The 288,358-nt window shown below is 40.8% G+C and overlaps 1 protein-coding gene across 1 annotated transcript; it reads right to left on the reverse strand.

Moving 5' to 3' along the window:
- Window positions 1-27,148: 27,148 nt before the first annotated feature.
- CAPN13 (calpain 13) lies at window positions 27,149-177,059 on the reverse strand. The gene is given in 19 exon segments (XM_064294765.1): window positions 27,149-27,278; window positions 28,043-28,098; window positions 29,232-29,360; window positions 31,768-31,843; window positions 34,526-34,594; window positions 36,162-36,217; window positions 36,297-36,354; window positions 40,020-40,076; window positions 40,414-40,450; window positions 41,440-41,639; window positions 48,751-48,890; window positions 60,073-60,187; window positions 60,189-60,222; window positions 61,562-61,630; window positions 110,210-110,421; window positions 115,574-115,648; window positions 116,702-116,840; window positions 119,358-119,494; window positions 176,862-177,059. Coding segments are annotated over 19 exon segments (1,884 nt in total). The 3' UTR covers window positions 27,149-27,251.
- Window positions 177,060-288,358: the final 111,299 nt, after the last annotated feature.

Here is a 288,358-nt window from a genome sequence, read left to right on the forward strand (position 1 = left end):
TTAAAAAAAATGAAGAAACCCTCAGAATCATGTGGGACTCTATCAAGAAGGATAACCTGCGGGTGATTGGAGTCCCAGAACAGGGAGGGGGGAAAGAAAACACAGAGAAAATAGTTGAAGAACTCCTGACAGAAAACTTCCCTGACATCATGAAAGATGAAAGGATATCTATCCAAGATGCTCATCGAACCCCATTTAAGATTGATCCAAAAAGAAAAACACCAAGACATATTATCATCAAACTCACCAAAACCAAAGATAAACAGAAAATTTTAAAAGCAGCCAGGGAGAAAAGAAAGGTTTCCTTCAAGGGAGAATCAATAAGAATAAGTTCGGACTACTCAGTAGAAACCATGCAGGCAAGAAGGGAATGGGACGACATATACAGAACACTGAAGGAGAAAAACTGCCAACCAAGGATCATATATCCAGCAAAACTCTCTCTGAAATATGAAGGAGAAATTAAGACATTTACAGACAAACACAAGTTTAGAGAATCTGCAAAAACCAAACCAAAGCTACAAGAAATACTAAAGGATATTGTTTGGTCAGAGAACCAATAATATCAGATATCAGCACAACACAAGGTCACAAAACAGAACGTCCTGATATCAACTCAAATAGGGAAATCACAAAAACAAACAAATTAAGATTAACTAAAAAAAAATACACATAACAGGGAATCATGGAAGTCAATAGGTAAAAGATCAAAATAATCAAAAAGAGGGACTAAATACAGGAGGCATTGAACTGCCAGATGGAGAGTGATACAAGGTGATATAGAACAATACAAGTTAGGTTTTTACTTAGAAAAATAGGGGTAAATAATAAGGTAACCACAAAAAGGTATAACAACTCTATAACTCAAGATAAAAGCCAAGAAAAACGTAACGACTCAACTAACATAAAGTCAAACACTATGAAAATGAGGATCTCACAATTTACTAAGAAAAACGCCTCAGCACAAAAAAGTAAGTGGAAAAATGAAATTGTCAACAACACACATAAAAAGGCATCAAAATGACAGCACTAAAAACTTATTTATCTATAATTACGCTGAATGTAAATGGACTAAATGCACCAATAAAGAGACAGAGAGTCTCAGACTGGATAAAGAAACACGATCCATCTATATGCTGCCTACAAGAGACACACCTTAGACTTAGAGACACAAACAAACTAAAACTCAAAGGATGGAAAAAAGTATATCAGGCAAACAATAAGCAAAAAAGAAGAGGAGTAGCAATATTAATTTCTGACAAAATAGACTTTAGACTTAAATCCACCACAAAGGATAAAGAAGGACACTATATAATGATAAAAGGGACAATTGATCAGGAAGACATAACCATATTAAATATTTATGCACCCAATGACACGGCTGCAAGATACATAGATCAAATTTTAACAGAATTGAAAAGTGAGATAGATACCTCCACAATTATAGTAGGAGACTTCAACACACCACTTTCAGAGAAGGACGGGACATCCAGTAAGAAGCTCAATAGAGACACGGAAGACCTACTTACAACAATCAACCAACTTGACCTCATTGACTTATACAGAACTCTCCACCCAACTGCTGCAAAATATACTTTTTTTTCTGGCGCACCTGGAACATTCTCTAGAATAGACCACATATTAGGTCATAAAACAAACCTTTGCAGAGTCCAAAACATCGAAATATTACAAAGCATATTCTCAGACCACAAGGCAATAAAACTAGAGATCAATAACAGAAAAACTAGGGAAAAGAAATCAAATACTTGGAAAATGAACAATACCCTCCTGAAAAAAGACTGGGTTATAGAAGACATCAAGGAGGGAATAAGGAAATTCTTAGAAAGCAACGAGAATGAAAATACTTCCTATCAAAACCTCTGGGACACAGCAAAAGCAGTGCTCAGAGGCCAATTTATATCGATAAATGCACACATACAAAAAGAAGAAAGAGCCAAAATCAGAGAACTGTCCCTACAACTTGAACAAATAGAAAGTGAGCAACAAAAGAATCCATCAGGCACCAGAAGAAAACAAATAATAAAAATTAGAGCTGAACTAAATGAATTAGAGAACAGAAAAACAATTGAAAGAATTAACAAAGGCAAAAGCTGGTTCTTTGAAAAAATTAACAAAATTGATAAACCATTGGCTAGACTGACTAAAGAAATACAGGAAAGGAAACAAATAACCCGAATAAGAAACGAGAAGGACCACATCACAAGAGAACCAAATGAAATTAAAAGAATCATTTCAGATTACTACGAGAAATTGTACTCTACCAAATTTGAAAACCTAGAAGAAATGGATGAATTCCTGGAAAAACACTACCTACCTAAACTAACACATTCAGAAGCAGAACAACTAAATAGACTCATAACAAAAAAAGAGATTGAAACGGTAATCAAAAAACTCCCAACAAAAAAAAGCCCTGGCCCTGATGGCTTCACTGCAGAGTTCTACCAAACTTTCAGAGAAGACTTAACACCACTACTTCTGAAGGTATTCCAAAGCATAGAAAATGACGGAATACTACCCAACTCATTCTGTGAAGCCACCATCTCCCTGATACCAAAACCAGGTAAAGACATTACAAAAAAAGAAAATTATAGACCTATATCCCTCATGAACATAGATGCAAAAATCCTCAACAAAATTCTAGCCAATAGAATCCAACAACACATCAAAAAAATAATTCACCCTGATCAAGTGGGATTTATACCAGGTATGCAAGGCTGGTTTAATATCAGAAAAACCATTAATGTAATCCATCACATAAATAAAACAAAAGACAAAAACCACATGATCTTATCAATTGATGCAGAAAAGGCATTTGACAAAGTCCAACACCCATTCATGATAAAAACTCTTACCAAAATAGGAATTGAAGGAAAATTCCTCAACATAATAAAGGGCATCTATGCAAAGCCAACAGCCAATATTACTCTAAATGGAGAGAACCTGAAAGCATTTCCCTTGAGAACAGGAACCAGACAAGGATGCCCGTTATCACTGCTCTTATTCTACATCGTGCTAGAAGTCCTAGCCAGGGCAATTAGGCTAGACAAAGAAATAAAATGTATCCGGATTGGCAAGGAAGAAGTAAAGTTATCACTATTTGCAGATGACATGATTATATACACAGAAAACCCTAGGGAATCCTCCAGAAAACTACTGAAACTAATAGAAGAGTTTGGCAGAGTCTCAGGTTATAAAATAAACATACAAAAATCACTTGGATTCCTCTACATCAACAAAAAGAACACCGAAGAGGAAATAACCAAATCAATACCATTCACAGTAGCCCCCAAGAAGATAAGATACTTAGGAATAAATCTTACCAAGGATGTAAAAGACCTATACAAAGAAAACTACAAAGCTCTACTACAAGAAATTCAAAAGGACATACTTAAGTGGAAAAACATACCTTGCTCATGGATAGGAAGACTTAACATAGTAAAAATGTCTATACTACCAAAAGCCATCTATACATTTAACGCAATTCCAATCCAAATTCCAATGTCATATTTTAAGGGGATAGAGAAACAAATCACCAATTTCATATGGAAGGGAAAGAAGCCCCGGATAAGCAAAGTACTACTGAAAAAGAAGAAGAAAGTGGGAGGCCTCACTTTACCTGATTTCAGAACCTATTATACAGCCACAGTAGTCAAAACAGCCTGGTACTGGTACAACAACAGGCACATAGACCAATGGAACAGAATTGAGAACCCAGACATAGATCCATCCACGTATGAGCAGCTGATATTTGACAAAGGACCAGTGTCAGCAAATTGGGGAAAAGAAAGCCTTTTTAACAAATGGTGCTGGCATAACTGGATATTCATTTGCAAAAAAATGAAACAGGACCCATACCTCACACCAAGCACAAAAACTAACTCCAAGTGGATCAAAGACCTAAACATAAAGACTAAAACGATAAAGATCACGGAAGAAAAAATTGGGACAACTCTAGGAGCCCTAATACAAGGCACAAACAGAATACAAAACATTACCAAAAATGATGAAGAGAAACCAGATAACTGGGAGCTCCTAAAAATCAAACACCTATGCTCATCTAAAGACTTCTCCAAAAGAGTAAAAAGACCACCTAGAGACTGGGAAAGAATTTTCAGCTATGACATCTCTGACCAGCGCCTGATCTCTAAAATCTACATGATTCTGTCAAAACTCAACCACAAAAAGACAAACAACCCAATCAAGAAGTGGGCAAAGGATATGAACACACATTTCACTAAAGAACATATTCAGGCAGCCAACAGATACATGAGAAAATGCTCACGATCATTAGCCATTAGAGAAATGCAAATTAAAACTACGATGAGATTCCATCTCACACCAGCAAGGCTGGCATTAATCCAAAAAACACAAAATAATAAATATTGGAGAGGCTGCAGAGAGATTGGAACTCTTATACACTGCTGGTGGGAATGTAAAATGGTACAACCACTTTGGAAATCTATCTGGCGTTATCTTAAACAGTTAGAAATAGAACTACCATACAACTCAGAAATCCCACTCCTGGGAATGTACCCTAGAGATAGAAGAGCCTTCATACAAACAGATATATGCACACCCATGTTTATTGCAGCTCTGTTTACAATAGCAAAAAGCTGGAAGCAACCAAGGTGTCCATCAACGGATGAATGGGTAAATAAATTGTGGTATATTCACACAATGGAATACTACGCATCGATAAAGAACAGTGACGAATCTGTGAAACATTTCATAACATGGAGGAACCTGGAAGGCATTATGCTGAGCGAAATTAGTCAGAGGCAAAAGGACAAATATTGTATAAGACCACTATTACAAGATCTTGAGTAATAGTAAACCTGAGAAGAACACATACTTTTGTGGTTACGAGGGGGGGAGGGAGGGAGGGTGGGAGAGGGTTTTTTATTGATTTATCAGTAGATAAGAAATGCTTTAGGTGAAGGGAAAGACAACACTCAATACATGGAAGGTCAGCTCAATTGGACTGGACCAAAAGCAAAGAAGTTTCCAGGATAAAATGAATGCTTCAAAGGTCAGCGGAGCAGGGGCGGGGGTCTGGGGAACATGGTTTGCGGGGACTTCTAAGTCAATTGGCAAAATAATTCTATTATGAAATCATTCTGCATCCCACTTTGAAATGTGGCGTCTGGGGTCTTAAATGCTAACAAGCGGCCATCTAAGATGCATCATTTGGTCTCAACCCACCTGGATCAAAGGAAAATGAAGAACACCAAGGCCACACGACAACTAAGAGCCCAAGAGACAGAAAGGGCCACATGAACCAGAGACCTACATCATCCTGAGACCAGAAGAACTAGTTGGTGCCCGGCCACAATCGATGACTGCCCTGACAGGGAGCACAGCAGAGGACCCCTGAGGGAGCAGGAGATCAGTGGGATACAGACCCCAAATTCTCATAAAAAGACCAAACTTAATGGTCTGACTGAGACTAGAGGAATCCCAGCAGCCATGGTCCCCAGACCTTCTGTTGGCACAGGACAGGAAACATCCCCGAAGACAACTCATCAGACATGAAAGAGACTGGTCAGCGGGTGGGAGAGAGACGCTGATGAAGAGTGAGCTAATTATATCAGGTGGACACTTGAGATTGTGTTGGCAACTCTTGTCTGGAGGGGGGATGGGAGGATAGAGAGAGAGAGAAGCCGGCAAAATTTTCACGAAAGGAGAGACTGAAAGGGCTGACTCAAGAAGGGGAGAGCAAGTGGGAGTAGGGAGTGAGATGTATGTAAACTTATATGTGACAGACTGATTGGATTTGTAAAAGTTCACTTGAAGCTTAATAAAAGTTAATAAAAAAAAAAAAAAGAGAAAAAAAAAAGACCAATATCCCTCATGAATATAGATGCAAAAATTCTCAACAAAGTCCTGGCCAATGGAATTCAATCACAGCTAAGTGGGATTCATACCAAGATGATTCAACATTAGCAAATTAATAAATGTAATTTACCACATACATAAAACAAAGGAAAAGAATCACATGATCATTTGTCAAAATCAGAAAAGGCAATTGACAAAATCCAACACCCATTTCTGATAAAAACTCTGAGCAAAACAGGAATAGAAGGGAAATTCCTCAAAATAATACAGGAAATTTATACAAAACCAACAGCCAACATTATTCTCAAAAGAGAGACTCTGAAATCATTTGCCTGGAGAACAGGAACTCAACAAGGATGTCCTTTAATACTACTCTTATTCAACGCTATACTGGAAGTCCTAGTGAGAGCAATAAGGTTAAGAAAAAGAAAGAAAGAGCATCCAAATCCATCATGAAGAAGCAAAACTATCCCTATTTTCAGATGACAGGATCCCATACATAGAAAATCCTAAGGATTCCACAAGAAAGCTACTGGACCCAATAGAAGGATTCAGCAAAGAGGTAGGATACAAGATCTACATACAAAAATCAGCTGGATTCTTCTATATCACCAAAGAGAACTTTGAAAAGGAAATCAGAAAAACAATACCATTTATAATAGCCTACCAAAAGATAAAATACTTAGGAATAAATCTAACCAGTGACATAAAAGACTTATATAAAGAAAACTACAAAACACTATAGTAAGAGACCAAAAGAGATCTAAAAAAAAAAAAAAAAAAAAGAGACCTACATAATGGAAAAACATACCATTCTCTTGGATAGGAAGACTTAACATTGTGAAAATGTCAATACTACCCAAAGTGATATGTAGATATAATATAATCTCAATCTAAATCCCAACAGCATTCTAACATTAACTTTATATGGAAGAGAAAGAGGCCCCAAATAAGTAAAGCTTTATTAAAGAAGAACAAAGTAAGAGGACTCACACTCCCTGACCTCAGAACCTACTACACAGCCACAGTAGTCAAAACAGCCTGGCACTTGTACAACCACAGACACACAGACCAACGGAACAGAATTTAGAAACTAGATGTAAATCCATCCACCTATGGACAGCTGATCTTCAACAAATGACCAAAGTCTATTGAGTGGGGAAGAGACAGTGTCTTCAACACATGGTGCTGGCAAAATTGGATATCTGTTTATAGAAAAAATGAAACAGGACCCATACCTCACACCATACACAAAAACTAATTCAAGGAGGTGGAGCCAAGATGGTGGAATAGACAGATGCTTCCAGTGAGCCCTCTTTACAACAAAGACCTGAAAAAACAAGTGAAAGGAGTATATTTGTGACAAGCTGGAAGCCCTGAGCTTCAAAGGCAAGCTTAGAAAATGAACCGAGGGACAGGGGGAGGAAGAGATGGTTCAGAAGTGGAGAGGAGTTACCAGACCTGAATTACAGGGAGCCCTCAGGTACCATTCCTGGAGTGGCAGCTGCAGGCTGGTACTAGCGTTCGGCCACAGTTTCCTCAGGGAGAAGCAGCCAGCCAAACAACCTACTCACACCTCTGGAACCTGAGGAGAACGGCGCTCATGGCAAAAGCTAAGTACTTGAGTATATTTTAATGCGCCCCCCCCAAACGGTTTCACCGGCTGAATTCCCTGGGACTCATATAGGCACTGTTGAGCACCTAGAGCCATCCTCCAGGCCTTGGGGAAGGAAAAAATTTGCATTTGGAGGAAAAGATAATTTGTTAGCTTCTCTAACCGGGGGAGCTCAGGACAGGAGCAGCACCTGTCCAGGCATAAAACATCCATGCACTTTCAGCATGTTCCCTTCTCCATGGACCTGTGTGGGCCTATTTCGGGAGAATAGGTCCTTATTGGCAAACTCCAACTATTTCAGCTGTGCGGTGGAGAGGTGGGAGTTTGATAGTTCACATTGCTTTGCCTCTTAAACAAGGTCATCACCTACCCACATCAGGGACCTAAGGACTGGTAGCTCCACTCAGGTCACCCAGCTACCTGCGACAGGGGTCCAGAGATAACTGGTACTTACAATCAAAAACTTTGGGTGCCCGTGGTCTGTCTGCAGAACCCACCCACCTGCACGCTCTAGGGAATGGGGACACGCTTCCCACAGAGACACTCAGGGATCAGTTCTCAGCCCCCTGCCTTGTTCAGAGTGTGACCCCCTGTTGCAATCAGATACCAGTATATACACCAATCACCCTGCCTCTCTAAGACTGTAGGACAGAGCCTGTACCACACACTTGATGATCAGCTACATGGACACCTGAGCTGAATTCATACAAGAAAACTGAATGGACTCCTAGACAGATATACCTGATAATAGCTCTAGCCCTCTGTGGACAGGACGTCAGAGCTCCAAAGGCAAAAATAATCAAGCTAGCTCACTCAAGGAACCCACAGGGCTATACCAAAACAAAGCAAAGCAAGAAGCTACGACACAGTAAGCAAGCATAAACTAATACAATAACTTATTGATTGTTTGGAGACAAGAGTCAATATCAAGTCACATAAAGAAAAGGACCATAATCACCTCAACAGGCTCTCAAAACAAAGAATCCAGGGATCTTCTAGATGAAAGTGCATTCCTGGAATTACCAGATGCAGAATACAAAAGTTTAATATACAGAACCCTTCAAGACATCAGGAAGGAAATCAGACAATATGCAGAACAAGCCAAGGAACATGCTGGTAAAGCAATTGAAGAAATTAGAAAGATTATTCAGGAACATAATGAAAAGTTTAATAAGCTGGAAAAATCCATAGACAGACAGCAATTGGAAATTCAGAAGATTACAAATAAAATTACAGAAGTAGACAACTCGATAGAAAGTCAGAGGACCAGAATTAAGGAAGTAGAAGGTAGAATTTCTGAACTTGAAGATAAATCACTTGGCACAAATATATTTGAAGAAAAATCAGATAAAAGAATTTAAAACACTGAATAAACCTTAAGAATCATGTGGGACTCTATCAAGAGAAATAAACTACCAGTGATTGGAGTACCAGAACAGGGAGGGATAACAGAAAATGCAGAGAGGATTGTTGAAGATTTGTTGGCAGAAAACGTCCCCGATATCAACAAAGATGAGAAGATATCTATCCAAGATGTTCATCGAACTACACATAGGGTAGATCTTGAAAGTCACCAAGACATTATATTCAAACTTGCCCAAACCAAAGATAAAGAGAGAATTATAACAGCAGTGAGGGATAAACAAAAAGTAAACTACAAATGAAAGCATATAAGAAGCTCGGACTACTCGGCAGAAATCATGCAGGCAAGAAGGCAATGGGATGACATAATTAAAAAATGGAAAGAAAAAAATTACCTGCCAAGAATCATATATCCAGGAAAACTGTTTCTTAAATACGAAGGTGAAATTAAGACATTTCCAGATAAACACAAGTTCAGGGAATTTGTAAACCAAACCAAAACCACAAGAAATACTAAAGGGAGTTCTTTGGTTAGAAAATCAATAATATCAGGTATCGACCCAAGACTAGAACACTGGGCAGAGCAACCAGAACCCAAACCAGACAGGGAAATCCAAAAAAAAAAGCAAGATTATTAAAAAAAAAAAAAGCTCAAAACACGGTAACAGCAACGTTATTATATAAAAGAAGATAACATTAGAATAATAAAGAGGGACTAAGAAATGTAATCATACACCTTCCATATGGAGAGCAAGAAACGATGATACAAAGAAATAAAAGTTAGTTTTAAATTTAGAAAAATAGGGTTAAATAACAAGGTAACCACAAAGGAGACAAACTATCCTACTCATCAAAATAAAATACGAGAAAAAAATAGAGACTCAGCAGAAAAAAAATCAACAACAACAAATATGAGGAAAGGACAATATATAAACATAATCTACTCAGCACATAAAATTAAGTGGGAAAAAGAAACTGTCAACAACACACAAAAAAAGACATCAATATGATAGCACTAAAATTGATACCTATCCATAATTACCCTGAATGTAAATGGACTAAATGAACCAATAGACAGAGAGTGGCAGAATGGATTAAAAAACATCTATATGCTGCCTACAAGAGACACACCTTAAACTTAGAGACACAAACTAAAACTCAAAGGATGGAAAAAAATATATCAAGCAAACAACAATCAAAAAAGAGCAGGAGAGGTAATATTAATTTCTGACAAAATAGACTTTAAAGTTAAATCCATTATAAAGGTTAAAGAAGGACACTATATAATGATTAAAGGGACAATACACCAAGAAGATATAACCATATTAAATATTTATGCACCCAATGACAGGGCTGCAAGATACATAAAACAAATTCTATCAGCATTGAAAAGTGAGATAGACAGCTCCACAATAATAGTAGGAGGCTTCAACACACCACTTTCGGTGAAGGACAGGACATCCAGAATGAAGCTCAATAAAGACACCAAAGACCTAAATGCCACAATCAACCAACTTGACCTCATAGACATACAGAACACTCCACCCAACAGCAACCAAGTATACTTTTTTTTCTAGTGCACATGGAACATTCTCTAGAATAGAGCACATATTAGATCATAAAGCAAGCCTTAGCAGAATCCAAAACATTGACATATTACAAAGCATCTTCTCTGACCATAAGGCCATAAAAGTGGAAATCAATAACAGGAAAAACAGGGAAAAGAAATCAAACACTTGGAAACTGAAGAATACACTGCTCAAAAAAGACTGGACTATAGAAGACCTTAAGGATGGAATAAAGAAATTCAGAGAATCCAATGAGAATGAAAACATGTCCTATCAGAGCCTTTGGGACACAGCAAAAGCAGTGCTCAGAGGCCAATTTATATCAATAAATGCACACATCCAAAAAGAAGCAAGGACCAAAATCAAAGAATTATCCCTACAACTTGAACAAATAGAAAGAGAGCAACAAAGAAACCCACAGCCACCAGAAGAAAACAAATAATCAAAATTAGAGTTGAACTAAATGAAATAGAAAACAGAAAAACAATTGAAAGAATTAACAAGACCAAAAGCTGGTTTTTTTAAAAAATCAACAAAATTGATAAACCACTGGCCAAACTGAAAAAAGAAAAACAGTAGAGGAAGCAGATAACTGGAATGAGAAATGCGATGGGCGATATTACAACAAACCCAACTGAAATTAAAAGAATCATATCAGATTACTATGAAAAATTTTACTCTAACAAATTTGAAAACCTAGAAGAAATGGATGAATTCCTAGAAACACACTATCTAAATAAACAAACACAAACAGAGGTAGAACAACTAAATAGTCCCATAACAAAAGAAGAGATTGAAAAGGTAATCAAAAAACTCCCAACCAAAAAAGCCCTAGTCTGGACGGCTTCACTGCAGAGTTCTACCAAACTTTCAGAGAAGAGTTAACACTGCTACTACTAAAGGTATTTCAGAGCATAGAAAAGGATGGAATACTACCAAACTCATTCTATGAAGCCAGCATAACCCTGATACCAAAACCAGGTAAAGACACCACAAGAAAAGAAAATTATAGACCTGTATCCCTCGTGAACGTAGATGCAAAAATCCTCAACAAAATTCTAGCCAATAGAATTCAACAACATATGAAAAAAAATAATTCACCGTGACCAAGTGGGATTCATACCAAGTATGCAGGGATGGTTCAACATTAGAAAAACAATTAATGTAATCCACCACATAAATAAAACAAAACATAAGAATCAAATGATTTTATCAATTGATGGAGAAAAGGCATTTGACAAAGTTCAGCACCCATTTATGATAAAACTCTCAGCAAAATAGGAATAGAAGGAAAATTCCTCAACATAATAAAGGGCATTTATTCAAAGCCAACAGCCAACATCACCCGAAATGGAGAGAGGCTGAAAACATTCCCCTTGAGATCGGGAACCAGACAAGGATGCCCTTTATCACCACTCTTATTCAACATTGTGCTAGAGGTCCTAGTCAGAGCAATTAGGCTAGATAAAAAAAAATAAAGAGCATCCAGATTGTCAAGGAAGAAGTAAAAGTATATGTATTTGCAGATGATATGATCTTATGCACAGAGAACCCTAAGGAATCCTCCAGAAAACTACTGAAACTAATAGTTCAGCAGAGTGTTGGGATACAAGATAAACATACAAAAATCTGTTGGATTCCTCTACGCTAACAAAAAGATCATCGAAGAGGAAATCACCAAATCAATACCATTTACGGCAGTCCCAAAGAAGATAAAATACTTAGGAAGAAATCTTACCAGAGATGTAAAAGACTTATACAAAGAAAACTACATTACACTTCTGCAAGAAACCAAAAGAGACTTACATAAGTGAAAAAGCATACCTTGCTCATGGATAGGAAGACTTAACATTATAAAAACGTCTATTCTACCAAAAGCGATCTATACATTTAATGCAATTCTGACCCAAATCCCAATGACAATCTTTAATGAGATGGAGAAACAAATCACCAACTTCATATGGAAGGGAAAGAGGCCCCAGATAAATGAGGCATTACTGAAAAAGAAGAACAAAGAGGGAGGCTTCACTTTACCTGATTTTAGAACCTATCATACTGCCGCAGTAGTCAAAACAGCCTGGTACTGGTACAACAACAGATACATAGACCAGTGGAACAGAATTGAGAATCCAGACATAAATCCATCCACATATGAGCAGTTGATATTTGACAAAGGCCCCAAAACAGTTAAATGGGGAAAACACAGTCTTTTTAACAAATGTTGCTGGCATAACTGGATATCCATCTGCAGAAAAAATTAAACAAGACCCATACCTCACTCCATGCACAAAAACGAGCTCAAAAGGGAGCAAAGAACTAAATATAAAACCTAAAATGATAAAGATCATGGAAGAAGAAATAGGGACTATATTAGGAGCCTTAATACATGGCATAAACAGTATGCAAAACATTACTAACAATGCAGAAGAAAAACTAGATAACTGGGAGCTCCTAAAAATCAAACACCTATGCTCATCCAAAGACTTCACCAAAAGAGTAAAAAGACTACGTGCAGACTGGGAAAAAGTTTTTAGCTATGACATTTCTGATTAGCATCTGATCTCTAAAATCTACATGATACTGCAAAAACTCAACTGCAAAAAGACAAATAACCCTATTAAAAAACGGGCAAAAGATATAAACAGATACGTCACTAAAGAAGACATTCAGGGTTGGGGGTCAAGATGGCGGACTAGGTAGACGCTACCTCGGATCCCTCTTGCAACAAAGACTCGGAAAAACAAGTGAATCGATCACATACATAACAATCTACGAACCCTGAACAACAAACACAGATTTAGAGACAGAAAACGAACAAATACGGGGAAGCAGCGACTGTTTTCGGAGCCTGGAGCCAGAGTCCCAGTCAGCAGATTTTCTGGAAAAACAAGTTTCCCAGTGATGGCTCAGAGACAGCAGTTGATATCAAACCACATAAAGAAGCAGACCATGACTGCTTGTACAACCCCCCAAACAAAAGAATCAAAATCTTTCCCAAATGAAGATACAATCCTGGAATTATCAGATACAGAATATAAAAAACTAATTTACAGAATGCTTCAAGACATCACAAACGAAATAAGGCAAACTGCAGAAAAAGCCAAGGAACACACTGATAAAACTGTTGAAGAACTCAAAAAGATTATTCAAGAACATAGTGGAAAAATTAATAAGTTGCAAGAATCCATAGAGAGACAGCATGTAGAAATCCAAAAGATTAACAATAAAATTACAGAATTAGACAATGCAATAGGAAGTCAGAGGAGCAGACTCGAGCAATTAGAATGCAGACTGGGACATCTGGAGGACCAGGGAATCGACACCAACATAGCTGAAAAAAAATCAGATAAAAGAATTTAAAAAAATGAAGAAACCCTCAGAATCATGTAGGACTCTATCAAGAAGGATAACTTGCGTGTGATTGGAGTCCCAGAATAGGGAGGGAGGACAGAAAACACAGAGAAAATAGTTGAAGAACTCCTGACAGAAAACTTCCCTGACATCATGAAAGACGAAAGGATATCTATCCAAGATGCTCATCGAACCCCATTTAAGATTGATCCAAAAAGAAAAACACCAAGACATATTATCATCAAGCTTGCCAAAACCAAAGATAAAGAGAAAATTTTAAAAGCAGCCAGGGAGAAAAGAAAGGTTTCCTTCAAGGGAGAATCAATAAGAATAAGTTCAGACTACTCAGCAGAAACCATGCAGGCAAGAATGGAATGGGACGACATATACAGAGCACTGAAGGAGAAAAACTGCCAGCCAAGGATCATATATCCAGCAAAACTCTCTGTCAAATATGAAGGCGAAAATAAGATATTTACAGATAAACACAAGTTTAGAGAATTTGCAAAAACCAAACCAAAGCTACAAGAAATACTAAAGGATATTGTTTGGTCAGAAAACCAATAATATCAGATACCAGCACAACACAAGGTCACAAAACAGAACGTCCTGATATCAACTCAAATAGGGAAATCACACAAAAAAAATTAAGATTAATTAAAAAAAAATGCTCATAACAGGGAATCATGGAAGTCAATATGTAAAAGATCACAATAATCAAAAAGAGGGACTAAATACAGGAGGCATAGAACTGCCATATGGAGAGTGATACAAGGCGATATAGAACAATACAAGTTAGGTTTTTACTTAGAAAAATAGGGGTAAATAATAAGGTAACCACAAAGAGGTATAACAACTCCATAACTCAAGATAAAAGCCAAGAAAAACGTAACGACTCAACAAACATAAAGTCAAACACTACGAAAATGAGGATCTCACAATTTACTAAGAAAAACGTCTCAGCACAAAAAAGTAAGTGGAAAGATGAAATTGTCAACAACACACATAAAAAGGCATCAAAATGACAGCACTAAAAACTTATTTATCTATAATTACCCTGAATGTAAATGAACTAAATGCACCAATAAAGAGACAGAGAGTCACAGACTGGATAAAGAATTGAAAGAATTAACAAAGCCAAAAGCTGGTTCTTTGAAAAAATTAACAAAATTGATAAACCATTGGCTAGACTGACTAAAGAAATACAGGAAAGGAAACAAATAACCCAAATAAGAGACGAGAAGGGCCACATCACAACACACCCAACTGCAATTAAAAGAATCATATCAGACTATTACAAAAAATTGTACTCTACCAAATTTGCAAACCTAGAAGAAATGGATGAATTCCTGGAAAAACACTACCTACCAAAACTAACACATTCAGAAGTAGAACAACTAAAAGGACCCATAACAAAAAAAGAGATTGAAACAGTAATCAAACAACTCCCAACAAAAAAAAGCCCTGGCCCGGACGGCTTCACTGCAGAGTTCTACCAAACTTTCAGAGAAGACTTAACACCACTACTACTGAAGGTATTCCAAAGCATAGAAAATGACGGAATACTACCCAACTCATTCTCTGAAGCCACCATCTCCCTGATACCAAAACCAGGTAAAGACATTACAAAAAAAAGAAAATTATAGACCTATATCCCTCATGAACATAGATGCAAAAATCCTCAACAAAATTCTAGCCAATAGAATCCAACAACACATCAAAAAAATAATTCACCCTGATCAAGTGGGATTTATACCAGGTATGCAAGGCTGGTTTAATATCAGAAAAACCATTAATGTAATCCACCACATAAATAAAACAAAAGACAAAAACCACATGATCTTATCAATTGATGCAGAAAAGGCATTTGACAAAGTCCAACATCCTTTTATGATAAAAACTCTCACCAAAATAGGAATTGAAGGAAAATTCCTCAACATAATAAAGGGCATCTATGCAAAGCCAACAGCCAAAATCACTCTAAATGGAGAGAACCTGAAAGCATTTCCCTTGAGAACGGGAACCAGACAAGGATGCCCATTATCACTGCTCTTATTCTACATCGTGCTAGAAGTCCTAGCCAGGGCAATTAGGCTAGACAAAGAAATAAAGGGCATCCAGATTGGCAAGGAGGAAGTAAAATTATCTCTATTTGCAGATTACATGATCTTATACACAGAAAACCCTAGGGAATCCTCCAGAAAACTACTGAAACTAATAGAAGAGTTTGGCAGAGTCTCAGGTTACATACAAAAATCACTTGGATTCCTCTACATCAACAAAAAGAACATCGAAGAAGAAATAACCAAATCAATACCATTCACAGTAGCCCCCAAGAAGATAAGATACTTAGGAATAAATCTTACCAAGGATGTAAAAGACCTATACAAAGAAAACTACAAAGCTCTACTACAAGAAATTCAAAAGGACATACTTAAGTGGAAAAACATACCTTGCTCATGGATAGGAAGACTTAACATAGTAAAAATGTCTATTCTACCAAAAGCCATCTATACATACAATGCACTTCCGATCCAAATTCCAATGTCATTTTTTAAGGTGATAGAGAAACAAATCACCAATTTCATATGGAAGGGAAAGGAGCCTCGGATAAGTAAAGCATTACTGAAAAAGAAGAAGAAAGTGGGAGGTCTCACTCTACCTGACTTCAGAACCTGTTATACAGCCACAGTAGTCAAAACAGCCTGGTATTGGTACAACAACAGGCACATAGACCAGTGGAACAGAATTGAGAACCCAGATATAAATCCATCCACATATGAGCAGCTGATATTTCACAAAGGCCCAGTGTCAGCTAATTCGGGAAAAGATAGTCTTTTCAACAAATGGTGCTGGCATAATTGGATATCCATTTGCAAAAAAATGAAACAGGACCCATACCTCACACCATGCACAAAAACTAACTCCAAGTGGATCAAAGACCTAAAAATAAAGACTAAAACGATAAAGATCATGGAATAAAAAATAGGGACAATGTTAGGAGCCCTAATACAAGGCATAAACAGAATACAAAACATTACCAAAAATGACGAAAAGAAACCAGATAACTGGGAGCTCCTAAAAATCAAACACCTATGCTCATCTAAAGACTTCTCCAAAAGAGTAAAAAGACCACCTAGAGACTGGGAAAGAATTTTCAGCTATGACATCTCCGACCAGCGCCTGATCTCTAAAATCTACATGATTCTGTCAAAACTCAACCACAAAAAGACAAACAATCCAATCAAGAAGTGGGCAAAGGGTATGAACACACACTTCACTAAAGAAGATATTCAGGCAGCTAACAGATACATGAGAAAATGCTCTTGATCATTAGCCATTAGAGAAATGCAAATTAAAACTACGATGAGATTCCATCTCACTCCAACAAGGATGGCATTAATCCAAAAAACACAAAATAATACATGTTGGAGAGGCTGCGGAGAGATTGGAACTCTTATACACTGCTGGTGGGAAAGTAAAATGGTACAACCACTTTGGAAATCTATCTGGCGTTATCTTAAACAGTTAGAAAGAGAACTACCATACAACCCAGAAATCCCACTCCTCGGAATATACCCTAGAGAAACAAGAGCCTTCACACAAACAGATATATGCACACCCATGTTTATTGCAGCTCTGTTTACAATAGGAAAAAGCTGGAAGCAACCAAGGTGTCCATCAACGGATGAATGGGTAAATAAATTGTGGTATATTCACACAATAGAATACTACGCATCGATAAAGAACAGTGACGAATCTGTGAAACATTTCATAACATGGAGGAACCTGGAAGGCATTATGCTGAGCTAAATTAGTCAGAGGCAAAAGGACAAATATTGTATAAGACCACTATTATAAGATCTTGAGAAATAGTATAAACTGAGAAGAACACATACTTTTGTGGTTACGAGGGGGGGGAGGGAGGGAGGGAGAGGGTTTTTTACTGATTAATTAGTAGATAAGAACTGCTTTAGGTGAAGGGAAGGACAACACTCAATACATGGAAGGTCAGCTCAATTGGACTGGACCAAAAGCAAAGAAGTTTCCGGGATAAAATGAATGCTTCAAAGGTGAGCGGAGCAAGGGCGGGGGTTTGGGAACCATGGTTTAAGGGGACTTCTAAGTCAATTGGCAAAATAATTCTATTATGAAAACATTCTGCATCCCACTTTGAAATGTGACGTCTGGGGTCTTAAATGCTAACAAGCGGCCATCTAAGATGCATCAATTGGTCTCAACCCACCTGGAGCAAAGGAGAACGAAGAACACCAAGGCCACACGATAACTAAGAGCCCAAGAGACAGAAAGGGCCACATGAACCAGAGACCTACATTATCCTGAGACCAGAAGAACTAGTTGGTGCCCGGCCACAACCAATGACTGCCCTGACAGGGAGCACAACAGAGAACCCCTGAGGGAGCAGGTCAGTGGGATGCAGACTCCAAATTCTCACAAAAAGACCATACTTAATGGTCTGACTCAGACTAGAGGAATCCCGGCGGGCATGGTCCCCAAACCTTCTGTTGGCCCAGAGCAGGAAACATTCCCGAAGACAACTCATCAGACATGAAAGGGACTGGACAGTGGTTAGGAGAGAGATACTGATGAAGAGTGAGCTATTTATATCAGGTGGACACTTGAGACTGTGTTGGCATCTCCTGTCCGGAGTGGGGATGGGAGGATAGAGAGAGTTGGAAGCTGGCAAAATTGTCATGAAAGGAGAGACTGGAAGGGCTGACTCATTAGGGGGAGAGCAAGTGGGAGTACGGAGTAAGGTGCATATAAACTTATATGTGACAGTCTGACTTGATTTGTAAACGTTCACTTGAAGCTCAATAAAAGTTAAAAAAAAAAAGACAAATAAGGGCAGTATATAACGATTAAAGGGACAATCCATCAGGAAGACATAACCATAATAAGTATCTACGCACCCAATGACAGGGCTCCGAAATACATAAAACAAACTCCGAGAACACTGAGAAGAGAAATTGACAGTTCTGCATTAATAGTAGGAGACTTCAACACACCATTCTCAGTAAAGAACAGAACATCTAGAAAGAAACTCAACAAAGATACAGAATATCTAACGGCCACAATCAGCCAACTTGAACTCATAGACATATATAGAACACTCCACCCAACCGCTGCAAAGTACACATTCTTTTCCAATTGCACATGGAACATTCTCCAGAATAGACCACACCTTAGGCCACAAAGCAACCCTCAACAAAATCCAAAACATTGAAATAATACAAAGTATCTTCCCTGATCATATCACCATCAAAGTAGAAATTAACAACAGGAAGAACAAGGATAAAAAATCAGTTATGTGGAAACTGAATAACACCCTGCTTAAAAACCACAGGATAATAGAAGAAATCAAAGCTGGAATAAAAAATTCCTAGAATCAAACGAAAATGAAAATACAGCATACGAAAACCTTTGAAACACAGCAAAGGCAGTGCTCAGAGATCAATTTATATCAATAGATGCACATATCAAAAAAAGAAGAAAAAGGACAAAATAAAAACATTGGCTACACAACTTGAACAAATAGAAAAAGAATAGCCACCAAAAGAAAGTAAATAACAAGGATCAGAGCAGAAATAAATGAAATAGAGAATAGAAAAACAATAGAACAGATCAACAAAATGAAAAGTTGGTTCCTTGAAAAGGATCAACAAAATCGACAAACCACTGGCCAAACTGACAAAAGAAAAACACAAGAGAACACAGATAACCCAAATAAGAAATGAAACAGGGGGCATTACAAGAGACCCAACTGAAATAAAAAGGATCGTAACAGAGTATTATGAAAAACTATACTCCAACAAATTTGAAAACCTGGAGAAAATGGACAAATTTCTAGAAACACACTACCTACCCAAACTAATACAAAATGATGTTGAAAATTTGAAAGCTCAGGCCCAGGTGGCTTCACTGGACAATTCTACCAAACATTCAGAGAACATGTAATGCCAGTACTACTCAAACTGTTTCAGAACATAGAAAAGGAAGGGATACTTCCAAATTCATTGTATGAAGCCAGACTAACCCTAATACCAAAACCAGGCAAACATACCCCCCAAAAAGAAAATTACAGACCAGTATCTCTCATGAATATAGATGAAAAATTCTCAACAAAATTCTAGCCAACAGAATTCAACATCATATCAAAAAAATAGTACACCATGACCAAGTAGGATTCAAACCAGGTATGCAAGGATGGTTCAACATCAGAAAATCAATTAATGTAATCCACCACCTAAAGAAAAGAATCACATGATCACCTCATTTGACACAGAAAAGGCATTCAACAAAGTCCAATGCCTGTTCCTGATTTAAAAAACTCAATAAAATAGGTATAGAAGGGAAATTCCTCAACATAATAAAGGACATCTATACGAAACCAATAGCCAGCATCATTCTTAATGCAGAGAGGCTGAAGGCATTCCCTTTGAGAACCGGAACAAGGCAAGGGTGCCCTTTATCACCACTCGTATTTAATATTGTGCTGGAAGTCCTAGCTAGAGCAATAAGGCAAGAAACAGAAGCAAAGAGCATCCAAATTGGTAATGAAAAAGTAAAACTGTCCCTATTTGCAGCTGGTATGATACTATACATAGAAAAACCTAAAAGACTCCATGAGATAACCACTGGAACTAATAGAAAGATTCAGCAGAGCAGCAGGATACAAGATAAACATATAAAAATCATTTGGATTCCTATACACCAGTAAAGGGAATGATGAAAAGGAAATCAGGAAAACAATATCATTTATTATAGCCCCTAAAAAAATAAAATACTTAGGAATAAATCTAACCAGGGATGTAAAAGATCTATACAAAGAAAACTACAAAACACTACTGCAAGAAACCAAAAGAGACCTACATAAATGGAAAAACATACCATGCTCATGGATAGGTAGATTCAACATTGAGGAAATGACAATTCTACCCCAAGTTATCTACAGATACAATGCAATCCCAATCCAAATACCAACATTCTTTAAAGAGATGGAAAAACTAATCATTAACTTTATATGGAAAGGGAAGAGGTCCCAGATAAGTAAAGCAACTTAGAAGAAGAATGAAGTAGGAGAACTCACACTAGCTGGCCTCAGAATCTACTATATAGCTATGGTAAGTCAAAACAGCCTGGTACTGGTACGAAGACAGATAGATACATTGACCAATGGAACAGAATTGAGAACCTAGATGTAAATCCATCCACCTATGGTCACCTGATCTTCAACAAGGGCCCAAAATCCATCAAATGGGGAAAAGACAGTTTTTTTTAACAAATTGTGCTGGCAAAACTGAATGTCCATCTGCACAAAAATGAAGCAGGGCCCATACCTCACATCATACACAAAAACTAACTCAAAATGGATCAAAGACCTAAATATAAAACCAAAAATCATAAAGATCATAGAAGAAAAAACAGTATCAACACTAGAAGCCCAAATACACAGCATTAACAAGATACAAACCATAACTAACACCGCAAAAACTTCAGAAGATAAGCTAAATAGCTGGGATCTTCTAAAAATTAAACACTTAAGCTCTTCAAAAGAGTAAAAAGAGGATCTACAGACTGGAAAAATTTTTTGGCTATTACAAATCTGACAATGGTCTAATCTCTAAAACCTACAGGAAAATACAACACTTCTACAACAAAAAGACAAACAATGCAATTTAAAAATGGGCAAAGGAAATGAACAGACATGTCAGCAAAGAAGACATTTAAGTGGCCAACAGACACATGAGGAAATGCTCCCAATCACTAGCCACGAGAGAAATGCAAATCAAAACCACAATGAGATACCATCTCACTCTGGTGTTACTGGCACAAATCATAAAAACAGAAAATAATATATATTGTAGAGGCTGTGGGTAGATTGGAACTCTTATGCATTGCTGGTGGAAATGCAAAATAGTACAACCATTTTGGAAAATGATATGGCACTTCCTTAAAAAGCTGGAAATAGAAATACCATATAATCCAGCAATCCCACTCCTAAAAATATATCCTAGAGAAATAAGAGCCATCACAGGAACAGACATATGCACACCTATGTTCATTGTAGTGTTATTCACAATAGCAAAAAGATTGGAAACAACTTAGATGCCCATCAAGAGATGAATGGGTAAACAAACTATGGTACATACACGCAATGGAGTACTATGCAACCATAAAGAACAATGATGAATCTGCAAAGCATCTCACAACATGGATGAATCTGGAGGGCACTATGCTGAGTGAAATAAGTCAATCACAAAAGGATAAATATTGTATGAGACCACTCTATAAAAACTCATGACAAGGTTTATACACAAAAAGAAACAATCTTTGATGATTACAAGGGAGAGGAGGTGGGGATGGGAAAACACTAAAAAGACAATAAATAAGTGGTAACTTTGGTGAAGGGCAAGACAGTACACAAAACTGGGGAAGCCAGCACAACTTGAACAAGGCAAGGTTATGGAAGCTCCAAGTTGTTGTTGTTGTTAGGTGCTGTTGAGTTGGTTCTGACTCATAGCGACACCATGTACAACAGAATGAAACACTGCCCAGTCTGGCGCCATTCTCACAATTGTTGCTATGCTTGATACCACTGTTGCAGCTACTGTGTCAATCCATGTGGTTGAGGGTCTTCCTCTTTTTCACTGACCTTCTACTTTACCAAGCATGATGTCCTTCTCCAGGGACTGATTTCTCCTGACAACATGTCTAACGTATGTGAGACGCAGTCTCGCCATCCTTGCTTCCAAGGAGCATTCTGGTTGTGCTTCTTCCAAGACAGATTTGTTCATTCTTTTGGCAGTCCATGGTATATTCTCCATTCTTTACCAACACCACGATTCAAAGGTATTAATTCTTTTTCAGTCTTCCTAATTCCTTGTCCAGCTTTCCCATGCATATGAGGCAATTGAAAACACCATGACTTGAGTAAGGTGCACTTTAGTGCTCAAGATGACATATTTGCTTTTTAATTTTTAGCACTTTAAAGAGAGCTCTTGCAGACGATTTGCCCGATGCAATGCGTCTTTTGATTTCTTGACTGCTGCTTCCATGGGTGTTGATAGTGGATCCAAGTAAAATGAAATCCTTGACAACCTCAATCTTTTTTTCATTTACCATGGTGTTGCTTATTGGTCCAGTTGTAAGATTTTTGTTTTCTTTATGTTGAGGTGTAATCCATACTGAAGGTCATGGTCTTTGATCTTCAGCAGCAAGTGCTTCAAGCCCTCTTCACTTTTGGCAAGCACGGTTGTATCATCTGCATATCTCAGGTTGTTAATGAGTCTTTGTCCAATCCTGATGCCCCATTCTTCTTCATATAGTCCAGCTTCTCGGATTATTTGCTCAGCATGTAGGTTGAGTAGGTATGGTGAAAGGATACAACCCTGATGCACACCTTTCCTTTAAACTTTGCAGTATCCCCTTGTTCTGTTCAAATGACTGCCTCTTTCTCCAAGTACAGATTCCTCATGAGCACAATTAAGTGTTCCAGAATTCCCATTCTTCACAATATTATCCATAATTTGTTATGATCCACACAGTCGAATGCCTTAGCATAGTCAATAAAACACAGGTAAACATCTTTCTGGTATTCTCTGCTTTTAGCCAGGATCCATCTAACACCAGCAATGGTATCCCTGGTTCCATGTCCTCTTCTAAAAAAACCCAAATCTGGCTTAATTTCTGGCAGTTCTCTGCAATATACTGCTGCAGCCGCTTTTGAGAGATCTTCAGCAAAATTTTGCTTGCATGTGACGTTAATGATATTGTTTGATAATTTCCGCATTCTATTAGATCACCTTTCTTGGGAATAGGCATAAATATGGATCTCTTTCAGTAGGTAGGGCAGGTAGCCATCTTCCAAATTTCTTGGCACAGATGAATGAGCACTTCCAGTGTTGCATCTGTTTGTTGAAACATCTCAATTGGTATTCCATCAATTCCTGGAGCCTTGTTTTTCACCAATGCTTTCAGTCCAGCTTGGACTTTGTCCTTCGGTACCATCAGTTCCTGATCGTATGTTACCTCCTGAAATGGTTGAACATCGACCAATTCTTTTGGGTATGATAACTTTGTGTATTCCATCCATCTTCTTTTGCTGCGTCCTGCATTGTTTAGTATTTATCCCGTAGAATCCTTCAACATTGAAACTTGAGGTTTGAATTTTTTCTTCAGTTCTTTCAGCTTGAAAAATGCTGAGTGTGTTCTTCCCTTTTGGTTTTCTAACTCCAGGTCTTTGTCATCATAATACTTTGTCTTCTCAAGCCGCTGTTTGAAATCTTCTGTTCAGCTCTTTTACTTCATCATTTTTTCCTTTTGCTTTAGCTACTTGACGTTCAAGAGCAAGTTTCAGAGTCTCTTCTGACATCCATTTAGGTCTTTTCATTCTCTCCTGTCTTTTTAATGACCTCTTGTTTTCTTCATGTATGATATCCTTGATGTCATTCCACAACTCATCTGGTCTTTGGTCATTAGTATTCAACACATCAAATCTATTTTTTTTTTAATTTTTATTGTGCTTTAAGTGAAAGTTAACAAATCAAGTGAGTCTCTCACACAAAAACTTATATACACCTTGCTACATACTCCCAATTGCTATCCCCTAATGAGACAGCTCGCTCCCTCCCTCCACTCTCTCTTTTCATGTCCGTTTCACCAGCTTCTAACCCCCTCTACCTTCTCATCTTCCCTCCAGGCAGGAGATGCTAACATAGTCTCAAGTGTCCACCTGATCCAAGAAGTTCACTCCTCAACAGCATCTCTTTCCAACCCATTGTCCAGTCCAATCCATGTCTGAAGAGTTGGCTTTGGGATGGGTTCCTGTCCTGGACCAACAGGAGGTCTGGGGGCCATGATCACCAGGGTCCTTCTAGTCTCAGTCAGACCATTAAGTCTGGTCTTTTTATGAGAATTTGGGGTCTGCATCCCACTGCTCTCCTGCTCCCTCAGGGATTCTCTGTTGTGTTCCCTGTCAGGGCAGTCATTGGTTGTAGCCAGGCATCCTCTAGCTCTTCTGTTCTCAGGCTGATGTAGTCTCTGGTTTATGTGGCCCTTTCTGTCTCTTGGGCTCGTAATTACCTTGTGTCCTTGGTGTTCATTCTTGATATGGTCTCTAAATTCAGGTGGGATATACTCAAGGTCATACTTCGACTCTCGTGGACTTGTTCTCATTTTCTTCAATTTCAACTTGAACTTACATAGGAGTAATTGATGGTCTGATTTGCAGTTGGCCCCTGGCTTTGTTCTGACTAATGATATTGAGCTTTTCCATTGTCTCTTTCCACAGAAGTAGTCGATTTAATCCCTGTGTGTTCTGTCTGGCGACGTCCATGTGTATAGTCGCCGTTTACATTGGTGAAAAAAGTTATTTGCAATGAATAAGTCATTGGTCTTGCAAAATTCAATTACGTGATCTTCGGCATTGTTTCTATCACCAAGGGCATATTTTACAACTACCAACCCTTCTTTGTTTCCAACTTTCACATTCCAATCACCAGTAATTATCAGTGCGTCCTGATTGCATGTTTCATGAATTTCACACTGCAGAAGTTGGTAAAAATCTTCAGTTTCTTCATCTTTGGCCGTAGTCATTGGTGTGTAAATTTGAATAATAGTCGTATTAACTGGTTTTCCTTGTAGACCTATGGATATTATCCTATCACTAACAGCACTGTACTTCAGGATAGATCTTGAAATATTCTTTTTTGAGAATGAATGCAATGCCATTCCTCTTCAAGTTGTCATTCCTGGCATAGTAGACCATACGATTGTCCAATTCAAAATGACCAATACCAGTCCATTTCAGCTCGCTAATGCCTACAATATCTATGTGTTCCATTTCATTTTTGACAATTTCCAATTGTCCTAGAGTCATACTTCATATATTCCACATTGCAAATATTAATGGATGGTTGCAGCTGTTTCTTCTTATTTCGAGTCATACCACTTCAGCATACGAAGATCCTGAAAGCTTGACTCCATCCACATCATTAAGGTCGACTCTACTTTGAGGAGGCAGCTCTTCCCCAGTCATATTTTGAGTACCTTCCAACCTGAGGGACTCATCTTCCAGCATTATATGAGACAATATTCCACTGCTATTCATAAGGTTTTCACTGGCTAATTTTTTTCAGAAGTAGACCACTGGGCCCTTCTTCAGTCTGTCTTAATCTGAAAGCTCAGCTGAAACCTGTCAGCCATGGGTGATGCTGTGGTATTTGAATATTGGTAGTATAGCTTCCAGCATCACAGCTACACAGAAGCCCCACAGTATGACAAACCTACATACACGTGGAGTTGGAAGCTCCATAGACACATCCAAACTCCCAGAGGGACTGAATTACTGGGCTGGGGGCTGTGGTAGGGACCACGGTCTTGGGGAGCATCAATTGATATAACAGTTTTTAAAGAAAATGTTCTACTTTGGTTAGTAGCATCTAGGGTCTTAAAAGCCCATGAGCGGCCATCTTAGATACTCCACTGGTCTCACCCCATTGGAAGCAAGGGAGAATGAAGAAAACTAAAGACACAAGAGAAAGGTTAGTCCAAAGGACTAATGGACTACAACTACCACAGTCTCCACCAGTCTGAGTCCAGCACAACTAGATGGTAGCTGGCTACCATCACTGACTGCTCTGACAGGGATCACAACAGGGGGTCCTGAACAGAGTTGGAGAAAAATGTAGAACAAAATTATAACTCACAAAAAACGACCAGACTTACTGGCCTGATAAAGACCAGAGAAACCCTGACAGTATGGCCCCCAGACACAATTTTAGCTCAGTAATGAAGTCACTCCTGAGATTTACCCTTCAGCCAAAGATTAGATAGGTCCATAAAACAAAACAAGACTAAAGGGGCACACCAGTCCAGGTGCAAGGACTACAAGGCAGGAGGGGACAGGAAAGCTGATAATAGAAAACACAAGGTCAAGAAGTGAAGTGCTGACATGTCGTGGGGTTGTTAACCCATGTCATAAAATAATATGTGTAGCTAGTTTGTTCTGTAAACCTTTACCTAAAGTACAAGGAAAAAAAAGCCCATGATTTGCCCAAAGCTGCATAGTGAAGTAGTGGTAAAGCCAGAGTCGGACCCAACTCTCCTTTCCCCAGCTCCTCATCATTTATGCGGCCCCATATATTGGCCTTTCTTGAGATGAATATCACCTTTTCTCTTTGTAACTTCAATTAAGAATTACAAATCCCTCAGTCATTACTTTCAAGACACACCCTTCCATGAATGCCCACTGGTCCATGTGGCCTGGATGAAATCTGCAGCATTGGCCTTGATCCTCAGTGGCCCTGAGCAGCTTGGCCTTGGGCAACATGCATAAGGACTCTGTAATAACTGGGACACCTACTCCCAACTCCCTGTGGGAAGTTCCTGGAAGAGAAGCATAATTGTGCTACTAGGAGGAAATGATTCCAAAGCTGTATCTCACCTGAATTGTAGGATCTCCTCTGCTTCTTGTCTCAGCTGTACATGACGAGGTTTATCCACTGAAAAATAAGAATCATCATTATATTGGTGTTGTTAGTTGCTGTTGAGTCAATTCCAACTCTTGGTGACCTCATGTGTGCAGAGCAGAACTCCATAGGGTTTTCAAGGCTGTGACCTTTCGGAGGAGGCCTGTCTTCTGAGGCATCTCTGGGTGGGTTCAAACCACCAACCTTTCAGCTAGCTGACAAGCACTTAGCCGTTTGTTCCACCCAGGGATGCTTGTCATCATTATAACCAAAACATGTTAATACAGAGCCGGAATAATGGCACCTTCTCCCCCAGAATGCTCAGTCCAGTCTCATCACCCCTTTCCAGCTAATTCCAACCCAAGAAGAAGGTCTCAGTTCCCCACCACAGCACCTCTTTTGCTACTCCCTCAATAGTCAGGGAATGAAAAGTATTTCTGAGGTCAACCAGCTGACCAGGTCAGGAGGTTCTTTGCAAAACTCAGTGGCAGTAAGTTTAATTTACAGTGAGTTTTACTGGGCTGTTCTTCAGTTCCCTCTTGGATTTATGATAATTTCCACATAATCCTCTGCTTTATGAAGCTATTGGAAAAAAATAAAACCTGCCTGCCAAGGTTCTAAAGCAGGCTTGGCAGCCAACAATACATAAGGGCAGTAATTGGAGGCAGGGGGCCCAGCAGCTTGGCTGCCCTTTGATGAACTGCTCAATATCCTCAGGGAGAAAAATGCCCTCTGGAATCGTGCTAAGAAAGGAAGCCTGGGACTATGTCCTGTCCCCAAGAGAGGGAGAAGCTCACCTCCATTTCTGTCAGGTAGAGTTCTTTCCCATCCTTGGAGAGGTTATGGGAAGCCTCTGAGATAAAGAAGGTAAGGTTTCAATGACTGAGGAGAAGAATCAGGACAAGGGAGGCAGGCCTGGGCCCATACTAAGATAAAAGCAAATGTGGCTATTCTGAGTAAAGCACTCTCTCACTCTCCAGTGACTCAGCCTAGCCTCCCCACCTCTTCTCTTTCAAGCCAAGCTCCACCCATCCATGCTCACCTCCTCAAAATAGCTCTCTTGTGATTATTTGGGCCCATACACCCCTCTTCCTCTTCCAGTTCCCTTATACTTTGAATCTCCCCATCCTCGGCCTAGGGGAGGTATAGCCTTCTCTTACTAAATATTTCATGGGCACAAGTTAGGGGCTCTCCATTGTCCAACTGAGAGCTCTCTGGGGGCAAGCCTTGTGCCTCAGGCTTCTCCCCTCCCCCACCCCCACACAGGGCTCTATGCTCTCCATCTATGTTCATTGTCTCATTTCATTCATTGTCAGGCTGTGTTTTGTGGGGCCATGGGGTTTTGCAGAGGGGCTTATGTCAGGGAGTGGTGCGAGGGTTAAGAGATGGGGTTTGGGGACCCCCAGTTCTACCTCAGCACAGCAGCCCCATTTTGAGCCATATCATGGTCTTGGGTTTCTTATAAGATTTAATTTGAAACAAAGGGTTATGCTGCTAAAAAGTGTCAAAACCTCTGGCCTACATAGTTGGATTTCTGGAGCCACGGGAAAGAGTTCCTGCACCCATCTATTCACTTATCTGTGAAATTCCTTGACCAGAGACTAAAATCTTTCACTGCATGATTACAGAGTAGATTTAAAACATAAACACAAGTAGAAGAGGAAACACAGTGATTTAAAGTAACCCTTTTCCTGGGAGAGGGGCTGCACAGGGCAATGAAGAAGTGAGGGAACTGAGGTAGGGGATGTCCAGGGGAGAAAGGGTGCAGCAGGGTAGAGGGAGATATGAGCCTCCTGCTTCATTTTATGCTACAGTTGGTGCTGTCCTTCTCTAGAAGCAAGGGTCCTCACTCAAGAATCTAAGCCCACCTACTACTGAGGCCTTGCCCACGCTTGGGGCAGCAAGTTGCTCCTGGTCCCCCTGTGTCTTTTGGTCATTGTGAAGGTGTTCAGCATGTCAGCACTCCCCTCCCCAGGTAACACTCACTTGCCATGGTTTCAAGTTGTATCAGGAAGCAGACCAGGCTTGGGAAGCTGACCTTGCAGGCACTGTCGCTATACTGGAGGGTCATGAGATCCAGCAGCTCTCTGCTGTCAGAGATCCCTGCAAGGAAGTCTGGGGCCACAGGGTGAACTAGTGAGTGGTAGGAGACAGGGTAGGGCATAGTCCTCTGCTTCACAAGGTTTGAGAAACCTTCTCAGAAGACCTAGTGGCCTTCCTGCCACAGTTCCCGACTGAGCCTGCCTTGGTGGTCAGCCCTTTTCTTTATTGCTGGCTGCTGGACTCCAGTAACACTGCTCCGTTGTCTCCCAAAGACCAGGATAAGACACCCAAGACACTGGCTGTTCTTCTGGGGACATTCAGCCTTCACGATCATCTGATGGTTCCCATGTGGCATGGGAGCTGCCGGGACACTTGGATTTTCTTCCCAGCCCTGCCTCCAACAGACATCTGTCTACTAATGACCTTGTAAAACAACCTTGCTCCCTCCCCTATGACTGTGTGTGGGTTTATGTGTGGATGCTGCTAGTGAGATCTCTGGAAGAGACAGGTCAGTCTTAAAGTTCGTCATCCAGGGAAGAGGCTGCTCCTCAGAGAAGAGACCAGAACTCAGAAGGTAGCCTCAGGTGGACAGGAGACAGGTACCTTGCCCTCTTTGGACCTTGTCATCTTGCACATCTAGTTGTGAGCTCCAGCGAGGCACATAGGGGCCACTACAGACTGGCAAAGAATCAGGCCTGCAAGCTCTGGTGAGTAAGTGGAAACTTGCAAGCCAAACCATCCATAAAGGGGACAAGCCTAATGGCCTGAGGGTTCTGTGTGACCTAAAACCATTAGGTTTCTCCTGAAGAATTAAGAAAACATTAATTTGAATGGTATTGAAGGAAGAAGGAAGCAGTCCGAGCTGCACTGACGGCACTGGAGGAAAACGAGGCTGCAGAAATTGACAGAATGCCAATTGAAATATTTCAACAAATTGATGCAGCATTGGAGGTACTTACTCACCTATGCCAAGAAATTTGGAAGATAGCCCTCTGGCTAACCAACCAGAAGAAATCCATATTTGTTTCCATTCCAAAGAAAGATAATCCAACAAAATGTGGGAATTATCGAACAATATCATTAACATCACACACAAGTAAAATTTTGCTGAAGATAATCCAAGTGCGATCGCAGCAGTACATTGACAGGGAACTGCCAGAAATTCAAGCTGAATTCAGAAGAGGGTATGGAACAAGGGATATCATTACTGATGTCAGATGGGTCTTAGTTGAAAGCAGAGAATACCAGAAAGGTGTTTACCTGTGTTTTATTGACTATGCAAAGGCATTTGACTGTGTGGATCATAACACATTATGGATAACATTGGAAAGAATGGGAATTCCAGAACACTTGATTGTATTCATAAGGAACCTGTACATAGACCAAGAGGCAGTTGTTTGAACAGGAAAAGGGGATACAGAGTGGTGTAAAATCAGGAAAAGTGTGCATCAGGGCTGTAACCTTTCACCATACTAATTCAATCTGTATGCTGAGCTAATAATTCAAGAAGCTGGACTTTTTGGACTATATGAAGAAGAATGTGGCAACAGAATTGAAAGAAGACTCATTAATAACCTGAGATATGTGGGTGACACAACTTACTTGCTGAAAGCATAGAGACTTGAAGCACTTACTGATGAAGATCAGAGACTACAGCCCTCAGTATGGATTATACATCAACATAAAGAAAACAAAAATCCACCCAACTGGACCAATAAGAAACATCATGATAAGTGGAGAAAATGTTGAGGTTGTTAAGGATTTCGTTTTACTTGGATTCCTATCAACACTAATGGAAGCAGCAATCAAAAAATCAAATGGCATATGGCATTGGGCAAATCTGCTGCAAAATACCTCTTTAAAGCATTAAAAGGCAAAGATGTCACTTTGAGGACTAAGGTGTGCCTGACCCAAGCCATGGTATTTTCAGTCACCTTATATGCATGCAAAAGCTGGACGATAAATAAGGAAGACCAAAGAAGAATTGATGCTTCTGAATTATGGTGTTGGCAAAGAATATATATTAAATATACAATGGATTGTCAGAAGAACAAATAACTTATGGACCTGACGGTATTATTATCATTAGCCCAAGACTGAAAGCTTTCTACCTGAAGCAGACAGATGCCATTTGATTTAATTTAACCCCCAAACACTCTGTAAACAGAGAGCATCAGTCTCCTAGTAATTTTTTCACAATTAGAGCTGTGCCAGGAGAAAAGGTAATTAGGAAAATAGACTAGCACACAAGAACTCAGGTGGAGAAGAATGGTGTCTGAGCCGAGAGCCCTGGAGATCCACAGAAGTCAGTGCAACCCAGGGGAGGACACAGACAGGGACTCTGCCGCTCTTCCCTCTACGCTCTTCTGTCTTCCCAGCGTTGCTGCACCAGCCTTGCCTACAGCATGCTAGGGGGATGGGGGAGACACACACACACTCCACAGCCCCCAATCATCACATCTCAAAGGCCTACTTTTACTTGCATTCTCTATGACCTTCCACAGATCTGAGCTCAGGAGAATCCCAGAGCTCTTCTGAGTGTTCTGGAAAACATACTGATGTGGGAAAAGAAGCAAGAAACCTGTGTGAGTCCCTTGTCTGCCTGGAGCCAGGGAGGTCCTGGAAGTCCCTTTTCCATCCCTGGAGGTTACTTCATTAGAATGTGGGTGAGACTCAGCTCAGAGGTAGTCAGGGCACAGAGCTGAGGACTGGGGAAGGCAGGTGTGGGTTATACCCCCTGGAGTCAACCATTCTGGCTGCCAGCCTGAGGGGCTGTGGATTCCTCTTCCCAGGCCCGTGGCTTTCCCAGCCTTACTTCTTCCTCTCGTCATCTTCACTCCCTAGACTGGGCACCTTGTATTTGACACGTAGGGCACCTTGCTGCTTTTGAGGGAGGTACAGATTTCTCCAGAAGAGAATCTGTATATGGTAGCCATTAATAGTACAAACTTTACAATCAAACTGCTTGGATTTAAATCCTGTTTGATTATTTACCAGCCATGTAACGCTGGGCAACATACTCAATCTCCAGGCTCAATTTCCCCAACTGCAGCATAGGGCTAATTACAGGGCCTACGTCAGAGGTCTGTCATGAGGAGTAAGTAAGAGTTTATAAAGATCTTGGGAGAGTGCTGTGCACAGAACTGCATCATGGATCCAAGCCAGCTGCAGAATGTAATAACAGTAGCACCCAACTCTTGTACAAGGCAGCTCTCATATTTATACGGGACTTTTCTACGTCTAATTCTCATTGTAGTCCTGATCATCATTCCTACTTCACAGATGAGGAAACTGGTGCTATGGTAGGTGAATACCAAGCCTTGGATTATACAGGTAAGTGATAGAGGCTGGACTGAATCCCCAGAAAAAGCAGTTGCTGTCAAGCAATTTATGTCAAGCAATTTATGAGTCATGGTGACCCCATGTGTGTCAGAGTAGCACTGTGCTCCACAGGGTTTTCAATGACTGATTTTTCAGAAGTAAATCACCAGGTCTTTCTTCCAAGGCCCCTCTGGAAGGACTCAAACCTCCAGCCTTTTGGTTCATTTGCACCACTCAGGGACCTGGACTGAACTCAGGACTCCTAAATTTGGTCTACCCATAGCTACCCCATAGGATCTGATCCAAGGCATAATACCTCCCAAGCAGGTGTGTGACCAAGGCTGACTGTGGGAGACAATGATTGTGAAATGGCATCTTGAGGACTTTCCCTAGCTTACTTGGTTCTCAGTCGGTATAAAGAAAGACCTGGAGTGTTCTTAAACAGGTATTCACTCATTCATCCCATTATTCATTTGTTTGTTCTTTGACTCAGTATTTGTGGGCTAGACGCTGTGGAAGGCACTGAGGAAAGAAGATGAACACAATGGAGTCCTCTCCTGGAGGACGCTGCAATCTAATGGAAGGTGGACATGTCAGCCATCATAGGGCCAGGCATTGAGCTCAGTGACTCAAGTAAGGGAGTAGGTAATACATCATGGCATTTTATTCAGTCTTTTAAAATGATGTAAAAATAGTTAGTGACATGGCTAGACATCTGACATATTGGTAAGTTTTTTTTTTTTTAGCAGGTTATGCTTTTATCTAAATATGTATATGTATGTAAAAAAAATTTTTTTATGTATACACATATGTGCATGTGCACATATTATAGGACAAATTCTGAAGAATATTCTCTAGGTGTTAATAGTATTTTTTAGTTGGAAAGATCATGTTTACTTTCTCCAATTTATTTCTGCCTGTTTGTATTTTCTGTTTTTCTGCTATGAACAGGCAGGTGTTATTTATAATTACAAAAAATAAGACAACCCAGTGTAGAATGCCTAACATGTGGATTCATGCGTTAGGAACCAGAGGGAAGGAAACTGACTGGGTCCTAGGGGTGAGCTGGACCCTCAGGAAAGCCTTGGCAGAGGGAGTGTGTTTGAGGCTGGGCCTCACAGTGGGGTGGCCACTGGCCAGTCTTGGAATGGGGGGAAGGAGAGCAGAAGAAGCAAGGGCATGCGCTTAGAGAGAATAGTGAGGGTCTTGTGGTTGGGGTATGAAGGAGTGAGCGGGATGAGGGAAAGGGCTTCTCCTGGACCCAAACTTGGAGAGGCCTGTGTGCCACTCTGAGGAGTTTAGACTCTCCTGAGGTCAGTGAGGAGCCCCTGAGACCACAGATCACATCTGTGTACTTGACAGATCCTTCTGGCAGATGGATTGGAAAGGGAAGAGACAGGCTAGCAGATAGGGGGATGTTGCAATGGACCGTGGGAGAAATGAGGAGGGAAAGGCTAGCTGGTGGTTTCGGCTACAAGCCACAGCGACCTTTCTCCCCCAAACTCTAAAGCATTTCTATTCTGCCACTAATCGGGCATCGCCCTGTCTTCCTAGTTTTGCATACGCGCCTTTCCTGACAAAATGTGAGCTCTTCCCGAGGCAGGCATGAGGTGCACTTGTCTTTCATGCCCCTCAACCCTGGTGTAAGGTTGGGACCACAGTAAGTGGTACAAATGGCTAACACACTTAGCTACTAACCAAAAATTTGGAAGTTTGAGTCCACCCACAGGTGCCTTAGAAGAAAGGCCTGAAGATCTACTTCCTAAAAATCAGCCACTGAAGACCCTATGGAACACAGTTCTACTCTGACACACATGGGGTCGCCATGAGTCAAAGTCGACTCGACTCAACTGGTTTCATTCTGCATTAGTTCTAAACTGGCCTGAGTAAGAGCCCAAAAAGAACATGTCACATACCTGGCAGTTGACAAGGTGCCTCCACAGTCTTTTAAATTCCTCTTGGTCAAGTCGTTCATTCACTTTCAGCTGGATGGAGTGTTAAGAGTTAACCAGTCTAGCATGTAGCTGGTCCTGCCAGCTGACTGGGGCCAATTCCATCCATCAACTAGTAACACCAGCTGGCTCCTGGCTGCCTCTGGAGGGACCTGGCTTTGGTTTATTTTACAAAGAAAAATGGACAGTAAGAAGGAAAAGGAAGCCATGAGAAAGGGGGGAAAATATCCCTTGCACCTGGGGGAGGTGGGCCAGCCCAACACACAGCCACGAACTGTTAGAGTGGGGCCCCTGGTAGGGGACAGTGGGCAGGAGCCTGGGGAACTCATTGCAGCTCTGGAACCCTCAGAGATAGGTGTTTGCTGAGTGTGTGCTGTGTGAACATGGATGGAACTTTTTCATCAAACCTAGCCCTGGTCACTCCATGCAATAGGTTCAATGACAACAACGAAAGGAACATAATCAACCTCTGAAGAACTGGAAGGGCACTGGTGGGTGAGTAGGAGGATAGAACAGAGCTGCTTTGCAGGGGCCTGGCAAACATGACCTCCCCTAGAGCTACCTGCCCCAGATTTATCTACAGGAATGGGCAGTGTCTTAGAATGATTCAAACCATGGCCAGCAGAGACAGGGCTGATTTATGATTTCATCAAGAAGCCCTCTTGCTCTACAATTGCCAGCATCACTCTTCCAGTTAAGTTTTCTGGCAATGAAGGTGCTAGGTGTTCTGTCTCACTCTCTGGGGAGCTGCCAGGGAAGCAGCAGACTTATACACATGTGAGCTGGCCTTTCCCTGCCTGCAGGAGCTAGGCTGAGGGGAGTGGCAGGGGCAGAAAGGCCCACTAGAGAGGAGAATGAGTGCAGGGTGGAGTTGGGAGTTCCAGCCTTGATTCTGGGCACTGCCACTGGTAGCCGTGCAACTTGGGAAATCACTGAACCGCCCCAACCCCAGTGTCCTCATCTTCAAATGCAGGATAATAACCATAATAGGAAAAACGGGGTGAAATTACTGTGTAGACTGAAGGGTTTTCTATAAGTTTTGGTGATTGTTAACTTTATTGGATTGTGGGCTTGTTGAGTAAGGAATTTAAATAGTGAGGACTCCTCTAAGGGCAAGGATGAAATGAAAAACAGTTCCCACTCTCAGCATAGAATAATGTAAGATCCTGGACTTTGGACATTGAACCCCCGAGCTTCAAATCTGGGCATGGATCCTGGCTAGCTGTGTGATTTGGGCAAATTATTTAACCTCTCTGAATTGTTTTCTCCACTGTATAATGGAATAATACTTCTATTACAGGGGTTGTTGCCAGCATTATAAAGAAAAAGATATATGCACCAGCACAAATCTTGGTGCACAACAGAGACTTGCTAAGTGGAAACCATTGCCATTGTTGCTGTGGTTGCTCTGAATAGTTAGTGAGTCAGTGGAGAACCTGCAGAAACCCAGGCTCTTTGGTGAGCCCTTAGAGACAAGGAAGAACAGAACACATTGAGAGTGAGGGCTCCCTAATGTCCTAATGAGACCCCCAGGAAGGTCAAAGAACAGATGGGCTCATAGAGCTGGGTGAGGATCTGGGAGGATAACTTCAAAGGATACATCCATCAGAGCCACGATGCCCCAGCACTTATCCAAGAAGAAGTCCCCTGGAGGTCCTGAGGAGGGAAGAATGAGAAGGACTGCAATGACAGTGAGGCTGGCATTGGGCTGGCCCAGCAGTGGGGATGACCATACCTTTTAGGAGTTCCGGATTGAGTAGGCTCTGAAGCTGGGTAGTATCAATGTCTAGCCCCTGTCCCAAAAGAGGAAGGAACGCAGGACAAGATCAGTGCTCAGGGCCTGATGACCACACCTGCCTGCCTCTCTGTGAGTGCGCTCAGGTTTCTAACACTTAATTCCTACAACTGCACATCTCATAGGACCCTGCCCTCTTCACGAAGCCTCACCATTGCTCCAGGCCACAGTGGTAACTCCCTCCCCTCAACAACTGAAGCTAATCACTCCCAACATTGGACACCTGGTGTGGGTTGCCTTGCATTTGTCTCCTTGTTAATTACTGAACTGAGAGCAGGGCTTGCCCAGCCCCACTGTACCTGGCACTGGGGAGCCCCTCAGGAAAGGACCGTGGAATGAATCAACTCAGCCCTTAAGGAGTGTTTTTCTATCTGCTTCCAGAAAGAGACTAAGAGAAGATATGGCCTCTCTCTCTCTATCTCTGCGTGTGTGTGTGTGATGAGGGGAGACAAAAATAGTAGAAATCTAGCCTAAGAGAAGTTGCTGTAATTGAGTGCATTATGTGGCCTTAGTCTTCCAAGCCACTGAAGCAAAAAGGGAAGCATCATAGATTTCCTTAGATTGATAACAGGTATGGAGAAGATGAGCAAGCTCTGCTCTCAGTTCAGTAATGAATGAGGAGACAAATGCAAGGCAACTCACATTTGGTTGTCCAATGTCGGGAACCTGCACAGGTGTCTAATGTCTGGAGTGATTAGCTGCAGATGTTGAGGGGAGGGAGTTATCACTGTGGCCTGAGCAATGGTAAGGCTTCATTGCACTGAGGTTGGGAAGAGAAGGAAATTTCTTCTGACCTAAACTTCTGGAGGAGTTGCATTGGGTTTTATACTGGGGGCATTGAATGACTTTATTGGCAGTGTCTTCTGAGGCAGAGGTATTCTACATGTTGGCCATTTCTTACATCCACCCTGGTAAAAGCTGAGGGATGATGTGACATTATCACCCTGGGGAAGCTTTTACATGGGGAGCTGGAGGGAGGTCTCCCAGCAGGTGGCTTCATAGAGTTCCAATAGAGCAAATGGAAGAGTTGCCACCTTGGGGTCTTCTGAGAATGAACACCTATCCTCAATAGATGACAGACAACCCATCCCTGTCCACATTCTGAGGTTGGCCTTACCACCTAGAACTGCAAGCAAAAGCAGACTACAGCCTGTCCTCATAGAAGCCCTTCAGCTAGAAGGACAACCCCTCATAATGCCCCAGGAGGGAAAAATCCTGCCAGTGAAAGTGGTCTTGTAATCATCCCCCCCTGGTTATTTGGTGTCAGGAAAGTTGCATTGTGTGCCACACCACCAACTGAGTTTTCTCCTCAAAAGAGCCACGATATCTCACTTTGAACAGCAGTTTACATGTTGATGAGGAACTCTAACTTACATGGAATCACCCACCAAGATTATGAGCCTCTTTGGGGCATGGATCATGTCTTCTTCCTTCTCCATACCCCCCACCCTAGGGCAGATCCTGACCTGGATCCTGCACTCAGTAACCAACCAACAATTTTTGAGGAGAGGAGAATAGGAATAGGGATGGTGATGACAAACAAATTCCCCCCAAAAACTTCGTGCTTGTCACTCTCACCATAATATAAGATCCCCGAGGACTGATTCATATTCCCAAAGTTTAGCACACTACCTAGAATGTTCTAGGTGCTTGGTAAGTGGTCATCGGTTGAATAAATGGATGGATGGATGGACGGACGGACGGACGGGTGGACTGGTGGATGGGTGGGTGGACGGATGGATGGGTGGGTGGGTGCGTGGGGGTGGGTGGATGTTGGGGTGGGTAGGCGGGCAGATGGATGGATGGACAAATGGACCTAGCCTGTCCCAGAGTCTGAGTGTGTCCTTCCTTGCCCATAAGCAGACCTTGGGTTATATTACCATCACCACTACTACTGTTGATAACTCATGGTAGTAGTAGTAGGAGCAGGAGCACGTCATGGTATTAGTTTAAGGCTAGTCAAACTGATATAAGAGACCAGGAGAGAAAACACAGTATGTCCATTGATGGATATTTTGATTTAAACTTTCTTTTGAGAACACATCTTTTGAAGATGGTTTGCAGGCTGTGCAGAATGGCGCCAGCTTGGCCCTGCTCAAGGATGCCCAGCAGAGGGGTGAAAATGGGCTGCAATCCAGTCTGAGTTCCACTTACCAGCCATACACCTTGGCACAGAGCTGCATCTGTGCTTCATTCTAAATTCCTACGAATGCCCCATATGGGCTACCAGTCATCCTCTATGAGGAGGCACTTGGTTTTTGTTTGGAAAAGTCCCAATTAGGGAATCTGTACCATTTTATCATATAATAAATTAGGTTTTTAATTTTAGATGTGCAGGTGCATGGACCGGGTGTGAGCATTTTGCAAGCTGCTCTTGAAGAAATCTTGGTTGCAGAATTCTTAATCAGGCCCTGCTGATCACCTACTGGCACTCACTTTAGCCTGGGCATCTGCTCTGGAGGGGTTAATCAGTCTCAATTCAATTCAACAAAATTGATTGAGAACCTCCTCTGTGCCAAGGACAGTGATGAGTGTTGGGGACAAGGAATGAATATGATGCCATCCCTGACTCCAGGAGCTCACGCCCTGGGGTCAATCATTCTAAAAGGCCTTGTCTTGCATTGAGTGGAGTGGTGCCTGAATTGGCCCAGATGGAGGGCCAGAATCCTGAGCTGATAGTCATTTCAAGGAGGTCCACACTCAGCTGCTGCTTGCAACACACACCCGTCATTCCAGCCACATTCTTCTGTTCTCATCATTGGTTTCCCTGGGCTCAGGCTGCCTTAATCTTTTCCCTTTGGGCTACCTCCTTGTACCACTGCCCCATTAGCCCTCTGAATGCAGAGGCAGAGACTGGCATCACCTCTGCCCTTGGCCTCTGCCTGGCCCAAGGCTGGCACAGCACACACAAGCGTCATACCATTTTCCACTTCCCACCTAACACGATTATTACAGTCAAGGGGCCATCATGCTGAGCCCTTGGCAGCTGTTTTTATCCTGACAAGTCAAAGAATTCTTCATAACCGTTTATTAAACCATTATGGAAATTTTCTGTGCGCGTACATGGCTTGGCAGGAAGAACACTGCTGGTGTTTTCTGAAGCTGGCCAGTTCCTGGAAGGAATCTGCCAAGGTTGGTGCGGAGGTGGCCGAGCAGGAGAAGAACAAATTGCAAGGGTAACTGCCAATGAATTGTTTAAAGATTTTAAAAGCACATGCACATATCTGACCATCATCCCTCTTTCTAAGCCCTATATTCTGTCTCAGATATCACCAAACAGGGTGTTCCTTCTCTGCAATTTGACAGCCAGGTCTGTTCTGGTGATGATCCAGGGAGAGAGGCCGATAAAATGATACACCAAGTTACTTTTCCTCTCTGTATCCTGGGTGGCACAAATGGTTGGCACTCCACTGCTAACCAAAAGGTTGGTGGTTTGAACCCACACAGCAGCACTGTAGAATAAAGGCATGGCAATCTGCATCCATAAAGATCACAGCTACTCTGTAACACATGGGCCGTCAGGCTTTCATGAGTTGGAATCAACTCACTGGTAATAAGTTATTTTTATTTTAAATCCTGATTAGGGCCTGGGGGAGGTTTCTCACCCTCGGGTCTCTCCATCATCTGCGCTTTTGTCGGGCCTATCCATGTTAGGTGCTGTACCTGGTGAGCGTATCTCTGGAACACGCTTTGTTGGAAGCCACTTTCTGGAAGACTGGCCTAGATCAAAGGGAAAACAGCCAACATTAAACTGGGAAGAAGCCACTTGCCTGGTACAGCAAGGGCACAAGAACCTACACCTGGTTCTGAGATAGAGGTTTCATCTGGCACTTGGATAAAATGTTCAGGGGACTGGGAAAACTGAAGTTCATGGGAGGAAGATGGCTAGGTCCAGCCTGGCCTTGGAGGCCTTGCCTTCCCCACCCCCCACCCAGTCCTTCAATTATGCTGTCTCTGTTTTCAGTGGTCTGTGGTGAGGCAAGAAGGAAGGAGATGAAAGCTCTTAGAGATGAGATGTGGCCAATGAAGCTTAGTAACAGCCTTGCTGCACACATACCTTCAGTCCTCTGAGGTTGAAATTGTTGTTCGGATTCCTGGAAAATTGCGGAAAATGTGCCAAGGATGATCAGCCCACCATTCAAATGAGGCCTGCACATGAAGGACGCCCAAGGCGACATTGGACATTTATCCCAAGGACCTGCCTGGAAAACCCTCTGCACTGCAAGATGTGAAGTGGGCAACCATGGTACACACCAGGGAATGTGCCCAGCCTTTTGGGTGGACATGATCTAGTCTTGAAACCATGTAGTAAATTGTTTCTTTCACTACCAGATACACATATACAATGATTCCTGTTGCCGGGGTGGCAAATAAGCTTTGCCGTATGTTCCAACTCTAATTGGTAGTGTGGCGGCTCCTGGCACATGGTACCAAGAAGGTCTCACCTGTGCTCCACTGTAAAGCTTGTCATGATTATAGTGATGTCTACCTGGGACCCCAGATGGGAAGAGGCTCCCAACAGGGCATGTACTTACTGATCCCTTAATCAACTCAAGACCATGATGGAGCTCCATCTTTCAGGCCCATCTTTCACTGTAACCCCAGCCATATTTATCTGGCCATATTTCAGATAATTTGCCATGCCTGCCATATACCACCTTCCCGTACGTATGGCCAACATTGCTTATTCCTCAACAAGCCCCACCCTCACCCATTTTCCTGCTTCTGCATGTGTTTTCCCTGCACCGGCAATACCTCTCCACCTCCGCATTCCTACAGATCTAAATTACGTTCTTCCTTCAAGGGCCAGCTCAAATCCCATTTCCTCAGTCCCTCCGGCCAAAACTGCGTCCCTCCACTTTGCACTGCCAGGAGACTGTGCATTCTATATAGCAGGGATCCCATTCTAACTGTGATGTATTATTGCTTCATAGACTTTCTTGCCCCCTTTATGGCGAGCTTCTTCAAAGCAGGGCTCCTACTGTGTCCCCTGCTGAGGTCAGCACAGTGCACTGTATGTAATAATGCAATGCATTAAAAAAAATAAAAAGAATAAAACATTAGAATACCAGAAATTCTGTACCTGTCAATGTCTGGCGATTTCAGGAAGATTTGGAGCAAGAACTGAGCTTCTCTGCTTGTCAAGGGGACCAAAACATAGGTCCCAGGGCTCAGATGGAAGCACTGTATGAAGTTGTACTTGGTTTTTAAATGAATGCCCTGGGCAGCAATTCTGAACCAGGAAAAAAATGTGGGCGGCAATCTCTCCTGGCACTGCTGGAACTGAAGGAAACAGACTCTATGAGAAAGCACCCCACATGCATGGGCCCTGGCCACTAGGAGGGACCCACCACCGTCCAGACCCCTCCCTCCTCACCAAAACAGCATTGACCAGTTGCCATCGAGTCAATTCCAACTCATGGTAAACCCATGTGTGTCAGAGCAGAACTGTTCTCCATAGGGTTCTCAATGGCTGTGAGCTTTTGGAAGTAGATTGCCAGACCTTTCTCCTCAGGCACCTCTGGGAAGACTGGAACCTCCAATCCCTTGGTTAGCATCCAAGAGCGTTAACCATTTGCACCATCCAGTGAGGCCTCTGGAGCATTACAGCCCCTGAACTCTTAAAAAGTGTAATTTAGTCTAGACTGTAATTTAGTCTAGACTCTAGGGACTACAATGAATGCAAAGAAATATGACACATGGTTTTATCTCAGTAAGTCTAACAGCATCCTGGGTTTCTGATTGTAGGTTTTTATCCCTCTGTTTATATAAGGAAGATGTCCATGAAAACTAGTGACACTGTCAACACTGAATCCTTTGGGGCCTCTAGAATACCTTCTCTCCTGAATCTTTTGCAATCACCCTTTGGAGGCTAGACCATGCAGAGTCATTCTCCTTTTACTTCCTCTGTTTCATCTTTCCAGCAGAGCCCTGAAATTCCTTCCCATTGGAGAATAACGGGCTGCTGTCATTTTCCTTTTATTTCAGTATTTTCTTAGGAATAAAACAATAAATATAATGCCGTTCCTATTACTGGATATCACATAAATCAAACCCAAACCTGTTGCCATCGAGTCGATTCTGATTCATAGCAACCCTGTAGGACAGAGTAGACCTGCCCCATAGGGTTTCCAAGGAGGATCTGGTGGATCCAAACTGCTGACCTTTTGATTAGCAGCCGAACACTTAACCACTGCTCCACCAGTGCTCCAAGAATGTCACATACATATTATATAATAAAAATTCCTTTTAAACAAATATTCCCCAATATAATTGAGCATGGGGATTCCATTTAGAGTGGTTGTGCTATATGAAATGATTATTTATGGGGTCTGCCTTGGGGAAAAATCAGGGAAGAGAGGAGAGTTACTTTTCAAGCAGGGCAGACAGGACTCGGCTACAAGGTGAGACAGGGAGAGGCCACCAGGCCAGGTGTGCAGTAGGAGTCTCTGAGGAACTACTTCTGCTGACATTAGTACCCCAGCAGGTTGGTAGTCCCTGCAAAGCAACGATGAGTTAAGTTCTTCCCTGTGGGGTCAGTACTGTCCTGTAGCTCTGGGCATGCATGTGCACATGCATGGGCATGAGGAGGGCAAGTGTTCAGAGATGCAAAAAGTGAGGATTTCTCTCCTCTCTGGCTCTCCTGACCTCCTCCCTCCATTGGACCCTTGCAGCCCTGTCCAGCCCCCTGATTCTTCAGAAAAGACTTGCTCAGGGGTAGCTAGAAGTGTGAATCTGGGGAGAGTGAGGGGAGGTCTTGGTCCAGGGCTCAGAGGACCCAGCATCAAATGAACACATGGCTAGTCCTGCACAGACCTGACCACATAGTTCTAAGGGTGAGGCTTGTGCCTTTCCCAAGACTGAGTCATCATCTTGTTCTTCAGCTGTGGGAACTAGAATGCTGATCTATTCCCTGGCCTGGGAGCTTCCCTTGAAACCCTCCCAGGTGTTCTACTCCTCCATGGCCAGGGTGCCAGGGACAAGAGTCAAATCCTAAATCCCAGCTCATGGTTGCTTTGCTGTTGGCTTTCTGAGCATCTCCTGCTCTGAGACGCCTTGTTCTGGGTGTGTCTACCCATTGGGACACCCCTGGAGGGCCTGGAGGAGCTTCCTCAGTCCTGCCAGCTTGCCATAAGCACCACCTGTTTGCTGTGGCCGCATCTTTCTCCCTCCTTTCCTCCCTCAGCAGCAGTGGGATCCCACATCTCGCATCCATTTAAGAGGTCTGAGTGCCTGTGAGGTTAGGTTTCCTGAACTCCATCTGTCCTTTTCCATCCTTACTCAAATTTTCAGGTTGCCTCTCACCAACGGCATCCCATAATATCGGTATAGGCAGTTTGGTGGTAAGAGGAGCTAGAGGATGTGTCTTGAAGCTGCATTTGCATAGCCTGCACCATGTCTGAGGTGGCTTTGGGGCTGACTAAGAATATGAGAGGCTACAGGGATCCCTCAGGCAACCCCTCAGCCTTGCCACTGTCTCTCATCTTAAATAAAAAATAACCAACTGTGATGGTTAATTTTATGTGTCAACTTGGCTAGGCTATGGTTCCTAGTGGTTCAGCCAAAGGTGGTCCAATTGTTGTTCCATAATGTAATCTAAAGTAATATAATCAATCCATCAGTTGAAAAGGGAGTTTCATTAGGGTGTGTTCTGTCTTCAGACTATAAATAGGTGTTTTGGCAAAACTCTTTTCACTCTGCGTCTTCCTATTGCTTGACCTACAGATCTTAGGCAAGCCTATAGGAATCTCTAGCCTGTCTCCTGCCATACGTATTTTGGACTTACCAGCCCCATAATTGTGTGGCGAATTCCTTGAAGTAAATATCTGTCTATCTGTCTGTCTGTCTGTCTATCCATCTATCATCTATCTCTGCCTGCCTGCCTGCCTGCCTGCCTATCTCAATCACTGGCTCTGTTTCTCTAGAGAACTCTCACTAAGAAACTGACCACATCAACTCTATCTCTCTATCAGAGCCCAAAAGACTTGAGGGTAGTTTTGCAGTTGTAGTATCTCTTAAATGTCAAGCCAGAGAACAGCCCAAAGGGTCCAACCTTTAGACCAGGATAGCTAAAGTATTTCCCCACATTGTTGACCTGTCTGGAGAGTCCAAGCTTGTCTTTGTTACAGCTCATAGCAAGGCTGAATTTGCAGCCACTGAATAGCAAGAGACATGTGAAGGTCACAGATGTTGGAAGAGGCATAACGCTTTACCAGCAGACAACAACAAAGATTTGAGAAGCCCAGCTGAGAGCTGAGGGTGATGATGAACCATACCTAGCAGTCAACCTGTGGGGAAGTGGAGGAAAGGTAGGCTCAGTTACACAAACCCAAACAAGATGGCGAGCAAATCAGAGAAGCCTGGCTCAGGGCCCCCATTTCCTCTTCCCATGTGGGCACTTAGCCTGCTCCCTACACATCTTGGGGTGAGTGGGCAGATGACTCATTCCCTGTAAGAAGCTGTAAGAAAGGAAACTTAACCAGTCATAGATGCAGCAAGAGGAAGGAACCAGACGAGGGGAAGACGGTGTCTGAGACGAGGAGGCTCTGCCTTGTCAGCTCAGCAAGGCAACATTACAGTTCACAGGTATGATGATAAAAGTTGAAGGGAAAAGTGAGACATTGGCAAGGACTGAAGCTAAGATGGAACTGGGATCAAATGTGAATTTTCCAACATCGAGGACTCCAGTGAGAAGTAAAACTGTTTTATCCCATCAGATCACTAGAAAATATGATGGACATTTGCCCTAGGACCCCTGGTATTGGTAGGGAATGCAGGTGTGTATGAGTGGGGAAATATCTGCCTTTCCACTTCCAGGGGAAGCACTGAGGATGCAGCCACATTTTTAAGCCACCTCACAGTTTGCAAAGCACTTCCCTGTAACATGTTGTATCCTCACAATGACCCTGCAAGCTGACTTTAGGCTCCCTTTTTTATGGATGCAGAAACTGAGGCTCAGCAGTTTAAGGAACAGAAGCAGGAATAGAGCAAGCTGTGTTGCTTCCTGTGTAATTAAGCCCCACTAGAGCTCTCTTTTTTTTTTTTAGAGCTCAGGCTGCTAACCAAAAGGTCAGCAGTTATAATTTACCAGCTGCTCCTTGGAAACCCTATGGAGCAGTTCTACTCTGTCCTATAGAGTCACTGTCTTATTCATCTAGTGCTGCTTTAACAGAAATACCACAAGTGGATGGCTTTAACAAAGACAAATTTATTCTCTCACAGTTTAGTACGCTACAAGTCCAAATTCAGGGTGCCGGCTCCAGGAGGAGGCTTTCTCTCTTTGTCGGCTCTGGAGGAAGGTCCTCGTCATCAGTCTTCCCTTGGCCTGGGAACATCTTAGCACAGGAACCTCAGGTCCAAAATATGTGCTCTGCTCCCAGCTCTGTTTTCTTGGTGGTATGAGGTCCCAACTCCCTGCTTGCTTCCCTTTTCTCTTTATCTCTTGAGAGATAAAAGGTGGTGCAGGCTACACCCCATGGAAACTCCTTTTGCTTTGGATCAGGGATGTGACCTGAGCTAGGGTGTTACATCGCACCCTAATCCTCTTTACATTAAATTACAATCACAAAATGGAGGACAACCATACAATACTGGAAATCATGGCCCAGTCAAATTGATAGATATTTTTGGCGAGACACAATTCAATCCATGGCAGTCACTGTAAGTCAGAATCGACTTGGCAGCAACAAGTTTTTCTTTATTGTACTTTAGATGAAGGTTTACAGGACAAACTAGCTTCTCATTAAACAGTACACATATTGTTTTGTGACATTGGTTACCAACCCTACGACATGTCAACACTCTCCCTTCTCGACCTTGGGTTCTCAGTCACTAGCTTTCCTGTCCCCTCCTGCCTTCTAGTCCTTGCCCCTGGGCAGGTGTGCCCCTTTAGTCTCATTTTGTTTTATTGGCCTGTCTAATCTTTCGATGAAGGGTGAACCTCAGGAGTGACTTCATTACTGAGCTAAAAGGGTATCCAGGGGTCATACTCTCAGGGTTTCTCCAGACTGTCAGGCCAGTAAGTCTGGTCTTTTTTGTGAGTTATAATTTTGTTCTGTGTTTTTCTCCAGCTCTGTCTGGGACCCTCTATTATGATCACTGTCAGAGTGTTACCGCAAATTGTGGATTCAAGCCACCTGCTGCAAGCCAATAGTGAGACAGGAGGAGGTAAGCAGCAAGAGGGCTTTATTGAACACCGTGTTCAAGAGACAGAGGGGGCAAAGTTTCCCCCAGATTCTGTCTGCCCCGAGAGGGCTACAAAAGGGTTTTATAGGGAGAGGGTCAGGGTTTAGAAATTCCCAGGAATATTGATTCTTCTTTGAAGGGGACATAAGGATGAAGTGACTTATTGTTGACGTCTTGCAGGCCTCTTTATGCCATCCTGGTTTCGGTCACTGGATGGGTCCGGGTTTTGCTCAATTATCTCGGATCCTGATGGTATCGCTCATTTTTTTGGTCACCTTGGAGAGAAACATGGCTTTATCAACAACAAAAATCTTGATTACCTTGTTTTTCTACACTGGAATTTGTTTTTCTACAATGGAACAATCGTGAGACAGATTCCAGAGCAAATAATCGATGTTTTTAAAGACTAAAGATTTTAATCACGGCTTATACAGCTAAACTAGAAAATATATTCTTTCTTACTTTAATACTAAAACACTACAGAAAATGTATTTTCTCTATTTCAAGAGCAATCAGTGATGGTAGCTGGGCACCATGTAGTTGTACTGGGCTCAATCTGGTGGAGGCCATGTTCCATTAGTCCTTTGGACTGATCTTTCCATTGTGTCTTTAGTTTTCTTCACTATATCTTGCTCCCAGTCGGGTGAGACCAGTGGAGAATCTTAGATGGCCACTCACAAGCTTTTAAGACCCCAGATGCTACTCACCAAAGTAGAATGTACAGCATTTCCTTTATAAACTATGTTATGCCAATTGAGCTAGATGTTCGCCAAGACCATGGTCCCCACCACAGCCCCCAGCCCAGTAATTCAATCCCTCAGGGAGTTTGGATGTGTCTGTGAAGCTTACATGACCAGCAGCTGTTTTTTTTCGCTGTTGTTGTTACTACCAGGTTCTGTCTTCCAAAGTTGATGTAAGTTTTGTCTTCTTTTCCACTGCTGCTCCTGGGCCCTATCAGGTGTATTCACCTACCAGGTGATTCACCCAGGGAGGCTTCTCTGGAGCCCAGAGGTGAGCTGGCAAGGAGGTAGGGATCTTTGGATCAGGGTCTTTGGGGTGAGGATGAAATAGTTGGCTGACTCTTGTCCTTTGTCACTGTCCTGTCTTCTCCTGTGTTTGGTGTCTGGTTTGATGTAAGGCAGAACAGTGCTCCTACAGCCATTGTGGACCACTCCAGGGCTGAGACACTGGGCCAGCTCTGTACTCACAAACACCACTAGAGGCCAGGCAACTTCTGACAGCCTGGCAGCTGGAGTACACATCATCTGTTTCTCAGCTGACCTGTAAAAGGAACCCTAATGTCTCCTGAGTTGTCAATGTCTGGACTGTCTTTGGTGTTTAACTTGATCTGAATCTTGCAAGATTTGCTGGGCACTGCAGGGAGCCTGAGGTGATCTTGGTTCTGAGTGCCCCTTTGGCTGAGTGAGCAGCTAAGAAAGACTACATCACTGCCTGAAAAGTAGAGAAATGGGCTTGGCGGCATTTAAAAAATGGATACGATTACAATCTTGATAGGGCTCCTGAACTGTAAAGACTTTGGGAAAATCAATTAACACAAAGCTGTGATGCTGCCTAGGGCTGGGGCACAGGTCTCAGAGAAACCATGTGAACGGTACCCCAGGAGTGGTACAATGGGGCAGCCCAGGAAACCTCTGTGGGCTTCGGGAAAAGGAAGAGGTGGCTGGGAATTTCTAGTAGTCCCATCTGGTGCCTCTTCCATCCTGCTGGCCAGATCAGGTGCCTCAATTCCTTCTCTGCCCTTCCCAACACCTTTTTTCTGGCTCCAGTCTCCCTGGTTCCAGCTTCTTGTTCTTCTTAGGGTGAGAACTGGGAGACTCTGAGAACAAAGCTTCTTTTAGAAGCCAGTTGGGATTCTTGGCTTACAGCAAGGGAAACCAACCCAAGCTGGGGTGGCCAGAAAGGCAGTTATTGAAAGAATAGCTCACAGAGTCAAGGGAAGTCCAGAGAAGGTAGCTTGGAAGGTGGACAGAACCAGGCGAGATGGCAACCAGCTGGACACCACCAGCGCAATTGCTCTGCATTGCTGCCACTAGGCTCAAATATTTAGTGTAAGTAATTCCTCAGCTGTTCCTACATCTAGTTACTTCCTCAAGAGTCAAAGCTCTGTGTGACTACAAGTGTGCCTTCCCCAGCCTACGGCATACACAAATATACCCAAAGTGCAAGCCCTGAAGCAGGCCACATTTACCTTGAACACCTGGAAGTTTAGTGGAATTTCCTTGTCTGTCGCCAGCAAACATTGTAGCATGACGGTGAAGGATACAATGACATTGGGGCCTTCCATGGGCTCTTCCACAAAGAAGAAGAATTGAGGGTTCCTCTGAGGGCCTTCTGCATAAGAAAGACCTGTCTCCTTGTTGGGGTTGTGTTCTGTTCAAAGAGCCCTGGGAGGCAGGGTATGGAATAAACTTTTAATTTGGAGACCTAAGGCCTGGATTCCAGTCCCCACATTTAGTAGTTGTGGTTTAGATTTCTTTTTTTTATGAGACTCAGTCTCCTCCTCTTCAAAACATGAAGAGAGGGAGGCAGAGCCAAGATGGCAGACTAGTCAGATGCACTAAACCATCTTGCTGCAACAAAGACCCAAAAAACCAAGTAAAACAGATACAGACATCAACCACGGAACCAAGAACCTTACTTAAATGAAGGGATAAAGCATTAGGTCAGAAGCCACTGAGAAGAAACTGGTGGAAAATGTCAAAGAAGTAGAGATAGAGTGGAGGTTCCTGGCCAAATGACATGACTCAGCATGCCCACCTTGGAATAAAGCCAACAACCCAGCACACAGAGAGGCACCTCCACGGAATTCCCAATAGAAGGTAGAGGTGTGGTGCAGACATACCCAGGGCTAAGTAAGACCATGTTTGCTGGCTGCAACTCAAGGAGGAGCACAGCTTTTTTCACTTGGCAAATATAGGAGCACACTCCTACAACCCCCACCCCTCCGGTGAATAGAGGCAAGAACCACCCCATCCCAGCAAAACTACAGTACTCACCCACCTTATTGCACTCCTCCATCAAGCCCTCTCTGCCCCTGACTCCCCCCCACTACCACCTCTCTCCTCGGCCCTACTGACCAGACCCCAAATCCCTTCTGGCCAGTTTGGCCCCCAAGATGCCACACTCCACAGCCCCAAGAAGAAAAAGCGTAGACCCCCAAACCCCCACTGCCCAGCTCAGCCCCTGTGTAGCCATGCTCTGTGGCCCCAAGGAGAACGAGGCTAGATCCTCAGGCCCCTCCCAGCTGGCTCAGCCTCCATGTCACTGAGCTCCGTAGCCCCAAGGGAACTTCCCTGGACCCCCAGATCACTCCCAGCCAGCTCAGCCCCCACCTCACTGCACTTTGCAGCCCCAATTGGAACAGACCCAGACCCCCAGATTCCAACCCACCAGCTTAGCACCCACCTCGCCAAGCTCCACGACCCTGAGCAGAACTGGCCCAGACACCCAGACCTCTCCCCACTGGCTCAGGCCCAGCCTTGCTACACTCCATAGCCCTGAGGGGAACCAGCCTGCCCTGCCACAGGCCCTAATCCAGCCCCCAGCCCTGGCCCAGTTCACACCACAGACAAATGACCCATCTACGCCCCTTGCCCCTGCTGAACTTGCCCTGCTGCACCATAGCTGAGCAACCAGCTCTGCACATTCAGAGAAGGTGGTGAGAACTATTGTGCTTGCAGACAAGTAGGTAACAAAGCACAACCAGCCCGCTCGCCCAGACATAACCAAACCAATCAAAAAAGCAAGACAAAACAAAGCTACAATCAATAAATAAAGAAAATAATACCTGAATGCCTTGGAGACAGAAGACAATATCAAAACATACCAAAAAATGGGACAAGATGGCTGCAGTAAGTGACCAAAATAAAGCACCAGGTGATCTTCTATCAGAAGAAAAGGCACTGCAACTATCTGATAGGGAATGCAAAAGTCTAATATTCAGGGCTGTCCAAGGGACTAGGAAAAAGATCAAGGAAAACACAGACAAAATCATGGAAAACACAGACAAAACCCACTCAAAACATAGTCAAAATCAAGGAAAACAAAGACAAAGCAATAGAGGAAGTCAGGAAAATAATACAAGAACAAAATGTCAAAATAAACAATTAGAAATCACACAAAAACAGCAACTAGAAATCCAAAAGATAAAAAACAAAATTTCAGAAATGGACAACACAAGAGAAAGTTTTAGGAGCAAATTTGAAACAATGAAAGACAGAATCACAAAATCGAAGACAATTCCATGGATGCCACTTTATTTGAGGAAAAATCAGAGAAAAGAATGAAGAAACCCAGAGAACCATCTGCGATATGATCAAAAGCAAAAATTTATGCATGATCAGAGTTCCAGAATGGGGGAGAAAGTGGAAAATACAGATAGGATCATTGAAGATTTGCTGACAGAAAAATTCCCTGATATCATGAAAGATGAAAAGCTGACCCTCCAAGAAGCTCAACAAACCCCATATAGAACAGACCCGAAAAGAAAGTCACTAATACACATCATAATCACATTCACCAAAGGCAAAGACAAAAAAAGAATCTTGAGAGCAGCTCGAGAAAAATGAAAATGACATACAAAGGGGAAACCATAAGACTAAGCTCTGATTACTTGGCAGAAACCATATAGGTAAGAAGGCAATGGGACGAAATACATAAAATACTGAAAGAAAAAAAATTGCCAGCCAAGAATAATATATCCTACAAAACTCTCACTCAGATATAATGGCAAAATTAGAACATTTCCAGATAAACAGAAATTAAGGGAATGTGTAAAAACCAAACCAAACTTACAAGAATTATTAAAGACAGCCCTTCAATTAAAAACCAGACAACAACCTGAATCTAGGACACAGGACAGCATCAGCAAGATACCAGCCTAGGTAATGAACTCTCAAGGATAAAACAAAACTAAAGGATTTACAACAAGGAACCAGAGAGGTTAATTTGTAAATGACAACAACATCAGAACAATAAAAGAGGGAATAAACAGTGTGGGTGCAGAACTTTCAAATGGAGAGGAAGTTCAGGTGATAGCAAGTAATAAAAGACTGGTTCAAACTTAGGAAGACAGGGGTAAATTCCAAGGTAACCACAAAGAACGTTAAAAAATCTACTCATCAAAATAAAGAAGAAAAATATAAACCCAGGTGGCATAGTGGTTAAGTGTTACAGCTGCCAACCAAAAGGTCAGAAGTTTGAATCCACCAGGCGCTGCTTGAGAACTCTATGGGGCAGTTCTACTCTTTCCTATAGGGTCGTTATGAGTCACAATTGACTCAATGGCAATGGGTTTGTTTTTTTTTTTGGTAAGTAAACGCAAAAACTAAAGAAAAAAAAAAGAAAATCCACAAACAAAAAAAATTCAGGACAGGAGAGTAAGAGAAACAAAGAAAACATCATCACCACACACACACACAAAAAAAAAACTATAAAATGACAGCAACAAACTCACACCTGCGGATAATCACACTGAACGTAAATAGCTTAAATTCACCCATAAAGAGACAAACAGTGACAGGATGGACAAACAACCAGGACTCATCAATGTGTTGTCTACAAGAGACACACCTTAGACACAAAGACACAAATGTATTAAAAATCAAAGGATGGGAAAAAAAAATCAAGCAAACAGAAAACAAAAAAGAGCAGAAGTAGCAATGCTAATCTCATATAAAATAGACTTTAAGGCAAAATCCACCATAAAAGACAAGGAAGGACATTATATAATGATTAAAGAGACAATTCTCTATGATGACATAACCATAATAAATATCTATGCATCCAATGACAAGGCTCCAAAATACATAAAACAAACTCTAACAGCACTGAAAAAAGAAAATGACAGTGTCACAATAATAGCAGGAGACTTGGACTCATCACTCTCAGTAAAGGACAGAACACCTAAAAAGAAACTTAGCAAAGGTACAGAAGATCTAAAGGCCAGAATCGCTATCTTGACCTCATAGACATGTATCAAACACTCTGCCCAATAGCAGCAAAGTATACATTCTTTTTCTATGCCCATGGAACGTTCTCTAGAATAGACCACGTATTAGGCCACAAAGCAACCCTCACCAAAATCCAAAAGATTGAGATAACGTAAAGCACCTTCTCTGAAAGTAGAAATTAACAGGAATAGCAAGGAAAAAAAAAATAAAAAACATGGAAACTGAATAACCCTTTGCTAAAAATCATTGGGTAATAGAAGAAATCAAAGATAGAATAAAAAAATTTCTAGAATCAAATGAGAATGAAAACACATCACACAAAACCCTTTGAGACAGCAAAGGCAGTGCTCTGAGGTTGTTACAGATTGAACCGTGTCCCTCCAAAATGTATGTCAACTTGGCTATGCCATGACTTCCAGTATTGTGTGATTGTCCACCATTTGTCATCTGCTGTGATCTTCCTATGTGTTGCAAATCCTACCTCTGTGGTGTTAATGAGGCAGGATTAGAGGCAGTTATGTTAATGAGGCAGAACTCAATCTACAACATCAGGTTGTGTCTTAAATCAATCTCTCTGGAGATATAAAAGAGAGAAGTGGGTAGATAGACAGGGAACCTCATACCACCAAGAAAAATGAACCAGGAGAATAGTGCATCCTTTAGACCTGGGGTCCCTGTTCTGAGAAGCTCCTCAACTGGGGAAGATTGACGACAAGGACCTTCCCCCAGAGTCAGCAGAGAGAGAAATCCTTCCCCTAGAACTGGCTCCCTGAATTCAGACTTCTAGCCTCCTACAGTGTGAGAGAATAAATTTCTCTTTGTTAAAGCCATCCACTTGTGGTATTTCTGTTATAGCAGCACTAGATAACTAAGACAGAGGTCAATTCACAGCAATTAGCAAGAGACCCACACATCAAAAATGAAGAAAGGGACAAAATCAAAATTTTAGCCCTACAACTCAGACAAATACAAAGAAAATGGCAAAAGAAGTCCACAGCCACCAGAAGAAAGGAAATAATAATGATTAGAGCAGAAATAAATGAAATAGAGAACAGAAAAGCAATAGAAAGAAGCAATAAAACCAAAAGTTGGTTCTTTGAAAGAATCAGCAAAATCGACAAACCACTGGCCCAACTGACAGAAGAAAAACAGGATAGAACCCAGATAACCCAAACAAGAAATGAAATGGGAGACATTACAACAGACCCAACTAAAATAAAAAGGGTCATAACAGAGTACTATGAAAAACTATACTCCAACAACTTTGAAAACTTAGAGGAAATGAACAAATTTCTAGAAACACACTGTCTACCTAAATTAATACAAACTGAGGTAGAAAATCTGAGCAGACTCATAACAAGAGAAGAGATTAAAAAAACAAAAACAAAAAAACCTCCCAACCAACCAAAAAAAAAAAAAAAGTCCTGGCCCAGATGGCTTCACTGGAGAATTCTACCAAACATTCAGAGACAGGATCACACCAGTACTACTCAAAATATTTCATACCATGGAAAAGGATGGGATATTTCCAAATTCATTCTATGAAGCCAGCATAACCCTGATACCAAAACCAGGCAGGCTTCACAAAAAAGGAAAATGACAGACCAATATCTCTTATGAATATAGATGCAAAATTCTCAACAAAATCCTATCCAATAGAATTCAGCATCATTCCAAAAAAAAAAAAATCCAACAACCAAGTGGGATTCATACCAGTTATGCAAGGATGGTTCAATGTTAGAAAATCAATCAACATAATCCACCACATAAATAAAACAAAAGAAAAAAAAATCACGTGCTCTTCTCAATCGGTGCAGAAAAGGCATTCGATAAAGCCGATTCCTGATAAAAAGCCTCAATAAAATAGGAATAGAAGGGAAATTCCTCAACATAATGAAGGGCATCTATACAAAACCAACAGCCAATATCATTCTCAATGAAGAGACGCTAAAAACATTACCCCTGAGAACAGGAACAATACAAGGATGCCCTTTATCACCACCACTATTTAACATTGTGCTTGAAGTCCTAGCTAGAGCAGTAAAACAAGAAAAAGAAATAAAGGGCATCCGAATTGGTAAGAAAGCAGTAAAACTATCCCTATTCACAGATGATATGATACTATACATAGAGAACCCTAAAGACTCCACAAGAAAACTACTGGAACTATTATACTATCAGCAGAGTATAAGGGTGCAATATAAACATACAAAAATCAGTTGGATTCCTATAAAACCAATAAAGAGAACTACAAAAAAGGAAATCAGGAAAGCAATACCATTTGTAATAGCCCCTAAATAAATAAAATACTTATGAATAAATCTAACCAAGGCCATAAAAGAACTATACAAAGAAAACTACAAAACATGACTGCAAGAAACCTAGGGAGACCGACATAAATGGAAAAACATACCATGCTCATGGACAGGTAAACTCAACATCGGGAAAATGTCAATTCTACCCAAAGCAATCTACAAATACAATGCAATCCCGATTCAAATACCAACAGCATTCTTTAACAAGATGAAAAAAACTAACCATTAACTTTATATGGGAGGCCCCGAATAAGTAAATCATCATTGAAGAAGAACAAAGTAGGGGCCCTCACACTACTTGACCTCAGAACCTACTATACAGCTATGGTAGTCAAAACAGCCTGGTACTGTTACAACGACAGACATGCTGACCAATGGAACAGAATCAAGAACCCAGATGTAAATTCATCTACCTACAGCCACCTGATATTTGACAAAGGCCCAAAGTTCATTAAATGGAGAAAAGACAGTCTTTTTTAACAAATAGTGCTGGCAAAACTGGATGCCCATCTGTAAAAAAATGAAACAAGACCCATACCTCTCACCATACACAAAAACTAATTCAAAATGGATCAAAAACCTAAATATAAAACCAAAAACTACAGAAATCATGAACTGCCAGAAATTTAAGGGGGATTCAGAAGAGGACGTAGATGAGGGATATCATCGCTGATGTCAGATGGGTCTTGGTTGAAAGGAGAGAATACCAGAAAGACGTTTATTGTGTTTTATTGAATATGCAAAGGTGTTCGACTCTGTGGATCATAACAAATTATACATAACATTGGGAAGAATAAGAATTCCAGAATACTTAATTGTGAACATAGACTAAGAGGCAGTCATTCGAACAGAGCAAGGGGATACTGAGTGGTTTAAAATCAAGAATGATGTGTGTTAGGATTATATCTTTTCACCATACTTATTCAATCTGTATGCTGAGCAAATAATCTGAGAAATTGGACTATATGAAGAAGAACGTGGCGTCAGGATTGGTGGAAGACTCATTAACCACTTGCAATATGCACATGACACAACCTTTCTTGCTGAAAGCAAAGAGGACTTGAAGCACTTGCTGATGATGGTCAAAGACTACAGCCTTCAGTATGGATTACACCTCGACATAAAGAAAACCACCTCACACCTGGACCCATAAGCAACATTATGGTAAATGGAGAAAAGATTGAAGTTGTCAAGGATTTCAGTTTACTTGGATGCACAATCAATGCCCATGGAAGCAGCTGTCAGGAAATCAATGATGTATTGCATAGGGCGAATCTTCCGAAAAAGACCTCTTTAAAGTGTTAAAAAGCAAAGATGTCACTTGGAGGACTAAGGTGTGCCTGACCCAAGCCATGATATTTTCAATTGCCACACATGCATGCAAAAGCTGGACAATGAATAAGGAAGACTGAAAAAGAATTGATGCATTTGAATTATGGTGTTGGCAAAGAATATCGAAAAAAACAGGGACTGCCAAAGAAAGAACAAGTCTGTCTTGGAAGAAATACAGCGAGAGTGCTCCTTGGAAGTGAGAATGCCTAGGGTTCATCTCACATACTTTGGACATGTTATCAGAAGGGACTAGTCCCTGGAGAAGGGTATCACGTTTAGTTAAGTAAAGGGTCAGAGAAAAAGAAGAAGATCTTCAATGAGATGAGTTGACACAGTGGCTGCAACTATGGGCTCAAACAATGATTGTGAGGGTGGAGCAGGAGCAGTCAGTGTTTCATTCTGTCATACATAGGGTTGATACAAGTTGGAAGTGACTTGACGGCACCTAATAACAACAACATAAAGATCATGGAAGAAAAATAAGGTCAACACTAGGGGCCCTAATATGGTTATAAATAGGATACAAACTGTAACTAACAATATACAAATACTAGAAGATAAGCTACATAACTGGGATCTTCTAAAAATTCCAAAGACTTCACCAAAAAAGAAAAAGAGAACCTACAGACTGGGAAAAAAATTTGGCTATTACAAATCCAACGAAGGTCTAATCTTCTTAATCTATAGAAAAATCCAACACCTGTACAACAAAAATACAAATAACAACTAAAAATGAGCAAAGGATATGAACAGACACTTCATCAAAGAAGATTTTTGGCAGCTATCAAACAAATGAGGATATGCTCGTGATCACTAGCCATTACAGAAATGCAAATCAAAACTACAATGAGATACCATCTCACTCTGACATTACTGGCACTAATAAAAAAAACAGAAAATAACAAACATTGGAGACGTTGTAGGAGATTGGAACTTTTATGCACTGCTGGTGGGAATGCAAAATAATACAACCATTTTGGAAAACGATATGGTGCTTCTTTAAAAAGCTAGAAATACAAATACCATACGATCCAGCAAGCCCACTGCTAAGAAATAAGATCCATCACATGAATAGACATATGCACACCCATGTTCATTGTAGCACTATTTACAATAGCAAAAAGATGGAAACAACCCAAGTGCCCATCAAGAGATGACTGGATAAACAGAATAAGGTACATACACATAATGGAATGCTACGCAACAATAAAGAATAATGATGAATCTGTGAAACATGTCACAACTTGGATGAATCTGGAGGGCATTATGCTGAGTGAAATAAGTCAATCATAAAAGGACAAATACTGTATAAGACCACTATTATAAAAACTCACGAAAAGGTTTACACACAGAAATAACCAATCTTTGAGGATTACAAGGGTGGGGAGGGGTAGGGAAGGATAAGCACTACCTAGAAAATAGATAAACCGTAACTTTGGTGAAGGGTGAGACAGTACACAATCCTGGAGAAGCAAGCACAACTTGACCACGGCAAAATCATGGAAGCTTCACAGACACATCCAAACTCCCTGAGGGACCAAGTTACTAGGCTGAGGGCTGGGGACCGTGGTCTTGGGGTATATCTAGCTTAACTGGCTTAACATAGTTTATAAAGGAAATGTTCTACATTCAACTGTGGTGAGTAGCTCTGGGGTCTTAAAAGCCTGAGAGCAGCCATCTAAAATACATCTACTGGTCCCATTCTCATTGGAGCAGAGGAAATAAAGAAAACCAAAGGCACAATGGAAAGATTAGTCCAAAGGACTAATGGACCTCAACTACCACCTCTACCTCACTGAGCTCAGAACAACTAGATAGTGCATGGCTACCACCACCAACTGCTCTAGCAAGGGATCACAATACAGAATCCTGGACAGAGTGGGAGAAAAATGTAGAACGAAATTCAAATTCACGCACACACACAAAAACAGACTTGTTGGTCTGAAAGTCTGGAGAAACCCCAGGAGTATGGCCCCTGGACACCCTTTTAACTCAGTACTGAAGTCACTCCCTAGGTTCACCCTTCAGCCAAAGGTTAGACTCTTCTACAGAGCAAACAATAACACATTCGAGGAACGTGATTCATAGTTCAATCATGTACATGATACTAAATGGGCACACCAGTCGAAAAGCAAAGATGAGAAGGCAGGAAGGGACAGGAAAACTGAACGAATGGAAACAAGGAACCTGTGGTGAAGAAGGGGAGAGTGTTGACACATCGCCGGTTGACAACCAATGTCATAAACCAGTTTGTGTATTACTTATTTAGTGAGAAGCTAATTTGCTCTGTAAACTTTTACCTAACACGCACACACACACACACACACACACACACACAAACATGAAGGGAGAGTATATTCCCCCTTTGGTGAACAAGTTTTTTAAACTGTTAGGTAGAGGGCCATTTGATAGTAATAAGTGAAATTCTGGAGTCTCCATGTATGTGTGAGCTTAAGCATTGGCGGTAACCATCAGAGCCTGGGAATGCACATCAATCCCAAAACACCAATGGAAACAGAGCAAATAGGCAGAGAGATGGCAATTTGCAGTGCTCAACTACCCAAACCTCCTCACTGAATTCAGAGGAAGCCTAGTGAACAAATGCAGAAATTATAAGATTCAAATACACGAAAGGATGAAGGTAAGTCAAGATAAAGATGAATTAATACAGATCAGAAGGCTTCAGTCACCATAGAAAATGGGGAGGCAAAGAGGATGGTAAAGGTCCTAGGATTTTTGGAGAACTGAATAAGACGATGCATTGGAGTGCACTTAGCAGCACTTGATCACCACTTCCCTCCCCTCTCTCCCTTATAAGGAATTATTGAAAATGGCCCAATACATATAATTTGGGTTAGTCCATTTATGTCCAGCATATTCAAGGAGGGGGCTTTTGCTGCACAGTGAGACAGATGGAGCTCAGGAAGGTGAGTCAGTGCATTTGTTGCCCCAGAGTGATTTAGCAGGTGCCCCAGAGTCTGCTCATAGCCTCCTTGTGACTAGGTTCTCTGGCCAGGAGAGTAAAGAGCTTGAATGGTGAAGAAAGGGTGACACCTGAGGTATGGGGTTATTAGAGCCAGTCATTCTTGGTACACGGTTCCCAGGAAGAGGGGGATGCATATGTCTGGGTGCACACACACACAAAAGCACACACACAAAAACATTGTCTACACAACCTCTTCTTCCAGAAACATGTAAGCATACTCAGACTCATCTTTGCAGAGAGCTGTGCCACTCATCAATGTCACAAATGGGAGTGGGAGGTAAAGTGACAGTATGTGACTCCCTCAAGACAGAGTCAACAAGATCCATCACAGTGGAGTCCAAGAAGGACAGATTCTGAAGTGTGCCCACCACTGAAATCTCAGCATGCTGCTGCAGGAGACACCCTTCCAAGACAGGACAGGGATAGTCTTCCTTGGTTCTGAAGGTGCTTTGTGGTCTCATGGGGCAGACAGGGATTACTAATTCCATTCTTTATAGTCAGAGGGGCTGAGGACAGAGAGAATAACTCTATTCCCAGAGTCACAAAGCTAGTATGAGGTAAAGGTAATGGTTTAACCAAGACCTTGGCTTTTTGTCCAATGCTCTTTCAACAAGATCTACCCCATCTTGGATACTGACTGAAGGGAGGGGAGCCTGATGTACTCCCAGGAGACAGGTGTAGGTTAGCAGAGGGACAGTGATAGAGCACGAAGGGACAGGGAAGGGTGCACATTTAAGACTCTCCTGCCTGCCTTCCACCGGCAATCTTTTCCGTGGGAGAAACAGTAGCTGCCCCTTTCAGCTGTCAACCTACTGTCTGTTCATCTTCCCTGACAGTCTAAAATCATGGGGCCAGTGAGAACTAAAGCTAGGACAGGACCCAGGCTGGCAGCTTCTGGCAGGCATAATAATTACCAGTGTCACTACTACCTGCAGAGTTTCCTTGAATCCCTTGGTTCTTAAACATCATTTCAGACCATCTTTCATGGAGCGTGTTTCCACGATCCAGGCTGATTGGAGTCTGGTTACACGAAACACAGGCAGGAGAAGTTATTCTGGAAATCTTGACATGAAATCCTGTTAAAAATAGACACACATCACTAAATGACCACTGCTCTTGTCCCAGGAAGTGGGAGGAGGCTGCCTATCACATCACTCCTTCACTTTGCAAAGAAAATATCCACTGGCTCACAGTTGCCCTACCCAAAGGCCAGAGCCTCATTCTCCTCCCCAAAGTCACTTGCATCACCCTGGGACCCACCATCAGGTACTCCTCTTCAGCTCATTTATGCACCTCTCCCTTCAGTGGCCAGAGGGCAAGGATAGACTCAAGTTCTGGGCTCTGCAAGTCTCAGAGCACCTGGCAGGTGCTCCATTGTCAACCGCCATCTGTCGCCAATGCACTGATCAAATTGCCAGCCCTCCTGTAGCCAAAGGACAGTCACCTAGTTCTTTCTGCTAAGTGGCCTACATGCTGCCTGGAAAATCACCTTCCCCTAGGGCCATTTGCCAAGTTCATTGTTGAGGTCTTTATCAGAGTAAACTGGATTCAACACTTCAAGTTCACCTCCTTCTGTGATGAAAGTGGGGGCACTGGAGATCTTTTCCCTTCTAATTCACATTTGTCCCTCCTCTGGTTCTTAATTGTAGCCCTGATGATGCAGTGGTTAAGAGTTTTTCTGCTAACCAAAAGGTCAGCAGTTCGAATCCACCAGCTCCTCCTTGGAAACCCCGTAGGGCAGTTCTACTTTCTCCTATGGGGTCGCTATGAGTCAGAACTGGTTTGGTTACTGGTCTGGTTCTTAATTAGTTAAACCCAGCCTCCTTTTTAATACCTGCCAATTTCATTTAAATATGCCACTAAGTAAACCAGACAACCGTTCAGAGAAATGTCCTACTTATTGTCTAAGATGTGAGCATACAGCCAACAATGTGTTTTTCAAAACATCTACTCATGCATAACTGCTGGGTGTGGACACAGATGTCTCACCCAGAACTCTGGGTTCAGCGCTGGGAGATCAATGCTTTGTTGCCTCTTTTGGAGATTCATGCCAGGAAAGACTGTGGAGCTCCAGGCACCCAACAAGATGGTATAGAATATGTAGGTATGGTAACTATACATCCTTGTTTCCACAAGACTGTGGATTTCAAAGCTTTGCTTCAGGTATTTTATTTTCCTAAAAACATGTCCTAGAAACTGTAAAGCTTTAGAGCTTAAATACCTTTCACACAAAGAGGGAATACAAAAGTAATTTCTCACCCAAAGCTTTTGTATTTTGATAGAGAAAAGAGGCTCCCTCTAAACAGGTATCTGCAAAGCTAATCTCCATCCTCAAAAAAGTTTAGCGAAGGGGGTAGGGGCTGAAGGATTGGGCAATAAGGATTTAAAACACAATTTGTAAAGAGGAGTAAATACCAGAACTCTCCATCTTCCTTGTTCTCATGCAGCTGGCCTTTCCCGATGGTCGTGGGTTTACTGCCATTCCTGTGACCTGAGCATGAAAAGACAGACCACAGGGTGAGATCTCCCAGAGTGCCTCTTCTAAATCTCAAGTGGCCTGACAGGGCCATTTGCACAGGCCTCCATTAGTTTTTTGTGGCTTCAAAGGGAGAATGCCACTCCACCTAGGGCAGGATTCAGTCATTCTCTGTGTGCCGATGGCTTCCAAACGTCTGTGCCCCACCCGATCTTCTTTCCTGAGCTATATACAGGTACGTGCTAAAGTTGGTTCCACATCTCCCCAGCATCCCACAGTGACCTCAAAATCAACCTGTCCCAAATGCTACTCATCCTCTTCCTGCTCCTATTGCCCAAGCGAGGACGTTGGGAATTGTTCTTAATACTTTCTCTCACACCCCTCATATCCAAACAATTCCGCTACCTAAGCACCTCTCAGAAAACCCTGGTGGCATAGTGGTTAAGAGCTATGGCTGCTAACCAAAAGGTTGGCAGCTTGAATCCACCAGGTGCTCCTCAGAAATCCTATGGGGCAGTTCTACTCTGTCCTATATGGTCGCTATGTGTTGGAATAGACTCGACAGCAACGGGTTTTTGATTTTTTGGAAGCACCTCTCAAAGCCACCCACTCATTTCCATCCTTGGTGCTGTTGTCTTAGCTCAGGCCACCCTCATCTCCCTCTTGGACTTCTAACTGGCCTCAGTGAACTCAGTCCTGCCTACCCACTTTCCTATCCATTCTCCACACTGCAATCAAAATGATTTTTCTAAAATGCAAATCTGACTATGTAATTTCCCTGCTTAAAACACACCAATGGTTCTTTATTACTCTCAGATTGAAGTTTAAACCCCTTAATGCAATCTATGAAGCCCTGTAGGAACTGGACTCTGCCTACCCTCCAGCTTTAAGTGGGTAGTTCCCCATCCACTCCTACCATTGAATCTTATGCTGTAGCAATAATGGATGTCTTTCAATTCCTTAAAACACCTGCCCTCACACCTCTGAGCCTTCTCCATTATGCACCCTCCACCTGGAACACTCTTCTTTCTCTCGGTCCTATAACTCACTAGCCCTTCCTCATCTCTCCTCCTGAAAAGCACTTCCTCTGGGAAGCCTTGTCTAGCCCCCTACCACCCATCTGCTCCACCTAAATCAGTGCCCCTTCTTTGAGCTCCTTATAGGACCCCATGCTATGCCTGTCTCAGCACTTACACACAGGTTATAATGGCTGGCTTATTTGTTGCTATGCCTCACTAGACACCAAGCTGCATGAAGTCAACGAGCCTTGCTCACCCTAATATCACTGGTGTTTAACACAATGCCTTTGCACATAGTGGGCACACAACAAATTTTCTTAATTATTGCTATTCTTCCAAGACCTACCACAATGTTTCAAAAAGCAGATGCTCAACATGTTGGCTGGGTTGAGCATGCCTCAGCACAAGTCATTTAAGACACTGCGTCTGTTTCTTGACTTTCTGAAGGAGCAGATGCTCTGGTGGGATCCACATGAAGCCTGAATGGGGCCTAAACCTTGAGGTACTTCTGGCCCATTTCAAATGTGCAATTCTTTCCCTTCAAGTCACTTTGGCCATCTGGAGGTGGTGACTTTGCAGAGATGCTAGAACTGAGGAATGTTAATAGCTGTCTCCTGTGATGAGTGTTGTTATGGATTGAAATGTGTCCCCTGCAAAATACCTGTCAACTTGGCTAGGCCTTTATTCTCAGCATTGTGTGGTTGTCCTCCATTTTGCGATCTGATGGTTATCCTCCGTTTTGTGATGTGTTGTAAATCCTAGCCTCTGTACTTGTGGTTATGGTCTCATTTGGGAGTGAGTTGTCTGTTAAGTTAATGAGGCAGATTGTTGTTGTTGTTAGGTGCCATCGAGTCGGTTCCAACTCAGAGCGACCCTATGCACAACAGAATGAAACACTGCCCAGTCCCGAGCCATCCTTACAACCATTATGCTTGAGCTCATTGTTGCAGCCACTGTGTCAATCCACCTCGTTGAGGGTCTTCCTCTTTTCCGCTGACCCTGTACTCTGCCAAGCGTGATGTCCTTCTGCAGGGACTGATCCCTCCTGACAACATGTCCAAAGTATGTAAGACACATCCTTGCTTCTAAGGAGCATTCTGGTTGTACTTCTTCCAAGACAGATTTATTCGTTCTTTTGGCAGTCCATGGTATATTCAATACTCTTCGCCAACACCACAATTCAAAGGCGTCAATTGTTCTTCAGTCTCCCTTATTCACTGTCGAGCTTTCACACGCATATGATGTGATTGAAAATACCGTGGCTTGGGTCAGGCACACCTTAGTCTTCAAGGTGATGTGTTTGCTCTCCAACACGTTAAAGAGGTCCTTTGCAGCAGATTTACCCAATGCAATGGATCGTTTGATTTCTTCACTGCTGCTTCCATGGCTTTTGATTGTGGATCCAAGTAAAATGAAATCCTTGACAACTTCAATCTTTTCTCCGTTTATTATGATGTTGCTCGTTGGTCCAGTTATGAGGATTTTTGTTTTCTTTACGTGGAGGTGCAACCCATACTGAAGGCTGTGGTCTTTAATCTTCATTAGGAAGTTCTTCAAGTCCTCTTCACTTCCAGCAAGCAAGGTTGTGTCATCTGCATAACGCAGGTTGTTAATGAGTCTTCCTCCAATCCTGGTGCCCTGTTCTTCTTCATATAGTCCAGCTTCTTGGATTATTTGCTCAGCATATGGATTGAATTTGTATGGTGAAAGAACACACCCTGACACACACCTTTCCTGACTTTAAACCAATCAGTGTCCCCTTGTTCTGTCTGAACAACTGCCTCTTGATCTCTGTAAAGGTTCCTCATGAGCACAATTAAGTGTTCTGGAATTCCCATTCTTCCCAATGTTATCCATAATTTGTTATGATCCACACAGTCGAATGCCTTTGCATAGTCAATAGAGCACAGGTAAACATCCTTCTGGTATTCTCTGCTTTCAGCCAGGATCCACCTGACATCAGCAATGATATCCCTGGTTCCACATCTCTTCTGAAACCGGCCTGAATTTCTGGCAGTTCCCTGTCGATATACTGCTGCAGCCGTTTTTGTACGATCCTCAGTAAAATTTTGCTTGTGTGTGATATTAATGATATTGTTCTATAATTTCCACATTCAGTTGGATCACCTTTCTTGGGGATAGGCATAAATATGGATCTCTTCCAGTCAGTTGGCCAGGAAGCTGTCTTCCATATTTCTTGGTATAGATGAGTGAGCACCTCCAGCACTGCATCTGTTTGTTGAAACATCTCAATTGATATTCCATCAATTCTTGAAGCCTTGTTTTTTCGACAATACCTTCAGAGCAGCTTAGACTTCTTCCTTCAGTACCGTCAGTTCCTGATCATATGCCACCTCTTGAAATGGTTGAACATCGACTAATTCTTTTTGGTATAATGACTCTCTGTATTCCTTCCATCTTCTTTTGATGCTTCCTGCCTCGTTTAATATTTTCCCCATGGAACCCTTCACTATTGCAACTCAAGCCTTGAATTTTTTCTTCAGTTATTTCAGCTTGAGAAACACTGAGCGTGTTCTTCCCTTTTGGTTTTCCATCTCCAGCTCTTTGCACATGTCATTATAATACTTTGTCTTCTCGAGAGACCCTTTGAAATCTTCTGTTCAGTTCTTTTACTTCATCAATTCTTCCTTTTGCTTTAGCTGCTCGACCTTTGAGAGCAAGTTTCAGAGTCTCCTCTCACAACCATCTTGGGTTTTTCTCTCTTTCCTGTCTTTTCAGTGACCTCTTGCTTTCTTCATGAATGATGTCCTTGATGTCATTCCACAACTCATCTGGTCTTTGGTCACTAGTGTCCAATGCATCAAGTCTATTCTTCAGGTGGTCTCTAAATTCAGGTGGGATATACTCAAGGTCATATTTTGGATCTCGTGGACTTGCTCTGATTTTCTTCAGTTTCAGCTTGAACTTGCATATGAGCAATTGATGGTGTGTTCCACAGTTGGCCCCTGGCCTTGTCCTGACTGATGATATTGAGCTTTTCCATCATCTGTTTCCACAGATGTAGTCTATTTGATTTCTGTGTGTTCCCTCTGGTGAGGTTCATGTGTATAGTCACCGTTTATGTTGGTGAAAGAAGGTATTTGCAATGAAGAAGTCGTTGGTCTTGCAAAATTCTATCATTCGATCTCCGGCATTGTTTCTATCACCAAGGCCATATTTTCCAACTACCGATCTTTCTTCTTTGTTTCCAACTTTCACATTCCAATCACTGGTAATTATCAACTCATCTTGATTGTATGTTCGATCAGTTTCAGACTGCAGTAGCTGATAAAAATCTTCTATTTTTTTCATCTTTGGCCCTCGTGGTTGGTGCATAAGTTTGAATAATAGTCGCATTAACTGGTCTTCCTTGTAGGCATATGGATATTATCCTATCACTGATAGCGTTGTACTTCAGGATAGATCTTGAAATGTTCTTTTTGACAATGAATGCAACACCATTCCTCTTTAAGTTGTCATTCCCAGCAGAGTAGACTATATGACTGACCAATTCAAAATGGCCAATAGCAGTCCATTTCAGCTCACTAATGCCTAGGATATCAATGTTTATGCGTTCCATTTCATTTTTGACGATTTCTAATTTTCCTAGATTCATACTTCGTACATTTCAGGTTCCAATTATTAATGGATGTTTGCAGCTGTTTCTTCTCATTTTGAGTCGTGCCACATCAGCAAATGAAGGTCCCAAAACCTTGACTCCATCCACGTCATTAAGGTCGACTCTACTTTGAGGAGGCAGCTCTTCCGCAGTCATCTTTTGAGTGCCTTCCAACCTGGGGGCTCATCTTCCAGCAGTATATCAGACAATGTTCCGCTGCTATTCATAAGGCTTTCAGTGGCTAATGCTTTTCAGAAGTAGACTGCCGAGTCCTTCTTCCTAGTCTGTCTTAGTCTGGAAGCTCAGCTGAAACCTGTCCTCCATGGGTGACCCACAGTACGACAAACTGACAGACACATGGGGGATATGAGGCAGGATTAGGTCATGTTAAAGAGGATTAGGTTATGTTTGCTATGTTAATAGGACAGGATTAGTGGGGGTGCAACACCCTTATGCACATCACAGCCCTGATCCAATGTGAGGGGAGTTCCCCTGGGGTATGGCCTATATCACCTTTTATTTTACAAAAGATAAAAGGAGTGAAAAGTGAGCAGAGAAAAAAGGGACCTACTACCACCAAGAAAGAAGAGCTGGGAGCAGAGTGTGTCCTTTGGATCTGGAGTCCCTGCACTGAGAACCTCCTAGACCGAGGGGAAGATTGATGCCTAGACCCATGGGTATTTCCAAGGAAAGCCAGGCCCACAGATGTTGAAAGGAGACAAGTATCTTCTCCCAGAGGCGACAGAGAGATAAAGCCTTTCCCTAGGGCTGGTGCCCTAAATTCAGACTTCTAGCCTCCTAAACTGTAAGAGAATAAATTTCTGTTTGTTAAAGCCATCCACTTGCGGTATCTCTGTTATAGTTATAGCAGCACTAGATAACTAAGACAAGTGTTTAAAATAGAGTTAAACAGGAGCCCTAAAGAGGTTGACCAGGTGGGTGAGAGATCTGGAAACCATGCCACCTGAGAAATAGAACAATCCAATTTGCTTAGCTGAGGGAAGAACCTCTGGAGCAGATATGTAATGTAGAATGCTATCAGATGGAAGATGAGGTTTACCTCTCCAAGACTAGAAAGACCAATAGATGTAAAGGACAGGGAGGTGTGAGAAGGGCTTAGCAACTGGTGCTCTCCAACAGGGGGCTGGGCTGCCTTTGGTAAGGGGACTACGCCCCTGGGGGGCTAGATGACCATCTGTCAGGGGTGTTATCTTGGGTGGAAGGTTGAACTAGTTGACCTGTAGAGTGTAGCAAAAATAAAATGGAATTCTATCATTTTTCTACCTTTACTAGCTCGGTCACCTGGGACAAGTACCTTAATCATGCTCAGCCTCAGTGAGCCAAACTATGAATCAGGGATAATAATTCCTACCTCAAAAGATTGTTGTTGTTAGGTGCAGTTGAGTTAGTCCTGACTCATAGAGACCCTATGTACAACAGAACAAAACATTTCCCAGTCCTGTACCATCCTCACAATAGTTGGTATGTTTGAGGTGGTAGAAAGGGTTGTTGCAACGATTAAATAAGATGATGAATTGAGTGCCTGGCCCATAGTAGGCATTATGCTGAAATTAGCTTGTTTCCCACCATGATTTTTCAGATATTACTCAAAGTGGTCTTACTGTTTAATTTTGGCTGGTTCATTTACATATGCATCTCTCCTGCTTAGTGATATCAGCAGGTGGTACCACGTGTGATTTGTTTTTCTGGTATGAATACCCTTTTGTCCTGGAAAACCATAAATGGAAATTTAAACCATATCTATCCTAGTGCTGGAAAAGTTTGCAAGTATACTCTTAATGTCATCTGTGTTCATAACTCCTTGTACTCATTCAATCCTCCTAGTCACCTAGTCTCCTAGTCAAGAAATGAAATGGCGTGCATTGGGCAAATCTGTTGCAAAAGACCTCTTTAAAGTGTTAAAAAGTAAAGATGTCACTTTAGGGACTAAAGTGCACATGACCCAAGCCATGGTGTTCTCAATTGCCTCATAATGCATGTGAAAGCTGGACAAGGAATAAGGAAGACCAAAGAAGAATTGATGCCTCTGAATTATGGTGTTGGCAAAGAATATTGAATATACCATGGACTGCCAGGAGAACAAACAAGTTTGTCTTGGAAGAAGTACAGCCAGAATGCTCCTTAAAAGTGAGAATGGCATGCTTTAGACATGTTATGAGGAGGAACCAGTCCCTGGAGAAGGAGATCATACTTTCAGGGTCAGCAAAAAAGAGGAAGACTCACAATGAGTTGGACTGACGCAGTGTCTGCAACAATGGGCTCAAGCTTAACAAAGATTGTGAAGATGACGCAGGACCAGGCAGAGTTTCATTCTGTTGTACATAGGGTCACTATGAGTTGGAACGGTCTCTACCAGCACCTAACAACATAACAACAACAAAAGTCTGAGAATGGGCTTGGCTGTGGTTTGGGCTTCTGATGATTGCACTCACATGCCCAAACATTTGAGTAGTTTTTATAATTGTGAGGACAGAGTACACTGAGCCATCTAACAGGGCCCCTGCCCTTGGGCAAATCTGCTGCAAAAGAACTCTTTAAAGTGTTAAAAAGCAAAGATGTCGTCCTTAGGACTAAGGTACACCTGACCCAGGCCATGGTATTTTAATTGCTTCATATGCATGTGAAATCTGGACAAAGAATAAGGAAGACTGAAGAAGAATAGATGTCTTTGAATTATGGTATTGGTGAAGAATATTGAATGCACCATGTACTGCCAGAAGAACAAACAAACCTGTCTTGAAAGAAGTACAGCTAGAATTCTCCTTAGAAGTGAAGATGGCAATAATATAGTTTATAAAGAAAATGCTCTATGTTCCACTTAGGTGAGTAGCATCTGGGGTCTTAAAAGCTTGTGACTGGCCATCTAAGATACTCTACTGATCTCACCCCATCTGTAGAAAGGGAGAATGAAGAATACCAAAGACACAAGGGAAAGATTAGTCCAAAGGACTAATGGAGCACAATTACCACAGTCTCCACTAGACTGAAACCAGCAGAACTAGATGGTGCCCAGGTACCACCATTGATTGCTCTGACAGGGATCACAATAGAGGGTCCTGGACAGACCTGGAGAAAAATGTTGAACAAAATTCTAACTCACACACACACACACACAAAAAAAGACCAGACTAACTGGTCTGACAGAGGCTAGAGAAACCCCAAGAGTTTGGCCGCCAGACACTCTTACAGCTCAGTAATAAAGTCACTCTTGAGGGTCACCCTTCAGCCAAAGATAAAACAGGCCCAAAAAACAAAACGAGACTAAATGGCACACCAGCCCAGGGGCAAGGACGAAAAGGCAGAGGGGACAGGAGATCTGGTAATGGGGAACCCAAGGTCGAGAAGAGAAGAGTGCTGACATTTCGTGGGGTTGGCAACCAGTGTCACAAAACAATGCGTATTAATTGTTTAATGAGAAACTAGTCTGCTGTGTAAATTTTCATTTAAAGTACAATAAAAAAAAAAAAAAAGGAGTGAAGATGGTGAGACTTCATCTCACATACTTTGGATATGTTATCAGGAGGGACCAGTCCCTGGAAAAGGACACCATGTTTGGTAAAGTAGAGGGTCAGCGAAAGGGAGGAAGACCCTCAGCAAGATGGATTGACATGGCACCTACAGTGATGGACTCAAGCACAGCAAAGATTGTGAGGATGGCACAGGACCGGGCAGTGTTTCATTCTGTTGCACACAGGGTTGCTATGAGTCTGAACCCACTCGGTGGCACCTAACAACAGCAACAAGCCCACACTAGTACATATGAAAGCAGGTTTGCAAACTAGCTTAGCTTAATTAATAAAGACCATCTACCTTGAGAACTGTGCCCTTTCAAAGAACTATCTATCTGGGAACAAATTGACAACAGCAACCCAAAACGCAAATTAGATAGGAAGCTTAGGAGGGGAGTGATTTATATTAATGAGGGAGGAACCATCTGGAAAAGGAGGGTAAGAATGGTGGCAAAACCTGAAGAATGTAATCAATGTCACTCAATCGTACATGTAGGAATTGTTGAATTGGTGTATGTTCTGCTGTGTATATTTTCAACAACAAAAAAAAGTGAAATGAGCTATTTAATAAAAAAAGAAAAGAAAGCAGGTTTAGGTTTCCCATCAATTATAGCTATAATAATAAGTAATATTTTTTATAGCACTTTCAATGTGCTGTATGTACTACTTCACATACATTAACTCATTTAAACCTGGCCATACCCCTGTTAGGTAGGCTCTATCATTAACCCCATCTCAGAGATGAGGAAATGTGGCCCAGAGAGGTCAAGTAGCCTGCCTGAGGCCACATAGCTGGTAAGTGACAGAGCTGTGAATCAAATCTAGACAGTCTAGATCTGGCTCCAGGCTTTGTGCCTCTTCCCATCAACTAGGTTGTAAACAATCTGAGAGTATACACTGTGTCCGACAGGTCTCTTGTGCTGTTACGTAGTGGGTGCTTCTCTAAGATGTGTTGGATGCTTGGCCAAGCTGAGGTTTAGCAGTGATCTGAGACAGATATCACTCAATGTGCACTAAAACTTGACATGTACACCAAGAAGGCATCCTTAACCCAGTTTGATAGATGAGGAAACAAAGGAAGATGTGGTGATGTAACCTGCCTATGTACGGATACTTAAAGAGTCAGGGGTGGAGTCAGGATTTGAACCCAAGTCTCCTGCTGCTTGCTGCTGCCCCAGTGCATACTGTGCAGGAGAAGACTCCAGCTACCTTAAGCCCAAGCTGTCAGAACTGGGAGCGTGGAGACATTTAAGGCAGGAGTCAGCAAAATTTGCAAAGGACCAGGTAGTAAATATTTTAGCCTTTGTGGGCCGTACAGTCTCTGTTGCAACCACTGAACCCTGTTGCTGCAGTATAAAAGCAGCCATAGACAATACATAAATAAACAGGCATGGCTGTGTGCCAATAAAACTTTATTTACAAAAATGGTGTCAGGACAGATTTGGCCTGTGGGACCTAGTTTGCTGACCCTGAACTAGGTGATCCTGAGAGGTAGCTACCAAGATTCTTCCCACTTTTCTGCCAAACCTAGCATAATCCCATTTGCGTTTCATGGTTTTACAAGTTTACTTCTCTTTCTATGGGGGAAGGTTAGTCTCCCTTGTTCAACATGGGGCATCTGAAGTCACATCCAGGTTTATTCTACAAATTCCTTTTGCTTGTTTCCTCCCTCTTTCTCTTCCTCCCTTTCTTCTCTAGCCCTCCACTCCCAGTCATGCATTCATCTTACATTTGCTGAGCACCCACTTGTTCCAGGCACCCAGCCTCTGGGGCACACAGCCTAGCCCAAGGTATTGGGCCTGGCTCTGGGAAAGCCTGATTGGTAGAGCACTGGCTGACCCCACTTGCCTTTCAAAACTCACTGCTGTCACCATATTGATTTTCACTGCTTGTTGGGTTCTGCTCCCCTGTTTGTGTGAATGCATTGCATTTCCTTTCAGATCATGTTTCCCCCCAGCAATGCTGCTGTGGCAGCTGTGTCCCAGCACTCTTTATCCATCTACACAGGCCTCAGAGGAGTTCCCCAGGGTGGCTCTGTGGGCTGCCAAGAGGAGCCAGGAACATATGGCTGCCCCCATTTCTCTCAGGGCCACCACTTGCAAGTCATTCTCAGTTAGCAAGGGGCCAGGGGACTGGGGCTCAGGCCTTCTGGCAGCTAAGAAATGCCAGCCCAGCTCCCCGGAGTCCACTGACCAACATCTAGGCCAGCTAGGCAGAGGGCTGCTCTCTGGAACATGCCTAGCAGGGCCCCTGAGACCACTTAGAACTATTCATCCCAGAAATATTTTTTGAGCACCTACTACAAGGTCCCTGGGTGGTGTAAATGGGTTGTACTTGACTACTAATCAAAAGTTGGCTGTTCAAACCCACCCAGCAGAACTGTGAAAGAAAGTCCTGGTGATATACTTCTGAAAAACCAGACACTTAAAATCCTGGAAAAGTAGGATTCAAGATGGCGGCCTAGTCAGACACACCACACCCTCCCTTTACAACAAAGACCTGAGAAACAAAGTGTAACAGATACAGATGACAACCCTGGAGTCCTGAGCATCAAATTAAAGGATATAGGATTAGATCAAACACTGACTAGAAAAAGAAACCAAATGACAGCAGCGAATGGGGAGAGATATAGAACAAAGGTGCCCTGCCAGCCAGTCTGGCACAGCGGGGCCATTTTGAAACACAGCCGGCAGCTAGGCTGGGTGAGGAGTATAGGAAGACAACATCACAGAACTCCCAGTTGGAGACAGAGAAACTGCAAAGGCACACCTAGAGTGAAGCAAGGTAAGCAGGACATGAACTGAAGCTAAGGAGGGAAAGTACAGGCAAGAGGACAAGAGCTTCAGGGATTCTGGCATACACAGAACAGGGAGAAAATCAGGACCCAGAGACAGGAAGACTTTCCAGCAGTGAGACTTGATTGGCAAGGCAAATGGCAAACTGGAGCAGTAGATGAGCCTGACCTTTTTTGTTTTTTATTTTTCCCTCCCCTCCTCCCTGGCTGCCCATCCCACCTCTCCCCCACTGGAGAGCATGCCTTCGTGGCTCCTGGCTGCTCACCCTTCCCCTCTCCTATTAGAGAGAATGCCTGTGTGACCACAGGCCACCTGCCCCACCTTCATCCCCCCACCCCCCCTGGAGAGAGTGCCTGTGCAACCTGGTCACCCACCCTGCCCCTCACTTGCTGGAAAGAGTGCCTGTACAGCCTCTGGTCACCAGTCCCACACCTCATCCACTGGAGAGAGTGGCTATGTGCCCCTTGGCCACCTGTCCACCCACTCCCCTACCCCAGAGACAGCACCTGTGTGCACTGTCTCTGCCCATCCACCCGTCCTCCATTAGAGAGAGCACCTGTGTGACACCCAGTCACCCACTCTGTCCCTCCCCCACCATAGAGAGCCCCTGCGTGACCCCCAGCTCCTCTCCCTACCTCTCCCCCGCCAGAGAGAGCAGCTGTGTGGCCTCAGGCTTCCTGTCCAATCCTGCCCCAACCAGAGAGAATTCCTGTGCAACCCCCAGCCACATGCCCTACACTTCCCCCACTGGAGATAGCTCTATGTGGCTCCCAGTCACCTGCCACCCCTACCCCTTGCCTAGCCAGAAAGAATGCCTGCATGGGCCTCACCACTCTTCCCCATCCCTTCCCTACCAGAGAGAGTGCCTGCTTTAATGTATCAAAACAAAACAAATCATAGATAAATAAAATAACACCTTAAATCAAAATCCATCATAAAAGACAAAGAAGGGCATCATATAATGATTAAAAGGACAATCCACGAAGAAGACATAACCATAATAAATATCTACACAACTGCCAACCTTTCGGTTAGTAACCTGAGCTCTTAACCATTGCATCACCAGGGCTCCTCAGAGACAGCAAACAATACCAAATCATATAAAGAAACAGGACAAGATGACTCAACAAAGTGACCAATATAAAGGGGCAGAAAATCTTCCTTAGGTAGAGATGGTAATGGAACTGCCTGATAAGGAATTCAAAAGGCTTTTGTACAGGGTCCTCAAAGAAATTAAGGAAAACACAGACAAAACCCTAGAATTCAGGAAAGTAATATGAAAACCAAATGATAAATTAAATAAACAATTGGAAATCATGCAAAAACAGCAACTAGAAATCCAGAAAATGAACAATAAAATATCAGAAACAGATTAAGTCAATCAAAGGACATAGAATTGAAGAAAGTGAAGAAAGACTTACTGACATAGAGGACAAATCCCTTGATACCAATTTATTTGAGGAAGAATAAAAAAAAAGTGAAGAAAGCTAAAGAGTTATATGGGACACTATGAGGAGGAATAATTTATGCATGTTTGGAATCCCAGGCCAAGAGGAGACTAAGAAAAGCACAGAATTTTTGAAGATCTGCTGAAAGAAAACTTCCCCAATATCACAAAAGATGAGAAGATTTCCAGCCAAGGAACTCAACAAGCCCCACAAAAGATAGCTCCCAAAAGAAAGTCGCCATAACATATCATAATTCAAACTTGCCAAAACAAAAGATAAAGAGAGAATTCTGAGAGCTGCTCAGGAAAAATAAAATATCACCTACAAGGAGACAACAAGGCTAAGCTCTGATTTCTCAGCAGAAACCATACAAGCAAGAAGGTAATCGGGTGATATGTATAAAACCCTGAAAGAAAAGAATTGCCAACCAAGAATTATATACCCAGCAAAATCATCTCTCAAATATGATGACAAAATTAGGACATTCTCAGAAATTAAGGGAATTTGTAAAAACCAGACCATCCCTACAAGAACAAATATAAGGAGTTCTTTGGATAGAGAACAAATGACATGGGTCAACAATCCAAGAGTAACCTGCACAATGGCATCACCAAGATGCCAGTCCAGACATAGAAATCTCGAAAGTAAAATAAAGATTCAGAACTGAAAACAGGGAACCATATGTCAATCTGTAAGTGATGACGACTTCAGAAAAAAAAAAAAAAAAAAAAAACAGGGAATAAATGGTGTAGACAGAGAGCTTCTATATGGAGAGGAAGTCATGGCAATATCAAGAAACAACAGACTGCTTTAAACTTAGGAAGATAAAGGTAAACCTGAGAGAAGTCACAGTGAAAGTTAATAAACCCACACACCAAAATAAAGAAGAAAACCATAAAGACTTAGTAAACACAAAACCAACAACAATGAAGGAAAAGAAAATATGTTAAAAAAAAAAAAAAAAAGAACTCAGCACAGAGAAACAAAGAAAATGTCAACACCACAACAAAAAGCATATCAGGGGCGGAGCCAAGATGGCAGACTAGGCAGACGTTACCTCGGATCCCTCTTACAACAAAGACACGGAAAAACAAGTGAATCGATCACATACATAACAATCTACGAACCCTGAACAACAAACACGGATTTAGAGACGGAGAACGAACTAATACGGGGAAGCAGCGATAGTTTCCAGAGCCTGGAGCCAGCGTACCAGTCAGGTACGGCACAAGCACAGAGACCTGCTCCACCCCCCTGAACTAACCCCGGGAGGGGGACCAGCCGGTTCCACGGGCGGCGTGGGACGCAGCCGGTAGGAGAAGTCCCCGGGAGGCAGTGACTGATCTTGGAGCAGAAAGAGCAGCATCCGAGCCGGGGAACCGTCCCGCAGGGATTTGGACTGCTCGCAGGTACGCCATAAACACGGAGAGTTGCTCCACTCCCTGAACTAACCCCGGGAAGGGGACCAGCCGGGTCGCGCGGGCGGCGTGGGACACAGCCGGTAGGAGAAGTCCCCGGGAGGCAGCGACTGGTATTGGAGTGGGGAGAACAGCGTTCCAGCCGGGACACTTGGTCGTGGCACAAGCACGGGGAGCTACTCCACCCATCTGAACTAACCCCGGGAGGGGGCCCACCTGGTTCACGGGGGCGGCACGGCCACGCGGCTGGAGGGACGAGAAGTCCCCGGGAGGCAGCGACTGATTTTGGAGTTGAGAGTGCACCGACCCAGTAGGGGAGCCTTGACGCTGGGCGTGGGGCTGGAAGCAGAGGATCTGACCGTGACTCCAGTGGGCCAGACCCCCTGGGGGCAATCTCCACACAGCCAGCACACATAGGCGACGCGCCCGCGGGAATCTCAGATATAACAGTCATTCCAAGCAAGACAAGCAACTCTGGCTATATTCTGAGGTGCTACTCTCCTATCTCTCTGTTCCCTCCCCCACCCTCCCCAGGCGGCTTCATTAACATGTGAATAGCCTGAGCCAGAGGGAGAACTCTGATAGGGATCTGACTGCAGTTTTTTTTTAGCGGATTTTCTGGAAAAACTAGTTTCCCAGTGATGGATCGGAGACAACAATCCATATCAAACCACTTAAAGAAGCAGACCGTGACAGCTTCTCCAACCCCCCAAACAAAAGAATCAAAATCTTTCCCAAATGAAGATACAATTTTGGAATTATCAGATACAGAATATAAAAAACTAATTTACAGAATGCTTAATGATATCACAAATGAAATTAGGATATCTGCAGAAAAAGCCCAGGAACACACTGATAAAACTGTTGAAGAACTCAAAAAGATTATTCTAGAACATACTGGAAAAATTAATAAGTTGCAAGAATCCATAGAGAGACAACATGTAGAAATCCAAAAGATTAACAATAAAATAACAGAATTAGACAACACACTAGGAAGTCAGAGGAGCAGACTCTAGCAATTAGAATGCAGACTGGGACATCTGGAGGACCAGGGAATCAACACCAACATAGCTGAAAAAAAATCAGATAAAAGAATTAAAAAAAATGAAGAAACCCTAAGAATTATGTGGGACTCTATCAAGAAGGATAACCTGCGGGTGATTGGAGTCCCAAAACAGGGAGGGGGGACAGAAAACACAGAGAAAATAGTTGAAGAACTTCTGACAGAAAACTTCCCTGACATCATGAAAGACGAAAGGATATCTATCCAAGATGCTCATCGAACCCCATTTAAGATTGATCCAAAAAGAAAAACACCAAGACATATTATCATCAAACTCACCAAAACCAAAGATAAACAGAAAATTTTAAAAGCAGCCAGGGAGAAAAGAAAGGTTTCCTTCAAGGGAGAATCAATAAGAATAAGTTCTGACTACTCAGCAGAAACCATGCAGGCAAGAAGGGAATGGGACGACATATACAGAACACTGAAGGAGAAAAACTGCCAACCAAGGATCATATATCCAGCAAAACTCTCTCTGAAATATGAAGGCGAAATTAAGATATTTACAGACAAACACAAGTTTAGAGAATTTGCAAAAACCAAACCAAAGCTACAAGAAATACTAAAGGATATTGTTTGGTCACAGAACCAATAATATCAGATATCAGCACAACACAAGGTCACAAAACAGAATGTCCTGATATCAACTCAAATAGGGAAATCACAAAAACAAACAAATTAAGATTAATTAAAAAAAAAAATACACATAACGGGGAATCATGGAAGTCAATAGGTAAAAGATCACAATAATCAAAAAGAGGGACTAAATACAGGAGGCATTGAACTGCCATATGGGGAGTGATACAAGGCGATATAGAACAATACAAGTTAGGTTTTTACTTAGAAAAATAGGGGTATATAATGAGGTAACCACAAAAAGGCATAACAACTCTATAACTCAAGACAAAAACCAAGAAAAACGTAACGACTCAACTAACATAAAGTCAAACACTATGAAAATGAGGATCTCACAATTTACTAAGAAAAACGCCTCAGCACAAAAAAGTGTGTGGAAAAATGAAATTGTCAACAACACACATAAAAAGGCATCAAAATGACAGCACTAAAAACTTATTTATCCATAATTACCCTGAATGTAAATGGACTAAATGCACCAATAAAGAGACAGAGAGTCACAGACTGGATAAAGAAACACGATCCATCTATATGCTGCCTACAAGAGACACACCTTAGACTTAGAGACACAAACAAACTAAAACTCAAAGGATGGAAAAAAGTATATCAAGCAAACAATAAGCAAAAAAGAAGAGGAGTAGCAATATTAATTTCTGACAAAATAGACTTTAGACTTAAATCCACCACAAAGGATAAAGAAGGACACTATATAATGATAAAAGGGACAATTGATCAGGAAGACATAACCATATTAAATATTTACGCACCCAATGACAGGGCTGCAAGATACATAAATCAAATTTTAACAGAACTGAAAAGCGAGATAGATACCTCCACAATTATAGTAGGAGACTTCAACACACCACTTTCGGAGAAGGACAGGACATCCAGTAAGAAGCTCAATAGAGACACGGAAGATCTAATTACAACAATCAACCAACTTGACCTCATTGACTTATACAGAACTCTCCACCCAACTGCTGCAAAATATACTTTTTTTTCCAGCGCACATGGAACATTCTCTAGAATAGACCACATATTAGGTCATAAAACAAACCTTTGCAGAGTCCAAAACATCGAAATATTACAAAGCATCTTCTCAGACCACAAGGCAATAAAACTAGAGATCAATAACAGAAAAACGAGGGAAAAGAAATCAAATACTTGGAAAATGAACAATACCCTCCTGAAAAAAGACTGGGTTATAGAAGACATCAAGGAGGGAATAAGGAAATTCATAGAAAGCAACGAGAATGAAAATACTTCCTATCAAAACCTCTGGGACACAGCAAAAGCAGTGCTCAGAGGCCAATTTATATCAATAAATGCACACATACAAAAAGAAGAAAGAGCCAAAATCAGAGAACTGTCCCTACAACTTGAACAAATACAAAGTGAGCAACAAAAGAATCCATCAGGCACCAGAAGAAAACAAATAATAAAAATTAGAGCTGAACTAAATGAATTAGAGAACAGAAAAACAATTGAAAGAATTAACAAAGCCAAAAGCTGGTTCTTTGAAAAAATTAACAAAATTGATAAACCATTGGCTAGACTGACTAAAGAAATACAGGAAAGGAAACAAATAACCCGAATAAGAAATGAGAAGGACCACATCACAACAGAACCAAATGAAATTAAAAGAATCATTTCAGATTATTATGAAAAATTGTACTCTAACAAATTTGAAAACCTAGAAGAAATGGATGAATTCCTGGAAAAACACTACCTACCTAAACTAACACATTCAGAAGTAGAACAACTAAATAGACCCATAACAAAAAAAGAGATTGAAACGGTAATCAAAAAACTCCCAACAAAAAAAAGTCCTGGCCCGGACGGCTTCACTGCAGAGTTCTACCAAATTTTCAGAGAAGAGTTAACACCACTACTACTAAAGGTATTCCAAAGCATAGAAAATGACGGAATACTACCCAACTCATTCTATGAAGCCACCATCTCCCTGATACCAAAACCAGGTAAAGACATTACAAAAAAAGAAAATTATAGACCTATATCCCTCATGAACATAGATGCAAAAATTCTCAACAAAATTCTAGCCAATAGAATCCAACAACACATCAAAAAAAGAATTCACCCTGATCAAGTGGGATTTATACCAGGTATGCAAGGCTGGTTTAATATCAGAAAAACCATTAATGTAATCCATCACATAAATAAAACAAAAGACAAAAACCACATGATCTTATCAATTGATGCAGAAAAGGCATTTGACAAAGTCCAACACCCATTCATGATAAAAACTCTTACCAAAATAGGAATTGAAGGAAAATTCCTCAACATAATAAAGGGCATCTATGCAAAGCCAACAGCCAATATCACTCTAAATGGAGAGAACCTGAAAGCATTTCCCTTGAGAACGGGAACCAGACAAGGATGCCCTTTATCACCGCTCTTATTCAACATCGTACTTGAAGTCCTAGCCAGGGCAATTAGGCTAGACAAAGAAATAAAAGGTATCCGGATTGGCAAGGAGGAAGTAAAGTTATCACTATTTGCAGAAGACATGATCTTATACACAGAAAACCCTAAGGAATCCTCCAGAAAACTACTGAAACTCATAGAAGAGTTTGGCAGAGTCTCAGGTTATAAGATAAACATACAAAAATCACTTGGATTCCTCTACATCAACAAAAAGAACACCGAAGAGGAAATAACCAAATCAATACCATTCACAGTAGCCCCCAAGAAGATAAGATACTTAGGAATAAATCTTACCAAGGATGTAAAAGACCTATACAAAGAAAACTACAAAGCTCTAGTACAAGAAATTCAAAAGGACATACTTAAGTGGAAAAACATACCTTGCTCATGGATAGGAAGACTTAACATAGTAAAAATGTCTATTCTACCAAAAGCCATCTATACATTTAACGCACTTCCGATCCAAATTCCAATGTCATATTTTAAGGGGATAGAGAAACAAATCACCAATTTCATATGGAAGGGAAAGAAGCCCCGGATAAGCAAAGCACTACTGAAAAAGAAGAAGAAAGTGGGAGGCCTCACCTTACCTGACTTCAGAACCTATTATACAGCCACAGTAGTCAAAACAGCCTGGTATTGGTACAACAACAGACACATAGACCAATGGAACAGAATTGAGAATCCAGACATAGATCCATCCACCTATGAGCAGCTGATATTTGACAAAGGACCAGTGTCAATTAACTGGGGAAAAGACAGCCTTTTTAACAAATGGTGCTGGCATAACTGGATATCCATTTGCAAAAAAATGAAACAGGACCCATACCTCACACCATGCACAAAAACTAACTCCAAGTGGATCAAAGACCTAAACATAAAGACTAAAACGATAAAGATCATGGAAGAAAAAATTGGGACAACCCTAGGAGCCCTAATACAAGGTATAAACAGAATACAAAACATTACCAAAAATGATGAACAGAAACCCGATAACTGGGAGCTCCTAAAAATCAAACACCTATGCTCATCTAAAGACTTCACCAAAAGAGTAAAAAGACCACCTACAGATTGGGAAAGAATTTTCAGCTATGACATCTCCGACCAGCGCCTGATCTCTAAAATCTACATGATTCTGTCAAAACTCAACCACAAAAAGACAAACAACCCAATCAAGAAGTGGGCAAAGGATATGAACACACATTTCTCTAAAGAAGATATTCAGGCAGCCAACAGATACATGAGAAAATGCTCTCGATCATTAGCCATTAGAGAAATGCAAATTAAAACTACGATGAGATTCCATCTCACACCAGCAAGGCTGGCATTAATCCAAAAAACACAAAATAATAAATGTTGGAGAGGCTGCGGAGAGATTGGAACTCTCATACACTGCTGGTGGGAATGTAAAATGGTACAACCACTTTGGAAATCTATCTGGCGTTATCTTAAACAGTTAGAAATAGAACTACCATACAACCCAGAAATCCCACTCCTAGTAATATACCCTAGAGATACAAGAGCCTTCATACAAACAGATATATGCACACCCATGTTTATTGCAGCTCTGTTTACAATAGCAAAAAGTTGGAAGCAACCAAGGTGTCCATCAACGGATGAATGGTTAAATAAATTGTGGTATATTCACACAATGGAATACTACGCATCGATAAAGAACAGTGACGAATCTCTGAAACATTTCATAACATGGAGGAACCTGGAAGGCATTATGCTGAGCGAAATTAGTCAGAGGCAAAAGGACAAATATTGTATAAGACCACTATTATAAGATCTTGAGAAACAGTAAACCTGAGAAGAACACATACTTTTGTGGTTACGAGGGGGGGAGGGAGGGAGGGTGGGAGAGGGTTTTTTTATTGATTAATCAGTAGATAAGAATTGCTTTAGGTGAAGGGAAAGACAACACTCAATACATGGAAGGTCAGCTCAATTGGACTGGACCAAAAGCAAAGAAGTTTCCGGGATAAAATGAATGCTTCAAAGGTCAGCGGAGCAAGCGCGGGGGTCTGGGGAGCATGGTTTGCGGGGACTTCTAAGTCAATTGGCAAAATAATTCTATTATGAAATCATTCTGCATCCCACTTTGAAATGTGGCGTCTGGGGTCTTAAATGCTAACAAGCAGCCATCTAAGATGCAGCAATTGGTCTCAACCCACCTGGAGCAAAGAAAAATGAAGAACACCAAGCCCACATGACTACTAAGAGCCCAAGAGACAGAAAGGGCCGCATGAACCAGAGACCTACATCATCCTGAGACCAGAAGAACTAGTTGGTGCCCGGCCACAATTGATGACTGCCCTGACAGGGAGCTCAGCAGAGGACCCCTGAGGGAGCAGGAGATCAGTGGGATGCAGACCCCAAATTCTCATAAGAAGACCAAACTTAATGGTCTGACTGAGACTGGAGGAATCCCGGCGGCCATGCTCCCCAGACCTTCAGTTGACACAGGACAGGAACCATCCCCGAAGACAACTCATCAGAAATGAAAGGGACTGGTCAGCGGGTGGGAGAGAGATGCTGATGAAGAGTGAGCTAATTATATCAGGTGGACACTTGAGATTGTGTTGGCAACTCTTGTCTGGAGGGGGGATGGGAGGATAGAGAGAGAGGGAAGCCGGCAAAATTGTCAAGAAAGGAGAGACTGAAAGGGCTGACTCAAGACGGGGAGAGTAAGTGGGAGTAGGGAGTGAGATGTATGTAAACTTATATGTGACAGACTGATTGGATTTGTAAACGTTCACTTGAAGCTTAATAAAAGTTATTACAAAAAAAAAAAAGCATATCAAACTGACAACAGTAAATTCATACCGGTCAATAATCACTGAATGTAAATGGCTTAAATGTACCAATCAAGTGACAGAGAGTGGCAGCATGGATTAAAAAAACCTGAGTCATCAATATGTTGCCTACAAGAGACACACCTTAGAAACAAACACATAAATAAATTAAAAATCAAAGAGTGGAAAAAATATATATCATGTAAAATGTGACCAAAAAAGAACAGAAGTGGCAATATAAATCTCTGATAAGTAGAATTAAATCAAAATCCATCATAAGAGAAGGGTATCATATAATGATTAAAGGGACAATCCACCAAGAAGACATAACCATAATAAATATCTACACATGCAATCCAAAATACATAAAACAAATTCTAACAGCATTGAAAAGAGAAATAGGTAATTCCACAATAATAGCAGGAGATTTTAACACATCACTTTCAATGAAGGACAGAACAAATAGAAAGAAGCTAAACAAAGATACAGAAGACCTAAGTAACACAATTAACCAATATTTCATAGGTATATACAGAACGTTCCACTCAACAACAGCACAACATACATTTTTCTCCAATGTATATGGATTATTATCCAGAATAGACCATATCTCGAGCCACAAAGCAAGCCTCGATAAATTCAAAAGCAATAAAATGTTACAAAGCATCTTCTCTGACCACAATGCTATAAAATTAGAAATCAATAACAAGAACAGGGCAAAAAATCAAATACATGGAAATTGAATAAACACCTTGCTGAAAAACCACTGAATAATAGATGAAATAAAAAAAAAAAAAATTCCTAGAATCAAATGAGAATAGAAAGCACAACATACCAAAACTTGCAGTCACAGCAAAAGCTTAGAAGAGAATTCAAGGAATTAAACACACACATTAAAAAAGAAGAAAGCCAAAATCAATAGCTTAACCCTACAAGTCAAACAAATTGAAAAAGAGCAGGAAAAGAAGCCCACAGTCACCAGAAAAAAGGAAATAACAAAAATTAGAGCAGAAATAAATGAAGTAGAAAACAGAAAAGCAATGGAAAGATTCAACAAAACTAGAAGTTGGCTCTTTAAGAGAATCAATAAAATAGACAAAAGACTGGTCAAATTAGCAAAGAAAAAGAATGAGAAGATGCAAACAATCAAAATAACGAATGAGCTGGGTGACATTACAGCAGAATCAACTAGGTCATAACAGAATACTATGAAAAACTGTACTCCAAAAAAATTGAAAACTTAGAAAAACGGACAAATCTCTAGAAACTAACTACCTACCTAAACTAACACAAACTGAAGAATAAAATTTAAACAGACCCATAACAAAAGAAGGAATTGAAAAGATCATAAAAATACTTGCAATAAAAAAAGTCCCAGGGACCAAGATGGCGGACTAGGTGAACGCTACCGGGGGTGCCTCTTGCAACAAAGACACAGAAAAACAAGTGAATCGATCACATACATAACAATCTACGAACCCTGAACAACAAACACAGATTTAGAGACGGAGAACAAACAAATACGGGGAGGTAGCGATTGTTTTCAGAGCCTGGAGCCAGCGTACCAGTCAGCGGATTTTCTGGAAAAACTAGTTTCCCAGTGATGGCTCAGAGACAGCAGTTGATATCAAACCACATAAAGAAGCAGACCATGACAGCTTCTACAACCCCCCAAACAAAAGAATCAAAATCTTTCCCAAATGAAGATACAATCCTGGAATTATCAGATACAGAATATAAAAAACTAATTTACAGAATGCTTCAAGACATCACAAACGAAATAAGGCAAACTGCAGAAAAAGCCAAGGAACACACTGATAAAACTGTTGAAGAACTCAGAAAGATTATTCAAGAACATAGTGGAAAAATTAATAAGTTGCAAGAATCCATAGAGAGACAGCATTCAGAAATCCCAAAGATTAACAATAAAATTACAGAATTAGACAATGCAATAGGAAGTCAAAGGAGCAGACTCGAGCAATTAGAATGCAGAGTGGGAAATCTGGAGGACCAGGGAATTAACACCAACATAGCTGAAAAAAAATCAGATAAAAGAATTTAAAAAAATGAAGAAACCCTAAGAATCATGTGGGACTCTATCAAGAAGGATAACTTGCAGGTGATTGGAGTCCCAGAACAGGGAGGGGGGACAGAAAACACAGAGAAAATAGTTGAAGAACTCCTGACAGAAAACTTCCCTGACATCCTGAAAGACGAAAGGATATCTATCCAAGATGCTCATTGAACCCCATTTAAGATTGATCCAAAAAGAAAAACACCAAGACATATTATCATCAAACTCGCCAAAACCAAAGATAAAGAGAAAATTTTAAAAGCAGCCAGGGAGAAAAGAAAGGTTTCCTTCAAGGGAGAATCAATAAGAATAAGTTCTGACTACTCAGCAGAAACCATGCAGGCAAGAAGGGAATGGGACGACATATACAGAGCACTGAAGGAGAAAAACTGCCAGCCAAGGATCATATATCCAGCAAAACTCTCTCTGAAATATGAAGGCGAAATTAAGATATTTACAGACAAACACAAGTTTAGAGAATTTGCAAAAACCAAACCAAAGCTATAAGAAATACTAAAGGATATTGTTTGGTCACAAAACCAATAATATCAGATACCAGCACAATACAAGGTCACAAAACAGAATGTCCTGATATCAACTCAAATAGGGAAATCACAAAAACAAACAAATTAAGATTAATTAAAAAAAAAATAACAATACACATAACAGGGAATCATGGAAGTCAATAGGTAAAAGATCACAATAATCAAAAAGAGGGACTAAATACAGGAGGCATTGAACTGCCAGATGGAGAGTGATACAAGGCGATATAGAACAATACAAGTTAGGTTTTTACTTAGAAAAATAGGGGTAAATAATAAGGTAACCACAAAAAGGTATAACAACTCCATAACTCAAGATAAAAGCCAAAAAAAACGTAACGACTCAACTAACATAAAGTCAAACACTATGAAAATGAGGATCTCACAATTTACTAAGAAAAACGTCTCAGCACAAACAAGTATGTGGAAAAATGAAATTGTCAACAACACACATGAAAAGCCATCAAAATGACAACACTAAAAACTTATTTATCTATAATTACGCTGAATGTAAATGGACTAAATGCACCAATAAAGAGACAGAGAGTCTCGGACTGGATAAAGAAACACGATCCATCTATATGCTGCCTACAAGAGACACACCTTAGACTTAGAGACACAAACAAACTAAAACTCAAAGGATGGAAAAAAATATATCAAGCAAACAATAAGCAAAAAAGAAGAGGAGTAGCAATATTAATTTCTGACAAAATAGACTTCAGACTTAAATCCACCACAAAGGATAAAGAAGGACACTATATAATGATAAAAGGGACAATTGATCAGGAAGATATAACTATATTAAATATTTATGCACCCAATGACAAGACTGCAAGATACATAAATCAAATTTTAACAGAATTGAAAAGTGAGATAGATACCTCCACAATTATAGTAGGAGACTTCAACACACCACTTTCAGAGAAGGACAGGACATCCAATAAGAAGCTCAATACAGGCACGGAAGACCTACTTACAACAATCAACCAACTTGACCTCATTGACTTATACAGAACTCTCCACCCAACTGCTGCAAAGTATATATTTTTTTCTAGCGCACATGGAACATTCTCTAGAATAGACCACATATTAGGTCATAAAACAAACCTCGGCAGAGTCCAAAACATCGAAATATTACAAAGCATCTTCTCAGACCACAAGGCAATAAAACTAGAAATCAATAACAGAAAAACTAGGGAAAAGAAATCAAATACTTGGAAAATGAACAATACCCTCCTGAAAAAAGACTGGGTTATAGAAGACATTAAGGAGGGAATAAGGAAATTCATAGAATGCAACGAGAATGAAAATACTTCCTATCAAAACCTCTGGGACACAGCAAAAGCAGTGCTCAGAGGCCAATTTATATTGATAAATGCACACATACAAAAAGAAGAAAGAGCCAAAATCAGAGAACTGTCCCTACAACTTGAACAAATAGAAACTGAGCAACAAAAGAATCCATCAGGCACCAGAAGAAAACAAATAATAAAAATTAGAGCTGAACTAAATGAATTAGAGAACAGAAAAACAATTGAAAGAATTAACAAAGCCAAAAGCTGGTTCTTCGAAAAAATTAGCAAAATTGATAAACCATTGGCTAGACTGACTAAAGAAATACAGGAAAGGAAACAAATAACCCGAATAAGAAACGAGAAGGAGCACATCACAACAGAACCAAATGAAATTAAAAGAATCATTTCAGATTATTATGAAAAATTGTACTCTAACAAATTTGAAAACCTAGAAGAAATGGATGAATTCCTGGAAAACACTACCTACCTAAACTAACACATTCAGAAGTAGAACAACTAAATAGACCCATAACAAAAAAAGAGATTGAAACGGTAATCACAAAACTTCCAACAAAAAAAAGCCCTGGCCAGGACGGCTTCACTGCAGAGTTCTACCAAACTTTCAGAGAAGACTTAACACCACTACTACTGAAGGTATTTCAAAGCATAGAAAATGACAGAATACTACCCAACTCATTCTCTGAAGCCACCATCTCCCTGATACCAAAACCAGGTAAAGACATTACAAAAAAAGAAAATTATAGACCTATATCCCTCATGAACATAAATGCAAAAATCCTCAACAAAATTCTAGCCAATAGAATCCAACAACACATCAAAAAAATAATTCACCCTGATCAAGTGGGATTTATACCAGGTATGCAAGGCTGGTTTAATATCAGAAAAACCATTAATGTAATCCATCACATAAATAAAACAAAAGATAAAAACCACATGATCTTATCAATTGATGCAGAAAAGGCATTTGACAAAGTCCAACACCCAGTTATGATAAAAACTCTTACCAAAATAGGAATTGAAGGAAAATTCCTCAACATAATAAAGGGCATCTATGCAAAGCCAACAGCCAATATCACTCTAAATGGAGAGAACCTGAAAGCATTTCCCTTGAGAACGGGAACCAGACAAGGATGCCCTTTATCACCGCTCTTATTCAACATCGTACTTGAAGTCCTAGCCAGGGCAATTAGGCTAGACAAAGAAATAAAAGGTATCCGGATTGGCAAGGAGGAAGTAAAGTTATCACTATTTGCAGAAGACATGATCTTATACACAGAAAACCCTAAGGAATCCTCCAGAAAACTACTGAAACTCATAGAAGAGTTTGGCAGAGTCTCAGGTTATAAGATAAACATACAAAAATCACTTGGATTCCTCTACATCAACAAAAAGAACACCGAAGAGGAAATAACCAAATCAATACCATTCACAGTAGCCCCCAAGAAGATAAGATACTTAGGAATAAATCTTACCAAGGATGTAAAAGACCTATACAAAGAAAACTACAAAGCTCTACTACAAGAAATTCAAAAGGACATACTTAAGTGGAAAAACATACCTTGCTCATGGATAGGAAGACTTAACTTTGTAAAAATGTCTATTCTACCAAAAGCCATCTATACATACAATGCACTTCTGATCCAAATTCCACTGTCATTTTTTAATGTGATAGAGAAACAAATCACCAACTTCATATGGAAGGGAAAGAAGCCCCGGATAAGCAAAGCATTACTGAAAAAGAAGAAAGTGGGAGGCCTCACTCTACCTGATTTCAGAACCTATTCTACAGCCACAGTAGTCAAAACAGCCTGGTACTGGTACAACAACAGGCACATAGACCAATGGAACAGAATCGAGAACCCAGATATACATGCATCCACGTATGAGCAGCTGATATTTGACAAAGGACCAGTGTCGGCAAATTGGGGAAAAGATAGTCTTTTTAACAAATGGTGCTGGCATAACTGGATATCCATTTGCAAAAGAATGAAACAGGACCCATACCTCACACCAAGCACAAAAACTAACTCCAAGTGGATCAAAGACCTAAACATAAAGACTAAAACGGTAAAGATCATGGAAGAAAAAATAGGGACAGCCCTAGGAGCCCTAATACAAGGCATAAACAGAATACAAAACATTACCAAAAATAATGAAGAGAAACCCGATAACTGGGAGCTCCTAAAAATCAAACATCTATGCTTATCTAAAGACTTCACCAAAAGAGTAAAAAGACCACCTACAGACTGGGAAAGAATTTTCAGCTATGACCTCTCAGACCAGCGCCTGATCTCTAAAATCTACATGATTCTGTCAAAACTCAACCACAAAAAGACAAACAACCCAATCAAGAAGTTGGCAAAGGATATGAACACACATTTCACTAAAGAAGATATTCAGGCAGCCAACAGATACATGAGAAAATGCTCTCGATCATTAGCCATTAGAGAAATGCAAATTAAAACTACGATGAGATTCCATCTCACACCAGCAAGGCTGGCATTAATCCAAAAAACACAAAATAATAAATGTTGGAGAGGCTGCGGAGAGATTGGAACTCTTATACACTGCTGGTGGGAATGTAAAATGGTACAACCACTTTGGAAATCTATCTGGCGTTATCTTAAACAGTTAGAAATAGAACTACCATACAACCCTGAAATCCCACTCCTGGGAATATACCCTAGAGATAGAAGAGCCTTCATACAAACAGATATATGCACACCCATGTTTATTGCAGCTCTGTTTACAATAGCAAAAAGTTGGAAGCAACCAAGGTGTCCATCAACGGATGTATGGGTAAATAAATTGTGGTATGTTCACACAATGGAATACTACGCATCGATAAAGAACAGTGACGAATCTGTGAAACATTTCATAACATGGAGGAACCTGGAAGGCATTATGCTGAGCGAAATGAGTCAGAGGCAAAAGGACAAATATTGTATAAGACCACTATTATAAGATCTTGAGTAACAGTAAACCTGAGAAGAACACATACTTTTGTGGTTACGAGGGGGGGAGGGAGGGAGGGTGGGAGAGGGTTTTTATTGATTAATCAGTAGATAAGAACTGCTTTAGGTGAAGGGAAAGACAACACTCAATACATGGAAGGTCAGCTCAATTGGACTGGAACAAAAGCAAAGAAGTTTCCGGGATAAAATGAATGCTTCAAAGGTCAGTGGAGCAGGGGCAGGGGTTTGGGGAACATGGTTTGCGGGGACTTCTAAGTCAATTGGCAAAATAATTCTATTATGAAAACATTCTGCATCCCACTTTGAAATGTGGCGTCTGGGGTCTTAAATGCTAACAAGTGGCCATCTAAGATGCATCAATTGGTCTCGACCCACCTGGAGCAAAGGAAAATGAAGAACACCAAGGTCACACGACAACTAGGAGCCCTAGAGACAGAAAGGGCCACATGAACAAGACACCTACATCATCCTGAGACCAGAAGAACTAGTTGGTGCCCGGCCACAATCGATGACTGCCCTGACAGGGAGCACAGCAGAGGACCCCTGAGGGAGCAGGAGATCAGTGGGATGCAGACCCCAAATTCTCATAAAAAGACCATACTTAATGGTCTGACTGAGACTAGAGGAATCCCGGCGGCCATGCTCCCCAGACCTTCTGTTGGCACAGGACAGGAACCATCCCCGAAAACAACTCATCAGACATGAAAGGGACTGGTCAGCGGGTGGGAGAGAGATGCTGATGAAGAGTGAGCTAATTATATCAGGTGGACACTTGAGAGTGTGTTGGCAGCTCTTGTCTGCAGGGGGGATGGGAGGATAGAGAGAGAGGGAAGCTGGCAAAATTGTCACGAAAGGAGAGACTGAAGGGGCTGACTCAATAGGGGAAGAGCAGGTGGGAGTACGGAGTAAGATGTATGTAAACTTATATGTGACAGACTGATTGGATTTGTAAACGTTCACTTGAAGCTTAATAAAAAAAAAAGTCCCAGGCCAGAAGTCTTCACTGGAGAATTCTACCAAGCATTCTGAGAAGAGTTGACATCAATCCTACTCAAACTACTGCAGAACATGGAAAAAGAAAGAATACTCCCGAATTCATTCTATGAAGCCAGCATAACCCTGATACCAAAGCAAAGCAAAAACACCACTAAAAAAGATTATAGACCAATATCCCTCATGAACATTGACTGAAAAATTCTAAACAAAATCTTAGCCAACAGAATTCAACAGCATATAAAATAATAATAATAGTAATACTCCATGACCAAGTGGGATTCGCACCAGGTATTTAAGGATGTTTTAACATTAGAAAGTTAACCAATGTAATTCACCACATAAATAAAACAAAGGAAAAGAATCACATGATCATTTCAATTGAAGCAGAAAAGGCATTTGATAAAGCCCAACACCCATTCTTGATAAAAACACTCAGCAAAATAGGAAAAGAAGACATAATTAAGAGTATATATACAAAACCAAGAGCCAACATTATTCTCAGTGGAGACAGACTGAAAGCATTTCCCCTAAGAATGGGAACTAGACAAGGATGCCTTTTATCATCACTTTTATTCAATATTGTACTGGAAGTCCTAGCTAGAGCAATAAGGCAAAATAAGGAAATAAAAGGCATCCGAATCACTAAGGAAGACATAAAACTATCCCTATTTGCAGAAACATGATCAGATACATAGAAAATCCCAGGGACTCTACAAGAAAGCTACTGGAACTAAAACAAGGATTTAGCAAAGTGGCGGGGTACAAGATTAGTGTTCAAAAATGAGTCAGATTCTTCTACATTAACCAAGAGAACTCCGAAAAGGAAATCAGGAAAACAATACCATTTATAATAGCCCCCCAAAAGATAAAATACTTGGGAATAAAGCTAACTAGGGACATAAAAGACTTATATGAAAAAAAAAAAAACCCTACAAAACACTACTGCTAGAAACCAAAAGAGACCTGCATAAATGGAAAAACATACCATGCTCATGAATAGGAAGACAGCATTGTGAAAATGACAATATTATTCAAAGTGATCTACAAATATAATGGAATCCTGATCCAAATTCCAACAACATTCTTTAATAATATGGAAAAACTAATCATCAACTTTATATGGAAAGCAAAGAAGCCCAGATAAAGCATTAATGAAGAAGAAAAAAGTAGGAGGCCTCACATTCCCTGAACTCGGAACCTACTATACAGCCATGGTAGTCAAAACAGCCTGGTACTGGCACGACAATAGACACATGTTGTTGTTGTAAGGTGTTATTGAGTCAGTTCCAACCCATTGCAGCCCTATAGGACAAAGGAGAAATGCCCCATAGGGTTTCCAAGGAGCAGCTGGTGGATTTGAACTGGTGAACTTTTGGTTAGCAGCCGAGCTCTTAGCCACTATGCCACCAGTGCTTCAATAGACACATAGACCAAAGGAATAAAATTGATAACCCAGAAATAAAACCATCCACCTATGGACGGTTAATCTTCCACAAAGGGTTGAAATCCATTAAATGGGGAAGAGATAGTCTTTTTAACAAATGGTGCTGGCAAAACTGGATATCTACTTGCAGAAAAATGAAACAGGATCCATACCTCACACCATACACAAAAACTAACTCAAGATGGATCAAAGATCTAAATGTAAAACCTAAAACCGTAAAGATCATAGATGAAAAAATGGGTATAAACCTAGGAGCCCTAATTTATGGCATAAATAGACTATCAAATATAACTTAAAAACCACAAACAGCAGAAGATAAACTAGATGATTGGGACCTCCTGAAAATCAAATACTTATGCTCATCAAAAGACTTTGCCAAAGAAGTAAAAAAAGAGTGCACAGACTGGGGAAGAAAAATTGGCAACAACATATCTGACAAGGGTCTTATCTCTAAAATTTATAGAAAACTGCAACAACTCAACAACAAAAAGACAGACAACCCAATTGAAAAATGGGCAAAGGACATGAACAGTCACCTCATCAAAGAAGACATCCAAACATCCAACAAATACTTGATTATACGATCATTAGCCACTGGAGAGATGCAAATCAAAACTACAGTGAGATACCATCTCACACCGGTAATAGTGGCACTAATACTCTCCTGAGGTTCACCCTTCAGCCAAACATTAGACAAGCCCATAAAATAAACAATACAGGTAGCCCAATCATGTATACGAGACTAAATGGGCACATCAGCCCAGGGACAAGGACGAGAAGGCAGGAGGGGGCAGGAAAACCAGACGAATGGAAACAGGGAACCCAATGTCACAGAACAATATGTGTATTAACTGTTTAATGAGAAACTAATTTGCTCTGTAAACCTTCATCTGAAGCACAATAAAAAAAATATAACATTCTGTATACATTGATGGATTAATAATTGCAGACATCTCTTCCTGGCATCATACTTGCAGAAAGTAAAGCAAGATCCACGGAACCTAAACTGCTGTGTAACTCTTCATTAAAAACACAATAAAATATTATTTTAAAAAGTAAGTAATGGTACTAATAAAAAAAAATGCTGGCAAGTCTGTGAGGAGATTGCAATTCTCATACACTGTTGGTGGAAGTGTAGAATGATAGAACCACTACAGAAAATGATATGGCACTTCCTCAAAAAGTTAGAAATAGAAATACCATATGATCCAGCAGTCCTGCTCCTAAGTATATATTCTATAGAATTGGGAGCCATGATGCAAATACACATGTGCACACACATGTTCATTGCAGCATTATTCACAATAGCAAAAAGATGGAAAAAGCCTTAGTGCTCATCAACAGATGAATGGATAAACTGTGGTACATACACACAACGGAATATTATGCAGCATTAAAAAATAACAATGAATCCTCAAAACATCTCCCAACATGGATGAACTTGGAAGACATTATGCTGAGTGAAATAAGTTAATCACAAAAGGACAAATATTGTTTGAGACCAAAAAGTCAAGAAAAGGTTTTCGCACAGACAGAAATGCTTTTTGATGGTTACCAGGAATAGGGGTCGGGAAAACACTAACTGGATAGTAGACACGTACTAACTTTGGTGAAGGGAGAGATAATGTACAATATGGGGAAAGTCAGCACAATATAATCAAGGTAAAGAAAGACACTGAAAGGTACATGAGAGTAAAAGGCAACAAAGGTAAATATTAATACATACACAATCCTACAACAGTAATAACAAACAATAATGCATGAGTGGATACACAGGTAGATATGTAAGCAAAACAGGGGTGGGAGGGCATATGGAAGTATACCCACATACATACATATGTGTACATGCTGCAAATATACCCATGTATGGAATAGTGCACACAGGGGACACAGTCATGAAAACTTCTTAGCCATAACCATACACCTCCTGGGACTGAGACACTGGGCTTGAGGGCTAGGAACCATAGTCTCAATGGACATCCAGGTCAATTGGCATATCATAATCCATATATGTTCTACTTCCTACTCTGGTGAGTAGTGACTGGGGTCTTAAAAACCTTGCAAGCAGCCATCTAAGATACAACAATTGGCCTCTTTCTGTGCGGAGCAAAGAAGAGTGAAGACAACCAAAAACTGATGGGAACAATTAGTCCAAAGGACTCATGGACCACAAGAAACATGACCTCCACTAGCCTGAGACCAGAAGAATTAGACAGTACTGGACTGCCAGTATCTATTGCTACCACCAGGACCACAGTAGTAGGTCATAGAGAGAGTGAGAGAGAAATGTAGAACAAAATTCAATCTCATAAATAAAACCAGACTTTCTGGTTTGATAGAGACTGGTAGAACCCCTGAGAATATGGCCCTTAGACACCCTTCAAACTTGGAACTGAAATCACTCCTAGAGATTACATTATATTCATACAATAGACAGGCCTATAAAATGAACAGTAACACCAGTGAAGAGTGTATACCTCAGAACAACCACTATATGAGACCTAAAGGGCAGCATTTGCCCAAAAGCAAACTTCAGAAGGGTAGTGGGGGCAGGAAAGCTGGGTAAATGGACATAGGCAACCCAGGGAGGAAGGGCGGAGAGTGCTAACACGTTCAGGGGTTTGCAACTAATGTCATGAAAAACAAGCTGTATATAAACCGTTGAATGAGACACTAATTGGCTCTGTAAACTTTCACCTAAACAACAATAAAACATTTTTTAAAAAAAAGAATGAAAATGGTGCCTAATTAGCTATTTCACGCTAGCCTCTCACCACATATACTTATTTTTCTATACTTTAATTCCTGTTGTCTATGGGTTTTTATTTAAGGTTATCCAAATCCTTTCTGACCTTTCTGAGGGTAAAAATGATCTAACTTTTAAATGAAAGGGAAAATAAATGTAACAGGACATGAAATAAAATGCATTGATTAGGGAGGTGGGTCCAAGATGGTGGAGTATTAAGACTATTCCGGTGATCCCTCTCACAACTAAGACCCGAAAAAACAAGTGAAACAACCATATATGTGATGATCTAGGAGCCCGGAACATCAAAGGCAAAGTTAGAAAACGAACTGAGCAGGAGGGGGAGGGAGAGACGGTTCAGAAACGGAGAGCAGTTGTCAGACCTGAATTGCTAGGAACCCTCAGGCACCATTCCCTGGAGCGACTGCAGCAGGGCTGGAGTTAGCATCTGGACTCGGTTTCCTCAGGAAGAGACAGCAAGCCACACAGCCTACTCACACCTCCGGAACCAGAGAAGAACGGCACTCTCAGCAAAAGCTAAGTACTTGTGTTTATTTTACCATGCCTCCAGGCCCCAAGCCAGCTTCAGAGGCTGTCGATTTCCCTGGGCCTGAGATAGGTCCTGCTGTGTGTTCTGAGCCATTCTTCTAGCCTTGGAGAAAGAATAAATTCACAGTTGGGGAAAAGGTAATCTGCCAGCTCCACTAAGCTGGGGAGCTCAGGACAGAAGCAACTCCTGTCCAGACACAAATGGTCCATGGACTTTGAATACCTTTTTCCCCTGCATGGACTTGTGTGGGCCCATCTCAGGAGAAACAGGCCCTTGTTGGTAGACCACAAATGTTTCAGCTGTGTGCCAGAGAGGGGGGTGTTTGATGTTTGACACTGATTTGACTATTAAACAGGGTCCTCACCTACGGACATTTGGGGCCTAAGGACTGTGGCTCCACCCACATCACCTAGCCACTCGTGACAGGGGTCCAAGGATAACTGGTACATCCCAGTCCTTACAATCAAAAGCATTGGGTGCCCATGCTTCAGCTGCAGAACCCACCCACCTGTGTGCTATAGGGAACAAGGACATGCTTTCCTCACAGAAGGTTGAGGGACTGTTGTCAGTCCCCTGCCTTGTTCAGAGCATGACCCCTGCTGCAACCAGATACCTGTACCTACACCAGTCACCCCTGACGCTCTAAGACTGTAGGACAGAGCCTGTACCAACAACCTGGACACCTGAGCTGAATCCACACAAGAAAAGTGAATGGACTCCTAGGCTCAGAAACTTGGTAAGAGCTCTGGCCATCTGGTGACAGGATGTTAGAGCTTCAAAGGCGAAAATAATCCAACTAGCTCACTCAAGCAGCCTATTTGGGCATATCAAAACAAAACAAATCAAGAAGCTAGGATACACTGAGCAAACATAAAATAAACTAATACGATAACTTTTAGATGGCTCAGAGACAACAGGCAATACCAAATCACATAAAGAAGCAGACTATGATCGCTTCAACAAGCTCTCAAAACAAGGATTCAAGGAATCTTCCTGATAAAAGTGTCTTCCTGGAATTACCAGAAGCAGAATACAAAAGATTAACATACAGAACTCTTCAAGACATCAGGAAAGAGATCAGGCAAAAAGCAGAACAAGCCAAGGAACACATAGATAAAACAGTCGAAGAAATTCAAAAGGTTTTTCAAGAGTGTAACGAAAAATCTAATAAGCTGCAAGAATCCATAGAGAGACAGCAATCAGAAATTCAGAAGATTAACAATAAAATTACAGAATTAGACAACTCAATAGTCAGAACAGCAGAAATGAGGAAGTGGAAGGCAGAATTAGTGAGATTGAGATAAAACACTTGGCACAAATACATTCGAACAAAAATCAGATGAAAGAATTTTAAAAAATGAAGAAACTCTAAAAATCATGTGAGGCTTTATCAAAAGAAATAATCTTCGAGTGACTGGAGTACCAGAACAGGGGGGATAACAGGAAATAGAGAGAACTGTTGAATATTTGTTTGCAGAAAATGTCCCCGATATCGTGAAAGATGAGAAGATGTCTATGAAAGATGCTCATCGAGCTCCACATGAGGTAGATCTCAAAAGAGAGTAACCCAGACATATGACAATCAAACTTGTCAAAACCAAAGAGAGAGAATTTTTTGTTTGTTTTCTGTTTTTTTTAAATAATTTTTACTGTGCTTTAAGTGAAAGTTTACAAATCAAGTCAGTGTCTCACGTAAAAACTTATATACATCTTGCTACATATGCCTAGTTACTATACCCCCAATGAGACAGCCCGCTCCCTCCTTCCACTCTCTCTTTTTGTGTCCATTTTGCCAGCTTCTAAGCCCCTCTACCCTCCCAACTCCCCTGCAGGCAGGAGATGCCAATATAGTCTGAAGTGTCCACCTAATCCAAGTAGCTCACTCCTCACCAGCATCCCTCTCCAACCCATTGTCCAGTCCAATCCATATCTGACGAGTTGGCTTCAGGAATGGTTCCTGTCCTGGGTCAATAGAAGGTGTGCAGGCCATGATCACCAGGGTCCTTCTAGTATCAGTCAGACCATTAAGTCTGGTTTTTTTAATAAGAATTTGGGGTCTGCATCCCACTGTTCTCCTGCTCCCTCAGGAGTTTTCTGTTGTGTTCCCTGTCAGGGCAGGCATCGGTTGTAGCCAGGCACCATCTAGCTCTTCGGGTCTCAGGCTGATGTAGTCTCTGGTTCATGTGGCCCTTTCTGTCTCTTGGGCTCATTATTACCTTGTGTCCTTGTTGTTCTTCATTCTCCTTTGATCCAGGTGGGTTGAGACCAATTGATGTATCTTAGATGGCTGCTTGTTAGCATTTAAGGCCCCAGATGTCTCTCTTCAAAGTGGGATGCAGAAAGTTTCTTAATAGATTTTATTATGTCAATTGACTTAGATGTCCTCTGAAATCATGGTCCCCAAATCCCTGCCCCTGCTTCGTTGACCTCCGAAACCTTCAGTTTATTCAGGAAACTTCTTTCTTTTGGTTTGGTCCAGTTGTGCTGACCTCCCGTGTGTTGACTATTGTCCTTCCCTTCACCTAAAGTAGTTCTTATCTACTATTTAATTAGTCAATGACACTCTCCAACCCCCTCCCTCCCCCCTCTTGTAACCATAAAAGAATGTTTTCTTCTCAGTTTAAACTATTTCTCAAGTTCTTATAATAGTGGTCTTATACAATATTTGCCCTTTTGCAACTAACTAATTTCACACAGCATAATGCCTTCCAGGTTCCTCATATTATGAAATGTTTCACAGATTCCTCACTGTTCTTTATCGATGCATAGTATTCCATTGTGTGAATACACCATAACTTATTTATCCATTCATCCTTTGATGGACACCTTGGTTGCTTCCATCTTTTTGCTATTGTAAACAGTGCTGCACTAAACATGGGTGTGCATATATCTGTGTAAAGGCTCTTATTTCTCTAGGATATATTCCAAGGAGTGGGATTGCTAGGTCGTATGGCAGTTCTATTTCTAGCTTTTCAAGGAAGCCCCAAATAGATTTCCAAAGTGGTTCTACCATTTGACATTCCCATCAGCAGTGTATAAGTCTTCCAGTCTCTCCACAGCCTCTCCAACATATATTATTTTGTGTTTTTTGGGTTAATGCCAGCCTTGTTGGAATGAGATGGAATCTCATTGTAGTTTTGATTTGCATTTCTCTAATGGCTAAAGATCAAGAGCATTTCCACATGTATCTGTTAACTGCCTCAATGTCTTCTTTAGTGAAGTGCCTGTTCATATCCTTTGCCCATTTTTTAATTGGGTTGTTTGTCTTTTTGTGATTGAATTTTAGCAGAATCATGTAGATTTTAGACATCAAGTGCTGGTTGGAGATGTCGTAGCTGAAAATGTTTTCCCAGTCTGTAGGTGGTCTTTTTACTTTTTTGGTTGAAGTCTTTAGATGAGCATAGGTGTTTGATTTTTAGGAGCTCCCAGTTATCTGGTTTCTCTTCAGCATTTTTACTAAAGTTTCGTGTTCTGTTTATGCCTTGTATTAGGGCTCCTCATGTTGTCCCTATTTTTTCTTCCATGATCTTTATCATTTTAGGCTTTATGTTTAGGTCTTTGCTCCATTTGGAGTTAGTTTTTGTGCTTGGTGTGAGGTATGGGTCCTGTTTCATTTTTTTGTAGATGGATATCCAGTTATGCCAGCACCAGTTGTTAAAAATACTATCTTTTCCCCAATTAACTGACACTGGGCTGTTGACAAATATCAGCTGCTCATATGTGGATGGATTTATGTCTGGGTTCTCAATTCTGTTCCACTGGTCTATGTGTCTGTTGTTGTACAGTACCAGGCTCTTTTAACTACTGTGGCGGTATAATAGGTTCTAAAATCAGGTAGACTGAGGCCTCTCACTTTGTTTTTCTTTTTCAATAATGTTTTACTTATCTGGGGTTTCTTTCCTTTCCATATGAAATTGGTGATTTGTTTCTCCATCTCATTAAAAAATGTCATTGCAATTTAGATCGGAAGTGCATTGTATATATAGATGGCTTTTGGTAGAATAGACATTTTTACAAAGTTAAGTTTTCCTATCCATGAGCAAGGTATGTTTTTCCACTTATATAGGTCCCTTTTGGTTTCTTGCACTAGTATCTTGTAGTTTTCTTTGTATAGGTCTTTTATGTCTCTGGTAAGATTCATTCCTAATTATTTTATCTACTTGGGGGCTACTGTGAATGGTATTGAATTGGTGATTTCTTCTTCGATGTTCTTTTTGTTGATGTAGAGAAATCCAAATGATTTTTGTATGTTTATCTTGTAATCTGATACTTTGCTGAACTCTTCTATTAGTTTCAGTAGTTTTCTGTAGGATTCCTTAGGGTTTTCTCTGTATAAGATAATGTCACCTGCAAATAGAGATAATTTTACTTCTTCCTTGCCAACCTGGATGCCCTTTATTTCTTTGTCTAGCCTAATTGTTCTGGCTAGGTCCTCCACCACAATGTTGAATAAGAGCGGTGATAAACGGCATCCTTGTCTGGTTCCCATTTTCAACAGAAATGCTTTCAGGCTCTCTCCATTTAGGATGATGTTGGCTGTTGGCTTTGTATAAATGCCCTTTATTATGTTGAGGAATTTTCCTTCTATTCCTATTTTGCTGAGAGTTTTTATCATGAATGGGTGTTGGACTTTGTCAAATTCCTTTTCTCCATCAACTGATAAAATCATGTGATTCTTGTCTTTTGTTTTATTTATTTGGTGGATTACACTAATAGTTTTTCTAATATTGAACCATCCTTACATACCTAAGAGAGAATTTTAAGAGCAGCTAGGGATAAACAAAAAGTCACCTACAAAGGAGAGTCAATAAGTATAAGCTCGGACTACTCAGCAGAAACCATGCAAGCAAGAAGGCAATGGGATGACCTATATAAAGCATTAAAGGAAAAAAAATGCCAGCCAAGAATCATATATCCAGCAAAACTGTCTCTCAAATATGAAGGTGAAATTAGGACATTTCCAGATAAGCAGAAGTTTAGGGTATTCATAAGAACCAAACCAAAACTACAAGAAATAGTAAAGGGAGTTCTCTGGTTAGAAAATCAATAATATCAGGTATCAACCCAAGATTAGAACACAGGACAAAGCAGCCAGATGTCAAGGGAACATCAATGTCATTATGTAAAAGAAGGGAATATTAAAACAATAAAAAGGGACTAAGAAATGTAGTCATAGATCTTTCATATGGACAGGAAGTCAAGGTGATATAAAAAAAAATAAAAGTTAAGTTTAAACCTAGAAAAACATGGGTAAAGATTGAGGTAACCACAAAGGAGACTAACAAACCTTCTCACCAAAATAAATTACAAGGAAGAAATAAAGACTCAGCAACAACAATGAATAAGAGGAAAAGACAATACGTAAAGATAAACTACTAAGCACAAAAAAATTAAGTGGGAGAAAAAAATTGTCAACAACACACAAAAAAAGACATCAAAATGACAGCATTAAACTCATACCTATCCATCATTACGCTGAATGTAAATGGACTAAATGCACCAATAAAGAGACACAGAGGGGCAGAATGAATTAAAAAACATGATTCGTCTACATGCTGCCTACAAGAGAAACACAAACTAAAACCCAAAGGATAGAAAAAAAATATTGAGCAAACAACAATCAAAAAAGAACAGAAATAACAATATTAATTTCTGACAAAATAGACTTTAAAGTTAAATCCACCAAAAAGGATAAGGAAGGATACTATATAATAATTAAAGGGACAATATACCAGGAGGATATAACCATATTAAATATTTATGTACCCAATGAAGGGCTTCAAGATACATAAAACAAAATCTAACGGCATTGAAAAGGGAGATAAACGGCTCCACAATAATAGCAAAACTTCAACACATCACTTTTGGTGAAGGACAGGACATCCAGAAAGAAGCTCAATAAAGACACTGAAGATCTAAATGCCACAATCAACCAATTTGACCTCACAGACATATACAGAACACTCCACCAAACAGCAGCCAAGAATACCCTCTTTTCTAGTGCACATGGAACATTCTCTAGAATAGACCACATATTAGGTCGTAAAGCAAGCCTTAGCAGAATCCAAAACATTGAAATATTACAAAGCATCTTCTCTGACCATAATGCCACAAAAGTAGAAATCAATTACAGAAAAAAGCAGGGAAAAGAAATCAAACACTTGGAAACTGAACAACACCTGCTCAAAAAAGACTGAGTTATGGAAGATATTAAGGATGGAGTAAAGAAATTCATAGAATCCAAGGAGAATGAAAACACTTCCTATCAGAACCTTTGGGACAAGTGAAAGCAGTGCTCAGAGGTCAATTTATATCAATAAAAGCACACATACAAAAAGAAGGGCCAAAATCAAAGAATTACCTCTACAACTTGAACGAAAAGGAAGAGAGCAACAAAAGAAACCCTCAGGCATTAGAAGAAAGGAAATAATAAAAATTTAGAGCAGAACTAAAAGAAATAGAAAACAGGAAAACAATGGAAAGAGTTAACAAGACCAAAAGCTGGTTCTATGAAAAAATTAACAAAATCGATAAACCACTGGAAAACTGACCAAAGAAAAACAGGAGAGGAAGCAAATAACCTGAATAAGAAATGAGATGGGCAATATCACAACAGGCAAAACTGAAAAGAACCATATCAGATTACTTTGAAAAACTGTACTCTAACAAATTTTAAAACCTAGAAGAAATGGATGATTTCCTAAAAACGCACTACTTACCTAAGCTAACACAAACAGAGGTAGAACAACTAAATAGACCCATAACAAAAGAAGAGATTGAAAGGTAATGATAATAAAAAATCTCCCAACAAAAAAAGTGCTGGCCAGGACGGCTTCACTGCAGAGTTCTAGCAAACTTTCAGAGAAGAATTAACACCACGACTACCGAAGGTATTTCAGAAAATAGAAAAGAATGGAATACTCCCAAACTCATCATATGAAGCCAGCATATCCCTGATATCAAAACCAGGTAAAGACACCACAAAAAAAGAAAATTACAGACCTATATACTTAGATGCAAAAATCCTCAAAAAAATTCTAGCCAATAGAATTCAACAATATGTCAAAAAAATAATTCACCATGACTAAGTGGGATTCATACCAGCTATGCAGGGATGGTTCAACATTAGAAAAACAATTAAAGTAATCCATCATATAAATAAAACAAATGACAAGAACCACATGACTTTATCATTTGATGCAGAAAAGGCATTTGACAAAGTTCAACACCCGTTCATGATAAAAACTCTCAGCAAAATAGGAATAGAAAGAAAATTCCTCAGCATAATAAACAGCATCTCTACAAAGCCAACAGCCAACATCATCCTAAATGGAGAGAGTTCTGAAAGCATTCCCCTTGAGAATGGGAACCAGACAAGGATGTCCTTTATCACCACTCTCATTCAAAATTGTGCTGGAGGTCCTAGCCAGAGCAACCGGGCAAGATAAAGAAAAAAAGGGCATCCAGATTGGTAAGGACGAAGTAAAAGTATCTCTATCTGCAAATGACATGATCTTATACACAGAAAACTCTAAGGAATCCTCAAGAAAATTACTGAAACTAATAGATCTCAGCAGAGTATCAGGTTACAAGAGAAACCTACAAAAATCACTTGGATTCCTCTACACCAACAAAAAGAACATTGAAGAGGAAATCACCAAATCAATACCAATTACAGTAGCCCCCAAGAAGATAAAATACTTAGGAATAAATCTTACCAGAGATGTAAAAGACCTATACAAGGAAAACTACAAGGCACTACGGCAAGAAACCAAAAGAGACCTACATATGTGGAAAAACATATCTTCCTCATGGATAGGAAGATTTAACATTGTAAAAATGCCTATTCTGCCAAAAGCGAACTATAGATACAATGCAATTCCAAACCAAATTCCAAAGAGATTTTTTAATGAGTTAGAGAAACAAATCACCAACTTCATATGGAAGCGAAAGAGGTCCCGGATATGTAAAGCATTACAGAAAAAGGAGAACAAAGTGGGAGGCCTTACTCTACCTGATTTTAGAACCTATTTTACCACCTCAGTAGTTAAAACAGGTTGGTACTGGTACAACAACAGATACATAAGCCAATGAAACAGAATTGAGAATCCAGACATAAATCCATCCACATATGAGCAGATGATATTTGACAAAGGTCCAAAGTCAGTTAAATGGGGAAAAGACAGTCTCTTTAACAAATGGTGCTGGTATAACTGGATATCCACCTGCAAAAAATGAAACCAGACCCATACCTCACACCATGCACAAAACCTAAGTCAAAGTGGTTCAAAGGCCTAAATACAAAATCTAAAATGATAAAGATCATGGAAGAAAAAATAGGGACAATGCTAGGAGTCCTAATACACAGCATAAACAGTATACAAAACATTACTAACAATGCACAAACACCAGAAGAGAAACTAGATAGCCGAGAGTTCCTAAAAATCAAACACCTATGCTCATCCAAAAACTTCACCAAAAGAGTAGAAAGATTACCTACAGACTGGGAAAAAGTTTATAGCTATGACATTTCCGATCAGCACCTGATGTCTATAACCTACATGATACTGTGAAAACTGAACAAGACAAATAACCCAATTAAAAAATGGGCCAAGGATATGAACAGGCTCGTCACTAAAGAAGACATTCAGGTAGCTAACAGATACATGAGGAAACGCTCACAATCATTAGCCATTAGAGGAAAGCAAATCGAAGGTACAATGAGATTCCATCTCACTCCAACAAGGCTGGCATTAATCCAAATAACACAAAGTAAGAAACGTTGGAGAGGTTGTGGAGGGTGGAACACTTATACACTGCTGGTGGGAATGTAAAATGGTACAACCACTTTGGAATTTGATTTGGTGCTTCCTTAAAAAGCTAGAAATAGAACTACCATATCATCTTGCAATCCCACTCCTCCGAATATATCCTTGAGAAATAAGAGCCTTTACACGAACAGATATATGCACACCCATGTTCACTGCAGCACTGTTTACAATAGCAAAAAGATGGAAGCAACCAAGGTGCCCATTAATGGATGAATGGATAAATAAATTATGGTATATTCATACAGTGGAATACTATGCGTCAATAAAGAACAACGATGAATCCGTGAAACGTTTCATAACATGAAGGAATCTGGAAGGCATTATGCTGAGTTAAATTAGTCAGTTGCAAAGGACAAATACTGTATGAGGCCAGTATTATAAAAACTCAAAAAATAGTTTAAACATAGAAGAAAATATTCTTCGATGATTACAAGAGTGGGAAGGGAGGGAGGGAGAGAGAGGTATTCATTAATTAGATAGTAGACAAAAGCTATTTTAGGTGAAGGGAAAGACAACACGCAATACAGCAGAGGTCAGTACAACTGGACCAAACCAAAAGCAAAGAAGTTTCCTGAATAAACTCAATGCTTCAAAGGCCAGCGTAGCAGGTGCTGGGGTTTGGGAACCATGGTTTCAGGGGACATCTGGGTCAATTGGCGTAATAAAATCTATCAAGAAAACATTCTGCATCCCACTTTGGAGAGTGGTATCTGGGGTCTTAAATGCTAGCAAGCAGCCATCTAAGGTGCATCAATTGGTCTCAACCCACCTGGATCAAAGGAGAATGAAGAACACCAAAGACATAAGGTAATTATGACCCCAAGAGACAGAAAGGGCTACATAAATCAGAGACTACATCAGTCTGAGACCAGAAGAACTAGATGGTTCCCAGCTATAACCAATGACTGCCCTGACAGGGAACACAACAGAGAACCCCTGAAGGAGCAGGCAAGCAGTGTGATGCAGACCTCAAATTCTCATAAAAAGACCAGACTTAATGGTCTGACTGAGACTAGAAGGGCCCTGGATGTCATGGTCTCCAGACTTGTTAGCCCAAGACAGGAACCATTCCCAAAGCCAACTCTTCAGACAGGGATTGCTCTGGACTATAAGATAGAAAATGATACTGGTGAGGAGAAAGCTTTTTGGCTCAAGTAGACAAATGAGACTATGTGGGCAGCTCCTGTTTGGAGGGAAGACAAGAAGGCAGAGGGGGACAGAAGCTGGCTGAATGGATGTGGAAATAGAGGGTGGAGAGAAGGAGTGTGCTGTCTCATTGGGGGGGAGCAGCTAGAAGTATATAGCAGGTGTATATAATTTTTTGTATGAGAGATTGACTTGGTTTGGAAACTTGCACTGAAAGCACAAAGAAAAAGTTAAAAAAAAATTAAACAAAGCTTTGCATTGGGCAAATCTGATGCAAAAGACCTCTGTAAAGTGTTGAAAAGCAAAGAGGTCACCTTGAAGACTAGGGTCGCCTGACCCAAGCCATGGTGTTTTCAACCACTTCATATGCATGTGAAAGCTGGACAATGAATATGGAAAGACGAACAAGAATTGATGCCTTTGAATTGCCATGTTGGAGAAGAATATTGAATATACCGTGGACTGTTAAAAGAACGAACAAATCTGTCCTGCAAGAAGTACAGCCAGAATGCTCCTTATAAACAAGAATGGCGAGACTTTGTTTCACATACTTTGGACATGTTTTCAAGAGTGAACAGTCCCTAGAGAAGGACATCATGCTTGGTAAAGTAGCAGGTCAGTGAAAAAGAGGAAGATCCTCACTAAGGTATATTGACACAGTGGTTGCAACAATGGGCTCAAGCATAACAACGATTGTACGGGTGCCGCAGGCCCAGGCAGTGATTCATTCTGTTGTACCTAGGGTTGCTATGCATCAGAACCGAATGTATGGCACCTAACAACAATGACATGATCTAGCAATCCCACTACTAGGTATATATCCTACAGAAATAAGAGCCATGACATGAATAGATATATAATTAAAACCAAATCCACTGCTGTCAAGTCGATTCCGACTCATAACAACCCTATAGGACAGAGTAGAACTGCCCCATAGAGTTTCCAAGGAGCGCCTGGCAGATTTGAACTGCCGACCTCTTGGTTAGCACCGAATAGATATATGCACACTCCTATATATTTTTTTTCTATATATATAGCAGCATTATTCACAATAGCAAAAAGATGGAAAAACCTAAGTGTCCATCAATGGATGAATGGATAAACAAACTATGGTACATACACACAATAGAACACTACACAACGTTAAAGAGTAAGAATGAATTTTCCAAACATCTCACAACATAGTTGAACCTGGAGGACATTATGCTGAGTGAAATAAGTCAATCACGAAAGGACAAATACTGTATGAGACCACTATTATAAAAAGTCAAGAAAAGGTTTACACACAGAAAGAAACATTCTTTGATGGTTACCAGGAAAGGGAAGGAAAATCACTAACTAAATAACCCAGTAAACCACCAAATAGTAGATACCTATTAACTTGGGTGAAGGGAAAGGCAGTACACAATAAGGCTGATGGAAGCACAACGTGACCAAGGCAAAGGAAGACACCGGGAGGTAGGCAAGAGTAAAACACAACAGTGGTAAATAGTATTCCATATACAAAACTGCACTAACAGTAATAACAAACAGTAATTTATGAGTGGATACATAGGTAGATATATAAGCTGAACAGGTGTGGAGCGATGTATAGATTAAGGTATTCATGTACATAGAGTATACAGAGGGCAAAGTTACAAAAACTTCTTAGCCATAGCCAAACACCTTGAGGGACTGAGTCACTGGGCTTGAGGGCTTAGGACCATAGTCTTGGGGGACATCTAGGTCAATTGGCATAACACAGTCCGTACAGACAGTGTTCTACATTCTACTTTGGTGAGTAGTGACTAGGATCTTAAAACCTTGGAGCGGCCATCTGAAATATAACTATTGGCCTCTTACCATCTGGAGCTAAGAAGAGTGAAGAAAATCAAAAGACTTAAGGAAACAATTAGTCCAAAGGACTAATGGACCACATGAACTACAGCCTCCACTAGCCTGAGAACAGAAGAACTTCATGGTGCCTGCCTATCACTACCGACCACTCTGATCAGGGTCACACTAGAAGGTCCTGGACAGAGTGAGAGAAAAATGTAAAGCAAACTTCAAATTCATTAAAAAGTCCAGACTTACTGGTCTGATAGAGACTGGTAGAACCCCAGAGACGATGGCCCTTAGACACCTTTCAAACCTGGAGCTGAACCCACTCCCAGAGACTACTTTTCAGCTGAATAATAGACAGGTCTATAAAGTGAACAGTAACACCCATGAGGAAAGTGCTTCTCGAAACAATCAGCCATTTGAGACCACAAGGGCAGCATTTGCCCAAAAACAAGTTCAGAAGGCAGGAAGGGGCAGGAAAGACAGACAAATGAAAATGAGAAACACAGGGAGGAAATGGCTAGAGTGCTGTCACCTTGAGGGGATTGCAACTAATGTTATGAAACAAAAAGTGTATAAACTGTTGAATGAGAAACTAATTTGTTCTGTAAACTTTCACCCAAACCACAATAAAATGCTTAAAATTAAAAAAAAAAAAATGCATTGATTATACAAATGCACAATAGGTCACAGTCACCAAAGAAATGCATTTAAAGTCATTTTTTTAAAAAGCAGTCACTGTTTTTCAACAGTGCCATGAATTGAGTAATTACTCTCACTGACTTTATTATCTCTTTTAACTTTTCAGATAAAAATAAATATCTGGAATACAAGTTTTTAAAAAAGCACTTATTAATTATTTGGATGGCTTCTAAATACCTGTATATTGAATGAAGTAAAATATTCAGAATATTGCCCAATTTTTTCAAAAGGGTATCCGAATATTAGGCTCAGAGGGAGAGGTGAGAGACAGGAACCTTTGCATATATTTAGTCTTTATTTCTTTCTCTTCAATCATTCAACCTTGTTGCAATTCCCAATGAAATTCTTTTATGATAAATACCTCAAGATATTTATTATGTTTTTTACATAGCATATTGCTTTAGTGAATGCTGTTGGAAGTTAAATTTATAGACTGGGAAATGAAACAGCATTTACGTGTGACCCCTTTGAAGTGGATTCCAAGTGGAAAGGTATGTTCTGAGCCTAGGAAGCAAAAGAGAGAATTGCTATACTTACACAAACAAACGTCTTATTCTGTCCTTTAGGTCCCTGAATATTTTGGAGTATTGTTTTGTTTTAGTGCTTGGGAATTGAAATGTTTGAAGTAGGGAGTGGTGCGTGGGGTTGAACTGTATTTGTGATTTAATTGAAAGAAGAACTGTTGTAGTTTTCTTTCAGTTCTCTTTTCCCTGTCTACAATAACTCAGTGTGTTTAAGCTATTTATACCTGGACAGAAAAGCAACTTGTCTGATAGCTCAAAATCTCGTGGTCAATACAACACAGCAGACAGTTGCCAAAGCTGTAAGATTACCCAATACTGTATCTACACATGCCAAAACAGCTGTATGGAAAGTTAAATATTTAATCAATTGGTTACTTTTCTACCCAAATATACACAAACACCAATACAAACACACAGACTTTTTAAAATATCCACATGACTGACCTCATATAAACAAACTTTTCATTTTCTATTCAAATGATAAGTATATGGGAGACATGACTTTTTTTATTAAGGGATTATTTAAGTAAGAGTTTTAATTGACAGTGCTTCTTGGTACCACTATAAGAATAGTGATCAAAAGAGGGAAAATGTGGAATAGAATTTCAAACTCTTATGGAGTCCAGACTTTCTGGAGCCTATGAGGCTGCATGAATCCCTGAAATTATTTCCTTTAAAAGTTAAACCAAAAATATTCCCTAAGTCTTCTTTAAACAAATAAATAGTTTAGCTTAATTAGTAAAGAATGTCTGTTTTGAGATTGTGCTCTTTTAAAGAAGTATCTAAACCAAAAACCAAACCCATTGCTGTTGCCGATTCCAATTCCTAGTGACTCTATAGGACAGAGTAGAACTTCCAAGGAGTGGCTGGTGGATTCGAACTGCAGACCTTCTGGTTAGCAGCCTGAGTTCTTAACCACTGTGTCACTAGGGCTCCTATCTACCTAGGATCAAATTGACAACAGCAACTCGAAAGGTTAGATAGGAAGCTTAGGGGGAGGTGAGTTTAAGTTTATGTTAAGTTCGGAAAAGGAGGGTAAGAGGGTCTCACAACTTGACGAATGTAATCAATGTCAATGAATTTGTACGTGTAGAAATCATTGAATTGGTTTATGTTCTGCTGTGTATATTTTCAATGACAACAAATTAAAATAAATTACTAAATCAAAAAAAAATTGGAAAACCAAAAACCCATTGCTGCCAAGTGGATTCTGACTCGTAGCAACCCTGTAGGGCAGAGTAGAACTACCCCATAGGGTTTCCAAGGAGCAGCCAGTGGATTTGAACTGCCAACCTTCTGGTTAGCAGCCTGAGCTCTTAACCACTGCACCATCAGGGATCCAAACCCTATGGAGTGCAGTTCTATTCTAACATACATGGGGTCACCATGAGTTGGAGTTGACTCAACAGCAACGGGTTTGGTTTGGGTTTACTATGTGCAGGGCACTGTTCCAGGCACCCATTGCATGTGGGAGTTCAGACCAGTAGGGCAGGACTTACAGCCTAGGTGGATTAAATAATAGCACCATTCAGATCTTTGCCTCAGAGCTTCCTTAGAAATGAAGCCTCTTCCATCCTGATGACAGACCTTCAGGCTCAGGATCCCGTGGGATCCCTTTATGGGATGAGGCTACTTCTCTTCATCTCTCCCTCTCTCTGCCAAGTGGGGTTTTGGCTCCTGTCCTGCCTCCCCCTTTTCACTAAATCCGGGTAGTTGGGTTCCCAGCTGTAGACTGTCACTTTTTGGAGGACAGAACCGGGGTCTGTCATCTGCATTTGCCCACAGCACCTAACACCATGAACCTAGCACTGAGTGTACATAGTAGGTGTCTAATGGATGCTTGGTGAACGGCATCATGGTAGTATGGGATGGACCAACAGCTATGCATAGGTATGCCCTGAGCAGGCCTGCAGTGAAGCCACAGCGGGTGAGAGAAGGAGGAGGAGGCACGGTGAAGGACAGATATCTAGGATAGATAATGTGGGCCCAGTCTGGCCCAGGGACACCCTTTCTGAGACCGCTGACCAGGGTCAGGGGTACAGTTAGTGGCCAGGGGATGAGGCACCTGAGCCAGCCCATTTCTGGATGTGGCCTGATTTTGGCCACAAATGTAACCTTTGAGCCAACAGGCCACAGTCCTTGTGGTTACCAGTAGGGCATTGCCATAGTGAGTAACACAATCAGACAAGGGCCTGTCTCCTCCTGGTGGAGGAGGGAGTGCCCAAGCATGGGGGCTCTTCCGTGAGGATGGAGGAGTTTCCAGAAGCCACACCCATCACTCCAGCACCCTCTCCATTTGGGTTTTGCCCCAGGGTTCCACAGGCAGATAATTTTATCTTCCCAGCCCCTCCTACATTGAATCTGGAAAAAAGAACAGAAAAGGAACCAATCACTGCTCCCCAACAGAAGTCATCAGAATGTGAATGCAGCTGCTTTTACCTCCAAGGACTAATTGAACTTCTGACCTCTTTTGGCTGCAGTTGGGAAAGAAAGTGAAAGGGAAAAAAAATCAATGTCCCTGCTGCACGCAAGGAGTAGGAATTAGAGGGATGAAAACGGCCCCTCTCATGCTCAGCACCTCGAAGGGCAGATGCCACTTCATCACTCCGCATGCCTGGGCATCTGAGGACTGAGATGTAATTGCAGATGAAGAGCTTGAGATGCTCCATACGGTTTTCAATAGCTGAGTTTTTGGAAGTAGATCACCAGGCATTTTTTCTGAAGCACCTCTAGGTGGACTCAAAATGTCAACCTTTTAGTTAGCAGCAGAGCACTTAACTGTTGGCGCCACCCAGAGACTCCTGAGTGAGGGGTAAGGAAGGCTGATTTGAGCAATACTGGACTGGGTGACAAGACATTCAAGGCTAGCCCTCCTTATCCTGCCTCCCTGGCCTGCACTAGGCCCCCAACATCGGGCTGCTGGCTGGAGCAGGGCACCTATGCTGGCCTGAACGTTCCTGCCTACCACCCACTCACCATCATTAATTCTCTGATACCAAGGTACAGAGGTAGGTACTTTTGCTCCTTCTGGCCACTTAGGCCAAAGGGCAGGACTGTAACAGTTAAAACAAACAACAGCAAACTCCCCAGTCTACATTACTGGGAACTAGAGCCCTCAGCCTGGTAAGAGGAATTAAAGAGTGATAGAGTTGTAGCTGCAATACTGATCTGTACTAATGTTGTTTCGGGAGACAGAGGCCTAGATGGGTGAGGGAAGGAAACACACTTGTTCATATATCCTCTGTCACTGGAGGCTGAGAAAGCCCTGAATGGGGTATCACCTATGGAGAATAAAACCAGGTAAGAGGCAGGGCTGGGAGCCAGTGCCTGCTAAGTGCATTCATCCCCTAAGGCAGATTTTTATATAACCCCTGCCCTGCAGAGGATGAAACTGAGCATCAGAGAGGTTAAGCAACTTTCCCAAGCCCACCAAGCAAGTGGTAGAGGCAGAATTCTGAACCCAGCCGCTGTCAGTCCCTAAGCCCAAGCTCCTAATTTTGGTATTAGGCGTGGACAAAGGGTATGGCTGCCCCAAAGCATGGTCCATTCTTGAACTTGGCTGTGACCTTTGCCTCAAATGTAACCCCTGAGCAAGCTGGTCAGCCCTTCCATATGATCACCAATAGGGTACTGCCAAAAAGGTGTGACACAATCAAATAAGGACCAAAGAGGTTGACTTGGATAAGGTTCCTGTCTGTTACTTTTCTTTGTCTGCCTCTGTCTCTGGCCAGCCCTGCAGTGGGTGCTCTGGCTTTCAGCACTGCCCCGGGAGGATCCTGGCACAAGCCCAGACTTCCTAACTCTCTCGGTCCCACCCCTAGCCAGCTTTCATAGAGTGTGTTATCAGTCACTAGCACCACACAGAGCCCATGGAACAGGGATATGAGATATGGCCACCTGGTGGCCCAAAGAGCTTAATGAGACCCTCGGTGCCTAGTGGATGGTCAGGGGCTGGCTCAGACATGCACAGGGGGGAAGAGCGGATGATGATTCAGTGGGGCTGGAAGCAGGGCTAAATGCCGATAAACACCCCCTTGCCTAGGGGAGTCTCCAACCCAGCTGGGTGCATAATAAAAAATGCCAATTTCATTTATCTTTCTGTCTGTATCCCACCTGGAGGGAGGACGAACAGATTAAAAAGCACACTGCATTTATGGCCTGGTGAAATCTTAGACTTGTGGTTCAGAGGTCTAGCCACAACTTTACCCAAGTCAAGTTCTTGGCCCTTGTTTGACTATGTTGCGTCTTATGACAGTGTGCCACTGGTGACTACATGAGCCTTGGCCGGGTGTCTCAGGGGTTACATTCAAAGCCAAGGTCATGGCCACATCCAGAAATGGGCTGGCTCAGGTGCCTCACTGCCCTGGCTACTGACTATACCCCTGAGCCTGGTCAGTTCTCTCAGAAAGGGTGCCACTGGGCAAGAGGAGGCCCAGGTTATCTACCCTAGAAAATGCTTCAACCAATGTGTTCTCTTCAATGCTAGTTTCACGGGCCATTAATAGTTACTCCTAGGAAAAATGATTTTATGGCCACTTTTAGATTAAAACCAAATTGTGTTTGTGTCTTTAATACGGAACCTTTAAAATACTAATGTACATTATGACTCTCCCAGAAGAATAGATGGTATGCAGCCTTTTCCAAACATATTTGGAAACCTGTTTTCGCAAAGGACCTTGCCAGGCTAGTGCTCCTTAGAACACAAGCTGGGGAAGTGTCAGAGGCCACAGAATGGCAGGGCAAAATGGACTGTACAAGTTCCCTAGTCTTGACCCCTGCTGTCACAGGCCAGGGACCCTGTTAGATGGCTCAGTGTACTCTGTCCTCACAATTATAAAAACAACTCAAATCTTTGGGCGTGTGAGTGCACTCATCAGAAGCCCAAACCACAGCTAAGCCCACTCTCTGTTGTGTTGGTAGGTGCCATCGAGTCGCTTCCTACTCATAGTGACCCTATGTATCAGAGAACGGAACACCGCCCAGTCCTGCGCCATTCTCATGAACGTTGCTAAGCTTAAGCCCATTGTTGTAGCCACTGTGTCAATCCATCTCGTTGAGGGTCTTCCACTTTTTCTCTGACCCTCTACTTTGGCAAGTACGATGTCCTTCTCCAGGGACTGAATCCCTCCTGATAACATGTTCAAAGTATGTGAGATGTAATCTCACCATCCTTGCCCTTAAGAAACATTCTGGTTGAAATTCCAAGACAGGTTTGTCTATTCCTTTGGCAGTTCCTGGTATATTCAATATTATTCACCAACACCATAATTCAAAGGCGTCACCATCAGTACCTCCGCATGCAAAAGTCCCTTTTTCCCGTGTTCTCAGGAGAAACAGGCTGCCACAATGTGCAAAAAGGGCATTGTCCAGGGGTGGCAAAATACTTAGTGCAGGTAACACAGCTCCTTCATTCTGTAGCCAACACAGATATCACCAATCACAGCTCTCTTTTCCCCCAAATCTGGAAGCAGCTCCAGAACATTGCCAATTGGTCAGAGTTGGCACAAGAGATAAAACCAATTTACTCTCCCTAGACTTGTCCACATCTGGGACAGGAGAGCTGTGGGGAGCAGAGAATCCATATGTGGCCAGGTGTGGTGGTGATACTGGCTGTCCCCGTTGAGAATTCAGGAGAGGGCTTAGGAAGGTGAGGCAGAGGGGACAAAGTACAATCCAGAGGAAGGGAGTCTGGAGCCACTGTGGCTGGAATCTCTTCTGGCCTGGGTTTAGCTAGAAGTCTCTTCCTGGCTTGTGGGACATGTCTTTCGAGTTTCTCACACATGTTCTGTGATGGGGCATCAGTAATGTCATCCTCATAGGCCAAGGGCAAATCCATCATTCACTCATGCAAGTGCGCTCAACCGCTGAGGCAATGCATGTTTAATAGGTACCTACTGTATCCTAGACCCTGGCAGAGGAAGCATTTTGTAGCTGACTTATCTTAGGTTTTTTTTTTTTTTTTATCTTAGGGAGACAGGCAGCAGACAGGAGATACTGACCCCATTTTGTGGACTGGAACACTCACCAAAGCACGAAACAATGGAGCAACTGGTTTTAGGTCAACGGACAGAGGCAGATTGATATACAGAGAGAGGGCAAGTCTGAGAGGGTGCATGAGAGAAAGCATGCTGAAATGTAACCTGCACTCTGCATTCCTGAGCCCACAAGTACCTGTAAAAAATGTGCCCTGGAATTTGGAACACATTTCTTAGGCCTTAGAAGATATTATTAGACCTTAAGAGCTGTGGGAAAAAGAGATATGGGATAACATTTGCAGGAAATCATCATACGACTAGGAAACATTATCATCGCCCAGCACCGTGGTAATCATAGATGGAGCAGAGGAGCCGTGGATTCTGGCCCAGGCAGGTCATTAAATAGCTGCATCACTTCATGAAACACTTCCTCTCTCAGGCCTCCGGATCTTCATTTATGAATGGAGGGGCTTAGTAATGTTTTCCCGACTGAATTACACTGCAGACAGTAATTACATGCATTTGCCCTCCAAAGTCAGTTCTTGGATCAAGGGAAAGACTGCCATCTGTCCCCAATAGCTGTCCTCCTCTCTTCCATGGAATAAAGTTTTTCTGGAAGTATGGCAGCTCAGATATACAATATATTTCCCAGCTTCCCTTGTGCCTCAGTGTGGCCATGTGACTAAGCTCTGATGAATGGGATATGAGTGGAATTGATGCATGCCATTTCTGATCATGTCTTTTGTATGGATGGAAGATGTTCACCTGGCCTCTCACCTCCCCTGGCTGGGAGACAAAGGGAGCAGCTGCCTTGGGCTCACAAGAGAAGCCCCATGCTGAGGATGGCCAAGCAATCTACCACCCCTGGAACCACCTGCTTACACAAGTATCTTATTAGTCTTATCTCTTGAGAGATAAAAGGTGGTGCAGGTCACACGCCAGGGAAACTCCCTTTACATTGGATCAGGGATATGACCTGGTAAGGGTTTTACAATTCCACCCTAATCCTCTTTAACATAAAATTACAATCATAAAGTTGAGGACAACCGCAGAACACTGGGAATCATGGCCCAACCAAGTTAATGCATATTTTGGGGGGACACAATTCAATCCATGACAACAGGGGAGAAGTGAATTTCATCTTCTTTAAGCCCATATCATTTGGAGTGTCTTTGTTACAGCAGTTTAGCTTGTACCTAATGAATAAAACCTGTTTCAGGGCAAGGCTTCTCTCAGAATCAGTGGAGTAGTTCATTCTGCCTTCTTTTTGGGCTAATCCTTCAGTTTAGCTGGATTCTTGGCAGACCTGTGTGAGATCAGTTCAAGGAGAGCAAGATCTCTGGTGGGTACCTGGGGGAGAAGGATACTGGAGCCAGAACTTCCAGATACACCAAAGGAATTGAAGTTCTCTCCATGTGGGTGTCAAGACGGGGGAAATGGTGATAAATACTCATCTCAGTTGCTTTGTGGACTACTTGATTCTGACCCCTGATTAGGGGTGCCCCGGGCCATGGGAGGGACAGTCAGACCAGCCTTACCTGCTCAGCTCCTGTTACTGTATAGGTGTGGTGGCTCACCAGGCCATTCCTCACCACATCATCCTTGCCTGTAGGCTGCAAAGGAAAAAAGCATACCACGCATTAAACTTTAGAGAAATGGAAAAGTACGATCCAATCAGCAACAGAGCCGATCCAATCAGCAGCAGAGCCGTTGCTGGATGAGACTGGCCTCACTGACTCACTTGCACTGACATATGTTGCTGAAACTCCTTTCTAGAGAGGCAGCTTGTAGGCTGACTGGGGGTTGAGGCCCCACATATTTTGTGCCCCAGGAAACTACCCCCAATAAGGATAGAACCAAACAAAACTCTGAAGACCAGGACTGCTTGATTCTCTAATCACTTGTCATTACTGAGACACAGCACAAAACGTGTCTGTTGGGTCTTTTGCAAGACCAAGAGTCTCACCCAAGAGTAATTGGGATTTAATGTGCATCTTAGTTTTCTGGTGGCATTTTGGATGAGGGATGTGTGACTCAAAGCTACATGTTTGAAGAGTGAAGGAAGCATCACTGCTAATAGCGAGCCAGCTGTCTCAGAACAGACTCAAATAATTTGGAGGGTCATTTAAGCTTCCTTAATGGAACATACCACCCTTGGGTACTGCCTGTAGAGTGAGTGAGAATCAGAGGACTCAAGGACAGGATCTCTGTACACTCAAGGCCAAGTGCAAAGGAGCTATGTGCAGTGAGAGCTGTTAGCCTCCCAGGGTAATGCCCCCAGTCACTCTGGACCCTATGGCTCTGGGTCACAGAGAAGTAGTAGGCAAGGCTTTAGAGTGGACAGCAGCATTTAAACCCCTGCTCTGCCACTTATTAGCTGTGTGATCATGAGCATTTTACTGAGCCTTACAAAGCCCATTTCCTCTTTGGGAAAATGAATTTTGACAGCCCTGTATCAAAGGAAGAGCTATGGTAGGGATTCAATGAGCCCACCTAGGTAAAGGATACAATAAGTACTCAGTAGTGACTGCTTTGCCCTTATCCTCAGCAGCTGAATGGGACCTTGACCGAAGACCCCTGGGTGAGGAAAGGCTCTAAGCAGTTCATAGGGATCCCTATATTCTGCTGCAGGGGCTCTGCACTTACCCCTGATGGAGTAGTCAGGCCAACAGGCTACCAGCCCAGGCCGCAGTCCTCACCACCACCACCAGGTTGGAAGGGGAGGAGTACAGGTCAGAGTTGGTGAGGTCCACCAAGGCATCAGGGAGGTGGCCACCATGCAGGTAGAAATAGGATCCATGTAGTCTGGGGGTGAGAAAATCGGGTCAACCCTTGTGGTGCCTTCGTTGAGATACTCTTGGAGGGGAGACAGCATCGTTCCCAGGGGAAGGGCCGCCTGCTCCATACCTGCCCAGGCCTCTACCTCCTGTTCTCATGGATGGAGAGTCTACCTACACCACCAGTCCAGGGGCTCACACTGTCCTCACCACCTTCCTCCCCTTGCCCCCAGGCCCCACAAGTGGCAGTCTTGTGTAGAGGTTATGGGTGAAGGTGCTGGAGCACAACCCAGGATGAATCTCAACCTTACTGCGTATTTAGTTCTTTGACCTTGGCCAAGTTACTTAGCCTCGCGGGGCTGTAGGGGTTGTAGTGCCTGGCACATGGCAAGCCTTAATAAATATTAGACATGATGACGATCTGCTTTCTGTTCAGTTTAACAATAGTTTTAAGTACAGTAAAACCTGCAAATGCCAGAACCTGCGTAAGGCAGAAACATGTCAGAAAAAGAAAACTCAAATATTTTCCGATAATAAAAAGCAATGGAAAAGTATTAAGACTGCACCCTGTCAAATCCAGAAAACTTGTGAGACTCTGAAAAACAAGAGAGTCCCATTGAGTTCTGGCTCTCACAAGTTTCACTGTACATACTTGTATGCCAGGCACTGTGCTAGGCTCTGAGCATTTAAACATAAACAAAACTCCCTTCCTGCCCTCACTGAGCTCACAGTCAGTAACCCTGATGCCACTGTGGCCAAATGCAGCCTCTGTGCTCTCTCTGTGCAAACTTTGAACAGGATTTAGAGCCCTTTCACATTCTTAGAATTAATCCATTCATCCCCCAAATCTTTAGGCAGGTATGCTGACTTTACTGAAGGTAACCTAGGGGAGGATGAGTGTTACGTTACACACCCCAAAGCGCTTTCCCTCTCTGGCCCTCACCCTGTCCACTGGAAAAAGTGAGGCTGACTGGACCAGTTCTGAGGGCCACTTGGAGACTCCTTTCCCACCATGTTTCCACCTCTGCCATTCTCTCCTCCTGAAGACCAAGAAAGTTCACCTCAACAAATATGTATCAAGCATCCACTATACACAGAACACCACTGCAAGCGTAAGTGCAATGGATGACTTGGAAAGTCTTTGCTAAAGAAAGCTAAGGATACACAGAACAAAGGGACAATTCTGCAGAAACTACCATAAGACAGACCTGTCTCAACTTGCTATAAAACAGGCTCTAAATCTTCCCTTTCTGTCTCTCCCGGTCTCTGACAAGGGTCATGACTGGTACTAGACTCTTATCTCTGGGGAGCTTGCTTGTTGTTGTTAGATGCCATCAAGTCAGTTCTGACTCATAGCGACCCTATGTACAATGAAACTCTGCCTGGTCTTGCACCATCCTCACAATCGTTGTTATGCTTGAGTCCATTGTTGCAGCCACTGTGTCAATCCATCTCATTGAGGGTCTTCCTCTTCTTTGCTGACCCTCTTCTTTACCAAGCATGATGTCCTTCTCCAGGGATTACTCCCTCCGGTTAACATATCTGAACTATGCAAGGTGCAACTATGTGAGACGAAGTTTCACCATGCTTGCTTCTAAGGAGCATTCTGGCTATATTTCTTCCAAGACAGATTTGTTTGTTCTTTGTCAACGTGGGGAGCCTTGTCCACGTGGGGAGCTTACTTAGTGAACTGCAAAGCCTGGCTGGTCTGAATGCCTGACTATTGATTGTCTACATGTACTGTCAGTTCACATGGACTGAAGTCCTGGAACTCATTGCAGAGCACAGCAATGTGATGGGACCTTCTGCTCACTCTAACAGCCCTTCCTGGCAATATGCTCAGGGGTCCTACCTGACCTCACACAGGGCTGCACCTGATCCATTCCAGAGGAGCAGCTGTTGGGCTCTGTCCCCATCACTTCAGGCCAACTGATTTGACAGTATAATAAAGAGCAACTCTAGCTCCTGCCACTGTCCCCACATATAAATGCCATCTGACAGCAGCCACACCAGACCCCCAACTACCTGGGACCTCAGCTTGAACTGTCCTGCCCCTAGGCCTTGCCTTGAACCATGCCCTCTGCTGGGAATGACTCCCACCCCCATAGCTTCTCTCCTCTTGCTAAAATTCTACCCATCATTCAAGGCCTCCCTCAAATGCCACCTCCTCTCTAGAGCTTCAGAAAGTCAGGATTGTTTGCTGTCTTCTCTCATCAGATTTGATTATGACACTATATTTCATTTGGGCCTTTATACCAGCCTTTGCAATAATATCGCTGTCAGTGAAAATCTCTGCCCTGCCATGCCCTGCCTCCCCCTTGGTATGTGCCTATGGGTCCCTCCTAATAGCTCCAACGCAGGGCCTTGCACACAGTGATTGTTTAAGGAGGCTGCCCAGCCAGGTGGCAAAGGCCCTGCTGCTCCTGGGACCATTGCTTGTAATCAACATTGCTGTCAAAAGCCCTGGAGCCAGCTGTTAAAGAGCTTTTATCAGGGCAAGAGGCAGTGGAGATCAGGCCCCAGGGAGGGCCAGGCCCGTCCTTACTTGGCATAGGCTTTCTCCAGCAGGCAGGGCCAGAACTCATTGTTGTCTCTGTGAGAATACACTAAGAGGTACAGATGGTGCAGGACGGGCAGGCAGTCATCAACCACCACATCCACCCACTGTCCACACTGCCAGAACTGGAAGAGAGATGAGCACACACCTTAGTAGAGTGGGGGCAAGACAGGGCCCTGGAGCATGCCCCCTACAAGCTAAAAGATAACCACTGTTATCATATGACCTCCCAAATGCAACAACTAACTCTTTCCAGAATACAATCCCAGCACAGCTTGCTGGGCAGGGGACAGGCATGTCAGCTCAACGGGCAGATGGAGAAAATGAGTCACAGACCAAGGTAAAAAAAAAAAAAAGGTAGTGAAGGAAAATATTGGCAGGGAGAAAGGAGACTTGGACTCTAGTTTGACTTTGCTACTATGGCCTCACTTTGGCAAGTCCTGGTTCCTTTGTGAGCTTTAAAGATACACTAAATCTCTGAGACTCTCCGGTTACATCTTGTACACTAAATGGCAGGAGGGGGAGTGTATGCTGGATTAACAAAGAAGAGTGGAAATAAGGGGTGTTGACTGGAGGCAGAAGAGCCCACCAGGGGCTGAAGGCTCAAGAAGGCATGATTAAAACAGGTGGCAAGGAGACAGAGAAAGCATTCCAGATAGGGGGGACAGCGTGGGCAGAGGCCTAGGGGCAGAATGACATGCTGGTTCAGGAGGACGAGCAGTTACAGCCCGGCTCCCCTCCCAGCAAGCTGGCCCTGCCCCGAGAGCAGCAGAAGTGGAACTGGCTCGCTGTTACTGCTAGGAACACAAATGAACCAGGTATTCCTCTCCAAAACAGGCAGTTTAACCTTCAGCATTCAACTCTAAATGGTTCACTTGGGACATCGCCAAATTAGGAATACTTAGAGCCAGCCCTTTGGAGTTTCTCTGCGGTCTCTCCTGTGCTGGAGGAGCAGCAGCACTGCCAGCTTCAGGCCTGAGCCTTGATAAAGGCAGACCTCCTCCAGGTGGACTTGGAGCAAAGCTGAGTGGATGTGATTGATCATCTGCTTGGCTGTGACAGGAAGCCATTCACACAGCCTTTCCCACAGCTAGGTGTCCCAGATGCTGGGCTGTCACATCCAGCTGAGGACACAGTATCAGGGCAGCGCTGGAGACCAGACAGAGAAGTCAGCCATTGGAGACAAAGCAAAGAAGATGTTTTCACAGTCATTAACATGTCATTGTACTGCAGCTGGAGTCCCTGGGTGGTACGAATGGTTAATGCACTTAGCTGCTAACCAAAAGGCTGGAGGTTTGAGTCTACCCAGAGTCATCTGGGAAGAAAGCCTTGGTGATCTGCTTCCAAAAATTCAGCCATTTAAAACCCTATGTAGCATAGTTCTACTCTGATGCATATGGGATCACCATAAATCAGAATCAATTTGATGGCAAGTGTTATGGCATGGCATGGCATGGCATGGTAGGTATGGTGTGGTATGGGATAGCACAGCACGGCACAGCATGTTATGGTATGGAATGGTGTAGTATGGTATGATACTGTGGGTATGTCCTGGCACAGCTGTGGACTTGCATTCTTATTGCAGTGAGAGTAAGACACATAAGGGGTGAGGCTGAAAAGCAACAGGGTTATTATTAGGAGGGTGAATGTAAAACACCTCAGAAGCAGTGAGGAAGCCAATCCCAACTTCTAGGTGAGGGGGATTGAAGGACAGCACAACCTGGATTTTGTATTTAGGCGAGTAGCAAGGCACAATAGAAAGTGTCTAGTCAGGGAAAGTATGCTTAAATCCTGTTTTGCTATTTGTCACCTGAACAGCAGACACTGAGCAAGACACTATTTCCTGTGACTCAATTTCTTTGTCTCTCATATAGTGGTAAGAGTAAGATTCTTATAGAGCTGTGACTGGGATCAGATGAGATTGTGAAAGTGGGGCTGTAGTTTGAAAGTAGGAACTGCTCTTCACTAGCTTTTTGTTCTGTACCTAGGATAGGCTATCTAGAATGAGTGAGTCCTGGCTTCAGTGAGCTCCTGTAGGTGGTTTCCCTTAGAAGCCACTCTCACCCCCATCCTCTAACACCAGTAATGCAGACTAAACTTGCTCTCCCTGTACAAAGGGAACATCAGATAAGAAAGCTGTTCCCAGAGAGTATATAAATGACTTAACTGATGGTCAAGAATGATGCCACTGACCTACATTTCCTGGTTGACTTCTCTGGTTGAGGAGGGCTGATGTCTGGACAATATCTGTGCCCCCCAAGCATCATGCTGGTGCCATTTTTCACCCATCCTTGAGAAATGTTCGGGGCAAAGCATCCAAGTTGCCCCAGGCAATGGATTTTTGCAGAGAGAGTGGATGAGAAGAGACTGCACAGCATTCAGCACTGCAGGTGCTCCTGGTGAGCTGTGAGGCTTTATTCACCATTCAGAAGGGCAGAGTGTGTCTGCCTGGGCCTCAGGGAGTCCTGAGCATCTAAATAACTGCCACAAACCCTTGGAGCCCTGAGGAGAGCCCAGACAGACCTGGAGCTTTGATCCTCTCTTGCTCCTCAGTGTGGTCCTTGGGTCAGCAGCACTGGCACACCTGGGGGCTTATCATAAGACCTAACATGAAAATAGTTGGCCTGCCATGAAGAGAAAATGGGATAAAGGAGACCCAGAAATATCTGAGAGAAACTTACCGGTAACCAGTTGCCATGGAGTCAACTCCAACTCATGGCAACCCCATGTATATCAAAGTAGAACTGTGGTTCATAGGATTTTCAATGGCTGATTTTTTGGAAGTAGATTGCTAAGTCTTTTTTCCAAAATGCCTTTGGGTAGACTTGAACCTCCAACCTTTTGCTTTGCAGCAAAGCACATTAACCATTTGCACCTCTCAGAGATGCCGAGAAAAACTTGGCTAAGCAGAAAAAGGATGCAAATCTTCAGACTGAGAGGATTCACTGAATTCCAGGTAGTATTAATTTTTGAAAGGTACACACCTGGACATATTCTAGAGAAATTTCTGAACTTCAAAGAGAGAGGGCCTCTTATAAACTTAAAGTTTGAAAGAATGTATTGCATACAAAGTCAAGAGATGAGATTAGCATTGGATTTACCTCTAACATTGGAAGCTACAAAACAATGGAACACTGGTTACAGACTATTGAGGTAAAGGAATGTGAGCAAGAATCCTAAACCTAGCCAAAATATGATTCTAAAGTGAGAGCAAAAGAAAAACATTCATTCATTATTAAAGGAAATACTCCTACCTAATTTTTTTTTTTTTAATGAGGATTAAATTCAAACAAAAATCTCAAGATAAGGGAAAATGAAGGGTGAAAGAAACAGTGGAGAGAAATGAATTTTAAATATGCTTTTTATAAGAAACATACCTGCAACATAGTAAAACTGAAATGGATAATAAAGGGATGAGCAAAGGCATGCCAAGAAAATTCACATAACAGGAAGATACAGTGGCATATGAATATCAGATAGCATATGAATATCAGATAAAGGGGAATTCAAGGCCAAAGGTATTAAGTATAACAAAGAGGGATGTTATGTGATTTTCATTCTACCAAGAAGACATCACTGTTTTAAACCTTTGAGCTCTAAAAGAATATTGAAGGAAAACGGTAAAGCTAGAGCTCCTGAAAACACAAGAACTTCCAATACCATCTTTTAGAATTTGACTAATCAAGAAACCAAAAAATCAGTCAAGAAAAAACAGGATTATTTTGTGCATCTGTAACCATCTTCTTGTTGTTGTTAGGTGCCATTGAGTTGGTTCCGACCCATAGCAAACCTATGTACAACACAATGGAACACTGCCCAGTCCTGCGCCATCCTCACAATCATTGTTATGCTTGGGCCCGTTGTTGCAGCCACTGTGTCAATCCATCTCATCGAGGGTCTTCCTCTTTATCACTGACCCTCTACTTTACTAAGCATGATGTCCTTCTCCAAAGACAGATCCCTCCTGATAACATGTCCAAAGTATATGAGACATAGTCTTACCATCCATGCTTTTAAAGGGCATTCTGGTTGTACTTCTTCCAAGACAGATTTGTTTGTTCTTTTGGCAGTTCATGGTATATCTTTGCCAACACCACAATTCAAAGTGTCAGTTCTTCTGTCTTCCTTATTCATTGTCCAGCTTTCACATGCATATGAGGTGATTGAAAACCCCATGGCTTGAGTCAGGCACATCTTAGTCCTCAAGGTGACATCTTTGCTTTTCAACACTTTAAAGAGGTCTTTTGTAGCCGATTTGCCCAATGCAATGTGTCTCTTGAATTCTTGACTGCTGCTTCCATGGATGTTGATTGTGGATCCAAGTAAAATGAAATCCTTGACAACTTCAATCTTTTCTCCGTTTATTATGATGTTGCTCATTGGTCCAGTTGTGAGGACTTTTGTTTTCTTTATGTTGAGGTGCAATCCATACTGAGGGCTGTGGTCTCTGATCTTCATTAGTAAGTGCTTCAAGTCCTCTTCACTTTCAGCAAGCAAGGTTGTGTCATCTACATAATGCATGTTGTTAATGCATCTTCCTACAATCTCGATGCCCCATTCTTCTTCACAGAGTCCAGCTTCTCAGATTATTTGCTCAGCATATAGATTGAATAGGTATGGTGAAAAGATACAACCCTGTCGCACACCTTTCCTGACTTTAAACCATGCAGTATCTCCTTGTTCTGTTCTAATGACTGTCTCTTGATCTGTATACTGGTTCCTCATGAGAACAATTAAGTGTTCGGAATTCCCATTCTTCACAATTTTATCCATAATTTGCTATGATCCACACAGTCAAATGCCTTTGCATGGCCAATAAAACACAGGTAAAGATCTTTCTGGAATTCTCTGCTTTCAGCCAGGATCCATCTGACATCAGCAATGATATCCGTGGTTTCACATCCTCTTCTGAATCAGGTTTTAATTTCTGGCAGTTTCCTGAGGATATACTGCTGCAGCCACTTTTGAATGATCTTCAGCAAAATTTTACTTGCCTGTGATATTAATGATATTGTTCAATCATTTCTGCAGTCAATTGGAACACCTTTCTTGGTAATAGGGATAAATGCGGATTTCTTCAAGTTTGTTGGTCAGGTAGCTGTCTTCCAGATTTCTTGGCATAGACAAGTGAGCACTTCCAGCTCTGCATTCGTTTGTTGAAACATCTCAGTTGACATTCCATCAGTTCCTGGAGCCTTGTTTTTCACCAATGCCTTCAGTGCAGCTTGAACTTCTCTCTTCAGTACCATAGGTTCCTGATCATATGCTGCCTCCTGAAATGGTTGAACGTCAACCAATTCTTTTTTGGTAAAATGACTCTGTGTATTCCTTCCATATTTTTTTTTAATAATTTTTATTGAGCTTTAAGTGAACGTTTACAAATCAAGTCAGTCTGTCACGTATAAGTTTCTATACACCTTACTCCATACGCCCACTTACTCAACCCCTAATGATTCAGCCCTTCCAGTATCTCCTTTTGTGACAATTTTGCCAGTTTCTAACCCTCTCTACCCTCCTATCTCCCCTCCAGACAGGAGATGCCAACACAGTCTCAAGTGTCCACCTGGTACAAGTAGCTCACTCTTCATCAGCATCTCTCTCCCACCCATTGTCCAGTCCCTTCCATGTCTGATGAGTTGTCTTTGGGATTGGTTCCTGTCCTGGACCAACAGAAGGTTTGGGGACCATGACCGCCGGGATTCCTCTAGTCTCAGTCAGACCATTAAGTCTGGTCTTTTTAAGAGAATTTGGGGTCTGCATCCCACTGATCTTCTGCTCCCTCAGGGGTTCTCTGTTGTGCTCCCTGTCAGGGTAGTCATCGGTTGTTGCCGGGCATCATCTAGTTCTTCTGGTCTCAGGATGATGTAAGTCTCTGGTTCATGTGGCCCTTTCTGTCTCTTGGGCTCATAGTTATCGTGTGACCTTGGTGTTCTTCAGTCTCCTTTGATCCAGGTGGGTTGAGGCCAATTGATGCATCTTAGATGGCTGCTTGTTAGCATTTAAGACCCCAGACGCCACATTTCAAAGTGGGATGCAGAATGTTTTCATAATACAATTATTTTGCCAATTCACTTGGAGGTTCCCTTAAGCCATAGTCCCCAAACCCCCGCCCTTGCTCTGCTGACCTTTGAAGCATTCAGTTAATACAAGAAATTGCTTTTGGTCCAGTCCAGTTGAGCTGACCTTCCATGTATTGAGTATTGTCCCTCCCTTCACCTAAAGTAGTTCTTATCTACTAACTAATCAGTAAATAACCCTCTCCCACCCTCCCTCCCTCCCCCCCTCGTAACCACAAAAGTATGTGTTCTTCTCAGTTTATACTGTTTCTCAACATCTTATAATAGTGGTCTTATACAATATTTGTCCTTTTGCCTCTGACTCATTTCGCTCAGCATAATGTCTTCCAGGTTCCTCTATGTCATGAAATGTTTCACAGATTCTTCACTGTTCTTTATCCATGCGTAGTATTCCATTGTGTGAATATACCACAATTTATTTACCCATTCATCCGTTGATGGACATCTTGGTTGCTTCCAGCTTTTTGCTATTGTAAACAGAGCTGCAATAAACATGGGTGTGCGTATATACCTGTTCGTGTGAAGGCTCTTGTTTCTCTAGGGTATATTCCGAGGAGTGGGATTTCTGGGTTGTATGGTAGTTCTATTTCTAAATTTTTAAGAAAACGCCAGATAGATTTCCAAAGTGGTTGTACCATTTTACATTCCCACCAGCAGTGTATAAGAGTTCCAATCTCTCCACAGCCCCTCCAACATTTATTATTTTGTGTTTTTTGGATTAATGCCATCCTTGTTGGAGTGAGATGGAATCTCATCCTAGTTTTAATTTTCATTTCTCTAATGGTTTTTTTTTTTTTAATGGCTAATGATCGAGAGCATTTTCTCATGTATCCATTAGCTGCCTGAATATCTTCTTTAGTGAAGTGTGTGTTCATATCCTTTGCCAACTTCTTGATTGGGTTGTTTGTCTTTTTGTGGTTGAGTTTTAACAGAATCATATAGATTTTAGAGATCAGGCGCTGGTCGGAGATGTCATAGCTGAAAATTCTTTCCCAGTCTGTAGGTGGTCTTTTTACTCTTTTGGTAAAGTCTTTAGATGAGCATAGGTGGTTGATCTTTAGGAACTCCCAGTTATCGGGTTTCTCTTCATCATTTTTGGTAATGTTTTGTATTCTGTTTATGCCTTGTATTAGGGCTCCTAGGGTTGTCCCAATTTTTTCTTCCATGATCTTTATCGTTTTAGTCTTTATGTTTAGGTCTTTGATCCACTTGGAGTTAGTTTTTGTGCATGGTGTGAGGTATGGGTCCTGTTTCATTTTTTTGCAAATGGATACCCAGTTATGCCAGTACCATTTGTTAAAAAGACTATCTTTTCCCCAATTAACTGACACTGGGCCTTTGTCAAATATCAGCTGCTCATATGTGGATGGATTTATATCTGGGTTCTCAATTCTGTTCCATTGATCTATTTGCCTGTTGTTGTACCAGTACCAGGCTGTTTTGACTGCTGTGGCTGTATAATATGGTCTAAAATCAGGTAGAGTGAGGCCTCCCACTTTCTTCTTCTTTTTCAGTAATGCTTTACTTATCTGAGGCTTCTTTCCCTTCCATATGGAGTCGGTGATTTGTTTCTCCATCACATTAAAAAATGACAGTGGAATTTGGATAGGAAGTGCATTGTATGTATAGATGGCTTTTGGTAGAATAGACATTTTTACTATGTTAAGTCTTCCTATCCATGAGCAAGGTATGTTTTTTCACTTAAGTAGGTCCTTTTTAGTTTCTTGTAGTAGTACTTTGCAGTTTTCTTTATATAGGTCTTTTACATCTTTGGTAAGATTTATTCCTAAGTATTTTATCTTCTTGGGGGCTACTGTGAATGGTATTGATTTGGTTATTTCCTCTTCGGTGTTCTTTTTGTTGATGTAGAGGAATCCAAGTGATTTTTGTATGTTTATCTTATAACCTGAGACTCTGCCAAACTCTTCCATTAGTTTCAGTAGTTTTCTGGAGGATTCCTTAGGGTTTTCTGTGTATAAGATCATGTCATCTGCAAATAGAGATAATTTTAATTCCTCCTTGCCAATCCAGATGCCCTTTATTTCTTTGTCTAGCCTAATTGCTCTGGCTAGGACCTCTAGCACAATGTTGAATAAGAGCGGTGATGACGGGCATCCTTGTCTGGTTCCCGTTCTCAAGGGAAATGCTTTCAGGTTCTCTCCATTTAGAATGATGTTGGCTGTTGGCTTTGTATAAATGCCCTTTATTATGTTGAGGAATTTTCCCTCAATTCCTATTTTGGTGAGAGTTTTTATCATAACTGGGTGTTGGACTTTGTCAAATGCCTTTTCTGCATCAATTGATAAGATCATGTGGTTTTTGTCTTTTGTTTTATTTATATGGTGGATTACATTAATGGTTTTTCTAATATTAAACCAGCCTTGCATACCTGGTATAAATCCCACTTGGTCGTGGTGAATTATTTTTTTGATATGTTGTTGAATTCTATTGGCTAGAATATTGTTGAGGATTGTTGCATCTATGTTCATGAGGGATATAGGTCTGTAATTTTCTTTTTTTGTAATGTCTTTACCTGGTTTTGGTATCAGGGAGATGGTGGCTTCATAGAATGAGTGAGGCAGTATTCCGTCACTTTCTATGTTTCAAAATACCTTTAGTAGTAGTGGTGTTAACTGTTCTCTGAAAGTTTGGTAGAACTCTGCAGTAAAGCTGTCCGGGCCAGGGCTTTTTTTTTTTTTTTTTTAATAACTTTTATTAAGCTTCAAGTGAACTTTTACCAATCCAATCAGTCTGTCACATATAAGTTTACATACATCTCACTCCCTACTCCCACTTGCTCTCCCCCTCTTGAGTCAGCCCTTTCAGTCTCTCCTTTCTTGACAATTTTGCCGGCTTCCCTCTCTCTCTATCCTCCCATCCCCCCTCCAGACAAGAGTTGCCAACACAATCTCAAGTGTCCACCTGATATAATTAGCGCACTCTTCATCAGCATCTCTCTCCCACCCACTGACCAGTCCCTTTCATTTCTGATGAGTTGTCTTCGGGGATGGTTCCTGTCCTGTGTCAACTGAAGGTCTGGGGAGCATGGCTGCCGGGATTCCTCCAGTCTCAGTCAGACCATTAAGTTTGGTCTTTTTATGAGAATTTGGGGTCTGTATCCCACTGATCTCCTGCTCCCTCAGGGGTCCTCTGCTGTGCTCCCTGTCAGGGCAGTCATCGATTGTGGCTGGGCACCAACTAGTTCTTCTGGTCTCAGGATGATGTAGGTCTCTGGTTCATGTGGCCCTTTCTGTCTCTTGGGCTCTTAGTTGTCGTGTGGCCTTGGTGTTCTTCATTTTCCTTTGCTCCAGGTGGGTTGAGACCAATTGGTGCATCTTAGATGGCCGCTTGTTAGCATTTAAGACCCCAGACGCCACATTTCAAAGTGGGATGCAGAATGATTTCATAATAGAATTATTTTGCCAATTGACTTAGAAGTCCCCGCAAACCATGTTCCCCAGACCCCCACACTTGCTCCGCTGACCTTTGAAGCATTCATTTTATCCCGGAAACTTCTTTGCTTTTGGTCCAGTCCAATTGAGCTGACCTTCCATGTATTGAGTGTTGTCTTTCCCTTCACCTAAAGCAGTTCTTATCTACTGAGTAATCAATAAAAAACCCTCTCCCACCCTCCCTCCCTCCCCCCCTCGTAACCACAAAAGTATGTGTTCTTCTCAGGTTTAGTATTTCTCAACATCTTATAATAGTGGTCTTATACAATATTTGTCCTTTTGCCTCTGACTCATTTCGCTCAGCATAATGCCTTCCAGGTTCCTCCATGTTATGAAATGTTTCAGAGATTCGTCACTGTTCTTTATCGATGCGTAGTATTCCATTGTGTGAATATACCACAATTTATTTACCCATTCATCTGTCGATGGACACCTTGGTTGCTTCCAACTTTTTGCTATTGTAAACAGAGCTGCAATAAACATGGGTGTGCATGTATCTGTTTGTATGAAGGCTCTTGTATCTCTAGGGTATATTCCTAGGAGTGGGATTTCTGGATTCTATGGTAGTTCTATTTCTAACTGTTTAAGATAACGCCAGATAGATTTCCAAAGTGGTTGTACCATTTTACATTCCCACCAGCAGTGTATGAGAGTTCCAATCTCTCCGCAGCCTCTCCAACATTTATTATTTTGTGTTTTTTGGATTAATGCCAGCCTTGCTGGTGTGAGATGGAATCTCATCGTAGTTTTAATTTGCATTTCTCTAATGGCTAATGATCGTGAGCATTTTCTCATGTATCTGTTGGCTGCCTGAATATGTTCTTTAGTGAAATGTGTGTTCATATCCTTTGCCCACTTCTTGATTGGGTTGTTTGTCTTTTTGTGGTTGAGTTTTGACAGAATCATGTAGATTTTAGAGATCAGGCGCTGGTCGGAGATGTCATAGCTGAAAATTCTTTCCCAGTCTGTAGGTGGTCTTTTTACTCTTTTGGAGAAGTCTTTAGATGAGCATAGGTGTTTGATTTTTAGGAGCTCCCAGTTATCGGGTTTCTCTTCATCATTTTTGGTAATGTTTTGTATTCTGTTTATGCCTTGTATTAGGGCTCCTAGGGTTGTCCCAATTTTTTCTTCCATGATCTTTATCGTTTTAGTCTTTATGTTTAGGTCTTTGATTCACTTGGAGTTAGTTTTTGTGCATGGTGTGAGGTATGGGTCCTGTTTCATTTTTTTGCAAAGGGATATCCAGTTATGCCAGCACCATTTGTTAAAAAGGCTATCTTTTGCCCAGTTAATTGACACTGGTCCTTTGTCAAATATCAGCTGATCATATGTGGATGGATCTATGTCTGGGTTCTCAATTCTGTTCCATTGGTCTATGTGTCTGTTGTTGTACCAATACCAGGCTGTTTTGACTACTGTGGCTGTATAATAGGTTCTGAAATCAGGTAGAGTGAGGCCTCCCACTTTCTTCTTCTTTTTCAGTAGTGCTTTGCTTATCCGGGGCTTCTTTCCCTTCCATATGAAATTGGTGACTTGTTTTTCTAACCCCTTAAAATATGACATTGGAATTTGGATCAGAAGTGCGTTAAATGTATAGATGGCTTTTGGTAGAATAGACATTTTTACTATGTTAAGTCTTCCTATCCATGAGCAGGGTATGTTTTTCCACTTAAGTATGTCCTTTTGAATTTCTTGTAGTAGAGCTTTGTAGTTTTCTTTGTATAGGTCTTTTACATCCTTGGTAAGATTTATTCCTAAGTATCTTATCTTCTTGGGGGCTACTGTGAATGGTATTGATTTGGTTATTTCCTCTTCGGTGTTCTTTTTGTTGATGTAGAGGAATCCAAGTGATTTTTGTATGTTTATTTTATAACCTGAGACTCTGCCAAACTCTTCTATTAGTTTCAGTAGTTTTCTGGAGGATTCCTTAGGGTTTTCTGTGTATATAATCATGTCATCTGCAAATAGTGATAACTTTACTTCTTCCTTGCCAATCCAGATACCTTTTATTTCTTTGTCTAGCCTAATTGCCCTGGCTAAGACTTCCAACACGATGTTGAATAAGAGCGGTGATAAAGGGCATCCTTGTCTGGTTCCCGTTCTCAAGGGAAATGCTTTCAGGTTCTCTCCGTTTAGAGTGATATTGGCTGTTGGCTTTGCATAGATGCCCTTTATTATGTTGAGGAATTTTCCTTCAATTCCTATTTTGGTAAGAGTTTTTATCATGAATGGGTGTTGGACTTTGTCAAATGCCTTTTCTGCATCAATTGATAAGATCATGTGGTTTTTGTCTTTTGTTTTATTTATGTGATGGATTACATTAATGGTTTTTCTGATGTTAAACCAGCCTTGCATACCTGGTATAAATCCCACTTGATCAGGGTGAATTCTTTTTTTGATGTGTTGTTGGATTCTATTGGCTAGAATTTTGTTGAGAATTTTTGCATCTATGTTCATGAGGGATATAGGTCTATAATTTTCTTTTTTTGTAATGTCTTTACCTGGTTTTGGTATCAGGGAGATGGTGGCTTCATAGAATGAGTTGGGTAGTATTCCGTCATTTTCTATGCTTTGGAATACCTTTAGTAGTAGTGGTGTTAACTCTTCTCTGAAAGTTTGGTAGAACTCTGCAGTGAAGCCGTCCGGGCCAGGGCTTTTTTTTGTTGGGAGTTTTTTGATTACCGTTTCAATCTCTTTTTTTGTTATGGGTCTATTTAGTTGTTCTACTTCTGAATGTGTTAGTTTAGGTAGGTAGTGTTTTTCCAGGAATTCATCCATTTCTTCTAGGTTTTCAAATTTGTTAGAGTACAATTTTTCATAATAATCTGAAATGATTCTTTTAATTTCATTTGGTTCTGTTGTGATGTGGTCCTTCTCATTTCTTATTCGGGTTATTTGTTTCCTTTCCTGTATTTCTTTAGTCAGTCTAGCCAATGGTTTATCAATTTTGTTAATTTTTTCAGAGAACCAGCTTTTGGCTTTGTTAATTCTTTCGATTGTTTTTCTGTTCTCTAATTCATTTAGTTCAGCTCTAATTTTTATTATTTGTTTTCTTCTGGTGCCTGATGGATTCTTTTGTTGCTCACTTTCTATTTATTCAAGTTGTAGGGACAGTTCTCTGATTTTGGCTCTTTCTTCTTTTTGTATGTGTGCATTTATTGATATAAATTGGCCTCTGAGCACTGCTTTTGCTGTGTCCCAGAGGTTTTGATAGGAAGTATTTTCATTCTCGTTGCATTCTATGAATTTCCTTATTCCCTCCTTGATGTCTTCTATAACCCAGTCTTTTTTCAGAAGGGTATTGTTCATTTTCCAAGTATTTGATTTCTTTTCCCTAGTTTTTCTGTTATTGATCTCTAGTTTTATTGCCTTGTGGTCTGAGAAGATGCTTTGTAATATTTCGATGTTTTGGACTCTGCAAAGGTTTGTTTGATAACCTAATATGCGGTCTATTCTAGAGAATGTTCCATGTGCGCTAGAAAAAAAAGTATACTTTGCAGCCGTTGGGTGGAGAGTTCTGTATAAGTCAATGAGGTCAAGTTGGTTGATTGTTGTAATTAGATCTTCCGTGTCTCTGTTGAGCTTCTTACTGGATGTCCTGTCCTTCTCCAAAAGTGGTGTGTTGAAGTCTCCTACTATAATCGTGGAGGTATCTATCTCACTTTTCAATTCTGTTAAAATTTGATTTATGTATCTTGCAGCCCTGTCATTGGGTGCATAAATATTTAATATGGTTATGTCTTCCTGATCAATTGTCCCTTTTATCATTATATAGTGTCCTTCTTTATCCTTTGTGGTGGATTTAAGTCTAACATCTATTTTGTCAGAAATTAATATTGCTACTCCTCTTCTTTTTTGCTTATTGTTTGCTTGATATACTTTTTTCCATCCTTTGAGTTTTAGTTTGTTTGTGTCTCTAAGTCTAAGGTGTGTCTCTTGTAGGCAGCATAGAGATGGATAATGTTTCTTTATCCAGTCTGTGACTCTCTGTCTCTTTATTGGTGCATTTAGTCCATTTACATTCAGGGTAATTATAGATAAATAAGTTTTTAGTGCTGTCATTTTGATGCCTTTTTATGTGTGTTGTTGACAATTTCATTTTTCCACATACTTTTTTGTGCTGAGGCGTTTTTCTTAGTAAATTGTGAGATCCTCATTTTCATAGTGCTTGACTTTATGTTAGTTGAGTCGTTACGTTTTTCTTGGTTTTTATCTTGAGTTATAGAGTTGTTATACCTTTTTGTGGTTACCTTATTATTTACCCCTATTTTTCTAAGTAAAAACCTAACTTGTATTGTTCTATATCGCCTTGTATCACTCTCCATATGGCAGTTCAGTGCCTCCTGTATTTAGTCCCTCTTTTTGATTATTGTGATCTTTTACCTATTGACTTCCATGATTCCCTGTTATGTGTATTTTTTTTAATTAATCTTAATTTGTTTGTTTTTGTGATTTCCCTATTTGAGTTGATATCAGGACGTTCTGTTTTGTGACCTTGTGTTGTGCTGATATCTGATATTATTGGTTCTCTGACCAAACAATATCCTTTAGTATTTCTTGTAGCTTTGGTTTGGTTTTTGCAAATTCTCTAAACTTGTGTTTGTCTGTAAATATCTTAATTTTGCCTTCATATTTCAGAGAGAGTTTTGCTGGATATATGATCCTTGGCTGGCAGTTTTTCTCCTTCAGTGTTCTGTATATGTCGTCCCATTCCCTTCTTGCCTGCATGGTTTCTGCTGAGTAGTCAGAACATATTCTTACTGATTCTCCCTTGAAGGAAATCTTTCTTTTCTCCCTGGCTGCTTTTAAAATTTTCTGTTTATCTTTGGTTTTGGTGAGTTTGATGATGATATGTCTTGGTGTTTTTCTTTTTGGATCAATCTTAAATGGGGTTCGATGAGCATCTTCGATAGATATCCTTTCGTCTTTCATGATGTCAGGGAAGTTTTCTGTCAGGAGTTCTTCAACTGTTTTCTCTGTGTTTTCTGTCCCCCCTCCCTGTTCTGGGACTCCAATCACCCGCAGGTTATCCTTCTTGATAGAGTCCCACATAATTCTTAGGGTTTCTTCATTTTTTTTAATTCTTTTATCTGATTTTTTTTCAGCTATGTTGGTGTTGATTCCTTGCTCCTCCAGATGTCCCAGTGTGCATTCTAATTGCTCGAGTCTGCTCCTCTGACTTCCTAGTGCGTTGTCTAATTCTGTTATTTTATTGTTAATCTTTTGAATTTCTACATGTTGTCTCTCTATGGATTCTTGCAACTTATTAATTTTTCCACTATGTTCTTGAATAATCTTTTTGAGTTCTTCAACAGTTTTATCGGTGTGTTCCTTGGCTTTTTCTGCAGTTATCCTAGTTTCATTTGTGATATCATTAAGCATTCTGTAAATTAGTTTTTTATATTCTGTATCTGATAATTCCAAGATTGTATCTTCATTTGGGAAAGATTTTGATTCTTTTGTTTGGGGGGTTGGAGAAGCTGTCATGGTCTGCTTCTTTAAGTGGTTTGATATGGATTGTTGTCTCCGAGCCATCACTGGGAAACTAGTTTTTCCAGAAAATCCACTAAAAAAAAATGCAGTCAGATCCCTATCAAAGTTCTCCCTCTGGCTCAGGCTATTCAGATGTTAATGAAGCCGCCTGGGGATTGTGGGGGAGGGAACAGAGAGATAGGAGAGTAGCACCTCAGAATATAGCCAGAGTTGCTTGTCTTGCTTGGAATGACTATTATATCTGAGACTCCCGTGGGGCGTGTCGCCTATGTGTGCTGGCTGTGTGGAGACTGCCCCCGGGGGGTCTGGCCCTCTGGAGTCACGGTCAGATCCTCCGCTTCTAGCCCTACGCCCAGCGTCAAGGCTCCCCTACTGGGACGGTGCACTCTCGACTCCAAAATCAGTCGCTGCCTCCCGGGGACTTCTCGTCCCTCCAGCCACGTGGCCGTGCCGCCTCCAAGAACCAGTTGGGCCTCCTCCTGGGGTTAGTTCAGATGGGTGGGGCAGGTCCCCGTGCTTGTGCCATGACCGAGTGTCCCGGCTGGGACGTTGTCCTCCCTGCTCCAATACCAGTTGCTGCCTCCCAGGGACTTCTCCTACCGGCTGCGTCCCACGCCGCCCGCGTGACCCAGCTGGTCCCCTTCCCGGGGTTAGTTCAGGGGGGTGGAGCAACTCTCCATGTTTATGCCGTACCTGCGTCCAGTCCAAATCCCTGCAGGACGGTGCTCCGGCTCGGACGCTGCTCTTTCTGCTCCAAGACCAGTCACTGCCTCCCGGGGACTTCTCCTACCGGCTGCGTCCCACGCCGCCCGTGGAACCGGCTGGTCCCCCTCCCGGGGTTAGTTCAGGGGGGTGGAGCAGCTCTCTGTGCTTGTGCCGTACCTGATTGGAACACTGGCTCCAGGCTCTGGAAACAATCGCTGCTTCCCCGTATTAGTTCGTTCTCCGTCTCTAAATCTGTGTTTGTTGTTCAGGGTTCGTAGATTGTTATGTATGTGATCGATTCACTTGTTTTTCCGTGTCTTTGTTGTAAGAGGGATCCGAGGTAGCGTCTGCCTAGTCCGCCATCTTGGCTCCGCCCCTCGGGCCAGGGCTTTTTTTTGTTGGGAGTTTTTTGATTACTGTTTCAATCTTTTTTTGTTGTTGTTGTTATGGGTCTATTTAGTTGTTCTACTTCTGATTGTGTTAGTTTAGGTAGGTAGTGTTTTTCCAGGAATTCATCCATTTGTTCTAGGTTTGCAAATTTCTTATCAGTTTTTCTGATATGATTCTTTTAATTTCAGTTGGGTCTGTTGTGATGTGGCCCATCTCGTTTCTTATTCGGGTTATTTGTTTCCTTTCCTGTATTTCTTTAGTCAGTCTGGTCAATGGTTTATCAATGTAGTTAATTTTTTCAAAGAACCAGCTTTTGGCTTTGTTAATTCTTTCAATTGTTTTTCTGTTCTCTAATTCATTTAGTTCAGCTCTAATTTTTATTATTTGTTTCCTTCTGGTGCCTGATGGATTCTTTTGTTGCTCACTTTCTATTTGTTCAAGTTGTAGGGACAGTTCTCTGATTTTGGCTCTTTCTTCTTTTTGTATGTGTGCATTTATCAATATAAATTGGCCTCTGAGCACTGCTTTTGCTGTGTCCCAGAGGTTTTGATAGGAAGTATTTTCATTCTCGTTGCATTCTATGAATTTCCTTATTCCCTCCTTAATGTCTTCTTAATGTCAGCAGGGTATTGTTCATTTTCCAAGTATTTGATTTCTTTTTCCTAATTTTTCTGTTATTGATTTCCACTTTTATTGCCTTGTGGTCTGAGAAGATGCTTTGTAATATTTCGATGTTTTGGATTCTGCAAAGGTTTGTTTGATGACCTAATATGTGGTCTATTCTAGAGAATGTTCCATGTGCGCTAGAAAAAAAAGTATACTTTGCAGCAGTTGGGTGGAGAGTTCTGTATAAGTCAATGAGGTTAAGTTGGTTGATTGTTGTAATTAGGTCTTCCGTGTCTCTATTGAGCTTCTTACTGGATGTCCCGTCCTTCTCTGAAAGTGGTGTGTTAAAGTCTCCTACTATAATTGTGGAGGTGTCTACCTCACTTTTCAGTTCTGTTAAAATTTGTTTTATGTATCTTGCAGCCCCATCATTGGGTGCATAAATATTTAATATGGGTATATCTTCCTGGTCAATTGTCAATTTTATCATTATGTAGTGTCCTTCTTTATCCTTTATGGTGGATTTAACTTTAAAGTCTATTTTGTCAGAAATTAATATTGCTACTCCTGCTCTTTTTTACTTATTGTTTGCCTGATATATTTTTTTCCATCCTTTGAGTTTTAGTTTGTTTGTGTCACTAAGTCTAAGGTGTGTCTCTTGTAGGCAGCATAGAGACGGATTGTGTTTCTTTATCCAGTCTGAGACTCTCTGTCTCTTTATTGGTGCGTTTAATCCATTTACATTCAGGGTAATTATAGACAAGTATGTGTTTTTTGTGAAAAAAACAATTTTTTGTGTGTGTGTGTTTAGTGCTGTCATTTTGATGCCTTTTTATGTGTATTGTTAACAATTTCATTTTTCCACTTCCTTTTTTGTGCTGAGACTTTTTTCGTTGTAAATTGTGTGTTCCTCATTTTCATAGTATTTGACTTTATGTTTGCTGAGTCGTTACGTTTTTCTTGGTTTTTATTTGAGTTATGGAGTTGTTATACCTCTTTGTGGTTACCTTAATATTTACCCCTATTTTTCTAAGTAAAAACCTAACTTGTATTGTCCTATATCGCCTTGTGTCCCTCTCCATATGGCAGTTCTATGCCACCTGTATTTAGTCCCTCTTTTTGATTATTGTGATCTTTTACATATTGACTTCACTGATTCCCTGTTATGAGCGTTTTTTTTTTTAATTAATCTTAATTTGTTTTTGTGATTTCCCTATTTGAGTTGATATCAGGATGTTCTGTTCTGTGACCTTGTGTTGTGCTGGTATCTGATATTATTGGTTTTCTGACCAATTTCCTTTAGTATTTCTTGTAGCTTTGGTTTGGTTTTGCAAATTCTCTACGCTTGTGTTCATCTGTAAATATCTTAATTTCACCTTCATATTTGAGAGAGAGTTTTGCTGGATATATGATCCTTGGCTGGCAGTTTTTCTCCTTCAGTGCTCTGTATATGTCATCCCATTGCCTTCTTGCCTGCATGGTTTGTGCTGTGTAGTCTGAACTTATTCTTACTGATTCTCCCTTGTAGGAGACCTTTCTTTTATCCCTGGCTGCTTTTAAAATTTTCTCTTTATCTTTGGTTTTGGCAAGTTTGATGATAATATGTCCTGGTGATTTTCTTTTTGGGTCACTCTGAAATGGGGTTCGATGAGCATCTTGGATAGATATCCTTTTGTCTTTCATGATGTTAGGGAAGTTTTCTGTCAACAGATCTTCAACTGTTCTCTCTGTGTTTTCTGTTATCCCTCCCTGTTCTGGGACTCCAATCACACGCAAGTTATCCTTCTTGATAGAGTCCCACGTGATTCTTTAGGGTTTCTTCATTTTTTTAAATACTTTTATCTGATTTTTTTTCAGCTATATTGGTGTTAATTCCCTGATCCTCCAGATTTCCCACTCTGCATTCTAATTGCTCGAGTCTGCTCCTCTGACTTCCTATTGCATTGTCTAATTCTGTAATTTTATTGTTAATCTTTTGGATTTCTGAATGCTGTATCTCTATGGATTCTTGCAACTTACTAATTTTTCCCCTATGTTCTTGAATAATTTTTTTGAGTTCTTCAACTGCTTTATCAGTGTGTTCCTTGGCTTTTTCTGTAGATTGCCTTATTTCATTTCTGACGTCATCCCTGTTGTCTTGAAGCATTCTGTAAATTAGTTTTTTATATTCTGTATCTGGCGATTCCAGCATTGTATCTTCATTTGGGAAAGATTTTGATTCTTTCATTTGGGGGGTTGTAGAAGCAGTCGTGGTATGCTTCTTCATGTGGTTTGATATCAACTGCTGTCTCTGAGCCATCACTAAGATATTGTAGTGATTTATTCTATATTTGCTCACTGAGTCTTATCTTGTTTTGTTTTCTTTCAATATACGTAGATGGGCTACTAGATTGCGCTGTCTTGATTGTTGTAGCCCTTGACTCACTTATGACCTATTACCAGCTGGTTTGGGCTGTTTCCAGATATATATGCCTGAGTCCATTCACTATCCTTGAGTAGAATCTGATTTTGGGTCATCAAGTGTGTGATGCACCCTGTCACCTATCCACCTTGAGAAGAAGTGGTGATAGTTGTGTGCACCAGATTCTAGTAGCAGCTGAGGTTCACACTCCAGGAGGGGCAGGATGCTGACAGGCTTCCCCCAAGTGTCAGTGAGGTAGGTGTGTCTCTATTCCTAAAGCACCTTGGTGGGTGGGCTCTGCAGCTGTACCTTAGGCCCCCAACACAAGTACCTCTACAGATTGGTAGGTGTCACCCTCCTTAGACCCCTAAGGCAAGAGGCTAGGTGGTCTGGGGGGAGCTTCAGCCCTCAGTTCCCTGTTGTGGGTCAGTGAGGGCTCTGTTGAATATGCAGAGATATCAGACCTGGGAAATTTGTCTTTCCAGTAAATCTGCTAAAACAATTATAGTCAGATCCCTATCAGAACTGCCTTTGCATTATAATAGCCACCTTGTTCCCTGTAGGGATGAAAGCCCAAGACTCTGGATCACATATGCTTGGCTGGAGCTGGTTCTGTGTTTTTAGTCCAATTAGGGAAGGATTTTTGGTCCCTGGGCTTTTTGTAGTTGCTTCTCTCAGGCCAGGAGAATGGGTCAGGAAAAGACCAAAAAAAAAAAAAAAAGGAAAAGAAAAACCACGGAGTAGTTCTCCCTCTGGCTCAGGAAATTCCAATGTTAATGGAGCCGCCTGGGAAGGGGAAGGGAGGGTTCAGATAAATAGGAGAGAGTAGCACCCCGGAATATAGACAAAGTTGCTTATCTTGCTTGGGATGACTGTTTTATCTGAGATTCCCGAGGGGTGCGTCGACTGTGTGCGCTGGCTGGGTAGAGATTGCCCCCGAGGGTCAGTCCCGCATCCCGTGCTTGCGCTGTCTCAGAAGCCTCAGTTAGTACCTCCGCTCCCGGTCCAAAGCCCAGTGCCAAGGTTCCCCGGCTTGGACGCCGCACTCCTGGCTCCAAAAGCAGTCGCTGCCTCCTGGCGACTTCTCCCGCCAGCTGCATCACTGCGCCGCCCACACGCACCAGGTGGGCCCCCCCCAAGGTCAGTTCAGGGGGCTAGGGTTGCGCCCCGTGTTTGCACCATCTCAGGATGCCGTGTTCAGCTCCCCTGCGCCCAGTCCAAAGCCAGGCGCCAAGGTTTCCTGTCTGGGATGCTGGCTCCAGGCTCCGAAAACAGTCGCTGCTTCCCCATGGTTGTTCGTTCTCAGTCTCTGTCACTCAGTTCAACTCTTTAAATCTGTGTTTGTTGGTCAGGGTTCGTATGTGATCGACATGTATGTGATCGATTTACTTGTTTTTCCGAGTCTTTGTTGCAAGAGGGATCCGAGGTAGCGTCTACCTAGTCAGCCATCTTGGCCCCGCCTCTCCTTCCATATTCTTTTGATGCTTCCTGCTTTGTTTAATATTTCCCTGTGCAGTCCTTCGCTATTGCAGCTCGAGACTTGAATTTTTTCTTCAGTTCTTTAAGTTTGAGAAATGCTAAGTGTGTTCTTCCCTTTTGGTTTTCTATCTGTAGGTCTTTGCACATGTCATTTTAATACTTTATTTTGTCTGCTCGACCCACTCTTGGAAATCTTCTGTTCAGTTCTTTTACTTCATCATTTCTTCCTTTTGCTTTAGCTACTCTATGTTCAAGAGCAACTTTCAGTCTCTTTTTGCACCCATTTTGGCCTTTTCTTTCTTTCCTGTATTTTTAACCTCTTGCTTTCTTCATGTATGAGGTCCTTGATGTCATTCCACAACTTGTCTGGTCTTTCATCATTATGCTTGAGATGGTCTCTAAGTTCAGGTGGAATATACTCAAGGTTGTACTTAGGCTCTCGTGAACTTGTTCTAATTTTCTTCAGCTTCAACTTGAACTTGCATGTGAGCAATTGATGGTCTCTTCCACAGTCAGCCCCAGCCTTGTTCTGACTGATGGTATTGAGCTTTTCTATCACAACTTTCCACAGATGTAGTCAATTTGATTCTTGTGCATTCCATTTGGTGAGGTCCATTTGTATAGTTACTGTTTATGTTGGTGAAAAAAGTATTGCCAACGAAGAAGTCATTGGTCTTGCAAAATATTATGATGTGATCTCTGGCAACATTTCTATCACCAATGCCACATTTTCCAACTACCAATCCTTCTTCGTTTCCAACTTTCACATTCCCATCACCGGTAATTATCAATGCATCCTGGCTGCATGTTCAATCAATTTCAGATGCAGAGATTGGTAAAAGTCTTCAATTTCTTTATCTTTGGACTTAGTGGTTGGTGAGTAAATTTGAATAATAGTCCTATTAAGTAGTCTTCCTTGTGAGCTGTCTTTTTTATTTTTTTTAATTTTTATTGTGCATAAGTGAAAGTTTACAAATCGAGTCACTCTCTCATACAAAAATTTACATAAACATTTCTATATGCTCCTAATTGCTCTCCCCCTAACAAGACAGCACACTCCTTCCCTCCACTCTTTTCATGTCCATTCCTCCAGCTTCTGACCCCCCTCTGCCCTCTCATCTCCCCTCCAGATAGGAGATGCCAGCATAGTCTCATGTGTCTACTTGATCCAAGAAGCTCGTTCTTCACCAGCATCATTTTCTGTCCCGTTAACCAGTCCAATCCCTATCTGAAGAGTTGGCTTTTGGAATGGTTCCTGTCTTGGCCTAACTGAAGGTCTGGGGACCATGGCCACCAGGGTCCTTTTAGTCTCAGTCAGACCATTAAGTCTGGTCTTTTTATGAGAATTTTGGGTCTGCATCCCACTGCTCTCTTGCTCCCTCAAGGGTTCTCTGTTGTGTTCCCTGTCAGGGCAGTCATCGGTTGTAGCCGGACACCATCAAGTTCTTTTGGTCTCAGGATGATGTAATCTCTGGTTTATGTGGCCCTTTCTATCTCTTGGGCTCATAATTACATCGTGTCATTGGTATTCTTCATTCTCTTTTGGTAGAGGTGGTTTGAGACCAATGGATGCACCTTAGATGGCCACTTCCTAGAGTTTAAGACACCAAACGCCATGCTCCAAAGCGGGATGCAGATTGTTTTCTTAATAGATTCTATTATGCCATTTGACTTAGATGTCCCCAGAAACCATGGTCCCAAACCCCACCCCTGATATGCTGGCCTTCGGAGCATTCAGTTTATTCAGGAAACTGCTTTTGGTTTAGTCCAGTTGTGCTGAACTCTCCCGTATTCTGTGTTGTCTTTCCCTTCACCTAAAATAGTTTTTATCTACTATCTAATGAACACCCCCTCCCTCCCTCCCTCCCTCCCCTTCTCTTAACTATCAAAGAATATATTCTTCTCTGTGTAAACTATTTCTTGAGTTCTTATAATAGTGGTCTCATACAATATTTGTCCTTTTGAAGTGAATAATTTCACTCAGCATAATGCCTTCCAGATTCCTCCATGTTATGAAATGTTTCACAGATTCATCACTGTTCTTTATCCATGCGTAGTATTCCATTCTGTGAATATACCGTAATTTATTGATCCATTCATCTATTGATGGGCACCTTGGTTGCTTCCATCTTTTTGCTATTGTAAACAGTGCTGCAATGAACATGGGTGTGCATGTATCTGTTTGTGTAAAGGCTCTTATTTCAGCAGGATATATTCCAAGGAGTGGGGTTCCTAGAGCACGTGGTAGTTCTATTTGTAGCTTTTTAAGGAAGCACCAAATTGATTTCCAAAGTGATTGTACCATTTTAGATTCTCACCAGCATTGTATAAGTTTCCAGTCTCTCCACAACCTCTCCAACATTTATCAGTTTGTGTTTTTTGGATTAATGCCAGCCTTGTTGGAGTGAGATGGAGCCTTGTTGTAGTTTTGATTTGCATTTCTATAATGGGTAATGATTATGAGTGTTTCCTCATATATCCGTTAGCTACTTAAATGGCTTCTTTAGTGAAGTGCCTGTTCATATCCTTTGCTGATTTTTTAATTGGGTTATATATCTTTTTGGAGTTGAGTCTCTGCAGTATCACGTAGATTTTAGAGATCCGGCGCTGATTGGAAATGTCATAGCTAAAAACTTTTTCCCAGTCTGTAGGTAATCCTTTTACTCTTTTGGTGAAGTCTTTGGATGAGCATAGGTGTTTGATTTTTAGGAACTCCCAGCTATCTAGTTTTTCTTCTGTATTGTTAGTATTGTTTTGTATACTGTTTATGCCATGTATTACGGTTCCTAACGTTCTCCTTATTTTTTCTTCCATTATGATTATCGCTTTACATTTTATATTTAGGTCTTTGATCCATTTGGAGCTCATTTTTGTGCATCGAGTGAGGTATGGGTCTTGTTTCATTTTTTTGCAGGTAGATATCCAGTTATGTCAGCACCATTTGATAAAAAGACAGTCTTTTCCCCATTTAACTGTTTTGGGGCCTTTGTCAAATATCAACTGCTCATATGTGGACGGATTTATATCTGGATTCTCAATTATTTTTCATTGGCCTATGTATCTGTCGTTGTACCAGTACCAGGCTGTTTGATTACTGTGGCGGTATAATAGGTTCTAAAATCAGGAAGAGTAAGGCCTCCTACTTTGTTCTTCTTTTTTGGTAATGCTTTACTTACCTGGGGCCTCTTTCCCTTCTATATGAAGTTGGTGAATTGTTTCTCCATCTCGTTAAAGGTTGTCATTGGAATTTGTATCAGAATTACATTAAATCTATAGATCGCTTTTGGTAGAATAGGCATTTTTATAATGCTAAGTCTTCCTATCCATGAGCAAGGTATGTTTTTCAACTTACATAGGTCTCTTGGTTTCTTGCAGAAGTGTATTGTAGTTTTCCTTGTATAAGTCTTTTACATCTCTGGTAAGGTTTATTCCTGAGTATTTTATCTTCTTCAGGGCTACAATAAATGGTATTCATTTGGTGATTTCCTCTTAGATGTTCTTTTTGTTGGTTTAGAGAAATCCAACTGATTTTTCTATGTTTATCTTGTATCCCGATAGTCTGCTGAACTCTTCTATTAGTTTCAGTAGTTTTCTTGAGGATTCCTTAGGGTTTTCTGTGTATAAGATCATGTCATCTGGAAATAGAGATACTTTTACTTCTTTCTTGCCAATTTGGATGCCTTTATTTCTTTATCTAGCCTAATTGCTCTTGCTAGGACCTCCAGCATAATGTTGAATAAGAGCTATGATAAAGGGCATCCTTATCTGATTCCCGTTCTCAATGGGAATACTTTCAGGCTGTCTCCATTTAGGATGATGTTGGCTCTTGGCTGTGTATAAATGCCCTTTATTATGTTGAGGAATTTTCCTTCTATTCCTATTTTGCTGAGAGTTTTTATCATGAATGGGTGTTGAACTTTGTCAAACACCTTTTCTGCAACAATTGATAAAATCATGTGATTCTTATCTTTGGTTTTATTTATGTGATGGATTACATTAATTGTTTTTCTAATGTTGAATCATCCCTGCATAAAAAAAAATTATAAATCCCACTTGGCCATGGTGAATTATTTTTTTGATATATTGTTGAATTCTATTGGCTAGAATTTTGTTGAGGATTTTTGCATCTAAGTTCATGAGGGATATAGGTCTGTAATTTTCTTTTCTTGTGGTGTCTTTACCTGGTTTTGGTATCAGGGATATGGTGCCGTCATAGAATGAGTTTGGTAGTATTCTATCCTTTTCTATGCTCTGAAATACCTTTAGTAGTAGTGGTGTAAACTCTTCTCTTAAAATTTGGTAGAACTCTACAGTGAAGCTGTTCGGGACAGGGCTTTTTTTTTGGGAGTGTTTCATTACCTTTTCAATCTCTTCTTTTGTTATGGGTCTATTTAGTTGTTCTACCTCTGTTTGTGTTAGTTTAGGTAGGTAGTGTGTTTTTGGAAATCATCCATTTCTTCCAGGCTTTCAAATTTGTTAAAGTACTATTTCTCATAGTAATCTGATTTGATTCTTTTAATTTCAGTTGGGTCTGTTGTAATATCACCCATCTCATTCTTATATGGGTTATTTGCTTCTTTTCCTGTTTTTCTTTTGTCAGTTTGGCCAATGGATTATCAATTTTGTTGATTTTTTCAAAGAATCAGCTTTTGCTCTTGTTAATTCTTTGAATTGTTTTTCTGTTTTCTATTTCATTTAGTTCTGCTCTAGTTTTTATTATTTTTTTTCTTCTGGTGCCTGAGGGTGTATTTTGTTGTTCTCTTTCTGTTTGTTCGAGTTGTAGTGACAATTCTTTGATTTTGGCCCTTTCTTCTTTTTGTATGTGTGCGTTTATTGATATAAATTGACCTCCGAGCATTGCTTTCACTCTGTCCCAAAGGTTCTGATAGAATGTGTTTTCATTCTCCTTGGATTCTGTGAATTTCTTTATTCCATCCTTAATGTCTTCTATAATCCAGTCGTTTTTGATCAGGGTACTGTTCAGCTTCCAAGTGTTTGATTTCTTTTCCTTGATTTTTCTATTATTGCTTCCACTTTTATGGCCTTATGGTCAGAGAAGATGCTTTGTAATATTTCAATGCTTTGGATTCTGCTAATGCTTGCTTTATGACCTAATATGTGGTCTATTCTAGAGAACGTTCCATGTGCACTAGAAAAGAAAGTATACTTGGTTGCTGTTCAGTGGAACACTCTGTATATGTCTATAAGGTCAAGTTGGTTGATTGTGGCATTTAGATCTTCCGTGTCTTTATTGAACTTCTTTCTGGATGTCCTGTCCTTCACCAAAAATGGCGTGGTGAAGTCTCCTACTATTATTGTGGAGCCGTCTATCTCACTTTTCAATGCTGACAGAGTTTGTTTTATGTATCTTGCAGCCCTGTCATTGGGTGCATAAATATTTAATATGGTTATATCTTCTTGGTATATTGTCCCTTTAATCCTTATATGGTGTCCTTCCTTATGATTGATTTAACTTTAAATTCTATTTTGTCTGAAATTAATATTTCCACTCCTACTCTTTTTTGATTGTTGTTTGCTTGATATATTTTTTTTCCATCCTTTAAGTTTTAGTTTGTTTGTGTCTCTAAGTCTAAGGTGTGTCTCTTGTAGGCAGTATATAGACAGTTCATATTTTTAAATCCATTTTGCCACTCTCTGTCTCTTTATTGGTGCATTTAGTCCATTACTTTGAGCCTAATTATGGATAGGTACGAATTTCCTGCTATCGTTTTGATATCTTTTTGTGTGTGTTGTTGACAGTTTTTTTCCCCACTTAATTTTATGTGCTGAGTAGATTATCTTTAAATATTGTTCTTTCCTCATACTCGTTGTTGTTTTTGTTTCTGCTGAGTCTCTATTTTTTTCTTGTGTTTTTTATTTTGATGACTGGGATAGTTTTTCTCCTTTGTGGTTACCTTATCATTTACCCCCATTTTTCTAAATTAAAACCTTTTACTTCTTTGTATCACCATACCTTTGTCTCCATTTGGAAGGTCTATGATTACATATCTTAGTCCCTCTTTATTGTTTTAATGTTGTCTTCTTTTATGTAATAACATTGCTGTTACCTTGTTTTGAGCTTTTTTTTTTTTTAATCTTGCTTTGTTTTTTTGATTTCCCTGTCTGGGTTGGCTTCTGATTGCTCTGCCCAGTGTTCTAGTTTGGGCTAATATCTAATATCTAACCAAAGAACTCCCTTTATTATTTCTTGTGGTTTTGGTTTGGTTTTTACGAATTTCCTAATCTTCTGTATATCTGGAAATGTCCTAATTTCACCTTCATATTTAAGAGACAGTTTTGCTGGATATATGATTCTTGGCTGGCAATTTTTTCCTTCAATTTTTTAAAATAAATCATCCCATTGCTTTCTTGCCTGCATGGTTTCTGCTGAGTAGTTCGAGGTTATTCTGATTGGCTCTTCTTAGTAGGTGACTTTTCATTTAACCCCAGATGCTCTTAAAATTCTCTCTTTATCTCTGTTTTTGGCAAGTTTGATTATAATATGTCTTGGTGACTTTCTTTCAACATCTACCTTATGTAGAGTTTCATGAGCATCTTGGATAGATATCTTCTCATCTTTCAAGATATCAGGAAAGTTTTTTGCCACCTTGCTGGCTGTCTCAGTTATGTTGTGCTGCTATAACAGAAATACCACAAGTGGATGGCTTTAACAAAGTGAAATTCATTTCCTCACAGTAAAGTAGGCTAGAAGTCCAAATTCATGGTGCCATCTTCACGAGAAGGCTTTCTCTCTCTCTCAGCTCTGGAGGAAGGTCCTTCTCATCAATCTTGCCCTGGTTAGGTGCTTTTCGATACAGGAACTCTGGGTCCAAAGGATGCCCTCTTCTCCCAGCACTGCTTTCTTGGTGGTATGAGGTCTTCCCACCTCTCTGTTCACTTGTCTCTTTTATATTCCAAGAGAAACTAGCACAAGACACAATCCAATCCTGTAGATTGAGTCTTGCCTCATCAACACAACTACTGTCCATCCCGCCTTATCAAAGAAAAGGCCCTGTGTGGTGCAAACAGTTTGTGCTCAGCTGCTAACCAAAAGGTTGGTGGTTCGAACCCACCCAGCAGTGCCTTGGAAGAAAGGCCTGGTGATCTGCTTCCATAAAGATTACAGCAAGAAAATCCTATGGAGTTCAGTTCTAGTCTGTAACACATGGGATCACCACGAGCTGGAATCAACTCAAAGGCAACAGCTTTTTTTTTTAATATCAAATAAGAAAGGAAAACTAAAAACATATTATCTAAAAAGTAATAAAAATAAGATATTTAATATCAAAATCTACAAGATACATATTAGATACTGGAAGAAAATATACAGTCTTAAAAGCTTTTATCATTAAAAAAAAGAAAGTCTAACAATATTATATGCTAAAGAAAAGGTTGGAGGTTTGAGTCCACCCAGAGGCACCTCAGAAAAAGGCCTGGCAATCTAGCAAGAGAAATAATCCACTAGTGATTGGAGTACCAGAACAGGGAGGGATAACAGAAAATAGAACTGCTGAAGATTTGTTGGCAGAAAACTTCACTGATATCGTGAAAGATGAGAAGATATCTGTCCAAGATGCTCATCGAACTCCACACATAAGGTAGATCTCAAAAGAAAGTCACCAAGACATATTATAATCAATCTTGCCAAAATAAAGATAAAGAGAGAATTTTAAGAGTGGCTAGGGACAAACGAAAAGTCACCTACAAAGGTGAGCCAATAAGAATAAGCTCAGACTACTCGGCAGAAACCATGCAGGCAAGGAGGCAATGGATGACTTATATAAAGCAGTGAAGGAAAAAACTTGCCAACCAAGAATCATATATCCAGCAAAACTTTTTTTCAAACATGAAGGTGAAGTTAGGACATTTCCAGATAAACAGAAGTTTTGGGAGTTTGTAAAAACCAAACCAAAACTACTGGAAATACTAAAGGGAGATCTCTGGTTAGAAAATCAATGATATCAGATATCAACCCAAGACTAAGACACAGGACAGAGCAACCAGATATCAGCCCAGATAGGGAAATCACAAAAATAAATCAAGATTAAAAAAACACTCAAAACAGGGAACAGAGATGGTATTATTTAAAAGAGGACAATACTAAAACAATAAAGAGGGACTAAGAAACGTAGTCATAGATCTTTCATATGCAGAGGAAGTCAAGGCAATATAAAGAAATAAAAGTTAAGTTTAAACTTAGAAAATTAGGGGTAACTTTAAAGTAACCACAAAGGAGACTAACAATCCTGCTCATCAAAATAAGAAACTAACTAAATAAATAAATAAAAACTCAGCAACAACAACGAATAAGAGGAAAAGACAATACATGAAGGTGAACTACTCAGCACAAAAAATTAAGTACGAAAAACAAACTGTCAACAGCACACAAAAATAGGCATCAAAGTCACAGCACTAAACTCATACCTATCCATAATTACTCTCAATGTAAATGGACTAAATGCACCGATAAAGAGACAGAGAGTGGCAGAATGGATTTAAACACACGATCCGTCTATATGTTGCCTATAAGAGACATACCTTAGACTCAGAGACACAAACTAAAATTTAAAGGATGGAAAAAATTATATCAAGCAAACAAAAATAAAAAAAAAAAAAGCAGGAGAGGCAATATTAATCTCTGGTAAAATAGGTTTTAAAGTTAAATCCACCACGAAGGATAAGGAAGGACACTATATAATGATTAAAGAGATAGCACACCAGGAGGATATAACCATATTAAATATTTATGCACCCATTGACAGGGCTAAAAGATACATAAAACTGTATCGGCATTGAAAAATGAGATAGACAGCTTCACAATAATAGTAAGAGACTTCAACACACCACTTTCGGTGAAGGACAGAACATCCAGAAGGAACCTCAATAAAGACATGGGAGATCTAAATGCCACAATCAACCAACTTGACCTCATAGACATATAAACAACACTCCACCCAACAGAAGCAAACTGTACTTTCTTTTCCAGCACACATGGAACATTCTCTAGAATAGACCACATATTAGTCATAAAGCAAGCCTTACCAGAATCCAAAACATGGAAATATTGCAAAGCATCTTCTCTGACCATAAGGCCATAAACACAGAAATCAATAACAGAAAAAGCAGAGAAAAGAAATCAAACACTTGGAAACTGAAAAACACCCTGTTCAAAAAAGTCTGGGTTACAGAAGACATTAAGGATGGAATAAAGATATACATAGAATCCAATGAGAATGAAAACACTTCCTATCAGAACCTTTGAGACACAGTGAAAGAAGTGCTCAGAGGTCAATTTATATCAACAAATACACACATATAAAAAGAAGAAAGGGCCAAAATCAAAGAATTACCCCTGCTACTTGAACAAATAAAAAGACAGCAACAAAAGAAACCCTCAGGCACCAGAAGAAAGCAAATAATAAAAATTAGAGCAGAGTTAAACGAAATAGAGAACAGAAAAACAATTGAAAGAGTTAACAAGACCAAAAGCTGGTTCTCTGAAAAAAATAACAAAATTGATAAACCATTGGCCAACATGACAAAAGAAAAACAGGAGAGGAAGCAAATAACCCGAATAAGAAATCAGATGGATGATATCACAACAGACCGAACTGAAATTAAAAGTATCATATCAGATTACCATGAAAGATTGTACTCTAACAAATTTGAAAACCTAGAAAAAATGAATGAATCTCTAGAAACACACTACCTACCTAAACTAAAACAAACAGAGATAGAAGAACTAAATACACCAACAACAAGAGATTGAAAAGGTAATTTAAAAACTCCCAGCAAAAGAAGCCCTCGGCCAGAAGTCTTCACTGTAGATATCTACCAAACTTTCAGAGAAGAGTTAACACCACTACTACTAAAGGTATTTCAGAGCATAGTAAAGGATAGAATACTACCAAACTCATTCTATGAAGCCAGCATATCCCTGATACCAAAACCAGGTAAAGACACCATAAAAAAGAAAATTACAAACTTATATCCCTCATGAACTTAGTTACAAAAATCCTGAACATGATTTCAGCCAATAGAATTCAACAATATATCAAAAATATTTCACTATAGCCAGCTGGGATTCATACCAGGTATGCAGGGATGGTTCAATATTAGAAAAACAATTAACATAATTGTTCACATAAATAAAAGACAAGAACCACATGATCTTATCAATTGGTGCAGAAAAAGCATTTAACAAAGTGTAACACTCATTCATGATAAAAATTGTCAGCAAAATAGGAATAGAAGGAAAATTCCACAACATAATAAACGGCATTCATACAAAGCCAAGAGCCAACATCATCCTAAATGGAGAGAGCCTGAAAGCATTCCCCTTGAGAACAGGAACCATACAAGGATGTCATTTATCACCAGTCTAATTCAACATTATGCTGGAGGTCCTAGCAAGAGCAATTAGGCAAGATAAAGAAATAAAGGGCATCCAGATTGGTAAGGAAGAAGTAAAAGTATATCTATTTGATGACATGACCTTATACACAGAAAAGCAAAAGGAATCCTCAAGAAAATTACTGAAACTAATAGAAGAGCTCATCAGAGCATCAGGATACAAGATAAACATACAAATATCAGTCGGATTCCTCTACACCACGAAAAAGAACATGGAAGAGGAAATCACCAAATCAATACCATTTATAGTAGCCCCCAAGAAGATAAAATCCTTAGGAATAAATCTTACCAGAGATGTAAAAGACATACAAAGAAAACTACAAGACACTAATGTAAGAAATCTGAAAAGACCTACATAAGCAGAAAAACATACCTTCTTCATGGATAGGAAGACTCAACATTATTTAAAAAAAAAAAAAAAGTCTATTCTACCAAAAGTGATCTGCAGATACAATGCAATTCTGATTGAAATTCCAATGACATTTTTTAATGAGATGGAGAAACAAATCACCAACTTCATATGGAAGGGGAAGAGGCTCCGGATAAGTAAAGCATAACTGAAAATGAAGAGCAAAGTGGGAGGCCTCACTCTACCTGATTTTAGAAGCTATTATATTGCCACAGTAGTCAAAACAGCCTGATACTGGTACAACAACAGGTACATAGACCAATGGAACAGAATTGAGAATTCAGACATAAATCCATCCACATATGAGCAGATGATATTTGACAAAGGCCCAAAGCCAGTTAAATGGAGAAAAGACAGTCTCTTTAACAAATGGTGCTGGCATAACTGGATATCCATCTGCAAAAAAATGAAACAAGACTCATACCTCACACCATGCACAAAAACTAACTCAAAATGGATCAAGGACCTAAATATAAAATCTAAAACGATAAAGATCATGGAAGAAAAAATAGGGACAAGACTAGGTGCCCTAATACATAGCATAAACAGTATACAAAACATTATCAGCAATGCATAAACACCAGAAAAGAAACTAGATAATTGGGAGTTCCTAAAAATCAAACACCTATGCTCATTCAAAGACTTCACCAAAAGACTAAAAAGATTACCTGCACACTGGAAAAAAGTTTTTAGATATGACATTTCCAGTCAGTGTCTCATCTCTAAAATCTACGTGATACTGCAGAGACTCAACTACAAAAAGACATATAACCCAATTAAAAAATCAGCAAAGGATATGAACAGGCACTTCATTAAAGAAGACATTCAGGTAGCTAACAGATACGTGAGGAAATGCTCACGATCATTAGTCATTAGAGAAAAGCAAATCAAAAGTACAATGAGACTCCATCTCACTCCAACAAGGCTGGCATTAATCGAAAACACACAAACTGATAAATGTTGGAGAGGTTGTGGAGAGACTGGAACACTTATACACTGCTGGTGGGAATGTAAAATGGTACAATTACTTTGGAAATTGATTTGGCGCTTCCTTAAAAATCTAGAAATAGAACTACCATGTGCTCTAGCAACCCCACTCCTTGGAATATATCTTAGTGAAATAAGAGCCTTTACACAAACAGATATATGCACACCCATGTTCACTGCAGCACTGTTTACAATAGCAAAAAGGTGGAAGCAACCAAGGTTCCTGTCAAGGGATGAATGGATAAATAAATTATGGTATATTCATACAATGGAATAGTATGCATCGATAAAGAACAATGAGGAATCTGTGAAACATTTCATAACATGGAGGAACCTGGAAGACATTATGCTGAGTTAAATTAGTCAGTTGCAAAAGGACATATATTGTAAGAGACCACTATTACAAAGTCAAGAAATAGTTTAAACATAGAAGAAAATATTTTTGATGATTACGAGATTAGAGAGGGAGGAAGGGAGACAGGGAGAGGGGCATTCTTTAATTAGACAGTAGACAAGAACTATTTTAGGTGAAAGGAAGGACAACACACAATACAGCAGAGGTCAGTACAACTGGACCAAACCAAAAGCAAAGACGTTTCCTGGATAAACGCAATGCTTCAAAGGCCAGCATAGCAGGGGAGGGGGTTTGGGGACCATGGTTTCAGGGGACATATATGTCAATTGGCGTAATAAAATCTATTAAGAAAACATTCTGCATCCCACCTTGGAGAGAGGCATCTGGGGTCTTAAACACTGGCAAGCAGCCATCCAAGGTGCATCAATTGGTCTCAACCCACCTGGAACAAAGGAGAATGACGAACACCAAAGACACTAGATAATTATGAGCCCAAGAGACAGAAAGGGCAACATAAATCAGAGACTACTTTAGCCTGAGATCAGAAGAACTAGACGGTTCCCAGCTATAACCAATGACTGCCCTGACAGGGAACACAACAGAGAACCCCTGAAGGAGCAGGCAAGCAGTGGGATGCAGACCTCAAATTCTCATAAAAAGACCAGACTTAATGGTCTGACTGAAGCTAGAAGGACGCTGGAGGTCATGGTCCCCAGACCTGTTAGCCCAAGACAGGAACCATTCTCAAAGCCAACTCTTCAGACATGGATTGGGCTAGGCTATAAGATAGAAAATGATACTGGTGAGGAGTGGGCTTCTTGAATCAAGTAGACACATAAGACTATGCAGGCACGTCCTGTCTGGAGGGGAGATGAGAAGGCAGAGGGGGACAGAAGCTGGCTGAATAGGACACTGAAATAGAGGGTGGAGAGAAGGAGTGTGCTCTCATTAGGGGGAGAGCAACTAGGAGTATATAACAAGGTGTTTTATATAAATTATTGCATGAGAGACTGACTTGATTTGTAAAGTTTCACTTAAAGCACAATAAAATTAAAAAAAAATAATAATAATGGCTGCCATTTGCAGAATGCTTAGTGAGAGCCAGGCGCTTTATTTGTGGATTATCTCTCACAAGCCTCCCTACAGCCCTGCAAAGCAGGATGATTCCCTCCATTTTACAAATGAGGAAGGACGTGAAATACTTAGCACAGTGTCTGACAGAGCAGATGTTCAATAAATATTGATTTCAGTTTTTGGTAAAATTTGCAAAATTAAACTGGTCGTGCTCACGGATGAAGGAGAAAACAGACTTTGTGAGGCCAAACACGAATGCTGTCATGCTTTCCATTAGTTCACTGCTGTTTTCCAAGCTCCTGTTATGTGACCTTGCTGAGGCAGTTTTATGTAATTCCCTGCCTGTAGCCACTTTTGTCCTTGACCACTATAAAACCTCTGCCCCTTACTGCTAGGCACCAGTATCTGCTTTGGTCCTGCAGCCACCAGGGACAACCACCTCTTACATAAGTCTCCCTAATAAAACTAATTCATTGCCACACTGGAGTTGCCTGCCTCTTTCTTCAGTCTCTTATTTATTTATTGGCACCCTCCAATTTCAGAGGCAAATTTCATGTTACTAACCAAAATGTTGGCAGCTGGAATCAACTCGACGGCAATGGGTTTGGTTTTTTCTTTGTTTGTTTGTTTTAAACCATGGCTAGATAATTGGTGAGCCAGCCAGGGAACCAAGGAAATGGTGAATGAGATTAAGGCATCTGGGGAGGAAATCTTGGGTTGGCCAGCAAACTCCGTTTGCAGAGATCTGGCCTGTATGCTTGTGATGTGTGAAGTCTGCCACGGCATAGCACAGATGTAAAAAAGTACTCACCTTCATAAGCGTGGAAAGGAAACTAGGAGAACAGTAGCAGCCATGGGATGGCCACTGCTCTGGATGGTTTGGCTGGCCAACGATGCCCAGCTAGCTTCTGAAGCCCACGTAAAAGCTCTGCAAGAAGAGCTGCAGTTAGAAAGAGATGTACACCAGCCTTGGGTGGCAAGAACTGATGTATTAAGTATCCACATCCAAGAGCAGGATGAACAATCACGTTGCCCACAGGTTTGTAAAGATAGGGAGAAGGAAAGTGCCAAAGGCAAGGATTAGGGCAGTGTTGACGAGAGGAGACTGGGATGTGAAGTCATGGAATTCATGGGAGAGTGGCTAGAGTAGTGAATCAGATGTGGAAGTGATATAGAGGAGGTGTCTGTGCAGAGCGGCCCTCCAGCACAGCCGCTCATTACTCATAAAGTGAAAGCTACCCAGAAACCTGATGACCCCAGAAAAGAAATCCCACCAGCAAATTCCATGACAATGTAGGAATACACCCACTGAGCTGACTGTGTTGGAAATTCCAACAGAAAAGGAAGGAAATTATTACAGCTTGGTTACTGCTTCTGTGGGATATTGGGGGAGATGGTGTCTTTAAATGGATCTGAGGCAGAGAAAATGAACAATATAACCACCCATCCCTTTTTTTTTTTTTTTGTCAAGGTTCAACTTATAACAATTTAATTGCCATTTGGATTAAATTCTGTCCCTCAGCAATTAAGTCAATTCAGTTTAACTCAGTTCAAACACATTGAGTAGCCAGGGCCCTTCATACAGCTGAAATGATTTGAACAAACACACAGGGTCCAAGGTAGCAAGTGTGGTTGTACAGGTGACAAACATGGGACATTTGTCCTGGAGAGATGTCAGGAGGAGTGAAGCTTTGAGAAAACCAATAAGTCATTCCAAAGTCTACAGGTCCAGATGAGGCTGAAGAAGGATGCCTGAGGAGCCAGCAGGACTCTGGATACCGCCTCTGGATTCTGGGGAGGCTGAACAGGCTCCACATAGGAGGGTGAGAGGGCAACTGAGTGTGGGTACTGGTCATTACAGTAAGGACTCTGCACAGAGTAGAGAAACACTATGCCCACGGCCATAGTCCCTGGACAGGAAGTCCTCAAGTCCTTGGATGGTGCCCGAGGAAGGTGTCAGAACCCAGAAAGCTTCATCACACAGCTGACATGGCTCCACCTCCTTGGTCTCAGCTAGCTTCATATGCAAAAATCTCAGAAAGGTGGCTTGAGGTGGCCTCTCTTCTGTCCTCAGAACTGCCTAGGATCACATCTGACAGGCCTTTGCACCCCACAGGACTTGGGGCCAGACACGCAGAATGGGAGGTTCCAAGGCACCCCTACACTGCTCCCCTGCCAGGCTGAAGGGGGACTGGGCACTTCCTCCTGGAGCCCACATTCTGTCCTCCCTCCTCACTGTCTTTAGTCCCCAGGTGGGTTGTGAATGATGAGCATGTATTACTTAGAAGATGGGGAAAAAAGAAAGAAAAATATAGGTTGTGGTGCATATAATGAGACGCGGTGAGCAGGCTGGGCCTATTAAAAATGCTGTTTGACCTGAGACTCGATTAGGTTCAGGTTCAATTTTTTTTTTTTTTTTTTTTTTGGAGAGGGCCACCCCATCTTCTGACAGCATTTACACCCAGCTCGAAACACAGACGGCATACACGCCCTTGAGAATTGGATCATCTTGTGTTATAAAAGGGCATGGCCAAATGAGAAGGATCTTCCTGGCACAGCTGGGAAAAGATTTTCCATAGAGAAGCTACAGTAGTTAATTCGGGAATCAGGTATGCGCCATGCCATTTATGCCTAGCACTTCTGGGGGCCTGACAATGAACTTTTCACTGCAGGAATGAAACTAAGAATCCTGCAGGCAGCTCCTCCCTGGTATGGCACCCTGGTGGCTATTTTTAGTCCTTTAGTTAGCCAGGCTGTGTACCAGCTAGGACAAGCAGTAGGTGATTTAGGCAAAACCAAGAATTCTATAGAGAAGGTGCTGCCAGTTGTGGGAAAAAAGACTGAAAAACCTAGAAGATGACCTTCCAAGGGCCCCTTGAAAATGACCCAAAGGCAGATGTAGGTGGACTTACTGGCTGCCGGAATGGCAATGCACAAGATAGATAAGCACCTAATGTGGTTTCTTTAGTCCTTAGAAGGATCTAAAGTTGGAGCAACAATATAGCCCTCTGCCTCCTACTGCCTGTCTTCAGGACGTGCCCCTTGCCGCTGGGTGGAACCTGCCCATCCCTTGGCCAAGAACAAACAAGCAGAAGGTGCTCAGGTTGGTACTGAGGCGGAGTGCACCCTTATCTTTGGAAACCCTGAGCAGTTTTAAGGACCACCCTTGGCAATTGATGGGTGCAATGAGAAGTCCACCCTCCTAAGCCAGGTACATCTCATCCTGCAAGTAAGACACACTCCCCCTAATCCATATCAAGTTTATACTTCCCCTATACTGGAATACATTCTGAGGGTGGATGTACTCATGGAACTGACCTTGACCACGTCTGTGGGAGAATTCTGCCTTTGAGTGAGAGTGGTAAAGGCAGTCTTGAGGGGAAACGTGGCATGGGAACCAGTAAACCTGGACCCACCATGAAAGGCGGTAGACATCAAGCAATGTAAGATGCCCAGAGGACATAAAACTATTTTAAAATTGAAAAGAACAAGTTTCCTCCAGGAAGCCCACAGTACTTTCAACAGCCTTTTGTGGCCTATGAAGAAATCTAGATGGGTCCTAGCATATGAATGTGGACAATAGGGAACATAACAAAGTGATTCCTCCTATACATGCTACAGTCCCAAATATAGCTTCCTTATCAGAAACACCTAGTAGTGACCTGAGCACATATCATCCTGTGTTAGATCTGGCCAATGTGTTCTTTAGTATCTGTCTAACCCCGTCCACCCAAGACCAGTTTGCCTTTGCATGGGAGGAGTAACAATGGACATTTCAACTGGACATTCAAGATATCCTCCAAGCATACCTACGTAGTCCCACTATTCGCCATGGTATGGTGGCTAGAAATCTAACTCTTTTCCCTTTCCCCACTGCTTTCCCTTGATTTCAATACATTAATGACGTCATGTTGTTGTTGTTGTTGTTAGGTGTGCCATCAAGAAGGTTCCAACTCATAGCGACCCGTATGTACAATAAAACAAAACACTGCACAGGCCAGCACCATTCTCACAACCTTTGCTATGCTTGAGCCAGTTGTTGCTGCCACTGTGTCAATCCATCTCGTTGAGGGTCTTCTTTTTTTTTCACTGACCCTCAACTTTACCATGCATGATGTCCTTCTCCAGGGACTGGTTCCTCCTGATAACAAGGCCAAAGTATGTGAGACGAAGTCTTGCCATCCTTGCTTCTAATGAGCATTCTGGCTGTACCTCCTCCAAGATGGATTTATTCATTCTTATAGTAGTCCGTGGTGTATTCAATATTCTTCTCCAACGCCATAATTCTAAGGCATCAATTCTTCTTTGGTCTTCCTTATTTATCATCCAGCTTTCACATGTATATGAGGTGATTGAAAACATCATGGCTTGGGTCAGGGACACCTTAGCCCTTAAAGTGACATCTTTGCTTTTTAACACTTTAAAGAGGTCTTTTGCAGCAGATTTGCCGAATTCAATGCGTCTTTTGATTTCTTGACTGCTGCTTCCGTGGCTGTTGATTGTGGATCCAAGTAAAGTGAAATCCTTGACAACTTCAATCTTTTCTCCATTTATCATCATGTTACTTATTGGTTGAGTTGTGGGGATTTTTGTTTTCTTTATGTTGAGGTGCAGTCCATACTGAAGGCTGTGGTCTTTGATCTTCATCAGTAAGTGCTTAAAGTCTTTTTCAGCAAGCAAGGTCGTGTCATCTGCATATTGGAAGTTGTTAATGAGTCTTCCTCCAATCCTGATGCCATGTTCTTCTTTATATAGTCCAGCTTCTCAGATTATTTGCTCACCAAGTAGATTGAACAAGAATGGTGAAAGGATACAACCCTGACGCACACCTTTCTTGGCTTTAAACCACTTAGCGTCCCCTTGTTCTGTTCGAACAATTGCCTCTTGGTCTAATTACAGGTTCCTCCTGAGCACAATTTAGTGTTCTAGAATTCCCATTCTTCCCAATGTTATCTATAATTTGTTATGATCCACACAGTTATATGCCTTTGCATAGTCAATAAAACACAGGTAATTTTTTTTTAAAACATTATTTTAAACATCTTTCTTGTATTCTCCGCTTTCAGCCAGAATCCATCTGACATCAGTAATGATAGCCCTTGTTCAACATCCTCTTCTGAATCCAGCTTGAATTTCTGGCAGCTCCCTGATGAGGTACTGCTGCAACCACTTTCAAATGATCTTCAGCAAAATTTTACTTGCCTGTGATATTAATGATATTTTTCTATATTTTCCACACTTGGTTGGATCACCTTTCTTTGCAATGGGTACAAATACGGATCTCTTTCAGTCGGTTGTACAGGTAGCTGTCTTCCAAATTTCTTTGCATACATGAATGAGCACCTCCAGCACTGCATCCTTTTGTTGAAACATCTCAATTGGCATTCTGTCAATTCCCGGAGCCTTGTTTTGTGCCGATGCCTTCAGTGTAGGTTGGACTTCTTCCTTCAGCACCATTAATTCCTGATCATATGCTACCTCCTGAAATGGTTGGACATCAACCAATTCTTTTTGGTACAGTGACTCTGTGTATCCCTTTCATCTTGTTTTGATGCTTCCTGCTTCGTTTAATATCTTCTCCAGAGAATCCTTCAATACCACAACTCGAGGCTTGAATTTTTCTTCAGTTCTTTCAGCTTGAGAAATACTGAGCATGTTCTTCCCATTTGGTTTTCTATCTCTAGGTCTTTGCACATTTCATTATAATTACTTTGTCTTCTCAGGCTGCCCTTTAAAACCTTCTGTTTAGCTCTTCACTTCATCATTTTTTCCTTCTGCTTTAGCTACTTGATGTTCAAGAGCAAGTTTTAGAGTCTCTTCTGACATTCATTTTGGTCTTTTCTTTCTTTCCTGTCTTTTTTTTTTTTTAATTAACTTTTATTAAGCTTCAAGTGAACTTTTACAAATCCAATCAGTCTGTCACATATAAGTTTACATACATCTCACTCCCTACTCCCGCTTGCTCTCCCCTTCTTGAGTCAGCCCTTTCAGTCTCTCCTTTTGTGACAATTTTGCCGGCTTCTCTCTCTCTCTATCCTCCCATCCCCCCTCCAGACAAGAGTTGCCAACACAATCTCAAGTGTCCACCTGATATAATTAGCTCACTCTTCATCAGCGTCTCTCTCCCACCCACTGACCAGTCCCTTTCATGTCTGATGAGTTGTCTTCGGGGATGGTTCCTGTCCTGTGCCAACAGAAGGTCTGGGGAGCATGGCCGCCGGGATTCCTCTAGTCTCAGTCAGACCATTAAGTTTGGTCTTTTTATGAGAATTTGGGGTCTGTATCCCACTGATCTCCTGCTCCCTCAGGGGTCCTCTGCTGTGCTCCCTGTCAGGGCAGTCATCGATTGTGGCCGGGCACCAACTAGTTCTTCTGGTCTCAGGGTGATGTAGGTCTCTGGTTCATGTGGCCCTTTCTGTCTCTTGGGCTCTTAGTTGTCGTGTGGCCTTGGTGTTCTTCATTTTCCTTTGCTCCAGGTGGGTTGAGACCAATTGATGCATCTTAGATGGCCGCTTGTTAGCATATAAGACCCCAGACGCCACATTTCAAAGTGGGATGCAGAATGATTTCATAATAGAATTATTTTGCCAATTGACTTAGAAGTCCCCGCAAACCATGTTCCCCAGACCCCCGCCCCTGCTCCGCTGACCTTTGAAGCATTCATTTTATCCCGGAAACTGCTTTGCTTTTGGTCCAGTCCAATTGAGCTGACCTTCCATGTATTGAGTGTTGTCTTTCCCTTCACCTAAAGCAGTTCTTATCTACTGAGTAATCAATAAAAAACCCTCTCCCACCCTCCCTCCCTCCCCGCCTCGTAGCCACAAAAGTATGTGTTCTTCTCAGGTTTACTATTTCTCAAGATCTTATAATAGTGGTCTTATACAATATTTGTCCTTTTGCCTCTGACTCATTTCGCTCAGCATAATGCCTTCCAGGTTCTTCAATGTTATGAAATGTTTCACAGATTCGTCACTGTTCTTTATCGATGCGTAGTATTCCATTGTGTGAATATACCACAATTTATTTACCCATTCATCCATTGATGGACACCTTTGTTGCTTCCAACTTTTTGCTATTCTAAACAGAGCTGCAATAAACATGGGTGTGCATATATCTGTTTGTATGAAGGCTCTTGTATCTCTAGGGTATATTCCCAGGAGTGGGATTTCTGGGTTGTATGGTAGTTCTATTTCTAACTGTTTAAGATAACGCCAGATAGATTTCCAAAGTGGTTGTACCATTTTACATTCCCACCAGCAGTGTATAAGAGTTCCAATCTCTCCGCAGCCTCTCCAACATTTATTATTTTTTGGATTAATGCCAGCCTCGCTGCTGTGAGATGGAATCTCATCGTAGTTTTAATTTGCATTTCTCTAATGGCTAATGATCGTGAGCATTTTCTCATGTATCTGTTGGCTGCCTGAATATCTTCTTTAGTGAAATGTGTGTTCATATCCTTTGCCCACTTTTTGATTGGGTTGTTTGTCTTTTTGTGGTTGAGTTTTGACAGAATCATGTAGATTTTAGAGATCAGGCGCTGGTCGGAGATGTCATAGCTGAAAATTCTTTCCCAGTCTGTAGGTGATCTTTTTACTCTTTTGGTGAAGTCTTTAGATGAGCATAGGTGTTTGATTTTTAGGAGCTTCCAGTTATCGGGTTTCTCTTCATCATTTTTGGTAATGTTTTGTATTCTGTTTACGCCTTGTATTAGGGCTCCTAGGGTTGTCCCAATTTTTTCTTCCATGATCTTTATCGTTTTAGTCTTTATGTTTAGGTCTTTGATCCACTTGGAGTTAGTTTTTGTGCATGGTGTGAGGTATGGGTCCTGTTTCATTTTTTTGCAAAGGGATATCCAGTTATGCCAGCACCATTTGTTAAAAAGGCTTTCTTTTCACCAATTTGCTGACACTGGTCCTTTGTCAAATATCAGCTGCTCATATGTGGATGGATCTATGTCTGGGTTCTCAATTCTGTTCCATTGGTCTATGTGCCTGTTGTTGTACCAGTACCAGGCTGTTTTGACTACTGTGGCTGTGTAATAGGTTCTGAAATCAGGTAAAGTGAGGCCTCCCACTTTCTTCTTCTTTTTCAGTAGTGCTTTGCTTATCCGGGGCTTCTTTCCCTTCCATATGAAATTAGTGATTTGTTTCTCTATCCCCTTAAAATATGACATTGGAATTTGGATCGGAAGTGCGTTAAATGTATAGATGGCTTTTGGTAGGATAGACATTTTTATTATGTTAAGTCTTCCTATCCATGAGCAAGGTATGTTTTTCCACTTAAGTATGTCCTTTTGAATTTCTTGTACTAGAGCTTTGTAGTTTTCTTTGTATAGGTCTTTTACATCCCTAGTAAGATTTATTCCTAAGTATCTTATCTTCTTGGGGGCTACTGTGAATGGTATTGATTTGGTTATTTCCTCTTCGATGTTCTTTTTGTTGATGTAGAGGAATCCAAGTGATTTTTGTATGTTTATTTTATAACCTGAGACTCTGCCAAACTCTTCTATTAGTTTCAGTAGTTTTCTGGAGGATTCCTTAGGGTTTGCTGTGTATATAATCATGTCATCTGCAAATAGTGATAACTTTACTTCTTCCTTGCCAATCCGGATACCCTTTATTTCTTTGCTAGCCTAATTGCCCTGGCTAGGACTTCCAGCACGATGTTGAATAAGAGCGGTGATAAAGGGCATCCTTGTCTGGTTCCCGTTCTCAAGGGAAGTGCTTTCAGGTTCTCTCCATTTAGAGTGATATTGGCTGTTGGCTTTGCATAGATGCCCTTTATTATGTTGAGGAATTTTCCTTCAATTCCTATTTTGGTAACAGTTTTTATCACAAATGGGTGTTGGACTTTGTCAAATGCCTTTTCTGCATCAATTGATTAGATCATGTGGTTTTTGTCTTTTGTTTTATTTATGTGATGGATTACATTAATGGTTTTTCTGATATTAAACCAGCCTTGCATAACCTGGTATAAATCCCACTTGATCAGGGTGAATTATTTTTTTGATGTGTTGTTGGATTCTATTGGCTAGAATTTTGTTGAGGATTTTTGCATCTATGTTCATGAGGGATATAGGTCTATAATTTTCTTTTTTTGTAATGTCTTTACCTGGTTTTGGTATCAGGGAGATGGTGGCTTCATAGAATGAGTTGGGTAGTATTCCGTCATTTTCTATGCTTTGGAATACCTTCAGAAGTAGTGGTGTTAACTCTTCTCTGAAAGTTTGGTAGAACTCTGCAGTGAAGCCGTCCGGGCCAGGGCTTTTTTTTGTTGGGAGTTTTTTGATTACCGTTTCAATCTCTTTTTTTGTTATGGGTCTATTTAGTTGTTCTACTTCTGAATGTGTTAGTTTAGGTAGGTAGTGTTTTTCCAGGAATTCATCCATTTCTTCTAGGTTTTCAAATTTGTTAGAGTACAATTTTTCATAATAATCTGAAATGATTCTTTTAACTTCATTTGGTTCTGTTGTGATGTGGTCCTTCTCATTTCTTATTCGGGTTATTTGTTTCCTTTCCTGTATTTCTTTAGTGAGTCTAGCCAATGGTTTATCAATTTTGTTAATTTTTTCAAAGAACCAGCTTTTGGCTTTGTTAATTCTTTCAATTGTTTTTCTGTTCTCTAATTCATTTAGTTCAGCTCTAATTTTTATTATTTGTTTTCTTCTGGTGCCTGATGGATTCTTTTGTTGCTCAGTTTCTATTTGTTCAAGTTGTAGGGACAGTTCTCTGATTTTGGCTCTTTCTTCTTTTTGTATGTGTGCATTTATCAATATAAATTGGCCTCTGAGCACTGCTTTTGCTGTGTCCCAGAGGTTTTGATAGGAAGTATTTTCATTCTCGTTGCTTTCTAAGAATTTCCTTATTCCCTCCTTGATGTCTTCTATAACCCAGTCTTTTTTCAGAAGGGTATTGTTCATTTTCCAAGTATTTGATTTCTTTTCCCTAGTTTTTCTGTTATTGATCTCTAGTTTTATTGCCTTGTGGTCTGAGAAGATGCTTTGTAATATTTCGGTGTTTTGGACTCTGCAAAGGTTTGTTTGATGACCTAATATGTGGTCTATTCTAGAGAATGTTCCATGTGCGCTAGAAAAAAAAGTATATTTTGCAGCAGTTGGGTGGAGAGTTCTGTATAAGTCAATGAGGTCAAGTTGGTTGATTGTTGTAATTAGATCTTCCGTGTCTCTATTGAGCTTCTTACTGGATGTCCTGTCCTTCTCCGAAAGTGGTGTGTTGAAGTCTCCTACTATAATTGTGGAGGTATCTATCTCACTTTTCAATTCTGTTAAAATTTGATTTATGTATCTTGCAGCCCTGTCATTGGGTGCATAAATATTTAATATGGTTATGTCTTCCTGATCAATTGTCCCTTTTATCATTATATAGTGTCCTTCTTTATCCTTTGTGGTGGATTTAAGTCTAAAGTCTATTTTGTCAGAAATTAATATTGCTACTCCTCTTCTTTTTTGCTTATTGTTCGCTTGATATACTTTTTTCTATCCTTTGAGTTTTATTTTGTTTGTGTCTCTAAGTCTAAGGTGTGTCTCTTGTAGGCAGCATATAGATGGATCGTGTTTCTTTATCCAGTCTGTGACTCTCTGTCTCTTTATTGGTGCATTTAGTCCATTTACATTCAGGGTAATTATAGATAAATAAGTTTTTAGTGCTGTCATTTTGATGCCTTTTTATGTGTGTTGTTGACAATTTCATTTTTCCACATAGTTTTTTGTGCTGAGGCGTTTTTCTTAGTAAATTGTGAGATCCTCATTTTCATAGTGTTTGACTTTATGTTAGTTGAGTCGTTACGTTTTTCTTGGCTTTTATCTTGAGTTATAGAGTTGTTATACCTTTTTGTGGTTACCTTATTATTTACCCCTATTTTTCTAAGTAAAAACCTAACTTGTATTGTTCTATATCGCCTTGTATCACTCTCCATATGGCAGTTCAGTGCCTCCTGTATTTAGTCCCTCTTTTCGATTATTGTGATCTTTTACCTATTGACTTCCATGATTCCCTGTTATGTGTATTTTTTTTTTAATTAATCTTAATTTGTTTGTTTTTGTGATTTCCCTATTTGAGTTGATATCAGGACGTTCTGTTTTGTGACCTTGTGTTGTGCTGATATCTGATATTATTGGTTTTCTGACCAAACAACATCCTTTAGTATTTCTTGTAGCTTTGGTTTGGTTTTTGCAAATTCTCTAAACTTGTGTTTATCTGTAAATATCTTAATTTTGCCTTCATATTTCAGAGAGAGTTTTGCTGGATATATGATCCTTGGCTGGCAGTTTTTCTCCTTCAGTGTTCTGTATATGTCGTCCCATTCCCTTGTTGCCTGCATGGTTTCTGCTGAGTAGTCTGAACTTATTCTTATTGATTCTCCCTTGAAGGAAACCTTTCTTTTCTCCCTGGCTGCTTTTAAAATTTTCTGTTTGTCTTTGGTTTCGGTGAGTTTGATGATAATATGTCTTGGTGTTTTTCTTTTTGGATCAATCTTAAATGGGGTTCGATGAGCATCTTGGATAGATATCCTTTCGTCTTTCAGGATGTCAGGGAAGTTTTCTGTCAGGAGTTCTTCAACTATTTTCTCTGTGTTTTCTGTCCCCCCTCCCTGTTCTGGGACTCCAATCACCCGCAGGTTATCCTTCTTGATAGAGTCCCACATAATTCTTAGGGTTTCTTCATTTTTTTAAATTCTTTTATCTGATTTTTTTTCAGCTATGTTGGTGTTGATTCCCTGCTCCTCCAGATGTCCCAGTCTGCATTCTAATTGCTCGAGTCTGCTCCTCTGACTTCCTATTGCGTTGTCTAATTCTGTAATTTTATTGTTAATCTTTTGGATTTCTGAATGCTGTCTCTCTATGGATTCTTGCAACTTATTAATTTTTCCACTATGTTCTTGAATAATCTTTTTGAGTTCTTCAACAGTTTTATCAGTGTGTTCCTTGGCTTTTTCTGCAGTTTGCCTTATTTCATTTGTGATGTCTTAAAGCATTCTGTAAATTAGTTTTTTATATTCTGTATCTGATAATTCCAGGATTGTATCTTCATTTGGGAAAGATTTTGATTCTTTTGTTTGGGGGGTTGGAGAAGCTGTCATGGTCTGCTTCTTTAAGTGGTTTGATATGGATTGTTGTCTCCGATCCATCACTGGGAAACTAGTTTTTCCAGAAAATCCACTGCGTCCAGTCCAAATCCCGGTGGCATGGTTCCCCAGCTGGGACACTGCTCTCTCCGTTCCAAGACCAGTCACTGCCTCCCGGGTACTTCTTCTACCGGCTGCGTCCCACACCACCTGCGGAACCGGCTGGTCCCCCTCCTGGGGTTAGTTCAGGGGGGTGGAGCAGCTCTCTGTGCTTGTGCCGTACCTGACTGGTACGCTGGCTCCAGGCTCTGAAAACAATCGCTGCTTCCCCTTATTAGTTCGTTCTCCATCTCTAAATCTGTGTTTGTTGTTCAGGGTTCGTAGATTGTTATGTATGTGATCGATTCACTTGTTTTTCCGTGTCTTTGTTGTAAGAGGGATCCGAGGTAGCGTCTGCCTAGTCCTCCATCTTGGCTCCACCCCCCATCCTTTCCTGTCTTTTTAATGACCTCTTGCTTTCTTCATATATGATGTCCTTAATGTCGCAACTCCTCTGGTCTTTGGTCATTAGCATTCAATGCATCAAATCTATTCTTGAGATGGTCTCTAAATTCAGGTGGGATATACTCAAGGTCATACTTTGGCTCTCGTGGACTTGTTCTAATTTCCTCCAACTTCAACTTTTATATGAGCATTTGATGGTCTGTTCTGCAGTCAGCCGCTGGCCTTGTACTGACTGATGATATTGAGCTTTTGCATCATCTCTTTCCACAGATGTAGGTGATCTAATTCCTGTGTATTTCATCTGGTGAAGTCCGCGTGTATAGTTGCTGTTTATGTTGTTGAAAAAAGGTATTTGCAATGAAGAAGTCATTTATCGTGCAAAAATCTATCACATGATCTCCGGCGTCATCTCTGTCACCAAGGCCGTATTTTCCAACTACCGATCCTTCTTTTTTTCCAATTTTCCCATTCCAATCACCAGTAATTATAAGTGCATCTTGATTGCATGTTTGATTAATTTCAGACTGCAGAAACTGGTAAAAATCTTCAATGTCTTCTTCTTTGGCCTTAGTGGTTTGTTGGTTCATAAATCTGAATAATAGTCATATTAACTGGCCTTTCTTGCAGTAGTATGGATATTATACTATCACTGCAGCATTGCACTTCAGGGTACATCTTGAAATGTCCTTTTTAATGATGAATGTGATGCCATTCCTCTTCAATTTGTCGTTTCCAGCATAGTAGACCGTATGATTGTCTGACTCAAAATTGCCATTACCAGCCCATTTCAGCTCACTAATGCCTTTTTTTTTTAATTTTTTTTTCTAGGAAATCAATATTTATGCATTCTATTTCATTTTTGATGCCTTTCAATTTTCCTAGATTCATACTTTGTACATTCCATGTTCCAATTATCAATGTTTACTGCTGAAGATGTTTTTCTGTTACAGGAGTGTCTAGAAAGCCTAATCATCCACCTATAGGGGAGAGAATGGGCCATAAATTCTCATAAGGTGCAGGGGCCAGGAACATCAGTAAAATTCAGGTCAGGTAAGATCCATGTGTTATCTGAAGCCATAGTTAGTAGGATACAAGCTTATCTCACCCCTAGGACACCAAAAGAAGTACAGGACTTCACGGCTCTTTTGGGGTATTAGAGAGTATTTATTCCCCACAACTGTTAAAAAAAAGGGTGCTTTTGGAGATTGGAGTAATAAACAGCAGCAAGCTTTTGAGAAAACAAAGGTGTTAATTACACAAGTTAATTACACTAGGCACAATACGGGAAGAGTTACCCTTCTGGTTAGACGAGTACAGCTTTGGCTGAGCATTGTGGAAAGATCATGAGGAAACTAAAGCCCCCTAGGGTTTTGGTCCTAACCATGGAGGGAGGCAAAAAATCAATATAGGTAGAGCCATTAACAGGGGCAGGAGTTGTCACCCTTCACTCAGCTTTGCCCATAAATGAGTGGGTCAGTGGGCTGTTTTCCAAGCCATCATTGGCTGTCACCCAGACAGCTACACTGACCAAATAGCATACATGCCTGCAACAGCACACTGACTTTTCTGCCAGTCCATTTTCCCAAGGATTACAGGCTGTACTTAGTCCAGTGACATATCTAGATGACCCCCGCCCCCTGCACAGGCTAGTATGCCAAGGGAGGGGAAGCTCTGCCACAAGCAGAAGCCTAGTACACAGATGGCTCCAGCCGAGGTATGCCCCCACTGTAGACAGCGGTGGCTATGCAAGCCTCCACTGATACCATTTGGTTTGGAACTGGCTCAGGGCAAAGCAGTCAATGGGCTGAATTAAGGACCAAGTGAATAGTCATCACCCATGAACTCTGGCCCTTAACCATGTGTACAGACAGTTTGGGGGTAAACTGTGGGCTAACTATGTAGATAGGCCAATGGCATGAAGAGCAATGGACAATAATGGGTAAAGTCCTATGAGGGAAAGCCTTGTGGCAGCACATTTGGCATTACTCCAAGCCCTGGATGCTGACCTGTTTTTCAACAGCCCATTCACCCCTTTCCCCGCCAGAAAATCAAGAAGCAGACGCTATAACACAAGTTAGAACAGTGCATCCCAAAGAGAAATCTGCCCACTAAATTCACCAGAAAAGCAGACACCATAGTGCTTGTGTTGGTTAGAAAATAGCCAAAGAGGCAGGCATAGCAGTAAAGTACAGTGATCTGGTAGGTGCTGTGCAAAATTGTCCTGTGTACTCTTGCCGATGCCCAAGGCATCTGCCACATGATGCTGGGAAGATATGGAAGAAAACAGAGCCAGTGATGGACTGGCAGGTAGATTATACAGGATCTCTACTCTCCAGTGAAGTAGCGAAGCGTGCTTTATGTGGACACCCTCACAGGCTTGACACAGGCATTCCTGCGTAAATGAGCAAACCAGGCTGTCACAACAAAGGGGTTACGAAAATTGAGTGTTAAGTACGGGATACCCTGAAGGGTTGACAGTGACCAGTGGACACACTTTACAGGTCATGATATGTGCGAATAGGTAGTCATGAATGAGGTGCAGTGGCATTACCACCTGTCTTACAACCCCCAGGCTATAGGCCTGGTGGGAAGGAAGAATGATGTCCTAAAACAACAAATACAAATACAGGCAGGGTTTCCCTGGAGGAGTGGGCCAAGGTGTTGCCTGAGGCTCTGAGTTTGATAAACTCAGCTTTTACTGGGACTTTAGCCTTGTATGCCAGACTAGGAGCCCCGAGTGACCCTCCATCAATGATCTGAGAGATGTCACAGGCTCCAAAAGCATAACCACCAAGGTTGTTGCCGGAATAAAACAACATGGTCCTCCAGACACCCCCGGACCTGGCGCCGGGAAGTGGAACCATCTATTGGCACCTGTTGAGGGTCACCCCATCAGTGCAGATTGGTCACTTTGCCCCTCTGTAGGCAGAGGAACTGGCCGGCCTAATGTGGGAGCCCAACATCCTACTGTACCAAGGGCCTTGGCAGTCACGCTTCATGTGGAAGGGAACAACAGCTATGCCATGAGGGACAGAAGTGGATCTCCTTTTCCGGCATACACCAAAACTGGTGACTGTACTCACAACCTCTCAGGTGACTTCCCGGGGGCAGTACATATGGTACACTCCACCAGGAAAAATGCCTACAGCAGTCACAGTTTTCACTACCTGAGGGAAAGCCACTAGTGTGATCCTAATAGAAGGGAAAGATTTACTTCTTTGGTACCTACTACACACCTGTTTTCCAGCTGGTAGGTACAGCCTACTCTGCATTCTTCCCTTCACAGCTTCCAACCTCTTCCTAGAGTGGGCTGACAGCTTCACTGTACTCCACAACAAAAGCAGCTGCTGGGTCTGTGGACTACTCCCCTTCCCAAGCACCGAAGGCATGCCTTGGAGTGTGGAGCCCCTGAACAGAACTGATTGGGCAGCTGTGAGAGACACGAGGGGAGGATGGAAGCGTCTTTTACTAAATGGGGCATAACGGGGGGGGGGAGCACAACATCACCTTTTCCTGGACTCACATTGTTGCGAGCACCCACATCTTAGTGAGAGACCACAATGCTCTTGGTGTGCGGCCACGAGAGGGTGTTTACCACCTCTGGGATGGTTTAGGTTGGTTGGTACCTGAACAAAGTGTACTAGAGAAACTTACTTCTGTCTGTTTTGAACCAAAGAAAAACCCGTGGGTTCTCCTGTCTCCTCCTCAAATCCCCCCCCCCCCAGTCTCCCTCCAAGTCCTTTGCCTGCATAGTGGCCTGGATTCTTGCGTCCCATTGCCAAGGGGTGATAATACCTAACACCACTAGTTACAATATAAAAATCCCAATGGGAAGGCAGGGGGTATCTCTCTTCCAATGGCATCCAATGGCCCTGGTTACCATACAATTGGATAGGACACTGCACTTTGGTGTTACCCTATGTTACAGGAACCGTCTAGAAAACTATACCAAAACCTTTTGAATTACCCCATGGTGAAAGCCAGGTAGGCCAAACATAGTCTTTTCCACTGGTATGATTACTTTCTAACTGTTTTTGTCCTCTTCCCCACCTTGGCTCCTTAGAAGTAATGGGATAAATTGAAGCTTTAACTAATTTTATTAAACATGCCCTAGTGACAACAGAGAAAGCTTGTGGCTACTGACAGCCAAAACCACCCAAATGAGGAAAGGAGTCCTTCAGAACCTAATGGACATTCTAACAGCTGTTCAAGGCTGGACATGTGCCATAGCAAAGGATAAATGTTGTACCTACGTACCAGATTAGTACCAGAATATAATTCATCTGTTAGGCCTCATGAAGAAACAAATAGAAGCCCTGGACACACCTAATGGCTGGTCTGCTGTGGCCACCTGGTTTTCCTCTTCCCTTCTAGTTGGCATGGCATTTTGATGGGTCTTGGCCTTTTTCAGGGTGTAAGGATTGTCTACTGTGTTTGTCTATACTGCTGGTGTGGTCTGTGACTCCAACTACAGCAACACTCTTTGTCCCTACAGTGACACCTCCTCTCAGGGCCCTCAAAGACTTTACAGAAGAGGGGAAACACATCAGATTGTAAGAGCCAGTCTCAAGGGTGAGGCAAAAGGGAAAAATAGGTAAATAATCTGAAGGACTAATAACCTTGGAATATTATTTTAAAGTTCTCAAAGAAAACCTTTCCTACACCCTTGTAAAGGCTTCCAAGTATACGGTTTTCTTGCTGAGTTCTCTCCAACTTTCAAGAAATAGACAATTCTTGTGTCATTTATAGTTTCTGTGCTTTAAAAAAAGAAGAGGACAGCATAGCCTTGTTGTCTAACCTGAGCTAGAACACACACATTACAGATTGATTTCGCTTATGAAAAGATACCCAAATTCTAAATAAAACACCCAGTAAATAAACCAACAATATGTTATGAGACTAATCTACTGCCACAAAGCAGGGTTTGCCCTAGGAAGACCAAATGCAAGGATGGTTTCCTACCAGCACAACTAATAACATAAAATAGCACTTAAATGGGCAAGGGAGGAAAACTTACACCATTTCAATGAATGCTATGAAGGCATTTGATAAACACACAATGACTTTTTCTGATTTACCAATACAATAAAAATCAAAATTGAGAATCAAATTTTAACTAATTATAGGCAAGGATACTTTAATATGATTATAGTTAAATAGCAATGATCTCAACTACTGAAAGTTTCTGGGGAAACACTGGAATCATTTGCATCAAAGTTGGGCACAGAACAAACACCAACTTTTATGTCTCCTGTGCCCTGAGAATGTCTTTTTCACAGTATACTGTCTAATTCTTCCCCACCCTGGACATTAGAGTGATGCTGGATAATCCAGAAAGAGCAAAGGCAGAAAAGAGGGAAATTATAGCCAGAAGCATTTTAATCTGCCAGACTCACTTACTGAGACAATGCTCACAAATAGACACAGATGGCTGGGAAGAGGGAAATGTCCTGGCCCCAGGCAGGTCACCTGTCACCAGCCATGCTGGCCCTACTGAGGGAGTGGAGAAGTCAGTGTGATAAGTCCCTAGGTCAGATTCAGGCTGAACTGTCGGCATCAGGTACAGTCTCCACCTGACTCAGAAACACACCCAGGAACTCTGCAGACATGTAGACTGCTGGCCTGCCTTCCACAGCTTTGATTTAGTAGGTCAGAGAGAGCTAAGGCTCAGGATTTATAAAGCTTCCCAAGTGTTTCCAATGTCCAGTGAGGTTGAATCCTTTATTCAAGGTCACACAGGAAGCAGGATATGAATCAGGCAACTGCCTCGATTGTGCTTTGCTCCTCACCACTGAGCCACACCAGCAGACAGGGACTTCTCCATGTTAAAGTCTTCTATTCTGTAAGATGGACTGGGCCTTTGAGGGCTCTGAAACATCCATCTGTATAGAAGGAAGCCAACAGCAATCAACCAATTAAGTGAGTTTAATAACTTAGTTCTCGATTGTGGAGCCCTTTCTCAAAACAAAGTTTGGGCAATCTCTGTTCTATTAGGTATGCCAGAAGTTCATGTAATGCAAGAGTCCCTGAAATCTTAGCAAGTGCCCTCTATGAAGTGGTAAGGAACCAGGGACTGTCCTTCAGTCATCTGTGGAGGTGTCTCTTCCAATGTGACATCACTTTGTGGATGTTAAACAGTGACTCCTGCATTCTTTTCCAAGGCTGCCTATATGCTTCCCCAGACTGCGTACTGCTCTTGAATGAGAGGTGTTTAATATTTCAGCATTCAGACACAGCCCCCTTCGTGAGTGCCGGTGGCCACAGTTCAGCCTGGGCCAGGTGGAAGAAGCCACTCCTTTTCCTATTTCTGCTACAGGGCTTTGATTTATTGGTATCAAAGTTCTTTGATTCAATGGTATTGACTGTAAGCACAGTCACCTTCTGTCACCTCTGTTATCTGCTGCCTTATGGTACGTCTTCATGACTGAACCACACACCACTCATATCTCCACTTTGTTGGCCTCCACCTATTCTGAAGAACACATTTGGGCCCCAAGGCGAATCATTTCTAATGAATTACCCTATAAGAAGATTAAATGATTTGGCTAAGGGCCAGAGTCCACGACGGTGCTGAGTGCTGAGCTCCGGGCACCCACAGCCCATTCCTCAGTGGAAAACTGAAATGTTCTTTCACTATAGAATGGGGACCCAGGTGAAATTTCAGTCACTCAACCTGACTCATGTTGGTGACTGTGTTGTGAAGATCTACCATTTACAGTTTTGTGTTTCCAATACTGTAGCCATTAGCCACATGTGGGTATTTAAATTTAAATTAATTCAAATTAGATAAAAATTAAAAGTTCAACCCCTCAGTTGCACTAACCACATTTCAGGTGATCAATAGCCACCTGTGACTATTAGCACTGTACTGAACAGTGCAGAAAGAACACTTCCATCACTGCAGAAAGTTCTATTGGACAGTGCTGATCTAGTTAATGAGGATAATAATATCTACCTCACAGAACCTATGGTAATTAAATGAGATGTTGCGTGTAAAGTGCTTGGCATAATACCTAACACATGTACATACTTGATAAATGGGATTTATTATTATTATATCCATAAAATAAATAGTCTACTAAAAGGAAATCACTCTCAGTTCCTGTCTTAGTCTTCTAGTACTGGCATAACAGAAATACCACAAGTGGATGGCTTTAACAAACAGAAATTTACTTTTTCACAGTCTAGTAGGTTACAAGTCCAAATTCAGGGCATCAACTGCAGGGGAAGGCTTTCTCTCTCTGTCGGCTCTGGAAGAAGGTCCTTGTCCTCAAATTTCTCCCAGTTGAAGAGCTTCTCAGGTGCAAGGACCCCGTGTCTAAAGGATGCACTCTGCTCCTGGTGCTGCTTTCTTGGTGGTACGAGGTCCCCAAATCTCTGCTTGCTTCCCTTTCCTTTTATCTCTTGAGAGATAAAAGGTGGTACAGGCCACACCCCAGGGAAAATCCTTTTACATTGGATCAGGAATGTGGCCTGAACAAGGCTGTTACATCCCACCCTAATCCTCTTTAGCCACAGGCAGAAATTATGATTTATAATACATAGGAAAATCACAAAATGGAGGAAAAGCACACACGGTCTAACCAACTTGACACACGTTTTTGGGGGGACAAAATTCAATCCCTGACAGTACCAAATTTAGTTTGGGAAGCTATCACATAGATATTGCCAACATGTAAGTGCAATGCTCAGCGTTGTCCCTTGTAATGAGACTGATGAGTTGGGTTCTGTCAGTGCCATTTTCTCAGCGCATTGTCAGCTGTCACAGAACCTGATTTAGGAGGCTAAAAGTATCGGAAATTTTCTAAAGAAAGACAGGCAGACAGACACACACACACACCAAGAGAGAAACAGAGAGAGGGGGAGAACTGAGGACTACGGGGCATGAAACAACTTGTCCATGCTAGGCATAGAAAGCTAAGCCTGATTCTCACACCCGTGATTCTTGGGCTGTTGTTGAATGCATCCAACCTGGATGAATACTCAAGGAAGAATGATGTCCATGGTAGGATTAGCAGTTGCCTAGAGTGTGGCACTTCCCATTGGCTAGAAAAAAACAGAATGTGACAATGATCTAAGGAGCCGTTGGGGCCGCATCAGTGGTTATACATCATGTTTCACTTTGGGCAGGTCACTCAGCTTTCTGTTTCTGCTTCTTGTCTGTAAAATGGGAATAATAATAGTACCTCCTCATAGTACCTTTCTATACAGGCCTGCCTTATAGTCAGTACATATAAGCATTGGTGATTATGATTAGGGTTGGGCCAGTCTGGCTGTGGGTCCTTTTTTCAGTCACAACTATAAGTTGCGGCAGTCAAGGTCTTCCCAGTGCTAAATGGGTGAGTACAGTGTCCTTCCCACTTGGTAAACAGTTCAGTTCAAGGTTTCTCTATTGCACATGTTGTTGTGTTGCTGTGTGTTGTCAAGTTGATTATGACTCATAGCAACCCTGTAGAACAGAGTAGAACTGATCAATAGGGTTTCCTAGGCTGAAATCTTAACTGAAGCAGATCACGAGGTCTTTCTCCTGCAGAGCAGCTGGTAGGTTCAAATCACTGACCTTTTGGTTATCAGCCAAATGCTTACCCATTGTGCCACCTTTCTATTGCACATATGAAACTTAGAATCTGAGTCAGGCCTGTAGGTAGAGTCATTCATTCATCTGTTCACTCATTTATTCATTCATCCAAATCCTAACAGAGTCCCTATTAGGTACACAAGCCCATGTGAGGAAAACTGTAGCATTTGGTGTCAGGAAGCTTACTTTAAATCCTAGATCCTTCCCTCACTAACCAGGCCACCTTGGGCAAGTCACATGACCTGTCTCAATCTCAGTTGCAGTTTCTTTAAAATAGGAAAAGAACAAAGTAGACAAAGTAAGAGAAGACACACTAAGTTCTGGAACTACTGTGCAAATGTGAAGGCTGTCAGATATGATGAGGGGCACAAAGAAATAAGATATGTCTACATATACATTTTAAAAGAAGTCCTGGAATGAAAAATGACCCCTGGAACAGTTTGTATATGCTTTTGCATGAGGAGAGAAATGAGAGTAAAATGCATTTGGCCCCTGCATGCCTCTATTTTGGGTGCTTGGCATGATTCTGGGTGTGTCATTTCACTTTTCACCTCAGTTTCTCCTTGCCCCCAAAAGACAACTGAGGTGTTTCTGGAACTAGATCCTAAAAAAACTCTCAACCCTTTCTATACAGAAATGTTAAAAGCTCTACAACATTATAAATGTGATCTTACATCTATTGCTCAGCACCTTGTGAGGAAACAAAAATCACTCCCTAAAAGGATTTCGGCTTCTGAAAATAATGGAGGGAAAAAATATGACCCTTCAGAACTTCTTTAAATAGAGTTCTCTGGCTCAGCTCTCCTTAGGTGGTGAACATGAGAAAAAAAGCGTCATGGTGGGCCACCTATTGCCTCTGGCTGATAAGCCTAGAAGGCCAAAACACCCCCAGCTTTCTTTAAGCAGCATCTCAAGCCCCACCTGTCCCCACTTAGCCTTCCCTTCCCTAAAGCTGCAAATCTGACCCAAATTAGGGCAAGAAGTGTCACCTAGAACTCGAGGTTTTGAGTACTCTTTCCCACAGGAAGAACGGAATTATAAGTCCACAGGCCAGACAGATGTTTTAAAAAGTAAGGATGGCATAGCCTCTTAACAAGCATCATCAGGTAATACCTTTTCTGTGTACCCAGACATGGCTTTGTCAAAACTGTTCAGTGGCGTGCTTGGCATTTAATCAGTGCTCTCAACAATTAGCTTACTACATAAAAGACCTCTTTAAAGTGTTAAAAAGCAACAATGTCACTTTAAGGACTAAGGTGTGCCTGCCCCAAGCCATGGTGTTTTCAATCACCTCATATGCATACGAAAGCTGGGCAATGAATAAGGAAGACTGAAGAAGAACTGATGCCTTTGAACTGTGGTGTTGGTGAAGAATATTGAATATACCATGGATTTCCTAAAGAACGAACAAATCTGTCTTGGAAGAAGTACAGCCAGAATGCTCCTTAGTAGCAAAGATGGCAAGACTTCATCTCACATACTTTGAACGTGTTATCAGGAGGGATCAGTCCCTGGAGAAGGACAGCAGGCTTGGTAAAGTAGATGGTGAGCAGAAAAGAGGAAGACCATTGACGAGACGGATTGATGCAGTGGCTGCAACAGTGGGTTCAAGCAATGATTTTAAGGATGGTGCAGGACAAGGCAGTGTTTTGTTCTGTTGTACACAGGGTCACTGTGAGTCAGAAGCAACTCAACGGCACCTAACAACAACAATCTTTATGTGAGCAGATCCCCCCATCTTTCTCTCACAGAGCCACTGGGTGGGTTTGAACCACCAACCTTTCAGTTAGCAGCCAAGTGCTTAATCCCTGCCGTAGTTCTAGATAAATCAGCAGGGCTTGCCTTGCTGGAAGTTGGAGTTATTTGGAGTCAGGGTGGTTTGAATGTTGTGCTGCGATACCTCCCTAATTTTATGGCTGATGTCAGAAATTCTTTTTTAGGTGATCGAGTCTTTATAAGATTGAGAATACAAATACAACTAAAAGAGGTAAGGCAATTATTTAAATTCATTCTATAGCATAAATGACTGACATGATATCCTCTCTTTGAGTAAATTCTAGCAGGAAAGGAGAAAAGAATATAAATAAAGGCAGTGACATCTGAAGAGAAAAAAAGAAAGGAGAGCTGAGAGACCGGGTTCAATTATGCAAGTGGAAGGGACCCTAGAGACCAACTACTACAATCTTCATCCTCATAGTTTCCAGTTTTTCAGATGAGAAAACCCGAGCATTTAATCCAGTGACTTCCTCAATATTAGAACAGACTAGAAAGCCCAAGGCTTCTGTTTCCTGGTACAGGGTCTTTCCATCCAACTGAGTGATACAACACTGTTGCAGACAGACCAGATGAATTTCATCCTCCTTCCAGTTTGGTCCGGGCCATTCCTACACACTGGGTCTCTGCCTACTTTCCTTCCAGTGGGAGGTGCTGTGACAGACAGCTCAGTGGGAGGAGGAGTTAGGTGTGCTCCTGGGGCCTCACTCACCCTTGGGCGCTTCCATTCTTGGTGGGGGAGGCCTTTCTCCTGGAGCAGCTGCAGGTCTATAGAGGAAGTCATGGCAGGAAATGTCTCATCCTCAAACAGCTGGCCCCTGCTTAGGCAACGATATTGCGAGTGTTTAAAGTCCTGGTCCTTGAACTTTATGACTGAGGTCTCGGCTAGAGGCTCTGGGTTATGAGCCATAGCTCTCCTTAGATAATGTCTGCAGTGTTCTCCTTCTGTCAAGAAAAAGGGATATGTTTAGGTGTGAGCTGTCAAATCCTTTGCATCCTCAGATGTGAGCCCTGAAAGGGCATTCAGATGCCCCTGCATTTGCACATGAAGAGACTGAGGCTCACATAAATACTGTCCCTGTTGACATAGCCATTTGGCAGTCAAGCTTGAACTAGAATTCAGGCATCCTTACTCTCAAAAAAAAAAAATTTTTTTTTTTTTTTTACTCTCAGTTCAGCTTTCAACTTACTATACCGTACAGCTCCTCTCTATGTGCAAAAGGACTTGGGAGCATTTGTACACTTAATGAACATTTATTGAGTACTGACCTTGTACCAAGCACTCCTCCGAATGCGGGCAATCCAAAGACAAATATGACATGATCTTTAACTCCCGGGTGCTCATTATCAGTGGAAAAGATAGAGTAGACATTTCAAAAACTAGTTAGTGAACAAACACTGTTCAATGAAAAATGTTTTCAAAGTCCTGTGGATGTAAAGAAGAGAAGCCATAAACTGCCCAGGAGAGTCTGAATGACTATCCTGGAGGCAGCCACATCTGAATTGGGTCTTGAAGGAAGATTAAAAAATTGCCAGGTGGAGAAGTGAAAGAATTATTTAAAAAAAAAAAAAACCCCTCTAGGTGCCCTGAGTACAAGTGTGTAAAGACCCAGGACTTGGACTGGAAAGATCATGTGTTGGAGGGTTGGGGTATAGTGGGAGGCATTGGGAGCAGGGGAGGGTAGAGAGTAGGGAGTGTTGGCAGAGATGGCCAGACCCGTGGTCTGGAAAGCTGGGTTATGCAATGTTTTATATCCTGCAAGTACTTTGGGGCCATTGAAAAGGTGGGGCCTGATTCAATCTGTGTATAGGCTAGTGCTGCTGGGAGCAAGTCAGAGGTCAGATGGAGGGGATGTGGAGGGACTAGACATGGGGAAGTGGCCAGGAGGCTGCTGCATTTGTCTCCATGAGAGATGGTGGTTGAGCACTGGAAGTGAAGATGGTAGAGGGAGACAGATTCCTAAGTTATTTAATACTAATAGATGAGGAATTGGATATGGGGGAAGGGGAGAAAATGAAAAGGCAGTGCAGTAAATGATCAAATGGGTTTTGGAGTCTACTGTCTGCTTTCATCACCTTCCCACTGGTTCTGCAATATTATACTAGTAGTCAAGCCTTGTGAACCTATATCTCCATCTGTATAGATTGATGATACCAACCTCATAGAGTTTGATGTAGGTATTAAATGGGGTTTGACCTAACATGCCAATCAGGTGACCAGCATACAGTTGTTGTTGTTGTTGATTGGTTGCTGTCAAGTCGATTCCACCTCACAGCAACCCCATCTGTGCAAAGTAGAACTGCTTCATACAGTTTTCAAGGCTGTAGCCTTTTGGAAACAGATCGCCAGGCCTGTCTTCCAAGTACCTCTTGGGTGGGTTCAAATTGCCAACATTCTACCTAGTAATTGAATGCTTAACCATTTGTGCCACCCAGGCGGCCTGGCATACAGTAGGCATTCAATAAATGTTAGCATCCTAATTTCCTTTTAGAGATGTCAAGGAATGCTTAGGTTTCTTGTTTGGGTTGTAACTGATGCCATTTACCAAAATAATATGCCCACATCCTCCATGCATGAGTCAGGCAGACCTAGATGTGAATCCTGAATCCACACTTAGCAGATGTGGGACTTGAAAGACCTTAACCTTTTAAATAGTGATTTTCCAGCTTCTTTAACCATGGTCTGCTTAGATGGCATGATAGACCCCACTCTCAGAAACATGCCCCTCCCTTTGCCATTTCATAACAGAAAAGGAATCAGGTGATAAAGAATTAGAGAAGAACATCTGAATATTTTATAAAGAAGGAATATGAGCTTGCAATCAAGATTTTGAATCTTAGAAAAACATATGTAAACTTAAAATAGCTTAGCAACCTTCTTAAGGTTGCCTTGTATGTTGCAAATGTTTGAGACAGCACACATTCATAGGCAGAATATCACCAATAAGGAGTCACTGTATAAGCCTATTTGGAAGGAATTATGTGTACAATTGTCCAGCAAACAAGGTGTGAATAGTTTATTTGAACTGTTAGATTGAACCATACGAAATTGCCACTTTTTTAGGTCAAAAATGTTTAAATACCACCAATTTCATATGGTTTAATCTAAGGTTAAGAATGGTTGAATATAAGTAGTTTCCCATGGTTTATCCCAATATGATAGACACATCCCTTCAATCTAGTTCCTGGAAAACAACAGGCTAAAATGTGTCAGTATGCGTCAACACTCACTATCTAGTGACTGGAGAACCCCCACAAATTAAGTGAATAGTGATAAAATAGCAGCAATATGTCATTAAAAAGCAAGAAAACAGTAGTAGAAATTGATTACTAACTCAAGATAAAGGCAATACCACCTGAGAATGGAGAGTTGCTGAAAATTGTGGGTCTTCCAGCTCTCTGCACATGCTGGAGGCCAGTGGAACCATCTCAGCCTTGCCAAGCTGCCTACCTTTCAGCAGAATTAGAGTTCTCAATAAACTCCAAAAATAATCTGATTTTAGCTTTTGAAAATTACCCTTAATAACACGATTATGGGAGTGCTAGTAAGCAGCCCTGAATGTTACATAAAAATCAAATCTAAAGTATTTTGCTTCATTTCACCGTAGAGCCATACAAAGGCCCTACATTTTGGGAGCAGTTCCGAGGCCATGTGGAGGGCCCTCTCTGCACATTATGAGGTAGTGCACTAGCTAGACTTTGGGAATCTCTGTTTTAAGACCCATTTAATAAAATGGAGATAATAATACTATTCATGTCAGAGGATTGTTGTGAGACTCACATGAACCCATGCATGTAGAATACCTAGCCATTCTTGCTATCAGCTGCTGTTTGGTTGGTCCCCAACTCATGGCAACTCCATGCACAGTGAGGCAAAACACTGCTTAGACCTGCAACAGCCCCGTAATTGGTTGTGAGTCAAATCATTTTGATCCACAGGGTTTTCACTGGCTGATTTTCTAAAGTAGATCACCAGACCTTTCTTCCTAGTCAATCTTAGTCTGGAAGCTCCACTGAAACATGTTCAGCATCATACCAACACACAAGCCTCCACTGACAGATGGGTGGTTCCTGCATATGAAATACATAGGCCAGGAACCAAACCTGGGTCTCCTATATGGAAGGCAATATTCTACCATTGAACCACTAATACCCTCATAGTTAGCACAGTGACTGGTAAATAGAAAGTGACCAATAAATAATGGCTATTTTCATGGTTATCATTACTGTTTTGACCATGAAAGATTGTGCAGAAGGCTGACACCCTCTAAAACAAGAATTTGCCCATCCCAAATGACAGGCTAGACTCAGAGGGTCCTGCAGGGCAAAGGCCGGGGTGGGAAGTCAGATCCATGCCCTCAGCTCTTCTGCTGCTCTGCACTCACAAAATGAGCTTCTTAGACCAGGAAGGGAAGGAAAGGCTGTGGAAGACAGGCAGCAGACCTGGTGTCTGCTGCTGGAGGAAGTGGGCTGCACTAGGAGGTGAATCTCAATGTGGAAAAGAGAAGGCAGGCAGACAGGGAGGGGAGGCTTGCCCAGCCTCTGGGTGCACACACACACACACACACACACGCGCGCGCACACGCACACCTACCTGGTGCACCTTCTTTCTCTTTGAATCACTTCTGGCTTTGCCAGTAGGCTCATTTTACTTTTGTGTGCAGCAGGAAAAACCACCCAATTTTTCTACTTCTCACTTTGGGAAGGACTTTTTGCTTCTTTCTCCTCTCCCTATCTTATTTGCCTCACATTGCAAGATATACAAAGTCAGGAGAAGTCCCAACTGTCTTAATAATTTTAAAAAAAGAGAGAGACAGAGAAAGATGTAGAAGGTCTACCTGATATTCACGATAAAGTCTGTCTTGCTGCTGGTGTATTTCTTTAGTGTATCAAGAGAAATGGCACAGGAGGCTTTGGAAAAATGGTGAAAAGAGTCCATATGATGTTTTTAAAATGAGAAACTGTGAGCTAATGAACCAAGCTTCAGGACAAGGATAAGAAGAAGGCAAGAGGCGCAGTTAGTTGGCAGCTATGAAACCTATAGCATTGCTCCTTGATGTACTATGTTTTCTCCTCCTTATGCAAAGTTTGATTCAGGCCTCCCTGTGTTTTCTGCAGAGTTGGCGACTAACCCCAGGCTGTACCAACAACCCTCCTGGCCCTGGATGCATATTCCAGGGAGTGCACAGATCAAGGAGGACTTGGGAGCATATACATAAAGACCTGAGGGAATAGGTGAAGGATGCCAGTACGCATGAAGGTAAAATGACAGAGCAGCACCTAACAGTGCTGAGGATGCAAATGTTATCTTAATTAATAGAAAGATGATGAGGACTCCTAGATGGCAGGAACTATTGTCTTTGATCTGCCAGTGCCTAGCACCAAGTCTGGCACATAGCAGGTTTGCAGAGAGAATGTTGCAGATCAGCCATTCTCAAGTGTGTTCTGTGCAGCAGTAGCCTCATCAAATGTTCCACAAAGAACGAATTATTTTGGAAAATATTTCATATTGAATAAGCTTTGTGGAGGTTCACAAAGCCTCCAAGAAGTCCTTCAATAAAGAAACTTATTTAAGTTTGCTTCCAGTATTTCACACATATATTGCCAGCAAGGTCTCTTATTGGAAAACACTTATTAACATCTCATGGAAAAGGTGTCAGAGACGAAGAAAAGCACAAACATTACACGGCTTCGGAAGATCCTGACTCAAGTTCTCATTCTGCCCCCTTGTTAGCCATATGATCTTTAAGAAGTTTTCTACCCACTCAGGAACTCAGTTTCCTCTTCTGTCAAATGGGCAATTATACTTTGTTGGAAAAATCAAATGAGAAAATACATTGAAAGAAATTTAAATCATAAAGCATTATACAAAGGTACAATTTATCTATTTCTCTGACTTAATCTTATCCTCACCTTTTCTGCATTTCTTCTGCTCAGAAATGAAGAGTTGTAAGAATACACACGTGGATTATCTAGACCGGGGCCAAGATGGCGGACTAGGTGGACGCTACCGCGGATCCCTCTTGCAACAAAGACTCTGAAAAACAAGGGAATCCATCACATACATAACAATCTACAAACTCTGAACAACAAGCTCAGACTTAGAGACGGAAAACGAACAAATACAGGCAGACAGCGACTGTTTTCAGAACCAGGAGCCAGCGCACCAGCCGACTACTTGGAAAATCTAGTTTCCCAGTGATGGCTCGGAGACAGCAGTTGATATCAAACCACATAAAGAAGCAGACCATGACAGCTTCTACAACCCCCCAAACAAAAGAATCAAAATCTTTCCCAAATGAAGATACAATCCTGGAATTATCAGATACAGAATATAAAAAACTAATTTACAGAATGCTTAAAGATATCACAAATGAAATTAGGATAAATGCAGAAAAAGCCAAGGAACACACTGATAAAACTGTTGAAGAACTCAAAAAGATTATTCAAGAACATAGTGGAAAAATTAACAAGTTGCAAGAATCCATAGAGAGACAACATGTAGAAATCCAAAAGATTAACAATAAAATTACAGAATTTGACAACGCAATAGAAAGTCAGAGGAGCAGACTCGAGCAATTAGAATGTAGACTGGGACTTTCTGGAGGACCAGGGAAACAACACCAACATAGCTGAAAAAAAATCAGATAAAAGAATTTAAAAAAATGAAGAAACCCTAAGAATCATGTGGGACTCTATCAAGAAGGATAACCTGCGGGTGATTGGAGTCCCAGAACAGGGAGGGGGGACAGAAAACACAGAGAAAATAGTTGAAGAACTCCTGACAGAAAACTTCCCTGACATCATGAAAGACGAAAGGATATCTATCGAAGATGCTCATCGAACCCCATTTAAGATTGATCCAAAAAGAAAAACACCAAGACATATTATCATCAAACTTGCCAAAACCAAAGACAAACAGAAAATTTTAAAAGCAGCCAGGGAGAAAAGAAAGGTTTCCTTCAAGGGAGAATCAATAAGAATAAGTTCAGACTACTCAGCAGAAACCATGCAGGCAACAAGGGAATGGGGCGACATATACAGAGCACTGAAGGAGAAAAACTGCCAACCAAGGATCATATATCCAGCAAAACTCTCTCTGAAATATGAAGGAGAAATTAAGATATTTACAGACAAACACAAGTTTAGAGAATTTGCAAAATCTAAACCAAGACTGCAAGAAATGCTAAAGGAGATTGTTTGGCCGGATGACCAATAATATTAGGTACCAGCACAATACAAGGTCACAAAACAGAACGTCCTGATATCAGCGCAACTCAAACAGGGAAAGCACAAAAACAAACAAATTAAGACTAATTCTAAAAAATAAATAAATAAACAAAATAATACACACAACAGGAAATCATGGAAATCAATAGATAAACGATCAAAATAATCAAAAAGAGGGACTAAATATAGGAGGCATTGAACTGCCAGATGGAGAGTGATACAAGGCGAAATAGAAGGATACAAGTCAGGTTTTTACTTAGAAAAATAGGGGTAAATAAAAAGGTAACCACAAAAAGGAATATCAATCCCGTAACTCAAGAAAAAAGCCAAGAAAAACGTAACGACTCAATAAACACAAAGTTAAACATTATGAAAATGAGGATCTCACAAGCTACTAAGAAAAACGTCTCAGCACAAAAAAGCATGTGGAAAAATGAAATGGCCAACAACACATGAAAAGGCATCAAAATGACAGCACTAAAAACTTACTTATCTATAATTACGCTGAATGTAAATGGACTAAATGCACCAATAAAGAGACAGAGAGTCACGGACTGGATAAAAAAACACGATCCATCTATATGCTGCCTACAAGAGACACACCTTAGACTTAGAGACACAAACAAACTAAAACTCAAAGGATGGAAAAAAATATATCAAGCAAACAATAAGCAAAAAAGAAGAGGAGTAGCCATATTAATTTCTAACAAAATAGACTTTAGACTTAAATCCACCACAAAGGATAAAGAAGGACACTATATAATGATAAAAGGGACAATTGATCAGGAAGACATAACCATATTAAATATTTACGCACCTAATGACAGGGCTGCAAGATACATAAATCAAATTTTAACAGAATTGAAAAGCGAGATAGGTACCTCCACATTTATAGTAGGAGACTTCAACACACCACTTTCGGAGAAGGACAGGACATCCAGTAAGAAGCTCAATAGAGACACGGAAGACCTACTTACAACAATCAACCAACTTGACCTCATTGACTTATACAGAACTCTCCACCCAACTGCTGCAAAATATACTTTTTTTTCTAGCACACATGGAACATTCTCTAGAATAGACCACATATTAGGTCATAAAACAAATCTTTCCAGAATCCAAAACATCGAAATATTACAAAGCATCTTCTCAGACCACAAGGCAATGAAGCTAGAAATCAATAACAGAAAAACTAGGGAAAAGAAATCAAATACTTGGAAAATGAACAATACCCTCCTGAAAAAAGACTGGGTTATAGAAGACATCAAGGAGGGAATAAGGAAATTCTTAGAAAGCAATGAGAATGAAAATACTTCCTATCAAAACCTCTGGGACACAGCAAAGGCAGTGCTCAGAGGCCAATTTATATCGATAAATGCAGACATACAAAAAGAAGAAAGAGCCAAAATCAGAGAACTGTCCCTACAACTTGAACAAATAGAAACTGAGCAACAAAAGAATCCATCAGGCACCAGAAGAAAACAAATAATAAAAATTAGAGCTGAACTAAATGAATTAGAGAACAGAAAAACAATTGAAAAGAATTAACAAAGCCAAAAGCTGGTTCTTTGAAAAAATTAACAAAATTGATAAACCATTGGCTAGACTGACTAAAGAAAAACAGGAAAGGAAACAAATAACCCAAATAAGAAATGAGAAGGACCACATCACAACAGAACCAAATGAAATCAAAAGAATCATATCAGATTACTACATAAAATTGTACTCTAACAAAGTTGAAAACCTAGAAGAAATGGATAAATTCTTGGAACAATACTACTTACCTAAACTAACACATTCAGAAGTAGAACAACTAAATAGACCCATAACAAAAAAAGAGATTGAAACGGTAATCAAAAAACTCCCAACAAAAAAAAGTCCTGGCCCAGATGGCTTCACTGCAGAGTTCTACCAAACATTCAGAGAAGACTTAACACCATTACTATTGAAGGTATTTCAAAGTATAGAAAAAGACGGAATACTACCCAACTCATTCTATGAAGCTACCATCTCCCTGATACCAAAACCAGGTAAAGACATTACAAAAAAGAAAATTTTAGACCTATATCCCTCATGAACATAGATGCAAAAATCCTCAACAAAATTCTAGCCAATAGAATCCAACAACACATCAAAAAAATAATACACCCTGATCAAGTGGGATTTATACCAGGTATGCAAGGCTGGTTTAATATCAGAAAAACCATTAATGTAATCCATCACATAAATAAAACAAAAGATAAAAACCACATGATCTTATCAATAGATGCAGAAAAGGCATTTGACAAAGTTCAACACCCATTTATCATAAAAACTCTAACCAAAATAGGAATTGAAGGAAAATTCCTCAACATAATAAAGGGCATATATGCAAAGCCAATGGCCAATATCACTCTAAATGGAGAGAACCTGAAAGCATTTCCCTTGAGAACGGGAACCAGACAAGGATGCCCTTTATCACCGCTCTTATTCAACATCGTACTTGAAGTCCTAGCCAGGGCAATTAGGCTAGACAAAGAAATAAAGGGTATCCAGATTGGTAAGGAGGAAGTAAAGCTATCACTATTTGCAGATGACATGATTGTATACATGGAAAACCCTAAGAAATCCTCCAGAAAACTACTGAAACTCATAGAAGAGTTTGGAAGAGTCTCAGGATATAAAATAAACATACAAAAATCACTTGGATTCCTCTACATCAACAAAAAGAACACCGAAGAGGAAATAACCAAATCAATACCATTCACAGTAGCCCCCAAGAAGATAAGATACTTAGGAATAAATCTTACCAAGGATGTAAAAGACCTATACAAAGAAAACTATAAAACTCTGCTACAAGAAATTCAAAAGGACACACTTAAGTGGAAAAACATACCCTGCTCATGGATAGGAAGACTTAACATAGTAAAAATGTCTATTCTACCAAAAGCCATTTATACATATAACACACTTCCAATCCAAATACCAATGTCATACTTTAAGGGAATAGAGAAACAAATCACTAATTTCATATGGAAAGGAAAGAACCCCCGGATAAGCAAAACATTACTGAAAAAGAAGAAGAAAGTGGGAGGCCTCACCCTACCTGATTTCAGAACCTATTATATAGCTACAGTAGTCAAAACAGCCTGGTACTGGTACAACAACAGGCACATAGACCAATGGAACAGCATTGAGAATCCAGATATAAATCCATCCATGTATGAGCAGCTGATATTTGACAAAGGACCAGTGTCAGTCAATTGGGGAAATAATAGTCTTTTTAACAAATGGTGCTGGCATACCTGGATATCCATTTGCAAAAGAATGAAACAGGACCCATACCTCACACCATGCACAAAAACTAACTCCAAGTGGATCAAAGACCTAAACATAAAGACTAAAACGATAAAAATCATGGAAGAAAAAATAGGATCTACCCTAGGAGCCCTAATACAGGGCATAAACAGAATACAAAACATTACCAAAAATGATGAAGAGAAACCAGATAACTGGGAGCTCCTAAAAATCAAACACCTATGCTCATCTAAAGACTTCACCAAAAGAGTAAAAAGACCACCTACAGACTAGGAAAGAATTTTCAGCTATGACATCTCAGACCAGCACCTGATCTCTAAAATCTACATGACTCTGTCAAAACTCAAACACAAAAAGACAAACAAACCAATCAAGAAGTGGGCAAAGGATATGAACACACATTTCACTAAGGAAGATATTCAGGCAGCCAACAGATACATGAGAAAATGCTCTCGATCATTAGCCATTAGAGAAATGCAAATTAAAACTACGATGAGATTCCATCTCACACCAACTAGACTGGCATTAATTCAAAAAACACAAAATAATAAATGCTGGAGAGGCTGCGGAGAGATTGGAACTCTCATACACTGCTGGTGGGATTGTAAAATGGTACAACCACTTTGGAAATCCATCTGGCATTATCTTAAACAGTTAGAAATAGAACTACCATACAACCCAGAAATCCCACTCCTCGGAATATACCCAAGAGATACAAGAGCCTGCACACAAACAGATGTATGCACACCCATGTTTATTGCAGCTCTGTTTACAATAGCAAAAAGCTGGAAGCAACCAAGGTGTCCGTCAACGGATGAATGGGTAAATAAATTGTGGTATATTCACACAATGGAATACTACGCATCGATAAAGAACAGTGACGAATCTCTGAAACATTTCATAACATGGAGGAATCTGGAAGGCATTATGCTGAGCGAAATGAGTCAGTTGCAAAAGGACAAATATTGTATAAGACCACTATTATAAGATCTTGAGAAATAGAAAAAACGGAGAAGAACACATACTTATGTGGTTACAAAGGGGGGAGGGAGGGAGGGAGGGAGAGGGCTTTTTATTGATCAATCTGTAGATGGGAACTGCTTTGGGTGAAGGGAAAGACAACACTCAAAACAAGGAAGGTCAGCCTAATTGGACTGGATTAAAAGTAAAGAGGTTTCCGAGATAAAATGAAAGCTTCAAAGGTCAGCGAAGCAGGGGCTGGGGTCTGGGGAACTTGGTTTGAGGGGACTTCTAAGTCAATGGGCAAAACAATTCTATTATGAAAACACTCTGCATCCCACTTTGAATTGTGGCGCCTGGGGTCCTAAATGCCAACAAGCGGCCATCTGAAATACATTAATTGGTTTCAACCCACCGGGAGCAAAGGCAAAGGAAGAACACCAAGGTCACACGACAACTAAGAACCCAAGAGACAGAAAGGGCCACTTGAACCAGAGACCTACATTATCCTGAGACCAGAAGAACTAGTTGGTGCCTGGCCACAATCGATGTTTGCCCTGTCAGGGAACACAATAGACAACTCCTGAGGGAGCAGGAGACCAATGGGATACAGACCCCAAATTCTCATTAAAAGACCACACCTAATGGTATGATTGCGACTAGAGGAATCCCAGAGACAATGCTCCCCAGAACTTCTGATGGCACAGGACAGGAACCATCCCCGAAGACAAATCATCAGGCATGAAAAGGACTGGTCAGTGGGGGGGAGAGAGATACTGATGAAGAGTGAGCTAATTAAATCAGGTGGACACGGGAGAGTGTGTTCGCGACTCTTGACTGGAGGGGGGATGGGAAGATAGAGAGAGAGGGAAGATGGTAAAATTGGCACGAAACGAGAGACTGTAAGGGTTGACTCAATAGGGGGGAGAGCAAGTGGGAGAAGGGAGTAAGATGTATGTAAACCTACATGTGACAGACTGATTGGAATGGTAAATGTTCACTTGAAGCTTAATAAAAATTAAAAAAAAAAAAAAGAATATACACGTGGATTATCTAAACTACTGCTATCCTTACACAGGCTAAGAGTGTTATTGTTCTAGTATTCCCTTCCTCCACATGTGTTGATTTTCTACAAGGAAATTCATAGGCTGGGTTATCTTTGGAAAACGAGAACATGAACGTGTGTAGGTATGTGTACAGATGAGCTTTAAAAATAATTTTAATATACACTAAAATATTTTCTATAAATTTTTCTGAGGCTTTTTTTGAAGGGTAGGCATCATCCTTTGGAAGCAAATAGGTTTAAATATATTTAAGAAGAGCAGATGCTTTTTTATAATGGGTCTTTTTGTTGGTATAAGCTCCCTTGAGAATGGTATAGCAATAAGTAGCTACAGTCTTTAAGCTACATAAATCACTAAAATTATTTAATTATTAGGTAACTTGATAATATAGAGGAATATGTAAAGTATATGGGCTATGAAGTAAATAAACACCCATGAATTCCACCACCCAGCTTATTAATTTATCAGCTGCTGAAGCTGCCTATGCTCTCTTCACTGATGCCACTCCCAGCCACCCTCCCTACCCAGGGCAACCACCACCCTGATTATTGCATTTATAATTTTCCTGATTTTATTTTAAAAAGCTTTACTGCATATTTATGCATCTCCATATCACATTGTTTTTGTTTTGCATTTTTTTCAGCTTTTAAAAATTACATAGAAGTTCTAGTTCCTTTCTGACAATCTAAGCCCCCTATATAGCCCATCACTCATGCTGATTGTAACTATAACCTCTGAGGGGGGAAAAACTACCTGAGGACTCTGAGACAAAACAAAATCAGGCATGGAAGGAAGTGAAAACTTGGAGAAGGAAATAGCACAAAAATGAATGTTTTAGGCAGGGTTCTCTAGAGAAGCAAAGTCAGTTAAGTGTGTATATATATACATACACGCGTGTGTGTGTGTGTGTGTGTCTGTGTGCATGTGTACAGAGACAGGGAGATTCATATCAAGGAAATGGCTCACACAGTTGTAGAGGCTGGAAAGTCGTAAGTCCATGGGTCGGGCATCAAGCTGCAGGCTTCTCCTGATTCACACAGCTGCAGGAGCTCACAAACCTAAGATCGGCAGGTCAGAAGGAAGCTACTGGCTCATAGGTTGCAGAGACTGACAAATCCAAGATCGGCAGGTAAGATGGCAGGTTGCTGGCTCAAGTCCCAAGAACTGGAGTTCACATGATGATGAGCTCAATGCAGGACCCAGAGCAGAGGAAAAGCCAGCGAGCTTTGCCAGAAAATCCATACATATTGGATGCAGTTCATATCCCCAAGGAAACTCCCTTTCAACTGATTGCTTAAAGCGTAGCTCATCATGGAGGAGATTACACTATATCAGATCTCCTTATGGAGGTGATTGCATCATTACATAATTGCCAAACTACATCATAACTGCCAAACCACTGACAATCATGGTCCAGCCAAGTTGACACACAACATTAACAATCACAGTGAGTTACCAGGTTTGTTTGTTTGTTTTTTCCTCTCTCTCACCTGTTCCATGAGGGTGGGCCCAGTCATGAAGTGGCCTGATGAAGATGACTAAATCTTTGATGGAAATGCTGCCATCTTTCTTGTCAGAGAAATAAGACAAAAGAGTTGCTGTAGATGTCAGTGAGAGTGGAATTAAGGAAGGGAGAGAGACAGAGAATGGAATCACCTAGTTCTGTGTATGAACTACACAAGTCTCAGCCTAACCCACCTACATTATGCATGTGCAGGACAGACCCAAGCCAGTGTAGCAAAGGCTTAAAGAACTAAACTGGAAATTTGAATCACTTCTCACAGAAGGCAAGATATAATGCACTGTCTGAACTTAACTGGGTTGATTTCCTGCCTTAAAAAGAAAAAAAAAAAAATCAGCATTTTCCAAAGGATTGTAACAGAACCCAAAGTCTACACAACACAACATTCACATTGGCCAGGATATAATCCCAAACTTCTTAAAATATAAAGAAGTAAGAAAATGTGACCCATTCTCAAGAAAAAAAACATGATCAACAGGTGCCAACTCTGAGATGACCTAGATATAGAAACTAGCAAAGATTTTAAAGCAGTTATTATACATATGGAAAAACTGGTGGTGTAGTGGTTAAGTGTTACAGCTGTTAACCCAAGGGTCAGCAGTTCAAATCCACTAGGCGCTCCTTGGAAAGTGTAGGGGACAGTTTTACCCTGTCCTGTAAAGTCGCTATGAGTCAGAAACGACTCGACAGCACTGTGTTTGGTTTTGGTTTTATTATACATATGCTCCATGAGATAAAGGAAAATATACTTGAAATGAGTGAAAAAGTAGACAATCTCAACAGAGAAATATAAACTATGAAAAAAGAACCAGATGGAAATTTTAGAATTGAAAAACATAATATCTGAAATAAAAAAAATTCATTAATGGGCTTAGGAGCAGCATGGAGATGAAAAAGAATCAGTGAACTTGAAGATAGATCAATAAAAATTGCCCGATATCAAGAACATATTGAAAACAAAAAAACAAACAATAGAACCCCAGGGACATGTGAGATACTATCAAAAGTTCTGATTTATGTGTTATTGGAGTCCCAGAAGTACAGAATAAAGATATTGGGGAAGAAAAAAGTATTTGAAGAAACAATGGCCGAAATATCCCCTGATTTGGTGTCACACATAACTTTTTGGATTGAAGAAACTTCAAAAGTCAAGAAAACCATGAATGGAAACATTATAATCAAACTGTTGAAAACCAAAGATAAATTTAAAAAAACATAAAAGCATCTAGAGAACTGACACTACATAGAAGGGAACAATGATTCAAATGACTGAAAATTTGTTATCAGAAACCATGTAGTTCAGAAAACAGTGAAACAACTTTAAAGTGCACAAAAACATAAAATGTTAACCCAGGATTCTATATCCAGCTAAAATATCTTTCAAGAATATAGGTGAAATACATTTTCAAACAAATGAAAACTATGAGAATTCATCACCTAAAGACATGCTTTGCAAGAGATTGTAAAGGTAGCTCCATCGATAATAACAGGAAAAATACAATATTCAGAAATGGTAAATAACAAATACCTGGGTAAGTACATAATTTTTCCTCTTAAATTCCTTAAAATGCACGTATGTGTGTAATCCAAAAAATGTAACATGGTCTGAAGAAGTTTCAATGGGTGCAGATGCAATTCATATGAAAACCATAATATCAAGGACAGTGGAGGGGATTGAAGTCTGCTCCTCTAAAGACTGCAGCCTTAGAAACCCTATTGAGCAGTTCTACTCTGTCCTATGAGTCGGAACCGACTTAATGACAATGGATTTGGCTTTCGACTCTGTCCTATAGGGTCACTATGAGTCAGAATCGACTCGATGACATCAGGTTTAGTTCAGGTTTATATAGTTGCAAAGTTTTTATATTTTACATGAAATGGACAATAAAACGTGAAATGTTAGGTATGTGTATGTAACCCCTAGAGAAGCCACTAATAAAATAGTAAAAAGAGATAGTCAAAAAGCCAACAGATAAATTAAAATGAAGTACTAAGACATATCCAAATATTTCAAAAGAAGCCAGGAAAGGCAGAACTGAATGAAAAAAAGGAGAGTGGACCAACAACAAAAAAAATTCAAAAATGATAGGCCTATATCCAACCATATCAATAATTTAAAATATTAATAGTATAACCACTCCAATTAAAAAGCAGGGATTGACAAAGTGGATTAAAAAAAACAACTGCATGACGAAGACACAAATAGATCAAAAATAAATAAATGGGAAGAGATACACTGTATGAACACTAAGCATAAGAAGGTTGGAGTGGATCTTAATATCTGATAAAATAAAATTCATAACGAAGAATATTGTCAGAGATAAAGTCGGAGATTTTATATTGGTAAAAAAAAATGCATCAGAAAAACAAATAATAAAAATTAGAGCAGAACAAAATGAAATAGAAAACAGACAATTGAAAGAATTAACAAGACCAAAAGCTGGTTCTTTGAAAAAATCAACTAAATTGATAAACCATTGGCCAAACCAACAGAAGAAAAACAAGAGAGGAAGCAAATAAGCCAAATAAGAAATGAGATGGGCAATATTACAACAGACCCAACAGAAATTAAAAGAATTCTATCAGATTACTATGAAAAATTGTACTCTAACAAATTTGAAAACCTAGAAGAAATGAATGAATTCCTAGAAACACACTACCTACCTAAACTAACACAAACAGAGGTAGAACTAAATAGACCCATAACAAAAGAAGAGATTGAAAAGGCAATCAAAACATTACCAACAAAAAAAAGCCCTGTCCCAGATGGCTTCACTGCAGAGTTCTACCAAACTTTCACAGAACAGTTAACACCACTACTACTAAAGGTATTTCAGAGCATAGAAAAGGATAGAATACTACCAAACTCATTCTATGAAGCCACCATATCGCTGATACCAAAACCAGGTAAAGACACCACAAAGAAAATTACAGATCCCTCATAAACTTAGATGCAAAAATCCTCAACAAAATTCTAGCCAATAGAATTCAACAACGTATCAAAAAAATAATTCACCATGACCAAGCGGGATTCATACCAGGTATGCAGGGATGATTCAACATTAGAAAAACAATTAATGTAATCCATCACATAAATAAAACAAAAGATAAGAACCACATGATTTTATCAATTGATGCACAAAAGGCATTTGACAAAGTTCAACACTCATTCATGACAAAAACTTTCAGCAAAATAGGAGTAGAAGGAAAACCCTTCCGCATAATAAAAGGTATTTATACAAAGCCAACAGCCAGCATCATCCTAAATGGAGAGAGCCTGAAAGCATTCCCCTTGAGACTGGGAACCAGACAAGGATGCCCTTTATCACCAGTCTTATTCAACATTGTGCTGGAGGTCCTAGCAAGAGCAATTAGGCTATATAAAGAAATAAAGGGCATCCAGATTGGCAAGGAAGGAGCAAAATTATCTCTATTTGCAGACAACATGACCTTATACACAGAAAATCCTAATGAATCCTCAAGAAAACTACTGAAACTAATAGAAGAGTTCAGCAGAGTATCAGGATACAAGATAAAGATACAAAAATCAGCAGGATTCCTCTATACCAATAAAAAGAACATCGAAGAGGAAATCACCAAATCAACGCCATTTACGGTAGCCCCCAAGAAGCTAAAATACTTAGGAATAAATCTTACCAGAGGTGTAAAAGACTTATACAAGGAAAACTACAATACATTTCTGCAAGAAACCAAAAGAGACCTACGTAAGTGGAAAAACATACCTTGCTCGTGGATAGGAAGACAACATTATAAAAATGTCTGTCCTACCAAAAGTGATCAATAGGTTTAATGCAATTCCGATCCAGATCCTAATGACATTCTTTAATGAGATGGAGAAACAAATGACCAACTTCATATGGAAGGGAAAGGGGCCCCCGATAAGTAAAGCATTACTAAAAAAGAACAAAGTGGGAGGCCTTACTCTACCTGATTTTAGAATCTATAAGACTGCCACAGTAGTCAAAACAGCCTGGTATTTGTACAACAGATACAGAAACCAATGGAACAGAATTGAGAATCCAGACATAAATCCATCCATGTATAAACAGCTGATATTTGACAAAGGCCCCAAAACAGTTAAATGGGGAAAAGACAGTCTTTTTAACAAATGGTGCTGGCATAACTGGATATCCATGTGCAAAAAAAATGAAACAAGACCCATGCCTCACTCCATGCACAAAAACGAGCTCAAAATGGATCAAAGACCTAATTATAAAATCTAAAACGATAAAGATCATGGAAGAAAAAATAGGGACAACACTAGGAGCCCTAATACATGGCATAAACAGTATATGAAATGTTACTAAACATGCAGAAGAAAAACTAGATAACTGGGCGTTCCTAAAAATCAAACACCTATGCTCATCCAAAGACTTCACCAAAAGAGTAAAAAGATTACCTACAGACTGGGAAAAAGTTTTTAGCTATGACATTTCGGATCAGCACCTGATCTTTAAAATCTACATGACGCTGGAAAACTCAATTGCAAAAAGACAAATGATCCATTTAAGAAATGGGCAAAAGGTACGAACAAACACTTCACTAAAGAAGATGTTCAGGTAGCTAACAGATTCATACAGAAATGCTCACGATCACCAGCCATTAGAGAAATGCAAATCAAAACTACAATGAGATTTCATCTCACTCCAACAAGGCTGGCATTAATCCAAAAAACACAAAACAATAAATGTTGGAGAGGCTGTGGAGAGATTGGAACACTTCTACACTGCTGCTGGGAATGTCAAATGGTACAACCACTTTGGAAATCGATTTGGCGCTTCCTTAAAAGCTAGAAATAGAACTACCATACAATCCAGCAATCCCACTCCTTGGAATATATCCTAGAGAAATAAGAGCCTTTACATGAACAGATATATGCACACCCATGTTTATTGCAGCACTGTTTACAATAGCAAAAAGATGGAAGCAACCAAGGTGCCCATCAAAGGATGAATGGGTAAATAAATTATAGTATATTCACACAGTGGGATACTGCACATGGATAAAGAACAGCAATCAACCTGTGAAACAATTCAGTAATATGGAGGAATCTGGAAGGCATTATCCCGAGTGAAATTAGTCAGCTGCAAAAGGAGAAATATTTTATGATACCACTGTTATAAGAACTCAAGAAATAGTTCAAACAGAGAAGAAAATATACTTTGATGGTTACAAGAGGGGAGAGGGAGGCAGGAACGGAGGGTGAGAGGGGGTATTCACTAATTAGACAGTAGATAAGAACTATTTTAGGTGAAGGGAAAGATAACACACAATACAGGTGAGGTCAGCAGAACTGGACTAAGCCAAAAGCAAAGAAGTTTGCAGAATAAAGTGAATGCTTCGAAGGCTAGCGTAGCAGGGGCGGGGGTTTGGGGACCATGGTTTCGGGGGACATCTGAGTCAATTGGCATGATAAAATCTATTAAGAAAACATTCTTCATCCCACCATGGGGAGAGGCGTCTGGGGTCTTAAACACTAGCAAGTGGCCATCTAAGATGCATCAATTGGTCTCAACCTACCGGGATCAAAGGAGAATGAAGAACACCAAGGACACAAGATAATTATGAGCCCAAGAGAGAGAAAGGGCCACATAAACCAGAGACTACATCAGCCTCAGACCAGAAGAGCTTGATGGTGCCCGGCTACAACTGATGACTGCCCTTACAGGGAACACAACAGAGTACTGCTGAGTGAGTAGGAGAGCAGTGGGGTGCAGACCCCAAATTCTCATAAAAAGACCAGACTTAATGGTCTGACTGAGACTGGAAAGACCCCAGTGGTCATGGCCCCCAGATCTTCTGCTGGCCGAGGATAGGAACTATTCTCAAAGTCAACTCTTCAGACAGGGATTGGACTGGACAATGGGTTGGAGAGGGATACTGGTGAGGAGTGAGCTTCTTGGATCAGGTGGACACTTGAGACTATGTTGGCATCTCCTCGCTGGAGGGGAGATGAGAGGGTAGAGGGAGTTAGAAGCTGGCGAAATGGACACGAAAATAGAGAGTGGAGGGAGGGAGCAGGCTGTCTCATTGGGGGAGAGTATGTAGCAAAGTTTACATAAGTTTTTGTGTGAGAGACTGACTTGATTTTTAAACTTTCACTTAAAGCACAATAAAAATTAAATTAAAAAAATGCATCAGAAGAAATAAAATCATAAATGCATAGAAGCCTAATAACAGTGCTTCAAAATCCATGAAAAGAAAGCTGGCAGAATTAAAGAGAGAAACAATTCCACAATCATAAAAAAAAAAAAAAATCATAGTAGGACATTATTGTTTCAACGTCAGCAATTAATAGATCAACACAACAAAAATCAGTGAAAAACATAGAAGACCTGAAAGCATAATTGTTATGGATTGAACTGTGTCCCCCCAAAGTGTGTATCAACTTGACTAGGCCATGATTTCCAGTATTGTGTGGTTGTCCTCCATTTGCTGATCTGATGTGATTACCCTATGTGTTGTAAATCCTAACCTCTATGATGTTAATGAGGCAAGATTAGAAGCAATTATGTTAATGAGGAGGGACTCAATCTACAGGATTAGATTGTATGTTGAGACAATCTTTTTTGTGAAATAAAAGAGAGAAGTGAGCAGAGAGGAATGGGACCTCATGCCACCAAGAATGAAGAACCAGGAGGGGAGTACATCCTTTGGACCTGGGGCTCCTGGGCTGAAATGCTCCTAAACCCAGGGAAAATTGATGACAAAGACCTTCCCCCAGAACCAACAAAGAGGGAAAGACTTCCCCTCGAGCTGGGACCCTGACTTTGGACTTCTAGCCCCCTAGACTGTGTGAGAATAAACTTCTGTTTGTTTAAAGACATCCACCTGTTGTATTTCTGTTACAGCAGCACTAGGTAACTAAGACAACTATTTATCATCTCACTGTAATTGAAATATATAGTACACTACATCCAACAACTGCAGAAGACATATTCACCAAAATAAATGATATGCTGGGCCATAAAACATGGATCAGCATCATACAAAGAGTATTCTCTGGCTACAACAGAATTAAAAATAGAAATCAATAAGATATCTAGAAAAATTCCAAATACTCTGAATTAAGCAACACACTTCTATATAATTGGTAAGTCAGCAATGATATCACAAGGGAAATAAAAAAAAATAAGTGGGAGGAAGTAAATAATAAGATAACTGCAGAAATTGATAAAATAGAAGACAATAGAGAAATTAAACACAGCAAAAATATGCTTCTTTGAAAACATCAACAAAACTGACAAACCTCTAGCCAAACTGATCAAGGAAAAAAGAGAGAGAATACAAATCACCAATAACGTCATTGAGAAAAGGGTTATCATCACACATCCTACAGATATCAAAGAACTAATAAGAGAATACCAGGAATAACCTAATGCCAATAAAATTGGTAAGTTATATAAACTGGATGAATTTCTTGAAATACACAACTTAATAAAATTGACACAAGAAGAAAGAGAAAATATGAGTAATTCTATACCTAATAAAAAAATTGAATTAGTTATCAAAAGCTTTCCAAAAAAAAGAAACCTCCAGGCCAAATGGTTTCACTGGTGTATTCTATTACACCTTCAGGATGAAGAAATACTAATCTTACACAAATTTCTTCAGAAAATAGAGGAGAGATGAAGCTCTGCTGAACTGAATTTTATCAGGTGAGGATATCCTTAGCGAGAAAACATCATAGAGAAATTTTTCTCCCCCCACCAAAAAAAATAATTACAGACTAATATTCTTCATAAGGAGAGATGACAAATTTTAGCAAATCAAATCCAACAATGATTAAAAACAGGATAATATAACAGTTTTATCACAGCAATGCAAAGTTTAACACTCAAATATCAGAATAATCCACCATATTAGAAAACTAAAAAGACAACTAAAATTTGCAGAAAAATATTTGGCAAAATTCAATATGCATTTATGATTTAAAAAAACAAACCCAGAAAGCTAGAGATAACAGGGACTATCCCCAAACAGATGAAAGGCATCTATGAAAAATCTATAACTAACATCACACTTAATCATGGAAGAATGCATTTCCCCCCAATGGTCAAGATTAAGGCAAAGATGCCTGCTGTCACCACTTCTACTTTATGTTGGAGATCCTAGCCACTGTAACAAGAAAATAAAAGGTAAAAAGATCAGAAAAAAGAAGAAAAATTATCCCTATGTTATGATTTTAAAAAATCCTAGAGGATCTATAAACAAATAGAACTTATAATTGAATTTAGCAAGGATACAGGTTAATATTTAAAAAACCAATTGTATTATTATCAGCAGCAAACAATAAAAAAATGAAATGAGAAAATGGTTCCATTTACAGTAGCACCAAAAAACATAAAATACTTGAGAAAAAATTCTCGCTAAAGACATATAATATCTCTACATTGAAAACTACAAAACATTGCTAAGAGAAATTAAAGAAGGTCCAAATAAACAGAAAGATACATCAGATTCATTGATTGGATGGCTCAATATTGCCAAGATAGAAATTCTCCCCAAGTTTACCTGTAAAAAAAAATAGATTCAACAAATTCCAACCAAAATTCTAGCAGGCTTTTGTTGTTGTTATTGCTGTAAAAAGACATTAGCAAGTTGATTCTAAAATTCATATCTAAATGAAAAGGATCTAGACTAAACAAAGCCATTTTTAAAAATAAGAAAACAGTTGGAGGATTTATCCTACCTGATTTCAATACTTATTATAAAGCTACCATATTGGCAAAAAATAGACAAATAGCTCAATGGAGCAGAGAAAAGAATATAGAAATAGACTAATATATATATGGTCAATCAGTTTTTGACAAAGGTTCCAAGTGGAAAAAAAATAATATTAACTCTTACTTCACACTATATACAAAAATTAAAATGATCATAGACCTGAATGCAAAACTTAAGATTATAACACTTTAAGGAGAAAATACTTACAAACTTGGAGTAGGTGAATGTTTCTTAGCAGGAACACACAAAAATTGAGCCTTAAAAGAAAAAAAAGGGTAAATTAAACTTTATCAAAAGTTTGAAAGGCACCATTAAGAAAGCAAAAATGCACACTGCAAACAGAAAATATTCGTAACACATATATCAGACAGAGGACTTATATTCAGAATATGTAAGAACTCTTACAACTCAAGAAAAAAATAACCCATTAAAAAATGGTCAAAATTTTGAACAGATGCTTTACTGAAGAAGATATACCCATGCACCCATTGCCAGCAGGTCAATTCTGACTCATAGTGACCCTATCGGATAGAGTAGAACTGCCCCATAGGGTTTACAAGCAGTAGCTGGTGGATTCGAACTTCAAAACTTTTGGTTAGCAGCCGTAACTCTTTTTTTTTTTTTCTTAAATTTTTTTGTGCTTTAAATGAAAGTTTACAAACCAAATCAGTCTCTCATACAAAAATTTATATACTACTTGCTCTCCTCTCAATGAGACAGCACACTCCTCTCCACTCTCTATTTCTGTGACCATTCAGCCAGCTCCTGTCTCCCTCTGCCTTCTCATTTCCCCTCCAGACAAGAGCTGCCCACATAGTCTCCTGTGTCTACTTGATCCAAGAACTCACTCTTCACAAGTATCATTTTCTATCTTATACTCCAGTCCAATCCCTGTCTGAAGAGTTGGCTTTGGGAATGGCTCCAGTCTTTGGCTAACGTAAGGAGGACCATGACCTCCAGGGTCCTTCCAGTCTCAGTTAGGCCATGAACTCTGGTCTTTTTATGAGAATTTGAAGTCTGCATCCCACTGTTCTCCTGCTCCATCATGAATTCTCTGTTGTGTTCCCTGTCAGGGCAGTCATTGGTGGTAGCTGGGTGCCATCTAGTTCTTCTGGTCTCAGGCTGATATAGTCTCTCATTTATGTTGCCCTTTCTGTCTCTTGGGCTCATAATTACCTTGTGTCTTTGGTGTTCTTCATTCTCCTTTGCTCCAAGTGGGTTGAGACCAATTGATGCATCTTAGATGGCCGCTTGCTAGTGTTTAAGACCCCAGACACCACTCACCAAAGTGGGATATATTTTCTTAATACATTTTGTTATGCCAATTGCCCTAGATGTCCCCTGAAACCATGGTCCCCAGACCACCTCCCCTGCTAAGCTGGCCTTTGAAAAAAAAAAAAAAAAGGCCTTTGAAGCGTTCGGTTTATTCAGGAAACTTCTCTACTTTTGGTTTACTCCAGTTGTGCTGACCTCTCCTATATCGTGTGTTGACTTTCCCTTCACCTAAAATAGTTCTTATCTACTATCTAATTAGTGAAAATCCCTCTCCCTCCCTCCTCTCTCTCATAAGCATCAAAGAATACTTTCTTCTCTGTTTAAACTGTTTTTTGAGTTCTTGTACTAGTGGTCTCATACAAAATTTGTCCTTTTGCAACTGACTAATTTCACTCAGCATAATGCCTTCCAGATTCCTCCATGTTATGAAATGTTTCAAGGATTCATCATTGTTCTTTATTGATGTGTAGTATTGCATCATGTGATTACACCATAATTTATCTGTGCATTCATCCTTTGATGGGCACCTTGGTTGCTTCCATCTTTTTGCTATTGTAAACAGTGCTGCACTGAATATGGGTGTGCATATATCCGCTCGTTAAAAGCTCTTGTTTCTCTAGGATATATTCCAAGGAGTGGGATTGCTAGATCATATGGTAATTCTATCTCTAGCTTTTTAAGGAAGTGCCAGATAGATTTCCAAAGTGGTTGTACCATTTTACATTCCCACCAGCAGTGTATAAGTGTTCTAGTCTCTCCACAACCTCTCTGACATTTATTATTTTGTGTTTTTTGCATTACTGTCGGCCTTGCTGGAGTGAGATGGAATCTCTTTGTAGTTTTGATTTGCATTTCTCTAATAGCTAATAATCATGAGCATTTTCTCATGTATTTGTTAGCTATCTGAATGTCTTCTTTCATGAAGTGCCTGTTTCATGTCCTTTGCCCATTTTTTAATTGAGTTATTTGTCTTTTTCTTGTTGACTTTTTGCAGTATCATGCAGATTTTAGAGATCAGATGCTGATCAGAAATGTCATAGCTAAAAATTTTTTCCCAGTCTGTACGTAATCTTTTTAACCTTTTGGTGAACTCTTTGGATGAGCATAAGTGTTTGATTTTTAGGAGCTCCCAGTTATTTTTTTCCACCCAGTTATGTAGTTTCTCTTCCGGTGTTTGTGCATTGTTAGTAATGTCTCATATACTGTTTGTGCCACATATTATGGCTTCTAGCATTGTCCCTATTTTTTCTTCCATGATCTTTGTTATTTTTGATTTTATAATTAGGTCTTTGATCCATTTTGAGCTCATTTTTGTGCATGGTGTGAGGTGTGGGTCTTGTTTCATTTTTTTGCACAGAGATATCCAGTTATGCAAGCACCATTTGTTAAAGAGACTGTCTTTTCTCCATTTAACTGACTTTGGGCCATTGTCAAATATCAGCTGCTCATATGTGGATGAATTTATGTCTAGATTTTCAATTCTGTTCCATTGGTCTCTGTATCTTTTTTTGTACCAATACCATGCTGTTTTGACTACTGTGGCAGTCTTATAGCTTCTAAAACCAGGTAGTGTGAGGCCTCCTACTTTATTCTTCTTTTTCAGTAATGCTTTACTTATTCAGGGCACCTTCCTTTTCCTTGTGAAGCTTAAGATTTTTTTCTCCATCTCATTAAAAAATGTCATTGGAATTTGGATCAAAATTGCATTGTATTTATAGATCGTTTTTGGTAGAATAGACATTTTTGCAATGTTAAGTCTTCCTATCCATGAGCAAGGTAAGTTTTTCCACTTATGTAGGTCTCTTTTGGTTTCTCGTAGTAATGTCTTTGTACAGGTCTTTTACATCTCTGGTAAGACTTATTCCTAAGTGTTTTATCTTTTTGGGGACTACTGTAAATGGTATTGATTTGGTGATTTCCTCTTTGATGTTCTTTTTGTTGGTGTAGGGGAATCCAACTGATTTTTGTAGGTTTATATTGTATTCTGATGCTCTGCTGAACTCTTCTATCAGTTTCAGTAGTTTCCTTGAGGATTCTTTAGTGTTTTCTGTGTATAAGATCATGTCATCTGCAAATAGAGATACTTTTGCTCCTTCCTTACCAATCTGGATGCCCTTTATTTCTTTATTTAGCCTAATTGCTCTGGCTAAGACCTCCAGCACAATGCTGAATAAGAGTGGTGATAAAGGGCATCCTTGTCTGGTCCCCGTTCTCAAGAAGAATGCTTTCAGACTCTTTCCATTTAGGATAGTGTTGGCTGTTGGCTTTGTATAAATGCCCTTTATTATGTTGAGGAATTTTCCTTCTATTCCTATTTTGCTGAGAGTTTTTTTCATGAATGGGTTTTGAATTTTGTTAAATCCCTTTTCTGTATCAGTTGATAAAATCATGTGGTTCATATCTTTTGTTTTATTTATATGATGGATTACTTGTTTTTCTAATGTTGAATCATCCCTGCATACCTGGTATGAATCCCACTTAGTCATGGTGAATTATTTTTTGATATGTTGCTGAATTCTATTGGCTAGAATTTTGTTGAGGATTTTTGCATCTAAGTTCATGAGGGATATAGGTCTATAATTTTCCTTTTTTTTTTTTTTTGGTGTCTTTACCTGCTTTTGGTATCAGGGGTATGCTGGCTTCATAGAATGAGTTTGGGAGTATTCCATCTATTTCTATGCTCTGAAATACCTTAGTAGCAGAGGTGTTAACTCTGAAAGTTTGGTAGAAATCTCCAGTGAAGGTTTCTGGGCCAAGGCTTTTTTTTTTTTTTTTGCTGGGGGTTTTTTAATTACCTTTTCTATCTCTTCTTTTGTTATGGGTTTATTTAGTTTTTCTGTCTCTGTTTGTGTTAGTTTAGGTAGGTAGTGTGTTTCTAGGAAATCATCCATTTCTTCTAGGTTTTCAGATTTGTTAGAGCACAATTTTTCATAGTAATCTGATATGATTCTTTTAATTTCAGTTGTGTCTGTTGTGATGTTGCCCATCTCATTTCTTATTCTGGTTATTTGCTTACTCTACTGTTTTTCTTTGGTCAGTTTTCAATGATTTATCAATTTTGTTAATTTTTTTCATAGAACCAGCTTTTGGTCTTATTAACTCTTTCAATTGTTTTTCTGTTTTCTATTTCTTTTAGTTCTGCTCTAATTTTTATTAGTTCCTTTCTTCTAATGCCTGAGGGTTTCTTTTGTTGCTCTCTTCCTTTTTGTTCAAGTTGTAGAGGTAATACTTTGATTTTTGGCCCTTTCATCTTTTTGTATGTGTGCATTTATTGATATAAATTTACCTCTGAGCACTGCTTTCACTTGTCCCAAAGGTTCTGATAGGAAGTGTTTTCATTCTCATTGGATTCTATGAATTTCTTTATTCCATCCTTAATATCTTCCATAACCCAGTCTTTTTTGAGCAGGGTGTTGTTCAGTTTCCAAGTGTTTGATTTCTTTTCCCTGCTTTTTCTGTTATTGATTTCCACTTTTATGGCCTTATGGTCAAAGAAGATGATTTGTAATATTTCAATGTTTTGGATTCTGTTAGGCTTGCTTTATGACCCAATATGTGGTCTATTCTAGAGAATGTTCCATGTGCACTGGAAAAGAAAGTATACTTGGCTAGCAGCCTTAATTCTTACCCACTGTGCCACCAGAACATATAAGAAGGCAATAAGCAGCATGAAAAAATGTACAACATTATAAATCATCAGTCAAAAGCAAATTACTATCAAAACGAGATCTGCTACACACTCATTGTTATGGTCAGGCTGATTTCAACTCATGGCAATCCCGTGTGTGCAGAGTAGAACTTCTCTGTAGGGTTTTCAAGGCTGTGACTTTTTGGAAGCATATTGCCAGGCCAGTCTTCTAAAGCACCTCTGGGTGGTCTGAACTGCCAACCTAGTAGTCAAAACTTAACGCTTTTCACCACCCAGGGCACCCACACAGTCATTAAAACCAAACCAAACCCATTGTTCTCCATTGGATTCTGACTCATAGTGACCCTATAGGACAGAGAAGAACTGCCCTATACGGTTTCCAAGGAAGCCCGGTGGACTCAAACTGCTGAGCTTTGGGTTAGCAGCTGTAGGTTTTAACCACTACTCCACCAAGGTTTCTGCCCAGTCAAGATTTCCACACAGAAAGGCTAAACTTAGTAAGACTGACCATGCCGTGTGTTGGTGAGAATGTGGAGCAACTGAAAATTTCATAGTTAACTGTGGAACGTAAAATGATACAAACACACTGGATAACAGTATGCAGGTTCCTAAAAAGGTAAATATATTCTTACCATATGATGCAGTTATTCCACTCCTAGATATTCTCCCAAGAGAAATGAAAGCATATGTCCACACAAAGATTTGCACACAAATATTCAAAATAGTCTAAGAATGGGAAACAATCCAATATCCACCAAAAAATGAATGGATATAAATTATAATATATCCATAAAATAGAATACTATTCAGCAATAAAAAGAATCAACTAGTGATACATGAATAAATTTGAAAAGTCATTATGCTGATTCAAAGAAGCCAGTCAAAATAGAGGCCATACTGTATGATTCTATTTGCATAAAATTCTAAAAACTCAAGCTATTTTACAGTGGCATAAAGTAGATCAGTGGTTGCCCAGGAATGAGGGTAGAGAGAGGAATGGATTACAAAGAGTTTTGAGAAAACATCTGAGGGTGATGAAAATATTCATTATTTTGAGTGTGGAAATTCATCAAATTTTATGCTTTAAATATGTGCAGTTTTTGTTTTAGAAATGATGATTGCTCAGCCAGGTGTGATCATATCTAATTAAGTTCTTATCTAACCCGGTGTAACTTGTCCATAAAAGTATCACAAGACTCTTAGTCATATGCTCTGCTAAAGTCCAAATATGCCCTGTCAGCCACATTTGTCTAATAGAGGTTAGCCTGGCTACATTTCCTGGTGAATGTGTGCCAGCTTCAGCTTCCCAGCGTTCCTGCTTCTTTTTCTCCCTTTCTCATGCCAATGTTTTAATAATCTCACTCTCATCTGTGTGATGTGCTCTTTTGTTATTTTGAGGTAATTAAAGTTACTGACCTTGCAAGAAAGGGAGATGAGAAAGTGAACAACCCTGTACCACAGAGGAGGCAGCAAAGCTGGTTTTGATTTATTGGGCTTGAATTTAGGATTCCAGAACACCACAAGCAAGAATGAGCCTGACTTCAGCAACTAGCTTTTTTCCCCCACATATTAAAAAGTAGCTGGGGGAGTGTGGCAAAGATGGGGGAGTAGTCAGATGCTTCCAGGGAGCCCTTCTACAACAAACACCCCAAAAAAGAAGTGAAAAGATTACAGTTATGGCAAGCTAGAAGCCCTGAACAACAAAGGCAAAGTTAAAAAATAGACTGAGCAGCAGGGGGAGGGAGAAATGGTTCAGAAGCAGACAGGAGTTGCCAGAACTGATCACTGGGAACCCTCAGACACCATTCCTGGTAGCAGCTGCGGCAGTCTGGTGGTAGTGTTCGGCTGCAGTTTCCTCAGGGAGAAACATACAGCCACATAGCCTACTCACAACTCCAGAATGAGAGAAAAATGGCACTCTTGGCAAAAGCTAACTACTCGTGTATTTTATCATTCCCCCCACCCCGAAGCCAGCTTCAGTGGTTGTTGATTTCTTTGGGCAAAGATAGGTGCTGTTGCATGATCTGAGCCACTCTCCTGGCCTTGGAGAAGGAATAAATTCACATTTGGTGAAAAGATAACCTGCCAGCTCCACTGACCTGGGGAGCTCAGGACAGAAGAGGCTCCTGTCCAGGCATAAACTGGCTGTGGACTTTGAATACCTTTCCCCCCTGCATGGACCTGTGCATGCTTATTTTGGGAGAATAGGCGCTTGTCGGCAGACTGCAACTGTTTCAGCTTTGCGGTGGAGAGGCAGATGTTTGATGTTTGATACCACTTTGCCTGTTAAACAGGGTTCTCACCTATCCACATCAGGGGCCTAAGGGCTGGTGGCTCCACTCAGGTCACCCAGCCACCCATGACAGGGGTCCAAGGATAACTGGTACATCCCAGTCCTTACAACCAAAAGCCTTGGGTGCCCAAGGTCCGTCTGCAGAACCCACCCACCTGTGTGCTTTAGGGAACAGGAATGCACTTTTGTCACACTCAAGGCAGGGTTGTCAGCCCCCTGGCTTGTTCAGACCATGACCCCCCCTGCTGCAACCAGATACCAGTACCTACACAAATCACCCCTGCCCCTCTAAGACTGTAGGACATAGTCTGTACCACACACTTGATGACCAGCTAGCTGGACACCTGAGCTGAATCCATACGAAAAGTGAAAGGACTACTAGGCTCATATACCTAGTAACAGCTATAACCATCTCGTGACGGGACATCAGAGCTTCTAAGGTGAAAATAATCAAGCTAGCTCACTCAAGCAACCTATATGGGCACAGCAAAAAAAAAAAAAAAGAAACAAAGCAAGAAGCTAGGATACAGTAAGCAAACATAAAACGAACCACTACAATAACTTACAGATGACTCAGAGACAATAGTCAATATCAAATCACATAAAGAAGCAGACCATGATTGTTTCAACAAGCTCTCAGAACAATGAATCAAGGAACCTTCTGGATGAAGGCACATTCCTGGAATTACCAGATACAGAATAAAAAAGATTAATATACAGAACTCTTCAAGACATCAAGAAGGTGATCAGGCAATATGCAGAACAAGCCAAGGAAATCACAGATAAAACAGTTGAAGAAATTAAAAAGGTTACTCAAGAATATAATGAAAAATTTAATAAGTTGCAAGAATCCATACAGAGACAGCAATCACAAGTTCAGAAGATTAACAATACAATTACAGAAATAAATAACTCAATAGAAAGTCAGAGGAGCAGAGTTGAGATAGGGAAAGGCAGAATTTGTGAGATTAAGGTTAAAGCACTTGCCACCAACACACTTGAAGAAAAATCAGATAAAATAATTTTAAAAGATAAAGAAACCCTAAGAATGACATGGAACTCTATAAAGAGAAACAATCTATGAGTAATTGGAGTACCAGAACACAGAGGGTTAAGAGCAAATAGAGAGAGTTGTTAAAGATTCATTGGCAGAAACCTTCCTTGATATCCAGAAAGATGAGAAGGTATCTATCCAAGATGCTCATCGAACTCCACATAAAGTAGATCTTAAAAGAAGTCACTAAGACACATTATAACCAAACTTCCTGAAATCAAAGATAAAGAGAAAATTTTAAGAGCAGCTAGGGATAAATGGAAAGTCACCTACAAAGGAGAGTCAGTAAGAATAAACTCGGACTACTCGGCAGAAACCATGCAGGCAAGAAGGCAATGGGATGACTTATTTAAAAAATTGAAGGAAAAAAATTGCCAGCTAAGAATCATATATCCAGCAAAACTACCTCTCAAATATGAAGGTTAAATTAGGACATTCCCAGAAAAACAGAAGTTTAGGGAATTCGTAAAAAACCAAACCAAAAATACTAAAGGAAGTTCTCTTGTTAGAAAATCAATAATATGAGATATAAACCCAAGGCTAGGACACTGGACAGAGCAATCAGCTGTCAACCAAGAGAGGGAAATAACAGAAATAAAGCAAGATAGAAGGCGAGGCCAAGATGGCTGACTAGGTAGAAGCTACCTCAGATTCCTCTTGAAACAAAGACTCGGAAAAACAAGTGAATTGATCACATACATGACAATCTACGAACCCTGACCATCAAACACAGATCTAAAGAGCTGACCTGAGTGACAAAGACTCAGCCAGTGCAAGCAGGCTGCACACTGGCGTGGCTAACAAGAGAACAAGCAACCACGGGGAAGAAGAGACTGTTTTCAGAGCCGGGAACCAGCGTCCCAGTCAGAAAATCTTGGCGCCGGGCTTTGAACTGGCTCCAGGGGACCTGAGCATGGCATCCTGAGATGGTGCAAACACGGGATACAGCCCTAGCCCCCAGATATGACCTCGGGGGAAGCGCAGCCAGTGCACGCAGGCAGCACAGCGACGTGGCTGACAGGAGGAGAAGTCATCGGGAGGCAGTGACTGGTTTTGGAGCCTGAAGTGTGGCGTCCCAGCTGGGGAACCTTGGCACTGGGCTTTGGAAAGGGAGCGGAGGAACTGACCACGGCTTCTGAGGCAGCACAAGCACAGGACGCGGGCCTGACCCTAGGGAGCAATCTCGACACAGCCAACGCACACAGGTTACACACCCCTCGGGAATCTCAGATAAAACAGTCATCACCAAGCAAGATAAGTAACTTTGTCTATATTCCTGGGTGCTACTCTCTCCTATCTATCTGATCCCTCCCCTCTCCTTCCCAGGAGGCTTCATTAACATTGCAATTTCCTGGGCCAGAGAGTGAAGTGCTCTGCGGTTTCTTTGTTTGTTTGTTTTTGTCTTTTCCTAACCCATTCTCCTGGCCTGAGAGAAGCAGCTACAAAAAACCCAGGGACCAAGAATCCTTCCCTGACTTCATCCCTACAGGGAACAAGGTGGCTATTATAATGCAAAGGCAATTCTGATAGTGATCTGACTGTAATTGTCTTAGCAGATTACTGGACAGACAAGTTTCCCAGGTCTGATATCTATACCTATTAAACAGAGCTCTCACTGACCCACAAAGGGGAACTGAGGGCTGAAGCTCCACCCAAACCACCTAGCCTCCTGCCATAGGGGTCTGAGGATAGTGACACCTACCAATCCGTAGAGGTACATGCATTCAGTGCCTAAGATACAGCTGCAGAGCCCACCCACTGAAGTGCTTTAGGAATAGAGAAACACCTACCTCACTGGCACATGGGGGAAGCCTGTCAGCATCATGCCCCCCCCCCCGGGAGTGTGACCCCCTGCTGCTACTAGAATCTGGTGCACACAACTATCACCACTACTCCTCTAAATGAATAGGTCACAGTCTACACCACACACTTGGTGACCCAAACTCAGATTTGACTCAAGAATAGTGAATGGGCTCTTAGGCTTATATATCTGGTAACAGCCCAAACCAGCTGGTAAGAGGACACAAGTGATTCAAAGCCTACAACAATCAAGACAGTGCAATCTAGTAGCCCATCTACATATATTGAAAGAAAACAAAACAAGATAAGACTCAGTGAGGAAATATAAAATAAATCATTACAGTATCTTATAGATGGCTTGGAGACAGCAGTCAATCTCAAAGCACATAAAGAAGAAGACCATGATTGCTTCTACAATTCCCCAAATTAAAGAATCAAAATCTTTCCCAAATGAAGACACCATCCTGGATTGCCAGATGCAGAATATAAAAAACTAATTTACAGAATGCTTCAAGACATCAGGGATGACCTCAAAAATGAAATAAGGCAATCTACAGAAAAAACCAAGGGACACATTGATAAAGGAGTTGAAGAAGACAAAAAGATTATTCAAGAACAGAGTGAAAAAATTAATAAGTTGCAAGAATCCATAGAGAGACAGCATTCAGAAATCCAAAAGACTAACAGTAAAATTACAGAATTAGACAATTCAATAGGAAGTCAGAGGAGCAGAATCGAGTAAGTGGAATGCAGAGTGGGGGAGGTGGAGGATAAGGCAATTGACACCACTATATATATACAAAAAAAAAAATATGTATATATATATAGTTGAAGAAAAATCAGATAAAAGGATTTAAAAAAATGAAGAAACCCTAAGAATCATGTGGGACTCTACCAAGAAGAATAACTTGTGTGTGACTGGAGTTCCAGCACAGGGAGGGATAACGGAAAATACAGAGAGAATAGTTGAAGATCTGTTGGCAGAAAACTTCCCTGACATCATGAAAGACGAAAGGATATCTATCCAAAATGCTCATCAAACCCCATTTAAGATTGATCCAAAAAGAAAATCACCAAGACATATTATCATCAAACTTGCCAAAACCAAAGATAAACAGAAAATTTTAAAAGCAGCCAGGGAGAAAAGAAAGGTCTCCTACAAAGGAGAATCAGTAAGAATAAGTTCAGACTACTCAGCACAAACCATGCAGTCAAGAAGGCAATGGGATGACATATATAGAACACTGAAGGAGAAAAACTGCCAGCCAAGGATCATTTATCCAGCAAAACTCTCAAATATGAAGGTGAAATTAAAACATTTACAGATAAACACAAGCTTAGAGAATTTGCAAAAACCAAACCAAAGCTACAAGAAATACTAAAGGAAATAGGTCAGAAAATCAATAACATCAGATACCAACACAACACAAGGTCACAGAACAGAACATCCTGATATCAACTCAAATAAGCAAATCACAAAAAGAAATTAAGATTAATTTTAAAAAGAAAAAAATGCTCAAAACAGGGAATCATTGAAGTCATTATGTAAAAGCACGATATCAAAAAGAGGGACTAAATTCAGAAAGCATAGAACTGCCATATGGAGAGGAAAACAAGGCGATATACGACGATAAAAGTTAGGTTTTTACTTAGAAAAATAGGGGTAAATATTAAGGTAACCACAAAGAGGTCTAACAATTCCATAACTCAAAATAAAAACCAAGAAAAACATAACGACTCAGCAAACACAAATTTGACTACTATGAAAATGAGGAACACACAATTTACAAAGAAAAACTTCTCAGCACAAAAAAGTAAGTGGAAAAACGAAATTGTCAACAACACACACAAAAAGGCATCAAAATGACAGCACTAAACACATAAAAAAAAACACATACTTATGTATAATTACACTGAATGTAAATTGACTAAATGCACCAATAAAGAGACAGAGAGTCTCAGACTGGATAAAGAAACACAATCCATCTATATGCTGCCTACAAGAGACACACCTTAGACTTAGAGACACAAACAAACTAAAACTCAAAGGATGGAAAAAAATATATCAAGCAAACAACAATCAAAAAAGAGCAGGAGTAGCAATATTAATTTCTGACAAAATAGACTTTAAACTTAAATTCACCACAAATGATAAAGAAGAACACTACATAATGATTAAAGGGACAATTGATCAGGAAGACATAACCATATTAAATATTTATGCACCCAATGACACGGCTGCAAGACATATAAAACAAACTTTAACAGAACTGAAAAGTGAGATAGACACCTCCACAATTATAGTAGGAGACTTCAACACACCACTTTCGGAGAAGGATACGACTTGGACATGGAAGACCTATTTGCTACACTCAACCAACTTGACCTCATAGACTTATACAGAATACTCCACCCAACAGCTGCAAAGTATAATTTTTTTCTAGTGCACATGGAACATTCTCTAGAATAGACCACATATTAGGTCATAAAACAAACCTTTGCAGAATCCAAAACATCGAAATATTACAAAACGTCTTCTCAGACCACAAGGCCATAAAAGTGGAAATCAATAACAGAAAAATTAGGGACAAGAAATCAACTATTTGGAAAATGAACAATACCCTGCCCAAAAAAGACTGGGTTGTAGAAGACATTAAGGAGGGAATAAAGAAATTCATAGAATGCAATGAATTTGAAAACACTTACTATCAAAACCTCTGAGACACAGCAAAAGCAGTGCTCAGAGGTCAATTTATATTGATAAATGCCCACATACAAAAAGAAGAGCCAAAATCAGAGAACTGCCCCTACAACTTGAACAAATAGAAAGCGAGCAACAAAAGAATCCATCAGGCACCAGAAGAAAACAAATAATAAAAATTAGAGCTGAACTAAATGAATTAGAGAACAGAAAAACAATTGAAAGAATTAACAAAGCCAAAAGCTGGTTCTTTGAAAAAATTAACAAAATTTGTAAACCATTGGCCAGACTGAGTAAAGAAATACAGGAATGGAAACAAATAACACGAATAAAAAACAAGATGGGCCGTATCACAACAAACTCAACTGAAATTAAAAGAATCATATCAGATTATTACGAAAAATTGTACTCTACCAAATTTGTAAACCTAGAAGAAATGCATGAATTCCTAGAAAAACACTACCTACCTAAACTAACACAACCAGAAGTAGAACAACTAAATAGACCCATAACAAAAAAAGAGATTGAAAAGATAATTAAAAAAACTCCCAACAAAAAAAAGTCCTGACCCTGACTGCTTCACAGCAGAGTTCTACCAAACTTTCAGAGAAGACTTAACATCACTACTACTAAAGGTATTTCAAAGCATAGAAAATTATGGAATTCTACCTAACTCATTCTATGAACCCACCATATCCCTGATACCAAAAGCAGGTAAAGACACCCAAAAAAAAAAAAAAAATTACAGACCTATATCCCTCATGAACATAGATGCAAAAATCCTCAACAAAATTCTAGCCAATAGCATTCAACAACATATGAAAAAAATAACCCAGCACGACCAAGTAGGGTTTATACTTTTTTTAATGCAAGGTTGGTTTAATATTAGAAAAACCATTAATGTAATCCACCATATAAATAAAACAAAACACAAAAACCACATGATCTTATCAATTGATGCAGAAAAGGAATTTGACGAAGTCCAACACCCATTCATGATAAAAACTCTCAGCAAAATAGGAATCGAAGGAAAATTCCTCAACATAATAAAGGGCTTCTATACAAAGCCAACAGCCAACATCATTCTAAATGGAGAGAGTCTGAAAGCATTTCCCCTGAGAAAGGGAACCACAGAAGGATGCCCTTTATCACCAGTCTTATTCAACATTGTGCTAGAGGTCCTAGCCAGAGCAATTAGGCTAGACAAAGAAAAGGGCATCCGGATTGGCAAGGAAGAAGTCAAATTATCTGTATTTGCAAATGACATGATCTTACGCACAGAAAACTCTAAGAAATCCTCCAGAAAACTACTGAAACTAATAGAAGAGTTCGACAGAGTCTCAGGTTACGAGATAAACATACAAAAATCAGCTGGATTCCACTACATCAACAAAAAGAACATCGAAGAGGAAATCACCAAATCAATACCATTCACAGTAGCCCCCAAGAAGATAAAATACGCAGGAATAAATCTGTCCAAAAATGTAAAAGACCTATATAAAGAAAACTACAAAGTACTAGTGCGAGAAACTAAAAGGGACCTACATAAGTGGAAAAACATACCTTGCTCATGGATAGGAAGACTTGACATAGTAAAAATGTCTATTTGACCAAAAGCCATCTATACATACAATACACTTCCAATCCAAATTCCAATGTCATTTTTTAAAGTGATGGAGAAACAAATCACCAACCTCATATGGAAGGGAAAGAAGCCCTGGATAAGTAAAGCATTACTGAAAAAGAAGAAGAAAGTGGGAGGCCTCACTCTACCTGATTTTAGAACATATTATACAGCCACAGTAGTCAAAACAGCCTGGTATTGGTACAACAGGCATATAGACGAATGGAACAGAATTGACAACCCAGATATAAATCCATCCACATATGAGCAGCTGATATTTGCCAAAGGCCCAGTGTCAGTTAATTGGGGAAAAGATAGTCTTTTTAACAAATGGCGCTGGCATAACTGGATATACATTTGCAGAAAAATGAAACAGGACCCATACCTCACACCAAGCACAAAAACTAACTCCAAGTGGATCAAAGACCTAAACATAAAGACTAAAAGGATAAAGATCATGGAAGAAAAAATAGGGACAACCTTAGGAGCCCTAATACAAGGCATAAACAGAATACAAAACATTACCAAAAATGATGAAGAGAAACCCGATAACTGGGAGCTCCTAAAGATCAAACACCTATGCTCATCTAAAGACTTCACCAAAAGACTAAAAAGACCACCTACAGACTGGGAAAGAATTTTCCGCTATGACATCTCCGACCAGCACCTGATCTCTAAAATCTATGTGATTCTGTTAAAACTCAACCACAAAAAGACAAACAACCCAATCAACAAGTTGGCAAAGGATATGAACACGCACTTCACTAAAGAAGATATTCAGGCGGCTAACAGACACATGAGAAAATGCTCTCGATCATTAGCCATTAGAGAAATGCAAATTAAAACTACAATGAGATTCCATCTCACTCCAACAAGGCTGGCATTAATCCAAAACACAAAATAATAAATGTTGCAGAGGCTGCGGAGAGATTGGAACTCTTATACACTGCTGGTGGGAATGTAAAATAGTACAACCACTTTGGAAATCTATCTGGCGTTTTCTTAAAAAGTTAGAAATAGAACTACCATACAACCCAGAAATCCCACTCCTCGGAATATACCCTAGAGAAATAAGAGCTTTTACACGAACAGATATATACACACCCATGTTTATTGCAGCACTGTTTACAATAGCAAAAAGATGGAAGCAACCAAGGTGTCCATCAACAGATGAATGGTTAAATAAATTATGGTATATTCACACAATGGAATACTACGCATCGATAAAGAACAGTGAGGAATCTGTGAAACGTTTCATAACATGGAGGAACCTGGAAGGCATTATGCTGAGAGAAATTAGTCAGATGCAAAGGAACAAATATTGTATAAGACCACTATTATAAGATCTTGAGAAAGAGTATAAACTGAGAAGAATGCATTCTTTTGTGGTTACGAGACGGGGGAAGGGAAGGAGGGTGGGAGAGGGTTATTTACTGATTAGTTAGTAGATAAGAACTACTTTAGGCGAAGGGAAGGACAATACTCAATACAGGGAAAGTCAGCTCAACTGGACTGGACCAAAAGCAAAGAAGTTTCTTGTATAAACTGAATGCTTCGAAGGTCAGCAGAGCAAGGGTGGGGGCTTGGGGACTATGGCTTAAGGGGACTTCTAAGTCAATTGGCAAAATAAATTCTGTTATGAAAACATTTTGCGTCCCACTTTGAAGTGTGGCTTCTAGGGTCTTAAATGCTAACAAGCGGCCATCTAAGATACATCAATTGGTCTCAACACACCTGGATCAAAGGAGAATGAAGAACACCAAGGTCACACGATAACTAGGAGCCCAAGAGACAGAAAGGACCACATGAACTAGAGACTGACATCATCCTGAGACCAGAAGAACTAGATGGTGTCCGGCCACAACCGATGACTGCCCTGACAGGGAACACAACAGAGAACCCCTGAGGGAGCAGGAGAAGAGTGGGATGCAGACCCCAAATTCTCATAAAAAGACCAGACTTAATGGTCTGACTGAGACTAGAAGAATCTCGGTGGTCATGGTCCCCAAATCTTCTGTTGGCCCAGGACAGGAAGCATTCCCAAAGACAACTCATCAGACATGGTAGGAACTGAACAATGGGTTGGAGAGAGATGCTGATGAAGAGTGAGCTACTTGAATCAGGTGGACACTTGAGACTGTGTTGGTGTCTGCTGTCTGGAGGGGAGATGGGAGGGTAGAGAGGGTTAGAAACTGGCAAAATGGTCACAAAAGGAGAGACTGGAAGGAGGGAGCGGGCTGACTCATTAGGGGGAGAGTAAGTGGGAGTGTGTAGTAAGGTGTATATAAGTTTATACGTGACAGACTGACTTGATTTGTAAACCTTCACTTAAAGCACAATAAAAATTATTTTAAAAAAAAAGAAATAAAGCAAGATAACAAAAAGCTCTGAACAGGGAAACAGCGATGTTACTACGTAAAAGATTTCTACATTAACATAATAAAGAGGGACTAAGAAATGTAGTCATAGATCTTTCATATGGAGAGGAAGACAAAGCAATATAAAAAAATAAAAGTTAGGTTTAAACTTAGAAAAATAGGGGTAAATATTAAAGGTAACCACAAAGGAGATTAACAATCCTACTCATTAAAATAAAATACAAGAAAAAAATACTCAGCAGAAACAAAATCAACTACAAGGATTAAGAGGAAAAGACAATACATAAAGATAAGCTATTCAGCACAAAAAAATTAGGTGGGAAAAAGAAACTGTCAACAATACACAAAAAAAGACATCAAAATGTCAGCACTTAACCCATAAAAAACCTATCCGTAATTATGCTGAGTGTAAAGAGACAGAAAGTGGCAGAACAGATTAAAAAACAAGATCCGTCTATATGCTGCCTAGAAGAGACACACCTTAGACTTAGAGACACAAATAAACTAAAACTCATACGATGGAAAAAACAACAATCATAAAAGAACAGGAGTGGCAATATTAATTTCTGATAAAATAGACTTTAAAGTTAAATCCACCACAAAGGATAAGGAAGGACACTATATAATGATTAAAGAGACAATATGCTAGAAGGATATAACCATATTAAATACTTATGCACCCAATGACAGGGCTGTAAGATACATAAAACAAACAACATTGAAAAGTGAGATAGACAGCTGCACAATAATAGTAGGAGACTTCAACACACCACTTTCAGTGAAGGACAGAACATCCAGAAAGAAGCTCAATAAAGACATGAAAGATCTAAATGCCACTTACCAACTTGATCTCATAGACATATACAGAACACAACAGCAGCCAAGTATAGTTTCTTTTCGAATGCACATGGGATATTCTCTAGAGTAGACCACATATTAGGTCATAAAGAAAGCCTTAGCAGAATCCAAAACATTGAAATATTGCACAGCATCTTCTCTGACCATAAGGCCATAAAAGTAGAAATCAATAACAGAAAAAGCAGGGAAAATAAATCAAACACTTGGAAACTGAACAATACCCTGTTCAAAAAAGACTGGGTTATAGAAGACATCAAGGATGGACTAAAGAAATTCAGAGAATCCAATGAGAATGAAAACACTTCCTATCAGAACCTTTGGGACACAGCAAAAGCAGCGCTCAGACGTCAATTTATATCAACAAATGCACAATACAAAAAGAAGAAAGGGCCAAAATCAAAGAATTATCCGTACAACTTGAAAAAATAGAGAGCAACAAAAGAAACCCTCAGGAACCAGAAGAAAGCAAATAATAAAAATTAGAGCAGAATTAAATGAAATAGAAAACGGAAAAACAATTGAAAGAATTAACAAGTCCAAAAGCTGGTTCTTTGACAAAGTTAACAAAATTGATAAACCATTGGCCAAAGTAACAAAAGAAAAACAGGGGAGGAAGCAAACAACTCGAATAAGAAATGAGATGGGCAATATTACAACAGACCCAACTGAAATTAAAAGAATCATATCAGATTACTACGAAAAATTGTACTCTAACAAATTCGAAAGCGTGGAAGAAATGGATGAATTTCTACAAACACACTACCTACCTAAACTAACACAAACAGAGGCAGAACGATTAAATAAACCTGTAAAAAAACAAGAGATTGAAGAGGTAATCAAAAAATCCCCAACAAAAAAAGCCCTGTCATGGACAGCTTCACTGCAGAGTTCTGCCAAACTTTCAGAGAAAAGTTAACACAACTTCTACTAAATGTTTTTCAGAACATAGAAAAGAATGGAATACTGCCAAATTCATTCTGTGAAGCCACCATATCCCTGATACCAACAGCAGGTAAAGACAACAACAAAGAAAATTACAGGCCTATGTCCCTCATGAACGTAGATGCAAAAATCCACAACAAAATTCTAGCCAATAGAATTCAACAACATATCAAAAAAATAATTTTCCACGACCAAGTGGGATTCATATCAGGTATGCAGGGATGGCTCAACATTAGAAAAACAATAAATGTATTCTATCATAGAAATAAAACAAAAGACAAGAACTGCATGATCTTATCAATTGATGCAGAAAAGGCATTTGACAAAATTCAACACCCATTGATAATAAAAACTCTCAGCAAAATAGGAATAGAAGGAAAATTCCTCAACATAGTAAAGGAGGTTTATGCAAAGCGAACAGCCAATATCATCCTAAATGGAGAGAGTCTAAAAGTATTCCCCTTGAGATCAGGAAACAGGACAAGGATGCCCTTTGTCACTACTCTTATTCAACGTTGTGCTGGAGGTTCTGGCCAGAGCAATTAGGCTAGATAAAGAAATAAAGGGCATCCACATTGGCAAGGAAGAAATAAAAGTCTCTCTATTTGGAGTTTTTTTTTTTTTTTTTTTTTTCTATTTGGAGGTGTCCTGATCTTACACACAGAAAACCCCACAGAATCCTCAAGAAAACTATGGAAACTAATAGAAGAGGTCATCAGAGTATCAGGATACTACAAGATAAACCTACAAAAATCACCTGGATTCCTCTACACTAACAAAAAGAACATTGAAGAGGAAATCACCAAATCAATACCATTTACACTAGACCATAAGAAGATAAAATACTTAAGAATAAATCTTACCAGAGATATAAAAGACCTATACAAAGAAAACTATCAGACATCACTGCAAGAAACCAAAAGAGACCTACATAAGTGGAAAAACATACTTTGCTCATGGATAGGAAGACTTAACTTTGTAAAAATTTCTATTCTACCAAAAGCCATCTATATATACAATGCAATTCTGATCCAAATTCCAACAACATTTTTTAATGAGGTGGAGAAACAAATCACCAACTTCATATGGAAGGGAAAGAGGCCCCAGAGAAGTAAACCATTACTGAAAAAGAAGAACAAAGTGAGAGGCCTCACTTTACCTGATTTTAGAACCTATTATAACACCACAGTAATCAAAACCTGGTACTGGTACAACAACAGATACATAGACCAATGGAACAGAATTCAGAATCCAGACATAAATCCATCCACATATGAGCAGCTGATATTTGACAAAGACCCAAAGTCAGCTAAAAGGGGGAAAAGACAGTCTCTTTAACAAATGGGCTGCCGCATCTGGATATCCATCTGCATTAAATTGAAACAAGACCCATACCTCACACCATGCACAAAAACTAACTCAAAATGGATTAAAGACCTAAACATAAAATCTAAAATGATAAAGATCATGGAAGAAAAAACAGGGACAATGCTAGGAGCCCTAATACACGCCATAAACAGTATACAAAACATTACTAACAATGCAGAAGAGAAACTAGATAACTGGGGGCTCCCAAAAATCAAACACCTATGGTCATCTGAAGACTTCACCAAAAGAATAAAAAGATTACATACAGGCTGGGGAAAAGTTTCTAGCTATAACATTTCTAATCAGCGTCTCATCTCTAAAATCTACATGATACTGCAAAAACTCAACTACAAAAAGGTAAATAGCCTGTTTGAAAAATGGGCAAGAGATATGAACAGGCACTTCACTAAAGAAGACATTGACTGAGGTAGCTAATAGATAATGATCATGAGATCATTAGCCATTGTTTTTGTTGTTAGGTGCCGTCGAGTCGGTTCTGACTCATAGCGACCCTATGCACAACAATGAAACACTGCCCAGTCCTGCACCATCCTTACAATCGTTGTTATGCTTGAGCTCATTGTTGCAGCCACTGTGACAATCCACCTCGTTGAGGGTCTTCCTCTTTTGCACTGGCCCTGTACTCTGCCAGGCATGATGTCCTTCTCCAGGGACTGATCACTCCTGACAACATGTCCAAAGTATGTAAGACACAGTCTTGCCATCCTTGCTTCTAAGGAGTATTCTGGCTGTACTTCTTCCAAGATAGGTTTGTTCATTCTTTTGGCAGTCCATGGTATAGTCAATATTCTTCGCCAATGCCACAGTTCAAAGGCGTCAACTCTTCTTCAGTCTTCCTTATTCATTGTCCAGCTTTCACATGCATATGATAAATTGAAAATACCATGGTTTGGGTCAGGCGCACCTTAGTCTTCAGTGTGACATCTTTGCTCTTCAACACTTTAAAGAGGTCCTTTGCAGCAGATTTACCCAATACAATGCATCTTTTGATTTCTTGACTGCTGCTTCCATGGCTTTTGATTGTGGATCCAAGTAAAATGAAATCCTTGACAACTTCAATCTTTTCTCCGTTTATCATGATGTGGCTCATTGGTCCAGTTGTGAGGATTTTTGTTTTCTTTATGTTGAGGTGCAATCCATACTGAAGGCTGTGGTCTTTGATCTTCATCAGTAAGTGCTTCAAGTCCTCCTCACCTTCAGCAAGCAAGGTTGTATCATCTGCATAAGGCAGGTTGTTAATGAGTCTTCCTACAATCCTGATGCCCCGTTCTTCTTCACGTAGTCCAGATTCTCAGATTTTTTGTTCAGCATACACATTAAATAGGTGTGGTGAAAGAATACAACCCTGACACACACTTTCCTGACAAACCAATGAGTATCCCCTTGTTCTGTCTGAACGACTTCCTCATGAGCACAATTAAGTGTTCTGGAATTCCCATTCTTCCCAATGTTATCCATAATTTGTTACGATCCACGCAGTCGAATGCCTTTGCATAGTCAATAAAACACAGGTAAACATCCTTCTTGTATTCTCTGCTTTCAGCCAGGATCCATCTGACATCATGAATGATATCTCTGGTTCCCCGTGCTCTTCTGAAACTGGCCTGAATTTCTGGCAGTTCCCTGTCGATATATTGCTGCAGCAGTTTCTGTACGATCTTCAGCAAAATTTTGCTTGCATGTGATATTAATGGTATTGTTCTATAATTTCCACATTCCGTTGGATCACCTTTCTTCGGAATAGGCATAAATATGGATCTCTTCCAGTCAGTTGGCCAGGAAGCTGTCTTCCATATTTCTTGGCATAGATGAGTAAGCAGCCCCCAACACTGCATCCATTTGTTGGAACATCTCAACTGATATTCCATCAATTCCTGGAGCCTTGTTTTTCACCAATGCCTTCAGAGCAGCTTAGACTTCTTCCTTCAGGACCATCGGTTTCTGATCATATGCCACCTCTTGAAATGGTTGAACATTGACTAATTCTTTTTGGTATAATGACTCTGTGTATTCCTTTCATCTTCTTTTGATGCTTCCAGCCTCGTTTAATATTTTCCCCATAGAACCCTTCACTATTGCAACTCGAGGTTTGAACTTTTTCTTCAGTTCTTTTAGCTTGAGAAGCGCTGAACGTGTTCTTCCCTTTTGGTTTTCCATTTCCAGCTCTTTGCACATGTCATTATAATACTTTACTTTGTCTTCTCGAGACACCCTTTGAAATCTTCAGTTCTTTTACTTCATCAAGTCTTCCTTTTGCTTTAGCTGCTCGACCTTTGAGAGCAAGTTTCAGAGTCTCCTCTGACATCCATCTCGGGCTTTTCTTTCTTTCCTGTCTTCTCAATGACCTCTTGCTTTCTTCATGGATGATGTCTTTGATGTCATTCCACAACTCGCCTGGTCTTCAGTCACTAGTGTTCAGTATATCAAATCTATTCTCCAGATGGTCTCTAAGTTCAGGTGGCATATACTCAAGGTCATATTTTGGCTCTCGTGGACTTGCTCTGACTTTCTTCAGTTTCAGCTTGAACTTGCGTATGAGCAATTGATGGTCTGTTCCACAGTTGGCCCCTGGCCTTTTTCTGACTGATGATATTGAGCTTTTCCATCGTCTCTTTCCTCAGATGTAGTCAATTTGATTTCTGTGTGTTCCATCTGGCGAGGTCCCTGTGTACAGTTGCTATTTATGTTGGTGAAAGAAGGTATTTGCAATGAAGAAGTCGTTGGTCTTGCAAAATTCCATCATTCGATCTCCAGCATTGTTTCTATCACCAAGGCCATATTTTCCAACTACTGGTCCTTCTTCTTTGTTTCCAACTTTCACTTTCCAATCACCAGTAATTATCAATGCATCTTGATTGCATGTTTGATCAATTTCAGACTGCAGCAGCTGATTAAAATCTATTTCTTCATCTTTGGCCCTAGTGGTTGGTGTGTAAATTTGAATAATAGCCATATTAACTGGTCTTCCTTTTAGGCATATGGATATTACCCTATCACTGACAGCGTTGTACTTCAGGACAGATCTTGAAACGTTCTTTTTGACAATGAATGCAACACCATTCCTCTTCAAATTGTCATTCCTAGCATAGTAGATTACATGATTATCCAATTCAAAAAGGCCAATACCAGTCTAATTCAGCTCACTAATGCCTAGGATAGCGATGTTTATGTGTTCCATTTCATTTTTGATGGTTTCCAATTTTCCTAGATTCATACTTAGAACATTCCATGGTCGATCATTAATGGATGTTTGCAGCTGTTTCTTCTCATTTTGAGTTGTGCCACATCAGCAAATGAAGGTCCCGAAACCTTGACTCCATCCACGTCATTAAGGTCAACTCTACTTTGAGGAGGCAGCTCTTCCCCAGTCATCTTTTGAGTGCCTTCCAACCTGGAGGACTCATCTTCCAGCAGTATATCAGACAATGGTCCACTGCTATTCATAAGGTTTTCACTGGCTAATGCTTTTCAGAAGTAGACCACTGGGTCCTTCTTCCTAGTCTGTCTTAGTCTGGAAGCTCAGCTGAAACCTGTCCCCCATGGGTGACCCTGCTGGTATCTGAATACCGGTGGCATAGCTTCCAGCATCACAGCAACACACAAGCCCCACAGTACAACAAACTGACAGTCATGTGGGGGAGGAGTATACAGCACGGTGTATATAAGTTTTTGTATGAGAGACTGACTTGGTTTGTAAACTTTCTCTTAAAGCACAATAAAAATTTAAAAAAAGAAGAAGAAAGTAGCTGGATTTCATTTTCACTGCTGCATAGAACTCTGTTGTGTGATTTTTGTGCCCCTTACAATTTATTTATACAACTCCTGCAGATGGACATTTTGTGTTCTTCTCTTCTTTGTTTTAATGAACTGTTATGCTACAAATGTTCTTGTGCAACTCCTGATAAACATGTGCAATATTTTCTCTAGGTTATATTCCTAGGAATATAATTTCTGGGTTTATGATATGTACATCCTCAACTGAAGTATGCCAAATTATTTACCAAGATTTTTTTCCCACTTATAATCTTACCAGCAATGTAAAAGAGTTCCCATTGCTGTACACCCTCACCAACACTTGGTATTGGCAGACTTTTTATTTTTACCCATCTAGCGGGAGTAAGGAGCCCTGGTAGAATACTGGTTAAGAGCTTAGGTTGCTAAATGAAAAGGTCAGCAGTTTGTATCCACCAGCCACTCCTTGGAAACACTATGGGACAGTTCTACTCTATTCTATGGGGTCTCTATGAGTCGGAATCAACTTGTTGGCAATGGGTTTGAGTTTTGGTTGGAGTGGGAGTAAAATAGTAACTCCTTGCAGTCTTAATTTATACTTCCTTGATTACTATTAATAAACATCTTTCAATATGCTTATTCAGCATGGATGTGTTCTCTCTTGTGGAATGCGTATCCATGTATTTCATCCATTTGTCTATCAGTTTGTCTTTTTCTTATTGATTTGTAGAAATTCTTTACATACTCTGGATATTCTTTGTTGGTCATACGTGTTGCAAATATATTTTCCTTGTTTTTGGCTTATCTTCCTACATTCTTCTTTACCTTATACAAACATAAATGTATTGTGATGGTTAAGATCATGTGTCAACTTGTCTGGGCCATGATTCTCAGTGTTTATATGTGATCAACTCATGATGGGATCTGCTGGGAGTAGCCAATCATTTGAAAGGGAGTTTCCGTGGGCATGTGATATGCATCTTAATATAAGTGGACGTGCTGGCTTTTTGCCTGCTCTGGATCCTGCAGCTGCTTCCTGTTTGTCTGGCTTCTGGTTCTTGGGACTTGAGCTAGCAGCTTACCTGCCAGTCTTGGAATTTGTCAATCTTTACATCCTTTGAGCAAGAGCCCTGCTTTCCAACCTGCTGATCTCGGGTTCACCAGCCCCCACAGCTGCATGAATCAGGAGAAGCCTTGCAGTCTTGCCTGCTGATCTTGGGATTCATCAATCTTCACAGTCTGTGAACAAGAGCCCTGCTCTCCGACCTGCCGATCTTGGGTTTGCCCTTTGGCTACATGAATCAGGAGAAGCCTCTATCCTGACCCACGGATTTGGGACATTCCAGCCTCTACAATTGTGTGAGCCATTTCCTTGATATAAATCTATCTATATATATTACAAATATATATATTTATACACTTTACTGCTTTTGCTTTTCTAGAGAACACAGCCTATGACACATACTATGAATCTTTGCTTATAAGTTAATTTTTATAAGTTCACAGTAATTCTCATGGGAATATAATATAAGAAACTTTGTGAGTGGTTCTCTTTTTAAAACAGAATCTCTTTATAATTAGCAGCCATTCATTCAATCCATTGATTTTTAAAATTTTTAATGGCTGATAATAAAATTTTTACATTTGATATTCATAGCAACATTCTGAAATGTACTGGCAAAGAGATACTTCAAATTCTTAGGAAATCATGCTGGTATTCTAGAAGTGAATATAGGCTTACTAAAGCCAAATATTTAACTTTCCCTTTTTGTTTTTCTTTCTTTTTCCATAAACAGTTGCCAATGTGGAGGAACAGGATAATGCTATAGAGCATATCTTGATTTTTAAACTGTATTTAAAATCTCCTTATTCCTTTATACATAAGATGGGGAAACCAGATTGAACTGTGAAGGTTGAACACTCAAGTTTTATGCCACATTGTAATACAGTATAGTGTAGCATAGTGAAGTGTAGTGCAGTGCAATAAATAGAATTCATAGTTTGATCCAGAGATTCTGGATGAATGATTCTGGATCATGTTGCCATCTTTGCACTGTTGTAGTCACAGAGCTCTGTCCCTTGTCCTGTCCTGTTCAACATTTCTATCTTGGTCCTAGATCAAGATGCTGAAAATGAAATTAAAGATATTTGTCAATTCTTTCATCATTTTAAATGATACAAAGAGAGGAAGAACAATTAACTAAGTGAATGGCAGAATAAAAATTCTAAATGACCTCAAAACCAAGAAGATGAGATTTAACAAAGAAAACTGCAAACCTGTCTTTATACTTACAGTTAACTGTGCAAGTAAATAGTAAGCAAGAGCTGCCTTGGCTAAATTTCATTTTGGAAATATCTTGTATGCCTGACTTGACTTCCAATTTTAAATGAGGTAATAAGATAAAAGATTTGACATAATCTTGATCGCTGTGATAGCAGTAAGGCATTGTTGTAGGTGGGCTATATCCAGTCCCCTGCATGAACCTGTTCTGGATATCACATGGATATCTAGTCGTGTTCAGGCCAAGGGGCCACATTTCAATAGAGACATTAACACTCTCAGTGGTGTCCAAAGAAGGTGTTTGAGTAACATAAAGGCCTCTAGCCAAGGAGGCAAATATTCTGCTCCCAAGCAGAGTTTCCCGGCAGGCAGTTACATTGACCTGGAAGCCATGATGAATTTCTCTAATGGGCACAAAAGTGCCATGTTGGCTGGAGGCCACCCATCTAAGTACACAAGGAACCTAGAAATCACTTCCTAGGAAGAAGGGTTGGAGACCTAGAGATGTTTATTGGGAGAGAAGACAGGCTGAGGGACTTACAGTGACCATTGGACCTGGCCTCTGCAATCCTGTTCCCAGCCCACCAAAATAATCCTGGTCCAAGAGAGCAGGGATTTAACCAGCTCTGAGTCCACTGTTGGGCCCCACCCAAATCTTTCTTGCTGGCTCTCTGGTCCCCAAGGCTGGGCTCCAGTTCAGAAACTGCTCTGCCTTGTCCCTTAAAAAAAAGAGGCAGCATGAAATAGCGGTCAACAGCATGTGGAAGCGGACTGAATCTATGGCTTGAATCCAGTTGTCACCTAGTGACAGGTGATCTTGGGCAGTTCCTTTAGCATCTCTGAGCCTCCTTTCCTTAGCTATCAAATGGGCTTGAGGTGGCCATAATAAAATCAGCCTCATAGCTCTTTGTAGGTATGAAATGAGACAGTTCTTATAAAGGGCTTGGTGTGGCACATAATAAAAGCTATGTGGTAAATTCCCATGACCATCACCCCTCAAGATCTCACAGGTGTCCTCCCCGGCCACTGCACTGGCTCTGAAATTCAGTCCAGTGACTGGACCCTGTAACAGGTATGGGCATCCTGGGCACTGAACAAGTGCCTCCTGGACTTCCAGTAGCAGGTCTTTCCAATTCCTCAGTGTTGTGATAATTCCCCTTGTGAGACCCTCACTTCCACTGTCTGCCTGGCAGAAGGCTGGCATGCTCACACCCCTTGAAAGCTGTGTCCGGCCTGTAGATTGCATTACCCTCTAGCTCCTACAGCTGGATCAGTGTCCCACAGCTTCCACCCCAGGAGGCTGTCTTGCTCCAGGCTCTCTTCTTTCCTTGCCTGTCCTGTCCTGCTATCCCTGGGCCCACCACTTGCCTGAAGGAAAGGATCTGAGGGCAAAGGACAGAACTATTCCCTATCTCTTTTGCGGGGAGGTATTTAAGAGCAATTTTGGGAGTCCTGGGTGGTACAAACAGTTAAGCACTAGACTACTAACTGAAAGGTCAGCAGTTTGAACCCACCCAGAGTTGCCTCAGGAGAAAGTCCTAGCAATCTGCTTCTGAAAGGTCCCAGCTTTGAAAACACTTTGGAGCAGTTCTACTCTGCATACAAGAGGTTGCCACGAGTCAAATCTACTCAACTGCAACTGGTTTGTTTTCGTTTTTTTAATTGTTTGGTTTTTTGGTTTAGGGGTGATTTTGTTTACAGTGATTTTGTTTCTGCGTAGATGAGTATCTTTTCTATCTGCAATATTCAATTCAGTAGTCACCAGTCACATGGCTGTTGAGCACTTGGAATATAGTGTGACCAAGAAACTGAATTTTAAAGTTTATTTAATTTCAATTATTTTTCGTAAAATTGCAAGTATCCATGTGGCTAGTGGTAACTGTACTGGACAGCACAGAAGACAAGAGTTGCTAATGACATGAATTACCACAAACAAGAGAGGACATGAGCACCCTTCAATGAAAATATTCAAGCATAGAGTGGAGGACTCTAAAAGGTTTGGCCCTTGAATGGGGCTGATCCCTTTCAAGTTTGACCTGCTGGGGTTCTTTTCACTCAGTTGCTTTTCTTCAGCTTCTTACTTTTGCCACCAAAAAACACTCATTCACTTTCCAAGGACTGCAGTGTCCCCAGGCCTCACAGGGACAGGTCCAGTGGCCACCCTGGTGTTCCTGCCTCGAGGGTGAGTTTATCATATCCCAGCCACAAAGGTTGATTTTTTTAAGTATTTTGTTTTTAGCCAGCTAAGAAATAGGAAGCAGCCTTCAACTGTTGCCCACACAACTCTTTCCTGGCTGGTGTTTTGCAGAACAATGGAAATAAATCTGATGTAATATAGCAGAACACGACAAGGGATGGTTTCCCCCTTAACAAATACTCTCTTGAAATGGTGCCCAAGCCCTGAACGAGGAGCTATCTGTTTCTCACAACAGTGTTTCAACAAAACCCATCACTAATCTCACAACTCAAATTAAAACTAACAAAGCTTAAAGGTTAGGACTGACACTGTGTGCTGACAAGAAACAAGCAAGCGTGGGGGAAGGGACTCCATGTCTGTGTTTAATTATACCGTTTGCCACATAGAGAATAATTTAGCTATCAGAGTAGAGAAGATAAGGCACTTAACTGCTCTCTGGTGGAATAAAACTCCTGTGTACACCACTTTTAGCTATTAACCACCTCAGCATACTACAGGGCTTTGGAGAAAGAGTAAGGGAAGGAGAAAGAGATCAAGGGAGAGAGAGAAAGAAACAAAGGGGAAGAGAGAAGGAGGAAGGGAGGGGAAGAGAGAGACAGGGAGAGGGAGAGAGATAGAAAGGTGGAGAAAAGGGGCTGGAGAGAGAAAGGTGAGGGGGGGAGCGAGAGAGAGACAGAGGAAAAGAGATGGGGGGAGTTTTATGTATGTATTTTCAAATCTACTGTGAGCTGGGGGAACACGTGACTATTTCTGAAGAAGGGCTCATATGACGGGGTGTAAGTATGAGAATGAATATAAATTTTAGATTTTTAAGGTGCAATCCTAGACCAGAGCTTTCTCTGGGCCACTCCTCACCTTTGACATCATCTCAGTGAGTTTCCAGGCCTTTGCAGCCTGACAGCCATTTGTGGGGTTGGTGGCCCCCAGAAAAGCAGAACTCAGAGGAAGATTTTGCAGGGCTCACCTTGCAAAAAAGGAATGTGAGGCTCAAGACTAAACAGGAGAAGACTGGGCAATGTTTGGAGTATACTTCTGCCCCACCCCCACCTTCAAGACTGGTGATCTGGACTGTGTGTCCCCTGCTAAGGAGATGCTTACTTTCTGCTTGATGATGACTGAGAGGGATCTAGAGATAACCTCCAATCCACCAAGGTCCATGGGAGAGGGAGAAATGAAGGAAGCTTCTCTCACGGCTTTAGATTTAGAAAGCTGTGAAGCTTCCCATATCTGAACTGGTGCCAGATAACAGTGCCCAGAATAGAGCTATCTATTGCCTGCCAATGACTGGGCTCAGCATTAGGGCTGGCTGCCAAGATCAGCAGCTTGGCACGAGAAAGGCAAGAACCATGGGCCCATAGATGGAGCGACCCCACTTCCTGTCTCCTTGGTGCCTTCACCAAGTAGACTCACCATTTTCAGGGTCTCATTGCCTAAAGGAGCTCAGGAACCTCAGCAGATGGGTCCCTCCCAGAAGACCATATGGGGTAACAAAGAGAACGTTTGCCTGGTGGAATGGAGTCCGTGGTTCTAGTGGCAGCAACACCACCAAAGTCTTGTAATCCTAGGGGAAGTTGCTCCACTTTTGTAGCTTCAGTTCCCCTGTTTGGAACACCAAGGAGGTTGGACTTATTCTTTTAAGTGCTTTTCAACACTATGCATTTCTGAAACTGAGAATGGGTTCTTATATACACTAAATGATACTGCCGGGTGAAAAATAAAATAGGAACCCATGGAATGTATTATTCCTTTCAATAGTTTAGGATCATTATGTGCAAACACAAAAAAATAAACATGTCTTTGCGTGAAAGGACCCTCTTCCATGAGGACCCGTCACCACAGTTCTTAGATATGTGCCATTCAATTATGAAAGAGGTCTATAAATCTTTGAGTCAACCGTCAACTCTATTCTGAGGACAGGGTACAGCATTAGTTCTGGGTTCTATAGCTATGTATGTTCCAGAAACACTGTGTAAAATTTGATACGTTCTTGGATTTCTAGGTGTGGATTATTTTCATCCATGAAGAAGAGATGTACTTCCCATTTAGCTAATTCAAGTTCCCTTGTTAGCAAATTAGGGGATTTTATGAAGTAAATTAAAGAGTCTAAAGACTGAGTCTTAAGAGCTACTGTCTCAGATCAGTCCTCAACAGGCAGGTTCCAGGCCTGCGTACTTCCCAGAAGCGTGAACCAGAGAGGTTTAAGGCAAATACTGGGTATAATGGGTTTAGGAATTTTTTTTTTTAAGATTCTTTGGAAAGTTGATACCACATTTAGATGACCAATTTATTTGTGAAGGATTTCCTCTTGGCTTATCCTCTTTGATTTTCATTTATTTGAGAAAAAGGCAGAGACAGAGAAAAAATGGATGAAACAGAGAAAAAGACAGGGACCACACAAAGAAAGTTAACAAATGACACAGAGAGGCATACAGACAAAGGGCAAGAAACAGTAGGTCAGTGGAGATGGAGGTGCAGAGAGAGAGAGGATGAGGAAGAAAGTGAAGTAATGAGAGGACTAAGACTCTAGGAAGGAGAAAATCCATCAATAAAAGGTGTTCTTGTGCACTCCCAGCATCCCACGGTGCTGAAAGTGTGTTCAAATATCATTGGGCTTTCTTATCCCTTAGACATAAACACTCAAATAAGGGCACAATTGCTGTGACACTCAAACGGAGCTCTTTGAAAACCCCTTCTCTATGGCAGACAGGAGATCCAGAGCACTGTTTCTGGGCATACACAGGGGACAGAAAAAGAGAGAAGCTTCAGCTGCTGGATCTCTGGCCAGCTTACCTTGGGCACCCCAACCTGTGCCATTTCTGGGCATCTCAAGCCAGTGGAGACAACAGAGGGAAGTGGACAGGGTCCTGGATTGTGAGCCTGGTATTGGCTCTGCCAATACACTGTGGAGAGTGGGGGCTGGAAATAGATACAGTAGCAGCAGTAGCCAAGCATACTGGATAAGGGAAACAATTTGTCAGTTTTTCTGACTCCCTTTTCTAACCAGATGCTTGGGAACATACAACAGCTTCCAAGAAGGTCCAAGCCAACTTTCTGCTCTGAGATGTTCTGAAAGCAAGCTTCCATTCAAGACCCTGGGGTCATGCCTATGATCTTATGACCTCTCTTACCTCAGGCAATTGAGACAATTGGGTGCAGATGTGGGTAATTAGTAACAATGCCTGGAGGCAGGTGTATGGTCAGTTCTGAAGGAGTCACAGACCCTCAGTGTCTCTGGTTCCAGCTGTGATCTGGTCTGACTCTGTTCTCTGAGTAGGGTGGGTGGTCCTGGTCAGGCCTGACCCGCAGGCAGTAGAGGTAGGCTGTGGAGGACTGACTAAGCCAGTGATTAGGGGAGAGAGTACTGTCCAAGGACAGACCATTCATTCAGAGACAGATCGTGATGATTAAGGTTGTTTGTCAGCTTGATTAGGCCGTGATTCTCAGTGGTTTGGCAGTTATGATGTGGTTTGGCAGTTATGATGTAGTTTGGCAGCTATGTAATGGTGTAATCACTGCCATAATGAAATCTGATATAATGTAATCACCTCCTTGATGAGATCTTCTATGAACAGCCAATCAGTTGAAAGGGAATTTCCTTGGAGGTATGGCATGCATTCAATATATGCGGACTTTCTGGCAAAGCTAGTGGGATTTTGCTCACTCTGGACCCTGCATCTGGCTCTTGTTCTTGGGACTTAAGCTAGCAGTTTACCTGCTGACCTTGGGATTCATCACCCTCTGCAGCCTGTGAGCTAGTGGCCTGCCGGCTTACCTGCCAATCTTGGGTTCATCAGCCTCTGCAGCTGCATGAATCAGGAGAAGCCTTCAGCCTGACTCACTGACTTGGGACTTTCCAGCCTCTGCCACCACGTGAGCCATTTCCTTAATATAAAACTCTCTCTCTTCTCTCTTCTTTCTCTTTCTTTTTCTCTATCTAGCAGTGAGAGTGGTTCTAAAGAAACAAAACTGTAAGGATGAGATTTCTAAATTGGTTCTTAAGTCTGGCTAGTCTTAAAGATGTTGATGACTCTGCTTCCAGTAGTAAAGAGGGCACTGCTAATTCATGGCAATAGAAATACCCAAAATATCACCACCAATCGATCAGGTATTGGCAAGAGGCAAGGCTCTGGGTGACTGCATGTTTGATACCTTTCTACAATTTTGTCTGAATGAGAAGTGTAAGAAAACTGGTTGGTTGGTCCTACTTTCATGAGATAAAGTGGTGACAGAAAAAGATGAACTCAGGGCTTCAGAGTCACACCTTGAGTGCCACATACATGACCTCAAAGTTGTCACTTGTGCCTTGAAAGAAAGACTTATTTCTTGTAGTAACAGAGCTGATATTGCTGAAAATCAAACTCAGAGTCTTACTGTAAGAGTGGCTGAATTACAATGCCAATCGAATTCCCAATGTCAAGTGGTGGCTGAAGTTAAAGTGAGGGCATTGATTAGAAAGACATGGGATCCTGAAACTTGAGATGGAGACATATGGGCTGCTAATCAGGAAACTGGGGACACCAAGCCTCTAAATTTCATTGAATCATTCTGCCAACAGAAACAGGCCACTGACTTCCATCTGAAGAGATCACTCCATTTGTGTCTGCTAAACCACCCTCCCAGGTAAAATCATTAGCCCCTCCAACCTCACCTGATAAGATTAACCTAGCTGTGTCTGAAGAGCCTTTGTCTGATTCATTCCCTGGTGCATCACCTGAGGCAGATACCTTACAAGACAATGCTGAATTTTCTCAAAACACTTCTCCACTACCCATTTTGGCTACTAGCCTATAACTAGACTTAAGTTCCAGCAAGTGAAGGTGAAGTACAACGTGTGACTAAGGAGGAGGTACACTACACTCCAAAAGAACTGCTTGAGTTTTCTAATATGTACGAACAGAAACCTGGGGAATATGTGTGGGAATGGCTACTAAGGGTGTGGGATAATGGTGCAAGGAACATAAAATTGTATCGGTCTGAGTTTATTTATAAGGGCCCACCAAGTACAAATCCTTCATTCAATGTTTCAGTTTGAGAGGTTAGGAAAGGATCTAATATTTTATATGGTTGGTTCACTGAAGTATGGATTATGCAGTGGCCTACACTAAATCAAGCTGAAGTGCCAAACCTGCATTGGTATACTGTGGAAGAAATAATCCAAAGACTTAGAGAAATTGGCTTGTTAGAGTGGATTTATCAGGTTAGACTCACAGACACACATGGAGTGCCCAGAGGACACAGCTTTTACCACAACAGTGAGGAACAAATTTGTGAAGGGAGCCCCAGCAACCTTGAAGGCTGCTGTGATTGCTATTTTATAAGTCAGGTTTGACAATGGTAACTGCCTTAAATGAATTAATACACCTAACTACAATGGATGTTGGCAGCAGTTTCTTCTCATTTTGAGTTGTACTACATCAGCAGATGAAGGTCCCAAAAGCTTGACTAGTCACATGATTGAGGTAGACTCTACTTTGAGGAGGCAGCTCTTACCAGTCCTTTTGAGTGTCTTCCAACCTGAGGGGCTCATTTCCAGCACTGTATCAGACAATGTTTCACTGCTATTCATAAAGTTTTTACTGCCCAATTTTTTCAGAAGTAGACTGCTAGGTCCTTCTTAGTCTGTCTTAGTCTAGAAGCTCCACTGAAACCTGTCTACCATGGGTGACTCTGCTAGTATTTGAAATACCAGTGGCAAAGATTCCAGTATCACAGCAACATGCAAGCCACCACAATACAAAAAACTGACAAACATGTGGTGTTTACCTGTGTTTTATTGTCTATGCAAAGGCATTCAACTGTGTGGATCATAACAAATTATAGATAACATTGAGGAGAATGCTAATCCCAGAACACTTAATTATGCTCATTCAGAACCCTATACATAGATCAAGAGGCAGTTGTTTGAACAGGACAAGGGGATACTGCGTGGCTTAAAGTCAGAAAAGGTGTGCGTCAGGAATGTATCATTTCACTATACTTATTCAATCTGTATGTTGAGCAAATAATTCAAGAAGCTGGACTGTATGAAGAAGAATGAAGCATATCAGGATTGGAGGAAGACTCATTAACAACCTGCATTATGCAGATAACACAATCTTGTTTGCTGAAAGTGAACTTGAAGGACTTACTGATGCAGATCAAACACTGCAGTCTTCAGTTTGGATTGTACCTGAACATAAAGAAAACAAAAATCATCCCAACTGACCAATAAACCACATCATAATAAATGGAGGAAATATTGAAATTGTCAAGAGTTTCATTTTACTTGGATCCACAATGAGTGCCCACGGAAGCAGCAGTCAAGGAATCAAAAAATGTATTGCATTGAGCAAATCTACTGCAAAAGACCTCTTTAAGTGTTAAAAAGCAAAGATGTCACTTTAAAGACCAAAGTGCCCCTGACCCAAGCCCTGGTATTTTCAATCACCACATATGCATGTGAAATCTGGACGATAAATAAGGAAGACCGAGGAAGAATTGACAACTTTGAATTATGGCTTTGGCAAAGAATATTGAATATACCATGGATGGCCAGAAGAACAAACAAATCTGTCTTGGAAGAAGTACAGCCAGAATGCTGACTAGAAGCAAGGAGGGACCATTCCTGGAGAAAGGGCATCATGCTTAGTAAAGCAGAGGGCCAGTGAAAGAGAGGAAGACCTTCAACGAGAAGGACTGACACAGTGGCTGCAACACGGGTCTCAAGCATAACAATGATGGTGAGGATGGCTCAGAACCAGGCACTGTTTCGTTCTGTTGTATGTAGGGTTGCTATGAGTCGGAGCAGACTCGATGGCACCTAACAACAGCAACAGTTGGGGCTGATTGGACCCCATGGTGGTAGGGCCCAAGTGGCAACCCTAAATTGACAAAGACAAGGTGGGCATGATTACTGTAATGAACAGCGGAGTCAAAGCAGTAATCAGAATAGTCTGACTCGTATGGATTTATTGCATTGGCTATTTAGTCATGATGTCTCTAGGAGTGAAACAGATAAGAAAGCTACAAAATATTTACATGATCTCTACAAGCAGAATTCTAGGTCAAGTGAATGGCAGTCTAACTCAAATCATTAGAATAGAGAATTACCACCCTCCAATCAAACCCAGACTGAAGCCAGTTTAAAGACCCACAACCCCTTGAATGGAGAGGATGTAATCACTTTCATACTGAGAACTGATATAACCTAATCACCTCCATGATGAAATCTGCTATGAACAGCTAATCAGTTGAAAGGGAGTTGCCTTGGGAGTCTGGCCTGCATCCAATACATGCGGACTTTCTGGCAAGGCTCGTGGGCTTTTACTTGCTTTGGATCCTGCGTCTGGCTCCTGTTCCTCTGACCTCTTGTTCTTGGGAGTGAGCTAGCAGCTTAACTGCTGATCTTGGGATTTACTAGCCTCCGCAGCCTGTGAGCCAACGGCCTGCTAGTATGCTTGCTGATACTGGATTCATCAGTTCCTGCAGCTGAGTCAGGAAAAGTCTCCACCCTGACCCACAGACTTGGGACTTTCTATCCTCTACAATGAGGAGAGCCGTTTCATTCATATAAATCTCTCTCTCTCTCTATATATATATATATATTCATAGATATAGACATGGCCCTGGTGGCACAGTGTGAGCCCTGGTGGCCTAGTGGTTAAAAGCTGTGGCTGCTAACTAAAAGTTCAGCAGTTTGAATCCACCAGCTGCTCCTTGAAAACCCTATGGGGCAGTTCTACTCTGTCCTATGGGGCTGCTATGAGTTGGAATCAACCCAACAGCAACGGGTTTTTGGTTTGGTTAATTATATATATATAATTTTGTATACACACACACTCATATATATATAGTTGTTGTTTTTCTTAGGTGTTGTCAAGTCAGTTCAGACTTACAGCAACCCTATGCACAACAGAACGAAACACTATCCAGTCCTGCGCCATCCACACCATCATTGTTATGCTTGAGCCCACTGTTGCACCACTGTGTCAATCCACCTCATTGATGGTCTTCCTCTTTTTTGCTGACCCTATAGGGTCGCTATGAGTTGCAATCAACTCGATAGCAAGAGATTTTTTTTTTTTTTTTTTTTGGTTTTGTACTTTACCAAGCATGGTGTCCTTTTCCAGGGAGCAATACCTCCTGATAACCCGTCCAAAGTATGTGAGACAAATTCTCGCCATCCTTGCTTCTAAGGAGCATTCTGGCTGTACTTCCTCCAAGAAAGATTTATTCATTCTTTTGGCAGTCCACAGTATTTTCAATATTCCTCACCAACGCTGTAATTCAAAGTTGTCAGTTCTTCTTCAGTCTTCCTTATTCATTGTCCAGCTATCACATCCATATGAGGTGATCGAAAACACCATGGCATGGGTCAGGTGCACCTTAGTCCTTAAAATGACATCTTCACTTTTTAACTCTTTAAAGAGGTCTTTTGCAACAGATTTGCCCCAATGCAATGCATCTTTGATTTCTTGACTGCTGCTTCCATGGGCTTTGATTGTAGATTCAAGTAAAACAAAATCCTTGACAACGTCAATCTTTTCTCCATTTATTATCATGTTGGTATTGGTCCAGTTGGGGGGATTATTGTTTTCTTTCTATTGAGGTGTAATCCATACTGAAGGCTGTAGTCTTTGATCTTCATCAGTAAGTGATTCAAGTCCTCTTAACTTTCAGCAGGGAAGGTTGTGTCATCTCCATAATGGAGGTCGTTAATGAGTCTTCCTACAATCCCCATGCCATGTTCTTCCTCAAACAGTCCAGAGTCTCTGATTATTTGTTCAGCATACATATTGAATAAGTATGGTGAAAGTATATAGCCCTGACACAAACCTTTCCTTATTTGAAACCACGCAGTACGCCCTTGTTCTGTTAGAACAACTGCCTCTTGATCTATATACATGTTCCTCATGAGAAAAGTTAAGTGTTCTGGAATTCCCATTCTTCACAATGTTATCCACACAGTCAAACGCCTTTGCGTAGTCAATAAAGCACGGTTAAACCACTTCTGAAATTCTCTGCTTCCAGCCAGGATGCATCTGACATCAACCATGATATCCCTGGTTCCACATCCTCTTCTGAATCTGGCTTGAATTTCAGGCAGTTCCCTGTCGATGTACTGCTACAGCTGCTTTTGAATGACCTTCAGCAAAATTTTACTTTCATGTGATATTAATGATGTTGTTCAATAATTTCTGCATTCTATTGAATCATCTTTCTTTGGAATATGCAGAAATATGGATCTTTTCCAGTCACTTGCCCAGGTAGCTGTCTTCTAAATTTCTTGGCATAGATGGGCGAGCACTTCCAGCACTGCATGCATTTGTTGAAACATCTCAACTGGTGTTCCGTCAATTCCTGGTGCCTTGTTTTTCACCAATGCTTTCGGTGCAGCTTGAACCTCTTCCTTCAGTACCATCAGTTCTTGATCATATGCCACCTCCTGAAGTGGTTGAACAGCAACCAATTCTTTTTGGTATAGTGACTCTGTGTATTCCTTCCATCTTCTTTTGATACTTCCAACATCTTTTAATATTTTCCTCCAAAGAATCCTTCAATATTGCAATTTGGGACTTGAATTCTTCCATTCTTTCAGCTTGAGAAATGCTGAGTGTGTTCTTCCCTTTTGGTTTTCTAACTCCAGGTCTCTGCATATTTCATTACAGTATTTTATTTTGTTTTCTTGAGCCACCCTTTGAAATATTCTGTTCAACTCTTTTACTTCATTATTTGTTCCATTTGCTTTAGCTACTCAACAGTCAAGAGCAAGTTTCAGAGTCTCTTTTGACATTCATTTTGAGCTTCTCTTTCTTTCCTGTCTTTTTAATGACCTCTTGCTTTCTTCATGAATAATGTCCTTGATGTCATTCCACAACTCATCTTGTCAGTCATTAGTGTTCAATACATCAAATCTGTTCTTGAGGTGGTCTCTAAATTCAGGTGCGATGTACTCAAGGTCATACTTTGGCTTTCATGGACTAGTTTTAGTTTTCTTCAGCTTCAACTTGAACTGGAGTATGAGCAATTGATGGTCTGTTCCACAATTGGCCCCGGCTTTGTTCTGACATTGAGTTTTTCCATCTTCTCTTTCCACAGGTGTAGTCAATTTGATTCCTCTGTATTCTACCTGGTGAGATCCACATGTAGAGATGTTGTTTATGTTGTTCAAAAAAGATATTTGCAATGAAGAAGTCATTGGTCTTGTAAAATTCTATCATAGGATCTCCTGCATCATTTCTATCACCAAAGCTGTATTTTCCAAATACTCACCCTTCTCCTTTGTTTCCAACTTTCTCTTTCAAATCACCAGTAATTATCAATGTATCCTGATTTCATGTTCGATCAATTTCAGACTGCGAAGTTGGTAAAAGTCTTCAATTTCTTCATCTTTGGCCTTAGTGGGTGGTGTGTAAATTTAAATAATAGTCATATTAACTGGTCTTCCTTGTAAACCAAAAAAACCTGTTGCCGTTGAGTCGATTCCGACTCATTGTGACCCTGTAGGATAGAGTAGAACTGCCCCCACAGAGTTTCCAAGGACAGCGTGGTGAATTCGAACTGCCGACCTTTTGGTTAGCAGCTGTAGCACCTAACTCCTATGCCACCAGGGCTTCCAGTCTTCTTTGTAGACATATGGATGTTATCCTATCACTGACAGCACTGTACTTCAGGGTAGATCTTGAAATGTTCTTACTGATTATGAAGGTAATGCCATTCCTCTTCATATTGCCTTTCCTGGCATAGTAGACCAAATGTTTGTCCAATTCAAAATGGCCAATACCAGTCCTTTTCAGCTCACTAATGCCATGCTCCACCATAAAAAGGTTCAGAGAGTTCAGGATGCTCTGAATCTGACTACTTCTAAACATTAAGGAGTGATGGATGAATCAGCCTGCCTGAGGATCCCTTCATAATTTTCTTACAGAACGAAGATGGGACTTCCTAAGAGCAGCAACACCTGTGCCTTCCACAGCGCCCAGCAAATACTAATGAGGATAATTAGATCTGTATTGGACATGCCTTCTGTACTACGTCAGATTCTCTTCACCTCACTCTCCTGTCTCTAAGACACTTAGCTCCCGTGGAAGTGGCCCTTCCAAGTACTTCCTCACTCAAATGTGGTACCAAGCCTCAAGGAATAGGATATGGATTTCCCAGCCGCTACCAAAGGGGCCAGACAATGCAAGCCAGAAGTGCAAGAGAGTTAAGTCCCCATGGGGCAAACCTTGAGCAACAGGAGAGAAAAGGGAGCCAGCAGCTACATTTTCCTTCACTCTCTCCCTGATGGACTTTGTTTCTGTAAACTTTACAATGTTTCTGTAAAGCTAGTTAAGAGGTGTCTCTCTTTGGCCCAGTGATTGGCTATACATTTTTTATTAAGAGAGGCCAGGTGGGTAACATATCACCATATATTGCCTTCCATCCTTTCCTGCTCCCTTTTCCTTTTTCCCATTTTCCTCACTCACTGCCCTGGGATTCCACCTTCCAATAAGACATTAGCACTTACGCTTTGCCTCAGACTTTGTTTTATAGCAAACTCAGGTTAAAACAATATCAATAGTAACAACTAAAATTTCTTGAGCACTTACTGCTAACTACTTTACATATGTTATTTTATTCAATCCTTACAATAATCTCATGAGACAGATACTGTTGTTACCATGTTTTAGTGATGAGGAATCTGGGGCCTAGAGAGGTTAAGTAACACGCCCAAAGTCACACAATTTGGACATGCATAGTGTTAGACATAAAGTAAGCCCTTAGTGCCTATGTTGTTATTGTTTTTAGGTGAGGTCAAATCGTTTTCGACTCACAGTGACCCCATGTGACAGAGTAGAACCATCCCATAGTGTTTCCTAGGCTGTAATCTTTATGGCAGCAGATCACCAGGTCTTTTCTCCTGCATAGCAGCTGAGTGGGTTCAAACCACCAACCTTTTGGTTGGCAACCAACTCCTTAAACTATTTGTGCCAAAAGGGCTCCTTTAGTGCCTATGGGTGGGTTATTAATTTGTGTATTTTTTAAATAATATTTTATTGTGCTTAAAGTGAAAGTTTAAGCAGAAAAGTAGGCTTCCGTTTAACAATTTTTACTAATTTGTGTATTTCTTGATAGAAGTTTTTCTTCTAAGGAGTTCTTTCAGGTGGTTTACTGAATACAACCAAGTAGCTAGGGGACAAGACAATGTACCAGGCACCATATAACTCTAGCTCTGTCATTCGTATCTGGTATGATCTGAGCAGCAAGTTACTCACAAAGTATCTCATTTTTTTTCATCTAAAATTAAGGATATGAGCTCATGTTTCATTTAACTCTTGCCTGTTTTACAGTTGGCATGTTATTATACTCTCATTAACCAATGGGATAATAAGTAAACTTGTCCACAGATATCACCCACAAAAACAAAGTTAACATCAAACTGGGTACAAGGTAGGACAATTCAAGAGGCTATACTGACTAAAGATCCAACTGATGCTACCTGGGCTTAAGCAAAATTTGTTTGTGATCCAAGACCAACGGGATAATAGTCAAATCACAACTCAGTTATAACTACAGAGGGGAAAATAACTGCTCTTGTTCTAATCCAACTCAGGCTAAACACCTGGAACATTATCCTCCTGAGAACAGCATCACATTTCAAAGATTACACAACTTTAGCAGCAACGTGGACACAAACTAGCGGCAGTGAAGCAGCTGTGGAAGTATAGGAACCGTGATTCTCTGATGTGGTAGTAATCAGTCTTTCAGTGATTAATCCAGATTTTTCAACTTTATTTATGTAATTATTAAACAGAATTATTAGAAAACAGAAGGCTTGGACCTCACTCCTCCTTTCAGTGAATATTTATCAAACATCTGCTATGTGTCAAAAGGACCCCTGGTGGCAAAGTGGTTAAATGCTTGTCTGCTAACTGAAAGGTGGGTGACTTGAGCCCACCAGCCACTCCCTGGGAGAAAGATGTGGCAGTCTGTTCCCATAAAGATTACAGTCCAGGAAGCCCTATGAGGAAGTTCTACTCTGTGTTATAGGGTCTCTATGAGTTGGAATCAGCTAGAATGAAACCAGAATGAGATTTGTCAGAAAAGGAGCCCTGGTGGTGCAATGGTTAAGCACTAGACTGCTAACTGAAGGTCAGCAGTTCAAACTCACCAGTGGCTCCATGGGAGAAAACACCTGCCAATCTGCCTCCATAAAGATTAAAAAAGCCTAGGAAATCCTATGTGCCCGTTCTACTTTGTCATACAAGGTCGCTAAGAGTCAGGATCAACTTGGTGGTGCAGAACAATAACAACCTGTGTCAGAAAACTAGACATGATTCCTGCCATGATTCCTGCCATGTTTCCTATCATCAGGGTACTCTTTAAGGTCAACAAAAGTCTCAAAGTTGCTACTTTGAATGAGCAGGAGGCAAAAATAACTCAATGATTAAGAAAGCCTCTGTCTGTATGAACTTAGGCCAAGTTTAAGTTATCTTCTCTTAAAAAGTCAACTACTTTTGTTCTTTTTTTTTTCCTTAAATGACATCCTTGAACCATTTGCATCAGAAATACCTGTTTTCCAGAGCTATTGAATACATATCACTGGGAATGGGTACTCAGAATCTATATAATTAAGAGGCTGTCTGAGAAAATTCATACACTTGCAGAAGTTTGGAATGACTATTTTTGTCCAAATTCCTAGGAGGCTACCACTCACACCCTGCCTGTTTCCTAGACAAATGTGTCTGACTGAGAGTTGTCTGCAGTATTTCCGCAGCAAGCTGAGTTAGAACAGGGCAGAAATTTTGCAGGCTCCTTTATGGCCAAAGTGATGCTTTACCTGTCAGAGGAGAGTAGCAGTCTCTTTGAAAGGAATGGCAGGGCTGGCAGGGCTGGCATCTGTTTGCTCCTTCCCCTCAGAATCTTTCTTATATGGGTGCACTAGGTGTTGCTCCACCTTAGTTAAACGTGACTCTAACACTGAGTCCTGGCACCTCACGGAAAGAGTATATCTAGGTATTAACAACAAGACCTTTCAGATACTCCACCCCAGGTCTAGCTACACCTAATCTTACCTCACTTCCTGGGGCCCCAACTTGTCAATTTTTTTCGCTGCCCTGATAGTGATTTTCACTGTTTCCAGAAGAAATTTCCAGAAGTTTCCATTTCTTCATCATTATTCTGCTTCAGGGAACCTGTGTTTCTACAAAACCCCTTTAGGAACACAGAGATAGGGCTGAGAAAAGACTGAGGGAAGCAACCTTCCTTCATCCTTCATTCTCTGTACAGGGAAATACAACTGCCATGTCCTTAGTGTCAAGAGGGGCCACTCAACAGAATGGATTAAAAAAAAAATCTATATGCTGTCTACAAGAGACACATCTTAGACATAAAGACATAAATTTATTAAAAATCAGAGGATGGAAAAAAATATCAAGCAAACAGTAAACATAAAAGAGCAGAAGTGGCAATACTAATCTCAGATAAAAATGAATTTAGGGCAAAATCAATAATAAAAGATAAGGAAGAACATTATATAATGATTACAAGAACAATCCACCAAGAAGACACAACCTTAATAAATTACACACCCAATGACAGGGCCCCATAATGCATAAAACAAACTCTAACAGCACTGAAAAGAGAAATAGTTTCACGATAATAGTAGACTTCAATGCACCACTCTTGGAAAAGACAAAACATCTAGAAAGAAACTCAACAGGGATAACCCCAAGAAACCCATTGCCACTGAATCAATTCTGACTCATAGTGACCCTATAGGACAGAGTAGAACTGCCCCACAGAGTTTCCAAGGACCACCTGGCAGATTTGAACTGCCGGCTTCTTGGTTAGCAGCTGTAGCACTTAACCACTACATCACCAGGGTTTCCTCAACAGGGATATAGAAGATCTTAAGGCCAAAATCGAACTACTGGACCTCATAGACTTACACAGAACACTCCACCCAGCAGCAGCAAAGTACACATTCTTTTCCAATGCACATGGAACCTTCTTCAGAATAGACATTTTAGGCCACAAAACAATCCTCAATAAAATCCAGAACATCAAAATGATACAAAGCATTCTCTCTGATCACAATGCCATAAAAGTAGAAATCAATAACAGGAAGAGCAAAGACAAAAAAAATAAAATACATGGAAATTGAATAACACCTTAAAAACAACTGGGTAAATAGAAGAAATCAAAGAGGAAATAAAAAATTCCTAGAGTCAAATAGGAAACCTTGTGGCGTAGTGGTTAAGAGCTCAACTAACCAAAAGGATGGCAGCTCTAATTCACCAGGGGCTCCTAGGAAACCCTATAGGGCAGTTCTACTTTGTCCTATAGGGTCACTATGAGTCGGAATTGACTCAATGACAACTTTTTTTTTTAGAGTCAAATAAGAATGAAAACACATCATATCAAAACCTTTGGGACACAGCAAATGCAGTGCTCAGAGGTCAATTTATAGCAATAAACACACACATCAAAAAAGACAACAGGGGAGGCGGGGCCAAGATGGCTGACTAGGTAGACACTACCTCGGATGCCTCTTGCAACAAAGACTTGGAAAAACAAGTGAATTGATCACATACATGACAATCTACGAACCCTGACCATCAAACACAGATCTAAAGAGTTGACCTGAGTGACAGGTGAGTGAAAAGCTGCACCCTGAACCAGCAACCGCTTCTGGAACCCGTGACCCACTCCACAGCCTTGAGCCCTCACGGTTCCCGGGTGCTGAGTGGCAGGGCTGATAGCAGCTTGCTGAGGTGGGGCAGGCACAGGACACAGCACTAACCCCTAGCCCCCTGGGGTAACCTCCGTAGACACTCAGCCAGCACAAGCAGGCTGCACACTAACTAGGCTAATGAGAGAACGAACGAGCAACCACGGGGAAGCAGCGACTGTTTTCGGAGCCTGGAGCCAGTGTCCCAGTCAGAAAACCTTGGCACCAGGTTTTGGACTGGGCACAGGGAAGCTGAGCAAGGCATCCTGAGATGGCACAAACATGGGACGCAGCCCTAGCCCCCTGAAGTAACCTCGGGGGAAGCCCACCCAGTGCATGCAGGCAGCACAGCAATGAGGCTGACAGGAGGAGAAGTCACCGGGAGGCAGCGACTGGTTTTGGAGCTGGGATTGTGGCATCCCAACCGAGGAACCGTGGCGCTGGGCTTTGGACTGGGAGCGGAGGAACTGACCACGGCTTCTGAGCACAAAAATTTTTTTTTTTTTCTGAGACAGCACATGCACAGGACACGGGCCTGACGCCCGGGGGCAATCTCGACCCGGACAACTTGCACACAGGCTACCCACCCCTCCGGAACCTCAGATAAAACTGTCCTCACCAAGCAAGATAAGTAAATTTGTCTATATTCCTGGGTGCTACTCTATTCTATCTATCTGATCCTTACGCTCCCCTTCCCAGGCAGCTTCATTAACATTGGAATTTCCTGGGCCAGAGAGTGAAATGCTCTTCATTCTTTTTTCTTTGTTTCTTTGTTTGTTTTCTCTTTTCCTAACCCATTCTCATGGCCTGCGAGAAGCAGCTGCAAAAAAACCAGGGCCCAAGAATCCTTCCCTGACTTCCTGAAATTGCAGTAAAAATACAGAACCAGCTCCAGCCAAGCATATGAGATCCACAGTCTTGGGCTTTCATCCCTACAGGGAACAAGGTGGCTATTATAATGCAAAGGCAGTTCTGATAGTGATCTGACTGTAAATGTTTTAGCAGATTACTGGACAGACAAGTTTCCCAGGTCTGATATCTCTACCTATTAAACAGAGCCCTCACTGACCCACAATGGGGAACTGAGGGCTGAAGCTCCACCTAGCCTCCTGCCATGGGGGTCTGAGGATAGTGACACCTACCAATCCATAGAGGTACATGCATTCGGTGCCTAAGGTACGCCTGCAGAGCCCACCCACCAAAGTGCTTTAGGAATAGACAAACACCTACCTCACTGGCACTTAGGGGAAGCCTGTCAGCATCCTGCTCCCCCTGGAATGTGACCCCCTGCTGCTACTAGAATCTGGTGCACACAACTATCACCACTGCTCCTCTAAGCAAATAGGTCAGAGTCTACCCCACACACTTGGTGACCCAAACTCAGATTCGACTCAAGAATAGTGAATGGACTCTCAGGCTTATATTTCTGGTAACGGCCCAAACCAGCTAGTAAGAGGACATAAGTGATTCAAGGGCTACAACAATCAAGACAGTGCAATCTAGTAGCCCATCTATGTATATTGAAAGAAAACAAAACAAGATAAGACTCAGTGAGCAAATATAAAATAAAACATTACAATATCTTATAGATGGTTCGGAGACAACAGTCAATGTCAAACCACATAAAGAAGAAGACCATGATTGCTTCTACAACTCCCCAAATTAAAGAATCAAAATTGTTCCCAAATGAAGATACAATCCTGGATTGCCAGATACAGAATAAAAAAACTAATTTACAGAATGCTTTTTCAAGACATCAGGGATAACCTCAAAAATGAAATAAGGCAATCTACAGAAAAAGCCAAAAGGAACACACTGATAAAGCAGTTGAAGAAATCAAAAAGATTATTCAAGAACACAGTGGAAAAATTAATAAGCTAAAAGAATCCATAGAGAGACAGCATTCAAAAATCCAAAAGATTAACAGTAAAATTATAGAATTAGACAACTTAATAGGAAGTCAGAGGACAGAACTGAGCAATTGGAATGCAGAGTGGGGGAGATGGACGATAAAGCAATTGACACCACTATAAAAAAAAAAAAGGTTGAAGAAAAATCAGATAAAAGAATTAAAAAAAATGAAGAAACCCTAAGAATCATGTGGGACTCTACCAAGAAGAATAACTTGTGTGTGACTGCAGTTCCAGAACAAGCAGGGATAACAGAAAATACAGAGAGAATAGTTGAAGATCTGTTGGCAGAAAACTTCCCTGACATCATGAAAGACGAAAGGATATCTATCCAAGATGCTCATCGAACCCCATATAAGAGTCATCCAAAAAGAAAGTCACCAAGACATATTTTCATCAAACATGCCAAAACCAAAGATAAAGAGAAAATTTTAAAAGCAGCCAGGGAGAAAAGAAAGGTCTCCTACAAAGGAGAATCAATAAGAATAAGTTCAGACTACTCAGCAGAAGCCATGCAGTCAAGAAGGCAATGGGATGACATATACAGAGCACTGAAGGAGAAAAACTGCCAGCCAAGGATCATTTATCCAGCAAAACTCTAATATGAAGGTGAAATTAAAATATTTACAGATAAACACAAGCTTAGAGAATTTGCAAAAACCAAACCAAAGCTACAAGAAATACTAAAGGAAATTGGTCAGAAAATCAATAACATCAGATACCAATACAACACAAGGTCACAGAACAGAACATCCTGATATCAACTCAAATAAGCAAATCACAAAAAGAAATTAAGATTAATTTTAAAAAGAAAAAAATGCTCAAAACAGTGAATCATTGAACTCATTATGTAAAAGATCACAATAATCAAAAAGAGAGACTAAACACAGGAGGCATAGAACTGCCATATGGAGAGGAAAACAAGGCGATATAGGACAAGTTAGGTTTTTACTTAGAAAAATAGGGGTAAATATTAAGGTAATCACAAAGAGGTCTAACAATTCCATAACTCAAAATAAAAACCAAAAAAAGCATAACGACTCAGCAAACATAAATTCGACTACTATGAAAATAAGGAACACAAAATTTACAAAGAAAAATGTCTCAGCACAAAAAAGTATGTGGAAAAATGAAATTCTCAACAACACACAAAAAAGGCATCAAAATGATAGTACTAAACACATACTTATCTATAATTACACTGAATTTAAATGGACTAAATGCACCAATAAAGAGATAGAGAGTCTCGGACTGGATAAAGAAACACGATCCGTCTATATGCTGCCTACAAGAGACACACCTTAGACTTAGAGACACAAACAAAATAAAACTCAAAGGATGGAAAAAAAAATATCAAGCAAACAACAGGCAAAAAAGAGCAGGAGTAGCAATATTGATTTCTGACAAAATAGACTTTAAAATTAAATTCACCACAAAGGATAAAGAAGGACACTACATAATGATTAAAGGGACAATTGATCAGGAAGACATAACCATATTAAATATTTATGCACCCAATGACAGGGCTGCAAGATACATAAAACAAACTTTAATAGAACGGAAAAGTGAGATAGACACTTCCACAATTATAGTAGGAGACTTCAACACACCACCTTCAGAGAAGGACAGGACTTCCAGTAAGAAGCTCAATAGAGACATGGAAGACCTAATTGCTACAATCAACGAACTTGACCTCATAGACCTAAACAGAACACTCCACCCAACAGCTACAAAGTATAATTTTTTCTAGTGCACATGGAACATTCTCTAGAATAGACCACATATTAGGTCATAAAACAAATCTTTGCAGAATCCAAAACATCGAAATATTACAAAACATCTTCTCAGACCACAAGGCCATAAAAGTGGAAATCAATAACAGAAAAATCAGGGACAAGAAATCAAATACTTGGAAAATGAACAATACCCTGCTCAGAAAAGACTGGGTTGTAGAAGACATTAAGGAAGGAATCAAGAAAGTCATAGAATGCAACAAGAATGAGAACACTTCCTATCAAAACCTCTGAGACACAGCAAAAGCAGTGCTCAGAGGACAATTTATATTGATAAATGCACACATACAAAACGAAGAAAGAGCCAAAATCACAGAACTGTCCCTACAACTTGAACAAATAGAAAGCGAGCAACAAAAGAATCCATCAGGCACCAGAAGAAAACAAATAATAAAAATTAGAGTTGAACTAAATGAAATAGAGAACAGAAAAACAATTGAAAGAATTAACAAAGCCAAAAGCTGGTTCTTTGAAAAAATTAACAAAATTGATAAACCATTGGCCAGACTGACTAAAGAAATACAGGAAAGGAAACAAATAACCCAAATAAGACACAAGATGGGCCATATCGCAACAGATCCAACTGAAATTAAAAGAATCATATCAGATTATTACGAAAAATTGTACTCTACCAAATTTGTAAACCTAGAAGAAATGGATGAATTCCTAGAAAAACACTACCTACCTAAACTAACACAATCAGAAGTAGAACAACTAAATAGACCCAAAACAAAAAAAGAGATTGAAAAGATAATAAAAAAAAAACTCCCAACAAAAAAAAAGCCCTGACCCGGATGGCTTCACTGCAGAGTTCTACCAAACCTGAAGAGAAGAGTTAACACCACTACTACTAAAGGTATTTCAAAGCATAGAAAATGATGGAATACTACCTAACTCATTCTATGAAGCCACCATATCCCTGATACCAAAAGCAGGTAAAGACACCCAAAAAAGAAAATTACAGACCTATATCCCTCATGAACATAGATGCAAAAATCCTCAACAAAATTCTAGCCAATAGCACTCAACAACATATCAAAAAAATAATCCACCATGACCAAGTGGGATTTATTCCAGGTATGCAATGTTAGTTTAATATTAGAAAAACCATTAATGTAATCCACCATATAAATAAAACAAAACACAAAAACCACATGATCTTATCAATTGATGCAGAAAAGGAATTTGACGAAGTCCAACACCCATTCATGATAAAAACTCTCAGCAAAATAGGAATTGAAGGAAAATTCCTCAACATAATAAAGGGCTTCTAAACAAAGCCAACAGCCAACATCATTCTAAATGGAGAGAGCCTGAAAGCATTTCCCTTGAGAACAGGAACCACACAAGGATGCCCTTTATCACCAGTCTTATTCAACATTGTGCTAGAGGTCCTAGCCAGAGCAATTAGGCTAGACAAAGAAATAAAGGACATCCGGATTGGCAAGGAAGAAGTCAAATTATCTCTATTTGCAGATGACATGATCTTATACACAGAAAACCCTATGGAATCCTCCAGAAAACTACTGAAACTAATAGAAGAGTTCGACAGAGTCTCAGGTTGAAAGATAAACATACAAAAATCGCTGGATTCCTCTACATCAACAAAAAGAACATCGAAGAGGAAATCACCAAATCAATACCATTCACAGTAGCTCCCAAAAAGATAAAATACTTAGGAATAAATCTTACCAAAGATGTAAAAGACCTATATAAAGAAAACTACAAAGTACTAGTACGAGAAACTAAAACGGACCTACATAAGTGGAAAAACAAACCTTGCTCATGGATAGGAAGACTTAACATAGTAAAAATGTCTATTCTACCGAAAGCCATCTATACATACAATACACTTCCGATCCAAATTCCAATGTCATTTTTTAAAGTGATGGAGAAACAAATCACCAACCTCATATGGAAGGGAAAGAAGCCCTGGATAAGTAAAGCATTACTGAAAAAGAAGAAGAAAGTGGGAGGTCTCACTCTACCTGATTTTAGAACATATTATACAGCCACAGTAGTCAAAACAGCCTGGTATTGGTACAACAGGCATATAGACCAATGGAACAGAATTGACAACCCAGATATAAATCCATCCTCATATGAGCAGCTGATATTTGACAAAGGCCCAGTGTCAGTTAATTGGGGAAAAGATAGTCGTTTTAACAAATGGTGCTGGCATAACTGGATATCCATTTGCAAAAAAATGAAACAGGACCCATACCATGCACAAAAACTAACTCCAAGTGGATCAAAGACCTAAACATAAAGACTAAAACGATAAAGATCATGGAAGAAAAAATTGGGACAACGTTAGGAGCCCTAATACAAGGCATAAACAGAATACAAAACATTACCAAAAATGACGAAGAGAAACCCAATAACTGGGAGCTCCTAAAAATCAAACACCTATGCTCATCTAAAGACTTCACCAAAAGACTAAAAAGACCACCTACAGACTGGGAAAGAATTTTCAGCTATAACATCTCCGACCAGCGCCTGATCTCTAAAATCTGTATGATTCTGTCAAAACTCAACCACAAAAAGACAAACAACCCAATCAAGAAGTGGGCAAAGGATATGAACACGCACTTCACTGAAGAAGATATTCAGGCGGCTAACAGACACATGAGAAAATGCTCTCGATCATTAGCCATTAGAGAAATGCAAATTAAAACTACGATGAGATTCCATCTCACTCCAAGAAGGATGGCATTAATCCAAAACACAAAATAATAAATGTTGCAGAGGCTGCGGAGAGATTGGAACTCTTATACACTGCTGGTGGGAATGTAAAATGGTACAACCACTTTGGAAATCTATCTGGCGTTTTCTTAAAAAGTTAGAAATAGAACTACCATACAACCCAGAAAGCCCACTCCTCGGAATATAGCCTAGAGAAATAAGAGCCTTTACATGAACAGATATATGTACACCCATGTTTATTGCAGCACTGTTTACAATAGCAAAAAGATGGAAGCAACCAAGGTGTCCCTCAACAGATGAATGGTTAAATAAATTGTGGTATATTCACACAATGGAATACTACACATCGATAAAGAACAGTGACGAATCTGTGAAACATTTCATAACATGGAGGAACCTGGAAGGCATTATGCTGAGAGAAATTAGTCAGATACAAAAGGACAAATACTGTATAACACCACTATTATAAGATCTTGAGAAATAGTATAAACTGAGAAGAACACATATTTTTGTGGTTACGAGGCGGGGAGGGAGGAAGGGTGGGACGGGGTTATTTACTGATTAGTTAGTAGATAAGAACTACTTTAGGTGAAGGGAAGAACAATACTCAATACAGGGAAGGTCAGCTCAACTGGACCGGACCAAAACCAAAGAAGTTTCCTGAATAAACTGAATGCTTCGAGGGTCAGCAGAGCAAGGGTGGGGTTTGGGGACTATGGCTTAAGGGGACTTCTAAGTCAATTGGCAAAATAAACTCTATTATGACAACCTTCTGCATCCCACTTTGAAGTGTGGCATCTGGGGTCTTAAATGCTAACAAGCGGTCATCTAAGATGCATCAGTTGGTCTCAACACACCTGGATCAAAGGAGAATGAAGAACACCAAGGTCACACGATAACTAGGAGCCCAAGAGACAGAAAGGACCACATGAACTAGAGACTTACATCATCCTGAGACCAGAAGAACTAGATGGTGTCCGGCCACAACCGATGACTGCCCTGACAGGGAGCACAACAGAGAACCCCTGAGGGAGCAGGAGAAGAGTGGGATGCAGACCCCAAATTCTCATAAAAAGACCAGACTTAATGGTCTGACTGAGACTAGAAGAATCTTGGCGGTCATGGTCCCCAAACCTTCTGTTGGGCCAGAATAGGAACCATTCCCAAAGACAACTCATCAGACGTGGGAGGGACTGGACAATGGGCTGGAGAGAGATGCTGATGAAGAGTGAGCTACTTGAATCAGGTGGACACTTGAGACTGTGTTGGCATCTCCTGTCTGGAGGGGAGATGGAAGGGGTAGATAGGGTTAGAAACTGGCAAAACGGTCACGAAAGGAAAGACTGGAAGAAGGGAGAGGGCTGACTCATTGAGGGGAGAGTAAATGGGAGTATGTAGTAAGGTGTATATAAGCTTATATGTGACAGACTTACTTGATTTGTAAACTTTCACTTAAAGCACAATAAATATTATTTAAAAAAAAAAAAAGACAACAGGCCAAAATCAAAATGTTACCCCTACATCTCAAACAAAAAGAAAGAGAACAGCAAAAGGAGGCCACAGCCACCAGAAGAAAGAAAATAACAAAGATTAGAGCAGAAATAAATGAAATAGAGAACAGAAAAACAATAGAAAGCATCAACAAGGTCAAAAGTTTGTTCTTTGAAAAGATCAACAAAATCAACAAAACAGTGGCCAAAATGACAAAAGAAAACCAGGGGAGGAAGCAAATGAACCAAATAAGAAATGAGATGGAGGACATTACAACAGACTCAGCTGAAATAAAAAGAATCATAAGAGAACACTATGAAAAGCTGTACTCCAACAAATTTGAGAACCTAGAGGAAATGGACAAATTTCTAGCAACACACTACATACCTAAACTAACAAACCAAGCTGGAAAATCTGAACAGACCCATGACAGGACAAGAGATTGAAGAAGTAAAAAAAAAAATCCCCAACAAAGAAAAAATGCCCTGGCCTGGATAACTTCACTGGAGAACTCTACCAAACATTTAGAGAAAAGCTCACACCGCTACTACTCAAACTATTTCAAAGCATAGAAAAAGAAGGAATACTCCCGAATTCATTCTATGAAGCCAGCATGACCCTGATATAAAAACCAGGCAAAGACAAAAGAAAAAGAGAGAATTACAGACCAATATCTCTCACGAGTACAGATGCAAAAATTCTGAGCAAAGTACTTGCCAATAGAGTTCAGCATCATATTTAAATAATAATAATACGCAGCAACCAAATTCTTACCAGGTGTGCAAGGACGTTTCAGTATTAGAAAATCAATCAACAAAATCCACCACACAAATAAAACGAAAATAATCACGTTTTATCTCAATGGATGCAGAAAAGGCATTTGATAAAGTCCAACACCTATTCCTGATAAAAACTCTCAATAGAAATGGAAGGGAAATTCCTCAACATAATAAGTGATATCTACACAAAACCAACAGCTAACATCATTCACAATGGAGAGAGGCTGAAAGCATTCCCCCTGAGAACAGGAACAAGACAAGAATGCCCTTTATCACCACTCCTATTTATCATTGTGCTGGAATTTCTAGTTAGAGCAATAAGGCAAGGAAAAGAAATAAAGAGTATCCAAACTGGAAAGGAAGAAGTTAAACTATCTCTATTCACAGATGACGTGATACTATACACAGAAAACTCCAAAGATTTCACAAGAAAACTCCTGGAACTAACAGAAAGGTTTGGCAGAGTGGCTGGATATAAGATCAACATGCAAAAATCAGTTGGATTCCTATACACCAACAAAGAGAACTTTGCAAAGAAAATGGAGAGAACAATACCATTTACAATTGCCCCTAAAAAAAATAAAATAGGAATAAATCTTACCAGGGACATAAAGGACCTGTACGAAGAAAACTATAAAACATTATTGCAAGACACCAAAAGAGACCTACATAAATGGAAAGACATACGCTCGTGGATAGGAAGACTAAACATTGTGAAAATGTCAATTCTACCCAAAGCAATCTACAGATATAATGCAATCCTGATTCAAATACTAACAGCGTTCTTTAACAAAATGTGAAAACTAACCTCCAACTTTATGTAGAAAGAAAAGAAGCCCTGGGTAAATAAAACATTACTGAGGAAGAAGAACGAAGTAGTAGGCCCCACACCCCATGATCTCAGAGCCTACTCTACAGCCACAGGAGTCAAAATAGCTTGCTACTGGTACAAAGACAGACACATTAACCAATGGAAAAGAATTGAGAACTCAGGCATAAATCCATCCACCTATGGTCACATGGGAAACTCTGGTGGCATAGTGGTTAAGACCTGCAGCTGCTAACCAAAAGGTTGGCAGTTCGAATCCACCAGGGACTCCTTGGAAACCATATGGGGCAGTTCTACTCTGTCCTATAGGGTCACTACGAGTCGGAATTGACTTGATGGCAACAGGTCAATGGGTTATGGTCAGATGATCTTTGACAAAGTCCCAAAGTCCATTAAACGGGGAGAAGACAGTCTCTTAACAAATGGTGCTGGCTAAACTGGATGTCCATCTGTAAAAAAGTGGAACTGTGCCCATACCTCACAGCATACAGAAAAACTAATTCAAAACAGATCAAAGACCTAAATATGAAACCTAAACTATAAAGATCACAGAAGAAAAAATAGGAACAAAGCTAGGGGCCCTAACACACGGCATAAATAGGATACAAACAATAACTAATATGCATAAGCACAAGAAGATAAACTAGATAGGAGCTCCTAAAAATTAAACACTTAGCCTCATCAAAAGACTTTACCAAAAGAATAAAAAGAGAACCTACAGACTGGGAAAAATTTTTTGGCTATGACATATCCAATAAAGGTCTGATCTCTAAAATCTACAAGATACTGCAACACCTCAACTACAAAAAGAAAAATAATCCAATTAAAAAATGGGCAAAGGATATGAACAGACACTTGACCAAAGAAGACAGTCGGGTGGCTAACAGACACACGAGGAAATGCTAGTGATCATTAGCCATTAGAGAAATGCTAATCAAAGCTACCTTGAGATACCATCTTACCCTGACATTACTGGCACTAATGAAAAAAAAAAGAGAAAATAACAAGTGTTGAAGAGGTTGCTGGGAAATTGAACCTCTTTTGCACTGCTGGTGAGAATGCAAAATGGTACAACCACTATGGAAAACAATATGGTTCTTCCTTTAAAAACTAGAAATAGAAATAACCATATGATCCAGCAATCCCACTCCTAGGAATACATTCTAGAGAAATAAGAGCCATCACACGAGTAGGTATGTGCACACCCATGTTCATTGCAACATTATGCACAATAGCAAAAAGATGGAAACAACCTAAGTGCTCACTGACAGATGAATGAATAAACATATTATGGGCCATACACACAACTGAGTACTATGCAACCATAAAGAACAATGATGAACCTGCAAAGCACTTCACAACATGGATGAATCTGGAGGGCATTATGCTGAGTGAAATAAGTCAATCACAAAAGGACAAATACCGTATGAGCCTACTATGATAAAAACTCAAGAAAAGGTTTATACACAGAAAGAAACAATCTTTGATGGTTATGAGGGAGGGGAAGGTTGGGAGGAGAAATCATTAACTAGATAGCAGGTAAGCATTAACTTTGGTAAAGGGAAAGACAGTGTACAATATAAGGGAAGTCAGCACAACTTGACCAAAGTAAAATCATCAAAGTTTCATAGACACATCAAAACACCCTGAGGGACTGAGTTACTGGGGCTGAGGACTGGTGACCATGGTTGTGGGGACTGTCTAGGTCAATTGACATAACAAAGTTCGTAAAGAAAATGTTCTACATCTAACTTTGGTGAGTAGCCTCTGGGGTCTTAAAAGCTTGTGAGTGGCAGTTAAGATACATTTACTGGTCCCATCCTGTCCAGAGCAAAGGAGAACGAAGAAAAGCAAAGACACAAGGGAAGTATTAGTTCAAAGGACTAATAGACCACAAGTACCACCACCTCTGCTAGACTGAACCCGGAAGAAATAGATAGTGCCCAACTACCATTGCTGACTGCTCTGACAGGGATCACAATAGAGGGTCCCAGTCAGAGTGGGAGAAAAATGTAGAACAAAACTCAAATTCATACACACACAAAAAAGACCAGACTTACTGGTCTGAAAGAGACTAAAAGAACCCCAGAGGCTATAGTCCCCAGACACTCTTTAAACTCAGAACTGAAACCACTCCCAAAGTTCACCCTTCAGCCAAAGATTAGACAGGTCTATAAAACAAACAATAACCTGTGTGAAGAACATGCTTCTTAGTTCAATCATGTATACAAGACCAAAAGTATGCCTGCCCAAAAGTGATAGCAAGAAGGCAGGAAGGGACAGGAAAAATTGGCTGATGGAACGAGGAACTGAAGTGCAGAGGTGTGGAGTATTGACACATTATGGGGATTGCAACTATTGTCACAAAACAATTTGTATATAAATTGTTGAATGAGAAACTAATTTGTACTGTAGAGTTTCACCTAAAACACAATTTAAAAAGGGGGGGGAGTACCCACTCAAAGACAATTGCATGCTCTTCCCACTAAGGAAAGCATCTTCTTTTTACAAGTAAACTGCAGAACACCTTAACCCCTGGCCATGTTAAGACCTGGGGAAAAGCTCTATAACATCCCTGGCTACTAGAATGGGGAGAAGTAGATGAGGCATTGAAAGCAGATGTTTCCTCACTCCAGGAACCTAATGCTATATTGTAGGAGATGGTGATAAACTAGGTAAGGCATGAAAAACAATGTGGAAATTTCCAGGAATGGTAGTGGTTCAATCTTTCTCCAAACTGTGGTTAATAGAAAGAGATGGGATTTGGAACATGGAAGGAAGAGTCAAAGCTCTTGTGAAGCTTGGTTCAGCCCAGGACCCTGGAAGACAGCACAGTTGGTGAGGAGAAGATGCTCTTTACTAAATGGTAGGTAGATGATTGATAGATAGATAGACAGAGAAACAGACAGAGAGAGAGAGATAGACAGACAGACAGACCGATAGATAGACAGATAGGTAGATGGGTAGGTAGGTAGGTAGATGGGTAGGTAGGTAGGTAGATAGGTATATAGGTAGGTAGGTAGGTAGGTAGACGATAAATGATAGACGGACAGGTAAATACTACCATTGAGTCTATTCTGACTCATGACAACCTTGTGTACAACAGAATGAGATGCCTGGTCCTGCATCATCCTCACAATCACTGGCATGTTCAAGTCCATTGTTGTGGCTGTTGCGCCAATCCGTCTCACCAAGGGTCTGCTCACCATTGCCATCCCTCTCTCCATTTCACCAAACATGATGATCTCCTCAAGTGATTGATCCCTTCTGATGATGTATCCAAAGCAAGTGAGTCAGACAGTGTTCTGTTGTGATCCACAGGGTTTTCATTGGCTAATTTTTGGAAGTAGATCACCAAGGCCTTTCTTCTTAGTCTGTCTTAGCCTGGAAGCTCTGCTGAAACTTGTCCGCCATGGGTCACCCAGGTGGTATTTGAAATACTGGTGGCATAGCTTCCAGCATCAAAGTAACATTCAAGCCAACACAGTATGACAAACTGACAGATGGGTGGTGATACTTAACTAGAAGTGGGTTTTAATCCTAGTTCTATAATTTTTGCCTGTTTGTCTTGGGCAAGTCCCTTTCCCTCTGAGTCTTAGTTTACTAATCTGTAAAATGAGGGTTATAATGCTTGCCCCACCTCCTTCATATTTGTTTAGAGCAGATGTCTACAAAGTGGAATGCTTGCAACCCAGGAGACACTCTATTAGAACTTCCATTATAGATACATTGATCAATACATACACACATTATTGTATAATGTAATTAGTAAATAAATGTACATATACTGGTGGTGCATGCTCAAAATTATTTTACTAACAAAGTACTCAATCAAAGAAGTTTGAAGGCCACTGTTTCAGGAAAAAAGTGTAAAAATGCTTTAGACGTTATTACCCATATAAGCATTATATCTTGAGGGAGCACCTAAAGAAAAATAATTGAGAGTTTCCTGCTTACTGTTAGTAGGCTAAAGCATAACAACAATTGTGAGGACGGCACAGGACTGGGCAGTGTTTCATTCTATACTACATAGGGTTGCTATGGGTCAGAGCCAACTTGACAGCACCTAACAACAACAAAATTTCTTCTCCAATCTCATGAAATATGTATCTATATAGATGTGTATGAAATATGTATATACACAAACACACACACAAATCGTCATTTTGCTGAAGGTGAAGAGGACTTGGAGCACTTATTGATGAAGATCAAAGACCACAGCCTTCAGTATGAATTACACCTCAACATTAAAAAAAAAAAAAGGTCAGCAGTTCAAATCCACCCGCCACTCCTTGGAAACCCTATTGGGCAGTTCTACTTTGTCCTATAGGGTTGCTAGGAGTTGGAATCCACTCGATGGCAATGGTTGGTTTTGGTTTTCTACTTTACCAAGAATGGGGTCCTTCTCCAGGGACTGATCCCTCCTGATAACATGTTCAAGTACCTGAGACGAAGACTTCTAAGGAGCATTCTGGCTGTACTTCTTCCAAGACAGGTTAGTTCGTTCTTTTGGCAGTCTATGATATATTCAATATTCTTCATCAACAATTCTGCAGTCTTCCTTATTCTTTGTTCAGCTTTTGCATGCGTACGAGGAGACTGAAAATACCATGTCTTGAATCAGGAGTACCTTAGTCTTCATGGTGACGTTCTTGGTTTTTAACACTTTAAAGAAATCTTTTACAGCAGATTTGCCCGATGCAATGCGTCTTTTGATTTCTTGACTGCTGCCTCCATGGGCATTGATTGTGGATACAAGTAAAACGAAATATTTGACAACTTCAATCTTTTATCTGTTTATCATGGTGCTGCTTATTGGTCCAGTTGTGAGTTTGTTTTTTTTTTTAAATGTTGAGGTGTAATTCATATTGAAGGCTGTGGTCTTTGATCTTCATTAGTAAGTACTTCAAGTCCTCTTCACTTTCAGCAAACAAGGTTGAGCCATCTGCATATCACAGGTTGTTAATGAGTCTTCCTCCAATCCTGATGCTTTGTTCTTCTTCGTATAGTCCAGCTTCTCTGGTTATTTGCTCAGCACAAAGATTGGTTAAGTATGGTGAAAGGATACAGCCCTGAACAAATATTTCCTGGTTTCTAATCATGCAGTATCCCCTTGTTCTGTTCAAATGACTGCCTCTTGATCTATGCATAGGTTCTGAATGAGCTCAAGTAAGTGTTCTGGAATTCCCGTTCTTCCCAATATTATCCATGATTTGTTATGATCCACACAGTCGAATGCCTTTGTATAGTCAATAAAACACAGGTAAACGTCTTTCTGGTATTCTCTGCTTTCAGCCAAGATCCATGTGATATCTGCAATATCTCTCTTTCCATTTCCTATTCTGAATCCAGCTTGAATTTCTGGCAGTTCTATGTCAATGTACTCCTGCAACCACTTTTGAATCATCTTCAGCAAAATTTTGCTTCTATGGGATATTAATGACACTGTTCAATAATTTCTGCATTCGGTTGGATCACCTTTCTTTGGAATGGGCACAAATATGGATCTCCTCCAGTCAGTTGGCCAGGTAGCTGTCTTCCAAATTCTAGGCATAGATGAGTACTTCCAGGATTGCATCCGTGTGTTGAAGCATTGCAATTGGTATTCTGTCAATTCCTGGAACCTTGTTTTTCACCAAAGCCTTCAGTGCAGCTTGGGTTTCTTCCTTCAATACCTTCTTAGAGCAGGAGTTGTTGTCCCCAGAGTAGTTTTGGGAGTATTGAGTTAAAAAGGGAACTATCTCCTAACAGAATGTTCTTGTTGCCGGCAGACAAGTAGCTTCAGTTAATAGTTGTGCTGTAAAAATTACCTAAGTGTGGGCCCCTGTAAAGAAGATGAAGTCACAAATCCAATGGTCTTTTTCCTTTTCTGGCATCTTTAGCTCTTTGATGTTCTCCACCCCCAAGCGTCTGTGCTCCGTAGAAATCTATTCTTGGGTAACCCATGGTGTTCTAGAGCACTCCAGCCTAGGACTATGAACAGGATAACACCTAATGAGTGGTTTTCTAGCTCACCTTCTCTGACTCTGAAGAAAGTATGGAGGCCCCTCAGATCCTTTGCACACCTCCCTACATCTCCCCTCCGAACAGGTCACACATGCTGTAAGATGAAGCTCTCTTGGTCCAGCTTGGAACCCATCATGGCCCTCCTCTTCCACGAGGTTTCCGTTGCCTTCGATGTGCGTGATGACAGCTGTGTCATTGATATTCCCTGAGATATCCACTGTCATGGCTTGTGCTCACCAAATATAGGTTCTGCCATGGCTGCCCAAGCCTAGCCTACAGTTGCCTCAAGTGCCAACTGTCTCCACTACTGTGATGCCTGGCCATACCCCATCTTTCCTCTGCCAATACATAGCCATTTCCAAGGCTTCTACTTGCACCCGTGCTGCTGACATATCATGGTCTCAGTGTCATGCAAAAATGACACAGAAATAGATATTAGTGCAACCTTCTCTGAGCCAGGGGAAAATCTGAGACAGACTAGGCTCAAGTTCACCCCACCCTCTTCTGAACCAAGCCTACAGTCCTTGAACCAATCTTGCTCACAGTGAGTCTACCTTCTTTTGAATGACTTCTTTCCCAGGAAACTTTTCAATCATTTGTGTCATACATTTCTGGGTGCTTGCCAACCTCTAGCCATGACTCTGATCCTGAGGGCACAGTCTTACCTCTCTCTTTCTCTGTCCCCCACCCCCGCTTCCTTTTCCCTTCCTCTCCTCATTATTAGCTTTCTTTCCCCTTCCCTCTATTCTGTTTGACTCCATTCTTCCTTTAAGAATTCTTTCTCTTGCAGCCATTCTGTGCTGGGCACTGGAGAGATGACAGTGGATAGAATTGGCACAGCAAGCTCTGGTTGCGTAGAGTCTAGTAAGGAAGACACACATAAAACCAAGAACCACAAAAATAGATAGATCATTTCATATGTGATGAGTGCTATGAAGGAAACATACACATCCTGTGAGAACCTAAAACCAAGAAACTTCTCCACTGAGGCATCATGGAGGCCTTGTGTGGGACATGTCAATAAGACCAAGAGATGAGTAGAGCTGGCCAAGGTGGGGCCATGGAGGTTATGGAGGAAGAAAGAGCCTCCTGGAGAGAGGATAGAGGTGGAAGCATGTGTCAAGTACTGACACGGAAGGAGCTGGCACCTTAGATGAAGAGCAGGAGGACCATATGGGCCAGTGTGGCTGAAGTGTAGCAAGCAGAGGTGAGAATGGTGGGAAAAGTACAAATCCTAAGGAACAGGGCATTACCAACACCCAAAGCCCCCTCTGTGCCCACTTCCCATCACTAATCCCAAGGACACCCCCAAGATAAACTATCCTCCATCTCATTAATTTTGATAAGCCTCATAAACCACCTTCTTTTCCTCCTTAATAGGAATCCATGTTGATTCAGAGGGATAAATCAAATGTCCCTATAAAATGTGACAAAGTACACTATTAAGACAGGGTGAACAGGTATACAGAGGGTTTGCCACATAGTTCAATGAGTTATTTAACAGATTATGTGTTTTTACATTCCTCTGTGGGTGGAAATAGCAGAGCTAACAAAGTGAGGCAATCATTCTCCATATCAAAATGTAAGAAGTGGCTGGAGACTCACTGGCCTCAGTTGGATGTGTTATGGGCTGTATTCTGGACAGATTATGAACTGCCCAAGTCAGAGCCAGGTCCACCACCATTCCTTCTCAAGGTCTGGGGGAGAGGACACCAATAAAAGTGAGGGTTTCCACCTTCATGCAGAACACATATGACACAGATGAGAATGTGCAGTACGTGTGCAAGGTGGAGGTGGGCAGGAGGGGCTGAGGCAAGGGGAACAGAAGGAACCCAGTGATTGTTTAAAAGTGTCTGATGTTTCTGATTATAAAATATTCATAACAGAAATATTTGAAAAATTGTTTTAAAAGTTAAAAAACAACAACCATGGAGGTGGGGCCGAGATGGTGGAGTAGTCAGACACTTCCTGTTGTCCTTCTTACAACAAAAACTTGAAAAAACATGTGAGTTAATTATATATAATGATCTAGGAGCCCTGAACATCAAAGGCAAAGTTGAGGACTCGGATTGAGTAGCAGGGGGAGGGAGATACAGTTCAGAAGCAGAGAGGAGTTGCCAGACTTGCCCTGGCTGAGATCGGCACCCTGCAGGCTCGATTGGCTGGCACGTGTGGTGAGGCAAGCAGTGGTGCTCGGGGCATGTTTTGCACAATGAGAGAGACCGAGTGGCAGAGAGTCTGCTCAAGCCTCCAGAACCAGCAAGGAGTGGAACTCAATGAGCAAAAGGTAAGTACATATGTCTAACCTAACACATGGATCAAAAAAACACTCCCTTTAGGAAGAACCTCTCTCCCATTTACCTACCCCCTCCTTGCTCTGTACTGGGTATCAGTCTGGCTTCAGGGATTGCCACATCCCCTTGCCCAGAAATAGGACCCAATCTAGGCCCTGAGCTTTGGAGAGGGAACAAATTGACAAACAGGAAAAAATAATCTGCCAGCTTCTCTAAGATGGGAACTCAGGGCAGGCTCAACCCCTTTGCCTAGGCACAGGCATAAGGGGTCCACGGACTTCGAATGCCTTTCACCTTTGCATAGACCTGTGTGGGCCCATTTCTACAACATAGGCCCTCATTAGCACAGTATGACAGGATAGATACCTGAAGCCTATTTTCAACTACATCAACTGTAAGGGTGAGTGGCAGATTCGTGACATTTGACACCATCCTGCCCATTAAGCAGTGTCTTCACCTACCCACATCAGGGGCCTAAGGACTGGGGACTCCACTCATGCCACTTAGCCGCTCACAACAGGCATCCAAGAATAAGTGGTAATTCCCAGTCCTTACAGCCAACAGCATTGGATGCCCATAATCCAGCTGCAAAACCCACCCACTGACGCGTTCCAGGGAGCAGGGACATGCTTTCTTCCCAGAAACTCAGGGGCAGCCATCAGCCCCCTGCATTGCTCAGCACATGACCCCCTACTGCAGCCGGATACCTGTGCCTACTCCAACCACTCCTGCCCATTTGGACTGTAGATGGGAGCCTGCACCACACAAGTGGTGACCAACTACCTGGACACCTGAACCTATACAAGAAAAGTAAATGGACTCCTGAGCTCACATACCTAGTAACAGCTCTAACCACCTGGTGACAGGATGTGAGAGCTTCAAAGATACCAATAATCCAAGTAGTTCACATGATCAGTCTATTTGGGCATAACAAAACAAAATAAGAAGCTAAGACACAGTAAGCAAACACAAAATAAATAAATATAACTTATTGATGGCTCAGAGACAATGGTCAATATCAAATCACATAAAGATGCAGGCCATGATGGCTTCAGCAAACTCCCAAAACAAAGAACCAAGAAACTTTCTGGAGGAAGATAATTTCTTGGAATAACCAGAGGAGGAATTCAAAAGATAAATATACAGAACTCTTCAAGAGATCAGGAAGGAGATCAGGCAAAATGCAGAACAAGCCAGGGAACACAAAGACAAAACAATAGAGGAAGTTAAGAAGGTTATACAAGAACATAATGACAAATTTAAAAGGTTGCAATAATCCATAGAGAGATAGCAAAGAGAAATCCAAAAGATTAACAATAGAATTTCAGAATTAGACAACTCAACAGAAAGTCATAGAAGCAGAATTGAGGCAATGGAAGTCAGAATTAGCCAGACCGAAGATAAAGCACTTGACACCAACTTATTTGAGGAAAAATCAGATAAAAGAATTTTAAAAAATGAAGAAACCGTAACAATTATGTGGGACTCTATGAAGAACAACCAACAAGTGACTGGAGTACCAGAATGAGGGGGATAACAGAAGATACAGAGAATTTTTGAAGATTTGTTGGCAGAAAACTTTCCTGATATCATGAAAGGTGAGAAGATATCTATCCAAGATGTTCATTGAACGCCACACAAAGTAGATACCAAAAGAAAGTCACCAGGACATATTATAATCAAACTTGCAAAAACCAAAAATAAAGAATTTTAAGAGCAGCTAGGGATAAAAGAAAAGTTATCTACCAAGGAGAGTCAAGAATACTAAACTCTGACTACTCAGCAGCAACCATGCAGGCAAGAAGGCAATGGGATGACATATATAAAGCCTTGAAGGAAAAAAAAATCCCAGCCAAGAATCATATATCCAGCAACTGTCTCTCAAATATGATGGCAAAATTAGGGCATTTCCAGATAAACAGAAGTTCAGGAAGTCTGTAAAAACCAAACCAAAATTACTAGAAATACTAAATGGAGTCCTCTGGTTAGAAAATCAATGAAATCAGATAACAACCCAAGACTAGACCACATGACAGAACAACCAGATATCAACCAGATGGGGAAGTCACAAAAATAAATCCAAGCCAAAACACTGAAAATAAGGAAACAGAGATATCAATATGGAAAAGATGACAGCAGTAAAACAAAAAAGAGAGACTAAATAATGTTGTTGTACATCTTTCATATGGAGAGAAAGTCAAGGTGATATAAATTAATACAAGATTGGTTTAAACATAGAAAAATAGAGGTAAATATTAAGGTAACCACAAAGGAAACTAACAATCATACACATCAAAATAAAAACCAAGAAAAACATAAAGACTCAGCAAATACAAAATCAACAACAAAGAAAATAAAATACATACAGAAAAATGACTTAGCACAGAAAATTAAGTGGAACAAAGAAACTGTCAACAACACGCACAAAAAAATACATTAAAATGACAGCACTAAACTCATAAAAAAAAATTATGCTGGATGTAAATGAAGTAAATGCACCAATAAAGATACAAAGAGTAGCAGAATGGATTAAAAAAAAAAACAAGATCCATCTACATGCTGCCTACAAGAGACATACAATAGATTTAAGACACAAACAAACTAAAACTCAAAGGATGGAAAAAGCAAACAACAATCAAAAAAGAGCAGGAGTGGCAATATTAATTTCTGACAAAATAGACTTTAAGCAAAATCCACCACAAAGGATAAAGAAGGATGCTATATAATGAATAAACCGTCAGTACACCAGGAGGACGTAACCATAATAATTACTTAGACACCCAACAACAGGGCTCCAAAATACTTAAAACAAACTCTAACAGCATTGAAAAGAGAGATAGAGAGCTCAACAATAATAGTAGGAACCTTCAAGATGCCATTTTTGGTGAAGGACAGAACATCCAGAAAGAAGCTCAATAAAGACGCAGAGGATCTAAATGCCACGATCAACCAACTTGATCCTATAGACATATACAGAATACTCCACCCAACAACAGCTACGTATATTTTCTTTCCCAAGGCACATGAAACATTCTCCAGAATAGACCACATGTTAGGCCACAAAGCAAGCCTTAACAGAAAGCAAAGCACTGAAATATCACAAAGCATCTTATCTGAATATAAAGCCATAAAAGTAGAAATCAATGACAGAAAAAGCAAAGGAAAAAATTCAAATACAGGGAAAATGAACAACACTTTGCTCAAAAACTACTGGGTTATAGAAGAAATTAAGGACGGAACAAAGAAATTCACAGAATCAAATGAGAATGAAAACACATCCTATAAGAATCTCTGGGACACAGCAAAAACAATGCTCAGAGGTCAGTTTACAGCAAAAAATGCACAATACAAAAAGAAGAAAGGGCCCAAATCAAAACATTAACCCTACAACTTGAACAAATAGAAAAAGTGCAGCAAAAAAAGGTCATGGGCACTAGAAGAAAGGAAATAATAAAAATTAAAACAGAATTAAATGAAATAGAAAACAGAAAAACAATTGAAAAAGTTAGTAAGACCAGAAGCTAGTTATTTGAAAAGATCAACAAAATCAATAAACCATTGGCCAAACTGACAAAAGAAAAATGGGAGAGGAAGAAAATTACCCAAATAAGAAATGAGATGAGTGATATTACAACAGACTCAACTGAAATTAAAAGAATACCATGAAAAATTATACTCCAACAAATTTGAAAACCTAGAGTAAATGGACAAATTTCCAGAAACACCCTACCTACCTAAACTAACGCAAACAGAGGTAGAACAACTAAATAAACCTATAACAAAAGAGGAGATTGAAGAGATAATTTAAAAACTCCCAACAAAATACTCCTGGCCCTGATGGCTACACTGGAGAATTCTACCAAACTTTCAGAGAAGAGTTAACACTACTACAATTAAAGGTAGTATAAAAAAGGATGGAATATTCCTGAACTCATTCTATGAAGCCAGCATAACCTTGATACCAAAACCAGGTAAAGACACAATAAAAAAGAAAATTATGGACCAATATCCCTCATGAACATAGACACAAAAATTCTCAACAAAATCCTGGCCAATAGAATTCAACAACATATCAAAAAAAAAAAAAAAAAATTCACCATGACCAAGTGGGATTCATACCAGGTATGCAGGGATGGTTCAACATTAGAAAAACAATTAATGTAACCCATCACATAAATAAAACAAAAGACAAGAACCACATGATCTTATCAATTGATGCAGAAAAGGCATTTGACAAAGTCCAACACCTATTCATGATAAAAACTCTTAGCAAAATGGGAATAGAAGGGAAATTCCTCAACATGATAAAGGGCATTTATACAAAACCAACAGACAATATCATCCTAACGGAGAGAGTCTGAAAGCATTCCCCTTGAGAACATGAACCAGGCAAGGATGCCCCTAATCACCACTCTTATTCAACATTTTGCCAGAGGTCCTCCCCAGAGCAATTAGGCAAGAAAAAGAAATAAAGGGCATCCAAATTGGTAAGGAAGAAGTAAAAGTATCCCTATTTGCAGTTGATAAGATCTCATACACAGAAAACCTCAAAGAATCCACAGGAAAACTACAGGAACTAATAGGAGATTTCAGCAAAGTATCAGGATACAAGATAAACATACAAAAATCAGATTCCTCTACACCAACAAAGAGAGCTTCGAAGAGAAAATCACCAAATTAATACCATTTATAATAATTCCCAAGAGGATAAAATGTTGTGATTGTTCTTAGGTACCATTGAGTCAGTTTCAGTTCATAGCAACCCTATGTACAGCAGAACAAAACACTGCCCAGTCCTGCACCATCCTCACAATTGTTATACTTAAGCCCACTGTTGCAGCCACTGTGCCAGTCAATCTCATTGCAGGTCTTCCCCTTTTTCACCAAAACTTTACTTTACCAAGTATGATGTTCTTCTCCATGAACTGATCCCTCTAATGCCCCACACATCTGTCAGATTGTCATACTGTGGGGGCTTGCATGTTGCTGTGATGCTGGAAGCTATGCCACCAGTATTCCAATACCAGCAGGGTCACCCATGGCAGGCAGGTTTCAGCTGAGCTTCCAGGCTAAGACACACTAGGAAGAAGGACACGGCAGGCTACTTCTGAAAAGTTTTAGCCAATGAAAACCTTATGAATAAAGAAGATAAAATACTTAGGAATAAATCTAACCAGAGACATAAAAGACCTATACAAAGAAAACTACAAGACACTACTGCAAGAAAGCAAGAGAGACCTACATAAGTGAAAAAACATACCTTGTTCATGGATAGGAAGACTCAACATTGTGAAAATGTCAGTTCTACCCAAAGTGAGCTACAGATACAATGCAACCCCGATCCAAATTCCAATGACATGCTTTAATGAGATGGAGAAACAAATCATTAATTTCACATGGAAAGGGAAGAGGCCCCAGAGGTAAAGAATTACTGAACATGAACAAAGTGGGAGGCCTCACACTACCTGATTTTAGAACCTATTATACCACCACGGTAGTCAAAACAGGCTGGTACTGGTACAACAACAGATACATAGGCCAAAGGAGCAGAATTGAGAATCCAGACTTAAATTCATTCACCTATGAACAGCCAACATTTGACGAAGGCCCAAAGTCCGTTAAACGGGGAAAAGATACTCTCTTTAACAAATGGTGCTGACATAACTAGATACCCATCTGCAAAAAACTGAAACAAGGCCCATACTTCACTCCATGCACAAACACTAACTGAAAATGGATCAAAGACTTAAATATAAAACCTAAAATGATAAAGATCATGGAAGAAAAAATAGGGACAACGCTAGGAGCCCTAATACATGGCATAAACAGTATACAAAACATTACTAGCAATGCACAAACACCAGAAGAGAAACTAGATAGCTGAGAGCTCCTAAAAATCAAACACTGTGCTCATCAAAAGACTTCACCAAAAGAGTAAAAAGGTAACCTACAGACCTGGAAAAAAAATTTGGCTACAACATATCTGATTAGAGTCTAACCTCTATAATCTACAAGATGCTGCAAAATCTCAACAACCAAAAGACAAATAACCCAATTAAAAAATGGGCAAAGTATACGAACAGACACTTCACCAAAGAAAACTTTCAGGCGGCTCTCAGATACATGACTGAGAGCCATTAAACCAAAAAACCAAACCCATTGCCGTCGAGTCAATTCCAACTCATAGCGACCCTATAGGACTGGGTAAAACTGCCCCATAGAGTTTCCAAGGAGTACCTGGTGGATTGGAACTGCCAACCTTTTGGTTAGCAGCCGTAGCTCTTAATCACTACACCACTAAGGGTTTTCCATTAGCCATTTGAGAAATGCAAATCAAAACTACAATGAGATACCATCTTACCCCAAGAAAAAAAGGCTAGCATTAATCCAAAAAACACAAAATAATAAATGTTGGAGGGGTTGTGAAGAGACTGGAACACTTATACACTGCTGGTGGGAATGTAAAATTTTACAATCACTTTGGAAATTGATTTGACGCCTCCTTAAAAGGATAGGAAATCCAGCAATCCCTGTCCTTGAAATATATCCTAGAGAAATAACAGCCATCACACAAGTAGATATATGCACACCTATGTTCATTGCAACACTGTTCATAATAGCATAAAGATAGAAACAACCTTCGTCATTCCCATGACCTGTTGTAGATCGAACCATTGTGATCCACAGGGTTTTCAATGGCTGATTTTGGGAAGTAGATTGCCAGGCCTTTCTTTCCAGTCTATCTTAGTCTGGAAGCTCCGCTGAAACCTATTCACCCTCATAGTAACCCACAAGCCTCCACTGACAGACGGGTGGTGGCTGCGCATGAGGTGGGAATTCTACCACTGAACCATCAATGTCCCATGACTTTCATATAGGATCACTCTTTTCTGTGTGTGCCTCCGTCTGTGTCTGTCTCGGTTTCTCTCTCTCTCACACACACACACACACACAAACCTTTTCCTTTTCTTTACAAAATCGAGTTTATACTATACACTTTTTTGTATCCTGCTTTTTTTCACTTAAAATTAGATCTTGAACATTTTTCCCTGTCATTATATAGTCTTAAAAAACATGACTGCATGGTGTTCCAAACAGTTGAACAGCAGATTATGATTACTTTTCAATGGTGTACTATGTCTAAGCCCAAAGTCCCTGGGTGGTGCAAACAGTTAATACTCTCAGCTGCTAACTGAAAGATTGGTTTTTTGAGTCCACTCAGAGACACCTCATAAGAAAAGCCTGACAATCTACTTTTGAAAAATCAGCCACTGAAAACCCTATGGGGCACAGTTCTACTCTGACACACATGAGGTCACCATGAGTCAATCAACTCGACAGCAACTGGTTTATGACCACCACCCATCTGTCAGTTTATCATACTGTGGTAGCTTGTGTGTTGCTATGACAGTGGAAGCTATGCCACCAGTACGTCGAATACCAGCAGGATCACTAATGGTGGATAGATTTATTCAAAGCTTCCAGAACAAGATAGAATAAAAGGGCCTGGCAATCTACTTCCAAAAATTAACAAGGGAAAATTCTACAAGTCACAACAGAATATTGCCCCATGTTGTTGTTGTTAGGTGCTGTTGAGTCAGTTCCGATTCATAGCGACCTTATGTACAACAGAATGAAACACTGTCCAGTCCTACACCGTCCTCGTGATCATTGTTATGCTTCATCCAGTAGTTGCAGCCAGTATGTCAGTCCATCTCATTGAAGATCTTCCTCTTTATTGCTGACCTTGTACATTACCAAGCATGATATCTTTTTCCAGGGACTGGTCCCTCCTGATAACGTGTTCGAAGTATGTGAGACAAAGTCTCGCCATTCTTGCTTCTAAGGAGCATTCTGGCTGTACTTCTTCCAAGACAAATTTGTTCATTCTTTTGGCAGTCCGTGCTATATTCAATATTATTTGTCAACATCGTAACTCAAAGGTGTCAATTCTTCAACAGTCTTCCTTATTCCAGCTTTCAAATGCATATGAGGAGATTAAAAATGTCATGGCTTGTCTTATGGATTGAATTGTGTCCCCCCAAAATATGTGTCAACTTGGTTAGGCCATGACTCCCAGAATTGTGGTGTTGTCCTCCATTTTGTGATTTATGTAATTTTTCTATGTGTTGTAAATTCTAATCTCTGCCCATGGATAATGAGACAAGATTAGATTATGTTAAGGAGGATTAGGGTGGGATGTAACACCCTTGCTCATGTCCCATCCCTGATCCAATGTAAGGGGAGTTTCCCCGGGGGTGTGGCCTGCACCACTTTTTATCTTACAAGAGACGAAAGGGAAGCAAGCAGAGAATTGGGGACTTCATACCACCAAAAAAGCTGCGCCAGGAACAGAATGCATCCTTTGGACCTGAAGTTTCTGTGCAGAGAAGCTCCCAGACCAAGCGAAGATTGGTAACAAGGACCTTCCTTCAGAACCCACAGAGAAAGTCTTCCCTTAGAGCTAGTGCTCTAAATTTGGACTGCTAGTCTCCCAGACCGGACTTCTAGTCTCCCAAATTTCTCTTTGTTAAAGCCATCCATTTGTGGTACTTCTGTCATAGCAGCATTAGATGACTAATACAGCTTGGGTGAGGTGCACCTTAGTTCTCAAAGTGACATCTTTGCTTTTTAACAATTTAAAGAGGTCTTTTGTAGCAAATTTATCCAATGTAATGTGTCTTTTGATTTCTGGACTGCTTTTTCATGGGTTTTGATTGTGGATCCAAGTAAAATGAAATCCTAGACAACTTCTACCTTTTCTCTGTTTATCATGGTATTGCTTATTGGTTGAGTTGTGAGGATTTTTGTTTTATTTATGTTGAGGTATAATCCATATTGGAGGCTGTGGTCTTTGATCTTCATCAGTAAGTGCTTCCAGTCCCCTTCACTTTCAGCAAGCAAGGATGTGTCATTCACATATCTCAGGTTGTTAATGAGTCTTCCTCCAATCTTGATGCCCCATTCTTCATATAGTCCAGCTTCTCAGAAAATATGCTCAGCATAGAGATTGAATAGGTATGGCGAAAGGATACAACCCTGACGCACATCCTTCTTGACTTTAAACCACGCAGTACCCCCTTGTCCTGTTCAAACGACTGCCTCTTGGTCTATGTACAAGTTCCAAATGAGCACAAGTAAGTGTTTTGGAATTCCCATTCTTCACAATGTTATCCATAGTTTGTTATGATCCACACAGTCGAATGCCTTTGCATAGTCAATAAAACACAGGTAAACATCTTGCTGGTATTCTTTGCTTTCAGCCAGGATTCATCTGACATCAGCAATCACATCTCTTGTTCCATGTCCTCTTTGAAATCTGGCTTGAATTTCTGGCACCAGGCAGCTGAAGGATCCAGAGTGAGCAAAACCCCATGAATCTTGTCAAAATATTCACTTATATATTCAACATAGGCCACACACCCAAGGAAACTCCTTTCCAATTGAATGGCTACTCACAACAGATCCCATCAGGGAAGTCATCACATTTTATCAAATCTCATCAAGGAAATGATCACATCATCCTATGACTGTAAAATCACCGAGAATCATGGCCAAGTTGACACACCTTAATCATCACAGTCCCCCTCTTGTCAACCTGGCACTTGTACACGTCTCCTTAAACCAAACGTAATGTCTGAATAAAGACAATTATAAAGTCGTACTTGTGCCTAACATGATAAAATGAACACACATACAACAGAATATGCAAAAGCCCTGTTTATATCTTGTGTTTAAAAGTGAATAAAACAAAAATACTTGATGCACACACACAACGAAGAAATACTCATAACAATTGCAGTCCTCATTGCTTCAACTGGTCACATGGTCATAACTGATATTTAGAACTACCTTCTTCTATCATCCATTCTGTATTCCCTTTGCCCTCAGCAAGCACCTCAGTTGGTCGTGATTCTTTGCCTGGTGGAGTGGCCCAAACCTTCATTCCTGATGAGTCTGGGCCATTAGTAGTCATGTTGGAATTCAGTTGCTGTAGTTTTCCATTGACTTTAATCACAAGGCATGGTACTACTAAGGACACCCTAAGCAATCTCCTGTGTTCCAGACATACTCTTCTTTACCTCCACTACATATTATCAATTTGATTTCCTGTTGGTAATCAGGATCAATCATACCAGTCAATACGGTAACTCCCTTCTTTACTTGCTAATCCAGAGGCATAAGAAGCCCAAAGTCGCCAGGTGGCATTCTTAGCTTCCAGTTCAAAGGAATCAGTGATGTGTCTCCAGGTGGGAGCATTCCTCCTTTTGGAACTAAGACCTCTAGGCTGGCAGAGCATAAGGTTGTGCGGACAGGAAGCAAAAATCTTGTGAGTGGGTCACTAGGGGTAATAGTGAGTAGTGCCACTCACATTTATACCCCTTGATTCCTGGACCCAGGAATCCTGACTATGGGAGAAAGAGCACCATATATTGCATACTGGTTTAGAGTATATACAGCCTCCTGGAGAACATTCCCCCAACCCTGCCAGGTGTTGCCACCTAGCTGTCTCCATAATTGTGTCTTTAGAAGGCCGTTCTATCATTCTATCAAGGCAATTGCTTCAGGGTGATAGGGAACATGGTAAGACCAGTGAATTCCATGAGCATGGGCTCATTGCCATACTTCATTTGCTGTGCAGTGAGTCCCTTGATAAGAGGCAATGCTGTGTGTGATACCGTGACAGTGGATAAGGCCTTCTGTAAATCCACAGTTGGTAGATTTGGAAGAAGCATTGAGTGCAGGAAAGGCAATCCATATCCAGAGCATCTATTCCAATGAGAACAAAATGTTGCCCTTTCCATGATGGAAGTGGTCCAATGTAATCAACTTGCCACCAGGTTGCTGGCTGATCACCTCGAGGGATGATGCCATTTTGGAGGCTCAGCATTAGTCTCTGCTGTTGGCAGAATGGGCACTCAGCAGTGTATGTAGCCAAGTTAGCTCAGTAAGTGGCAGTCCATGTTGCTGGTCTATGCATAACCACCATGGCGATTTTGTTCATGAGTCCATTGAGCAATGACGGGAGTAGCTGGGGAAACAGGGTAACTGGTTTCCACAGAACAGGTCATCCTATCCACTTGATTGTTAAAATCCTCCTCTGCTGAGGTCAACCTTTAGTGAGCATTCACTTGAGAAACAAATATCTTCACTTCTTTGGCCATTCAGAGAGGTCTACCCACATATCTCTTCCCCATACCACCTTATCTGCAATTTTCCAATCATGTTTCTTCAAAGTCTCTGACCTTCCAGACAAACCATTGGTCACAGCCCATGAATCAGTATACAATCGCTCATCTGACCATTTCTCCTTCCAAGCAAAGTGAACAACCAGGTGCACTGCTCAAAGTTCTGCCAATTGGTAGTATTTCCCTTCACCACGGTCCTTTAGGGAGGTCCCAGAAAGGGCCTGTAGTGCTGCCAATCTCCACTTTTGAGTGATGCCTGCATATCGTGCAGAACCATCTTTAAACCATGCACGGGTTTTCTTGTCCTCAGTCAACTGATCATGAGGAACTCCCCACGAGGGCATACGTACAGATTGGGAAATAGAAGGTAATGTAACAGGAGTGGAGACCATGAGTATTTGGGCCACTTCCTCATGCAACTTACTTGTGCCTTCAGGTCCTGCCTGGGCCCAATCTCATATATTCTACTTCCATTTAATGGTGGAATGCTGCTGTGTACATCCAACTTTATGGTTCTGTGGGTTAGACAACACCCAGTTCATGTTGGGCAGTTCAGGCCACATGGTGACTTGGTGGCCCATGGTTAAGCCTTCAGTCTCTATTAAAGCCCAGTAACAAGCCAAAAGCTGTTTCACAAAAGGACAATAGTTATCTGCAGAGGATGGGAGGGTTTTGTTCCAAAATCCTAAGGATCTGCACTGTGATTCACCAATGGGGGACTACAAGCAGCATGTCTATCTACCACTAACACTTCAAACACCATTGGATCAGCCAGATTATATGGCCCAAGTGCCAGAGTCTCTTTCAGGCAGCCTGAACCTGTTGCAGAGCCTTCTCTTGTTCTGGCCCCCACTCAAAACTAGCAGCTTTTCAAGTCACTTCATAAATAAGCTGCAGTAGCACACCCAAATAAGGAATATGATGCCTCCAAAATCCAGAGAGGCCCATTAGACATTGTGCTTCCTTTTCAGTTGTGGGAGGGGCCAGATGCAAAAACCTATACTTCACTTTAGAAGGAATATCTCGACAAGCCCCACACCACAGAGCCCCTACCAATTTCACTGAGATGGAAGGCACCTGAATTTTCGTGGGTTTAATTTCCCACCCTCTAGCACACAAATGTTTTTCCAAAAGTCCAGAGTCATCGATACTTCTTCCTTACTAGGTCCAGTCAGCATAATGTCATTGATGTAATGGGCCAGTGTGATGTCCTGTGGAAGGTTAAGGTGAATGAGGTCCCTGAGGACTAAACTATGACATAGGACTGGAGAGTTGATGCAGCTCTAAGGTAGGCAACTGAAGGTGTGTTGCTGGCCTTGCCAGCTGAAGGCAAACTGCTTCTGGTGGTCCTTCAAAACAGGTATTGGAAAAAAAGGCATTAGCCAGATCGATAGCTGCATATCAGGTACAGGAGATGTATTAATTTGCTCAAGCAATGAAACCACATCTGGTATGGCAGCTGCAATTGGAGTTACCACCTAGTTGAGTTTTTAATAATCTGATGTCATTCTCCAAGATCCATCTGTTTTTTGCACAGACCAAATAGGTGAGTTGAATGGGGGATGTGATGGGAATCACCACCCCTGCATCCTTCAAGTTCTTGATGGTGGCAGTAATCTCCAAAATTCCTCCAAAAATGTGGTATTGCTTTTGGTTTATTGTTTTCCTAGGTATGGGCAGTTCTTATGGCTTCTACTTGGCTTTTACTACCATAATACCTTACTTCATTTGTCAGGCATATCAATGCAGGGGTTCTTCTAGTTGGATAATTGGTCTATCCCAATTATGTATTCTGGAACTAGGGAAATCACTATAGGATGGGTTTGGGGACCCACTGGACCTACCGTGAGATGGACATGAGCAAAGACTCCATTAGTAACCTGATCTCCATATGCCCCCACTCTGACTGGTGGGCCACATTGATGTTTTGGATGTCCTGGAATTAGTGTCAGTTCAGAGCCAGTATCCAGTAACCCCCCAAAAGTCTGATTATTTCCATTTCCCCCAGTGAACAGTCACTCTCATAAAAGGCTGTAGATTCCTTTCGGGAAGGCTGGGAGAAAGATTAGTAGTATAAGTTTTGGCAGTGTATTGGGGTCATTCCTCAAGGGGACTCAACCTCCCCTTCATTTAAGGGGTTGTGGGTTTCTTAACTTACTCAAGCCTGGGAATTTATTGAGGGACCATGACTGTCTATTCTGGCAATTGGAATTAGACTTGCCATTCACTTGTCCTAGAATCCATCCACTTATACAGATCAAGTAAATATTTATTAGATTTCTTATCTTTTTCACTCCCAGGGACACCGTGACTAAATAGCCAACACCAAAAGTCCATACGAGTCAGACTATTCTGAGTACTGCTTTGGCCTCACGGTCCATTATGGTAAGCACACCCACCTTGTCTTTGTCGATTCAGTGTCACCACTTGGCCCCTACCATCACAGTGTCCAATCAACCCCATTGTACTTAGGTGTTTCAATTCAGTTAGGGCAGTTCCCACCGTCAAATCTGACTTACAAAAAATAGCTATCACAGCAGTTTTTGAGAATGCTGGGGCTCCCTTCACAAATTTGTTCCTCACCATTGCGGTAAAAGGTGTGTCCTCTGGGCCCTCCACACGTGGGTCTGTGGGTCTAACCTGATAAATTCACTTTAGCACGGCAATTTCCCGAATCCTTTGGATGTCTTCTTCTACAGTATATCGAGGCAGATCTGGTACTGCTACTTGATTTAGTGTAGGCCACCATGTAATCCATGCTTCAGTGACCCAACCAAATAAAATATTAGATCCTTTCCTAACCTCTTGAGCTAAAACACTGAGTGAAGAATCTGTGCTTCATGGGCCCATATCAAGAAACTCAGATGGATATAATTTTATGTTCCTTGCACCATTGTTCAAAACCTGTATCCCAAATAACCCTTCCCACACATATTCCCCAGGTTTCTTTTTTTTTTTTTTAATTGTGCTTTAAGTGAAAGTTTACAAATCAAGTCAGTGTCTCATACAAAAATTCATATACACCTTGCTATGTATTCCTAGTTGTTCTCCTCCTAATGAGACAGCACACCCCTCCTCTCCACCCTGTATTCCCTGTGTCCATTCAGCCAGCTTCAGTCCCCTTCTGTCTTCTCATCTCCCCTCCAAACAGGAGCTGCCCACATAGTCTCATGTGTCTACTTGAGCCAGGAAGCTCACTCCTCACCAGCATCATTTTCTATCTTAAGGTCCAGTCCAAACCCTGTCTGAAGAATTGGCTTTGGGAATGGTTCCAGTCTTTGGCTAACAGGAGGTCTGGGGACTATGACCTCCAGGGTCATTCCAGTCTCAGTCAGGCCATTAACTCTGGTCTTTTTTATGAGAATTTGAAGTCTCCTCTCCTGCTCCATCAGCAATTCTCTGTTGTATTCCCTGTCAGGGCCGTCATTGGTGGTAGCTGGGCACATCTAGTTCTTCTGGTCTCAGGCTTATGTAATCTCTGATTTATGTGGCCTTTTCTGTCTCTTGGGCTCATAATTACCTTGTGTCTTTGGTGTTCTTCATTCTCCTTTGCTCCAAGTGGGTTGAGACCAATTGATGCATCTTAGATGGCCTCTTACTAGCCTTTAAGACCCCAGACAACACTCACCAAAGTGGTATCTAGGTCATTTTGCTATGCCAATTGACCTAGATGTCCCCTGAAACCATGGTCCCCAGAGCCCTGCCACTGCTACTCTGGCCTTCAAAGTGTTCAGTTTTATTCAGGAAACTTCTTTGCTTTTGGCTTAGTCCAGTTGTGCTGACCTCTCCTGTATCGTGTGTTGTCTTTCCCTTCACCTAAAATTCCCCAGGCTTCTGTTTGTACATATTAGAAAAGTCAAGCAGTTCTTATGGAGTGTAGCATACCTCCTCCTGTGTCACACTTTGTACTTCAGCTTTTGGGGCTCGCTAGGGCTTAAGTCTAGTTACAGATCTAGAAGCCAACATTGGTGGTGAGGAAGTGTTTTAAGAATATGCAGTATTGTCTTTTTAAAGCATCTGCCTCAAAAGATGTCACAGGCAGTGCCTCAGACAAAGGCTCTTTAGACACAGATGGAGTGGAGGAGCTAATGGTTTTAGTGGGGAAGGTGGCTTAGCAGGCAAAGTTGGAGAAATCTCTTCAGATAGGAGTGAGAGGGCTGATCTGTTGGCAGGAGTGATTCAATGGCGTTTAGGGTCTCTGTCCCCAGCTTCCTGATTATCTTCCCATGTGTCCCCATCCCAAGTTTCAGGATCCTATTTCTTCTCCATCAGTGCCCTCAATATAACTTCAGGCATCTCTAGAGGTTGGCAATTGAGCTGGCATTGTAATTCAGCCACTCTTACAATAAGACTCTGGGTTTGGTTTTTGGCAATATCAGCTCTGTTACTACAAGACATAAGGCTTTATTTCAAGCACATATGGAAACTTTGAGGCTGTTTATGTGGCACTTGAGCTGTGACTCTGAAGCCTTGAGTTCATCTTTCTGTCACCACTTTGTTTAGTGAAAGCAGGACCAACGAATCAGCTTCTTTATACTTATCATTATGAAAAAATTGTAGAAAGGTATCAAACATACAATAACCTAGAGACTTGCCTTTCACCAATACTTGATCTATTGGTGGTGATACTTTGCATATTTCTATTGCCACAGATTAGCAGTGCCTTTTTTACTACTGGCAACATCTTTAAGACTAAACAGACTTGAGAACTGATTTAGAAAACTCATTCTAACAATTTTTCTTCTCTAGAATCACTCTCAGTACCAAATGTCTTAGACTGGGTTCTCTAGAGAAGCAAAACCATCAAAGCATATAAATATAGAGAGAGAAAGAGATTTACATTAAGGAAATGGTTCACAGGATTGTAGAGGCTGAACATACCAAGACTATGGATCAGGATAGAGGCTTCTCATGATTCATGTAGCTGCAAGGCTTAGGGAACACAAGACTGGCAGTTCAGACAGCAGGGCTCTTGTTCACAGATTGTGAAGATCGATGAATCTCAACATCATCAGGCTAGACAACATATAAGCTGCAAGTGCCTAGAACAGGGGTTCAGATGAAAAGGAACCAGCTGCGGAATACAGAGTGAGCAAAAGCTTACGAGCCTTGCCAGAAAGTCCACTTATATATTCAATGCAGGCCACATCCCCAAGGAAACTCCCTTTTAACTTTTAACTCACAGCAGTTTCCATCATTGGAGGTGATCACTTTATAACAAATCTCAACGTAGAAGTGATTACATCATCATATTACTGCCAAACTACGTCATAACCGCCAAACCACTGAGAATCATAGCCCAGCCAAGTTGACACATAACCTTAGCAGTTACAGTCACTTACCCTCTGACTTAGACTATTGTATACTCAATCATTTTCCCAAGTTGTCTATGAGTCACTTAAAGGGCAGGGATATTGTGTCCTCCATATTCCCAACTCCTAACAGATAGTAGGAAGTCCATAGTAGGTGCTCAATAAACTGTATGGAATTTTAATCCAGTTGGCAATCAAATAGATTACCTGAGTGTTGAAGATTTAGAACATTCATTTCTCTTCGGCTATAATAATTATTTTACCTAGGTAAATGCATTATAAGTTAGAAGTTGTCCTCAGAATAGAGTCCGGAACTGAGGAAAATCCCAAGAGGGCATTGATAGAGAGAAGATGCATGAGGCATTTGCCTTCCAGAAGATGAGCCTTATGGACCCTCATGGCCACTAGGCAATGTAGATCCTGTCATTTTCTTAGAGCAATAGGTGACAAATCTAGCGTTTTCAAGAGAAGCATTATAAAGGCTCACAATTTCAAATAAAACCGTCCTGGTCCCATCATGGAGCCCTGGTGGTGTAGTGGTTAAGAGCTCATCTGCTAATCAAAAGATTGGCAGCTTGAATCCACCAGCTGGTCCTTGGAAACCCTAGGGGGCAGCTCTACTCTGTCCTATAGAGTTGCTATGAGTCGAAATCAACTCCACGGCAACAGGTTTGTTTTATTATTATTGTTTATTCAAATCAGAATTAGTATTTGCCTGGTGAAAGGGTAGGAGATCCAGGTTAGGAGGGAGGCCAGGGCTTCTAAGGTGGAAGCCAAGGACACTTATGCAAGAAATTAAGGAGGTAACCCAGTCTAGGAAGTAGGACCGGCAACTGACCAAGACAAAGTCCAGGGAGGAAAAAGGAGCTCATTTTCATTTGTTTCTTAAAGTTCTGTTTCAAGAACAAGGAAGTCTATGTGCTGTAAGCATTGTCTGAATAAACTGAATGAGATGGGCGAAATGTGTTTATTTCTGGTGTTGCCACATGCTTCTACACTAAGAAAGTCGGAAGTCATTTGGCCAATGAAAAATGTGCTCTGCTTCTGATGTGAAACCTTAGTAATGAGTGGACTAAAAGAGAAAGAGCCTTGTTCCCACCTTCAGATGTGGTGGAAGAGGTAGACTAGAGAAATCCAAGTCCTGCTTGTGCAGAAGGAGCAGAAAGCCTACACTTTGAGAGTTGTGTATCTGTGTCAGGCAGGGTTGATTGGGTGCCGGCTCTGCCATCTCAGTGTTTCAGCATTCCTCAAGGTGACCACCTTAGGTGGGCACCCTATCCATGGAACCACAATTCAAGGATGTTCACTGTCATTGAAGCCTTTGCCTGTCACATTCATCCTGAGGAGGACCCATGGGCTAAAAGCACACCCAGTCTTGGGATTAGGGGCTTTGAGTAAGCTATACTCTCTGCTGTAGTTGTCTAGCCAATTCAGGGTCTTGTGAAACATCCTTCCTGCTTCCTAAAAAGTGACAAATGGGTTGGGGTAGAAGCAGGCTACTACAAATAAGCAGTCTTGAAATTCAGTGCAAAAAGGTTTGAAGGCAGAGGAAAGGCATTTGGTAAACAGATGAGGAAATGTTTCTCTTGCCCAGAAATGTCAAAGCGATCAAATTTGAGGGGAACAGACTATGGGAAAGAAGAGACATGGTGCTCAGGACAAGGATTGCAAAGGAGGGTCCGGCAGGACTGGGACTCCACCAGACTTGGTGGCAGTGCTGACCCAAATCTACACAGGCTATGGTGTGGAAGCTTGGTTTTGAATCAGTGGCCTGGAAAGAGGGTCTCAGTCCCAGTGGGGGAGACTTCCAGGTGCTCTCTTAGAAAATTATTTTGGAAAACTAGATCAATCCAGTGTAGCTCCTTCTTATGGATTTCTACACACACATGCCCATCTATTCTCCCAGACAATGAGCAAGAAACCTAATTAAAAAGGATGCCTGTGCTCATTTGGGGAGACAGAAAGAAAGGAGTGTCCTGAGGAGACTGTCTCAATCTATTCCTAACCTTGATGGTGGCAAACAGAACTGTTGTTGTTGTCGTCAGGTGTCATCGACTCGGTTTTGACTCATAGGACCCTATGCACAACAGAATGAAACACTGCCCGGTCCTGTGCAATCCTCACAGTTGTTGCTATGTTTGAGCCCATTGTTACAGCAACCATGTCAATCCATCCTGTTGAGGGTCTTCCTCGTTTTCGCTGACCCTGTACTTTACCAAGCATGATGTCTTCTCCAGGGATTGATCCCCCCTGATAACATATCCAAAGTATGTGAGACATAGTCTCACCATCCTTGCTTCTAAGGAGCATTCTGGCTGTAGTTCTTCCAAGACAGGTTTGTTTGTTCTTTTGGCAGTCCATGGTATATTCAATATTCTTCCCCAACACCACAATTCAAAGACGTCAGTTCTTTGGTCTTTCTTATCAGTTGTCCTGCTTTCACATGCAAATAAGGAAACTGAAAACACCGGAGCTCGGTCAGGTGCACCCTAGTCCTCAAGGTGACGTCTTTGCTTTTCAACACTTTAAAGAGTTCTTTTGCAGCAGATTTGCCTAGTGCAACACATCTTTTGATTTCTTGACTGCTGCTTCCATGGATGCTGATTGTGGATCCAAGTAAAATGAAATCCTTGACGACCTCAATCTTTTATCTGTTTATCATAATGTTGCTTATTGGTCCAGTTGTGAGGAATTTTGTTTTCTTTATGGCGAGGTGTAATCCATAGTTAAGGCTGTGGTCTTTGATCTTCTTCAGAAGTGCTTCAAGTCCTCTTCACTTTCAGCAATCAAGGTTGCATCGTCTGCATAACACAGGTTGTTAATGAGTCTTCCTTCAATCCTGATGCCCCATTCTTCATATAGTCCATCTTCTCAGATTATTTGCTCAGCATACAGATTGAATAGGTATGGTGAAAGGATACAATCCTGACGCACACCTTTCTTGACATTAAACCATGCAGTATCTCCTGTTCAAAGAGCTTCTTACTGATCCAAGTACAGGTTCCTCATGAGCATGATTAAGTGTTCCAGAATTCCCATTCTCCGAAGTACTATCCATAATTTGTTATGATCCACACAGTCCAATGCCTTTGCACTCAATAAAACACAGGTAAACATCTTTCTGGTATTCTCTGCTTTCAGCCAGGATCCATCTGACATCAGTAATGATATCCCTGGTTCCAAGTCCCTTTCTAAATCTGGCTTGAATTTCTGGAAGTTCCCTGCCAATATACTGCTACAGCTGCTTTTGAATGATCTTCAGCAAACTTTGCTTTCATACGATATTAATGATATTGTTTAATAATTTCCACAATCGGTTGGATCACCTTTCTTTGCAATGGGTACAAATATGGATCTCTTCCAGTTGGTTGGCCAGGTAGCTGTCTTCAAAATTTCTTGGTATAGATGAGTAAGCACCTCCAGTACTGCATCCAATTGTTGAAACATCTCAATTGGTATTTCCTCAACTTCCAGAGCCTTGTTTTTCACCAATGCCTTCAGTGCAGCTTGGACTTCTTCCTTCAGTACCATCAGTTCCTGATCATATGTTACCTCCTGAAATGGTTGAAAGTCAACCAATTCTTTTTGGTATGGTGACTTCGTGTGTTCCTTCCATCTTCTTTTGATACTTCCTGCGTCATTTAATATTTTTCACATACAGTCCTTTAGTATTACAACTCAAGTCTTGAATTTTTTCTTCAGTTCTTTTAGCTTGAGAAATACCAAGTGTTCTTTGCTTTTGGTTTTCTAACTCCAGGTCTTTGCACATGTCATCATAATACTTTACTTTGTCTTCTCGAGCTCCCTTTGAAATCTTCTGTTTAGCTCTTTTGCTTCCTCATTTTTTCCTTTTGCTTTAGCTACTCGATGTTCAAGAGCAAGTTTCATAGTCTCTTCTGACATCCATTTAGATCTTTTCGTTCTCTCTTTTTAATGACCTCTTCCCTTCTTTATGTATGATGTCCTTGATGTCATTCCACAACTCGTCTGGTCTTTGGTCATTAGTGTTCAACGAGTCAAATCTATTCTTGAGATGGTCTCTAAACTTAGGTGGGATATACTCAAGGTTGTACTTTGGCTCTTATGGATTGCTTTAGTTTTCTTCAGTTTCAACTTGAACTTGCATATAATTGATGGCCTTGTTCTGACTGATGATATTCAGACTTTCCATCACCTCTTTCCACAGATGTAGTGGATTTGATTCCTGAGCATTCCATCTGGTGAGGTCCACGTGTACGGTCACCTTTTATGTTGGTGAATAAAGGTATTTGCAATAAAGAAGTCATTGGTCTTGCAATTTTCCCATTCCAATCACCAGTAATTATCAGTGCATCCTGATTGCATGTTCAATCAATTTCAGACTGCAGAAGTTGGTAAAAATCTTCATTTTCTTCATCTTTGGCCTTGATGGTTGGAGCATAAATTTGCATAATAGCCATATTGGTTAAAATATTCAGTTTCTTCATCTTTGGCCTTAGTGGTTGGTACATAAATTTGAATAATAGTCATATTAACTGGTCTTCCTTTTAAGTATATGGACATTATCCTACCACTGACAGCATTGTGTTTCAGGATAGATCTGGAAATACTCATCCTCATTGACAAGACGATCTGTACACCTTGGAACTTGCAACTCCTTCTATTGTAGTGAGCTTTAGAAAATGTAGGATCAGGCGAGGTTTCTTTTGCTGCATAGGAAGCAAAGTTTTCATATTAGCAAATAAGTTCATAAGAAAAAGCCATCTGGCAGTGGGTTCTTGGAATAGTTATCAAGCTTGTGTGCATAAAATTCACTTGGGGAATTTGTTTAAAAATGTGTACTTCCCAGTCTTACCCCAGAGATTCTGATTTAAGAATTCTGGAGTGGGGCAGAGCATCTACAGTTTCAACAATGTTCCCAGGGGATTATGCTTTGAGAATCCCTGCACTGGCACTGGCTTCAGCTGGTTCACAACTTAGAAAAAACAACCCCTTTTATTACATGCACACACAGGCCCTGCTGGAACTTCATACTGTCAAGAAAGTCACCTGACCTTCAAAGGGTCAGGAGACAGGGCTCATCTCAATGAGTGGTGGCCTTTGGGCACAGAAAGGGACCCTCTCTGGTAAAACAGGGTCAGTCCACCAGGAGCCAGGGTAAACTTGTAGATTTTGTTGTTGTCGTTTGTCATGGAGTAAATTCCCATTCATAGTTGCCCTATATGACAAAGCAGAGCTACCCCATAGGGTTTCCTAGGCTATAATCTTTATGGGACCAGAATACAAGGGCTTTCTCCTGAACGGTCACTGGTGGGTTTGAACTACCAACATTAACCAAGTAGCAGGGTACGCTTGACTGTTGTGCCATAAGGGATTCTTGAAAATATTGGCCTTCTCTGCCTTCCCACCTCTGTTAGCTGAATGGTTCTCTATTTTAGCTGCATGTTAGAATCACCTAGGAAGATTTTTAAAATGTTTATACCTGGGCCCTGCCCCAGATCAGGCAAATCAGAATCTCGGGGTGGAATGAGGGTGCTTCTGGAAATAACATATTTTAAAAGATACCCAGGAGATTCTTCTGTAAAGCCAGGGTTGAAAACCATTGGTTTAGTCCCTTCTTACCTCCTGGGTCCCTTGTTTCCTGTCTCTACCCCCCTTAAGAGGGTGCGGGGAACTTCATGGAGCTCAGTGCTAGAACAACATCCTCTGTCTGCCTAAAGTCACCAAGGACACCACCCCTTCCAGGCCTGCCCTTCATTGGAGTTCACCATGGTCTCCCCTCCCCTCTGTTTCAGATAAAATCCTCTCTCATGGTTATCAGTTCTAGGGTAGTATAATATTTTGCTGAAGTTCCTGACATATATTTCTACATCTCTTTTCATTCACAGTGTGCAAGTAACTAGTGGCATAACGGTATCAGGTCAAGCCCCCTGTGAAATTGACTCTGAGAAGGAGACTTATATGCACAGGGGTGATTGAGGAGTGTGTTGGAATCAAGACCTGTGAGGGAATGAAGGCAGAAGTACTCGATAGAGGGAAGAATGGAGCTGAGATACTACAATACCATTGCAACAAAGATCCCAGAAGATATCATGGGCAGCTCTAGGAACAGGACAGCTCTTCAGAATTGTCTCACTTTGTGGCAAGGGTGTTGCTGGGTGAAAACTGCAGGTTTTGCACAGCATGACTTGTTACAGCCAATAAACAAGAGGCAACATGGGAGATCAGAAAGACGCCTTTATTTCTTTGCTCAAGGAAAGGAGTAATCAGGGCTGCCACCTCCAAGACTGCTTGGAAGCAACTTGGGGAGGTGGGCTTTTACAGAAAGCAGACAAGGAAATGTAAATTCATCATGAATACTCAGGATTGACCTTCATACAGGTGCTCAGAGCTTGGAAATGACTAAGAATTTTCTTTAGACAAGGGTTCGATTCTCTCAGATGGAGGAAGAGGTTGATTTTCCTTCTTTAGCATGTTAAGTCTCTGTCTAGAAGCAGGTTGAGGCTGTCTATGGCCCATTCTGTGGTTATCTTGCCAAGGACAATTTCAGAAGAATGTGCACCTTATTCTGCTCCGTGTAGGAGGATAAACCAGAGCAGGTGTCTCTTAGAAGAGTTGGGCTCTGAGGCTGCCTGCCTCATTCCCTCCTTTTCTTTGGGCATTGGTCACTCATGACCAAAGTCTGTTTTAAACTATTGGGCAATTGTGAACCAAGTCTGGCTCATTCGATAAGGGGATAGGGCTTCTCTAGGGAACTTTTAAATTATCAGAGGAGACGGAGAATGGATGACAGATTCAACAATTGCTCAGATTACATCCCAGAAAACGGAGTTGTTTTCCCACTTAGCTTGGGCTACAGAAATCTCTTGGAGATGGATAGCAACAATCATTACTATTTTCTGTGGTGGCTAGAGGGCTCTAGCCTCTTATCAATCGGGCTTTTTTAAACACAGCATAAAGAAAGAAAAAGACAAACAGTGTGTATAATACGATGAATAAGATTAAGAGTTAGTTTGGGATTGGATCTATGCAGGGGGGTGTTTTGCAAACAAATACTTATGTCTTTAATAGGTCTGCAAGTCCTCTTCTCACAGTTCTGGCTAGTTTGTACCTCCATGTCTGGTGGAACAGTTTTCTTTACTATGGGGGTTTTGAGATCGCTGAGGTTCACTGTGGTCAGAGTTGCTAGTAACACCTCAAAAGGACCGATTCACTTTTGCAGGAAAGTCTCTGAATTTTAGGCTTTTAGAGACCTAATCGCCAGGCTGGAACAGGTGCAGTGATACTTCTGGGTCAGGTGGGATTTTCAGGTGCTCATGCCTGTGGAGAAAAGACAGAGTCGCCCAAAGAGACTGCAAGTATTTAGTAACTTGAACATCTCCAACCTCATGGAGGGAGGAATGTTGGTTATTATTAAGGAAAGCTAAGTTGGTCATATTGGAGTTTTCTAATAAAGGGTGCTTGTATAATACTCAAATGGGCTAAGTTTCAGTTTGCCTCTAGGTATGGACCAGTTCTCAAGAGGCCCACAGGCAGCACCTTTGTCCATACTAACTTCATTTCTTGGCACAGTCTTGCTAGGTGTCTCTTTAGAGTCTGGCTAGCCCACTTTACTTTACCCCTGGACTGGGGTTTCTAGGCTGTGTATAAGTTCTCATTAATGTCCAGGGCAGTTGTTACTGATTGCACCACCAAGGCCACAAAATGGGGCCTGTTTTTGCTACTAATGGAGACAGGAAGCCCGAATTGAGGGATGATTTTGTTCAGCAGGTGTTTTGCAACCTTGGCGGCCCCTTCAGTCCTGCAAGGAAAAACTTTAACTCGGTGAAGGTGTCGATAAAAACTAGCAGATATTTGTAATTCCAGGAGCTTGAGGCATCTCAGCAAAATGCATCTGCCAGTCGTCTCCAGGCATTGCCTCAGTTTTCTGGACCCCTAGGGGTGCTTCAGCCGCGTTCCTGGGATTATTTTTTAAGCAGGTGGGGCAGCTCTTTACTACTGCCAAAATAGTGGCATGGACTTTTGGTCCAATTAAGCGTCTCTTAACCCAATCATATAGCCCACTGCATCCATAATGGGTGGACTGGTGAGCTCTCTACAGGATAGGGTGCATGAGTTTTGATGGATTAAAAATCTTCCCATGGGGGATGTACAGCCATCTATCTTTGTTTAAAGTGGCCTCCCAGGTCTTGGCAATGTCTTTATCTTGTTGGGAACAGTTCGGATGGAAGTCAGGTGGTGGTAACTCTAAATGTGGAATAAGCAGGGCTACTATGATAGGCTTCTATTGAATTGTAGCTTTTTCTGCTGCTGCACCTGCTTTGTAACAACCCTTGGCAACCGTGGTGTCCCCTTATTGATGCTCTTTGCAGTGTGCTACTGCTACTTGGGTGGGTAGGAGAACAGCTGGTAAAAGTTGTAAGATCTCTTGAGAATATTTAATGTCTTTACCTCCAGCTGTTAGGAGCCCTCTTTTCTTCCAGATTGCCCCGTGTGTATGCAATACCCCAAATATGTACTTTTAATCAGTATAGTTACTCACTTACCTTTGGCGATTCTAAGGGCCTGCAGCATGGCAATGAGCTTGGCCTTCTGGGTGGAGGTTCCTGGGAGAAACATATTAGTCTCTAGAAGCTGCTCTAAAGTGAACACTGCATGTCCAGCTTTTCTTTCTCCTTGTTTTATATAACTGCTTTCATGGGTGAAAAGTTCAAGGCTGCGACTGTTGATGAGTAGGCCATTCATGTATTGGAGGACACCATAGACTAAGGTCAGTTGCCTCAGTTCTTGGGCTAATGCTGATCCAAAAAGAGTAGGACTGTTTTTAAAGTCCTGTGGGAGGACTTGCCAACACAACTGCTGTGTTTGTCCTGTTCCTGGGTCCTCCCACTTGAAAGTAAAGATTTCTTGACTTTTTCCTCCAGTCAGATGCAAAAGAAGGCATCTTTCAGGTATAGCACAGCGAACTTGGAAAAGTTAGGTGACAAGGTTGACAGCAGGGTATATGGCTTGGGTACTACAGGATGGACTGTAATGGTTACCTGGTTGACAGCTCAAAGATCCTGAATGAGCTGGTATATTCCATTTTCCTTCTTCACTAGCAGGATGGGGGTGTTGAACTGTGACTGACACCGTTGAGCAGTCCATGTTTCAGGTATCTGGTGATGATTTTGCCCAGTTCCTGTTGGGCTTCAGTTTGGATGGGATACTGCTTAAGCCTTGGGAGAACTATAAAAAAAAATACCAGGTAACAATTCAATGACAACAGGAGGGACATTTTTTGCTCTCCCCGGTATTTTGTTGGCCCACACCTATGGCATTACTGCATCTCTGATATCTGGATCAACTAACCCTTGGTAATGTTCTTCTTTCCCATAGTTAGTTGGCGGCCTGGTAGTGAGGACCATTTGTAACTGTTATCTGTTTTTCATAAAGGAAGGAGTGTGTTAAAGATTTTTCTAGTAAAGAACAAGTTGGAGATTGTAGGAAGGGAGGGTGCTTTTCTTTTCTGATACTCTCACAGTGGTCATTGCCCACCTCATCAGGGTAACTTTTTGGGGGGGAGGAGAGGAGGGGTCAGAACTGAGTGGGTCACTTCAATATCTACCAGAAACTTTACAGGTTTTCCCTCCACATTCATTATAACTAGAAGCTTGGGGAGGGGTTGTAACCTTGGACAAGAGGACTTTCTTCAGTCAAGGCAATTATGAGCAATTCCTGGAAAACCCAGCAGCTGGAGGAATAAGATCTTCAGTGCAGAACAGAGATCTACATGTCATACTGCATCATCTACTACACCGAACATACCTTTATTTTTTTGAGAAAGTGGCCAATATAAATGAATATCGAATCAGTTACCTTGAGGAAGGGAGGGTTCTCAGTGGTCTTTCAAGGCAACATGGCTATGATATAAAAATTTTTGGATTTGGACTGGAATCCCAGCTTGACCCCTTACTAATTCTTTTATTTCAGGCAAATGTGAGATTTACAATTGGTTACCACCAATAGCTCTTAATCATTGCACTACCAGGGCTCCTTACCCAAAGAAGTTGATCTTTGTCCTTGGTTCCTGAGATAATACCTCTAAAAATTTGGAATTCCAGTGATCGAAGTGTCTTTGATAAGGGCTCCAGACCACATCTACCTAACAGGTTATGGTAATAAGGTGACTTTTGGGAGAGGGCTGCCAGGCCAGAAAGACCCACCTTGTGATATCAACCTCAGGATATCAGCAAAGCGGGGGCGGGGGGGGCAGAGTTTGTTCTCAGTCCATCATGCATACATAATGAGGTCCCAGTAAAGGTCCCCAACACTGAATCTCCATGAGCATCCTGGTTGGCAAAAGACATTGGGTCTTATGAGAGTGACATGTCATTTTTGGGACACAGAAGCTCTGCATTTGGGACCCTCCCAAACCTTGCCCTATGCATTGCTTCATTTGTATACTTTTTCCTATAATAAAACCATAATTTTAAGTATAGCACCTTCCTGAGTTCTATGAGTTGTTCTAGCAAATTATCAAATCTAGGGGAGCTAATGGGAGCCAGCAGGTCAGACATGAGCGGGCCCTGGGGATCCCTGACATTTCAGCTGGTATCCTGAGGGGGTAAAGAAAATCCTTGAATTCGTAGCCAGCAGATCAGAAATGAGGAGAGCCCTGGGACCCCCAAGCTTATGACTGGCATTCTGAGGGGGTTGGGGGAAACCTCCAAATTTGTAGTGTCATGGTGCTCCCAAAATTATAAGACACTTGGCCAAAGTAAAATGACTGATCCAGAGTTCAGTCTCATACCCCATCTTAACTTCTGCTTCTTGCAAACAGGCTGTTAATCTTTTACACAGATCCAACCTTATTACCAAGGGACCAACCATATCACTAAGGAAATGGTTTTCTCTGTGGTTAAGCTTAACAGTGTACATGAGGGTTCTTGACTCAAATGGTAATTTAAACCCATATGTAAAATGTCCTCAGGGTATTTTAACAATCTGTTCTCAGAACATGTGCTTTGTAATCATCCTAATGACCCCTCCTCAGCATGAACTTCTGCAATTACACTCTAATAGAAGAAGAACTGATGCCTTTGAATTATAGTGTTGGCAAAGAGTATTGAATATACTGTGGACTGCAGGGAAACCCTGGTGGGGTAGTTCTTAAGAGCTACAGCAGCCAACCAAAAGGTTGGCAGCACGAATCCACCAGGCACTCCTTGGAAACCCTACAGAGCAGTTCTAC

This window comes from Loxodonta africana, chromosome 12 (assembly GCF_030014295.1).
Source record: "Loxodonta africana isolate mLoxAfr1 chromosome 12, mLoxAfr1.hap2, whole genome shotgun sequence".
Lineage (NCBI taxonomy): Eukaryota > Metazoa > Chordata > Mammalia > Proboscidea > Elephantidae > Loxodonta > Loxodonta africana.